The 288,358-nt window shown below is 42.0% G+C and overlaps 1 protein-coding gene and 1 long non-coding RNA gene across 6 annotated transcripts in view; one reads left to right on the top strand and one right to left on the bottom strand.

The window, feature by feature from the left end:
* LOC127906276 (uncharacterized) overlaps positions 1-764 on the bottom strand; it is a 1,677-nt gene extending 913 nt beyond the window's left edge. The window contains exons 1-3 of one of the 4 annotated variants that reach the window (XR_008060706.1): positions 699-764; positions 555-662; positions 1-145 (exon numbers count right to left, since the gene is read on the bottom strand). The exon at positions 1-145 is cut by the window's left edge and continues 35 nt beyond it. This is a non-coding gene — a long non-coding RNA (uncharacterized LOC127906276). The remainder of the gene's footprint in view (positions 146-554; positions 663-698) is intronic. The other 3 variants (XR_008060707.1, XR_008060709.1, XR_008060708.1) reach the window with 3 other exon arrangements.
* Positions 765-52,505: 51,741 nt separating this feature from the next.
* LOC118391756 (follistatin-related protein 4-like) lies at positions 52,506-273,628 on the top strand. 2 transcript variants are annotated; one of them, XM_052457655.1, is made up of 16 exons: positions 52,506-52,755; positions 59,569-59,713; positions 83,507-83,540; positions 147,606-147,848; positions 206,012-206,202; positions 208,681-208,801; positions 242,952-243,118; positions 246,878-246,998; positions 248,131-248,292; positions 253,973-254,107; positions 255,393-255,419; positions 256,369-256,487; positions 258,247-258,396; positions 259,835-259,942; positions 268,939-269,048; positions 269,217-273,628. In XM_052457655.1, exons 2-16 carry the CDS (start codon positions 59,570-59,572, stop codon positions 269,923-269,925), a joined length of 2,541 nt encoding a protein of 846 aa, XP_052313615.1. In that variant the 5' UTR covers positions 52,506-52,755; position 59,569; the 3' UTR covers positions 269,926-273,628. The 2 variants fall into 2 exon arrangements, with proteins under 2 accessions (XP_052313615.1, XP_052313616.1); XM_052457656.1 differs by lacking the exon at positions 255,393-255,419.
* Positions 273,629-288,358: the final 14,730 nt, after the last annotated feature.

Here is a 288,358-nt window from a genome sequence, read left to right as displayed (position 1 = left end):
CCTAGTGTGTGGAGTAACGTTACAGTCTGCTGTCTACCTAGTGTGTGGAGTAACGTTACAGTCTGCTGTCTACCTAGTGTGTGGAGTAACGTTACAGTCTGCTGTCTACCTAGTGTGTGGAGTAACGTTACAGTCTGCTGTCTACCTTGGAGTAACGTTACAGTCTGCTGTCTACCTAGTGTATTGAGTAACGTTACAGTCTGCTGTCTACCTAGTGTAGTCTTGTCTACCTAGTGTATTGAGTAACGTTACAGTCTGCTGTCTACCTAGTGTGTGGAGTAACGTTACAGTCTGCTGTCTACCTAGTGTATTGAGTAACGTTACAGTCTGCTGTCTACCTAGTGTGTGGAGTAACGTTACAGTCTGCTGTCTACCTAGTGTATGGAGTAACGTTACAGTCTGCTGTCTACCTAGTGTGTGGAGTAACATTACAGTCTGCTGTCTACCTAGTGTGTGGAGTAACGTTACAATCTGCTGTCTACCTAGTGTGTGGAGTAACATTACAGTCTGCTGTCTACCTAGTGTGTGGAGTAACATTACAGTCTGCTGTCTACCTAGTGTGTGGAGTAACGTTACAGTCTGCTGTCTACCTAGTGTGTGGAGTAACGTTACCGTCTGCTGTCTACCTAGTGTGTGGAGTAACGTTACCGTCTGCTGTCTACCTAGTGTGTGGAGTAACATTACAGTCTGCTGTCTACCTAGTGTGTGGAGTAACGTTACAATCTGCTGTCTACCTAGTGTGTGGAGTAACGTTACAGTCTGCTGTCTACCTAGTGTGTGGAGTAATGTTACAGTTTACCTTTAGATGGATTGTTTGCTCTATTGCTGGGATCGAGGCATTGTAACTCCCTGATGTTGAGGGCTGCTCAAGTGATATCTGGATTGGTTTCATTGGTGATGTTGGCTAGTGATCATTAAATATTACTTTCTAAATTGGATTATTACGGTTTTCTTGATTATACATAGATTTGGTTATATAGTTATGTTTATGATAGAGAACAATTTGTTTATGCTAACGGCTGTGCATCTACCAGGGAACCCACAAGGTTCGATAATTTGACCTTTGTTGTTCCTAATCTATATCAATGATCTTGATGCTTTGTCTTGTACCGTACTTTCCATTGTCTTTTCTGATGATACCAATTTGATTTTAATCACACAAGAATTTTGATTCACTAATTAATGAAGCCAACTCATGCATGGCCAAATTGTCTGAAAGGTTCCAGATAAACAAATTATTTTAAATGTTCAAAAAAAATCCAACTTTATTGTATTCACTAGTAAGAATAAGAAATATTGTTAAAAAAGAGTCTCAATTGGGGGAATGAAATGGAACAAGTCACATCCAATAGATTCCTAAGAGTTGTAATTGATGAAAAGTTATCATGGAAAGATCATATTCAATCTGTCTGCAGCAAAGTGATGAAATCTGTTGGTATCATCAGACAGATGAGTGGTTTGGTTCATCAGGCTTGCTTCCTAACTCTTTTCTAATTAATGAAGCCAACTCAGGCATGGCCAAATTTTCTGAATGGTTCCAGATTAACAAATTATCTTAAAATGTAAAGAAGGAGTCAGAATCTCAATTGGTTGGAATGAAATGGAACAAGTCATATCCACTAGATTCCTCAGAGATGTAATTGATAAAGTAAACTGAATCAGCTGTCTGTCCTGTCTCCTTGTAGCGCTGTCTTAGACGGCTCACAGTACGGACATTGCAATTTATTGCCCTGGCCACATCTGCAGTCCACATGCCTCTTTACAGCATGCCTAAGGCACGTTCACACAGATGAGCAGGGACCCTGGGCATCTTTCTTTTTTGTGTTTTTCAGAGTCAGTAGAAAGGCCTCTTTAGTGTCCTAAGTTTTCATAATGGTGACCTTAATTGCCTACTGTCTGTAAGCTGTTAGTGTCTTAACGACCGTTCCACAGGTGCATGTTCATGAATTGTTTATGGTTCATTGAACAAGCATGGGAAACCGTGTTTAAACCCTTTACAATGAAGATCTGTGAATTTATTTGGATTTTTACAAATTATCTTTGAAAGAAAGGGTCCTGAAAAAGGGCCAACTGCAATTTTCCCAAGTCCCTCTTTGTGGCACCTGACAATGATTGAAAAGTAGTCCAGGTGCGCCAAAACCAGGGCCCGTAGGACCTGCCTTGTTAATAGTGTTGTTAAGAAGGCAGAGCCGCACTTTATTATGGACAGATTTCTCCCCATCTTAGCTACTGTTGTATCAATATGTTTTGACCATGACAGTTTACAAATCAGGGTTACTCCAAGCAGTTTAGTCACCTCAACCTGCTCAATTTCCACATTATTCATTATGGGGTGTAGTTGAGGTTTAGGGTTTAGTGAATGATTTCTCAAACACAATGCTTTTAGTTTTGTAAATATTATTCTGAAACTATTTGCAACTTTTTTTAAAGTGTTGCAGTCATTTCAGTCGCTCTAGTAGCTGACGTGTATAGTGTTGAGTCATCTGTATACATAGACACACAGGCCTTACTCAAAGCCAGTGGCTAGTTGTTAGTAAAGATTGAAAAAAGGAAGGGGCCTAAACAGCTACCCTGTAGAATTCCTGATTCTACCTGGATTATGTTTGAGAGGCTTCCATTAAAGAACAACCTCTGTGTTCTGTTAGACAAGTAAATCTTTGTCCACATTATAACAAGGGGTGTTAAGCCATAACACATAAGTTTTTCCAGCAGCAGACTATGATTGATAATGTCAAAAGTCTAACAAAGCCCCACAGTAATTTTATCATACATTTCTCTCAGCCAATAATCAGTCGTTTGTGTAAATGCAGTGCTTGTTGAGTGTCCTTCCCTATACGTGCTGAAAGTCTGTTGTCAATTTGTTTATTGTGAAATGGCATTGTTTCTGGTCAAACACATTTTTTTCCAAAACTTTACTAAGGGTTGGTGACAGGCTGATTGGTCAGCTATTTGAGCCAGTAAGGGGGGGGCTTTACTATTCTTGGGTAGCGGAAAGACTTTGGCTTCCCTCCAGGCCTCTGGGCACACACTTTCTATTAGGCTTAAATTGAAGATGTGGCAATATTGTCCTCAGTCATTTTCCATCCAGCTTGTCAGACACCGGTGGCTTGTCATTGTTGATAGAAAACATTTTTTTCACCTCTTCCACACTGACTTTACAGAAATAAAAAAGAACAATTCTTGTTTTTCATAATTTGGTCAGATATATGTTTGTTTAACTTGCCAATGAAAGTCATTAAGTAGTTGGCAATATCAATGGGTTTTGTGATAAATGAACCATCTGATTCAATGAATGATGGAGCCAAGTTGGTACTCTAAAGCATTTACTAACATTCCTTATATAATGTAGCTTTGCTTCACAGTATAGTTTATTTGTATTTAGTTCAGTCATATGATTTCTTAATTTGCAATACGTTTACCAATCAGTTGGGCTGTCAAACGTATTTGCCATACCTTTTGCCTTATCCCTCTCAAACATCATTTAAAAAAAATTCATCTATCCAAAAGGATTTAAGTTTTTACAGTCATTTTCTTAATGGGTGCGTGCTTATTAGTAACTGGAATAAGCAATTTCATAAATGTGTCAAGTGCACATTATACACCACAGACCAGCAAATATTCTTTACATCATCAACATACCGTATGAATCGCTACAAAACTTATTGTATGACCTCTTATAGACTATATTAGTCCCAGCCTATCTGGTTTTCCAAGACATTGCTATTATATTGTGATCACTACATCCTATGGATTTGGATACTGCTTTAAAGCAAATTTCTGCATCATTAGTAAAGATTTGATCAATACATGTTGATTTAATTCCTGTGATGTTTGTAACTACCCTGGTCGGTTGACTGACAACCTCATCCGGGTTGCAGGCACTGATTACAGTTTGAACATTTTTCTTGAGTGGGCAGCTTGACGAGATCCAGTCAATATTTAAATCACCCAGAAAATATACTTCTCTGTTGATATCACATACATTATCAAGCATTTCACACATATTATCCAGATATAGACCACCAAGTGTTAACAGTCAGTAACAGCTTCCCACAAGAATGGGCTTCAGGTGAGGCAGATGAACCTGTTTTCCTACAGAATTTTTATTCTTTTTTTTAACAGATTTTTGTAAAGGCTTTTTTTCTTCCGTCTTGGTTTGTACCATGAAATTGAACTGAGCACATGCAGTGTAGCTTTGTATGCATATTACTTCGACAGTATTTAACATGAGATCCTCTAAGCTTTACAGGAATGTGGTTCTTTATATAGACCCCAACACCGCTCCCGTTGGCATTTCTGTCTTTTCGGTAGATGTTATAAGCATGTATTACCACTGTAACATCAAAGGTATTATCTAAGTGAGTTTCAGAGAGTCAGAATATGAATGTCAAATCAAATCAAAGTTTGTCACGTGCGCCGAAATACAAGAGGTGTAGACCTTACAATGAAAGGAAAATGATGTGGATATATTGAAGCAACATCTCAAGACGTCAGTCAGGAAGTTAAAGCTTGATCGCAAATGGGTCTTTCAAATGGACAATGACCCCAATAATACTTCCAAAGTTGTGGCAAAATTGCTTAAGGACAACAAAGTCAAGGTATTGGAGTGCCATCACAAAGCCCTGACCTTAATACTATAGAGCATTTGTGGGCAGAACTGAAAAAGCATGTGCGAGCAAGGAGGCCTACAAACCTGACTCAGTTATACCAGCTCTGTCAGGAGGAATGGGCCAAAATTCACCCAACTTATTGTGGGAAGCTGGTGGAAGGCTACCTGAAACTTTTTACCCAAGTTAAACAATTTAAAGGCAATGCTACCAAACACTAATTGACTGTATGTAAACTTCTGACCCACTGGGAATGTGATGAAAGAAATAAAAGCTGAAATAAATCATTCTCTATTATTCTGACATTTCACATTCTTAAAATAAAGTGGTGATCCTAACTGACCTAAGACAGGGAATTTGTATTCGGATTAAATGTCAGGAATAGTGAAAAACTAGGTTAAATGTATTTGGCTAAGGTGTATGTAAATTTCCAAGGATAACGTACATTTAATGCAGTGTGATGACAACTCATTGTCACAATGGTAGGGATTAGCTGAGCTGGTCTTGGGTCATTAATAAGTCATTGTTTCAATGAATCCTTGAAATGTGTGGACAAAGTCCAGGAGCCAAGATGATTTGGATGGACTCCGTCATTCTTGTAGAGTATCTTCTTTTTCCAGAAGGTGTCAAAGTCATCTATAAAAGTGACTCCAGCAGAGCGACAGTAATCTTTTAGCCAGATGTGTAAGGCCAGTATCCCGCTGAATCTTTCACACCCGCGGCCCAACGATGGTACCGGACCTGAAATTATTGGCCGATTCTTTTGATGCTAAAACCAGTTATTTAAAATCCATTTTCAGATGTTCCGAGCTAGCCTTCCTGATAACGTTTGACCCCACATGGACTACGACAGTGTCAGTTCCAATTTGTCTGCAGAAAAGTGATGAAATCTGTTAATATCATCCGTTGATGTCATCTGAAAGATGAGTGGTTAGTTTCATCAGGCTTGCTTGCTAACTCTTTACTATAGCTTAATTTACCCGCATCTCATTTACTGTAATATTGTCTGGGCCAGTACAAATGCCTCGTACCTACAGAAATTACCCATCATAGAAAAAAATCAATTTGCAAGACTAGCCACCTCCTCTAATTACCTGGCTCCATCTGCAGCAGAGTTTAAGAAACTCAATATATTGTCTATTATCAACATTAAATGTACGCCAATTATGCATTTTCATCTACCAATACTGAAACCTCCCAAACAGTTGACCTAAACCCTTCAATGGATTCTTCCAGGTTAATTCTGAAATCCATCTATTTTACACAAGACACTGTGTTAAACCTCACCTCCCAACTGCCACACCTCACGTCGTCAATTCTCTATCAGTTAACGAGGTACCACAATCTGGAATTGTCATCTTCACATTGCCAAAACCTCATCCCTCACTAACTTCAAGCAAAGACTAGGGGTCAGCCTGATGACCAAACTACTCTGTAATCTCTTCCATATAAGCCCAACTCACACACTCACATGCACACACACATTTAAACAAAATAAATATGCTTGTTTTGTTTGTGATAGCTTATTGGTTCATTTGTACATTTATGATTAGTGGAGTTTGTTAACTGTTTTAACACCTTTTTAAAAACTTATTTTCTACTTATTAAAAAAAACATATTTATTGTATATTGTTTTTTTTGTGGTGTGAGTTTTAAATACGCCTTTGAGCTTCCAACTACACCTGCACACTTTTTTATTTTCTATATTGTTTTATCACTTATTTTATTTGGTGAAAATATATTCAACTTAAACTGATATTCTACGGCCAGAGCAAGGCTAGGTCAAGTAAGTCACTTTATGCAATCAATAGCACAAACAGAAAACTAAACGCCTAGTTTTCAATGCAGCCTTGTTTGAATGCCATCATTACGCAAATTTGTACGGAATGGGGTTAGTCACCGTTAGCTAGCTAGCTAGTAACCTAACTTATCTCGAATGGCTGGAGATTTGTTGTCCATGGAAAGACAGTGGGAACGGAACCCAGTTTCAAATGGTCACCATTGTAGTCAGTGGCCACAAAATGATCACTGTACACTGACAACGGCTACTGGTGAATTACGCATCAGGTGACGTATCGGCACCATACTCAGGATGTTGGATGACCTGCAGCCATGCCTGACACTAAGCTCTATTGCATTCAGGGACAGGAAAGGAGTGAAAATGCGCAGTTTGTCTGTATTTGAGGAGCATTATTGCTCCCGGGAACAATGCAGCTAATTTTGCCCAGATAGGTTTCACAAATTTGTCTGTGCCAATAATAATACCATACATAGAGCAATAGGTTAGTAATAAAAACCTTTGCTATTACTATCTAACAACTATTTGTTTACTTTCTGTTGTCCTGACTTCCTATCAATCTTCGAACCACGAAGTATCAACCGGATTACAGACAATATAGGAACCTTGCGCGAGCAAGAAGTAGGTAGTTGTTCTGTCATACTTTTTTACATAAAAACACATGTATTTAGCAAATCAGTGTTGAGACGTCAATCGTTGCTTATGTAACATAAAATACATATAGTTTGTAATGTATTTTAGGTGATTTCAGAAATGTGTAGTTTTTATATAAAAATACAGAAATCTAAGTACTCAAGCAATGGACTTAAATTGTCTGGAGTGATGAAAATGGCCAGGGTAAGTGTTATAATGGGCCCATAAGTTTTTCCGGGTGAACTTCTCCTTTAAGTCAAAACTATAACTTGGTTCCACTCAGGGACATTCACTGTCTCCTTAGTAAGCAACTACAGTGTAGATTTGTCCTTGTGTTTTAGGTTATTGTCCTGCTGAAAGGTGAATTCATCTCCCAGTGTCTGGTGGAAAGCAGACTGATGTAACGTAGATGCTGGGGGTCGAGAAGCAGGTGCAGGTCGTAAGTTTAATGTAATAAGAAATTATGTAACGTAGGAGTAGCATCGAGACATAAACAACAGAAACAATACTGCTTCGGGAAAGAACCTAAGGGATTGCCAGATAAAGGGGAGGTAATGGAGTTCAGGTGTGCCAAGTGATGAAGTGCAGGTGCGTGTAATGATGCGCGGTACCAGCTGCAGGACGATGCCGGCCAGAGGGACAGCCTGAGGACGAAGAGCGGGCCGGTCCGGGCTCCGAAGATGGAAATCACAGATGTTGGGTTTCAGAATGTCCTCCACCGGAACCCAACACGGCTCCTCTGGACCGTACCCCTCCCAGTCCACCAGGTAGTGGAGCCAACCCCCCAAGACGTCAGGAGTCCAGTAGGAATCTGATGGCATAGGTGGGAGATCCCTTGACCTCCAGGGCGGGCAGATGGGTGTCGTGGGGGACAGCATCAGCCAGGGGACATGGAACCACCAGCCCGAGAAGGGAGACATGAAAAGCAGGTGAGATGCAGTAGTCACTGGGAAGCTGAAACTATACGTCACCTCGTTGACCCTCCGGAGAACCTTGAATGGCCCCACAAACCAGGGGCTCAGCTTCTTATAGGTTAGACAGTGTGGGAGGTTCCTGGTAGAGAGCCAGACACAACCCCCTGGATGGAACACAAGAGTCTCACTGGGGTGGCGGTCTGCCTGCTCCTTCTGATGGTGGATGGTGCACTGGAGTCGTGCTATAAATTCTCGGACAACCCAAAGATTCCTAGATGCCCTTCCAAACTCCCTCCGCCTACCCAAGGATGTCAGAGTACAAAAATCAGTTCACCACCTAACTGAGGAACTCAATTTAACCTTACACAATTCACTAGATGCAGTCGCACCACTAAAAACAAAAAACATTTGTAATAAGAAACTAGCTACTAGCAAACTAGCAAGCTTCCAGAAATTTGGAACGGAAATGGCGTCGCACCAAACTGGAAGTCTTCTAACTAGCTTGGAAAGACAGTACCGTGCAGTATCGAAGAGCCCTTACTGCTGCTCGATCATCCTATTTTTCCAACTTAATTGAGGAAAATAAGAATAATCCAAAATTAATCTTTGATACTGTTGCAAAGCTAACTAAAAAGCAGCATTCCCCAAGAGAGGATGTCTTTCACTTCAGCAGTGATACATTCATGAAATTCTTTGAGGAAAAGATCATGATCATTAGAAAGTAAATCACTGACTTCTTTAAATCTGCGTATTCCTCCAAAGCTCAGTTGTCCTGAGTCTGCACAACTCTGCCAGGACCTAGGATCAAGGGAGGCACTCAAGTGTTTTAGTATTATATCTCTTGGCACAATGATGAAAATAATCATGGCCTCTAAACCTTCAAGCTGCATACTGGACCCTATTCCAACTAAACTACTGAAAGAGCTGCTTCCTGTGCTTGGCCCTCCTATGTTGAACATAATAAACAGCTCTCTATCCACTGGATGTGTACCAAACTCACTAAAAATGGCAGTAACAAAGCATTTCTTGAAAAAGCCAAACATTTTTCAGAAAATATAAAAAACCATCGGCCTATATCGAATCTCCCATTCCTCTCAAAAGTTTTTGAAAAAGCTGTTGCGCAGCAACTCACTGCCTTCCTGAAGACAAACGATGTATACGAAATGCTTCAGTCTGGTTTTAGACCAGTCTGGTTTTGAGCACATATGGAACAGGAGTTGACGTAGCAACTAATGTCTTGCACAAAGGTAGGCCACCAATACTTCTCGGAGATGGATTGGGTAGTGCGAGAAATACCTGGATGTCCATTGACAACAGCAGTGTGCGCCCAGGTGAGCAGCCGATCCCTTACGTCCCCTTTGAGAACGTAGATGCGCTCAGGAGGTCAGTTAGTGGGTGCGGGCTCCCTTTCCAGAGCCTGGCGGATGTTCACATCTACATATCAGGCCACAGGGACTCGAGAGGAAGGGATTATGGGTGTATTCTGGACAGGACCCTCTCCCGAATCGTAGAGACGGGACAGGGAATCGGCTTTGGTGTTTTTTTTTAACCTGGGCGATAGGTCAGCATGAAGTAAAATCTTGTGAAGAAAAGGGCTCACCTTGCTTGGCGCGCATTCAGCCTCCTCGCTGTCCGTATGTACTCCAGGTTCCGATGAGGATGACGAATGGGTCCTTGGAATGGGTCGGTGAGGATGTCGACTGGATCCTTGGCACCCTCCAGCCAGTGTCTCCATTCCTCTAATGCCTACTTCACCGCCAGGAGCTCTCGGTCACCGACTTCGTAATTGATCTCTGCAGGGGACATGCACACGGATACAATTTCTGTGGATTACCTTGTCGTTGAAGCAGAACTGACCCCACACCCACCTCTGAAGCGGCCACCTCAAACCACAAAGGATACCGTGGGATTTAGGTGTTTGAGAAATTGGGTGGAAGTGAAATGTCCCTTGAGTTGGTGGAAGGCCTCGTCAGCTGCTGGACTCCACACAAACCTACTGTGACAACCCTTGGGGAGAGAGGTGAGAGGAACGGTGATGGAGCTGAAACCAAGGAGTGTGCATTCCTTTCTGAAGGCACTGTATAATCAGTATCCAGTAGGTACAAGCAATAACATGCATTTGAATTCAGAGTTACATTTGAGTTAATAAATAATTCACCCTTGAATAGTTCAGTCTGAGAGTTACATACAGTATATATATATATATTTGTCTCTTAGTATGCTATCTCATATATTTTCCTGCTGTGACCCATCGACATTTGCCACGCTATTTATATTTATATAATCTCATAAATGGATTAAATTATGTCATTGAAATGCATAGCTGGCCATGGCTGCATCGATCGGAGATTCACAGAATTTTTCTGACAGCTTAATTAATAGGGGCAGCCAGGGAACAGAACAACATTCATAATTTGACATGAAGGATTTTGAATGTCTTGTGTGCTTTCAACTGGGCTGCATGGGCTGAGCTGGGATAGGCTGGGATAGGTCAGGCAATGTGCTAGCCTACTGTTATGTGATTATGTGAAGATACAGGGAAACCATATGGATTCATAAAGCATGATGGAGTTACAGTTGAAGTCGGAAGTTTACATACACTAAGGTTGGAGTCATTACAACTTGTTTTTCAATCACTCCACAAATTTCTTGTTAACAATTTAGTTTTGGCAAGTTGGTTCAGACATCTACTTTGTGCATGAAGTAATTTTTCCAACAATTGTTTACAGACAGATTACTTCATGTATAATTCACTGCATCACAATTCCAGTGGGTCAGAGGTTTACATACACTAAATTGACTGTGCCTTTAAACAGCTTGGAAAATCCCAGAAAATTATGGTATGGCTTTAATAGCATCTGATAGGCTAATTGACACCATTTGAATCAATTGGAGGTATACCTGTGGATGTATTTCAAGGACTACCTTCAAACTCAGTGCCCCTTTGCTTGACATCATGGGAAGATTAAAAGAAATCAGGCAAGACCTCTGGTTCATCCTTGGGAGCAATTTCCAAACGCCTGAAGGTACCACATTCATCTGTACAAACGCAAGTATAAACACCATGGGACCACGCAGCCGTCATATCGCTCAGGAAGGAGATGCGTTCTGTCTCCTAGACATGAATGTACTTGTGCAAAAAGTGCAAATCAATCTCAGAACAGCAAAAGAACTTGTAAAGATGCTGGAGGAAACCGGTACAAAAGTATCTATATCCACAGTAAAACGAGTCCTATATCGACATAACCTGGAAGGCCGCTCAGCAAGGAAGAAGCCACTGCTCCAAAACTGCCATAAAAAGAGTGTGCAAAGCTGTCATCAAGGCAAAGGGAGGCTACTTTGAAGAATCTCAAATATAAAATAGGTTGATGTTTAACACTGTGTTAACAACCCTCCAGGCAAGCTTCAATGCCATACAACTCTCCTTCCGTGGCCTCCAATTGCTCTTAAATACAAGTAAAACTAAATGCATGCTCTTCAACCGATTGCTACCTGCACCTACCCGCCTGTCCAACATCAATACTCTGGACGGCTCTGACTTAGAATACGTGGACAACTACAAATACTTAGGTGTCTGGTTAGACTGTAAACTCTCCTTCCAGAACCATATGAAACATCTCCAATCCAAAGTTAAATCTAGAATTGGCTTCCTATTTCACAACAAAGCATACTTCACTCATGCTGCCCTTGTAAAACTGACCAATCCTACCAATCCTCGACTTAGGCGATGTCATTTACAAAATAGCCTCCAATACCCTACTCAACAAATTGGATGCAGTCTATCACAGTGCAATCCGTTTTGTCACCAAAGCCCCATATACTACCCACCATTGCGACCTGTACGCTCTCGTTGGCTGGCCCTCACTTCATACTCGTCACCAAACCCACTGGCTCCATGTCATCTACATGACACTGCTAGGTAAAGTCCCCCCTTATCTCAGCTCACTGGTCACCATAGCATCTCCCACCTGTAGCACACGCTCCAGCAGGTGTATCTCTCTAGTCACCCCCAAAACCAATTCTTTCTTTGGCCGCCTCTCGTTCCAGTTCTCTGCTGCCAATGACTGGAACGAACTACAAAAATCTCTGAAACTGGAAACACTTATCTCCCTCACTAGCTTTAAGCACCAACTGTCAGAGCAGCTCACAGATTACTGCACCTGTACATAGCCCACCTATAATTTAGCCCAAACAACTACCTCTTTACCAACTGTATTTAATTTATTTATTTTGCTCCTTTGCACCCCATTATTTTTATTTCTACTTTGCACATTCTTCCATTGCAAAACTACCATTTCAGTGTTTTACTTGCCATATTGTATTTAATTTGCCACCATGGCCTTTTTTGCCTTTACCTCCCTTCTCACCTCATTTGCTCACATTGTATATAGACTTGTTTATACTGTATTATTGACTGTATGTTTGTTTTACTCCATGTGTCGTTGTATCTGTCAAACTGCTTTGCTTTATCTTGTCCAGGTCGCAATTGTAAATGAGAACTTGTTCTCAACTTGCCTACCTGGTTAAATAAAGGTGAAATAAATAAAAATACATTTGATTTCTACATGATTCCATGTGTGTTATTTCATAGTTTTGATGTCTTCACTATTATTCTACATTACATTACATTTAAGTAATTTAGCAGACGCTCTTATCCAGAGCGACTTACAAATTGGTGCATTCACCTTATGACATCCAGTGGAACAGCCACTTTACAATAGTGCATCTAAATCTTTTAAGGGGGGGGTGAGAAGGATTACTTTATCCTATCCTAGGTATTCCTTAAAGAGGTGGGGTTTCAGGTGTTTCCAGAAGGTGGTGATTGACTCCGCTGTCCTGGCTGTCTACAATGTAGAAAATAGTAAAAACAAAGAAAAACCCTTGAATGAGTAGTTGTCCGAACTTTAGACTGGTACTGTACATCAGTGTACCAAATGGTACTGTGTTAGATTACTTAAAGACACATTCTTGCCTTCTAACTACCCACTATTCAAAGTGCTCTGAACAAATTAAGGGAATTGTTCAAACATTGGCAATGTTAATGTTGGTAATGGTAATGCGTTTTCGGACCTTCCCTTGGTCATATTCTCGTGGGGCAGAAATCTCAGACCAATTGGTACACTCTGATTTACCAAAGATATTCCTGAACAACATCTATTTACGCCCCTATTAGATGGAAATTACAAGTGAGCTGTGCTCAATGCAATGGCACTTATAAATGTAGAGCCTTCAAACACCCACAAACAGGGAAATCGATCCCAATCAAAGGTGTTATTATGTGCTCCACTAAGGCAGTTCTTATAACTTGTCCTTGTGGTAAAAATTATGTGGGTAAAAGAAAGCGCAAATTAAAAGTACGTATCCCAGAGCATCATAGCACACATCATAGGTGCAAAACTCAACTTACCCAGTTGGGGCCCACTTTTTGGAAGCAAACCACTAACGACTTTCTAGGTGTGGTGAAGGAGAGTCGGACCAAACTGCAGCGTGTATATCGCGATCCATGTTTAATAAAACAAACGTAACACGAATCAATACAAAACGCTACAAAACAAATTAATTAAATGAAACCCAAAACAGCCTAAACTGGTGTCAACTAACACATCACAAGGACACTAAGGACAATCACCCACGACAAAACTCAAAGAATATGGCTGCCTAAATATGGTTCCCAATCAGAGACAACGATAAGCACCTGCCTCTGATTGAGAACCACTCCAGACAGCCATAGACTTTGCTAGATAACCCCTTTGTATGCCATTTTAATATTTGAGAATTAACCACTTGGCCATGATTACAGACACCAGTGTCTTTTGTCACTATATAAATGAGTCATCCTGCAGTGTTTGTGATTATACCCTGATGAAGACAGCTTGCCTGTCGAAACGTTGGATATTCAATTTTTGCATATATATATATATGTGTATGTATGTATGCCATTTAGCATACGCTTTTATCCAAAGAGACTTACAGTCATGTGTGCATACATTCTACGTATGGGTGGTCCCGGGAATCGAACCCACTACCCTGGCGTTACAAGCGCCATGCTCTACCAACTGAGCTACAGAAGGACCACGAGCTCCTAGTGTGCAGCTCTCCTTTATTTTTCTACAAGTTTTCTACACCGCTAGCCAGCACCTCTCCTAAATAGGTGTGCGTTTATTTTTCTTCTAGACTACTTACAGTGCCTTCTGAAAGTATTCACACCCTACTTTTTGTTGCATTTCAGCCAGAATTGAAAATGAATTGAATTTAGATTTTTCTTTTGACACTGGCCTACACACAATACCCCATAATGTCAAAAGTGGAATTATGTTTTTCCAAATTGTTACAAATGAATAAAAAATGTAAAGCTGAAATGTCTTGAGTCATTAAGTATTCAACCCCTTTGTTATGGCAAGCCTAAATAAGTTCAGGAGTAAAAATGTGCTTAACAAGTCACATATTAAGTTGCATGGACTCACTCTGTGTGCAACAATAGTGTTTAACATGATTTCAGAATGACTACCTCATCTCTGTACCCGACACATAAAATGATTTGTAAGGTCACTCAGTCAAGCAATGCCTTACAAAGAAAAGAAAATCTAATCAAATCTTATTTGTCACATGCGCCGAATACATTGAACTGCTTATTTAAAAGCCCTTAATAACCAACAATGCAGTTTTATGAAAAATAGGTGTTAAGAAATGATTTACTAAAATAAACTAAAGGAAAAAAGAAAGAAAGAAAATAAAGAAAATGAAAAAATAACATAATTAAGGAGCAACAATGGAATAACAGTAGCGAGGCTATGTACTATACAGGGGGTACCGGTTCAGAGTCAATGTGCGGGGGCACCGGTTAGTCGAGGTAATTGAGGTAATATGTACATGTAGGTAGAGGTAAAGTGACTATGCCTGAATAATAAACAGAGAGTAGCAGTAGCGTCAAAATGGGGGTGGGGGTGTGTGTGTGTGTGTGATGGGGGGGGGGTAGCAGAGAGAGCAGTCTATGACTAGGGTGGCTGGAGTCTTTGGCCATTTTTAAAGCCTTCCTCTGACACCGCAACAACATTGTAGTTACTCCACAATACTAACCTAATTGACAGAGTGACAAGAAGGAAGCCTGTGCAGAATAACTTTTTCCAGAACATGCATCCTGTTTGCAACTAAAGAAATACTCCTTAAACATAAGACAATTCACTTTTTGTCCTGAAAACAAAGTGTTATATTTGCGGCAAATATAATACATTGCTGAGTACCTCTCTCCATATTTTCAAGCATAGTGGTGGCTGCATGATGTTATGGGCATGCTTGTAATCATTAAGGATGGGGAGATTTTCAGGATAAAAAAAAAATACTGAATGGAGCAAAGCACAGGCAAAATCCTAAAGAAAAACCTGGTTCAGTATGCTTTCCACCAGACACTGGCAGATGAATTCAACTTTCAGAAGGACAATAACTTAAAACACAAAGCCAAATCTACACTGGAGTTGCTTATCAAGAAGACGGTGAATGTTCCTGAGTCGCCAAGTTAAAGTTTTGACTTAAATCTGCTTGAAAATCAATGGCAAGAGTGAAATTGGTTGTCTAGCAATGATCAACAACCAATTTGACAGAGCTTGAAGAATTTTGAAAAGGGCAAATATTGTACAATCTGGGTGTGCAAAGTTGTTAGGGACTTATCCAGAAAGACTTGCAGCTGTAATCGCTGCTAAAGGTGCTTCCACAATGTACAGTATTGGCTCAGGGGTGTGAAATCTTGTGTGTGTCGAGGCTTGGCCGCTTACTGGCCAATCAGAACGTGCTCCATGGCGAAATATGTTGTTGCTTCAAGTTGGGTATTCACAGACTTGTATGTAATTGCCTTGGAATCAACTCCAATTCCAATGTTAGTCCATTGTAGTTTGTTAAATGGCTTACAGAAACAAAATGACAAAATGTAAACCTATCTTTGCTAAATACATTAACTTGAACCCATTTGCAGTCCACTTTGTTCTAAGTAATTGCATGGCTTCAATAGCATTCACACTGATATAGGGGCTAGACCTACTGTAAATTGCATTATGGCTGAGAATGGACATTCCAAGCATATTCAATAAGCAAGATTAAATTAATTATTGTTAATGACTAAAGAGAGAACAAATAATTTGAATCAAATTCTGAACAAAACTAAACAACAACTTGTATTATATAGGCTATGTCACACTTACAGGCACGGTCATTTCTCACTGTGGGCATATAATATTAAAACATGGCAGACTCTGGAGGGTTTTATGCACATCCACACTTTTCATAGTAGCTCGACAAAGATCCAATATAAATAGAGTGAGAGAATGTCCGCTCACCGTTATACTGCTCATAAATAGGCCTGTGTTTTATGAAAATAGTCAGAACCATTTTACAGATCAGATCGCATTCGCATCTCCAGAAGTTGCATTTCAAGTGCACCACAGACGTTATCACCGTAAAACCAGGAAGGTGAATCATTGTAATAAGTTTGGTTGTAATAACATTTAGCGAAAAACAAGTTATCCGTTTAAAAAAACAACAACAATAAATAAATACATGTAAAATGTAATGATATCATAAAACCGACAGGATAAAAAAGACACACATTGCTGCTGAACCAGCCTTCGTTACTGTATAGTAGGCCAAAGGGAAAGCTTGGGTTTTGAACATATGAAACGAAAGAAAGGCAATCTTTACAGGTTACAGATAGCTTCTAAATACAAGGTTCACCGGTATTAACCATGGTTCTCATCTCTTGTTTCATGATGGATATGGACACGTATATCAAGGAGGTGTCACGCCCTGGCCGTAAAGAGGCTTTTTATTCTCTATTTTGGTTAGGCCAGGGTGTGACTAGGGTGGGCGTTCTATGTTCTTTTTTCTATATTTTTGTTCTATGTTTTGTATTTCTGGTTTTGGCCTGGTATGGTTCCCAATCAGAGGCAGCTGATTGAGAACCATACTTAGGCAGCCTGTTTTCCCACTATGGGTTGTGGGTAGTTATTTTCTGTTTCGTGTGTTTTGCACCTGACGGAGCTGTTTCGGTTGTTTCTTTTGTTCCTTGTTGTATTTAGTGTTCAGTTTATTAAAATAATGATGAACACTTACCACGCTGCATCTTGGTCCTCACCTTCTTCCACCAACGGTCGTTACAGGAGGGGGTTTTGCCTGAGATTAGCACTTTGGATCAGGTTTTTATGGACACACTTCAAATATTTCCTCCCCGCCCGTCTGAGCTCAAGCGAGCTGATATAAAACAGGTCAATTGTCAAACCGGGCTGGAAAATGCCAGTGTGCCAGTCTTTACATGACAACAATGCAAACTAACGTGCATTTGACACTAGCGCCACCTTAACGGCAGCCAAAAATATACACACACACACACACACACACACACACACACACACACACACACACACACACACACACACACACACACACACACACACACACACACACACACACACACACACACACACACACACACACACACACACAATCCATTACACTGTGGGCTGTTGTAGCACCCCACCTCCTTCATTCCTTCTACTCTCCCATCATTAATCAATCTGCTCAGGCATCTTTGAGCTGGCGCTCAGATTACCAATGATATGGTCTCCATTGTCTCAACTGACAAATGCCACTGGACTCCCAAACTGATTTATCCAACACCAAACGAACTCCTTGGAGACAGAGAGGCTGTCCGTCATAGGTTCACTCAACACTTGATCATAATATATATGGCTAGTGGTAGTAGATCAACTTGATGTACCTAATGAAGAAGTGAAAGATAGCCTTTTGTCAATTTGACTTCATTCTTCCCATAACTTCTGCAAACAAAAAAAGAATGGGTTCCTCAAAGGTTCTTTGGAAAAGGAGATGGTTTTATGTGGAACCATAATGACTCAAAGGACCCTTTGAGAGGTTGTTTGCGTTGTTTGCGCACAGCTATTTTTGTGCAACCGTGATTGAGAGTGTCATTCCTGTTAGTCGAATGTGTTGTGTTAAACCATTGCATAATCACCTATACACCTTATACTTATACACTGAGCTATGGTCAGTGGCTGTGTCTTGACTGCATCTCACATATAACCTTGTGTTAATTGTGAACAGTTGATTGAATCAGTCAGTGGTCCTCAATTCTCACACTTGATTCAACTTCTCGATTAACTCAGAAATAACACCTATGGAAATTGAACAATATAATATGGCTGACAATAATTTTTTTTAAACTGTATGGCTCTTCAAAAGGGTCGACATAGAAGCATTCTCCATAACGGTTCTGTAAAGAACAATAAAAAACAGTTCTACAGTATATAGCCATCTACGAACTGAATATACTTTCCTGCAACCCGCCTCACCCAATGTGGTACGGATCTGCTATTTTTGTCATTATTTCGCCACTATGGCCTATTTATTGCCTTTACCTCCCTAATCTTACTACATTTGCACACACTGTACACAGATCTTTCTATTGTGTTATTGACTGTACATTTGTTTATCCCATGTGCAACTCTGCGTTGTTGTTTCTGCCGCACTGCTTTGCTTCATCTTGGCCAGGTTGCAGTTGTAAATGAGAACTTGTTTTCAACCCGCCTACCTGGTTAAATAAAGGTGAAATAAAATAAATTAATAAATAATAAAACAGGGTTGTAACCACAGCAGAACCCTTTTGTGGTGTTATATATATAACCTTTTTTAATGGTTCTTCATAGAACCTTAGGAAAGGGTTCTTTATAGCACCATACAGGTTCCATTTAGAACCCTTATGAGCATGGTTCCTTACTGAACCTTCAAAAAAGGGTTCTACTATGGTTACAAGCCAAATAACCCCTATCTGGTACTAATCAGAACCCTTATTATTTAGTGTGTGGTTATATTTGTCATGGATAATTAACTGTAGAGCGAAGGGTCACACAAGGTACAGCAGTAATTGTAGTCATGGTGGAGGCTGTTTAGGCTTTTGCTTCAGGCAGTGACTACAATAGACAGAGTCAAGAACCTCTCCTGGTGGTGCTGAACTGTGCTGCAGAGCTCCGCAGACCGTCTCTCCTACCATGTGGCGGAGAGGATCCTTAGCTGACGTACCGTATCTCTCTGTCATCGGTGCCTCCTCCGCTCCCATCCTCCAATTTACTTGCTATTGTTTCTAGGAAATTAGAAAATGCAAATGACGGAGCGCGGTAGCCCCGCCGCCCCACCATCACACAGAGAATATTATTCCTCATCACTCGGCGCCTGCTAATTGGAATGATTTGCTTGTTAATACACTGCCAATTAGGGTGGCGTCCGATGTGGGGGCCCTTGACAGGACTCATTTGAGGTGAGCGAGACGTGTGGCTGCACCAAGGCTCAGTGGGCTACAGGCTGTCTGTTCCTGTTAGCATGGCGGCCATTACAGTGAGGCAGGCACTTAAAGAAGGCACACACACACGCGCACGCATGCACGCACGCACGCACACTCATCCACTCCATTTGATTAATCCTAGAATTCACTGGCTAATGCCCGAACTGATCACATAATCAATAATGCATCGCACACAGACATGAGAGGGAGATTAGAGATTCATGTCTTCTACGCACAGCATACTCAAAATAGCTGAGATTGTTCATGTAGATACAGTTGGTAAGTGTGTTAATATCTGGCTCGTTAGTGGACAGCTAAGCTATCATAAATGGTTAATGCTGTATCGATGTCACTACTATTCTTCATGTCTTGAATTGACTATCAGAAGTTCAATACATAATCATAGATTTAAGATTTAACGTGAGGGTTTGTCAACTCATGAAAAGGTTGTCAATGCAAATCTCCATTGTGCAATAAGATGTAATGGGAATTCCTAACAATCTGAAGGCCAGTGGTGTACCTACGCAAGCATTTAATTTCCTTTGGTTGGATTTCATATCAATGCTTACTAGATAAATTCTCCCTTAATCTCCAAATGCGCATCTGTTTTTCCTGGAGTATGTCCTGTCACAAAGAAGCATGTAATGATAAATGATGAGGCACAGGAATGCCTTGATATTGTGTTATCTGTTGTAGAAACCTCAATCTAGTTAATCAAATATCCCCCTTAAAACAGCCCATTTATTCAGATGAATGATGACAACCTCTCCATGCCTTTTATGAAGCCAAGAGAGAGAGAGTATTGTGACTAGGTCCTTCTGTAGCTCAGTTGGTAGAGCATGGCGCTTGTAACGCCAGGGCAGTGGGTTCAATCCCCGGGACCACCCATACGTAGAATGTATGCACACATGACTGTAAGTCGCTTTGGATAAAAGCGTCTGCTAAATGGCATATATTATTATTATTATATACTCGGGTTGCAAAGGAATCTTCTGTAATTTTGATAACTGACAGAACATCTATGGCAATCCATCTTAACTTTGGTAATTTATACTTGAATAACTTTTAAAACAATTATTCATATATACTATTTGTGTTTTATATCTGTGTCCACATTGTCCATGAGTTTCTAGTAGATAGACCATATGGTTCAAGAGAGAGTAGCCTAATTCATAAAAAAGCATCTGATCAACAATGATATTATGTTCTATTAACTCCGCAACTCTTCCAACTTTTTTCACGACTGCCACCAGATTGACGCTAAAACATTGACAACAAATGCATATTGATATATATATATATATATATATATATACAGTGGGGCAAAAAAGTATTTAGTCAGCCACCAATTGTGCAAGTTCTCCCACTTAAAAATTGTAATTTTCATCATAGGTACACTTCAACTATAACAGACAAAATGAGAAAAGAAAATCCAGAAAATCACATTGTAGGATTTTTAATGAATTTATTTGCAAATTATGGTGGAAAATAAGTATTTGGTCAATAACAAAAGCTTATCTCAATACGTTGTTATATACCCTTTGTTGGCAATGACAGAGGTCAAACGTTTTCTGTAAGTTCTCACAAGGTTTTCACACACTGTTGCTGGTATTTTGGCCCATTCCTCCATGCAGATCTCCTCTAGAGCAGTGATGTTTTGGGGCTGTTGCTGGGCAACACAGACTTTCAACTCCCTCCAAAGATTTTCTATGGGGTTGAGATCTGGAGACTGGCTAGGCCACACCACGACCTTCACATGCTTCTTACGAAGCCACTCCTTCGTTGCCCGGGCGGTGTGTTTGGGATCATTGTCATGCTGAAAGACCCAGCCACGTTTCATCTACAATGCCCTTGCTGATGGAAGGAGGTTTTCACTCAAAATCTCACAATACATGGCCCCATTCATTCTTTCCTTTACACGGATCAGTCGTCCTGGTCCCTTTGCAGAAAAACAGCCCCAAAGCATGATTTTTCCACCCCCATGCTTCACAGTAGGAATGGTGTTCTTTGGATGCAACTCAGCATTCTTTGTCCTCCAAACACGACGAGTTGAGATTTTACCAAAAAGTTATATTTTGGTTTCATCTGACCATATGACATTCTCCCAATCTTCTTCTGGATCATCCAAATGCTCTCTAGCAAACTTCAGACGGGCCTGGACATGTACTGGCTTAAGCAGGGGGACACGTCTGGCGCTGCAGGATTTGAGTCCCTGGCGGCCTAGTGTGGTACTGATGGTAGGCTTTCTTACTTTGGTCCCAGCTCTGTGCAGTTCATTCACTAGGTCCCCCCGTGTGGTTCTGGGATTTTTGTTCACCGTTCTTGTGATCATTTTGACCCCACGGGGTGAGAGCTTGCGTGGAGCCCCAGATCGAGGGAGATTATCAGTGGTCTTGTTTGTCTTCCATTTCCTAATAATTGCTCCCACAGTTGATTTCTTCAAACCAAGCTGCCTACCTATTGCAGATTCAGTATTCCCAGCCTGGTGCAGGTCTACAATTTTGTTTCTGGTGTCCTTTGACAGCTCTTTGGTCTTGGCCATAGTGGAGTTTGGAGTGTGACTGTTTGAGGTTGTGGACAGGTGTCAAAAAAATAAATGGAACACTTAAACAACACAATGTAACTCCAAGTTAATCACACTTCTGTGAAATCAAACTGTCCACTTAGGAAGCAACACTGATTGACAATACATTTCACATGCTGTTGTGCAAATGGAATAGAAAACAGGTGGAAATTATAGGCAATTAGCAAGACAACCCCAATAAAGGAGTGGTTCTGCAGGTGGTGACCACAGACCACTTCTCAGTTCCTATGCTTCCTGGCTGATGTTTTGGTCACTTTGAATGCTGGCGGTGCTTTCACTCTAGTGGTAGCATGAGACGGAGTCTACAACCCACACAAGTGGCTCAGGTAGTGCAGCTCATCCAGGATGGTACATCAATGCGAGCTATGGCAAGAAGGTTTGCTGTGTCTGTCAGCGTAAGTGTCCAGAGCATGGAGGCGCTACCAGGAGACAGGCCAGTACATCAGGAGACGTGGAGGAGGACGTATGATGGCAACAACCCAGCAGCAGGACCGCTACCTCTGCCTTTGTGCGAGGAGGAGCAGGAGGAGCACTGTCAGAGCCCTGCAAAATGAGGCCACAAATGTGCATGTGTCTGCTCAAACGGTCAGAAACAGACTCCATGGGGGTGGTATGAGGGCCCAACATCCACAGGTGGGGGTTGGGCTTACAGCGTGCAGGACGTTTGGCATTTGCCAGAGAACATCAAGATTGGCAAATTCGCCACTGGCGCCCTGTGCTCTTCACAGACTAAAGCAGGTTCACACTGAGCACATGTGACAGACGTGACTGTCTGGAGATGCCGTGGAGAACGTTCTGCTGCCTGCACCATCCTCCAGCATGACCGGTTTGGCGGTGGGTCAGTTATGGTGTGGAGTGGCATTTCTTTGGGGGGGCCGCACAGCCCTCCATGTGCTCGGCAGAGGTAGCCTGACTGCCATTAGGTACCGAGATGAGATCCTCAGACCCCTTGTGAGACCATATGCTGGTACATACAGTATATACACTACCATTCAAAAGTTTGGAGTCATTTGTTTTTGAAAGAAAATAACATTTTTTGTTTATTAAAATAACATCAAATTGATCATAAATACAGTGTAGACATAGTTAATGTTGTAAATGACTACTGTAGCTGGAAACGGTTTATTTTTTTATGGAGTATCTACATAGGCGTACAGAGGCCCTTTGTCAGCAACCATCCCTCCTGTGTTCCAATGGCACATTGTGTTAGCTAATCCAAGTGTATCATTTTAAAAAGCTAATTGATCTTTAGAAAACCCTTTTGCAATTATGATAGCACAGCGGAAAACTGTTATACTGATTAAAGAAGCAATAAAACTGGCCTTCTTGATGCGAGTATCTGGAGCATCAGCATTTGTGGGTTTGATTACAGGCTCAAAATGGCCACATTACAGTATCTAGTTTGAGAAACAGACGCCTTACATGTCTTCAACTACAGCTTCAGTAAATAGTACCCACAAAACACCAGTCTCAACGTCAACGGTGAAGAGGCGACTCCAGGATGCAGGCCTTCTAGGCAGAGTTCCTCTGTCCAGTGTCTGTGTTCTTTTGACCATCTTAATCTTTTATTTTTTTTATTTTCATTGGCCAGTTTGAGATAGGGCTTTTTCTTTGCAACTCTGCCTAGAAGGCCTCTCACATCAACACCATTATCCTATAAACCCTAGACTCACTCCAATTTGCATACCGACCAAATAGATCCACAGATGATGCAATCTCTATTGTACTCCACACTGCCCTTTCCCACCTGGACAAAAGGTACACCTACGTGAGATTCATTGACTACAGCTCAGCGTTCAACACCATAGTACCCTCAAAGCTCATCACTAAGCGAAGGATCCTGGGACTAAACACCTCCCTCTGCAACTGGACCCTGGACTTCCTGGCTGCCGCCCCCAGGTAGTGAGGGTAGGTAGCAACACATCTGCCACACTGATCCTCAACAATGGAGCCCCTCAGGGGTGCGTGCTCAGTCCTCTCCTGTACTCCCTGTACACCCACGACTGCGTGGCCAATCATGACTCTAACACCATCATTAAGTTTTCAGATGACACAACAGTGTTAGGCCTGATCACAGACAATGACGAGACAGCCTATGGGGAGGAGGTCAGAGACCTGGCCGGGTGGTGCCAAAATAACAACCTATCCCTCAACATAAGCAAGACTAAGGAGATGATTGTGGACTACAGGAAAAGGAGAAACCAGCATGCCCCCATTCTCATCGACGGGGTTGTAGTGGAGCAGGTTGAAAGCTTCAAGTTCCTTGGTGTCCAAATCACCAACAAACTAGAATGGTCCAAACACACCAAGACAGTCGTGAAGAGGGCACGACAAAGCCTATTCCCCCTCAGGAAACTAAAAAGATTTGGCATGGGTCCTCAGATCCTCAAAAGGTTCTACAGCTGCAACATTGAGAGAGTCATTCCCTGATCTGTTTCACCTGTCCTGATTGTCTCCACCCCCTCCAAGTGTCGCTGATTTCCCCAGTGTATTTATCCTTGTGTTTCCTGTCTCTCTGTGCCAATTCGTCCTGTATGTTTTTCAATGTCAACCAGCATTTTTCCCGTTCGCCTGCTTTTTGCTATTCTCCTTTCTCTAGTCCTCCCGGTTTTGACCCTTGCCTTTTCTGGACTCTGTACCCGCCTGCCTGACCCTTCTGCCTGCCTTGACCATGAGCCTGTCTGCCACTCTGTACCTCCTGGACTCCTTTTGGATGAATTAATAAACATTTTAAGACTCCAACCATCTGCCTCCTGTGTCTGCATCTGCAACCTGACTGCAACCTGACTGGTTGCATCACTGCCTGGTTTGTCAACCGCTCTGCCTCTGACCGCAAGGCACTACGGAGGGTAGTTCGTACGGCCCAGTGCATCACTGGACCTCTACACCAGGTGGTGTCAGAGGAAGGCCCTAAAAATTGTCAAAGACCCCAGCCACCCCAGTCATATACTGTTCTCTCTACTACCGCATGGCAAGCGGTACTGGAGTGCCAAGTCTAGGACCAAAAGGCTTCTCAACAGTTTTTACACCCAAGTCATATGACTAAACAGGTCATCAAATGGCTACCCAGACTATTTGCATTGTGTGCCCCCCCCAACCCCTCTTTTACGCGACTGCTACTCTCTGTTTATCATATATGCATAGTCACTTTAACCATACCTACATGTACATTCTACCTCAATCAGCCCAACTAACCGGAGCCTCACTATTGCTATTTTTCACTGTATTTTTTACTTCTTTACTTATCTATTGTTCACCTAATACATTTTTTTTACTTTAAAATTGTACTGTTGGTTAGAGCCTGTAAGTAAGCATTTCACTGTATGGTCTACTCCTGTTGTATGCGGCGCAAGTGACAAAAAAAATTGATTTGATCCCGGAGTCGCCTCTTCACTGTTGTTGTTGAGACTGGTGTTTTGCGGGTACTATTTAATGAAGCTGCCAGTTGAGGACTTGTCTGTTTCTCAAACTAGACACTCTAATGTACTTGTCATCTTGCTCAGTTGTGCACTTGGGCCTCCCGCTCCTCTTTCTATTCTTGTTAGGGCCAGTTTGTGCTGTTCTGTGAAGGGATTTGTACACAGTCTAAAGAAGGCCAGTTGTATTGCTTCTTTAATTTGTAACTTGTATTTTCATCAACATTTATCATGACAATTTCTGTAAATTGATGTGGCTCTCTGCAAAATCACCGGATGTTTTTGGAACTACTGAACATAACGCACCAATGTATACTGAGCTTTTTTTAATATAAATTTGACCTTTATCGAACAAAACATACATGTATTGTGTAACATGAAGTCATATGAGTATAATCTGATGAAGATCATCAAAGGTTAGTGATTCATTCTATCTCTATTTCTGATTTTTGTGACTCCACTTTTTGGCTGGAAAATTGGCAGAGTTTTTCTGTGACTTAGCTCGGACCTAACATAATTGTTTGTGGTGCTTTCGCCGTAAAGCCTATTTGAAATCTGACACTGTGGTGGGATTAACAAGAAATGGATCTTTAAAATGATGTGAAATACTTCTATGTTTCAGGTTTTTAATTATGGGATTTCTGTTGTTTTGAATTTGGCGCCCTGCACTTTCACTGGCTGTTGTCATATCGATCCCGTTAGTGGGACCTCAGCCCTAAGAAGTTTTAATACAGACTAACTAAAAAATACATGAAAATTGACAAATTATCCAATGGATTATGAAAAGTTTCTTCAAAAAAAAGTGGAGCTGCAAAAACATATGTTTGCACCCCCTATTATGATTAGTCCATGGATCAGACAGCCGAGTGCACACAAGGACGTTTTCGCTAATCTCATTCGTGAAGAGGAATAACTGTTTCTGATTAATTAACAATGCCATGCTGCTGGGTGGTAACTTTAAAATACAATCCAGCCATGTAACGAAATGTAGACTAAAAATGATTTGTATGTCATATAATCGGAAAAGACACTGCATTCACACAGACTTGCACGAAGTGGGCAGTTTTGTCACTTCAGGCCCAGGTTTGTCACCTCAAGCCCAAATATATGATACTTTGACTGAAATGATGACATTGATTTAAATCATCGTGCAACATCGTGGGTAAGCTCTGGCCGAGTTTTTCAGCTCGAAAAAGGGGAATTCCACTAGTGTGGGCGTTTAATGATAGTGTTGGAGTCGTACATGGCCTCGCAATTGTGGGTGTACGGGGATTACATAATGGGGCTGAGCACACACCACTGGGGGGCCCCTATGTTGAGAGTCAGCGTGATGAAGGTGTTCTTGCCTACCCTCACCACCAGGTCAGGAAGTCCAGGATCCAGTTGCAGAGTGAGGTGTTCACACCGTAGACCTTGAGCTGCAGGGGACTATGGCGTTGAAAGCTGAGCTGTGTTTGTGTGTGTGTTTGCGTGCATGTGTGCTTGCAAGAGTGCGTGTGTGTGTATACATGTGTGTGTACCTGTGCGTGTGTCGTGTGTGTTTGTGTGCATGTGTGTATGTTTGTGTCTGTCTGTGTGTGTGTGTGTGTGTTTGTTTGTCTGTTTGTGTGCATGCGTTCATGTCTGTCTGTGTGTGTGTGTGTTTGTCTGTTTGTGTGCATGCGTTCATGTCTGTCTGTGTGTGTGTGTTTGTCTGTTTGTGTGCATGCGTTCATGTCTGTCTGTGTGTGTGTGTGTTTGTCTGTTTGTGTGCATGCGTTCATGTCTGTCTGTGTGTGTGTGTTTGTCTGTTTGTGTGCATGCGTTCATGTCTGTCTGTGTGTGTGTGTTTGTCTGTTTGTGTGCATGCGTTCATGTCTGTCTGTGTGCGTGTGTATGCTGGGGCTGCAGGCAGCTTTGGGGCGAACCTGATTAGTGGTGCTGTTCTGAGAGATAGCTCCAGGTAGGCTGTGTCACACACTGGCCTTACAGAGGTGGGAGGGAAACTGTAACAGCGCCACCAAAATGATTTCACCTCCATGTCCCCAACACAGCTACCAGCCAAATAGAGGTCTGATCATTTTCTCTACAGGACATGTCTAGGTGCTGCATTGTTGCACTGGGTAGAAAATGTATACCCGTTCACCTGGTTAAGCCTTCAGGCAGACAGTACAGATAGAGTTTCAATAACACCAAATGATTAGACAATATTTCCCTTTCAAATTGAAAATACCATTACATTTTCTTACAGCATGACCATCAGTGGCTTGACATACAGGGGGCAAAAAAGTATTTAGTCAGCCACCAATTGTGCAAGTTCTCCCACTTAAAAAGATGAGAGGCCTATAATTTTCATCATAGGTACACTTCAACCATGACAGACAAAATTAGATTTTTTTTTCTCCAGAAAATCACATTGTAGGATTTTTAATGAATTTATTTGAAAATGATGGTGGAAAGTAAGTATTTGGTCAATAACAAAAGTTTATCTCAATACTTTGTTATATACCCTTTGTTGGCAATGACAGAGGTCAAACATTTTTTCTAAGTCTTCACAAGGTTTTCACACACTGTTGCTGGTATTTTGGCCCATTCCTCCATGCAGATCTCCTCTAGAGCAGTGATGTTTTGGGGCTGTTGCTGGGCAACACGGACTTTCAACTCCCTCCAAAGATTTTCTATAGGGTTGAGATCTGGAGACTGGCTAGGCCACTCCAGGACCTTGAAATGCTTCTTACGAAGCCACTCCTTTGTTGCCCGGGCAGTGTGTTTGGGATCATTGTCATGCTGAAAGACCCAGCCACGTTTCATCTTCAATGCCCTTGCTGATGGTAGGCTTTGTTACTTTGGTCCCAGCTCTCTGCAGGTCATTCACTAGGTCCCCCCGTGTGGTTCTGGGAGTTCTGTGATCATTTTGACCCCACAGGGTGAGATCCTGCGTGGAGCCCCAGACCGAGGGAGATTATCAGTGGTCTTGTATGTCTTCCATTTCCTAATAATTGCTCCCACATTTGATTTCTTCAAACCAAGCTGCTTACCTATTGCAGATTCAGTCTTCCCAGCCTAGTGCAGGTCTACAATTTTGTTTCTGGTGTCCTTTGACAGCTCTTTGGTCTTGGCCATAGTGGAGTTTGGAGTGTGACTGTTTGAGGTTGTGGACAGGTGTCTTTTATACTGATAACAAGTTCAAACAGGTGCCATTAATACAGGTAACGAATGTAGGACAGAGGAGCCTCTTAAAGAAGAAGTTACAGGTCTGTGAGAGCCAGAAATCTTGCTTGTTTGTAGGTGACCAAATACTTATTTTCCACCATAATTTGCAAATAAATTCATTAAAAATCCTACAATGTGATTTTCTGGATTTTTGTTTGTCATAGTTGAAGTGTACCTATGATTAAAATTACAGGCCTCTCTCATCTTTTTAAGTGGGAGAACTTGCACAATTGGTTGCTGACTAAATACTTTTTTGCCCCACTGTATAATGTATTGGCAAAGTGGTTTCAAACAAACTGAAGAATGTGGATAGAATGAAAATAAGGAAGTATAGTCAAACTATGGTCTCATACTGTACATGCTTGTGTGCGTGTATATGTGTGCATCAGAGAGTGAATTTAGGGAGGTGGTGTACTAGGGGTGGAATAATAATTTAGCTGCATTTGGAGAGGAACTCTATAAAAGAGTAGAGTGGTACAGTAAAGCGCTCACTCCCTCTCTGATAATGAGTACGAGGGGGAAGACTTTGAGCGTGGCACAGTGGAGAGAGGGGGGGGGGTAATTAGTTTACATCAGAGGCTGGACCAACAGGGCTCGCCGCACCACCCCTGTGAATGGGGCACCAGGGAACCTATCATGTTTACAACTCCGACTGGAGGGACTACTCTGTATGAATGCTAAAGTACTTAAGCACCATCAAGACACGCCTATGTTCATTAACAATAACATTTACCACATCTAAAGACGTCCTGGCTGGCCGTTTTGTCCCTGAGAAAATAACATGGCAGCAGACAATGCACCCAGAGGAATGTCTGATGAGTCCTGGGAGGGTTTTAGTGAGTGAGAAAGTTCCAGAGCGTCAAAGATCATACAACCAAAACATAACCTAACCTACCCTGTTATTTGTGGTAGTGAGAGGTTAGCATGTCTTGGTGCATGATCTTTGACCCTCTGTAACTTTCTCGCTCATCATTACGCAAAATTAATTCCTGATTATCCGTAATCATGGCAGCATCCACATGATTGTAGAAGTGTTTAGAAACATATTATATTCTTATTTATAATAAAGCGGACTCAAAAATGACACAATACATTATTTACCATTTCATTTCTATTGGGAGCAAAATAATCTGAAACACAACCAAAGCAAAGTGCAAATGCATCCAACAAATTTGTAGAGTCACAAGCTTGATGTATTCATTGCATGCTAGGAATATGGGACCAAATACCACTACTTTATTTATAACAATCTTTAGGGGTGTCAATAATTTTGACTGCTACCTTTCTGAGAAAGAACATCTTGTTCAAGAAAATCTCTTTCTCTGAGCAATTAAATTAGAATGAAATAATTGAATATCTTATTTTTTTCCATACAATATAGCTCAGAATTTGAATGATTTATTTTATGTAGTCATTTTTGCTCATCTTCATCAAGAGTGTCAATCATTTCAGACCCCACTGTAGCTTGTTTTCATCCTCGGCTTCTTTAAGGGTAATGAAATGAAGTGGACTAAGAGTGTGTCTCTATCAGAGGCGAGGCATATACAGTGGCGACTTTACAAGACACCGTGGGATCATTAGACCCTTTAAGCCTGATGGGATACAGTGTTTTTATGAACTCTCTAGCATAATCCATTCATTGGTTTGACAAACCATTAGAGTTTATTGATGTCCAATGCGTTGGCTCACAAGAAAACACCATTATTGGTCATGATCAGAGTTTAACAGTGACAGAGAATGTTTTAACATCAGCAGGAAGCTGCTCTTAACCTCCAAGGACATTGTGATAAAATACAGGGAGATCTGCAAGACTACAGCTGATTTTGGGGCCCGAAATACATTTTAAACTTGAGCCTTCACACAGTTTTTTGAGGAGTAAAGGAAATGGATGTGGTTAGTAAACGCATAATATTCAACAGTAGATGTCAGTGAATGTAGATACCGTAAATAAATGATAGTGCTTGCTTCAAACACACAGAAACTGCATTTTTTTGCAGACTTGCCTGGAGTACTTCTTTAAGCATTGGAAAATGATTTTCTTCAGTTTCTCTGGTTGAAATCTCAGAAATGAAAGAGAGTACAATTCATATTTGTTTAGCTTTTTCATTGTAATGCTGAGGTAGTCCATTTTCACAACGGTGCAGAATTGTAGAAGAATAACTGCATGTGCAACAATTCCGCTGCCCTCTAGGGAAATTGAATGTGTCTTAAAAATGGTTTAGCAACATTAATAATTTCACAAGAACATACAAGTGGTAATGTGGCTTCTGGATTGTGCCTTAACTACTAGATAAGCATTTTGATGAGTTCTAAAGTGTTACATGGCATAGACCATCACAATATTATAAACTGTCCAGTATTGACAACACCCTTCACATTGTTTCACTTTTTCTGAGAATACTTATTATATTCTACATGATCAAGTTCCCACTGGGCACACACTGGTTGAATCCATGTTGTTTCCATGGCATTTCAATGAAATGACATTGAACCAAAATGGTTGGGATGATATAGAACTAAAGGGTATTGTACACCATTCTCATCAAAAAAGGTAACAGAATCTTCATGTAAGCCTTTGTTGCCTGAGGTCATAGTAACAAGTAGAATACACTGTACCTAATCAAGTCGAAATGATGATACAAAAAAAGTTAAGGATATTGTAAAGACATCATTCGGATGAAAAAAAGAAGCTAAACTGATCATCCCTTTGTTGCCTGAGGTCACAGCACCAAAGGGTGGCCAAACAGCAGTGCTGCATGCTGGGACTCGTATGCTCCCGGAGTGTTCCACTCCGCTGGGCCACTTTGGTCATGGTTAACTCCAAGACACCATGATGACAGATGACAGTTATCTATTTTTACCGCTTGATATATATCCATCAACCCCCGCTCTACACTGCGTCCATCTATCCCCCTTTGGGGGGACACGGAAGATCCAGGTCATCAAGTCAAGGGAAAAACCAACCAACAACCTTCCCCCCCATCCTCTCCTCCTCCCTTCTTCTTTCCTGTCCTCTGCTGGCAGGGCCTATGGAAATGTCAGTGTGTCCCAGGAGGAGGTAGCTAATGTCAGGACATGCGGTTGGCATGAAACAGAGGCACTTGGTGCTCCACGATGCTCCACGGTGCTCCTGTCCAGCTGTGCCGGGGACAGCACGCCCCTCTGGAGTGGAACTAATTGTGAGGGTTATTGATTGGCGCCTCATATCTCCGCCTGTCCCCGGGTAAATAAGATTGATGGACTTGTCACGTTGTCATCAGGCCACAATGTGTCTCGGGGAGTGTTAACATGGTCCGGGTTCACGGTGGAACATCGCAGACTGTGGTGGCTGTGACTTTATAGCACATCACAGGAATATCTAGGCAATATATAAGATGAAAGCCTGTTCTAGTTGTGAGTTTCCTGTCTAGCAAGCTCTCCAGTTTGGTGAAAAGTAAACATTGCTCTGGGCGTAGAGCATTTTTAAACGCTGTGGAGGATAAGGAAGATTAAACAAGCAAAAGGAGAGGAATGAGAAGGAGCCTTACTTGACCCTCTTGGAAATCAAACATCCTCTTTGCCGCAAGGAGGTTTCTGACGCAAACAAATTGTTCTCAGTATGATTAGTATTTTGAATAACTGCCAGTAAGTGATGAGGTAACATATGGTACCATGAGGATGCATGTATCAAATAATTGCAAATTGACCTAAGGTCCCCTAGAATTTTCAGTTATATGACTCCGTTATATATTCAATAGTCTGTTATCTCCTGTATTCATTGACTGATACATTGTTTGTTCGGTTTACTGAGCCAATAGTTAGAGTCAATTATAATGAGAACAATAGCAAGGTACATCTTAACTACAGGCATTGTAGCTACATGTATTTGTGATTTGTTAACTATAGGCAATGAAGTTACACGTAGGTCAGTCTAAAGAGGGACAGTTTTATTGCTTCTTTAATCAGGACAACAGTTTTCAGCTGTGCTAACATCATTGCAAACTGGTTTTTTAATGATCAAATAGTCTTTTAGAATGATAAACTGGGATTAGCTAACACAACGTGCCATTGGAACACAGGAGTGATTGTTTCTGATAATGGGCCTCTGTACACCTACAGTATGTAGATATTCCATAAAAAAATCAGACGTTTCCAGCTTCAATAGTCATTTACAACATTAACAATGTCTACACTGTATTTCTGATCAATTTGATGTTATTTTAATGAATAAAAAATGTTTGCTTTCTTTCAAAAACACTGACATTTCTATGTGACCCCAAACTTTTGAACTGTAGTGTATATGTGGTTTATTAACTATAGGCCTTGTGGTTCCTGCGTCATATGTTCATTATGTCTCAGCAACAGGTGAGGCAGAAATGAGAGCGAGAGAAGGAAAAGAGAACGAGAGAGCTCTCTATTTAGAGAGTGCATATGTACAAATATTTTGTTGAATTTCACTCACACTATTCCCAGAAAATGTTGTGTGCACAACACCGACTCTTTCACAGCAGAACCATTCATTCTGCCTCAAATAGCATTGCATGTGTGACAAAGGAATTGAAAGTCAACAGATTATGTTTACTTTCAGAAAAGAGCTTATCAAAGAGTCATTAGGCCAGACGATGCGCTTTCTTATATTTGGGCCTAATGATCCATGTAATGTCTGTCCTCTCCCCCTGGATGTGCTGTTTTCCATCAAACCACAAGCTATTTGTGTGTGTGTCCGTATCTGCGTGCGTGTCGGTGTGTTCATAATATTACCTAAACTGATATGATGACATATGACCCTGTCATATGTATATAGCCTCCACAATCTCTTTACAAAAGAATAGAATCAGGCATACTGAATACATTTCTAAGACTACAGTAAATGACATCCTATAAAAAGACTATAGCATTTCTTATAGTTTGTTGAAAACAAGCGTGTGGGCTGTGTTGGATACCAAGGCTGTATCGAATATACAATATAGGAAAACTTGGGACCATGTTGGTTTATGGCAGGTTGTACATATGGCTGAGATCAAGTAATTAACCTTGTGTTGAGATTGTCCTTCCATTGGAGTGCAGCAATTAGCCGTAAGTGTTCAGAGAGAGCAGAGAGGTACTCAGAAAACTCCCCTACAGGTTTAACAGGTGAGCTCTCACCCCATCGTAGGCCGTGTGCATTTGCAGACGTTTTGAAACTCTTGTTTATCAATTCAATGTTCTCTTCACTTAGAGAGGGAGGGTTATTTTTGATAAAGCCATTATACTGTGGGGTTGCAGTATGTTGCATTAGGGACAGAGTTGTGGATGGTAGGTGGGGCCAGCGTTGTAGATGGTAGGTAGGGCCAGCGGTGGTGGAGGCCACCTCATCTCACCGGTAGAGGAAATGATGCGATGCCTTCCATTCCAAGGTCATCCCGCGCTACAGTGCCTCCCCCATACAGACATCTACCCTGTAAAGGAAATGCTCTGCCACATAGAAGGCCACGCTGCTGTGTGAGTTCAAATCTCATGCAAAGAAGAAGCCATTTCCGGACATAATTCAATTAGGGACACTGAGCAAGCCATCTGTGGTAATGTGTTTGTACAGTTTGGAAAATCACTAAGTGCAAAGTGTATGCTGAGACTATTGTACTGTAGTGATTTCACAACAAACACATTTCTGGCTGTCCTGAAGTTGGGACAGGCCTCTTTGTTGTTTTGTATTGTCCAAACTGTCTTAGTAAAGGGAACACAAGCTGAAACAATTCACTGTACCAATTCACATGATACTGTATGACTGGCAGAAGCATGATCCCAACTTTTAGATGTTCTCAATCAACCCTGATGAAGTGCTTGGTTTCAGCAACTTGTCTCAGATTTACCGCCCTCGTACCAACGTTTTATCTTTACCAGCTTCTCATCGGGTCACATCTTCTGAAGAGAAACAATAAAGTAGATGTTTTTTGTGTCAGAGGGCATAAATGGTGTTGTTCCCATCTTCTCCCTTCACTGGCTTCCTCCCGGTGAGTCTCTGTGTGTATTCCAAATGGCACCTTCTTCCCTATATGGTGCACTACTTTTGACCAGAGCCCTATGTGCCATGGTCAAAAGTAGTACACTGAAGGGTAAAAGGGGTCCCATTTGGAATACACACTGGCAGTAAACCGTGAATGCATCCCAAATGGCACCCTCTTCCCTATATAGTGCACTACTTCTGACCAGAGGCCTATGTGCCATGGTCAAAAGTAGTACACTGAAGGGAAAGGGGTGCCATTTGGGATGCAATCACGGTTTACTGCCAGTTGTAAAAACAAGTCTCTGTGGAGGGAGCTTCTCTCTCCAGTAATGTCTCACCTGTTGGTTTGTCTCCCCTTCTTATTACCTAGAGGAATGGACCAAGAGATTTATTTCAACTCTGCAATTGACACAGGTTCAGAGGCGTATCGAGAGAGCTAGCTGCATATAAAACCAACACAGGAGGTTTCTGGAGAAAGACGGATGTGGTCCATAAGCTTCCTACTCAAGCCATTTATCAAAACATAACAGTGTTTGTTTACAAAGCACTCTACAGAGAAACAAGCAGGTCAAACAGATCTTTATTTCTCTCTCTACCTTTGTCTCTCTCTCTTTTGTAGCCATTCTCCTGTCCATCCAATAAAACCTAGGCAACATCCAACAGATTTAAGAGCTACCCTTCTCTTGCCTCCTCTCCTCTCCGACTCCCCTGATAACCAGTGCCTCAATCAAGTGTGTGAGATATAACCTCTGCTGACACTGCTTGTCTGTATGCTTCAGCTGGCCTAGATGATGGAATGGCACACTTTAAATGATGGAATGTCCCTCTATGCGGCGCATGGCCACTCATCGACAGTATCTGTCTACACACACACACACACACACACACACACACACACACACACACACACACACACACACACACACACACACACACACACACACACACACACACACACACACACACACACACACACACACACACACACACACACACACACACACACACACACACACACACACACACACACACACACAGGCACACACACGACCGGGCAGCAGGGCAAGGGGGAATTATGTGATCCCGGGCATCAAGGCATCCAGTAACGATGGGCAGCCAGAGAATACTGGGAAATGCTACTGGGGAGATTTCATGAGAGAAGCAGTCCCTCAAAAAGACAGAATCCCAATAATCCAACCAAGAAGAAAGAGACTGTGGAGGACAACTGATCAGTGACATTTAATGCGTTTTCCACAATCCTTTATTGACAACGTGGGCAGTGGCATGTGGCGGGATTAGGATTGCAGGTCAATGTGTCAACCCTTTTGAAGATATAGAGCAGTTCAAATGTGCTGTAGATATTGCTTAATATAACCACCACAGTAAATAGCAAACAGTTGTACTTGGAAGCATATTGTAATCTAATTAGATAAATAACAGATAGAGGGAAGGACAGGGACTAATGAAGGCAATGCTGTTGCCCTAATAATCCCCCTTTGTCATGTAGGTTCGAAGGCCTTAAAGGTTTTTTATATCAATATCAAATCCTTTCTGGGTAACAGTTAAGTACCTTACTGTAATTAAAATGGTCAAAAAATAGCTTTAAAAAAAAACTATTCTCAAGCAAGATTTTTGCTAGAATTGTCTGGGAGTGGTCTGAGTGGGGAGGGGGAAACTGAAAACGAGCTGTTATTGGCAGAGAATTTTTTAAAATCTTTTGGTGAAACTCCCGCCAAATGCAAACCTGCTGATTAGAAGGTCCTGTGTAGATTGCATTTTCAAACAGCAACCATATGGCAATAACACTGACCTTTTTTTTTTTACAGTCATTGGTTGTTATAAAATATGATATAAAACACAGGGGAAACAGAATTTTGACTGCACTGGGCCTTTAATGACGACAGTTTGCACTTTGGGCTTTGGCAGGAGCAACAGTCATTTATATTCCTCCCCCTCATTGGTTTTACTGTAGTGTTTGGGGCTGCACTGTTAGGCAAAATGTTCAACTCTGGTCTATCAACAACACCATTATATCTTAGAAGCTTCAGATGAGTCATAGTGTGTATCCCAAATGGCACCCTCTTCCCTACTGTGTGTAATGCACTACTTTTGACCAGCTCTGGTCAAAAGTAGTCTGCTATAAAGGGAATAGGGTGCCATTTGAGACACAGCAATGGACACCATAATAGAGTATCGGAAAACAGGCTAATACATTTGGAAAGATACTATATAATAACTCATACATATTCATAATGGCAAATAATGAGGTAATCAAAACTCATTTTACTGTTATGGATTTTTAGATTCAGCTTCGTTATGGATCTTTCCTGGTAGACTTATGGATTTTAACATATACTGTATTCATTTTCTGCATGACTTCAGCGAGGTTGACATCCCAAAGGGTACCATATTCCTTACATCAGCGTTTCCCAAACTTTTGCCCTAGCTGATTCAAATAACCAAACTTAATGATTAGTTGATTATTTGAATCAGCTGTGTAACGCTAGAGCAAAAAAACAAAAACAAAACGAGTTTGGGAAACCCTGCCCTAAATAGTGCACGACTTTTGGCCAGAGCCCTATGGGCTCACTATATAGAGTCGTGGCTGAACAAGGACATGGAAAATATACATCTAGCTGTTTTTTCTATACATTGGCAGGACAGAAAGGCAGTGTCAAGCAAACTCAGGGGAGGTTTTGTGTGTCTCTTTGTTAAAAACAGCTGGTGAGATCTCTAATATTTAAGGAAGTCTCGAGGTTCTGCTCCCCTGAATTAGAATACCTCATGATAAGCTGTAGACCATACTATTTATCAAGAAAGCTTTCATCTATAGTTTTCATAGCTGTCTACTTACCACCACAAAATGATTCCGGCACAAAGACCATACTCAACGAGCTCTATAGGAACATAAGCAAACAAGAAAATGGTTACCCAGAGGCGACATTCCTATTGGCTGCTGATTTTAATGAAACAAAACTGAAATCGGTTTTATCTCATTTCTACCAGCATGTCACCTATGCAACAAGAGGTGGAAAAACTCTAGATCACCTTTACTTCACAGACAGAGACTCATACAAAGCTCTCCCTCCATTTGGATAATCTGACCATAACATTATTCTCCCGATTCCTGTGTACAAGCTAAAACTCAAACAGGAAGTATCAGTGACATGCTCAATATGTAAGTGGTCCGATGAAGCGGATGCTAAGTTGACTGGACTGTTTCGCTAGCACAGACTGGATACGTTCCGGGGTTCATCCGGTGGCATTGAGAAGTTTACCACATCAGTCACTGGCATCATTAATAAGTGCATCGACTACATCGTTCCAACAGTGACCATACGTACATATCCCAGCTAGAAGCCATGTATTACAGGCAACATCCACACTGAGCTAAACGCTAGAGCTACCACTTTCATGGAGCGGGACACTAATCTCCGAAAGTTTATAAGAAATGCAGCAACGCCCTCCGACGAACCATCAAACAGGCAAAGATTTAATACTAGACTAAGATCGAATCTTACTCCACTGGTTCTGGTGCTGGTCGGATGTGGCAGGGCTTGCAAACTATCAGGGATTACACAGGGAAACCCAGCCACGAGCTGCCCAATGACACAAGCCTATCAGACGCACTAAATAGCTCCTATACTCACTTCGAGATTAACAACACTGAACCATGCATGAAAGCACCAGCTGTTCCAATTGACTGTGTGATCACGCTCTCAGTAGCCAATGTGAGTAACACCTTTAAACAGGTTAACATTCACAAGGCCGAAGGGCCATACAGATTACCAATGTTTTCACTGACATTTTTAACCTTTCCCAGGCCCAGTCTGTAATACCTACATGTTTCAAGCAGACCACCATAGTCCCTGTGGCCAAGAACGCCAAAGTAACCGGTCTAAATCACTATTGCCCCCTGACACATCTGTGAAATGCTTTGAAAGGCTGGTCATGGCTCACATCAACACCATCATCTCAGACACCCTGAACCCACTCCAATTCGCATAACAACCCAATAGATCCACAATTGATGCAATCTCTATTGTACTACACACACCCCTTTCCCACTTGGACAAAAGGAATATCTATGTGAGAATGCTGTTCATTGAGTACATCTCAGTGTTCAACACCATAGTGCCCTCCAATATGATCACTAAGCTAAGGACCCTGGGACTGAACACCTCCCTCTGCAAATGGATCCTGGACTTCCTGACAGGCCACGCCCAGGTGGTGAGGGTAGGCAACAACACATCTGCCACACTAACCCTCAACACGGGGGCCCCCTCAGGGGTGCGTGCTTAGTCATTTCCTGTACTCCTTGTTCCCCCACGACTGCATGTCCGTGTACAACTCCAACGCCATCAAGTTTGCTGACAACACAATGGTGGTAGGCTTGATCACCGACAATGTTGAGGCCGCTAATACAGCTAATACAGCTAATACAACCTATATGGATTTTTCATTTGGATTCCATGTAACGGATATACACAAAATTGTCCAAATTGTTGAAGTGAAATTTTAAAAATGACTTGTTTCAAAATATTCTAAAAAATAAAAAAAGGAAAAGTGATGTGTGCATACAGTTGAAGTAGGAAGTTTACATACACCTTAGCCAAATACATTTAAACTCAGTTTTTCACAATTCATCCTTGTAAAAATTCCCAGTTATAGGTCAGTTCGGATCACCACTTTATTTTAAGAATGTGAAATGTCAGAATAATAGTAGAGAGAATGATTTATTTCAGCTTTTATTTCTACCCCCACAACATGATGCTGCCACCCCGTGCTTCACGGTTGGGATGGGGTTCTTCGGCTTGCAAGCCTCCCCTTTTTTCTCCAAACATAATGATGGTCATTATGGCTAAACAGTTCTATTTTTGTTTCATCAGACCAGAGGACATTTCTCCAAGAAGTACAATCTTTGTCCCCATGTGCAGTTGCAAACTGTTTTCTGGCTCTTTATGGCGGTTTTGGAGCAGTGGCTTCTTCCTTGCTGAGCAGCCTTTCAGGTTATGTCGATATAGGTCTCGTTTTTACTGTGGATATAGATACTTGTGTACCGGTTTCCTCCAGCATCTTCACAGGGTCCTTTGCTGTTGTTCTGGGATTGATTTGCACTTTTGGCACCAAAGTACGTTCATCTCTAGGAGACAGAACGTGTCTCATTCCTGAGCGGTATGACGGCTGCATGGTCCTTTGGTGTTTATACTTGCGTACTATTGTTTGTACAGATGAACGTGGTACCTTCAGGTGTTTGGAAATTACTCCCAAGAATGAACCAGACTTGTGGAGGCCTACACATTTTATTCTGAGGTCTTGGCTGAGTTCTTTTGATTTTCTAATGATGTCAAGCAAAGAGGCACTGGGTTTGAAGGTAGGCCTTGAAATACATTCACAGGTACACCTCCAATTGACTACATGATGTCAATTAGCCTATCAGAAGCTTCTAAAGCCATTACATCATTTTCTGTAATTTTCCAATATGTTTAAAGGCACAGTCAACTTAGTGTATGTAAACTTCTGACCCCCTGGAATTGTGATACAGTGAATTATAAGTGAAATAATCTGTCTGTAAACAATTGTTGGAAAAATTACTTGTGTCATGCACAAAGTAGATGTCCTAACATACTTGCCAAAACTACAGTTTGTTAACAAGAATTTTGTGGAGTGGTTGAAAAACACGTTTTAATGACTCCAACCTAAATGTATGTAAACTTCTGAAGCCCCTAAATAAAATCTGGTGCAACCAATAACCTTCAGAGGTCACATAATTAGTTAGATTACACACAGGTGGACTTTATTTAAGTGTCACATGAAATGTCACATGATCTCAGTTTATATACACGTGTTCTGAAAGGCCCCAGAGTCTGCAACGCCAACTAAGCAAGGGGCACCACCAATCAAGCGACAACATAATGACGAAGGAGCTCTCCAAACAAGTCAGTGACAAAGTTGTGAAGAAGTACAGATCAGGGTTGGGTTATAAAAAAATATCCAAAACTTTGAACATCCCACAGAGCACCATTAAATCCATTGTTAAAAATTGGAAAGAATTTGGCACCACAACAAACCTGACAAAAGAGTGCCGCCCACCAAAACTCACGGACCAGACAAGGAGGGCATTAATCAGAGAGGAAACGTAGAGACCAAAGATAACCCTGAAGGAGTTGCAAAGGTCCACAGCGGAGATTGGAGTATCTGTCCATAGAACAACTTTCAGCCAAACACTCCAGAGAGCTGGGCTTTACAGAAGAGTGGCCAGAAGAAAAGCCATTGCTTCAAGAAAAAAACAAGCAAGCACGTTTGATGTTCGCCAAAAGGCATGTGGGAGACTCCCCAAACATGTGGAAGAAGGTACTCTGGTCAGATGAGACTAAAATGGAGCTTTTTGGCCATCAAAGAAAATGCTATCTGGCACAAACTCAACTCTCATCAACCGGAGAACAACCTCCCCACAGTGAAGCATGGTGGTGGCAGCATCATGCTGTGGGGATGTTTTTCATCGGCAGGGACTGGGAAACTGGTCAGAACTGAAGGAATGCTGGATGGCGCTAAATACAGGGAAATTCTTGAGGTGAAACCTGTTTCAGTCTTCAAGAGATTTGAGACTGGGAAGGAGGTTCACCTTCCAGCAGGACAATGACCCTAAGCATACTGCTGAAGCAACACTCTAGTGGTTTAAGGGGGAACATTTAAATGTCTTGGAATGGCCTAGTCAAAGCACAGACCTCAATCCAATTGAGAATCTGTGGTATGACTTAAAGATTGCTGTAAACCAGCGGAACCCATCCAACTTGAAGGAGCTGGAGCAGGTTGTATGGCAACAAAATAGGAAAAATGCCAAGGGGGTCAATACTTTCACAAGCCACTGTAGGAGCTGGCAGTGTGGTGCCAGGACCACAACCTCTCCCTCAACGGAGTTGATCTTGGAGTACAGGAAACGGGGGGCCGAGTACACCCCCATTCATATCGACAGGGCTGTAGTAGAGAGATAGTCCTCCACATCACTAAGAACCTTTCATGGTAAAACACACCAACACAGTCATGAATAGAGCATGGCAATTCCTCTTACCCCTCAGGAGGCTGAAAAGATTTGGCATGGGCCCTCAGATCCTCACAAAGTTCGACAGCACTGGCTGCATTACCGATTGGTAGGGCAACTGTTTGGCATCCGACTGCACGGCACTACCCTCTGTAGCGAGTACGGCCCAGTAAATCACTGGGGCCTAGCTCCCTGCCCTCCAGGACCTCTTTACCAGGTGGTGTCGGAGGAAGGCCCTAAAAATTGTCAAAGACTCCAGCCATCCAAGTCATAGACTGTTCTCTCTGGTACCGCATGGCAAGAGATACCGGCGTGCTAACTATGGACTCTACTCACTCACTCCAATACACATACACACTGCATACGCTCACAAACAAACACAAAACACACACTCACACATGCATATTGACGCCGCACACACACACAGACACACACACACGAACACACTCACACACACTTTCACATTCGTTCACATGCACTTCTGCTACTCAGTTTATTATTTATGATCCTGATTGCCCAGTCACATTTACCCCTACCTACATGTACATATTACCGCAACTACAGTACATTGTACCCCTGCACATTCACTCGGTACCGGTGCTCCTTGTATAGTTTATGGAGTCGTTATTGTTATTTTAAGGTGTTACTATTTCCTTAAAAAAAATGTTTTTGTCTTACTTGGAAAGGGCTCCTATGTAAGCGTTTCATGGTAAAGTCTAAAGTGTATTTGGCACTTGACAAATAAAATGAGATTTTAATGTAGTTGGTTCAGTTGGTTTTCATGTTTTAACCTGCATGTCATGATCACCTTTTTTCAATGCTGAATTGAATGCCATTGAGAAAACAGAAAGGTGTCACAATGTATTTTTTTTGCAAACATCCTTTGTGAATTTATAATACATTTTTCAAAATGATCAGTAATCTGATTAAAATATTTTAGGTGGGTAACGTCATAATATTTTTTTGTAATCAGATTACATGTAATCGGTTACTCCCCAACCCTGAGGGTGACGTTTGGGCCATAAGGAAGAGCTGCAGCAGCATTACCGTGAGCATCGTGCCGCTGCTGTCATCCGTTAGCCCTATCTCATTGTCGTCATCTGGGGCCCTTGTGCCGCCGTCCGCCAACAAATTGGAGGCAGAGGCAGAAACATAGACCAATATCAAGGGGAGACTGCAGCTGTAAAACAAATCGATGCCCCGGTTTGTCCAGAAGACGTGTTGGCCGTGAGGTACAAAGGAGCCCCTCTGCACTTTGACTCTACCACTCACGGGGAGGGGGTCATTTTACTGAAATATTGAAAAGGACACATGGGATGAATCCCGAATAGCAACCTATTCCCATTTTTGGTCACTTATTTTTAGCAGGGCCCATAGGGCTCTGGTCAAAAGTAGTGCACTATATAGGGATTTGGGTATCATTTGGGACTTACACATGTTTTGCACAGCTCTTTTCAATAGGCAGTGGTGGGAGGGGGCAGAGCGAGAACCAGAGCACGGTGCAGGTAGGTAAAGTAGTGGGGGAGGAGAAGGGGGGCATAAAGGAGAAATATGGTTCTATCCACTAGTGCTGCCTGCTAGCTGCTTCTGTCGGTGGGAGTGTGTGAGGGACCTCTGTCAGCTATCCATCTGAGTGCCACTAAGCCTTGAAGAAATACGTCTATATTACTAGCGTTCAAATGTAACCCGTACCAAACAAGCAATGAGCTGGGTGAAAAATAAATATGTTTGTAAAAAATAAGTGGGCCGCATCAAGTTGATATGCGAGAATACTGTCATCAACAGTCTGACCTGTATGGGCTGAGGTATTTACAGGCTTTGAGGATCGATTCCTATTTGTACCATTTAATTTGATCATTTCCCACTCACTCCAGAGTGCTGTTGGCCTTATGAGTAGATTCCATATGCGTTCGTCAATAGCTATGGATTAAATGTGTGTGCATTGTAATAGCCAGGGACTGTTAAAGAGTGGCCTTAGAGGAATCTCTCTCTCTCTCTCTCTCTGAAAGTGCTATCAGTATAAAACACAGTACAAGACAGATCCAATACAGAATGGATTTCTGCATTAGTTCTGAGGGCCAGTTCATAACGTGCCTGACTGTTCTAAATCTGCACCACTATCATTACTTATATAATCAAATATTATAATACTATATGAATATAAATTGTCTCCCGCTGGTCTTACGAACCCTCTTTACTGTTAGATCAGTTGTGGTGCAGAAATATCCTATATGACATGCATCACAAACCAGAATACATGATATCAGTGGCAACCAAATTGAACACTGATATCTTCTTCTGGAGGTAGTCAGTTCAATTCGAACGCATTAGAATCTCTAGCACTACGTTTAGAGCTGACAGACCTTGGTTATAGGGGGGCAGCCGTTTAAACAGGCAAGGTCAAGATGGCCGGTCCAGCTGCAGTGTGTCAGAGGAGACAGCTGGAGCATGTAGAAAGGCTTCTGTCTCACTTGGAAACATTGTGTTAGACTTGACTTTCATATCAAAGGCTTGAATCACTACTGCAGGAACAGCAGTTGGCAAATAAAGCACCCCCCGTCCTTTCGGATAAAAAGGCTTATATTTTTTTTTCGCTAGAAGGTAATCGCTCCTGACACCTCAGCTTTGTGAGGGTCATCGGGGAAAAGGAGTCTATAGAGTGAGTGAAATGTGGATCTAATTGTTATGAGGCAATGCGAGTTGTGAATAACTACCAAGGTGTTTGGTGTACAGTGCCGGCCAAAAGGTTGTGGACACACCGACTCATTCAAGTGTTAAACAAATGAAAATATATTTTAGAATTTAGATTCCTCAAAGTATCCACCCTTTGCCTTGATGACAGCTTTACACACTCTTGGCATTCTCTCAACCAGCTTCCCTTGGATTGCTTTTCCAACAGCCTTGAAGGAGTTCCCACATATGCTGAGAACTTGTTGCTTGTTACTTGCTGCTTTTCCTTCACTCTGCGGTCCAATTCATCCCAAGCCATCTCAGTTGGGTTGAGGTCGGAGGATTGTGGAGACCAGGTCATCTGATGCAGCACTCCATCACTCTCCTTCTTGGTAAAATCGCCCTTACACAGCCTGGAGGTGTGTTCGGTCATTGTCCTGTTGAAAAACAAATTATAGTCCCACTAAGCGCTAACCAGATGGGATGGCGTATTGCTGCAGAATGCTGTGGTTGCCATGCTGATTAAGTGTGCCTTGAATTCTAAAGAAATCACCTACAGTGTCACCAGCAAAGCATCCCCACACCATCACACCTCCTCCATGCTTCATGGCGGGAACCACAGATGCGGAGATCATCTGTTCACCTACTCCATGTCTCACAAAGACACAGTGGTTGGAGTGGTGCCTCGAGTAGCGCAGCAGTCTAAGGCACCACATCTCAATGCAAGAGATGTCACATAAGTCCCTGGTTCGAATCCAGGCTGTATCACATCTGGCCGTGATTGGGAGTCCCATAGGGTGGCGCACAATTGGCCTAGCCCAAAGGATGGATTTCTACCGGTCTACTTGCCATAATATGGACTTGACCTTTTACCAAATAGGGCTATCTTCTGTATACCACCCCTACCTTGCCACAACGCAACTGATTGGCTCAAACGCATTAAGAAGGAAAGAAATTCCACAAATGAACGTATAAGAAGGCACACCTGTTAATTCAAATGCATTTCAGGTTACTACCTCATGAAGCTGGTTGAGAGAATGCCAATAATGTGCAAAGCAGTCATCAAGGCAAAGGGTGGCTACTTTGAGGAATCTCAAGTCTAAAATAGATAACACTTTTTTGGTTTCTACATGATTCTGTATGTGTTATTTCATAGTTTTGATGTTTTCAATATTATTCTGCAACGTGGAAAATAGTCAAAATAAAGAAAAACCTTGGAATGAGTAGGTGTGTCCAAACTTTTGACTGGTACTGTAGGTCTCTGGCCAAAACATCACACAATGTTTTTAACTCTGGATTTCTAATAAACAGATTTTTATAATGGAGAGTCTCGTGTCTCAACTTCAGATGCGTCATTATATAAGGTAGCGTCTCCATTCCAGTTGACTGAGCTCTAAACCCCCTTTTACCTACCAACATTACAAATTATTTATATTCAATGCATCATCAAATGATGCCGTGTAAATGAAGGATAGGTGTGATTTAATTCCACTGCCAAATGGTAGTCATCGAAATATGTCCATTGGAACTTCCTAGATAAGAATATGGTCAACACAGACTCATTGATACTGTTTTTTCACCTTCCAGGAAAAACATTTGTTCTATCATCATTGCCGTTGTACATCTGAAACAATACGTTTGTGCTTTACAGTAACTAAAAGTGTCGTTTTTTTTAGTTGTCTCGGGCAATGGAAGGCTATATGCACGGATTCTAATCATGAAATGCTGTCTGCAAATCCATATGAAAATCCCATGCAAGGGGCGTTAACGCCTAGGTTGACCTACACACAACTTGCAGTCCTCATGACTTCAGAATCTGGAAAGGCTGTTTTGATGTTGTCGGCACGATGCGTCGATAATGAAGGGAGCTGTGCTTTTATTGGTTGGTTCTCCTCTGTGTGTTCCTCACTCACAGCTACATACAGTCTCCTTCCATTACAACTATTGGATTTTCAAATCCAAACAACGAGAGGTCTAAACCCCCAGGAATAAAACAACAACATTTGAGAGAACCAATCAATGTGTCAGCTCGGCGAATACTGCATTTACAACAGCCTCCTGTCCAGACCATGTGACACACTGGGCTGGACAAGAGGCTGTTGTAAATGCAGTACTCTCCCTGCGCTGTGAATCATGTCAGCCAGGCTAGCTAACTCTCCTCCAATCAGATATAACTGTGTACTGGTTCAAATATCTTCCCCGATTACCTATTTAGAAATGCAATACACTGTCCCTTTCTCTCTCCCTCCCTCCCTTTCACCAACCCCCCTATCCCTTTCTCTTTCCCCCCCATCTCTTTTTCTCTTTCTCGCACTCTCTCTCTCTCTCTCTCTCTGTTTCTCCCTCCCTTGTCTCTCTGTTTCTCCCTCCCTTGTCCTTCTATTCCTCTCTGTGTCTCTCTCCTTACAGTGGCCCTCTCTTCTTATCCAGCCTGCAGCAGTCCATGGAATCAAAAGGCTTGCACTGCTAATAAAGTTCTTTCTTTTCTTGATAAATGTTACATTGAGCATAAATATTTCAGAGCTGTATGCAATTTTTATGGAGGCCCCATTCTGGTATCTTGTAAGGATAGGTAATTGCGTCATGCATTGTCTCTCCCTGTTTTAAAGACAATGGTTAATTGAGGGAAAGTGAGAAGGAAAAAGGAAGTGAGTGGATAGAGATGGAGATTTAAAAAGAGATTGGCAAATGTGAGGAGGTTAGCCTGAGATGGAAGTGGTCTGAGATTGCCCCTAACCACAGATCTAGGATTAGATCACCCAACCCAGGGCTGGACTGCCACTGTTGGGGCCCCGGAGTACCTATTCCTGAGACCAAGGTCTCTTTTTCAGATAAGTCCAGTATAGCACCACATTACACAATAAAATACAATAAACACATACTACAAATTGATATACACGATAAAATACACATTATTATGCACAACAATACACAAAAAGCAAAAAAAAGCATTAAAAAACAGATATTTTTTGTAATAAAACATCTGAAATGCCCTAGAGGCACCAATTCCTCCAATCTGAAAGTGTATTGTAGATCATTCCACATGTAAGTTGCATGGAAATGAAAGGCTTAAATTAATGTTCTATCCTGGGCATCGATCTCATAGGCACTTTTGAGAAGAGAACCGCGGCTGGCAACCAGTATGCCCTAAGCAAATAGGGAACAGAGATCGCTTCAATAGTCAAACTTCTTGATTTTAGACTTGTGGACAACATCATCACTGACTGTGTAGGGGAGTTTGCAAACAATGTACGTAGTCTTACTGTCACTGATGTCAAACATTGGTCTTGAAAAGTCTAACACTTTCTAATCATAACCATGTAAGTGCTATGTTGGTCACTTTTTCTATTTCATCTCAGCGGATCCATGTATAGTCACAAGGTTTGCCCAGCTAGAAGCAGAAACAGAGCTGGTATCTAAAATGGAGACGAAGGATGTGATTATACAAATGCATTAGAAGTGTAGTAATTCATGTAATCTCTAACGCAAACATCTCCCCTCGTGCACCATGTATTAACACTTCCTTCACAAAAGGTGCTGCGCTGCTTCGTGAATTGCAAGAAGTATGAATGCCCTGACTTCTGCAAATCGGATTTCTGACCTGCTAAAGCTTCCCCGATCAACTGTAAGTGCTGTTATTGCGAAGCGGAAACGTCTAAGAGCAACAACAGCTCAGCCGCGAAGTGTTATGCCACACAAGCTCACAGAATGGGACCACTGGGTGATGAAGTGCGTAGTACGTAAAAATCCTCTAACCTCGGTTGAAACACTCACTACCGAGTTCTATACTGCCTCTGGATGCAACGTCAGCACAAGAACTGTTCGTCTGGAGCTTCATGAAATTGGTTTCCATGGCCGAGCAGCCACACACAACCCTAAGATCACCATGCGCAATGCCATCGACTGGAGTGTTGTAAAGCTTGCCGCCATTGGACTCTGGAGCGAGCAGTGGAAACATTCTCTGGAGTGATAAATCACGATTCACCATCTGGGTTTGGCGGATGCCAGGAGAACGCTACCTGCATGAATGCGTAGTGCCAACTATAAAGTTTGGTGTAGGAGGAATACTGGTATGGGGATGTTTTTCATGGTTCGGGCAGGGCCCCTTAGGTCCAGTGAAGGGAAATCTTAACGCTACAGCATACAATGTCATTCTAGATGATTCTGTGCTTCCAACGTTGTGGCAAAAGTTTGGTGAAGGCACTTTCCTGTTTCAGCATGACAATAATAATAATATAATAATAATATGTGCCATTTAGCTGACGCTTTTATCCAAAGCGACTTACAGTCATGTGTGCATACATTCTACGTATGGGTGGTCCCGGGAATCGAACCCACTACCCTGGCGTTACAAGCGCCATGCTCTACCAACTGAGCTACAGAAGGACCACAATGCTCCCGTGCACAAAGCAAGGTCCATACAGCAATAGTTTGTTGAGATCGGTGTGGGAGAACTTGGCTGGCCTGCACAGAGCCCTGACCTCAACCCCATCGAACACCTTTGGGATGAATTGGAACACCGACTGCGAGCCAGGCCTCATCGGCCAAAATCAGGGCTCGACCTCACTAATGCTCTTGTGGCTGAATGGAAGCAAGTAATGTTCCAACATCCAGTAGAAAGCCTTCTCAGCAGAGTGGAGGCTGTTATAGCAGCAAAGGGGGGACCAACTCCATTTTAATGCCCATGATTTTGGAATGAGAAGTTTGATGAGCAGTTGTCCACATACTTTTGGTCATGTGGTGCACTTGATTAATGAATTAAGGTCACTAATTAGTAAGGAACTCCCCTCACCTGGTTGTCTATGTCTTAGTTGAAAGGAACAACTAAAACCTGCAGACACTAGGCCAGGGGTGTCAAACTCATTCCATGGACGGCCTAGTGTCTGCGGGTTTTTGTTTTTTCCCTTCAACTGAGACCTAGACAACCAGGTGAGGGGAGTTCCGTACTAATTAGTGAGCTTAATTCATCAAGTACCAGGGAGGAGCGAAAACCTGCAGACACTCGGCCCTCCGTGGAATGAGTTTGACACGACACGTGCACTGGCCCTTCATGGCATCAGTTTGACACCCCTGATTTAATGGAAATAATAACCTACATTTCAGCACCTTCTTCGGGAAGTGTTGAGGAAGCCACAAATGCTGAGTTTACATTTTTACATTTTATATATTTTTTGCTAATTGGTATTTTGCCCAATTTATTGTTTATGCCAATAGTTCAGAATTGGCCTTCCTCATTATATTATCCAAATGGTTGGAAGTATACAGAAATGTACAAGTTTATTTTTTATTGGTCAGCATCTCAATCATATCTACTCATTTTATTTGCTTTTTAAAGTGTCAAACACCTGCTATATGACAGCAGATCACTGAGATGTGACTTGTTTATGCAGGTTTTACATCTAATGCTTTTGGTCTGATATCTGCCAGGGTGAGGATGATAGTTGTCTTTTGGATAGCCTGTAATGTCTCTTCCCCTCATACCCTGAAATAAAATCTGTTCACTCAAATCTTGGACTGTCAATGTCTGTTATCAACCTACTAATGAAGCATATGGCCATAAATTACATCAAGGACTTTCTTTCTCCTTGGCAATATTTTGGCGACAAACTTGGAAGACACACACGCAACACAGTCGAGTCTTCAGTTCCACATTACGACATTAGAGGCCAGTGAATTGACAAATGACAGCAAAAAACAGACTATTTTTGAGAAATTGCAGTACCATGGGTGAGTTATATAAATCTTTGCTAGTGGTGTTGACTGTAGATTTGGCTTTACCTCAAATTAGCATTGCATTTATTAGCAGTGCTGCCATTTACTTTCCACTCAAAGATTGCTTCAGCAGAGAGGCTACCACGGTACTGTTGGCTTTGGGTAATGTGAGAGATGGTGGGTAAGGTTGTAAGCTAAGCAAGTTGTGCTAGCTAGGTAGTGTACCCTATCATGTGACGCACGTAATGGCAGATAACTATCTCAATATATTTGGTAATCAAAAGTAAGTAGTGGAGATGTGAAACAGTTGTTTATACTCTGACTAAAACCTAGCTTTTATATGAGTTTATACAAACAAGCTAAAACTGCACAGCTCTGAGAACAAGCCATCTTGACCAACTGACAGCTAATTATGCTAGCTAGCTAAACCAAGGGCAAGGGAGGGTGTGAGAGACATTCACACGAGCTCAGACATTCACACAAAGAGATGTGCGTGCAATTATTGAAATGGGAACATTTTCACGCTCCGAGGAATATTACAACATGACGTCACAATGACAACAACATCAGAACGATTTGGAGATATTTCAGGCTGGGAAGATTTTTACATGACACCGGTACTCCTTGTATATAGCCTCATTATTGTTATTTTATTTTGTTACTATACAGTGCATTCTGAAAGTATTCAAACCCTTTGACTTTTTTCACATTTTGTTACATTTACAACCTTACCCTAAAATGGATTCAATCCCCCCCCCATCATTCTACACACAATAACCCATAATGACAAAGCAAAATTATGTTTTTAGAAATGTTTGCAAATTTTATACAAAACAAAAAGCTAAAATGTAACATCTACATAAGTATTCAGACCATTTACTTTATTGAAGCACCGTTGGCAGCGATTACAGTCTTGAGTCTTCTTGGGTATGACGCTACAAGCTTTGCACACCTGTATTTTATGTGGTGTTTCTCCCATTCTTCTCTGCAGATCCTCTCAAGCTCTGTCAGGTTGGATGGGGACCGTCACTGTAGAGCTATTTGCAGGTCTCTTCAGAGATGTTCGATCAGCTTCAAGTCCGGAATATGGCTGGGCCACTCAAGCACATTCAGAGAATTGTCCCGAAGCCACCTCAGCTATGTCTTGGCTCTGTGCTTAGGGTCGTTGTCCTGTTGGAAGGTGAACCTTCGCCCCAGTCTGAGGTCCTGAGCACTCTGGAGCAGGTTTTCATCAAGGATCTCTCTGTACTTTGTTCCGTTCATCTTTCCCTCAATCCTGACTCGTCTCGCAGTCCCTGCTGCTGAAAAACATCCCCACAGCATGATGCTGCCACCACCATGCTTCACCGTAGGGATGGTGACAGATTTCCTCCAGACTTGTCACTTGACATTCAGGCCAAAGGGTTCAATATTGGCTTCATCAGACCAGAGAATCTGGTTTCTCATGGTCTGAATACTTCAGGTGCCTTTTGGCAAACTCCATGCGGGCTGTCATGTGCCTTTTACTGAGGAGTGACCGCCACCTGGACACTCTTCCATAAAGGCCTGATTGGTGGAGTGCTGCAGATATGGTTATCTTTCTGGAAGTTTCTCCCATCTCCATAGAGGAACTCTGGAGCTCTGTCAGAGTGACCATTGGGTACTTGGTCACCTTCCTGACCAAGGCCTTTCTCCCTCGATTGCTCAGTTTGGCCGGGCAGTCAGCTCTAGGAAGAGTCTTGGTGGTTCCAAACTTGTTCCATTGAAGAATGATGGAGGCCACTGTGGTTTTGGGGACCTTCAATGCTGCAGACATTTTTTGTTACCCTTCCCCAGATCTGTGCTCTGACTTGCACTGTCAGCTGTGGGACCTTATATAGACGGGTGTGTGTCTTTCCAAATCATGACCAATCAATTGTTGTAGAAACATCTCAAGGATGATCAATGGAAACAGGATGCAGCAGAGCTCAATTTTGAGTCTCATAGCAAAGGGTCTTTTTTTGTTGTTTTTTCATACATTTGCAAACATTTATAAAAACACTTTTTCCTTTGCCATCATGCGGTATTGTGTGTAGATTGATGAGGAAAAATGTATTTAATCAATTTTACAATAAAGCTGTAACATAACAAAATGTGGAAAAAGGAAAGGGATCTGAATACTTTATGAATGCACTGTATCTAATAGCTTTTCAAACTTAATACACCGATGTTGATTAGTCATTGATGCAGTAGTTCAGTAAGGATCTCTGTGTTGTGACAGATTTGACACGGCTATGACAAGGTGGAGGATAAAGCATGACAGAGCATGTCTGCCAATTCAATGCCATGCCAGTACTGTTTGGCAAGCTAATAAAACAAGTTAATGTCGCCAGACTGCTGATATCGAGTAAATTAACATATTGGTAACTTTAACTTTATATATAATTTCTTATGATGGCATCATAATTAATTGTAAGAGTTGGCATATCATCATCCCTTGGAGAATAATCCTGCCTAATTTAGATAACAACCATGTTCAATTTCGGTGGCTACCTGCCTGGTCAAGGTTCACAGGTCAAACATGCCACGTAAACGTGGGCACAGGTGTCGCTCATGGCGCAGAATCTGCAGATATTTGTATGCAGCTAGTGACGTCAAAAGAAGTGTAGACTGAAGCCGTTGAAATAGGGCAAGCCAGTAGTGAGAGCCACTCAGAGCTTGGAGAATGGAGCGCCGCTGCTAGAAGTGGGAACATCCAACGCATGCTTATTCGCGAGCCTAATTCAATAAAGACCGTCGCACACGAGACGAATCTGCAACCCGGCGGAGGCTGGAACTAAGAAAGTGTTTGGACACCTAAACTGAATCATACACCTGTGGTGGTATATTTGCCGGCATATTTTTTTTCATCACTAGTGGAATACGACTGGTAAGTAGGCAATTGTGCTTGAAGGGAAGAAATGGACAATACTTTTTAGGTGTTTAGTGATGCATTGTAGGTTGCATTTTATCTGGGCGTTTTGTAATATCTGCGGGTAATTGATTAAGAATACTAATGAATGAAGACAAATGCGACTGGAAATTGAAATCAGTTTTCGGAATAATTTTTTAAAAAATGCATTCATTATGCAGTACAGGCTACTCCAAAATGTACTGTCGCAATATTAGGTTTAAACCATTTTAATTTAAGTATCAGCACATCGGTGTGATGTCAATTACAGGAATGGTAGCCTACTACACATTTATACAAGTTGAGGTAGACTGTTGTTCCCCGACACCGCAGCTTTTAAGGTTAATAATACATTAGTTTTACCGTTGACAAGGGTATATGTTACCAAGCTATATTCTTATAGTATGTCGGATATACACCTACTATAGGGACTTCCTTAAGGATGTATTAGTTAACGTAGCCTATCGAGAAATATCGTAAATACCTTGACATCGTATAACAGAAACATATTCCCGGGCGGGAAAGGTTACTAGCACCGTTTCCCTCTGTCACTGAATTATGTTGGGATGCTCTGGATGTGCTCAGCATAGTACTAGTAAATTTATATCAGCCACATTTAGGCATCCTCGATCCCTATAGTGTGATTCCTTGGCAGGGCACGAGGGACTCTCCTGAAACAGTCTTCAGCCCTAATGTATTTGTGTTAAATGTGAGGTGCCTCATGAAACATGTAGGCCTATTATAATAGTTAAATGATTGTACAGGGAAAACGTAACAAGGGACATTCGCACTGGGTCTTACTTTTAAAGGTGTACCTTGGCAGCCGTCAGTCAAATCCATGTGGCCATACATTCTGTACACTATCCAAAACCCTTGTAATTTTACAGTTACCCAGTGTCTTGTGCGAGAAGTTGGGTAGTTGTGAGAAAACAGTGTGCACCAGCGTGTATGGTGTGTAGCAAGGACTTTTGCGCACTTTATAGCGTTAACATTAGAGCTGTCCGTGGTGCTGAAATAAGTCCTTTCACGCCTATGGGCTTCTTTCAGTCAATGCATAAGCCGTGGGAAGAAAACGTGCAAGGGGGATGATGGCTACGGTTTAGCATATATATTTTTTAACCATACTTTTATCTTTATTCTCATCATCCATAGTCTATAGAACAACTTTAACTGCACTACTAGGTGACTCGCTGACGTTTGTTTCAGCTGAAAATCTATTCCCGTCAATACCTTATTAACCCGAGAAACATTACTATTCCGTGTCCACAGATTATTGCCGTTTGCAGTTCTATGGAAAATATGATATGGTGACTCATGCACTGTCAAATTCCTCTTCTCCAACACTATGGTCGGAGTTGAAGCTAAGTTTGTTTTCAGGCATTTACTCCATAGAGATACTTTTATCTCCCTGATTTCCTCAAAGGGCTTCTCTTATCCCAGTGGGGAATACGTGGGCCACTATATTTGTGTTAAAGTTCTGCAGAGGGAGTGGGGGCCTTTGATTAGAAATAGAAATAGCAATAGTAGGGTTGCTGCTCTCTCACTGACCATGGTTGGTAGCATGTTGAGAAGCTGAAATGGGGAGTGGATGTTACAGTTTAGAGTCTCAATGATTTTTAGGATTTGTTTTGACAAAGTCATTGTTTCTGTTCGCTGCTCCTGTAGTACCCTGTTGTTGCTAGCACTTTGACAGATTTACACAATTTTACACACAATTAGTGAGAGTACCTTTTGAATGCAAATGTAGCGGCACTTATCTTTGCTATTTGCAATTGCTATTCTGCTGGAGCTGAAGCGGATTTACTTCACTTGATTGCCATTGTAATCAGCATGATAATATCAATATGCAATCAATGTCATTATCCAATATATTTAGGTTACTGCTACTGTCTCTCAGTTGAAAAGTAAAATTATAGCAAAAATAATTGACCTGAATAATTGAATTTACAAAGTGGAACACATTTAATTAAGGCTCAAGTGCTAAACATAAATATTTGCTTGATGTATAATTCAAGTCACTTTGATCCTGGCTAATGTGCAATAAATGTGTTTGTATTATGCATTCATATGACAAATATGACTCAGGACCACCGCTGCACTAGCAGAACTACCATGACTTGTTTACTTAACTTATGAAATGCCATTATTAACAATTATTTACTACCTTAATGTCTTAGCTACTTACATTGTATTGAAAGCTATAACATAATGAGACTGTAGTGTCTTAACTCTTATTACTTTATGGATTTAATAAGTAAGGCACTGAACAGAACCGAGACCAATATTATTCATATAGATCCCTAAGCGCACACGTCCAATGTATACTGAATGGCTGGTTATTCACTTGAAATCACTTTCGTTGAACTTTTGGAATGATATTTTATTGCTGCATCACATTTAGAGCCAATTGCTTGAGCTCAGTGCATCGCCTATACTGTTTAGAGCAAATAGAGCTCTGGCTGGCTAGTTGTCTGAATCACAGAATCAGCCTTATACTGAGGAGAGCCGAGTAATGGAGTTGTGATGGGTTGCTTCAATATCTATGTATTAGAGAGAGGGACATGCGTCTCCTATGCCAGTTTCACTGGCATATCAGGATATCAGAAAGTCCTCCAACTCTCAGACAATCACTACTTGATCTGCAAGACAAGACCACCCGGTAGTATGCTATTGCTTTACTCCCGACATATATCCTTTCATCCACTTGTTTGTTTTTTCTTCTTCTTTGGCATTAACAAGTCACGGTGTGTGTCTCCCACTGGCTGACAAGGTTTATGTGAGCTTTAACACCCTTAGGCTACAGACCTGGTCACAGAATCTTGTCAAAAGGAAGGGCAATATCAGCAGAGAGGACAGGTGTCTTCTATGGTATTAAGCTCTGTCTTATTTACTGGGCCGTAGACTCTTTTCTATAGAGATGGAGCGAGGAGAAGAGAAAGTATCAGACAATAATTATTGGTGAGGTCTCCCAGAAAGGCTATTCACTAGATTCTGAGAATCCTAGTTCCTATTGAAACTCTCAAATTGTGTTGGAAAGCAAGTGTGCCGTTAGTCGTTATCTGTGTGCTGTTAGATGTGAAAATGGAGTTACTTGGAGAATTTTCAAACATATTCTCACCAGACTTTTAGTGTTGGGTAAGAGTTTTATCCATTCACAACTGTGTTGAGTTTTTGTGTTGTTGTAAATGTTATCTCTCAGTCAGCATATTGACTAATAAAACAATACAACCTTGAGAGCTGTTGTTTTAATCCTGTCGGCATACAGTCATAGGGGCTCTGGCAGTCAGCCTAGGGAGGCAGTCAGCCTAGCGGTAAGAGCATTGGGCCAGTAACTAAAAGGTCGCTGGTGTGAATCCTCGAGCCGACAAGGTGAAAAAATGTGTAGATGTGCCCTTGAGCGAGGAACTTAACTTTAATTGGTACAGGGCTATCGTTGATAATGGTTGACCCTGGATATAACCCCATTCTCCGAGGGTGTCTCAGGGGGAGTTGGGATATGCAAAAAACACATAGGACAAATATAAGCACCCACTAAATTATTATTATGAACTAGGTGGTTCGAGCCCTGAATGCCTATTGGCTGACAGCCGTGGTATATCAGACCGTATACCACGAGTATGACAAAATATTTAATTATGTTGGTAACTAGTTTATAATAGCAATAAGGCACCCCTGGGTTTGTGATATATGGCCAATATACCAGGCACAGCCCTTTATCTGGTTTTTTAATCTGGTTTTATTACTAGCTTGAGTTACCTGGGGTGGCAGATAGTTCTATGAAGTCATGGCTATATTTAGCACTATCCATTTCCCAGCCTCTGTTCTGGACCTAAGGACTGTGAAGAGACCTCTGGTTGCATGTCTTGTGTGGTACCGATGAGTGTCCGAACTATGTGCCAACTGCTTGAACAGTTCGGTACCTTCAACACCTCAACACCTTGCACAAAGACCATTAGTGATGCAGTCAATCTCTCCTCAATTTAGAGCCCTCCGTGTGCATATAAGCACAATATGTGCTGCAATGTGCCTATGTCCTTACTTGTCTCACATGACCACACAACTAGGGCCTGTAGGAGATGTCAAGAAAGGAGAGCAACACCTTATAATGGACAGACCTCTTCTCATTTTAGCTCCCATTGAGTCGATATGTTTTGACCACAACAGATTCCTTTCTAGGGTTATACACAGCAGTTTAGTCTCATCAACTTGCTCAATTGCCACAGAATTCGGTAATAGACCGAGATGAGGTTTAGATTGAGATATTTAACACCGGCCTATGCCTAGTTCCACATTCTAAAACTGACTGGAGCTCTATGTTAAGGGTGTCAGTTCATTATTTTACTGTCATAGCCGACGTGTATACTGATGAGTTGACAGCGTACATAGACACACAGGCTTTATTTAAGGTCAGTGGAAGGCCATTCGGAAAAACAGAAAACAATAATGTCGCAAGCCGGCTGCTCTGTGGTACACCACACCCAACCGAATTTGCATTAGAGAGGCTTCCATTAAAGAAAACCCTCTGTGTTCTATTAGATAACTCTCAATCCATGAAAAGGCAGAGGATGTATATCCATATTACCTACATTATTTAAGTGATATCAAAAGCTGCTCTGAAGTCAAACAAAAAAGCTCCCACAATATTCTTATTATGAATTTCTTTCAGCCAATTATCAATCATTTGTGTCAGTGCCGAGCATATTGAGCGCCCTTCGGTGTAAGCAAAAATTGCTAATCTTGTCAACAAAAGTTGGTTGACAACATCAATGGGTTTTGTTATGAACACAAAAAACTCAGAGGCTAGTGGAGGCAGTTTGCTGTCAGTCTCTGTTTTAGGTGACTGGCATATTAAACCTTTACATTAGTTTAAATAGCTCTTCATAACCTTACCTCCCTGGTGAACCACAGGTTGTATACATCCGCCTTAGATACACTTTAAAATGGTGGCGATTTATCACTTTGCTTTGTCATATCAAATTCCTCTAAGAATTTATCCTGTGAAGCCGGTGTCAGTACAATAGTGGGTAAAAAAAAAGACCCCCCCACACGCCTCCTGTTGACGGGCAGTTTGATTCCCCTGCTCTCCCTTATGTATCTCCTGCTGTGACCGACAGAAACACAAAGCAACTGTACAAGCAATCCGAGCATTGTAAAAACAACACAGGGAGGCAATCCCCTTGGTGGCCCTGCTCTGTGCTATAAAGACATCTTTCATTAAAGGGGCTTTCTGTGGCTGCTGCACCGTCAGACTGAAAACATTTCTCCTCCGCTCGCCTCTTGGTTTATATTACAAACAAAAAGCCCTTCTCGTTTGCATTGGGGCAGCAGACATACACCACTACGGTCACAGATGTAGTTTTTCTCTCTGGACCTCCCACTGTTTAAGTCCTTTGCAGGGTGGAAGGTGCTGAGAGAAGACAAACTGTTGCAACAGGCCTTTGCCATTTATAATTATGCCAGAGTGCTGCGGCACTGCTTAAGACTGCCTGATTGTCTGCATATGTTCTGTTGCTTGGTTGGTGGCTCTGACCACTGTAGCTGCACGTGAGCTAGTGAGGCGGCCGTCCGCGGGAAGAAATAGGAAGTGATGATGACAGGAGCCTATGAATGTAGCAGATGATCTGCCACTGTGGACAGGATCAGTTGGCATAGGAAGCCCTCTGGGGCTGCATGTCCGTACTGTTGTCAGGGGAGATATTCACCAGGACACATGAAAACAGAGCAGGCAGCAGCAGAGGTAGAGAGAGGTAAGATAGTGGCTGTTTTGCAATGAGGAGGGACCCACCGACACGGAATGTACTGGAGGTACACCCTAAATACAACATGATGGCAATGCCTGTGCAAGGTTTACAGCCATGCTGCGTTTCTAACAATGAGAATCGTAGAGTAGTAAATTGGAGGTGTCAAGGACTTTGATTCTTGTTCGTATTTTACCCTAATCCAGGTCAAGCATACATATACTTGTTGAAATGTTGTTTTGTCAAATATCAATTAAACCTTTTTATTTATTTTTTATCCTTTTAAGCATTTTGAGGTATTTTTAACAATGCTGCTTGCATAATTACTTTCCCCCAAAGTTTGTTCTCGTGATGAATGACTTCCTCATTTTACAATCATCTCTGGGGGAGCTGACGATAGTGCAGCAGCACGTTAACGAACTGACAGGCAGATCTCTTTTGTTGACTCATTTCACAAGGGCAAGCTCTCCTCTCCTCTCCCAGAACCCATCAGCGCTGGAGTCTGTCCACGCTCTACAGCCTCAATGTGTTTACATATTATAGGCCTATGGTTGCAGGAAACACTGTTTATACAGAAACTGCCCACACATCGAGTCACTCTACAATGCAACCCTGTACCGCACTGAATGAATACACTTTGTTCTGCAAAATCCTCAACCATCCAGCTACCACAGAGAAAAACACTCTCAAAACACTCAAAGCAACTAGATACTTTTTCACGGGAATATGACTGTTTAGAGAGTCACATTACCAGCCAATTAAGCAGAGGGCTCCTCTGAGCTCTGAGTTAGTGCCTTTTTATCCAGATTAATGAGTTGATGTGATTCTAAGTTATCAGCTTGTGAAAGAGGGACCTGCTCTACACTGTTGTACTGTGCTATACTGCTGTCCTGTGCTATACTGCTGTACTGTGCTATACTGCTGTACTGTGCTATGATGTACTGCACTGTACTGTGCTATACTGTCCCCTTTCTGTACTGTGCTGTGCGTGAGGGGCAGTAGTCAGTCTGGTGCGGCGGTGTGACATTTGGTGTCCTGCTCTTTTTCCTGACAGGATGAAACTGATGGGTTGGCTGTGTATTTGGGCACTTCCGGTCCTGCTTGGAACCTTTGCCTCTGTCTGCTGGCTGGCTGAAGGGAGCAGGAGCATGGACACAGCAAACCCAGCAGAGAGCACCTCCCAGGGACCACAGGCAAGGGTAAACATACCGCATGCTTCTCTCTCTGTGTATCCCTGTCTCTTTCTGTCACTCTCTCTGTCACCCTCGTTCTCTGTCTGTCTCTTTCTAACCTCTCTGTCACCCTCAACAACGCTCTGTCTGCCTGTCCCTCTGAATCAATCTCTCTGCCTGTGTCTGTTACTCTTCTCTCTGCCCGTCTTTCGAAGCCCCTTTATCTTTGCATCTGTCGGACTCTCTTCCTCTTCCTTTCTCTTTCACCCCGGCTCCCCAGAAAGTATTGTATGCTTTGCATAATAAAGCTTATATCAATACATACAGGTAACTGCCTAAATATAGGAAATACCAACATAAAGTGTCTTAATAGGGCGTTGGGCCACCACGAACTGCCAGAGCCGCCAGAACAGCCGCAATGCATCTTGGCATAGATTCTACAAGTGTCTGGAACTCTATTGGAGTTATGCCACGCCATTCTTCCACTAGAAATTCCATGACTTGGAGTTGGGTAATGGTGGTGGAAGATGCTGTCTCAGGCACCGCTCCAGAATCTCCCATAAGTGTTCAATTGGGTTGAGATCTGGTGACTGAGACGGCCACGGCATACGATTTACATTGTTGTCATGCTAATCAAACCATTCAGTGACCACTCGTGCCCTGTGGATGGGGGCATTGTCATCCTATGGGGGCATAGCAATGGTAGGCAACATAATGGCCTTCCCAGCATTTTTATAAATGACGCCTAAGCATGATGGGAAGTTAATTGCTTAATTAACAGGATTCACACCTGTGTGGAAGATCCTGCTTTCAATATACTTTGTGTCCCTCATTTACTGAAGAGCTTCAATTATTTTGGCAGTTACCTGTACATAGCACAGTTGTTGTGTAATTGAATTGAAATACTCTCCCTGCTCAACCTGGGCATTTGAGTGTTTGTCTCCTTATGTGGTTCTGCAGGTGGTCTTGACAGAGGAATGCTTAGTTACCTTTCAATCACAGGCGTCATACATCTTACCTGTCTCTCTCTCCCCCGAGGAGAGGAGGCTCAGTTGGTTGCAGAGAGTGTGTTAATCAGTTACCCCGGCACAAAAATTCACAAGGACTCTCTTTTGTCATGCTATCATTTGTCTCTTTCAAATTTTGTTCAGAATATTTTGCATGTACACACATTTGCCTGACAATCCCTTCTCTGGTATGGGATTACATCATATCTATGAGCCAGCCCTAAAACCCATTAGCTTCCTCCCAGCAGTCTCCCCCAATTTTCATTTTTCATGCTGGTCTGGATTGAACCTTTAAAGGAGAAGTGACAATGTCTGGTTGTGATGCATGAACAGAGCTGTTGGTAGAGATGTGTGAAGTTCTATTGTAGATTTGCACATTAATCACACAGGTGAAATCATTACAAGCCCTACCTCCCCCAAAACACAGAATCAATTGTCCCACAGAGCATCTAGGAAACATTGTGTTGTCCACCCCCCACCCCCCGCGCCCCACCTGTCTCCCAATTCTTTGTGAAAATAAGCATGCTGCACCTCTCCTAGTCTGTTCTTGCAGTTGGCCTGGCTGGCGTGTGGGGTGCCACCGTGCCTAGTTGGAAGCCAGCAGAGGAATGTCACCGCTCAGGCGGTTCTGTTCGGGTCCTCTTATATCCCTCAATACAAACAACACATCCCTGGCATCCCCATCTATCCCAGGGAATGGGAACTCAAAAGCGGTCAATTGGCATAGGAGTTTAAAGTCATCCCTGGGGTGATGGTGGTGGTGGATTGGACTGCATCAATATGCAACAGAGCAGGAGCCTTCAGGTGTGAAAAAGTGAATAAAATGAAGCCTCCCTGGCCAGTATACACCAGAAACAACGCTAAATGTAAGCAAACACATGACACTGAAACAACTCTGACTGGCAGTCCTGAAATGAAACGTGAAAGACTGAGATGGAGATAGATGTACAGTTTCCTTAGGACCGTCTTTCAGGTAATTGTTGGGTAAATAATGAGCTGACAAATCCCAGGCAGAGCCTCCATTGTCCTGGTGCAGTTACAGCACCTGGGGCTACTGGAGAAAAGCCACCATGCTAGGTCATCAGGCCACCTGGCTCTGGTAAGGTCAGCCATAAGGCATCAGCTGCCCTCTCTCTCATGTGACCTCACATAACAGCCTCGCAGCTCACAAAGCCATATCTCAGAATCAAATTAAAATTTGATCTCTGCAGAGAAGGGGAAGAGAATAAGCAATAAGACTGAGGAGAGTATGGAAAAAAGGAAATATGATTGAGATGGTATTTAGGGTACACGGGAAAGATTAGGATGGATAAGCGAGAGGGCGAATTTGGGAAACAGTGATGTTTGAGATTAGCATGATACAGATGCAGTCTACAGTGCAACTTGTTTTTTAACCCACTCAAGCTTATAGTCAAGACATCAAGCCATGAGACCTACAGGGAATTCACTAAGACATCTCTATTTTGACATCCCCAGTGGTATGTGCATGGAGTACTTACCGATGATGATATGCACTTTGTTGCTTCTCAGACATACATACCATACAGAAGAGGCCAATATACACTACATGACCAAAAGTATGTGGACATGCACTTCGAACATCTCATTCCAAAATCATGGGGATTAATATGGAGTTGGTCTCCCCTTTGCTGATATAACAGCCTCCACTCTTCTGGGAAGGCTTTCCACTAGATGTTGGAACATTGCTGCGTAGGTTTGCTTCCATTCAGCCATGAGAGCATTCGTGATGTTAAGCACTGATGTTGGGCGATTAGGCCTGGCTCGCAGTCTGAGTTCCAATTCATCCCAAATGTGTTCGATGGGGTTGCGACAGGGCTCTGTGCAGGTTAGTCAAGTTCATTCAAACCGATCGAAAAACCAGTTCTATATGAACTTCATTTTGAGCACGGGGCATTGTCATGCTGAAACAGGAAAGGGCCTTCCCAAAACTGTTGCCACAAAGTTGAAAGCACAAAATTGTTTAGAATGTCATTGTATGCTGTAGCTTTAAGATTTCCCTTCACTGGAACTAAGAGGCCTAGCTCTAACCATGAAAAACATCCCCAGACCATTATTCCTCCTGCATCAAACTGTACAGTTGTCACTATGCATTCTGTACAGTTGGCACTAGGTAACATTCTCCTGACATCCGCCAAACCCAGATTTGTCTGTCGGACAGCCAGGTGGTGAAGCGTGATTCATCACTCCAGAGAATGCGTTTCCACTGCTCCAGAGTCCAATGGCGGCAAGTTTTACACCACTCCAGCCGACATTTGGCATTGCGCAAGGTGATCTTAGGCTTGTGTGTGGCTGCTCGGCAATGGAAACCCATTTAATGGTCCTTCTGTAGCTCAGTTGGTAGAGCATGGCGCTTGTAACGCCAGGGTAGTGGGTTTGATCCCCGGGACCACCCATACGTAGAATGTATGCACACATGACTGTAAGTCGCTTTGGATAAAAGCGTCTGCTAAATGGCATATATTATTATTATTATTATATTATTATTATTATTATTAATGAAGCTCCAGACAAACAGTTATTGTGCTGAAGTTGCTTCCAACGTCAGTTTGGAACTCAGTAGTGAGTGTTGCAACCGAGGACAGAGGATTTTTACATGCAGCACACTTCAGCACTCCGTGGTCCTGTTCTGTGGGCTTGTGTGTCTTATTACTTCGTGATTGAGCCGTTGTTGCTCCTAGACGTTTCCACTTCACAATAACAGCACTTGCAGGGCAGAAATTTGACGGACTGACTTGTTGGTAAAGGTGGCATCCTATGATGGTGCTACGTTGAAAGTCACTGAGCTCTTCAGTAAGGCCCTTCTGCTGACAATGTTTGTCACGGCTGCATGCTCGATTTTATACTCCTGTCAGTAGCTGTTGCAAGATAATTTAATGTTAATTTCTGTACCCTAAGCCACCTCCAATGCTGTTTTATAGAATTTAGAAGTACGTCCAACCGGCCTCACAACCGCAGACCACATGTAACCACCCCAGTACAGGACCTCCACATCCGGCCTTTTCACCTACGGTATCGTTGAAGACCAACCAGCAGGACAGCTGATGAAAATGTGGGGTTGCACAAACAAAGAATTTCTGCGCAAACTGTCAGAAACCGTCTCAGGGAAGCTCATCTGAGTGCTCATCTTCCTCACCAGAGTCTTGACCTGACAGCAGTTTGGCATTGTAACAGATTTCAGTGGGCAAAAGCTCACCTTCGATGGGCACTGGCATGCTGGAGAAGTGTGCTCTTCATGGATGAATCTCGGTTTCAACTGTACCTGGCAGATGGCGTTGTGTGGGCGAGCGCTTTGCAGATGTCACCGTTGTGAACAGACAGCCCCATACTGGCGGTGGGGTTATGGTATGGGCAGGCATAAGCTACAGACAATGAAAACAAGTGCATTTTATTGATGGCAAATTGAATTCAGAGATACCATGATGACATCCTGGGGCCCATTGTGGTGCCATTCATCCGCTACCATCACCTCATGTTTCAGCATGATAATGCACAGCCGCATGTTGCAAGGATCTATAAATAATTACTGGAAGGTGAATGAGGCAAATTCAGGTCACACCAGATACTGACTGGTTTGACACACCGAAATCTGACACACTGAACTCTATCTGAGAAGTAGTTGGTGAACCAGGCAAGGCAGTCAGTTGAAAAACCAAGGCTGTTGAGTCTGCGCTGTTGGCCGGGATAGGGGTAGCCAGGTGGAAAACACGGCCAGCCGTAGAAAAATGCTTATTGAAATTCTCGATTATTGTAGATTTATGACACTGTCCTAGCCTCAGTGCAGTGGGCAGCTGGGGGGAGGTGCTCTTATTCTCCATGGACTTTACAGTGTCCCAACACTTTCTGGAATTTGTGCTACAGGATAAATTTCTGTTTGAAAAAGCTAACCTTTACTTTCCTAACTGACTGTTTATATTGGTTCCTAACTTCCCTGGAAAGTTGCATATCGCGGGGGATATTCGATGCTAATGCAGTATGCCACAGGAAGTTTTTGTGCTGGTCAAGGGCAGTCAGGTCTGGAGTGAACCAAGGGCTATATCTGTTCTTAGTTCAACATTTTTTAAAGGGGCATGCTTATTTAAGATGGCAACGAATACACTTTTGAAGAATAACCAGGCATCCTCTACTGACGGGAAGGGGTCAATATCCTTCCAGGATACCCGGTCCAGGTTGGTTAGAAAGGCCTGCCGCTGAAGTGTTTTAGGGAGTGTTTGACAGTGATATGAAGGGACGCAGGCAATGCGGACACAGGCAATGCAGCAGTGATCGCTGAGATACTGGCTAAAGACAACAGAGGTGTATTTAGAGGGCAGGTTGATCAGGATGATATCTATGAGGGTGCCCGTGTTTACGGATTTAGAGTTGTACCGGGTAGATTCATTGATCATTTGTGTGAGATTGAGGGCATCTATCTTAGATTGTAGGACGGCCGGGGTGTAAAGCATATCCCAGTTTAGGTCACCGAACAGTACAAACTCTGAAGATAAATAGGGGACAATCAGTTCACATATGGTGTCCAGGGCACAGCTGCGGGCTGAGGGCGGTCTATAACAAGCGGCAACAGTGAGAGACTTATTTCTGGAAAGGTGGATTTTTACAATTAGAAGCTGTTTGGGCACAGACCTGGATAGCATGACATAACTCTGCAGACTATCTCTGCAAGTAGATTGCAACTCTTCCCCCTTTGGCAGTTCTATCTGGGTGGAAAATTTTGTAGTTGGGGATGGAAATTTCAGAATTTTTGGTGGCCTTCCTAATCCAGGATTCAGATAGGACATCAAGGTTGGCGGAGTGTGCTGAATCAGTGAATAAAACACATTTAGAGAGGAGGCTTCTGATGTAACATGCATGACACCAAGGGCGCAAGCGTGGATAACAAAGACTAGTAGCTAGTTAGCTGGCTAGCTCCTGATGGAGGTTCCAGTTATAAGAAATAAATATAGCAGATCGGTACCACATTGGGTGAGGCGGGTTGCAGGAAAGTATATTTAGGTCGTAGATAGAAAATATATACGAAAAAACCTGGCTATTTACACGGGCTGTGTAACAGTGTAATAGCAAGAACAAATTGACTCAACAGATTACATACAGAACCTGAGCACTCTTGAAACGTGGTTCAATTTCTAATGCTCATTTCGAGGTGTCGCATATGGGATACACCGTAGGGTGGGTCACAAGCTCGAAGAATCCAAATCACACAGTTTCTGTTATAGACACACAGCTCGAGTGGCGAATGAGGTGAGCCCCTCTCCTAAATAAAGAGAGCCCCTCGCCCGCCAACTGGTCATTGTCGACTCTCTTCCTTGCGGAAGTGACTGCGCTCTCTAAAATCTGTCTTCTTACTAAACGGTTCTTAGGCGAACTGTGAGGTTGACACTGCCGAACATCCGGTCCTGCCGATAGTGTTGAGTACTGATCGAAAGGCTTTAGCTAACTTAGCTAGATAGCTGCAGGGCTAGCTAACCACACAAAGGGCTATTCCTCGCCGCAAGGCTTAGCCAACCAGTGTAACTTGCTACAAGCCTAGCTACACCAAACAAACTTTTCTACACGCTAGCTTGCTCACACTTTGCTCGAGGAATACAATTTCTCTGAGCCATGGAGACTGCTACAGCTATACAGGGAGAACCTAGCACGTCTCCTGCCTACGCACCAGCACTGATATGCCCATGCAGGGCGATGATAGGATATGTGTATTGCCTGCTTGGGTTTGAGAATTCTACAACATCACTCGCTAACTCCAAGTTCTGCCTGCATTGTAGGGCACCAACTATCTTCATTGCAAGTGAGCAGAGCAACTCCCAAACAAGAATCATCGCCCTCATAGCCTTCTGGTGATGAGGCTAACTCACAACCCCTACCCTCCTGGGAGAATGCTATGAAATATGGGGCCCTCAAATAGTGGAGAATGAAAAAGTGGAGGAGGACGAGAACTTCGATATCGATAAGAAATAAATATTCCAAATCGATTAAGGAAGGGGAGGAAGAAGAAACTCAAGCCCACAGCTCAAAGCCCTTTTCCGCCCTCAGTGCAGCATCGGCACCCAACGAAAAATCAGAAAAATTCTGATTTATTGATGTCTGTAAATGGGCAGAGACCAGACTTGGTATCGACTGGCCCGCACCCGTGGTCTCGCACCATCCCGGGGAAACAACTCCTCCCAGCGGTCCCAAACGTAACTGGGACAAACCCCTGTCCAGCAAATCCCAAACCAGGCACTTTGCTGGCATGGAGGAGATGGGCCATGGCAAGTCGCCGGTGGTTGAGCCATCACTGGCTAGCCACCTCAACCCCAGTGCCTTGTCTATGACTGCCACTGCTCACCCTGGGAACAAGGAGTGCTTCACTATATTTCGAAAGGTCTACGTGTCTGCGGCATGATCAGTACGGGCTTAAATGCAATGTCCCTACTGCTGGTGTGCCAGGCCAATTGAGCACTCTCTTAGTCAAAGGCACAGCCAGCCAATACCAATGGGACGAGATCTTCGTTATTACAGATCTTACCCTCCGAATCTCCAGAATTGCAATCCAAGGCTGTGGGTGCGTCATGAGCCTTGTGGTGGTGGGTAGAGGGCCCTGAGGCTCAACTTGTCCAGCCTCTCAGACAATGAAAAGGCATATTTACTTAATGCTCCTGTCGTGTTGAAGGAACTGTTTGGGTAAAGGTGAGAACTTCTGAATCCACACTTTTTAAACTGAGTTTTAGTTTCAACATGTCAGATATAAAGTTGAAATGAGTTTGCATCCCAATACTACACTTTATATACATCACAGAAGACTGAACTATAACAAAACTGTTTGACATACACTACCGGTCCAAAGTTTTAAAACACCTTCTCATTCAAGGGTTTTCTTGTTTTGTATTATATTCTTTACATTGTGGAATAATAGTGAAGACATCAAAATTATGAAATAACACACATGGAATCATGTAGTAACCAAAAGAGTGTTAAACAGATTCTTCAAATAGCCACCCTTTGCCTTGATGACAGCTTTGCACACTCTTGGCATTCTCTCAACCAGCTTCACCTGGAATGCTTTTCCAACTGTCTTGAAGGAGTTCACACACATGCTGAGCACTTGTTGGCTGCTTTACCTTCACTCTGCGGTTCGATTCCTCCCAAACCATCTCAATTTGGTTGAGGTAATTAAATTCTGAAAATATTAATAACAGTCCACACGAGGCCAAAGAGGGTGCTTTTGGTCATTGACTGCAGAAAGGCTCTACGCAAAACCAAAAGCAGAGAGACATCAGGGCTACAGATCCTCAAAGCTTTCTGAGAACGTTCACGTTCCGAAGGTGTACACTCAACTTGCTGGCTCTAGTCGTCAAGGCATCAAGGCGACTGGTTCATCTACATTTATATTTTTCATGTCCTTGTTCAGCCACAACTCGGTGAATCATAGGATATTACAGTTCGTCAGGTCCCGTTGATAGGATAGTCTTGAACAGATCTCCTCCAGTTTGTTTTCCAGTGATTGCACGTTCACCAATAGAATGGAGGGTAATGGCAACTTATCCACTCCTATAGAACCGCCTTTGCCTCCTGAGTGATGGGGATTTGGGCCTAGTCTGGGAAAGGCATTATGTCCTTCGTCTCTGATTTATTGAAATAGAAGTCCTCATCCAAATCGAGGTTAGGAATCGCTGTTTTGATGTCCAGAAATAAGCTATTTCCGATCATATGAAATGATGGCTGAAACATTATGTCCAAAAACCAAAACAAATGTAGGATCAGCACATAAAATAGCAAGAGCCTGTAACATGGTGGCCATCCCCTCCAGCTCCATTATACCATCAATCCACATTACTAACACCTGCTCACCAGTAGAGCTAACTACACTGCTGAACCTGTAAGATAAAATCATGCAAATAGGCATTTTTGCTTGTTAATACAAATAATTGTTAGTAGGTCTTCCATTTAAACACAATGTGGACATACTTGCGAACATTAGAAAAAGTTTACTATTTAGATTACGGAATGGGTGAGGAGCCAACTTTTTTCGTGATGCACTAAAGTCCACTGCACATCCCAAAGCTTATGCTCATGTGCGGATCATGTTCTGCATGTGTATTCTCTATGTGCAGAGAACAGGCTACTCAGGCAAACAGTCATGGTGCTCATTTAATAAAGTTATATCAAAGCTGAATCAATGTCTGTGAAATCACATAATGGTTTACAGTATTCTACATAACAGAACAGAATATAATAGCCAAGTATAACATTTTTGCAAGACACAAACACCACCACAGCATGCGCCACTAGGAAAAATACACAGGTAGGCTATGCTACGGTATCCAGATTGTCATACTGTTCCTTCATACAGACCTTGTGCCATACTGGGATATTCTCTAATACCGGCACTGAACACAATTGGTACTATTTTTAAACCCCACTGGGCCTCTGTAATCTGAAAGTTAGCAATGTTAGCAAATACATGTAAAATTCCATAGAGAATGCTAACAGAATGCTAATGAGCGGATTGCGAAAGTTTTATACGGTCTCTGACCTAAACTATTTGTAGGACAGACAAAGTTATACAAGTAAACAAAACATTCTACTCACTGTTTGCTGCATGCACAAAACAAATATTAGACAGCATGGCTCTTGATCCAGGAGGGGATTCTCTGTTGTTTGTAAGTGAAGCTTGATTTTGGAAGAAGCTAACGCTTTAGGTAGCTAGATGGCTAACTAGCTACTAAATTAGCTAACCAAATCCAATTGCATAGCATTTAGCACATTTTAGACAGTTAACTTAATAGCTATTATATCTAGGTGGCAAACATTTAGTTGTGAATTCCATAATGTAACTAGCTGGATCATCTGGCGCGTGCTGCACAACAGTGAGTAACTCACAAGGCTCCGGTGACGGTGACTACTGTTCATTTTCCATTCTGAAGCTTATATGACAGGTGAAATGAAGAACACAATCTTTATCTCCCTAACGTATTGCACAAGTTGACTGCAAGTATTTATTTAAAAAGTACCTACAAATATTCAAATGTGTAAAAACAAAACTTCAAAGAAATTGTTTCAACGATATTGACGGTATTGAAACATTTCCCGTGGCTATTTCCAAATACCCTGGTATATGAAAGCCTAGTTGCCATCACTATTTCAATGTAATTTCCTGTCCTAGAAAGAAAATGCTCATTTAGGTTCCACCTCTGAAGAATGACAAAGGCTACTTATACATATGAATTGAGGGGAATTTGGGAATGTCCATGTGGAATTGATAAACATCAACAAATAGGGCACTGACAGCTGTTAGTGTACCTAGATAGCATGCTAACCGTATCTTAGCTAATGGTGTCTGTTATTGCTGGTTATTTTCTTTACTACACCGTATGCTAAAGATTAGCCAGCTTGCTGTTTTGCTGGTTCTGGATTTGTTATTAGCATTGATTTAGGGAAAACTAAGCCACAGATGGAAACCACTGGCCTATCTTTGACTTTGCCATCCATTGTTATCTCCAAAGTTGTGTCATCTTCCATAAAGCTGCTGGCAGGCAGCAAAGTCAAATCAGCCTGTGCTCATGGTTCTCACAGGGGAAGTGAAATGATAGGCTACAATGACTTTGCTCATGATCATGCACGCCACAAATGACATGTCACTATATATTCCTTGAATTTTATATCACGGGTGCCTCTTCATTATCTGCTAACGTTACACCAATCAAAGCGTGTAGTAAAGCAAAAAATGTCGTGGTAAAAACCATTCATCCTGCAAAATGCTAAAAAAGTTGGTCTGAGTCTTTCCTTTCCGCTGTATGGCGTCTGATAGAAAGGATCCTTCTCCATGGCTCAGACAGTCAAGTGGACACAAGGTCGCTTGGCTCATCTCAGTCACGAAGAGGAATAGCTTTGCAGCTGTTTCTCATTAACTAATAATGCCATGCTGGTGGGTGGTAACATTTTATTTTTATAACAGCCCTGAAATTAAACGTAGGCTGAAAATAATTTGTACGTCATATCATACGAAAATATACTGTATTCACACTGGGCAGTTTGATTTGTCACTTCAAACCTAAATATAACATACTTAAATCGTCGTGAAACATCTTGGGTAAGCTCTGGTCTTCGTCTTTCAGCTAAAGAAAGTGAATTTCTTCCGGTGTGGGTGTTTTAACATCATCTGCTTTAAAATTAATTCACTCCATAAATCAAAACAACACTGTAGGCTACTTCGAAAGAATACTGTATGACTCAATAAGATCTCAATACGTATCCTCATGAAACTAATTGAGTTTAAATGGTTACTATGCAGAATGATGCTGCATGGATGTCTCACCGGTAAAACTATCATGCTCAATTGAATGCAGTGTTTTTGTCTTAAAGTAATGTTATACTATACTATTTTAATTGGTTCGGTTATGTAGAATACTCTGATGTTTATGTAATCTTGCAGACACTGATTCATCTTTGACCTAACTTTATTAAACAAGCACCATTTGCCTGAGTAGGCTGTTGTTTGCGTGTAAAGTAAAGAATATACTAATGTGCAGAAGCTTCGGGAAGCTCCGTATTTTTGAATGCTGCAGACTAAAGATCTAAAAAAAACTACGAAAAAAGTGGTCCCCAAAGATTGTCTACCATGTAACATACAGTTGAAGTCGGAAGTTTACATACACCTTAGCCAAATATATTTAAACTCTCAGTTTTTCACAATTCCTGACATTTAATCACCACTTTATTTTAAGAATGTGAAATGTCAGAATAATAGTAGAGAGAATGATTTATTTCAGCTTTTTATAACGACTGTCGTCGGGAGAAGAGGACCAAAGCTCAGCGTGGTAAAGTATTCATAATACTTTTAATAAATACAAATACTTGAACAAAAAACAACAACCCGACAAACGAACAGTTCTGCAAGGTGCAATACACACAAAACAGAACGCAACTACCCACAACCCATAGTGGGAAAACAGGCTGCCTAAGTATGGTTCTCAATCAGAGACAACGATTGACAGCTGCCTCTGGTTGGGAACCATACCAGGCCAAACACATAGAAATCTAACACACAGAACCAAACAGAATGCCCACCCCAACTCACACCCTGACCAAACTAAAATAGAGACATAAAAAAGGAACCAAGGTCAGGACGTGACACTTTTATTTATTTTGTCACATTCCCAGTGGGTCAGAAGTTTAAATACACACAATTAGTATTTGGTGGCATTGCCTTTAAATTGTTTAACTTGGGTCAAACGTTTCAGGTAGCCTTCCACAAGATTCCCACAATAATTTGGGTGAAATTTGTCTCATTCCTCCTGACAGAGCTGGTGTAACTGAGTCAGGTTTGTAGGCCTCATTGTTCGCACACACTTTTTCAGTTCTGCCCACAAATTTTCTATAGGATTGAGGTCAGGGCTTTGTGATGGCCACTCCAATGCCTTGACTTTGTTGTCCTTAAGCCAACTTTGGAAGAATGCTTGGGGTCATTGTCCATTTGGAAGACCCATTTGCGACCAAGCTTTAACTTGACTGACTGATTACTTGAGATGTTGCTTCAATATATCAACACAATTTTCCTCATGAAGCCATCTATTTTGTGAAGTGCACCAGTTTTCTATGGAGCAGTGTCTTCTTCCTTGCTGAGCGGCCTTTCAGGTTATGTCGATATAGGACTCGTTTTACTGTGGATATAGATATTTTTGCAAGGTCCTTTTTCACAAGGTCCTTTGCTGTTGTTCTGGGATTGATTTGCACTTTTCACACCAAAGTACATTAATCTCCAGGAGACAGAACGCACCTCCTTCCTGAGCTGTATGACGGCTGCGTGATCCCATGGCGTTTATACTTGCGTACTATTGTTTGTACAGATGAACGTGGTCCTTCATCCTTGGGAGCAATTTCCAAAAGCCTGAACAGACTTGTGGAGTTCCACACATTTTTTACTGAGGCCTTGGTTGATTTCTTTTGATTTTCCCATGATGTCAAGCAAAGAGGCACTGAGTTTGAAGGTTGGCCTTGAAATACATTCACAGGTAGACCTCCAATTGACTCAAATTATGTCAATTAGCCTATCAGAAGTTTCTAAAGACATGACATAATTTTCTGGAATTCTCCAAGCTGTTTAAAGGCACAGTTAACTTGTGTATGTAAACTTCTGACCCACTGGAATTGTGATACAGTGAATTATAAGTGAAATAATCTGTTGTTTACAGACCGATTATTTCACTTATAATTCACTGTATCACAATTGTTGGAAAAATGACTTGTGTCAAGCACAAAGCAGATGTCCTAACCGACTTGCCAAAACTATAGTTTGTTAACAAGACATTTGTGGAGTGGTTGAAAAACAAGTTTTAGTGACTCCAACCTAAGTGTATATATTAACTTCCAACTTCAACTGTATGTTCCAATAAGTGTGCAACGTCATTGCTGTCGCTCTCTCTCGCTCTCTGCTGTGTGTGCATGTTGCTAGCTGTCTCTCAAATGGGGAGGGGCTGAAGCTCATTGGCTAGAACTTGAATCGTTAGGGGGCTGGTCCACGTGGGGGAATATTAAGGGAAAATTGCACAGCACAGCTTCCAGAAAAGTAACTTTCAAACTAGGGATGTCTTGGCTAATTGAAGTAAGACAGTAATTCTGCTCATAGATTATGCATGTTTGAACTATACATTGACATATTCAGTCCAAAGTGGGAGGTTTAACATTTTTTAGTGGTCACCAAATTTTCTGAGCATGTCATTAATTTTAAGCATCAGCCAATAAAATATGTTGACATGGTTGCACGTGATCAAAGACTACATGCTAGCTATTCCAATGACCTAACCTGGCCCACTATGCTATCCTCACCAGGTGGCCGTGATTATGTCCGTTTCAAATTTCCATATCAGCCAATTCAAATCGTTGACGTACTTAGACTGATAGCACACTTTTCCATAAGAGCGTCCTTAACATCAGTCAAACAGCACCATCTGCTAATCAAAGTTACTAAAGCACACATGAATGTTCAATTGGATGATTAGCTCGCATTATTGCGAGCCTGGCTCCTGGTGAGTTCAAATCCCAGCTGAGCTAAAAGAAAATATCTTTGAAATGTGGAGTTACATATATCGTTTAGAGAAGTGCAGCCAAAACCTTGTCAATGAAGATTACGAATACATTTAATGAGGAGATTCTTGTTGGGAGTCCCTCTTGCAGACTGACACATAGACTATTGGCCGTGCTACATTAATAATTGTCGCTACTGTAGGCTACATTACATAGACATGTAGGCTACATTTCTACGTGAAGGGTACAATGTTTATATATGCATTATTATAACCATCCACTTTGTCACATGTGTCGACTGGCAGTTAACACTGTTTTCCTTCACAGAAAGGCTTGAAGTGAAGGGGCCTCGAACCCACGGTTAATGAGCACAATTGTTTTTGAGTCAACCACTTTAGCGGTGTGTGCCACCAGAAAGTAATGATGATAAAAGTACATGACAGCTACTTCACAAGTCCACAAAATTCCTTGACTTTTTGTTATGTTGTTGGATGAACTTTAATGTTGTATAGATCTGCTTTACCTTTTGTCGGTAAATGTACTGTATTATTGACTGTATGTTTTGTTTTACTCCATGTGTAACTCTGTGTTGTTGTATGTGTCGAACTGCTTTGCTTTATCTTGGCCAGGTCGCAATTGTAAATGAGAACTTGTTCTCAATTTGCCTACCTGGTTAAATAAAGGTGAAATAAAAAATCAATCAATCAATCAATCAAAATATATTTTAGAATTGAGATTCATCAAAGTAGCCACCCTTTGTCTTGATGACAGCTTTGCACACTCTTGGCATTCTCTCAACCAGCTTCATGAGGTAGTCACCTGGATTGAATTTTAATTAACAGGTGTGCCTTGTTAATGGTTCATTTGTGGAATTTCTTTCCTTCTTAATGCTTTTGAGCCAATCGGTTGTGTTGTGACAAGGTAGGGGTAGTATACAGAAGATAACCCTATTTGGTAAAAGATCAAATGTCTCCTTTGGTCTGATTAATATTTGGTTGCAACCGTCGTGTCTTTGTGAGATGCAGATTAAGTGAATGGATGAACTCCGCATGTGTGGATCCCAACATGAAGCATGGAGGAGGTGGTGTGGGGGTGCTTTGCTGGTGACACTGTCTGTGATTTATTTAGAATTCAATGCACACTTAACCAGCAAGGCTACCACAGCATTCTGCACTTATACTCCACTCTGTCCCATCTGGTTTGCGCTTAGTTGGACTATAATTTGTTTTCAACAGGACAATAACCCAAAGCACTCCTCCAGGCTGTGTAAGGGCTATTTTACCAAGAAGGAGAGTGATGGAGTGCTGCATCAGATGACCTGGTCTCCACAATCATCTGACCTCAACCCAATTGAGATAGTTTGGGATGATTTGGACCATAGGGTGAAGGAAAAGCAGCCAACAAGTGCTCAGCATATGTGGGAACTCCTTCAAGACTGTTGGAAAAGCATTCCAGGTGAAGCTGGTTGAGAGAATGCCAAGATTGTGCAAAGCTGTCATCAAGGCAAAGGGTTGCTACTTTGAATAATCTAAAATATTTTGATATCTTCACTATTATTCTACAATGTAGATAATCGTACAAATAAAGAAAAACCCTTGAATGAGTAGGTATGTCCAAACTTTTGACTCGTACTGTATGTGATATGGATAAGCAAAAATGTGGGATTTAGTCATATATGCGAAAACAAACCTGATGAATTTTGTCTTAGGTAACGTTGGTAAGTAGCCTAGTCAAGGATACGATATTGTCACTCTGCACTTGAGACAGACCAAGTGAAGGGGAACAAAATTAAACCTTGAGGTTTAAACATATACCTCTGGTAGCCAAGTTGACCTATTAAGAAATTCCATTGGTTGGAAGATAAAATGTTTAAGATATTTGATAGGCTGGTGTGGAATTTGTTACAGGAAATAATTAGGGCCACCTGGTTAGGTTAGCATAGGGCTGAATGTGCCAGGTTATCTAATGGGAGCAGCTAATATGTAGCTATTGATCACGTGCAACATTGTCAACGATTTTAATTGGCTGATGCTTAAACTTAAACTAAAACTTTAATTTATTATAATGTTTGCAAGAATGGCCCCCAATGACTTTTTAAACCTATAGCCATATTGTACTCGAGTCAAGGACTTGTGACTCGACTTGGACTCAACCATTGGTGACTCGTATTTGCCTTCTCGTGACCAATGTTCCCTTTTTTTAATCAATGAGGAAATTTCAGATCTGCTGAGCGCAAACTTGAACATAGTGAAAATTCTGTGGAACTTCCAGCGGGAATTTACTGTAAAATAAAATCCATACCATTATTACAGAGAATCAGACAAATTATGCAGTGGTGGAAAAAGTACCCAACTGTCATACTTGAGTAAAGTAAAGATGCGTTATTTGAAACTGACTCAATTAAAGGTCAAATCACCCAGTAAAATTCTACTTGAGTAAAGGTTTTTAAAAATTGATTTAAAATATACTTAAGTATCAAAAGTAAATGTAATTGCTAAAATGTACTTAAGTATCAAAAGTAAAAGTAAAAGCATAAATCATAAATCATATCAAATTCCTTATATTAAGCAAACCAGACACCACCATTTTATTTTTTAATTTTTAATTTGCGGATTGCCAGGGGAACGCTCCAACATTCAGTCATCATTTACAAACAAAGAATGTGTGTTTAGTGAGTCCGCCAGATCAGAGGCAGTAAGGATGACCAGGGATGTTTTGTTGATAAGTGCGTCAATTGGACTATTGTCCTAAGCACTCAAAATGTAACAAGTTCCTTTGTGTGTCAAGGAAAATGTATTGAGTAAAAAGTACAATATCTTCTTAAGGAATAAATATAAATAGTAAAGTAAAGTAGCGGCCCATTTTAAAATGAATTAATTATTCCATTTGCCCGTTGCGGTGCAAGTGTCAACTCGTCAGACGTCATGAAACGTAATCAGAAGTGTCCACTTAAATAGAGGGGAGAGGGTTTGACATTTAAGTGTTTGGAGTGCAGCCTATAAATGCACACGTTTGGTGCTCTTGTAGGGAGCGATCACTCCCCTATTGCTGACGAGAAAATTATCTATATCTGGGCTAATATCTCATTAACTAGCAAAGAATATAAACAAAAGTACACACGTCGCTACATGTCGCTCTCACTTTGATCTCAAAACAGGCACATCCACTCTTGACCGCTCGTGTTGTAAAAAAAAAAAAAAAAAAAAAACATTTGCATGTAGGCCTACTGCAGCTCAGATTGGTTATGGCACACCGGTCTGTGTAGAGTACGGGCCTATTGTCAATAAAATCGTGTCCTACCCTGATGCGTTCTGCCTACAACAAAATATATTTCATAATTAATTTTGTTTCGGTATGTTGCATTGAAAGAGGCTAATATTGTGTTGCTTCGATCATAATTCCCACAGAAAAGGGAAACGTTGATAGTGTTCCCAGTGAAGGGAAAACTCAATCGTGTGCTTCTCTGCTCATGCTTATATTTCATCTGCGGTAGTCCCGGGGAGCTGCGCGTAGTTTAGAGGGAACATTGCTCGTGATGTGTATTTTCATTTGGACTGGATAGGCTACTATGATAAACAGAATATTATCAGCACTGGGTGCGCAGAGCAGCGAGTATTCTAGGCAGACAGGCAGGCTCTGCTCAGGTGTTGTGCCGAAAATCTCCCTCCTGCCCCCCGTTCTAATTTCCTTAATTTTGTGACTAGAGTCAAATACTTCTGTTGTACACATCAGGTTAGGCAACCGAAATTAATAACGAATGTATGTGTGTTATATTAAACATAGAGGATGGAGTAAAATGTTGGCAAGCAATAAACATTTAAGAACAGCTATGGCTGAATTATTATCCTTACACTTTCAAAAATATTAGTCAAATAAGACATGGAGGAGATGACGAATTTTAATATAAATCAGTAGCGGAGTTAGGTACGGGGCGCCCCCGGGTGCGAGCGGGCACCGGAGCTGAAGGGGGTTCGCCCAGGGCGCCATACAAGCTAGAAACGCCACATACACTTGAAACAAATACCCAAACCAAAAAACGCGTCCTGCTACTAAGATCAGTGAAATGTAGGCTAAACTGACAATGGAGTGAAGAGCAGAAATCTCAACTGGCAAGCAAGTCGCAGCAATGAAGAACTCGAAGGGGGGATTCTGGCAAGGGGGAGATTTTCGGCTCAACACCGGCAAGCTGGCAGTATGAGTGAAATAACTGCAGTAACAATGTCTACAGAACCCTGAATCATTAATTTTGCTTTAAAATGTTTTTCAGCAGTGTGCAAAAAGAGTGTGGCACAATGTCAAATATGTAATAGAAAAATAGAATAAAAGATCGGAACCACGTCGAACTTCAAATGACTCGAACATTGATGACTCGGACTTGACATGAACTTAGCCATAGGGACTCATGACTCAACTCTGACCCGAGCACGGGGGACTTGGGACTAGACTCGGACTCAAGGTTTAGTGACTTGACTACAACACTGCCCAGAGCTATTATATTAAGTAGATCTCAAACTCATTCTCAAACTGGAGGTGTTTCCAGGTTACTACTAGGCAGGCAATGCCATGCACGGGGCACGTCCACGGCAGTCTGGGGGAAAGTTGTCCACTCCATGAGTGGAGTGGCCTGGGCACGTGGCTACATATTAGCAGTGAGCTTGCATCCTCTCTTACCCTGACCTGACTTGCCCTCCCATAGGAAAGCGATTAGCACTTTAATTAGGGAAATATCTGGGCATGTAAGAAGCTCTTAAAAACTCAGTGGAACTCTTTTGTCTCCCTCCATCTTCAGGAAGTACGGCACTGTAATTACAATTAATAGGAACACTTAGAGGACAAATGATGCCTGTAAATATCAGGGAAAGCATGCAGCAACGATGCCCAACTCTCCCACTAATGACACAAATGGAATGCAGGGGGAACTTAGAATTCAGTGGAAAGTAATTTGTCAGTTGCGATTTTCCAGAATTTTCTGCTGCCAGAAAGCTTGTTACTTTAGTATTTGTCATAGTAAGGACTTCCTTTGGGAAAGGGAAATGGCGATACCTAGTCAGTTGTACAACTGAATGCATTCAACTGGAAATTGTCTTCCACATTTAACCCAACCCCTCTGAATCAGAGAGGTGCGGAGGGCTGCCTTAATCGACATCCACGTCTTCAGCACCCGGGGAACAGTGGGTTAACTGCCTTGCTCAGTGGCAGAACAACATATTGTTTTTATATGGCCAGCTCGGGGATTCGATCCAGCAACCTTTCGGTAACTGGCCCAATGCTCCTACTCTCCAGGCGACCGGCCGCCCCTATTGTAGTCATTTACATGGTCAGATTGGATGGTATATTTTTGCTTATTTCCTGTATCAACTGATGGGTACACAACACAATTAGATAGGTCTATGAATATAGAATATAGTGCTACTTGATTTTAGCCATTTCTGAACAGCTTTCTCATTAACACACCAGACACATACAGTGGGGAGAACAAGTATTTGATACACTGCTGATTTTGCAGGTTTTCCTACTTACAAAGCATGTAGAGGTCTGTAATTTTTATCATAGGAACACTTCAACTTAGAGAGACTGAATCTAAAACAAAAATCCAGAAAATCACATTGTATGATTTTTAAGTAATTCATTTCGCCTCCAACCCCTTTCGATGCGTGTGGTCTATATAAGGGTGCTAATTTAAAAAACTCACAAAGGCCGTGAGGCCGATACGTAAAGCTTATTAAAGATTATATGTGATACGATCAAGAGCAGTGTACGGGTGCCTTCTTTTTCCTCATCTCATCCGGCTGTTGCCATGCACCTGCAAAAAAGATGGCTCAGATGTGCGAGTGCCTTTTGAATTTGCTATACAAACAACAAGAGGGCTTAATTGTCTATTTCTTCGGAGCCTAGACCTATATAAAATAACTTAACTGGCTGAGGTAGGATATTTTTAATAGGCCTACTTACAATTGCAACTGGTCAAAAATGTAGCATCCTGTTATCATTCAATGCTTAAGTACTCTTAAAGTGTTACATTTCTAACTCAAAACAGAATTTATTCATCAACATCTTTATGCTTTCATTAATCTTCTGGATCTTTTTCCTTTTATCTGTAGCAATTTTGAGCAAATTGCTCAAGGGCCACGGTTGTTTCGTCTGTGAAGATGATGTTATTGAATGTCTCACCAGCTTGATCCATGCCTGGGCCTGCAGGACGCAAAGGTTTTTGTTTGTCAGACGAATCATTGAGTCGAAACTACAGAACAGTAGAAAACAAGCGATCACACATGGTTAATGTTCTGAGATTTACATATTTTTTTATATAGACAGTTGAAGTCGGAAGTTTACATACACTTAGGTTGGAGTTATTAAAACTTGTTTGTCAACCACTCCACAAATGTCTTGTTAACAAACTATAGTTTTGGCAAGTCATGGGAAAATCAAAAGAAATCAGCCAGAAAAGAATTGTAGACCTCTACAAGTCTGTTCATCCTTGGGAGCAATTTCCAAACACCTGAAGGTACAACATTCATCTGTACACACAATAGTACCCAAGTATAAACACCATGGGACCACACAGCCGCCATACCGCTCAGGAAGGAGACTTGTTCTGTCTCCTAGAGATGAACGTACTTTGGTGCGAAAAGGGAAAATCAATCAGAACAACAGCAAAGGACCTTGTGAAGATGCTGGAGGAAACAGGTACAAAAGTATCTATATCCACAGTAAAACTAGTCCTATATCGACATAACCTGAAAAGCCACACAGCAATGAAGAAGCCATTGCTCCAAACCACCATAAAAAAACCAGACTAGGGTTTGTAACTGCACATTTGGACAACGTTCTTACATTTTGGAGAAATTTCTTCTGATGAAACAAAAATAGAACTGTTTTGCCATAATGACCATCATTATGTTTGGAGGAGAAAGGGGGAGGGTTGCGAGCCGAAAAACACCATCCCAACCGTGAAGCACGTGTGCTTCACAAAATGGCTGGCATCATGGAATATTATGTGGATATATTGAAGCAACATCTCAAGACATCAGTCAGGAAGTTAAAGCTTGGGTCTTCCAAATGGACAATGACCCCAGCATACTATAAAGTTGCGGCAAAATGGCTTAAATAACGTGCCACAGAATGCTGCAGCAGCACACAAGGTGTGCCGCAGTATGACAACTTTTAAAGGAGGAAACACTTTAAGAGTGTGCAAAGCTGTCATCAATGCAAAGGGTGGCTTCTTTGAAGAATCTCAAATATAAAATATATTTGTATTTGTTTAACACTTCGTTGGTTAGTACATGATTCCATATGTGTTATTTCATAGTGTTGATGTCTTCACTATTATTCTACAATGTAGAACATAGTAAAATAAAGAAAAACCCTTGAACTAGTAGGTGTGTCCAAATTGTTTCAACTCTTTGGCCTGAATGCAAAGCGCTATGTCTGGAGAAGACCAGGCACAGCTCATCATCCGTCTAACACCATACCTACCGTGAAGCATGGTGGTGGCAGCATCATGTCATGGGTATGTTTTTCACAGGCAGGGACTGGGAGACTAGTAAAGGATGGATGGAGCCAAATACAGGCAAATCCTTGAAGAAAACCTGCTTCAGAGTGCAAATGACCTTAGACTGGGGGAAAATTACATTCCAACAGGACAATGACCCTAAGCATACAACCAAAGCAACACTGGAATGGCTTCAGAACAAGAATGTAAAAGTCCTTTAGTGGCCCAGCCAAAGACCAGACTTGAAGATTGCTGTTCACTGCAGCTCCCCATCTAACTTAACAGTACTTGAGAAAATATGCAAGGAAGAATGGGAGAAAATCCCCAAATCCAGGTGTGCAAAGCTGATACAGACATTCCCAAGATGACTCAAAGCTCTAATCGCCGCCAATAGGGTGTGAATACTTATGTAAATTATATATATTTTGTTGTATTTATTTTTCAATGAATTTGCAAACTTTTCTAAATACATGTTTTCACTTTGTCATTATGGGGTTTTGAATTCAGGCTGTAACACAACAATACGTTAAAAGGTATGAATACTTTCTGAAGGAAATGTATACCCTTGACAATTGAAAGTTTATTTTCAATTTTATCTTCAGAAATTGCAGGTATTCCACTAAGGTTTATATTGTATAGTCTGCTCTTCCTTATCAGAGTCTAATTGTTGCCGGCCATCTGTCTGCTGTCGTGTGTGTGCTGTCTAGCGAGCTGATCTGGCACAGGTAGCTAAATCACACTGTTGGCTTAAATTAAAGAGAGTGGATAAGCATATGGACCTATGAATGAGATTGGCTGCACAGCACCCTTATAGGGGAGGAACAGAGGCATTACGAGAGGCATATATTCTACCAGCATCCATAATGATACAGCTTGGGCTGAATTGCCCTGCTGTTACAATTGTGCCTCTCCCCAAAAAAATGTGTGTATGGGTGCTGTGTGATGTTCAATTACATCTAGCTAGGGAGTTTAAATGGAAGCTAAACTGCAGAAAATACACAGATATTGGCAAGCTGATTGAGTCTAGACTTAGAGCATATATTTGTGTCTCTCTAAGAGCGGACAGAGTTCCCTCAGTGGTTCTGAAACCCGTGACAGCCTCTAATCAACAGAATAAACAGGACCCTCTTGAAATTATGGAAAGCCCTTGATCAGTGCAAACGCTTTACTCTGCGATGATGAGGATTCACGTCTGCAATTAAGACAGGCAGATGGCATGAGAGGAGGGTTTGACTTGGCCCAAGTCTCTAATCACGCGGACGCACATTCTGTTGAAAGGCAGCGGTGCCTCTTCACAGAGTCTCCAAGGACCAAAAGGGCTCTCTGCTTCCGCTGCCAAGAAGGCTATCAGACACATATGCTTTATCTGTCGAGCTCATTACAAGCCCGATTCAGAGTGAGGGACGCATCACGTCAAATATGGTGGACAACAGCTGGCAATGCAAAGATGTAAGAGGAGACATTGTTTTGGTTTCATGGGCTGCGTGTGGACATACAGTGAGTCCATGCTGTTTGCCTCCTTGCTATACATAAGCTGCATATTGTATGACATGGTTTCCAAAAACAGGGGTCAAATGCATTTGTGCACCGGGCAACAGAGACCTGCTATTTCTACACCGATGCTAAAAACAGCATGACCATGTCAAACGCAGCAAGACGTCATTCATAAAACGCCAAAATAGTACTTGGCATTACAGTACTATTACGCACTGATTACAGCATGCACAGGTTGTTGTGGCTTTTTGCAATGTCATCTACATAAAGCTACTGGCTTGACGACGGTACAGTAGAAGATCACAGTGTCATGCTTTACTTTCAGCTCTCTATTGTTTTAAACCCGCTCAGCCTGCAATGATTCATTTCGACTTCCTTACTGTGACCCTTCAGAGTGATTTCCATCTATTTAAATTCCCCGGCTCTTATTGTGTTTGGCACTTTAATTATGCAGATATCTTTGCCTGGCAGTGGGGGATGTACATAATCCCAACAGCTGCTCTGAGAAGCCCAAAGTGGTCTTTGTTACTTGCACTGCGGATAAATATGAACTTCACAGGCATGTTGCTTCTTGAGCTCTACATCATCCTGACAGATATCCAGGCAAACTGGGATGACACCTGTCATCTCGCAGGAGGATGAATGGATTTACCTCAGAAACAGTGTGAAATCTTTCTCAATTCGACTGGTCTTTTCTCAGAGGGGAAAACACACATTACATGTTGCATAACATTTTGCTGAGAAGCACACCGGGGTCTTGTCTGAGGCCCATAGTAACACATTGTGTTCTGCTCTCTCTCTTTGCAGAAGAGTGGAGCAGCTGACGGAGTTGCCGATCCATGTAAGTATCCTGTAATCAACCAAATTGCACCACTTAAATACAGTATGTTTATCGATGGCATAAACCTTTTATGTTGGTGCAGGTTATGTGAAAAGCATTGATAGTACATTCTATAGAAGCCCTCTTTGGTGAAAGCACTCAAGGTTTTACATAGTGTCAAACCTACTTCTACACCACACACATCTCTTGTGTTAAAGATGATCATTTAAAATCACATTTGGGCGATTCCACACCAGCGTGGCCCGAAAATATTTTTGGTATCGCAGATTGTTCTGGCAATTTACATAACTTCATTGGGAGGAAGAATGTTTAACATGCTTTTTACATTTGCATCACCATTTCTGGGTGGGGGGAATCCTAATGAAAGTGGCCATTCAGGTGCTTTTTGGACCTATACAGTACATGCTTCCTGTAAGACCCTATGATCTGTGAACCGTACATGGTACAGACAACATATGTCATTGTACTCCTTATGGTGTGCTCTAAAATATATAGTATGTCTATACTCTGAAGAAAGAAAATTCACATGAATGTATCCAACATTAAAAATATAATTATTCCTTTCTCAAAAGTACCTTTTGTGATTTAGATTTTTGTTGTTGATATACTCTTCAAACACATAACATTTTCAGAGTAGGCTCTCTGCTACTTTTAAAGAAATTGTACATTTACACATAGAAATAGACATTATAGGTCATTAACCAATCACAGCCCTCCTGTAGGATTGCACATTCAGTAAATCACCAGCAGAGGGAGTTCCCTTTGAAATTATTTTCCCATTCACCTGTGTTAGTGGTGCTGATAAAATGTATCATAACTTTAAAAGTAGCAGAGAGCCCACTCTGGAAATGTTGATGTATATTGTTTAAAACAATATGTCAAAAAAGGATACTAATAAGGATACTAATAATACTAATACTAATATTAATAATTTTAACGTTGAATAAATTCATGTGTAAAATTGTATTTCAGAACCTGGCGATACTCTGTATTTTAGAGCACACTATTAGGAGTATAACGACACAAAGTTGTTACCTGTATATTGTCTGGATCACTGGGTTTTACAGGGGGAATGCATAGGTCAACAACAACAAAATGGCCTAAATGGGCCGTTTTCATCATGATTTATACGGTATCCTGCTATAATCACATCGTTGCTGTGATGTGGTCGGCACTGCAGGGCTTTACGTCGGCGGTGGTGTTCTATTGCTGACTGGGAGATTCCAAGCTGTGGAATAAGGAAGATGCAGTGCTAGGTCTCCGTATTGTCATGCTCTCAATACATGAAACAAAAATATAAACGCAACATGTCAAGTGTTGGTCCCATGTTTCATGAGCTGAAATAAAAGATCACAGACATTTTCTGTATGCCCAAAAAAGCTTATTTGTCTCAAATGTTGTGCACACATTTGTTTATGTCTCTGTTAGTGAGCGTTTCTCCTTTGCCAAGGTAATCCATTCCCCTGAAAGGTGTGGCATATCAAGAAGCTGATTAAACAGCGTCATCATTACATAGGGGCACCTTGTGCCGTGGACATTAAAGGGCCACTCTAAAATGTGCAGTTTTGTCACACAACACAATGCCACAGATGTCTCAAGTTTTGAGGGAGCGCGCAATTGGCATGCTGACTGCAGGAATGTCCACCAGAGCTGTCGCCAGCGAATTTAATGTTCATTTCTCTACCATAAGCCACCTCCAATGTCATTTTAGAGAATTTGGCAGTACGTCCAAACAGGCCTCACAACCGCAGACCACGTGTGTGGCGTTGTGTGGGCGAGCAGTTTGCTGATGTCAGCGTTGTGAACAGAGTGCCCCATGGTGGTGGTGGGGTTATGGTATGGGCAGCATAAGCTACGGACAACGAACACAATTGCATTTTATCTATGTCAATTTGAATGCACAGAGATACCGTGACAAGATTCTGAGGCCCATTGTAGTGCTATTCATCCGCTCCCATCAACTCATGTTTCAGCATGATAATGCATAACCACGCACGCCCAGTGGTGGAAAAAAAGACCCAATTGTCATACTTGAGTAAAAGTAAAGATACTTACATAGAAAATGACTCAAGTAAAAGGGAAAGACCCAGTAAAATCCTACTTGAGTAAAAGTCTAAAAGTATTTGGTTTTAAATGTATCAAAAGTAAATGCATTGCTAAAATATACAAAGTAAAAGTATAAATCGTTTCAAATTCCTTATATTAAGTAAACCAGATGGCCAGATGTTCTTTTTTTAGTGTACGGCTAGCCAGGGGCGTGCTCCAACACTCAGACGTAATTTACAAACGAAGCATTTGTGTTTTGTGAGTCCGTCAGATAAGAGGCAGTAGGGATGAGCAGGGATGTTCTCTTGATTAGTGTTCGAATTGAACCACTTTTCTGTCCTGCTAAGCATTAAAAATATAACACCGTACCCAAACCGGCCGGGCAGGTGCATCATCGTGTGCAAATTGATTTTGTCCCCCCACACCAAACGTGATCATGACACGCAGGTTGAAATATCAAAACAAACTCTGAACCAATTATATTAATTTGGAGACAGGTCGAAAGGCTTTATACATTTATGGCAATTTAGCTAGCTAGCTTGCAGTTGCTGGCTAATTTGTCCTATTTAGCTAGCTTGCTGTTTCTAGCTAATATGTCCTGCGATACAAACGTTGAGTTGTTTAAAAAAAACTTGAAATGCACAAGGTCCTCTACTCCGACAATTAATCCACACAAACAACAGTCAACCGAATCATTTCTAGTCATCTCTCCTCCTTCCAGGCTTTTTCTTCTTTGGACTTTATATGGCGATTGGCATCTAACTTTCATAGTTACCACAACGACCAACCGAACTCAGTTCATCTTTCAATCACCCACGTGGGTATAACCAATGAGGAGATGGCATGTGGGTATCTGCTTCTATAAACCAATGAGGAGATGGGAGAGGCAGGACTTGCACCGCGTTCAGCATCATAAATAGAACTGACTTCTATTTTAGAGCTTGGCAATGCAGACGCTCGTTGGCGCGCACGAGCAGTGTGAATGCAATAATTGAATAACATGTACTGTATGTTTAAATTTATTGTGTGACGGGAGCAGTGTGGTCAGCATGCAAGGAGTACTTTTGGGTGTCAGGGAAAATGTATGGAGTAAAAAGTTTTCAAAAATATAAATAGTAAAGTACAGATACCCGAAAAAACAACTTAAGTGGTACTTTAAAGTATTTTTACTTAAGTACTTTACACCACTGTCCACGCCCCTACTTAAAAAAAAGGTATCTGTGACCAACAGATGCATATCTGTATTCCCTGTCATGTGAAATCCATCAATTAGGGTGAAATTAATTTATTTTAATTGTCTGGTTTCCTTGTATGAACTGTAAAACCTTTGAAATGGTTACATGTTGTTTTTTATTTTTGTTCAGTATAGTTTCAAGATCACAGCCAATCTTAGTGTCCATTGGAATGTTATATTCAAAGTGTGTTTTCCTTGTACAGTATTTGTTGTCGATGGTGTAGTTTTTTTTTGCCCTCACAGCAACCCTTTTGTGTATTATAGCACATAGGCTGTGTTTCTGACCTTAGAGAGAGTAGAACAAATGGCAAATGGCTTTTAAGTTAAGGAAACAACGCGTCCCGGGTGACAACATTCTTCATTGCCATTTAAGGACAGACCAACAGTGTTAGAATGTGTTGGAATTATTCACATGGTGTGGTGATCCATCCGTCTCCTGGGACTAATTATTCACTATCTATTTGTATGCTAAACTTCCCCGCCTTCAAAAACGCATGTCTTGTCCTTTATTCCTTGTAAGGGAACAACTGCAGATCTCTCTCTCTCACCCTTTGGCCAACTGCTGCCTTGGTCTCTCTCTCTCTCTCTCTCTCTCTCTCTCTCTCTCTCTCTCTCTCTCTCTCTCTCTCTCTCTCTCTCTCTCTCTCTCTCTCTCTCTCTCTCTGCATGGCAAGGTTTTTACTGTCATGTCTGTGCTACTCACTTGGAGATGACGGCATTAATCAAATTGCCCCGGTTTTGCTTGAGAGACGACAACATTACCTGGGAAAATTGTGGTGGTGCAAACATGGCATGGTGGTCTTCTGTCGGCTCAGACAGGAGTCATAAATAAATGACATTTCACTGGCTAGCAGCACACAACACGCAACGTAAAAGGTCATGCTGTACAGAGAACAGAAGCAGAATGAAATGTAACGTGATCCCCAGACGTTTTATCTCTATTGTTTAGGTCATATGCTAAATTTATATTGTCCATTTAGCTTATGAATAGATGGTGATTCATTTGGCCTTGAGTGCTTAATTTATGAACCTTTTACTGAGGATTAATCAGGGTTCGTTACCATCACAAATTAAACAATGGGAAGAGGTAAACCAAGTTAAGCAGCCCTGTGGTTCATTTAGACGGTAATTGGGTGGGAATTAGACAGGGCAAGGGAGACAGAGGGACTCTCTAACAAGCTGGAAATGACTGGAAAGGTAGGGGCAGGAGGAGAGTAGAGTAGAGGGGAGGAGGCTATCCACAAAGATACCAAGGTGTGAGTGTTTTGTCATTAAACCACCGAGCCAGATAACCCATCGCTGTTTCAATTCCACAGATATTCTCCTTCGAGGTCTTAACACATTAAACGAATTCAAATTCAAAAGGAATGTGAAGTGTTATTGCTCCAAAACAGTCCTGCTGTTACAGCCCAATTTTTACTCATGTATAGGAGTTCTCAGTGAACATTGGAAATAGGCTACATTGCCTGCAAATAACACACGTTCTCTGTGTGGCCTTCAATTAAACTCTGCAAGATTTGGGAGCGATCCAGATAGACAGACTTTCAGGTTCTACTTCAGAGAGTCATCTCTAATGATTAAAACTGCCGCTATGGATCATTTCACTACTGACGGTTATGTCACTATCAGATAGTCACGTCATAAATCTCAAGAAATATGATTTCATTATGTCGAAGAACAATAAAGATTACTCAGCATAGAGTTCATAAAATACCGCACAGAAATCACTCCATCAGAAACGTAATCAAAATAGTTAAATATAATAGCCTTTTGTGAAATGCCTCCACCTTATAGATTTGGTAAATACACTTAGAAGCCCTCTGAATGGCTTCTGAGTTGTGATTTTCCCCGTAAATGTTCTGATTTCCAAGTCCATTCTGATCAAGCCCAGGAATTACAAGCTTTCCCCAGCATCCCTATACTCAAATTGAGTAGGTACAGTAACACTACTTTGATTCGACTTAAAGTATGAAAGTTAAAGACAAAGGGAGTTGTACCAAAAGTGTAAGCTCTGTACTTAGCAATGCCCTGAGATCCAGTTGAAGGGCTTATGGAGGGCACATCATACTCTCTGGGGATTTGGAGAGCCTTACATTGGCAGTGAAACTCTGAATAGCACTTTCCTCTGACTGGGGAGAACTGGAAGAGGAACGCTGCAGTGCCTGTTTGGGCTGGAGATATTAACACAGAACACGCTAAGATCGCAGAAAGGAATGGTGGGAAAAATGACATAAAGATGGCTGTTATTTTAAGGGGGCTAAAAACAACCTTGCAACTTGGCTTTGATCTCTAAGCAGCTTGTGAATTACAATTCTGTTCTGCTTTACAAGGCTAAAGAGAGCTAACGCTGCCATTATTTGCATACTTAACATAAGGATAAGACGACAATATCTCATTCAACAGGTTAGGTTTGCAAGTACAAGTCATCATCGCGTGATATATTTTGAGATCATAACACCATCATAACACCATGTATGTCAGTGGCGGTTGGTGCCATTTAAGATGATGGAGGATTATTATTATGTTTTTATTATGAACATGGCCTTATTTTTATTGCAGCATATCGGATGACTGTCATTCATATTCCATTCACCCAGCTCAGTTTAACATCGCAACAACATGTAACAACATGATACTCTAATTTTCACTGTACCCATCATGAAGTTGCTACAACCTACCCCATGAAGGAAAGTGTACAGTGTAGGTGCACGCGAGAGAATTTTGAGTAATCAAGGTGGCCGACAGTGACATATTCGATACCGCCTTGCACACTCCTGCCTGCATCTAGCTGTTATAGGGTGTAATCATTAGTCCAACAGTTGCAAACAGTAGTTTCTATTGGACAAATTCAGGTATGTTTATCCCCGTTTTGTTTCATTTGCTTCAGTTTAAGAAGTGTTTTCCAACAGAATTGGAGCAATGAATACACCCCTTTCACTTTCCTTCTCGCATCTATCTACGCTCTCTCCTGCTCTCACCTTTTCCCTTTGCGTGTGGACTTCAGTGCAAAAAACATCAACTGCCTTTGACCAGGAGAAGAAACCTTTCCAAGACCAACAATCATATCATGACCGCTAACCGCCACACATAGCCTACATCGTTGTCATGTCATAGTCATCATAGCTACTAGAACTAATGCATTAAAAAACCCGCTACAATCATGCAGTATAGTCTACAGTCAACAGTAAGCAGCTACACCGGTAGGCAATACATTAATCAAACCATAAGCTTACCTTAGTGTTGGATAGCCACAGTCAGCTAGCTAACATAGCATCCCTTTTTGTTTGAGGCAGGTGTTTGAGTAGGCAAACTAGCTAAGTGCATTCAATGCTAGCTAAGTAAGAAAATATGTACTACAAATTATATCTAGCTCTCTCTCTCTCTTTCACTCCCTCTCTTTTGTTTCTCAGAACCATGAACCTCCCACGTTTTGTTTTGTATTGAAGTCAATGTACCACAGGATGACAGGAGCTAGTTGTCCTCCGGCTACACCATGGTGCTGCTGAGGCTACTGTAGACCTACTGTATTTATTATCATACGTACAGTGCCTTGCGAACGTATTCGGCCCCCTTGAACTTTGCAACCTTTTGAAGTTCTCTCTCCAGAAGTTCAGTGAGGATCTCGGAATGATCCAATGTTGACCTAAATGACTCATGATGATAAATACAATCCACCTGTGTGTAATCAAGTCTCCGTATAAATGCACCTGCACTGTGATAGTCTCAGAGGTCCGTTAAAAGCGCAGAGAGCATCATGAAGAACAAGGAACACACCAGGCAGGTCCGAGATACTGTTGTGAAGAAGTTTAAAGCCGGATTTGGATACAAAAATATTTCCCAAGCTTTAAACATCCCAAGGAGCACTGTGCAAGCGATAATATTGAAATGGAAGGAGTATCAGACCACTGCAAATCTACCAAGACCTGGCCGTCCCTCTAAACTTTCAGCTCATTCAAGGAGAAGACTGATCAGAGATGCAGCCAAGAGGCCCATGATCACTCTGGATGAACTGCAGAGATCTACAGCTGAGGTGGGAGACTCTGTCCATAGGACAACAATCAGTCGTATATTGCACAAATCTGGCCTTTATGGAAGAGTGGCAAGAAGAAAGCCATTTCTTAAAAATATCCATAAAAAGTGCCGTTTAAAGTTTGCCACAAGCCACCTGGGAGACACACCAAACATGTGGAAGAAGGTGCTCTGGTCAGATGAAACCAAAATTGAACTTTTTGGCAACAATGCAAAACGTTATGTTTGGCGTAAAAGTAACACAGCTCATCACCCTGAACACACCATCCCCACTGTCAAACATGGTGGTGGCAGCATCATGGTTTGGGCCTGCTTATCTTCAGCAGGGACAGGAAAGATGGTTAAAATTGATGGGTAGATGGATGGAGCCAAATACAGGACCATTCTGGAAGAAAACCTGATGGAGTCTGCAAAAGACTGGGAGGGAGATTTGTCTTCCAACAAGACAATGATCCAAAACATAAAGCAAAATCTACAATGGAATGGTTCAAAAATAAACATATCCAGGTGTTAGAATGGCCAAGTCAAAGTCCAGACCTGAATCCAATCGAGAATCTGTGGAAAGAACTGAAAACTGCAGTTCACAAATGCTCTCCATCCAACCTCACTGAGCTCGAGCTGTTTTGCAAGGAGGAATGGGGAGAAATTTCAGTCTCTCGATGTGCAAAACTGATAGAGACATACCCCAAGCAACTTACAGCTGTAATCGCAGCAAAAGGTGGCGCTACAAAGTATTAACTTAAGGGGGCTGAATAATTTTGCACGCCCAATTTTTCAGTTTTTGCTTTGTTAAAAAAGTTTGAAATATCCAATAAATGTCGTTCCACTTCATGATTGTGTCCCACTTGTTGTTGATTCTTCACAAAGAAATACAGTTTTATATCTTTATGTTTGAAGCCTGAAATGTGGCAAAAGATCGCAAAGTTCAAGGGGGCCGAATACTTTCGCAAGGCACTGTATCTACAAAGGCTAATTTTTTTATGTTTCACTATTCTTTTTTAAATGAAATTCACTGAGGAGGATGGTCCTCCCCTTTCTTCTCTGAGGAGCCTCCACTGCTGTATATGTGATCTGTGATCATATGAAATAGGTAATTGAATTAATGTGGAAGTGAATATAAACACAATAGCCTGTGTGACTTGAGCCATCTGTGAGGTGTTCACAGATGAGACAGGTTGTGATTAGATTTGCATTGACTCGCACTGCCTCGTCTCCGGAGGGACAGCAACACAGTGTTTTCAGCCTGAGCAGTTAGGTGGCATTACCCCGAAGGTACACTTTTTCCCTTTATCTTGAACTGTATTGCCTGGCATCAACACACACCCTGCTTTATGAGGTGGGAAAATAAATGATTGCCTTGAACTCCTACAGTGTGTGCTCTTATCTTCCCTGCTTCTCTGCCTGGCGGAGTTCTGAGAATAAGTTATTGAGATGGGGATCTCATCCGGGCAGCAAGGTCCTTACAAGCACTTTGTCACTCTGCAAAGGACAAAGCATATTTGCATACCTCAGGGGAAGTGGAAATATTAATAAGATACTGTCAAGTCGGGTTATATGACTCAGTAAACACATTCTCTGCACAATGCTTGCATATGCATTTGGTGTCAGAGACACAGTGCTATCGAAACAGTCAGAGGGAGTTTTTTCTTTGTCAGATGTGTTCATTCACGTTTCGACTGAGACTGATGCTGCTGGTGTTTCCTAGGAAATATATCTCAAATGGTCTTTCTGGGAAAGTTTCCTAGTTCAGTTAGAGCGTAAATTCCATATGTGACCAAACCTTCTTACAACCACCAGCGGTAGATTGCAGGTCTAGTCAGAGAAGATAGACGTGTAAATGGTGCGACGAAGACGTTGTCGATGTTACACTTTGAAGAGTGTTCAGGATATTTCTTTTCTTTTAAGTCATTGCACTTTGCAAAGACAAAGAGAGTGACTTTGCCGAGCACTCCCACTCAGAGATATCCACACAGAGTGCATTCTTTTGTTCACAGGGGACAGACAGACGTGCCTCAGGCTGATGGCTTAAGGCTTAGTGATTGAAAATCACAAACTCAAAACCACTGAATTGTGCTTATCTGAGGTGAAAATGAGTTAAACGAGGCAAATAATAGAATTTTAACGGTTTTAAAACAGTTTGTATTATCTACATCATTTTCTAAATATGACAAGCAATTACCAGTGTCTTCATTTTGGCAGTCTGGGAGGATATACGCTTGCCAAGATGCACGCTTTGAATGTGTGCTTTTCAAATTCAATACGCAATTTGTGCGTCTCTGAAGCTCTTTAGCTACGTCCTCTCCTTTTGTGTTCTTGGCAAGTCATAGCATAAAAGCACCCTGGTGCATCTGACAGACAGTCTGATCTTAGCAAGCGATGCAAATATTCTACTGAGATTCGTCCTAAAATAACACCATAACATAAAACCATCTGTGTTGGATCCTTGCTATGGTACTGCATTTGTATAGTGTCCATATTTACTGTTCGCAGAACCTTCGGGATGTGAATCCTGGTATGGAATAATAACCAGCTATAGAGCTATACCAGTGGATGGGTAGCTCCTTTTGAGAATATCTGCGACAGTCTTTGGAATTAAAACACTGAATTATTTATAACTCAAAAAACGTGAAACTGGCTCAGGTAGGTAGCAGGGAGAGAGAACACCCACAACACTAGCGACAATAACAAATGATTTCCCTGGTTACATCCCAAATAGCCAGCTATTCCCTATATAGTGCACTACTTTTGAAAGTGGAGCACTATATAGGAAACAGGGTGCCATTTGGGAAGCATACCCTGTTTGTTTTGAAAACTGTGTGGGCTAACAGAGAGCATACAGAGAGTATGGATTCTGCCTGTGTTTTAGAAGAGAATTATAGAAGCATGCTGAATGAATGTAAGGGAATTCTCATTAGCCGATGATTCACTTGGAATCTCTCAACTCATTCCCCCCCTCCTAAAACACACAGCAGTGTTCAGAGTGGTAATGCCATATTGGTGGCACATCAATGATTTTTGCCCTCTACACTGAGTTCACAAAACATTATGAACTCCTGCTCTTTCCATGACATAGACTGACCAGGTGAATCCAGGTGAAAGCTATGATCCCTTATTGATGTCACCTGTTAAATCCACTTCAATCAGTGTAGATGAACGGGAGGAGACAGGTTAAAGAAGGATTTTTAAGCCTTGAGACAATTGAGACATGGATTGTGTATGTGTGCCATTCAGAGGGTGACAAGACAAACGAGTTAAGTGCCTTTGAACGGGGTACGGTTGTAGGTGCCAGGGGCACCGGTTTGAGTGTGTCAAGAACTGCAACGCTGCTGGATTTTCACGCTCAACAATTTCCCATGTGTATCAAGAATGGTCCACCGCCCAAAGAACATCCAGCTAATTTGACACAACTGTGGGAAGTATTGAAGTCATCATGGGCCAGCCAGCATCCCCGTGGAACGCTTTCGACACCTTTTAGAGTCCCCGCCCCAACGAATTGTGCCTGTTCTGAGGGCAAAAGGGGGTACTCAATATTAGGAAGGTGTTCGTAGTGTTTTCTTCACACAGTGTATGATATAAAATGATGATCTCTTTTTATATGATCCCATGATGTCATTTTGACACTCTGGTCCAGGTGTATTGGTGGATGACTCTCTCTCATACTCTCGTACTTTCGTAAACTGCAGTTGTGAATATGGATTTAGCATTTAACAATATAGGATGAGAGAAGTCATGCATGTAAATGCTTGCTACAGTATCACATTCCCTCTATTGGAGAGCATTGAGGCTCTGAGATCCAGTGGCCTGCATGGTAAGAGTGTGACAGAATGCCAAACGTCTTAAAGTCTCCCTCTCTCGCTCTGACTGATTGACATGGAAGTCCTCTGTGTGTGTTTTGCGCTCACATAATATTATTATAGTCTCGGAGAATGGTGCCTTGGAACCAAAAATAGGCAGGAAAAGGCACATTATCAATCCGATTCTTGTCTTGGTCAGTCCGAGTGTTAGTGGCTGTAAGTGAGAGAATGCCAGTCAGCACAATCAGTGTCAAACTGTCCCTCCCATCCTCCCACCCACACAGACTTAAGTTTCAGGGCTGGTTGTTACCATGCTCAATCCTCACTGTGGCAACACTCTAGCTACACAGCCATGCTATCAAGGAATGCCTTTTTCTTCTGAGTCTCCTAATTGTCATTTGACAATTCTGTCTTTTGATATTTTTATACAGTCTTGTGATTAACTTTAAGCACAGAGTTTCGTACAGTGTTTTAGAGTTATTTGCGCTATTAAATAATCATTTTTGAGGACTAAATACCTTCTCAGAGGAGGGATCATATTGTCGGGGATGATGAAGAAATATGTCTGTATGATGTAGTATGCCATACCACACTGGGCTGACTTCAAATATTTCCCCTGAGGTTCTCTTCTCATCTCGACTAACTCCATCTACCTACCCATCGCTCCTTTACCATTAGACCATTAGACCATAGTCGTAAAAGAATATTGCCGGTAAGATCAGCTTTAGTGCATTATGTGACAACCCAAGGCATTTTAAAAAAAATGGGGAAACATGTATTGTCATTTCGGTGGAGTGGAGATGTTACAAAGAATCCCTTGCAAGTGGTTTGTGTCAATGTGGTCTGGTGTTTCAAATGGCACCCTTTGTTCCTTTATAGTGAGGGGGGTCAGGTGTGAGTGTTAGTTTACAAAAGGCAGGAGAGGGTGCTGTGGGATTAGTGTTTCAGATGTTTTTGGAAGATGGGCAGGGACTCTGTTGTCCTAGCTTCATGTGGAAGCTGGTTTCACCATTGTGGTGCCAGGACAGAGATGAGCTTGGACTGAGGTGAGCGGGAGGGCCAAGGGAACAGAGGTGGCAGAACGGAGTGCTCGGGTTGTGGTGGAGGGTTTGAGCATAGCCTGAAGGTGGGGTGGGGCAGTTCCTCTTGCTGCTCGATAGGCAAGCACCATGATCTTTTAGTGAATGCAAGCTTCGACTGGAAGCCAGTGGAATGTGCGAAGGAGCGGGGTGACATAGGATAACTGGGGAAGGTTGAACACTAGGCTGGCTGCAGTGTTCTGGTTCATTTGCAGGGGTTTGTTGGCACAAGCAGGGAGCACAGCTAACATCAAGTTGCAGTAGTCCAGACGAGAGATGACAAGTGCCTGGATTAAGACCTGTGCTGCTTCCTGTGTAAGGTATGGTCATGCTCTATGGACGTCGTAGAGCATGAACCTGCATGAGCATGAGCATAGAGCATAGAGCATAGAGCAGCGTAGAGCATGAGCAAGTTACTGCTTTGATGTTTGCAGAGAACGACAGGGTGTTCTGGGAGGGGAACACCGTGGAATTGTCAACCGTGATGGAGAGGTCTAAGAGCAGCTCAGTCTTGTTCAGGTTGAGCTTGAAGTAGTGGGCGACATCGAAGCTCAGATATCTGCCAGGCATGCAGAGATGCGTTTTGCCACCTGGGTGTCAGAAGGGGGGAATGGAGAAAAGTAGTTGAGACCATGTGAGGATACGAGGGAGCTGAGTGACTTGGTGTGTAGAGAAAAGCGGAGAGGGGCTAGAACCGAGCCCTGGCAGACACCATTAGTGAGAGTACGTGGTGCAGACACAGATCCTCTCCGCGTTACCTAGTAGGAGTGACCTGCCAGGTAGGATGCAATCCAAGAGTGTGCAGAGCCTGAGACGCCCAGCCCTGAGAGGGTGGAGGAGGATCTGATGGTTCATGGTGTTGAAGGCAGCGGATAGATCTAGGAGGATAGATCTGTTACATTCCCCAGCAAGAAAAACACTTGCTCAAGAAGAGATGAATAAAATAAAAACCCTGAAGATCAGATAAAGGATTGTTTTTCTAGAAATCAAATAGGGAAAGCCAACAAAAGGTGCCAACCTTCTACACCTCTAAAGACAACTGTAGCACTGGGTCAGCCACTCTAAAATATCACCTGTGCCAGCACACCTTCCGACTAACGAGATGGTGTCACACATACTGACTAACCAGGTGACACCAATCGGTGCACCCCACATACTAACATCCAACCTAAAAATATCAATGGAATAAACTAATTGGCCTTACCACAAACATGTGGATTTCAAGGAAAAACTCCTGCAATATGAGACTCCAGCAAATGAGACGGTGTACGAGAGGGTTATAATCGGTATAGACAACATAGGGGTAAAGGCCGATACATAAACCTTGATGTGTTGAAGAGCCAGTACCAAATTGAGCATCTCCTTCTCGACAGTCAAAGAGTGTTTTTGATTTCAGACCAATTTCTTTAAAAATACCCCACAAGGGTGCTCAACATTGTTATCGTCTTTCTGTAGGAGCACAGCCTCTGCTCCTACATCTCTGGCATCGGTGTACAAAGCATATGGTACGACGGAAATCTGGAGCAGCTGGCACCAGTGCGGAGACCAAAACGGTCTTTGTATTTCTCTATTGTGTAGGAGGCTAACCCGAACGGAAGACAAAAGGTAGGAGAATAAACCATCAGGAGTGACAATAGCATACGAGTCTTTGGAACACTTAGCAGCGCCAACACGGTCCACACAATCGTCGACCCCGGGCAAAGGGTTTGGGTCCGACTTAGTAACGGCATTGAGTTTCCGAAAATCAGAACAAAACCGCAGAGACCCATCCGAGATGCTAATATACAGGGCGAACTCCACAGACTGTTCCCATGTTGTGTAATCCCGAGCTCAAGCATTCACTCCACCTCACTGCAGAGATTTTCAGGATTCACTCAATAGGCATATTGTTTGATTGGGGCAGAGTCCCCAATGTCAATGTCATGCTCTAGTAGATTTGCCTGAGTTGGTACATCTGAGAATAAAGCCTGATATTCTAAAAGCAGTGCAACAATGTCACCCTTTACCTCCGGAGACAAGTATGCTAAAACAAGTTATTTTGAGTATGCTCTTGTGAGGACATGAGTGTGGAGCACACATAACATATTACACTTGAGAAGCACTCACACTCCTCCTACCTTATTACCTCATGCTGCACCCCCCCCATTCACTGAACCTACTTCCAGCCAGGACAATGCCAATTAGAGACTAAACAAGATATACACAAATTAAACGTTTTACTTCAGAAATATCACCTATCTATATGTGAATTATAATCTGCCTAGCCAGCAAGTTTTACATTTAAAATTCAGTCTAAAACAAATGTTGTTATCCAAGGTAGAAGGCCAATGTTAGGTATGAATTATTTGTGTGTAGCTAATGCTAGCTAGCTTTGAGTTCCTCGTCAGTTAGCCTTCGTTGGATAGCTTTAGCTAAGTGCAGATTCATGCATTGTGCATGTTAGTATTGGTTGGGATTATGGTTAATTGTTCATGTCTAAACAAATCACTCCACTATGAAAGTAAACTTTTCACTGCACCATTTACACCTTCTGTATCCTGTGCATGTGACAATAAACTTAGATTTGTATTTTATATAGTGTGTGTTTAGCAGAGACAGTAATGTGAAAAACAACATGACCTGCACGAAAGTCAGATTAGGATATGGGCCAAGGACTAGATAGTGTATTTTTACTACTACTTTCTGCTACTACTTTCACATTTTTTTGTCTTTACATTTTTGGTTGTTTTCTCCACTAACTTACTCACTTTGTTTAGCACATGGCCTCACATGTGAGCCCTTAAAGAGATTGGTGGAGCTAAGGATTGAGAGGGTGTCAACAATGCTGAATGGGTGTAGACAAAGAAGAGCTCTCCAATAGGTGTACCAAAACATTCACAGGCCATTCTCTCAAAAGTGGGGTTACACATTTATCAACTTTCAAAGCAGAATTACCTTCCCATTGTTCCTCAACTGCATTGTATGATATACCATTTGCTAGCGCTGAGTATCTACTTTTATGCAATGTAAAAAAAACACAATTTCAAATTTTGCTACGTGCAACCGAATCGAGGTGGTGGGTCACATATTGTAGTCAGGCAACATACTATGAGATGTGAATGGACTACATTTCAATCCGAAGTCTGAGTTCAATTTCTCTTGCTTCAGCACTGAACCAGCCGCCATTGTTTTCAATACTTTTTGTGCCGCTACTTGGTTGTGTCACATTACGCCAACAATCCTGGGAATTTCAGTTGAAGCCTGCATCGATGCATGTCTCAAAATGTATGTATCTGAAAACTCCCCTCCATGCTCCGCTTTGCATACTTTGATTCATACTCAGACTGTTCCGTACTCCAATTTGTGTGCCCCGGAGCACGGTAGAATGCATATTGAGAAGCACCCACTGTATTTAAACCTCAAAACAAACGCTACATAATCACATCGTATGACTCGAAAAAGTGCTTAAGATATACAGTAGCAATCGAGACTGCATTTTCTTCACGCAATTACATGCATTATAGCCTTCCTACCCATCCAGCTAAAAATGCAGTGAAGAATAATGCCACTCCCATCTCAACCCTCTCAGAGGAGAGCCTTCATTCCTTTTAGCAAATGTATTTCATATTCAAACACAAATGGAGCAATTTGTGCAAATAGCATGCGTAACAGTGGGCAGGATGCATCCCAGGTGTGAAACCGTCAGTTAAGAATCCCATCCGCAGAAATAGGCCAGAGAATGAATTAGGCGTGTCATTGGGTAAGGGCATCTGTAAGGGAAAGGAAAAATGACATTTCTGCAGGCATGCATGCATAGGATAAGGATTGTGTGAAATCAGCACTGACATAGCACTGACAATTATACGCCACATACACAGATGTAGGATCACTCTTTCTGTTCCTGAGAATTGCAGATGAGCTTCGTGATTTACATACATTCACTGAAAACCTGCACTGACACACTGATATATTGACAGTGTAGCACTTTTCATGCAGCCTACTTTTGTCCAGCTACTCGCCTAACCACTACTAGCAGTGACATAATGGATGAAACGTGAAAATCCTGTTGCTGCAGGATTATTTTGCTACGACAATAATGGTCAAATTAAGATCCTACATGTATGTTGACTTTCACATCAACTGTCATAGTGTAAATGGCAATTGCAATAAGTCATTTAGCTTATCTATAGGAGCATATGCCGCAGATAAACGAATCAACTATAATGCCCTCTAAAGCCCTCCTATACTGTCTAGTATGTCACTGGGTTAGTAAACAGCACAGAGGTCAAGCTGTGCAGTTTACTATTGCTTTTCTAGCACACTATTTCATATACAATATATCCTCATATTACATTCATTGGATTACAGTTTTATATCATAAACACAGGCATTACCATGACTTCTCTGCAACTATACCTGATTGTAATCATTACTGTCACTTCAGTAATTGGGATATATAGTTATATAGTCCATTCCTGGTTATTGTGTGTGAGGTGTGTTTAGTGGGTAGCTGTAGAGACAGAGGTTAGGTCTCTCTCTTTCTCTCCGTGTTTGTGAGTGTGTGTGCGCGCCAGTTAAAGACCGGCCATTTCCCTCTACAGATCTGAGATCTGCCCTCATTACTCTGGCTTTATTAATCTGAGTGCACGTGGCAGAGCCTCTGTTTAATTGCAATTTACCAACATGACATTGATGACAGCATATGCATTCATAATAGTATAGAAGCAGTTTCTCTCTCTCTCTCTTTCCCGCTCTCTCTTACACGTACACACACAATCTCTCGCTCTCTCTTTCATCTCTCCCCCTTTTCTTTTCGGCTGCTGAGAGGAATCTGATTTATGTACTGCTTAGCTTGGTAACAATAAAGCAGATTTAGTAGAAAATGAAATATTAATAATGCTGTCTGTGAATATTTTACCGCTGGAGTTAGCTCTGTTGCAGGCCTCTCCTCTTCCCTTGCTCTGTGTGGGATGTATAATTGTGGGCCATGTCATTATCCTGTGCTATATGTGTAGGAGAGGGGGTTTTAGTTGATGAAAAATACACAAGTCTCTGAAGTTTTTCGCTGAAGTGTTTAAAGCAATATCAGGGATGATGTTAGCAGTCAGGTCTGTCAAGTAAAAGAGAGAGGGGGGTAAAAACCTGTGACCAAAGACATGCCTTTTGCATGTTTTAGTGTTTCTTGGTTCCTTTGTCCTTGATGTTCATTGGCCGTGTTCTGAGAATGTCAGTGACCAGGGGATGACTGAAACGTTTAGGATTGTAGTTTTTACAGGGGGAAACAAACTTGTCCATATTTACTACGAGAGGACTTGTAGCAACCGTGTTTAAAGGGGAGAAACAAACACTTTCGGGAAACTGCAAAATATGTGAATATGAATTTAGCATTTATCTGTATAGGACGAATTAAGTCATGTAAATGCTTGCTACTGTGTCTAATTCCCTCCATTGGAGAGTAGTGAGGCTCTGAGATCCAGTGGCCTGCATGTTAACTGAGTGTGACAGAAAGTTAAATGTCTTAATGAAGACTATCTCTCTATCGCTCCCTCGCTTTCAGCAGAATGACACATAAAAATGACTCTGACCTCTATTAAAAAGGGAGAAAGCATTTGAAGCAATTTATTAACATGAGCCTAAATTGATAGGAATTTAACTTTTCGCAATAATACGGCATAGCGAAGATGGACATGCTGCTCACACACTAATAAAAAGCCTGTTGAGTCCCACTATCCCATCACTTTGTCTTATTAGAGGGAATAATGTACAATGCGTAATTACATTCATATATAATTGATATCAAATCTCAATATTATTTAGTCAGCCAGGGACAGAGAATCGTGGATATATATTGGGCTGTCAGACAGATAAATCACACATCATTCCAAACACATCATTTTTCAATAAAGTTTTAAATATTTAAAATATTTGACGACAGAAAGATGGCAAGTTAGTGAGGAATAGCAGATAACACTATTTTTTCATTGTTATTTGCATTAAAGGGGAAGTGAATCAGCCTTAGCTTGGCTTGAGGAATAGGTCCATGTTGAAATAGCAACTTGATGAGATGGAAATGCTTAGTATACACATAAGAACTGTTAAGTCTATGACCCTTTCATGGATTCACCAATCATTGTCACCTCTACATTTTATAGTTCGACATGGATTAGGCTACCTCCCAAATGACACCCTATTCTCGATATGGTGCACTACATTTGACCAGGGCCAATAGAGCTATACAGGGAATAGGGTGCCATTTGGGATGCACTCATAGGGGCGCAACTTTGGTTTTAGAAGAGGAGAGGACATAACATGGCATGGGGTCTAGAGGTCGATTTCTGCATTTCTACACAATCTCATATGACCCATGGCCGTCTCTATTTAGAACGACACAGAGTAAGGGAAAATGCCCCCAGTCATCAAGCTAGGTAAGAGATCATTATTAAATATATGTTTAAGTGATTGATAAGACTGAACTAGATCAAAGATAATTCAATAATCAACATTGTGTTGCGCCTTTAACCAATAACCTAAGAAATGAACAACTCTTTAAAAAAAATGAGCTTAACTTTTGATAGTCTATATTAAGATATCACATTTCAGCCAGACCGCCCAGCAAGCCCGAGTCGCCTGCACCCCCGACCACCACCATTCAATTACTCAACTCTCTCTCCGACACAACTTCCTTCCCACCTTCAAAAAAAGAAACATTCCACAAGGGTAAGGTTTGGGAACACCTGCACATATCAACAGAAACAGCACATCCTCCATATCAGTGGTTCCCAAACTTTTATAGTCCCGTACCCCTTCAAAAATTCAACCTCCAGCTGCATACCCCCTATAGCACCAGGGCCAGCGCACATTCAAATGTTGTTTTTTGCCCTCATTGTAAGCCTACCACACACACTATACAATACATTTATTAAACATAAGAATTCATGTGAGTTTTTCTCACAACCCGGCTCGTGGGAAGTGACAAATAGCTCTTATAGGACCAGGGCACAAATAATAATATAATAATAATATAATATAATATATAATATATAATATATAATATAATTTTGCTCTTTATTTAACCATCTTACATATGAAACCATATTTGTTCATCGAAAATGGTGAATAACTCACCACAGGTTAATGAGAAGGGTGTGCTTGAAAGGATGCACATAACTCTGCAATGTTGGGTTGTGTTGGAGAGAGTCTCATTCTGAAATAATTTTCCACGCACAGTCTGTGCCTGTATTTTGTTTTCATGCTAGTGAGGGCCAAGAATCCATTCTCACATAGGAATGTAGTTGCAAAGGGCATCAGTGTTTTAACAGCGCAATTTGCCAAGGCAGGATACTCTGAGTGCAGCCCAATCCAGAAATCTGGCAGTGGCTTCTGATTAAATTACTTTTTCACAGAACCGCTTGTTACAATTTCGATTAGGCTCTCTTGTTCAGATACCGGTAAGTGGACTGGAAGCAGGGCATGAAAGGGATAACGAATCCAGTTGTTTGTGTCATCCGTTTCGGGAAAGTACCTGCGTAATTGTGCACCCAACTCACTTAGGTGCTTCGCTATATCGCATTTGACATTGTCCGTAAGCTTGAGTTCATTTTCACACAAAAAAATCATACACTGATGGAAAGACCTGTGTGTTGTCCTTGTTAATGCAGACAGAGAAGAACTCCAACTTCTTAATCATAGGCTCAATTTTTTGTCCCGCACATTGAAAATAGTTGCGGAGAGTCCCTGTAATCCTAGATTCAGAATATTCAGGCGACAAAGAACATCACCCAGATAGGCCAGTCGTGTGAGAAACTCGTCATCATGCAAGCAGCCAGACAAGTGAAAATGATGGTCAGTAAAGGAAACTTTAAGCTCGTCTCTCAATTGAAAAAAAATGTGTCAATACTTTGCCTCTTGATAACCAGCGCACTTCTGAATATTGTAAAAGCGTTACATGGTCACTGCCCATATCATTTTCTAGTGCAGAAAATACAGGGTTCTTGTTCAGGGGTCAAGCTTTAACAAAGTTAACAATTTTCACTGTAGTGTCCAAAACATCTTTCAAGCTGTCAGTCATTCCCTTGGCAGCATGAGCCTCTTGGTGGATGCTGCAGTATACCCAAGTGGCATCTGGAGCAACTGCTTGCACACACGTTACCAGTCCACTATGTCTCCCTGTCATGGCTTTTGCACCATCAGTACAGATACCAACATGAGCAGCAGCTACGTTTGTCTACATACAGACTGTTAGTGGAATTCCCATGAGAGAGTAACGGTTAATGTGATTGGATGTTAATTATTTGACTAGCCTACCTGTATTTGACATTGTGTTGTTATTTCACTTTTTTGGCAGTGAAACGAGGCTACTCAGGTGAGGAAAAAACCTCACCCAAATGTATAGCCCCGTTGGAAAATATAAATGAACTGTTTGAAAATGTGAAGAAAAAATGTGACACACATTTTTATTTAGTGAACCCTTGACGGCATTACATGTACCCCAGTTTTGGATTACCTGCTCCACATAATTAATGTCATACGGCCAAATAGTACTGTCAAGCTTTTTTTAAATAGCTGGGTAACCCCGTCCTGCCACTAGGGGTCCACCGCCTTGCAGCACCCCAACTCAACACACCCAACTCAGCTTTAGGATCTTAGTGAAACATTCATTATTTTTTGCAGGTGCGTTAGGCCAAGGCCAGAGTGACAACCCGCAGGATGGCCTGGCCAGGACCCAGTAGCTATTAAAAACGTGACTTGGGAATGTTTTCAATGCAGACTCCTTTAGTTGTACTGTATTCCATATAAGGCATTCAGACCTTATGAAGTTGCCAAGTTTACCCTTAATCTAGTAATAACTCAAATCTAGTGATATATAAATAGAAATTTATGCCATCCATTGTGACATTGTGGGAGGATAACCAACCATCCAATTAATGGCAATGCATTTCTTAGCCGCTATAAATGTTACGTTACACAGTTTCTTCTAATAAGTCTCCAGTATCAATATGTCCAAGCAAACAAAAACAGGGAGAAGGGAGAATCTGTAGACATGCTGAGATAAAACAACATACTCTTTGCTAGATTTCAGCCAGCCTTCACACGACCATAACTATCAACGCACTTTGTAGTTTTGGATTAATTTTGTTTTGGTTGGGCTTGTTCCAAGGGGATGGGAGTTATAGAAAAGTATGTGATAACCCATTTCTCAACTTCAGCTTTAGGCAGTTATAGAAAGAAAATAACAAAATGTATGCCAATAGTGTTCAAAGCTGTCATCAAGGCAAAGGGAGGCTACTTTGAAGAATCTAAAATCTAAAATATATTTTGATTTTGTTTAACACTTTTTTGGTTACTACATGATTCCATGTGTGTTATTTCATAGTTTGATGTCTTCACTATTATTCTACAATGTAGAAAATAGTAAAATAAAGAAAAAACCTTGAATGAGTAGGTGTGTCCAAACTTTTGACTGGTACTGTATATTTACAAAAAATGGTGGCTTTTCAGTCTGGTGTTGACAGCCAGTAGACACCATATTCATTCTGGAGAAGGCGACGCATTTAAGTAGCGATGCCTTTAAATTGATCATGTTGTGGCTGAAGTTATTTTCTGTTGGTTGTGAGCAAACTTGTCCAACAAAAATATAGGATATATTTGCTGTCTTAATAGGCAAGTAAAAACTAAAAACACATTTAACTTAAATATTTATCTTCACATACAATGTTTTAGGATGTCGAAGACTTCAAATATGCAACAAGATCTTGACGCCCGCCATTCTTCTTGATGCCAGCAAAGATCATCTTTGTTCCTGGAAACTGTTACAGGCTTTGGTTTTTTCCATTTGGACGTTAGCACATTAGCACGTGGGGTGCACCCATTGGTTTCACCTCATTAGTCACTATGATGACGTTTGTGTGGGTTACTTTGACAGAGATGATGTTCTAATGAGGAAATGGCATTCTCGTGCCACTTCTGGGCAAATAGATTGATCTAGTGCAGTCCTGATTGGTTGCCCCAGCTAACACACCTGACTCCAATAATCAACTAATCATGATCTTCAGTTAAAAATGCAATTAGTTTAAATCAGGTGTGTTTTGCTAGGGATGGGGGGAAAGTTTGACACCAATCAGGCCCCCGGGAACTGGAATTGCCCGGCCTGGTCAATCTCAAATTGTCTTTCCAGTTACACTTTGACAAGAGCTACTGAGTTTGGTTCACCATGGTAGTATGATAGGCCATCTTGCGTAACTTCTTCATGCCGGGTCTGAAACAGGATGCACAGTGCACTCCGAGAGGGAAACACTCTAAATTTACGGACAGACAATCTGACAATGCTCGGGATTTACAAACGCCCAGAGTGCACTCTGGCACTCCAGGATGAATTGACGAACACACCCGAAATCGTAAAATGTTTAGCTAGTCATTTGTTACACTAACAAGCTAGCAAGAGGTTGCATAGCAACAGCATTAACTTCCAGTAGACAGGCGAAGCTCTAGTAAGCTCAACTGAAACGATACCGTTCGTTTCCAGTATACTAAAATGAACAAATAGTTTATAGAATGCAGTATATACTCATTAAGTATGTAGTATACAGTATGTTAGTTTGGATATTCGAACACAGTTCATGTTTATATTGGAGAAGACTACGCATTTAAGTTGATCACGTTGAGAGATGGTAGTTATTTTCTTGTTAGTTAGTATTACACCTGTGCTGGTTGTTCATCTTGTTAGCGGAAAGGTGTTTCACCTGTGCTGCACCAGGTGCTATTTAAGAGTGGCCGGCCCAGTGTTCCAGTTGTCTTGGGAGACGTGGAGGGTTGGCTCTCCCTATTTGATTTCTGGACAGACTATCCTTTATCTGATTATCCCTGTTTTTGTTTTGCTACTTTTTTGGGGTTTGCTTCCTGTCTTTAAGTTTGGTGTGGGTTTTTATTTCGTTTGCCTGTTCTTGGGTAAATTTGGTGGGTGCTCATGGTGGGTGTCTTTAAGGTTCCAGTTCTTGCTAGTCAACTTTCAGTGGACACCCCTCCTAAAACCCAACTTGTTTCATTTTTTTGTTGTTGTCAGTTACTTTTTTAGTTCCCCCTTTCTGTTTTGGTGACAGTTTTTGTTTTTCTTGATGGGGAGTGTAACATGTTTTACACCTCTAGCAGACCAATAACATTTCTGAGTGCATGTTATTTGGTTTCACTGGCGTATAGTACGTTCTATAGGCGGTCTTAAACTGAAGACATTTATCTATGAGCCCATATGAACATGACTGGGCATTCAAACATATCTGTATTCATTCATCACATTTTAGTTTGACGTGTTTTGTGTCATCGTGAAAAGACTCTATCAACCCTTCAATCAACTTTAGAGGTTTGTCAGACTGCTTTAAAATAGTCTGTCTTCCCTGTCTCCTTGACGCTGCTGAGACCCCTGTCACCATCTGATCCTGTTAAGATGAGGCACGACAAAGAATAACCTTAGTGTACATTTATACATTATATTATCCAATAATAAAATCAATGGTTAAATCATTGAAATGACGGTTATTGCCAGATTCCAGACTGTAGTTTTAAATGTGATGTAGCATCTATAGGCCTACCCATCAACTCAAGATGGAACTTTGTATACAGTCACTGATTTTGTTATAATATAGACCTACTGAAAAATTCACCTGAGCTCCATAGACTGGTCCTCTCTGGCTGTCTGACCCTGCTGGGACAGGGTCACCATCTGATCCTGCTAAGACATGAGCATAGTGTTGTGCATTGACTGTGCACCATGACTGTGAAGCCTGTAGAGATTTTTAAATGAAAAAAAAAATGTTATTAGTCACATGTGCCGAATACAACAGGTGTAGGTAGACCTTACAGTGAAATGCTTGCTTACGAGCCCCTAACCAACAATGCAGTTTAAAAAAAATATCTAAATAAGAATAAGAAATAAAAGTAACAAGTAATTAAAGAGCTGCAGTAAAATAACAATAGCGAGACTATATACAGGGGGGTACCGGTTAGTCAAGGTAATTGAGGTAATATGTACATGTAGGTAGAGTTATTAAAAGGACTACGCATAGATGATAACAACAGAGAGTAGCAGCGGTGTAAAAGAGGGGGGCAAATACTCTGGAATGCCATTTGACTAGATGTTCTGGAGTCTTATGGCTTGGGGGTAGAAGCTGTTTTAGAAGCCTCTTGGACCTAGACTTGGCGCTCCGGTACCGCTTGCCGTGCGGTAGCAGAGAGAACAGTCAATGACTAGGGTGGCTGGAGCAATTTTTAGGGCCTTCCTCTGACACGCCTGGTATAGAAGTCCTGGATGGCAGGAAGCTTGGCCCCGGCAATGTACTGGGAAGTACGCACTACCCTCTGTAGTGCCTTGCGGTCAGAGGCCGAGCAGTTGGATGCTCTCGATGGTGCAGCTGTAGAACCTTTTGAGAATCTGAGCACCCATGCCAAGGTTTTGTAGGTTTTGTCATGCCCTCTTCACAACTTGGTGTGCTTGGACCATGTTAGTTTGTTGGTGATGTGGACACCAAGGAACTTGAAGCTCTCAACCTGCTCCACTACTGTGTTTGTGTGAAAAGTAGGGAATTAGCTAGGGAAACTGACTATACATTGCTCTACTGACTATAATATCTTACATTGTGCAAAAAAAATAAGAATATCGGTCTTCAATCGCTTTGCTGCTAGTTTCATTGTTTGATTCAGGTTTAATGTAAGTGTAATTGAGACAAAATAATAGCTAAAGTTAGACATCTTTTGGCTAGCTCTCTCTCTAACCAAGTTAATTTACCTCTGTTGAAATGGGACAAAACAAAGGCTACAAAACATTTCCATACAACATCTGTTAGATAGTGCTATAATATAGCCACTTCGCAACACTAGAGACTAGAGCTGAACTGGTTGTGGTAGCTACTATTAGCTAGCTAATTCAATCTCCTCAGTCAAGAGGGGATAAAACCTTAGCTAACATGTCAGTTACACTTTCTAGCTCAGCACTGGGAATAAACACTTATTTTTTTCTGTTAAGTCAAACAGCAGTTACCTTGCCAGCTACATCAGTCAACTAAAGAGTAGCCAGTTTCTGCTCTGCTTGCTTTTACACCTCAGAGAAAGAATAAACGCAACACATACACACTGACAGCACCTGCCTCTGTTCAACTCTCCCATGCCAGTCCTAAGCCAGCATTTCAGAAGTTTTGCCTTCACACAGCCTGTCGGCATGGTCCTAAATCCAGCCGGCTGACACCGCCAAACAGCTTACCCAACCACTCTGAGGCGTCTTCATCGTCCTAAAGCACACTGATACTGCTTTTTGTATCACAGTGCAATGATGTAACAGGGGGAGTCAAAGAATGTAATTTCAGAATGTGGGGCAGGGCATGGCACCCCTGTTCCCAGTCGCGCACCTGTGCACACATACAGTACACCGAAAACATTGTTTACATGGACCACCAACATTATGACCATAAATAGTAAATGCTTCTATTTGGAATTTGACCCTATGGAATAACAATGCACAACTGGCCTCTATAGCTGTTCCCTGTTTGTTACTCCATCCCTTTGCAGCTTCCCAGCTCCAACTCTCACATCTACTTTAGTGCCAAGGTAGAGATATTGATCTTTATTGGATTAGGTCGGTGCACAGTAGCTAAACTTAGAGGTTAACCCCAAAGGCACCTTAAGTCTCTCTGACATTTCTAGTGACTTCACCAGCGTGTGGAAATGAATGAGCTGATGCTGGCGCCCAAAGGCAACTTCAGCACAGCTCCAGTAAGGGACTGTGCGTTATTTATGATGAGGGATACCAGGAGAAAATCAGACCTCTCTGAAATTAAAATTTCCCTGAACTAAAAAAAAACAAGTGAGCCGCCCATTTACCCAAAATAATAATTAAAACATAGAAGTGGATAGCATAGAACATGCCTACCGTTTACTCTCGCTCCGAGGACAGAGCAGAGCCTTAGATATGCAGTTTTGGAAACAATTTTTTTTTTGTAAGCATTACATGGCAAAGTAGCCAGAAGGTTGTGGATTCACAGACCAGGGTAGTGGTGAAAAGATATTCATTATGATAAAAACACTGAATGAATCTATGATCTTATTTGCGATCTGCAAAAACATTGCCTTTTTATAAATGCATTTCATGCAATTCTATGTCATTTTACATGACTGGAGACAAGCAGAATATTTTGTAATACCACAACAGAGCATGACAACGAATGAGCGCATGCTGCAGCCCCGGAGACGTTTTGATTTCTATACAGGATATTGTTCAAAAAGAGGATAGTCTAAGTTTGGAACAGTGTTAAAGTTGTCTATCAACTGTAAAAATGTTGTGCAACAGAACTGGTTACAACCGAAGTATCTGATCATCAATGAATTCAAGACAAAGCCCTTCGTTGTTTTAACACAGCAGCCGCATAACATCAGGTAGGCCTGTATGCACCTTTTTTCATTTGGGGAAACTATCACTTTGTCATTTATTCTATTTTAATCCATGATGATGTTGTTGTTGCAAAATATATCTGTGTTGGCCGTGATTAGGGCACGGGAAAATAATTTAGCCTAGCAGATGCTCTTAACAAACTAGGAATGCATAGCTCACCGCATGATCCTCAAACCAAAGACTGATCAAACTCGTGTTTCTAAAAGTGAATTCAAAGGCATTGTAGAATGACTGTATAGCCTAATGAGGCATTTTTTTTGTGTATATATTGTTTTACATTTCAATTTATACAGCCTAAATACAAAATGTATAGGTATTCTTTTTGAAGTGCTGTTGTTGATGTGCTCTCGCCAGCCTGTAGTGTGTAACAAATGCTTCACAATTGATTTCTTAAATGGCAGGCTATACCCTTGAATAATAATAATATACCGTAAATAATACATTTTCTTTCCTTCTTAGGCTTGCACCTGACTGATTAGAGTTAGTATGTTGTTTAATAGCCTGTTGAAATGTCAAACATCAATTGATAGTGACAGAATCACACATTACTTCCCAAGCAAAGTAAATGTTTTGTCTACTCGGCTATAGAAGGCTTCTGAATGTCAGAGAGACAAACCAAAGATATCTGATATGCATCGGAGTCACGTTTCCCACCCCAGAATTTTACAGCTAGTTTCTCGCATAAAGCATTGCAGAGTAAAGCGGCATTATAAATCACTTTATATAATCAGGTACATTTAAAAAACGGGCTAGGCCTATGCTTTCAGCCATTTTCTTTAACAAAAGCCATTATACCCTCACATACCCCCTCAATTCGAGCCCTTGTTTTAACTTAAAAACTCTTAAGGATTGGACCCTTTTTCAATTTTCGCCTAAAATGACATACCCAAATCCGCCTGCCTGTGGCTCAGGCCCTGAAGCAAGGATATGCATTTTCTTCGTGCAATTTCAAAGGAAATTGTGGAAATGTGAAAGGAATGAGGGAGAATTGTAAATGGTACAAGGCGAGACCCAGTTGCAGACACAGCAGGCAGATGATTCGAGTCCAAGATGTTTATTAACAATCCAAATGGGGTAGGCAAGAGAATGGTCGTGGACAGGCAAAAGATCAAAACCAGTTCCAGGTACCGAATGGCTGGCAGGCTTGAGGTCAGGGCAGGCAGAATGGTCAGGCAGGTGGGAATGGAGACAAGAAAAACAGGCAAAGGTCAAAACCGGGAGGACTAGTAAAACAATAGAAAAGCAGGATCACGAGAAAAAACTTGCTGGTTGTCTTGAACATACAAGACGAACTGGCACAGAGAGACAGGAAACACAGGGATAAATACACTAGGGAAAATAAGTGACACCTGGAGCGGGTAGAGACAATCAGGATAGGTGAAACAGATCAGGGCGTGACAAGAATATAACACATTCGATCTGGTAAAATATAATACAAAGAAAAAAAAGTTTTTTGTGTGTGTTTTTATTTGCCATCATCTTTGAAATGCAAGAGAAAGGCCATAATGTATTATTCCAGCCCAGGTACAATTTAGATTCTGGCCACTAGATGGCAGCAGTGTATGTGCAAAGTTGTAGACTGATACAATGAACCATTGCATTTCTGTTCGAAAACTTGTATCAAGACTGCACAAATGTGCCTAAATAGTTTATTAATAACTTTTCATGTTCAAAACGGTGCACTCTCCTCAAACAATAGAATGGTATTCTTTCATTGTCATTTAGCTACTCTACATTGGACAGTGCAGTTAGATGAACAAGAATTGAAGCTTTCTGACAATACCAGATGTGTCTATGTCCTGGGAGATGTTCTTGTTTACTTAAAACCTCGTGCTAATCTCGTTATCCTACATTAGCTCAACCATCTCGCAGGGGACCCACCGAGCCTGAAGAAGTTAACACACCAAGCTCTTCACTGACACAGAGATATTTATGGAGTGTATGGTGACTGAAGGAGTTGGCTGACAATTTGTAATTCGCTCTGGATAAGAGCGTCTGCTAAATTACTTAAATGTAAATGTAAGATCTATGGATAATAGACCATAATTGCGTATGTCAAACAGCTAGGTCTGCTTCTTATTTCTTGAACAGGAAGAAATAGGCTTGAACACAAAGCCTTCTTGTTGTTAGTAGCCTAAAGTCAAATTAAATGAGTTAGGCCTTCTTGAATTAGCCTACTCTCAGCACACATGCATTGTCCATCTCCGGGTTGCCGCTTCATAGTAATGTAAATTATGTAAATGTCGCGAATTTGGTAAATTTGTCGAATCTGATAAATAGCTTCATTATGGGCAATGAAACATATTGTTTTTATTCAAATCTATTATATTAGTAGCAAGCTTTCCTCCGGTCCTTCGTCTCATTTTCGCGCCCTCCCTCTCAAACTAAACAGGACATGAGTAGGTCTAGTCCACGCACAAATATATTGCATTTGGACAAGTAAAACATTATTTTTGGAAGAAGCATTTAAAACTTGCCTTCTGAAGTGCAACTGCACACAGCACAGCCATTGGTTAGGCAGCACAAAAGGTTTTACATCAGCAAGAGCAGGGCAGGCCGGAGCTCATGATTGGGAACGCCTATACATTATAGTCTGTAGTGCAGTATAACCTAGTTTTATATACGCCATCCCAGCAGTGCAAAAACTTGGGAAGGAAATGCATTTTCTTCTAAATATAACTTGGGCCTGTGCTTCTCCGAGCATGCTCGTCATGTAGCCTAGGCCTATAGTATAGGCTATGGATCATTTGATTGAGACCACACTAGGCACACTTGATATTGTGCACCCAGCAGAGAGTCAGGGATGAGGGGCAGAATCTGGCACACATCAAGATACTATAATAAGTAACTCATTCTCAAACCATGAGCAATATGACATTTAATTGGTTACAAATGTCATGACACTCTCCTGGACTAAATAAAAAAAATACTAAACCCTCCCTCTGACTGAAATTGAAAAAGCATGATCCTCCAGGTAACAGTTGTGTAAATTTCGACCGCTCCCTAAGTAGGTATCATTTTTCAGTCCTCCTTAAAATGCTCTGTGGTGTATGAACCTGAAGTAAAGGTAGATTATGAGAATAGATGAGAGGAACAGTGTAGTAATTGGTTTTATTGGTTGGGCGGTGGACAATGAGTTCAGCCCAATTGGCACCCTATTCCCTATATTGTGCACTACTTTGGCCAAAGCCATATGACCTTAGTCTAGCATACTAGCATACTGTGCCATTGTCTCAACATAATGCACTGCAATGACTCTATGTTCCTCCAAAGGTCTCTATCCACTCAGACACACACAACTACACTGAAACACACACACACACACACACAACTACACTGAAACACACACACACACACACAACTACACTGAAACACACACACACAACTACACTGAAACACACACACACAACTACACTGAAACACACACACACAACTACACTGAAACACACACACACACACACAACTACACTGAAACACACACACACACACACACGACTACACTGAAACACACACACACAACTACACTGAAACACACACACAACTACACTGAAACACACACACAACTACACTGAAACACGCACACACACACACACACACACACACACACACACACACACACACACACACACACACACACACACACACACACACACACACACACACACACACACACACACACACACACACACACACACACACACACACACACACCCAGTCACCACATACCCTGCTGCTATAGTGAGTATATTGATGACTATTTACATGACGCTGCTGCTATGTTGAATAATATCTACCATATCCATCTATCAATTCCCTCGTACCGCTGCACATCGACTCAGTACTGGTACCCCATGTATATAGCCACGTTTTTAATTGCTCATTGTGTATTATATTCCTCATGTAAACCTTTTTTCCCCCTTTATTATTATTTAATTTGTTTGTGTTTCACTGTTAGTGTACACCTGTTGTTTCTGAAGCATGTGACAATTCAAATGGTGTTTGATTGATTTATTATTACCATTAGTATTTATCCTGTTACCATTCCCTTTTTCCCCTCTTTACATGCACGTTACCTACCTCAATCACTCCAGTAGCCCTGCACATTGTAATAATGGTACTGGTGTAACCGGTGTGAAATGGCAAGATAGGTAGCGGTGTGCTCTAGTAGCGTTTCAATCAGTGATGCCATTCGTTCTGAGACCTTTGAAGTAGTCGTTTCCCTGGTAAGGGCCGCGGGCGTTTGTGGAGCGATGGGTAACGATGCTTCGAGGGTGACGGTCATCACTGTGTTCAGAGGGTCCCTGGTTCGAGCCCAGGTTGGGGCAAGCAGAGGAACAGAAGCAAGACTGTTTCACTGGCACTGACCTGTATGTCGCTTGCGTTTGTTTTCACTTTTTTTCTTCTCTCATATTTCTCGTATTTTTCTTACCAATATTATTGCTTTTATTAGTGCGTTGTTGGGCAAGAGCTCGCCAAGTAATCATTTCACTGTGCTGTTTTACACTTGCTGTATCCTGTGCACTTAACAAATAAACGTTGGAACTTGAAACTGATTGCACTAAAGGCTGATCATTTGGCACACTGAGCATTCCTCAGATTTCGCAATGCATTCAGAAATATTTTTTATAGGGGCTGATACATTTCTCCTAAGGAAAAAATCAATTCTGAAATGTCAGAAGCTTTTTAAGACTTCAAATTACACCACAAGCGTTAAATGTCCCGCATCGCAGGAAAGTTCTCCTCTGCAACAGGGTGATCAAATTAATATCCTACAACTGTGGTGGGGTGTTGGATGGAGCTGCTTTGTCGTCGTCCAAAATACCCGGTGCCATGTGATTAGCATATCATTACCATTGTGTGTTCATACCAAGGTACAGTATCTGTTCAGCAAAATACAGAATACCGGACTCAACTGGGGCTGAGCAACTGCGCAGTATCTACTGCAGTCCCATGCTGTTCTCATTTCAATCACCTTCTACAAGACTGCCAGTGTTGTGTTGTACAATATATTTCCTCATTCAGAATATATTATATTTATGTGTTTATAAACTGGGCTACATAGTCTTTGATATGACAGTATAATTTAAAATGGAATAAATAGTGTACTTCGGAATTCACATCTCACCGGGACGCATTGATACATCTGAGGCTTATGATTCAGTACATTCTGGGAAAGGCCACAGCCTGCAAGCAGAGGAACATTTATTTTGTATCTTAAAGCTGCAATCCGCAGTTGAAACAATAACAAAGCGAGTCCCCGCACCTGTTTCGGTTAAAAGCCGCGGGCTGAGGCTGGAGTAATGTAATCACTCTCAAATTCACATACAGAGCTGTAGATACAAAGACTGACCATCCATGATATCAAAATGATCGTTTTAACCATGTTTTGAGGTATACAGTGTTTGCTTACAATTGAATTGTTTAAAGAATCAAGAAAGCTTATATTTTGGGTTCTGATGGGACACCACAGTTGAACTACGCTCATGAGGCAATAATAAGATATATAATCTTCAAGAATCAATTGGTACATATCATTAATTTAAAAGTCCAAAAATGGATGTAGCAACTGCTGACTGCCCCTTTAAAAAGTGTATATGCATGCTCATAAATGTTCTGTAGCTGTCTTTTGGCAGTATGTGAACATTGCCACAATGCAATCATCAGTCGCAATCACAAATCCAGATGAGCCTTTCTCTTTCTTGTCTCACACTTTAGATTTCTCTCTGTGTGTGTTTGAGGCACAGTGGTTACGGCTTCCACAAAGACACAGGAAGACTCCAGCTGAGAACTAAACACATTCTATCTTTTTTTTTCTCAGTGTGTCTTCGTCTTTTATGCTGGATGATAGTAAAGGGAGAAAGTTGGTAGGGGGCCATCAGAACGCTTCTTTCAAAAAAGTTTTTCCCCACTACCAAAATCTGTCATTAATAGCACAGGACCCTAGACTTCCTACCCATTATTTTGACTAAGGGATGGGAGAGATCGCAGGGTGCCATCAAGCCACAGAGGAGTGCCAGGCATATTCTATGAGGTGAGCTGTTAAGACTGGGGGTTCAGAGGAGAAAACGGCCGAGGGAGCTGCTGCAATATTTTCAATCTTCACCCCCCGTTGTGTAGGGACCGACGCCGGATTTACAGGAGGGTTTACATGACTCGGTATTGTGAGATTTCCCTTACGGGCCTAGTGGCAATGTCAGGCCTGCCGTGTGGGGTGTATGGGGAGTTTGCAGCGAGTCTGAACTGGAGATCTGGGAGTCCAGGGTATCTATTTTCTCCCACCTCGCTCCCTATCTCCCCCATCTCTTCCTCAGCACAGTGAGGAGCAGGCAGAATCAGAGAGGAGGCAGGGCAGTCACACAGCAGCACACAAGACCAGCCTGTTCGCAATGCATTGGCAGAGGCAAATTGTGGATGAATATGAAAGTTAGTGAGAGTTGATGGATGCCATTTGTCTGGGCAAGCAATCATACCTGTGCCTGTATTTTCAGTCCCTGCTTTCCACCCAGAGAACAGTCAGTTAGCTTGATAAGTGATATTTATAGCTGTGACAGCATCTGGGGATCTCACATGCATACACATGCAGGCAGGCAGGCAGGCTCTGTTATCAGGAGAGAGAGAGAGAGCCAGTGAATTACAGTCCTGGGAGGATTGGGGGTTTTGTTTTCATTAATTGCCACCTTCCCTCCTTTCCTTATGCCTGGCCTGAAGGACAAATTATGCATGGTGGTTTGACGCTACACACACTTTAATCTGCCATATCCAGTCTGTGCTCTTCCTCTATGGTGGTGTCTTCTCCAGGAGGTAAGAGGGAGAGTTTTTAGGGGTCACAGGGGACTATGGGTCCCTGATTTCAGAGTGCAGTCGATTGGCCGGATTTTTGTACAAATCAACAGCAATCGGGAGGGGATTGAAGATCAAAGAGAGCTTATGTGCAGAAGGTCAACTAATGGTATGACTTGGATTCCTATGGCGATGGGGTAGTTTATCACGCCTTAGTACTGCGAGAGCCAGTCTTGACCATAGCATTAAACTGACCACTGTTAGAATTAAGCTATACTACAACATCATGTCATAACAAAAGACAATTGATGGTGATCATAAGGTTAATATATTAGTAATAGATGGTTTGGTTAAAACGTTAAGTTATCATGCCACAATGGAGTGTGCATCCTTACCAGACTATCCTCTAGGTATGTACTTGTGACTAGATGGATGTGTGGATTCGTAACATCTGATCTATAATTCAGCTCAATAATGTTGCTGCATGTTTAGCTCCAGTGGTGCTTGAGAACAGACCATTTTCCTTGGAAATCAATTTGAACTCTGATCATATTTGTTTTTCTCCCTCGCTGTGTGCTTACACAGCATTTCACATGGCAGCGGCTTTAATATCAGGTGTGTGACTAACCGTGTCTGGGAAGAAGAAGGAGCCAGGAGAATCCAAACATTTGGAACCAGTGCTCCGGGGTGCTGTGTATTATGAATCCCATCAATGAATGCCTGCAGAATTATGGAGGGAGGAAAGGAGGGAGGATAGAGAGAGAGAAGAAGAAGAGGGGGAGAGGGAGAGATTCTCTTATCTGTCCTATGATACAGCTTTGCTTCCCACATGGCTCATAATTCAGAGATTTCTATATCCCTGCCATTGATCCTGGCCTGACATCACACAGTGAAATGAGAGGTTTGACTGATATCGTTAGAAGGTAAGGAGGCAGATGCAGCTCAGACAATGGACAGCTGCTCACCGAGGTGACTCAAATTAGACGTGTTGACCCCGACTAGTGATGCCAGGGCTATTTCAGCAACCAACACACATCATATAGCTCAATAGCAGTAATAGGAAAGGAAAGCTGGGCCCAGAGCGCTCTGGTCAAATGTAGTGCACAATATAGGCAGACTGGAGAGCCGAGCAGGAGGAAGAGCCTAGTGAAGGGTCCTCCCCTGTGACAGGGACTGGGAAAGGGCTGGGTGATGGTGATAACATCTGCTTTTATCACCAGTTGCATGGTTGACTGCAGTCAGCAGAGCATTGTTCAGGGCCAGGCAGCCCCATCTGTCTCCATTGGCTTTTATAGGTTACGATATGGATCACAGACAAGACCATCGGGACAAAAATGTCATGGTGATTTGCTTGGTGATTTGCTTTTGAAGTGCGTCGCTGTTATTATTTTACTTATCGCACAGGAAGTTTGTTTTTAATGTGGCGACGTCCTGTCTGGGGAGCGGGAAATTAAAGCAACAGGAAGGAGGATTAAAGAGAATGACCTTTTTATAATACTAGCCATGGCAGGTGTATTCAACTTTGATCGACATGAGATTTAATGCATTTTACACACATGACTAAGGGATACATCGATGCTCTCAGTGGGGTCTGAAACGATTGACCCCCTGATGAAGACGTGCAAAGAAAATAATAGATAAAATAAGTACAAATAGTGAATAAAAGTGATTACACAATTGCTCAGAGAAAGAGATTTTGTTATGCAAGTAATAATAAAAATCTAAAAAAAGATAGGGGTCAAAATGATCCCCTGTTTTCAGGACTCCAGCACCCTCCCCTTGTGAGGATAATGAGACTGAGCCTTCTTCTAAAATGTTTTATGTGATTGGAGAAGACATTGGGAGGTATCTTAGACCATTCCTCCATACAGAGTTTTTCCACATCCTTGATATCCTTCGTCTGCACTTATCGACTGCCCTTGTCAATTCAAAGGTTTTCAACGGGGTTCAAGTCCAGAGACTTAGATGGCTATTGCAAAATTTGGATTTTTGTTGTCAATGAACCATTTCTTCATGGATTTTGATGTGTTCTTAGGGTTGTTGTCTTGCTGGAAGACCCACTTGCAGCCAAGTTTTAGCCTCCTGGCAGAGACAACCAGGTCTTTGGCAGAAATGGGCCAGTGGAAGCTAAATTGCCCCATTACATCAAAGATCCACCACTATATTTTACAGTAGGAATGAGATTTTCTGCATATGAATTGTTCTTTCAAAGGCCAAATCCATCATTGCTGTACGTGGCCAAAGAGCTGTATTTTCATGTCACCTGGCCAGAGCACCACCTGGAGTTTTCTAAATGGCATTGGCACACGGATTGGAACCGGTGCCATGGTCGTATGACAATAGAGGTCTTTGGCCATGCACACCAACGGTGGGTTTGACCTTCGTAATTACAAAATAACAACTCCGTAGTTGATTCAAGAATGCAGTGTTTGGGATATTTAGTTCCCTTAAACACTTAAAAGACATATTTTGATACTGTTAGCAGTCCCAGTAACACTTAACATCGAACTGTTGTTATGCCTGTGTAATAACACTGTTATTACCTTTTGGAGCGTCAATTTATTAGCATTAATTAGGTAATTGCATTTTAATTGCATAGCAAAACGTTGAGAGTTTTTGTAACTACTCTACACGAGAGGAATAGTGACTGTTCCTTATTCCACTTATGTAATCACTCCATTATTATGTGATTATAAAGCAATCTCTAAATTCCTATGGAACAACAATGTTGCGATTGTATCAAAGTTACTTCGTATGTCTAAGAACTTGATGTCAGGTGGTACTGCATGACTCTTTTCACTCATTATGACAAGGTATTTCTCAGTCATTTTGAAACTGCAGAAGCGTTCTACTCTAATGTTGAGATATGTCCATGTGCCTGATAGTGACAGTTTACTCAAAGATCAGGAGGTTTTCAGGTCCTAAAAATGCGTCTTATCATACATTCATGTCCCAAGCCGGCTGTGTACATCCAGCTATATGCCTCAATGCAAAATGGAAAATGGCAAGATAAGGGCAAAATAATTACTTACTTTCATTCTGTGCTTAACTTTTCCATTTAATTTCAAATTAAATGTACAACAATAAAGCAAAATATGTTTCGCTTACATTTCTATTGTTTTCCAGTATTTAGATTGATAAATGTTAAACGCTTGGCATGTTTTATTTTTTCAATCAATAAGTATTTAATTGTAGGCTATGATTTAAGAGTCCTATCTGAAAGCACTCCAAACCATAATCCTAACCTAATGATCATATCAGCTCAGCAAAAAAAGAAACGTCCCTTTTTCGGGACCCTGTCTTTCAAAGATAACTCGTAAAAATCCAAATAACTTCACAGATCTTCATTGTAAAGGGTTGGAACACTGTTTCCCATGCTTGTTCAATGAACCGTAATTAATTAATGAACATGCACCTGTAGAATGGTCTTTAAGACACTAACAGCTTACAGACGGGTAGGCAATTAAGGTCACAGTTATGAAAACTTAGGACACAAAAGAGGCCTTTCTTCTGACTCTGAAAAACACCAAAAGAAAGATGCCTAGATGCCTAGGGTCCCTGCTAATCTGCTTGAATGTGCTTTAGTGGCTGCTTGAATGTGCAGATGTGGCCAGGCAATAAATTACAATGTCCGTACTGTGAGACGCCTAAGACAGAGCTACAGGGAGACAGGACGGGCAGCTGATCGTCCTCGCAGTGGCAGACCACGTGTAACAACACCTGCACAGGATTGGTACAGCCGAACATCACACCCATGGGACAGGTACAGGATGGCAACAAAACTGCCCGAGTTACACCAGGAATGCACAATTCCTCCATCAGTGGTCAGACTGTCCGCAATAGGCTGAGAGAGGCTGGACTGAGTAGGCCTGTTGTAAGGCAGGTCCTCACCAGACATCACCGGCAACAACGTCGCCTATGGGCAGAAAACCACCGTCGCTGGACCAGACAGGACTGGCAAAAAGTGCTCTTCACTGACAAGTCGCGTTTTTTCCCACCAGGGGTGATGGTCGGATTCGCGTTTATCGTCGAAGGAATGAGCGTTACTCCGAGGCCTGTACTCTGGAGCGGGATCAATTTGGAGGTGGAGGATACGTCATGGTCTGGGGAGGTGTGTCACTGCATCATCGGACTGAGCTTGTTGTCATTGCAGGCAATCTCAACGCTGTGTGTTACAGGGAAGACATCCTCCTCCCTCATGTGGTACCCTTTCTGCAGGCTCATCCTGACCCTCCAGCATGTCGATACCTCCAGTCATACTGCTCGTTCTGTGCTTGATTTCCTGCAGGACAGGAATGTCAGTGTTCGTCCAACGAAGAGCCCGGATCTCAATCCCATTAAGCACTTCTGGGACCTGTTGGATTGAAGGGTGAGGTCTAGGGTCGTTCCCCCCAGATATGTCCGGGAACTTGCATGTGCCTTGGTGGAAGAGTGGGGTAACATCACACAGCAAGAACTGGCAAATCTGGTGCAGTCCATGAGGAGGAGATGCAATGCAGTAATTAATGCAGCTGGTGGCCACACCAGATACTGACTGTTACTTTTGATTTTGACCCCTGCTTTGTTCAGGGACACATTATTCAATTTCTGTTAGTCACATGTCTGTGGAACTTGTTCAGTTTATGTCTCAGATGTTTAATCTTGTTATGTTCATACAAATATTTACACATGTTAAGTTTGCTGACATTTAATTTTGTTGTTTGTTTGTTAGGGTTTTTTCTGAGACCTGTATTTGAATATCAAAAGGAAATAATTGATTTTAAAGTTTTAGTTGATTTTTCTATTTTTGACTACTTCGAGTTATTGAAATGTTGGTTTTTGTAAATAAACTACAAAATACAACTTTTTTTTGCCCAGGTCTGACCAAAACAAAGCACATACTCACAGCTATAAACATGCAGTCAGGATAAATGTTTTCTTTGAGAAGAAATGTTGTTTTTGCTCCCCTGGTTGAAATCAACCTTGAGTTTTTAATGTGCCCATGATGATGGCAACCCACTACATGAAAGCAATTTCATCCGCCACTGAGATCCTTCACTGGCAAGAAATCGCACGGCATCTATTAAAGATGCCTGGGCCTCTGCACATGCATGGAGGCACCTTTGCATAAATCAAAGACCAGCAAAGTTTTAATAGGAAACAGAACAGCATAATAAATAACACAAGTCAAGCGTTTACTGTTACTAATGATCTTTAGATTAGCCATTATGAGGAGTAAAAGTGCTGCGAGTCACTTCATTATTCCTTGGCGTCGGCCATTGAAGAAAAGCAAGAGGGAAAGAGAAATCACAATGGCATGGTAAGTTATGGTCTGGATCTGTCACGGGGACGGAGTCCTGGGGCTAAAACATGTCTGTCTAACTGCCCTTTTGACGAATGCGGCAATAAGGAAAGGACTTGAAACAGATTTACGGTTATTCCTGTAATAGAATGGATCTTCTATTCATTTGTGCTTTTGGAGACTATTGGGGGTCCATCTGTTTGCAGTTCTGATATTTGAAAGCAGCTGTGTCATATATGATATATCAAGGCTATACTGAGGCTTTACTACATTATTCTGAAATCAGACTCAAATCGGTCATACCCTGATTGCAGGGTCCAAACACAGGATCCAAATGTCATATTGTAAAAACATACAGTACACTTCCCACCATATGAAATCACACCGCGTTCATCAAAAGGGCGGTTTAGACAGGCGCCATCACCAATTAGCAGCTCTTAGATACGATGTACACAAATCTCACAATACGCAAGTCCTTTGTTTGCATACCGCAGTAACTCTATGAGAGCCAAAGCCTGAGTGTTCTGGGGTCATTTATTTGACCTGTTGGTGCTCTATTTCCCCTATTTCCCCTTCCTCTATTTCTGATCAGTTCATTTTCTCCTTGACTGCGTGCCTTGTTTTCCTGCTGGCTTCTCCACCGGCCGGATGAAGCAATGAGATTGCGAGCAGACGGACACGTCCCAAGAACAAAACGTTCCAGGAATTTCTTTACCCCTAATCCCTGACGCCCCAGAGACATTGGAGAGTCATTGCAACACGTGCTCCTTATTATATGTGCCGTGTGATTGTATAATTGTCTCCCCTCATCCCCATACCCTGGTCACCCGGGGAGGCCTGCCTGCCAGGGGGTCTGTCAGAGAGAAGGGAGGGAGAGTGAACGAGAGAGAAGACGGTGTGTGTGTGTGTGTGTGTGTGAGTGTGCGGCAATGCATGTTTCTGTGCGTTTAGTATAGTGGAATGTGTTTACCCCTCTGACTCGCCAAGTAAAGCGTTTTGGCCTCTCCATCGAGAACCAGCCCTCACACTTACCCAGCACAATGGTTTCACCCCCTCGCTCAACACCCAAACTCCATATTGATTTATTCAAGCGTTTATTTACCCTTTCATCCATTACGCTGCATCTTTCCCAGCCTAAGCAAGTTGTCTACATTGTGTCATCAATCAATATTTCAGCGTATTGTCTTGCACACAGGGGAGTATAAAATATATTAAAGGGATTTGCGGAGGATACAAGCCACTTAAAAAATATCTGACAGCATTTACAAAATGCAAATACTCTGGAGTCTTCAGATGTACGGTACTGAATCATTTGCATAGTTAGACAGGCATTCCTTTGAAAGCTTTCCCCCAAAATATAATGGATCCATAACAATGACAGGGGGGTATTACATTTGAAACGCGGAAGGAATTTGAGCGAGAAAGTTGAACTAGACTCCGCACTGTCAGTTTTGAAGCTATGTTAACATCAGAGGTATGTTAGTGAATATTATTCAAGGTGATTAGGAAGAACATGGCAGCAATGGAAAATATGAACTGATTCAGGTGTCTCTCAGCTCGCGAGCAGGCATTATCTAAAAACTGTTCTGCATGGACGTGTTGATGGCTTCATTTTCAAAGTGACCAATTGTCTAGTCGTATAACATCAATATAACATTTTACCCATGTAAACACATTCTCACTTTCGCTCTGCACAGGATTGTGTATGTACACCTAAAGTTGTGAGCACTATTCACTCATCCGACCTCAACAACAAATGAAAACATTGGGTATGGCTTTAAAGCAGCAGCAACAACAACAACGTGGTAGCAACATGTAATACAACCCCCCCCCAGCCTAGTATTTTGTATAGATGTGCACATTTTAATGTGGAAAGACATTTAGGCCCACGTGTGCATACAGTGCCATGGAACGAGTGAAGCGATTTATGATACAATGCTTCTGACCCGATCCCATTTAGAAATATTGTTGTTGTTTTAAAAAAACGGATTGCTTGTTTTCTGTTTCATATGATTAAAAACCAAGCACTCCATAGGCTACTATAATGAAGGCTGGTTCAACAGCAATTTATGCTTTGTGTCTTTTTGATCCTGGCCTTGCAAAGTAGCCTATCCATAAAAGTGTTTTAAATGGTCTATTCGTCAGAGTGCTTTGAATTGAAAATATATTGCAGAGCTGGTGTAACGGAGTCAGTTTGTAGGCCTCATTGTTCGCACACACTTTTTCAGTTCTGCCCACACCTTTTCTATAGGATTGAGGTCAGGGTTTGTGATGGCCACGCCAATACCTTGACTTTGTTGCCCTTTTGGGACAACTTTCGAAGTATGCTTGGGGTCATTGTCCATTTGGAAGACCCATTTGCAACCAAGCTTTAACGTCCTGACTGATGTCTTGAGATGTTGCTTCAATATATCCACATCATTTTCCTTCCTCATGATGCCATTTATTTTAAGTGCACCAGTCCCTCCTGCAGCAAAGCACCCCCATAACATGATGCTGCCACCCCGTGCTTCATGGTTGGGATGGTGTTCTTCGGCTTGCTCCAAACATAACAGTGGTCAGTATGGCCAAACAGTTCTATATTAGTTTCATCAGACCAGAGGACATTTCTCTAAAAAGTACGTTCTTTGTCCCCATGTGCAGTTGCAAACCGTAGTCTGGCTTCTTTATGGCGGTTTTGGAGCAGTGGCTTCTTCCTTGCTAAGCGGCCTTTCAGATTATGTCGATATAGGACTTGTTTACTGTGAATATAGATAATTTTGTACCTGTTACCTCCAGCATCTCCACAAGGTCCTTTGCTGTTGTTCTGGGATTGATTTGCACTTTTCACACCAAAGTACGTTCATCTCTAAGAGACAGAATGCGTCTCCTTCCTGAGCGGTACGACGGCTGCGTGGTCCCATGGTGTTTATACTTGCGTACGAGCGTACTATTGTTTGTACAGAAGGATGTGGTACCTTCAGGCGTTTGGAAATTGCTCCCAAGAATAAACCAGACTTGTGGAGGTCTACATTTTTTTTCGGATTTCTTTTGATTTTCCCATGATGTCAAGCAAAGAGGCACTGGGTTTGAAGGTAGGCCTCCAATTGACTCAAATTATGTCAATTAGCCTATCAGAAGCTTCTAAAGCCATGACATCATTTTCTGGAATTTTCCAAGCTGTTTAAAGGCACAGTCAACTTAATATATGTAAACTTCTGACCCACTGGAATTGTGATACAGTGAATTATAAGTGAAACAATCTGTTAGAATTGTTAGAATGACTTGTGTCACCTACAGAACTTGATACAAACACAGGCGTTGATTGGCCAGCGATTGGCCAAGCCCGCATCACACCAACTTGTTCATTCATCAAAACCCAGCCCTTCCGTGCCACCGACAGCTATTGTGCTCATAATTCCGTCCGTGACCTATAACGCTACATCCAGCGCTTAGTTTGACTGTTGTGTCTCCTGCAACTTCAAAATGCATTGTTGAAAACAACATGTTTGATTCTCTCTGGAAATGTGCTTATTTCCTGTCAGTGCAGATGAAGGAAAGGTTAAAGGAAAGGGTATGAGGAAGCTAACCAGTGTAGAGTTTTCAGATGCTGTGGACTTCTATCTTCATCAAGATGAATGCGCGATGTGGTGGTGGTGGTGGTGGTGGTATAATATGGTGGCTGTGGTCTACTGTATGAGTCTGGATGTAGACCATCATGGCGGGCCTCTATTCCCACCACGGCAGCTAGCAGGACAGCCAGCTCCAGTTGAACCCAGTCAGTTAGCCAGCCAGGGCGGCATCCAAATGGAGGATGACTTGCAGCGTAATGGATCTAATGTTGAAACACGTGGACAGCTACAGGAGCTGGGTGGAGTAGGGCTGCGCCTTATTCAAAGTTTATGATGTTGGAGACCAGCGTCTCCCGGCCCGTGTATAAATTATGTGTTGCTCGAGGGTGCACTCATTTTAACCCTGATTTCCTGTGAATTATTAATGATCAACAGGGTCAGGACTTGCTTTTAGTATTCCCATGTGGTGCGCTGTGGAGCTAAGCGCTGCATCTGCACTTATAATATCATCACTTGAAGAGAATAGACTCTCTCGGCTAACTCGACAAACAACTTTCACACAAGTAATGCATTTGAGTGGCTGTGTGTGTATGTGGTTGAATGCATGTATGTTAGAAAGCATGAATGTGTGTTTAAGTGTGAGGGAGAGAGTACATTTGACAAGTCTATTTCCAAAACGCTAGGTGTGTACGATATTACTGTTCTCGTGTTTTTAATTGATAGATTTTAGATGTGGTTTTTTTTGCAAAACACTACAAATCCATTGTTTAACTGGAATGGTATGTTTGTATCCTGTATATTTTACTGTGATATGTGGTGGTCTCACCTAGCTAATTTAAGATGAATGCACTTTCTGTATGTCACTCTGGGTAAGAGCATCTGCGAAATACCATTTCAAATGTAAATGTTTTGCATACAGATCTCATGTATTGATTTTGAAATATTGATGTCATAAATGTATAATTTGTACATTTATAAATAATATAGATATTTGTTACACTACATGACCAACCCCATGCCACGATTCGATGAAAAAACACACCAATATCTTTCATTTCTTCAAACAATTAAAAGCTAGATGACCAATTTCTGGAAACATATATAACACTTTTGAATGAAACTCTTCATTTATTCTGCATGTGAGCATCTTTGGAATGTTCTACGTTGCTTTGAGGTGTTTTTAGAAAGAATCCTTGGCTTCAGGTCATAGTTTCAGATCAGCTCAGATATTTCTCCAGTCTACTTCCTCCCATGGCTGTTCTGTCCTGTAATTTGAAGACAGGGGATGCATCCGAAATTGAATAGGGTGTCATTTGGAATGAAGACAGAGAGGAGAGAATGGACATTTTAGTGTTTGATGACAGGTATTACACCGCCGTGAAGTTCGGCTAATCGGCACATTTTTTATAGAATTGGTCTGCTGTTCAAGATGCTCTGAGCTGACCAAGAATTGCCGCCCTGCCTCCTCACACGTAAACAATTAATGAGAAGCTGAAACTGTACTCCAACCGCTCTGAGAAAATGGCTTGATTAAAAGACAGCTGTGCCTAATTGGCAGCGGCGAGCATTGTTTGGGGAATAGCAGTATTACCCTGCGACTCCTCAAGATGTTTCCCCACAGTACAGTACAGTACAGTAGACATTTGCAGGCCAAGAGAAAGCAAATAGCCCTGATGGTTTGTAGGCTATGACCCAGACACTGTTGGCAGAGGTCAAATAAAGCTGTCGACATTTCCCATGCAGTACATAACGCAACCAAGATTCATTGCAATTCGGCAAATCAACAACTCAACGACTGCGTTTTCGAGACTTTATGCAGGAATACAGTTTGTCTGTATTGCATGGTTCTTTGTGTGGACAGCTGGTTTAAATAATTAAAGCAACGTGCTGTATATTTACACATGCATGCTAATTGCTTTAATGTCTAATCTATTTCAAATCTGAAACACACAAAGCGGGGTCGTACACACCATACAGTGCATTCGGAAAGTATTCCGACCCATTGACTCTTTCCACATTTTGTTACGTTACAGCCTTATGCTACAAGTGATTACATTGTATCCCTCCCTCATCAATCTACACACAATACCCCATAGTGAAAAGCAAAAACTCATTTTAACATTTTTGCTAATTTATTTAAAAAAAAATGAAATATCACATTTAAATATTCAGACCCTTTACCCAGTACTTTGTTAAAGCACCTTTGGTAGCGATTACAGCCTTGAATCTTCTTGGGTAGGACTCTACAAGCTTGGCACACCTGTATTTTGGGAGTTTCTCCCATTCCTCTCTGCAAATCCTCTCAAGCTCTGTCAGGTTGGATGGGGAGCGTTGCTAGACAGCTATTTTCAGGTCCAGACTCTGGCTGGGCCACTCAAGGACATTCAGAGACCTGTTTCGAAGCCACTCCTGCATTGTTTTGGCTTTGTGCTTAGGGTTGTTGTTCTGTTTGAAGTGCTGCAGAGATGGTTGTCCTTCCGGAAGAGATGGTTGTTCTCCCATCTCCACAGAGGAAGTCTAGAGGTCTGTTAGAGTGACCATTAGGTTCTTGTTCAACTCCCTGACCTTTCTCCTCTGATTGCTCAGTTTGGTCGGGCGGCCAGCTCTAGGAAGAGTCTTGGTGGTTCAAAACGTCTTCCATTTAAGAATAATGAAGGCCACTGTGTTCTTGGGGACTTTCAATGTTGCAGACATTTTTTAGTACCCTTCCCCAGATCTGTGCCTCGACACAATCCTGTCTCGGAGCTCTACAGACAATTCCTTCGACCTCATGGAATGGTTTTTACTCTGACATGCACTGTCAACTGTGGGACCATATATAGACAGGTGTGTGCCTTTCCAAACCATGTCCAATCAATTGAATATACCACAGTTGAACTCCAATCAAGTTGTAGAAACATCTCAAGGATGATCAATGGAAACAGGATGCACCTGAGCTCAATTTTGAGTCTCATACAGTGCCTTGCGAAAGTATTCGGCCCCCTTGAACTTTGCGACCTTTTGCCACATTTCAGGCTTCGAACATAAAGATATAAAACTTTATTTTTTTGTGAAGAATCAACAACAAGTGGGACACAATCATGAAGTGGAACGACATTTATTGGATATTTCAAACTTTTTTAACAAATCAAAAACTTAAAAATTGGGCGTGCAAAATTATTCAGCCCCCTTAAGTTAATACTTTGTAGCGCCACCTTTTGCTGCGATTACAGCTGTAAGTCGCTTGGGGTATGTCTCTATCAGTTTTGCACATCGAGAGACTGAAATTTCCCCATTCCTCCTTGCAAAACAGCTCGAGCTCAGTGAGGTTGGATGGAGAGCATTTGTGAACAGCAGTTTTCAGTTCTTTCCACAGATTCTCGATTGGATTCAGGTCTGGACTTTGACTTGGCCATTCTAACACCTGGATATGTTTATTTTTGAACCATTCCATTGTAGATTTTGCTTTATGTTTTGGATCATTGTCTTGTTGGAAGACAAATCTCCCTCCCAGTCTTTTGCAGACTCCATCAGGTTTTCTTCCAGAATGGTCCTGTATTTGGCTCCATCCATCTTCCCATCAATTTTAACCATCTTTCCTGTCCCTGCTGAAGAAAAGCAGGCCCAAACCATGATGCTGCCACCACCATGTTTGACAGTGGGGATGGTGTGTTCAGGGTGATGAGCTGTGTTGCTTTTAGGCCAAACATAACGTTTTGCATTGTTGCCAAAAAGTTCAATTTTGGTTTCATCTGACCAGAGCACCTTCTTCCACATGTTTGGTGTGTCTCCCAGGTGGCTTGTGGCAAACTTTAAACAACACTTTTTATGGATATTTTTAAGAAATGGCTTTCTTCTTGCCACTCTTCCATAAAGGCCAGATTTGTGCAATATACGACTGATTGTTGTCCTATGGACAGAGTCTCCCACCTCAGCTGTAGATCTCTGCAGTTCATCCAGAGTGATCATGGGGCTCTTGGCTGCATCTCTGATCAGTCTTCTCCTTGAATGAGCTGAAAGTTTAGAGGGATGGCCAGGTCTTGGTAGATTTGCAGTGGTCTGATACTCCTTCCATTTCAATATTATCGCTTGCACAGTGCTCCTTGGGATGTTTAAAACTTGGGAAATATTTTTGTATCCAAATCCAGCTTTAAACTTCTTCACAACAGTATCTCGGACCTGCCTGGTGTGTTCCTTGTTCTTCATGATGCTCTCTGCGCTTTTAACGGACCTCTGAGACTATCACAGTGCAGGTGCATTTATACGGAGACTTGATTACACACAGGTGGATTGTATTTATCATCATTAGTCATTTAGGTCAACATTGGATCATTCAGAGATCCTCACTGAACTTCTGGAGAGAGTTTGCTGCACTGAAAGTAAAGGGGCTGAATAATTTTGCACGCCCAATTCTTCAGTTTTTGATTTGTTAAAAAAGTTTGAAATATCCAATAAATGTCGTTCTACTTCATGATTGTTTCCCACTTGTTGTTGATTCTTCACAAAAAAATACAGTTTTATATCTTTATGTTTGACGCCTGAAATGTGGCAAAAGGTTGCAAAGTTCAAGGGGCCGAATACTTTCGCAAGGCACTGTAGCATAGGGTCTGAATACTTATGTAAATCAGGTATTTCTGTTTTTATTTTTAATACATTTGCAAAAATGTCTAAAAGTCTGTTTTTGCTTTGTAATTATGGGGTATTGTTTGTAGATTGACGAGGATTTTTTAAAATTTAGTCCATTTTAGAGTAAGGCTACAACGTAACATAACGTGGAAAAAGTCAAGTTGTCTGAATACTTTCCGAAGGCACTGTTTAAGTGACGATGATGCTAGTTCATATGAAATATCTCCACTTATGCACCATATACCTTTATGTTTCAGTTTATTGTGTTGGAAGGCTGGCCTATGTTTTGGTGCTTGGGAGAGAGCTTGTGGCCTTTTTCCCGTGTCCCTAAGCAGCAAGTCATTTTCTCATAGCTGTCCTTCATCACTTATTCACAGGGGCTATCTATTATGTATTGTGATCTGATTGAGAGTGAGTGTTCTCCATTCTGGCCCCTTCATGAACCCTCCTTTAGAGCACTAGCTTAAAAAAACACTGATCCAGACTGACCTCAAATTCAAAATTCACCCGTAACACAATTTTAAGAGAGGTATTTGACTTAAAAGTGATATCAGAGTGATTAAATGCATGTGCGTGAGAGAGGCAAGTAGATGACGTAGCTTTGATGATTTGAATGTTTGAAAAGGTATATTAATGCATATAGCCAAAGACAACCTCAAGACATTCGGTATATGTTATTCTGACAAAGTTTAGTGGAGTCAAACGTTTTAAACAACATTTTAAACAATGCCCTCAAAGTTCCTAGCTAGGGTCACTCATTCATAATCCATTTCACTGTAACTGAAATACATATTGTACAGTAGCTTACATACATATGCAGAGAGGAGGCATATTTTTAGCCGACTATCAGAAACAGACAGCCTCCCTGCAAGCCAGAGTCCCTAATCCCCAGCAATAGCTTCACCTTGTCCACCTCCTCCTCTTACAGTAGACACATCCAGCGATGAACTCTCTGTGGTGGTCCCACTGATGCGTGGACTCCACACAGCCAGCCAGCCCCCCGTCTCCCCCAACCGCCTGAGCAATGACAGGCTGCTGTCAACACAATCCAGCCTGAACCGCCCACCCACCGAACAGACTTGACTGGGCCTGACGGGAGCTCAAGATGAATGCCAGTTCCAGCTGGACAATGTAGTGTATAGTCTGCTTTGGAAAGAGCGGTCAAAGCTATTTCGTACAGTTTTTCTTCCCCCGGTTGTGTTTGGTGATGAACTTCTGTCTGTCATTCTGGTTTTCTCCCGTTATTGTAATCTGATAAGAATGATTCCTGGCCATCTTGAATTTCCCATGATGCCTTGAGGCAAATCATAATTTAAACATTCGATCTGACAGCTCAGAAAAAGAAATGTTGATATTTATAATTCTGGCTCCTGAAAAGGGTTGATGTTCGACCTTTTTACCAGACGATTATTCATTCCCCACCAAACTTTACAGTTGCCACTATGCATTATTGCAGGTAGCATTCTCCTGGCATTCGCCGAACCCAGATTTGTATTTCGGACTGCCAGATAGTGAAACATGATTGATCACTCCAGAGAACTCATTTCCACTACTCCAGAGTCCAATGGCGGCGAGCTTTAAACCACTCCATTCGACGCTTGGCATTGCGCATGGTGATCTGCTCGATCTGCTTGTGTGTGGCTGCTCGTCCATGGAAACCTATTTCGTGAAGCTCCCGACAAACAGTTATTGTGCTGACTTTGCTTCCAAACCCGCTCTACTTACTTACTGGCTTTATTGTCCCCATGGGGAAATTTTTGTTTAAACGTGTATATGACACTGAAACAAAATTTCCCCATGGGGATAATAAAGTCAGTAAGTAAGTAGAGGCGGTTTGGAACACGGTAGTGAGTGTTGCAACCGGGGACACGATTTCTACGTGCTATGCGCTTCAGTACTCGCCGGTCCCATTCTGTGCACTTTTGTGGCCGACCACTTTGCTGCTGAGCCTGAAGTTACTCCTAGACATTTCCACTTCACAATAACAGCTCTTACAGTTGACTTGTTTGAAAGGTGGCATCCTATGACGGTGCCACGTTGAAAGTCACTGCGCTCTTCAGTAAGGCCATTCTACTGCTAATGTTTGTCTATGGAGATTGCATGGGGGTGTGCTCGATTTTATACTCCTGTCATTAATAGGTGAGGCAGAATGTGGTGTCCACATACTTTCTATATATATATATATATATATATATATATATATATAATATATATATATATATTGTGTAATTTAAAAGTACAGTATGCTTATTAACCTGCCATAAATAATATGACTCAGGAGGTCTAAGCTTGAGAGAGAGAGAGAGAGAGAGAGAGAGAGAGAGGGAGAGGTAGAGACGTGGCCAATATCTGAACTGTATCTGAACTGAAATAGACCCAGAGGACTTACTCAAAGTTCAAGGAATGCCCCAAAAAGAGACCTATGCATTACAGCTGTTACAGTTATGAAATGGTGGCATGATAGTGGCATGGTTTTATGTTATTCAAACTGCAGGACAAGACTAATAACTTTCTGCTGACCAAATCTCTGGACTAGGGGAAGCAAATTAGCTTAAACCCAGGTCGGGATTGGCTGTGTGAAAGGCGAGGTACCCTTGACCCTGTCTCTCTCTACCCTCACTGTGATGTTAGAGCGAGGGCGATGCCATCAAGTGCGGCCGGCAATCTCCCAAAGCTCTGGGATGAGCAGGAGTTGTGTCAGCACAGAGCCGGGATCAATAAGATTAAGACGTATTGCATTATAGACATGCATGTACACAGAGGTATACACGCGTACTGTACACACGCTGAGACACACGCACAGTACATGTTTCTGATATGTACCATACTGTCAAAACTAGTTAACACTTCGTCTTTGAATATGAGAATGCACAAAACACCTGTTACATATAATATAATAATAATAATATATGCCATTTAGCTGACGCTTTTATCCAAAGCGACTTACAGTCATGTGTGCATACATTCTACGTATGGGTGGTCCCGGGAATCGAACCCACTACCCTGGCGTTACAAGTGCCATGCTCTACCAACTGAGCCACAGAAGGACACATTAACATGTTTTTCACACAGATAGTATAACTAGAACCCACACAGACACACCTACAGTAAATATACAATTCATATTATTTTGGCAATAAAAGGAAATGTTTAATTTAAGTCTACTAAATATGGGGCTAATTTATTTATGAGATGCTGTAGCTGTATGGGGCAGATGAGGGACATTTCTTCGCTTTTACAACACCATCTATTTGTGTAATATACACCCCTGAGATGGAACTGGACTTGTGCTTTTTCATGATACACCATATTTTATCACCTCTGCTGTTGGTGAGGATTGTGCAGAAAATGCATTGTGTGGCTTATTCAGTGTTGGCCTTCTGTGGCTGGTGGCAATTAATAGGGAGAAATGAGAGTGGAGCCTGGTGTGGACTGATGCTCAACGCCTCGTGATTCTGGCATGGCAGTAAATAACATTACAGCACTGGACCAGCATCTCTGAACCTGCAGATCCATCATCAGCGTTTGCTAGCTACTATACTTTAACACACGTGAGTGTACACACACACACACACACACACACACACACACACACACACACACACACACACACACACACACACACACACACACACACACACACACACACACACACACACACACACACACACACACACACACACACACACACACAATTGAAATATAACAGATGAGAATCTGAAACTAGTACAGATGAACTGATGGTCGATTTCCAACCCAAGGTAAATGGCCTTTCTTCAGGACGAATAAATGAAAGTTGTTCTATCTGCAGAGACGGCGACAGAGGAGCAGCAGCTCATAAACAGAGCAGGCAGTCAGCTAACAGTCTCACTTAATGACCTTTTCCACAAGCAACCTTTATAATCATGCTGGGAGAGGAAGTTAATTCACTTTAATAACATGCAGGATATTGAGACAGGCCTTGTATAATTTGTCGACTATGTTCTGTTCTTATAAGTCATCTGCACTGGAGTTGCCTCGTTAGTTGTACTACAAAAGTCTACCAAAGTTGTCGGACTTTTTGAACTTGTTATACTTTTTAAAGTGATACTGTGTTTTGAATACACACTGTCTCGCTTGTTTTATATCTATTTCCATCTCCCGTGGAGAAGCGCAGGATATTGAATAACATATTATAAAGATTAAAGTCACGCAGTTTTATGGGCAATTGGACAAATGGTTTTTAGTTCAAATTCATACTGAACATAATCATCCTTTTAGAGTTACTTTCCAATGCTCTCAAACCACTGGCAATGTATGCTCAGTATTCTATCCTTTGAGGGTCTGTAAAAAAAACAGAGCGTTAAATTGGAATTGGAAAACAACTGTTTTCAGGATAATGTATGTGACATGGCGGCAATTCTCACCCAACCAGTGTCAAGACAGATACCACAAAGTCAAGTAAACTTCATTGAGTTAATTCCAAATCCTCACGCCTGGGAGGTCGTAGAGGCTTACAAGTTGGGCTGTTTTCACCCCCCTCATATCTTAGTTCTGTTTGAATTGATGTGACCATTGGGGTCGATAGACACAATGTCACAGACATGAAAACTAATCTTATACACTACAGTCTCTCACCCAAGTTCTGGCCTCTTGTCCATTGATATTAAAAAACAGTGTGTCCGTCAGAATCGTTTTGCCTGACTGTGTCATACAGGGGGAAGATGTTTGACACCGTGTCTCTGAATGTGATTATGTTCATCTGATTTAAACCAAATAGAATGATATGGGAGGTCAGTCGACGCGAGGCACTGAATCCAAAAGCCACGTTGGAAACCACAATGTCCATACTGTAGCCAAGTAAATTGCAATATCCTAAGCCTAAGGACATGTGACTAGCAGTACGGAAGCGATGGAGGCTCTGTGGATTGGGGCTCAGTTATTACTCTGTTCCTGTGGACAGACAGGATGTCCCACACCACCAGAGCAGTGGCACTTCCTCTCTAATTAGAACAGTTTGGCAGGCCAGGCAGTGTCCCACTCTCCAAGTGTCAATGGTTCAGCCCTACCTATTCTTCTGTGGTTTGGGATGGGTGGATGGAAGGTTTGTTTTGATTGATGTTTAAATGTTGACGGGCTTTAATCCGACTCAGGTACAAATAAGGAGAGGTGTTTTCTTGACTGAATACAGGGCGTGTCCTTAAGTGGTCTGCCTCTAGAGTATACCGACGCACTGTGTTTGTAGATAGATGGTGAAAATACCCTTTCGTTACAGTGACATGATGCATCTGAAGGGAGCAAAATGACAATATTGTTATTTCATAAAATCATTAATAAAGCAAATATCAATCTGTCAAGAGATTGATAGATACTTGCCTGAAGTCTTGTTTCCGTGCCTTAGATTAGGCACGAGGACACAAAGTGCACTCAGGGGGGGACACATTCCTCTGGTAAATATCATAAAAAGGCTAAATATTTTTCATGGCTTTTACATACAACTTTCCATTGTGCCTATTTAATTATACAGTGCATTCGGAAAGTATTCATACCCCTTGACTTATTTCACATTTTATTGTGTTTACAGCCTGAATTCAAAATGGAGACAAAAGTTTGGAAACACCTACTCATTCAAGGGTTTTTCTTTATTTGTACAATTTTCTACATTGTATTATAATAGTGAAGACACCAAAACTACGAAATAACACATAAGGAATCATGTAGTAACCAAAAAACTGTTAGAAGAATCTCAAATATAAAATATATTTGGATTTGTTTAAGTAGCCACCCGTTGCCTTGATGACAGCTTTGCACATTCTTGGCATTCTCTCAACCAGCTTCATGTAGTAGTCACCTGGAATGCATTTCAGGTAGGGGTGGTATACAGAAGATTATGAGACATGAAGGTAAGACCCAGACACAGGCCACGTCAGATAACCAATAGTTTAATAATCCCAGTGGTCCAGAGAAGTGGGGGAAAGGTACAGGATGGCAGGTAAACTCAGGGTCGGGTCAGGCAGAGGTCGGTAATCCCGAGGTAGGGCAAAGGTACAGGACGGCAGGCAGAGTGGTCAGGCAGGCGGGCTCAGAGACAGTACAGGCAGGGTCAAACCCAGGAGGGTGTGGAAAAAGCAGGAGCTGAGACAAACCGCTGGTTGGCTTGAACAAACAAGATGAACTGGCATAGACAGACAGAAAACACAGGTATAAATAAATACACAAGGGTTAATGGGGAAGATGGGTGACACCTGGAGGGGGATGGAGATAATCACAAAGACAGGTGACACAGATCAGGGTGTGAAGATTGCCCATATTATGGCAAGAACAGCTCAAATAAGCAAAGAGAAATGACAGTCCATTACTTTAAGACATGAAGGTCAGTCAAAAAACTTTGAAAGTTTCTTCAGGTGCAGTTGCAAAAACCATCAAGCGCTATGATGAAACAGATAAGTCCATTAGACATACCAACCTCGGAAATTGCAGCCCAAATAAATGCTTTACAGACTTCAAGCAACAGACACATCTCAACATCAATTGTTCAGAGGAGACTGCATGAATCAGGCCTTTATGGTTGAATTGCTGCAAAGAAACCACTACTGAAGGACACCAACTATTTTGGTTACTACATGATTCCATATGTGTTATTTCATAGTTTTGATGTCTTCACTATTATTCTACAATGTAGAAAATAGTTAAAAATATATCGAAAAATCATTGAATGAGTAGGTGTCAACTTTTGACTGGTACTGTATATTTCTCTCATCCATCTAAACGCAATACCCCATAATGTCAAAGTGAAAACATGTTTTTAGAAACTCTTGGCAATTTTATTGAAAATTAAATACAGAAATATCTCATTCACATAAGTATTCACACCCCTTTGCTATGACGGTCCAACTTGAGAACAGGCACATCCAGAAATATACAGTACCAATTTCCTTTGATCATCCTTGATGTCACTACAACTTGACTGGAGTCCACCTGTGGCCAATTAAATTATTTGGACTTAAAACTATTTAAAACAAAAAACACACGTCTACATAAGATCCCACAGTTGACAGTGCATGTCAGAGCAGAAACCAAACCATGAAGTCCAAGGAACTGTCCATAGATCTCTGAGATAGAATGTTGATGAGTGATACAGTAGCAAGTACCTGGATTTCTTTGGAATTACCTGGATTTCTGCATAAATTGGTCATCAAATTTGATCTGATCTTCATCTACGTCACAACAATAGACAAACATAGTGTGCTTAAACTAATAACACACACATTATTGTATTTTTCTTGTCTATATTGAATACCATTTAAACATTCACAGTGTAGGTTGGAAAAGTATGTGAACCCCTAGGCTAATGACTTCTCCAAAAGCTGATTGTAGTCAGGAGTCAGCTAACCTGGAGTCCAATTAATGAGATGAGATTGGAGATGTTGGTTAGAGCTGCCTTGCCCTATAAAAACACTCACAAAATTTGAGTTTGCTATTCACAAGAAGCATTGCCTGATCTGAGCTATGCCTCAAATAAAAGAGACCTAAAATTAAGTGTTTTCACGCCCTGACCATAGAAAACTGTTTATTCTCTATGTTGGTTGGGGTGTGATAGTGACTAGGGTGGGTCATCTAGGTGAATTGTATTTCTATGGTGGCCTGATATGGTTCCCAATCAGAGGCAGCTGTTTATCGTTGTCTCTGATTGGGGATCATATTTAGGTAGCCATTTCCCCATTGTTATTTATGGGATCTTGTCTACAGTAAGTTGCCTTTGTGCATACCAGTAGCTCACGTTTCGTTTGTACTTGTTTGTTTTGTTTGGTGAGTTTCGGTTATCAAATAAAAAATATGTGGAACTCTACGCACGCTGTGCCTTGGTCCAATCATTACGACGAATGTGACAGAAGATCCCACCAACAATGGAACAAGCAGCGTGCCCGGTAGATCATGGTATCCTGGTCTATAGAGGAGATTAGGGAGAGAACATGAAGTTGAAGTTTGCAAAAGTGCACCTGGATTTCCCACAGCGCTACTGGCAAAATATTATGTGGTCGGAAGAAACTACAGTTGAGTTGTTTGGAAGGGACACACAACACTATGTGTGGAGAGAAAAGGCACAGCACACCAACATCAAAACCTCATCCCAACTGTAAAGTATGGAGGAAGGAGCATCATGGTTTTGGGCTGCTTTGCTGCCTCAGGGCCTGGACAGCGTGTTATCATCGACAGAAAAATGAATTCCCACGTTTATCAAGACCGTTTGCAGGAGAATGTTAGGCTATATGTCCAGCAAATGAGTTTCAGCAGAAGTTGAGTGATGCAACAGGACAACGACCCAAAACACAGAAGTAAATCAACAACAGAATGGCTTCAACAGAAGAAAATATGCCTTCTGGAGTGGCCCAGTCAGAGTCCTGACCTTAACCCGATTGAAATTATGTGGCATGACCTCAAGAGAGCAGTTCACACCAGACATCTCAAGAATGTTGCTGAACTGAAACTATTTTGTAAAGAGAGGAATTTTCCAAAATTCCTCCTGACTGTCTGATCCGCAACTACAGAAAACGTTTGGTTGAGGTTATTGCTGCCAAAGGAGGGTCAACCAGTTATTAAATCCAAGGGTTCCCACATTTTTTCCCACCAAGCACTGTGAATGTTTACACGGTGTGTTCAAAAAAGACATGAAAACGTATAACTGTTTGTGTTATTCGTTTAAGCAGACTGTTTCTGTCTATTGTTGTGACCTAGACGAAGATCAAATTTCATGACCAATTTATGCACAAATCCACATACTTTTTCTTGCCACTCTATCTGGGAAAAGGTATAAAAGAATAGAGTGTTAAATGTTTCCAAGAGCACAGTGGTCTCCATCATTGGAAAATGGAAAATAATCTGAAACTACCAAGACTGCCTCAAATTCATCGGCTAAGATGGCAGAACCTGCCAGAAGGACAGTCTGTACAGTACTTCACCAATCTGGGCTTTAAGGGAGAGTGGCCAGATGGATTCAACTCTTGAGAAAAAGGCACATGACAGCATGCCTGGAGTTTGCAAAAAGGCACATGAAAGACTGAGAGCGTAAGGCAAAAGATTCTGTGGTCTGATGATACAAAATTGTATCTCATTGGCTTGAATGCGAAGTGCTATTTCTAGAGAAAAACAGGTACAGCTCATCACCCGTCTTAACACCATCCCTCCCGTGAAGCATGGTGGTAGCAGCATCATGCTATGGGGATATTTTTCAGCGGCAGGAACTGGAAGACTTGTAAGGACAGAGGAAACAATGATTGGAAAAAAATACACACAAATCCTTTATAAAAACCTGCTTCAGAGTGCAAACAACCTAAGACTGGGGGCAAAGATGTTAAGTTCCAACAGTACAATGACCACAAGCATACAGCCAAAACAGCGCTGGAATGGCTTCAGAACAAGAATGTGAAGGTCCTTGAGTGGCCCAGCCAAAACCCGCACTTGAATCCCATTGACAATACGTGGAAAGAATTGAAGATTGCCATTCACTGCTGCTTCCCATCTAACATAACAAATCTGAAAGGAAGAATGGGAGAAAATCCCCAAATCCAAATGTGCAAAGCTGACATACCCAAGATGACTCAAAGCTGTAATCACCGCCAAAGGTGCTTCTACAAAGTAATGACTTAGGGGTGTGAATACTTATGTAAATATAATATTTTGGTTTTTTTTTTTATACATTTGCAAAAAAACAACAAAAAAACATGTTCATTTTTCATGATTAATTCTCGAAGTCTAGGATTATGATGAGGGACAATGTCTAGATTCTGCCTAAGCCCATTAAAGCTCAGCTAGGGGGGACTAATAGATTAGATTGAAAAAGGGAATGACCATAGGGGGAAATTGAATGCAGGGACTAAAGATGTGAGGCCCTGCCGCTGCTGGTCCGTCAGCCTGTACTGACTGCCATTGGCATAGAGGCTTGGTTGAACTCGTAGAACCATTGTGCTGCAGCTTAACAGAGAGGATTATCAAATGACACTTTAGCTTCTCAAACTAGTCACAACTGAAGGCTACATGGCCCATGGGAGTCGAGAAGAAAGGCTTACTGTACGGATCAGCGTGCCCGCAAGACTTTAAACACCAGAACCCCAGAACTTTTCTCGTTTTTATTGTGGCCTATTCTGCAAAGATAATCAGAGACAGTGAGGGAGAGAGTGGGGAAAGGACAGGGGGAGGTGAAGAAGAAAAACAACCAGTGGCGCCGGACGGTGCTGAGCCTTTAATCTTTGCTGCTTGGAGAATACAAACGATCCAGTAATCGTCCCTGACCTTGACACTGACAACAAGGTCACTGGGGAGCCGGGGTGTTTGCATTCCCACAGATGATTTGCCGAGACATGCAGAACAATTAGTGAACTGGATACAAGGCCATCATGTTGTGTCCCCCCAGCCCCGCCCCTCCCCTTGGGTCCTGTACCTGTTCCCCTTCCTGGCTGGCACCTCACACTTCATTATGATAGATCACACATCAATACGGAAAAGCCAGGTCAGCCTTCAGGTCTCTTTTTCTCTCTCTGTGTGTGTGTGTGTGTGTGTGTGTGTGTGTGTGTGTGTGTGTGTGTGTGTGTGTGTGTGTGTGTGTGTGTGTGTGTGTGTGGGCGAGTCTCCTTTATGTGATTAAAGGACTTTTACCCTCCAACTGTGTAGCCTTACCTTTGTTATTAAATATTTCCTAGAGTTTATACTAAAGGCAGATTCAATTTGTGTTTTCAACTGTTTGATTATAATAGTAGGAACTGTGGTCTTGAGCTAGAGCAGTTTCATAACAGGGAATTAATACATGACCCAAATGTTATGCTGAGTGATGCCAATCAGAAACCCAACATAATCAATTCCCGACAATAATTCCCCACCTGTCTCCGAAAATGAATCTCTGAGGTTGATTGAGATTGAGAGCCAGTGCTGCTCCTTCCAGTGCTGCTCCTACCAGCACAGCACTCTATTCCTCCCGCAGGCCATGCTGCAAAACTGCATCCAGCTTCACCCCCACCCATACCTAGTCAGTTGTACAACTGAATGCATTCAACAGAAATGTGTCTTCCGCATTTAACCCAACCCAACCCGACACTCCAATTAGTATGATGTGATATTATGTTTCATATGGTATGTATTCATTTGTGGATGTCCATCTATTTTGTACAAGGTACTAAACGATATCATAACCACCATCGATAAAAGACAGTACTGTGCAGCCGTCTTCATCGACCTTGCCAAGGCTTTCGACTCTGTCAATCACCATATTCTTATCGGCAGACTCAGTAGCCTCAGTTTTTCTGATGACTGCCTTGCCTGGTTCACCAACTACTTTGCAGACAGAGTTCAGTGTGTCAAATCGGAGGGCATGCTGTCCGGTCCACTGGCAGTCTCTATGGGGGTGCCACAGGGTTCAATTCTCGGGCCGACTCTTTTCTCTGTATATATCAATGATGTTGCTCTTGCTGCGGGCGATTCCCTGATCCACCTCTACGCAGACGACACCATTCTATATACTTCCGGCCCGTCCTTGGACACTGTGCTATCTAACCTCCAAACGAGCTTCAATGCCATACAACACTCCTTCCGTGGCCTCCAACTGCTCTTAAACGCTAGTAAAACCAAATGCATGCTTTTCAACCGTTCGCTGCCTGCACCCGCACGCCTGACTAGCATCACCAACCTGGATGGTTCCGACCTTGAATATGTGGACATCTATAAGTACCTAGGTGTCTGGCTAGACTGTAAACTCTCCTTCCAGACTCATATCAAACATCTCCAATCGAAAATCAAATCTAGAGTCTGCTTTCTATTCCGCAACAAAGCCTCCTTCACTCACGCCTCACTTACCCTAGTAAAACTGACTATCCTACCGATCCTCGACTTTGGCGATGTCATCTACAAAATTGCTTCCAACACTCTACTCAGCAAACTGGATGCAGTTTATCACAGTGCCATCCGTTTTGTCACTAAAGCACCTTATACCACCCACCACTGCGACCTGTATGCTCTAGTCGGCTGGCCCTCGCTACATATTCGTCGCCAGACCCACTGGTTCCAGGTCATCTACAAGTCCATGCTAGGTAAAGCTCCGCCTTATCTCAGTTCACTGGTCACGATGGCAACACCCACCCGTAGCACGCGCTCCAGCAGGTGTATCTCACTGATCATCCCTAAAGCCAACACCTCATTTGGCCGCCTTTCGTTCCAGTTCTCTGCTGCCTGTGACTGGAACGAATTGCAAAAATCGCTGACGTTGGAGACTTTTATCTCCCTCACCAACTTCAAACATCTGCTATCAGGAGGAACAATAGTTTATAATCTTTCAATGCCAGGGGTGTGTTCAAAATTCCCGAGACGGGTGTCAGTGTAGGCATCTTTTATAGGCACCAGTAAAAGTAACTGTGTCCGCAATGATCCACACTACCTGGAGTGCCACAACCTAAAACAGTGTCGGCCCCTTACGATGCATAAACACTTGCCCTCACATTCAGGTGCTACGCAAACATTATCGCATCCTATTCCCCTTTCCATCTTTCCTGTAACAAAGCCGATGGTTTCTAGAGTAGTCCTCCAGTACATTGAAGTTTCACTCTTTCTGTTCTGACTATAAGCCAAATGTTAGTGTGGTCATTAATAATGTCACTTTAATCATGTTTACATATCTTGCATTACCTGTCTCATATGTACAGTATATACTGCATTCTATCATTTTCTACTGTATCTTAGTTTATGCCACTTTGACAGTGCTCATCCATATATTTATATATTCTTAATTCCATTCCTTACTTAGATTTGTGTGTATTGGGTATATGCTGTCTATTGTTCGAAATTACTTGTTAGATATTGCTGCACTGTCCGAACTAGAAACACAAGCATTTCGCTGCACCTGCAATAACATTTGCTAAACACATGTATGTGACCAATAAAATTGGATTTGATTTGGACTTCCATCAGATTGTGCCAAATAGCCAACTCCTATGTGTAGCCAACTTCCATGGCATGACAACAATCATACAATAGGCTGAACGTCGATTCCATGCCAGGCAATGCTCACCTGCCTGTCCCGTGTGTGTGTGTGTGTGTGTGTGTGTGTGTGTGTGTGTGTGTGTGTGTGTGTGTGTGTGTGTGTGTGTGTGTGTGTGTGTGTGTGTGTGTGTGTGTGTGTGTGTGTGTGTGTGTGTGTGTGTGTGTGTGTGTGTGTGTGTGTGTGTGTGTGTGTGTGTGTGTGTGTATGTGTATGTGTGTGTGTGTGTGTGTGTGTGTGTCCTGTCACTCTTGTTTATCGTATTGTGCTCAACCGGACTGTGAGGGTGGGATTGTCCCTCATAAAAACATTGACTTACTAATTGTGGACGAACCAGAATGACATTATCTGATTTATAGCAAACACTATCACAATTTGCTTGTGTCTAGATGAATGTGTGGCGGTTGAAGGACAGTGATAGTGGAACCAAACACAAGATATGCTATCCTATCTAGCTAAATTAGGATTTAGTAGTTTAGCTAGCTAGCTATCTACCTTAGTACAGTAATAGTACAATAGTAGAAACGGACACTGTATCTGCCAGGCAGGAAAATCATGTCAGAAAAGCTGATAGACTGAAGTTGGAGCATAGCTAGCCATCTTTTACATGGTAGCAATATTCAGAGAGGGTTTTTCTACAATCTCCACACAATTATAATCTTTATGGAATTTAAATCTAATTTCATCAATTACATGTGGAGAAACCTATTTTAGTGAACATTAGCAAGCTACCAGCAGATGAAACAGAAAGTAAATAGTTTCTTCCCCTTCCCTTTCCCTGGTTTTAGCTTGCTTCTATCACTGTCTAGCTGGCTAGGTTTAGGATATTTACTAGCCCATACCAGTGGCAAATGTAGTTATGTTATCGACATTTGGCAGTACACAAAGAAAATGATGCTCACTTGTTTTGTCAGCTCGAAAGAAACAAATTCATTCAGAAATGGAGGGAGAGGATAGATAGCTAGAGCAATAGCTAATAACGCAAGCTGCTGCTTCTTCAAGCAGCATTGCAACCAACATTATTCAGCGCTGCAAATACATACTTTTTAACTAAATGATTTGTAATTTAAGTGACATTATTGACGAAGCATTGTCATAATTTAACAATTTTCTTACCTCAACTGATCCACCTGGTTCCCACTTTGAAGCTGTCAAAATAGAACTTGAGATCCACTCTCCTTTCAGTCATCTACCAGGGCACTGAGGCAAATGCAGGATTTGCTCAGAGATTTTTCATTGAAGTAAAAATAAAGGTTCCCGCATATAAAGTCCTAAACCAATTATATTTATTTTTAGCACATGTTGTCATGTGTAAATGGCATTTTTCAGAAATAAAGTTGGTGATTGGACGGCAGCGTTATTAAGGCATTTTCACTGCCTTGCAAAAGTATTCTATTTTGTTGCATTACAACCTGTAATTTGAATGGATTTTTATTTGGATTTCATGTAATGGACATACACAACATAGTCCATATTGGTGAAGTGAAATGAAAAAAATAACTTTTTTCAATAAATAATTAAAGAAAATTTAAAAAACGGAAAAGTAGTACATGCATATGTATTCACCCCCTTTGCTATGAAGCCCCTAAATAAGATCTGGTGCAATTACCTTCAGAAGTCACATAATTATTAAAATAAAGTCCACCTGTGTGCAATCTAAGTGTCACATGATCTGTCGCATGAACTCAGTATATATACATGTGTTCTGAAAGGTCCCAGAGTCTGCAACACCACTAATTTAAGGGCACCACCAAGCAAGCGGAACCATGAAGATCAAGGCTCTCTCCAAACAGGTCAGGGACAAAGTTGTGGAGAAGTACAGATCAGGGTTGGGTTATAAAAAAAATATCAGAAACTTTGAACATCCCACGGAGCACCATTAAATCCATTATTACAAATGGAAAGGAAATGGCACCACAACAAACCTGCCAAGTGAGGGCCACCCACCAAAACTCACAGACCAGGCAAGGAGGGCATTAATCAGAAAGGCAGCAAAGAGACCAAAGATAACCCTGAAGGAGCTACAAAGCTCCACAGAGGAGATTGGAGTATCATAGGACCACTTATGACCACTTTAAGCTGTACACCCCACAGAGCTGGACTTTACAAAAAAAAAACATTGCTTCAAGAAAAAAATAAGCAAACGTTTGGTGTTTGCCAAAAGGCATGTGGGAGACTGCCCAAACATATGGAAGAAGGCACTCTGGTCAGATGAAACAAAAATGTTGCTTTTTGGCATTCAAGGAAAATGCTATGTCTAGCGCAAACACAACACCTCTCATCACCCTGAGAACACCATCCACACAGTGAAGCATGGTGGTGGCAGCATTATGCTGTGGATATGTTTTTCATCAGCAGGGACTGGGAAACTGGTCAGAACTGAAGGAATGATGGATGGCGCTAAACACAGGGAAATTCTTGAGGGAAACCTGTTTCAGTCTTCAAGAGTTTTGAGACTGGGACGGAGGTTCACCGTTCAGCAGGACAATGACCCTAAGCATACTGCTAAAGCAACACTTGAGTGGTTTAAGGGGAAACATTTAAATGTCTTGGTATGGCCTAGTCAAAGCCCAGACCTCAATCCAATTGAGAATATGTGGTATGACTTAAAGATTGCTGTACACCAGCAGAACCCATCCAACTTGAAGGATCTGGAGCAGTTTTGCCTTGAAGAATGGACAAAAATCCCAGTGGCTAGATGTGCCAAGCTTATAGAGACATACCCCAAGAGACTTGCAGCTGTAATTGCTGCAAAAGGTGGCTCTACAAAGTATTGACTTAGTTATGCACACTCAAGTTTTCTGTTTTTTTTGTTGTCTTATTTCTTGCTTGTTTCACAATAGAAAATATTTTGCATCTCCGAATATCCATTTTCATTCCAGGTTGTAAGGCATCAAAATTGGGAAAAATGCCAAGGGGGTGAAGACTTTCGCAAGCCACTGTACCCATCATCACTATCAATCCAAAATTAGAATGCTCAGGCTGGAAAGGGGAAGGGTTAGCTATCATGATAAGTAGTTGCAAGGCTGCTAATTAGCTATTAGATTGAGATGATGAGATTTGAAAGCGCAACCTTTGGGTTTCTAGACGTTTATGTTCTATGCCTACCCATCCACGCTTCTGTCTTATGTACACATACCAAACATAACATATTATACTCATTTGAGTGTACCCGATTTATATTTACTATGTTACGTCTAGTCTATGACTATGCTCCCCAGCCTATAGCTGCTAACCCAGACCAGCTACCCTCTCTCCCCCCAGCCATGCTGCTAAAACCAATCCAGTTCCCCTCTCTCCCCCAGCCTAGCTCCTAACCTCAATCTAGCGACCACCTATACTCCAAACCCAGGCCCCCATAAATCCCAGCTCAGATCTCTCCAGGAGTGGTCCCTTCTAGGGCCTGGGGCCTAGCAAGATCAATCCAAGGTGGTGTGGCTGCAAGTCTCAGCAGCTTTTTCCCTGCTTTAAATGCAAATAGATTGAATCCGAAGGGAGTCGGAGGATCTCCACGGTGAGGGGTTCAGGAGTGACATGTGCTAGGAAGGACGTGTGAGGAAGGGCAAGTTACAATCTCTGTTGATCTCACAAAGTTTAAGTGTGTTTGTGTGGAATATTGGATCACACTTTATTTGGATAGTCTAGATGTTCTATCTGTAGATGCTCTACAGATGGTCGTATTATCTGTTGATAAGCAACTGCTTGCTAAGGTTACGGTTAGCGTTAGAATAAGGGTTAGGGTTATGGCTAGGGTTAAGGTTAGTAGATAGTTGAAATGTTACTGATAGTCTTTAGAGCATGAGTCCACCTGGATGGAAAATCACACATTTTTTATAAAAACAATATGCCTTCACAAAATCTTAATAAAAACAATATGCCGTTTCAGAGTTTGCTTTAGGAAAATTGGCACCTGACAACATGACAGGGAAGATTTTAATTTACATGACATTTGAGAAATGTAATGGACATCCATATACACTCAGAGCCAACCTTGCGCAAACAGCGCCTTCAATAAACAATGTGTTTTTTTCACTTTCCTTTTAGAAAGCAGACAACAGGTGTTCGAATTGATTAATATTCTATCCAACACAACCTATCCAACCATCCTTCCTATCTTTTCTTACTGGATTGTCTTAGTATGATAGTCTCCTGGCATTTTACAAACCTTGGGTTTCTTTTTGAATGTTTTTTTTCCCAGGTTGTCTCTGTTTCTTCCAACCTAAACTCTGGTTTCTCTCTCTCTGTCTTTCTTCCAGTCCACTCTGGGTCAAATGAAGGGCCATGCAAGAGGACAAACTGCGGGAGGGGCCGCCAGTGTGTGCTGCTGGAGTCGACGGGCCGGGCAGAGTGTGTGTGCCAGGAGAAGTGTCGACCCACCTTTGTGCCGGTGTGCGGCTCCGATGGAAGGTTCTACGAGAACCACTGTGAGGTGTACCGCACCGCCTGCCTGCAGAAGAGACGGATCTACGTGGTGCACAGCAAGGACTGCTTCTTCAAAGGTAGAACCACATCTCCACACTGTGCTGATGTTGTTATTGGAAATCTTGTTATTTGGAAATGCTGATGTTCTGATATCAAACAAGTAAAATTGCAAAGATACCTTTTTGTTTAATGAATCAAAGGAAGTCTAAAACCCAAAGCTGGGAGACAATCATATCCACAAACTGAGACTGCGAGTCACAAACTAGAACATTCTCTAGAAGTTGTGCTAATTATGTCAGTTGAGGACACATAATTCCTCCCTGAAATACAAACTAGAATTTATGACTAGAATATTCCGTTCAATAGAGATAGAGTCAAACACATATGGGGCATTAAAGAAATGAAAGAGGGGAAGTCATTTGTGTGACATTCATAATGTTGTCTGTGTCCTGGCACTATGGCACATGGTCAAGATTGTCATGGGAACCGTATCAATGCACTGACAGGTGGGCTCTCGTGTTATGGGAGCAGTCTCTGAGGTTATATTCAGCTTTTATATTCATTGAGAACATGTCTAAAACTGAACAAAGCCCACTGAATCATTAACAACGGTAGAGTGATGTAAGCCAAATGGCAGACTTGTACATTGTAAATGTTCTTGAAGTCAATGTTAAGTTGTCAGATGTAATTCAAAGTATTGCATAAGCGTCCCAGTAACATCTGACATCAACCCATTTTCGGTCAAACCTAAACAGTAGTATCTGCAACTTCAGTTTGCTAACAGCTTCAATTCATAACAAACGACCACGGATTACAAATACTGCATCAAAAGTCATTGGACTCCCAGTCTCGTCCCTCCTGAACGAATGTGCAATTCAACCAAAACGCCTACTTTATCAACAAAGCCGACCACCCACTCCATCACTGCTTCGACCCCCTGCCATCAGGTCCTAGCTACAGGTCGGCAAAAGGGCCACTCTACTGCCTGTTAATACTGTTCACTGCTTTCCATACAAAGCAAAGTATATATGGGATGATGAAGGCTGTGTCTTGCTGTTTGCAACTTCTTGTGGTGAAAGGAATTTCCTCTTGAATGCCAATAAGTAGCATTCATTCAGTCCTTACCGGCTACAAAAAAATGTGTTCATGACTCTGGCTGAGGGGGCGACATCCCTCTTTACTCTTAAGTTCATTTCCAATGTTGACTGGGACAGTTATATGCAGTAATTATTGGCCTTATGCTGATATAAATAGAAGCGAGTACAGTACATCGTTTACGGTGGTGTCATTCGATGCTGGGACCGGGCTAGTTAAGAGAGGTGCTTATGCGTGAGCAGTGAATGTGTAGAAATGCTCTGTCATCTCACATTAGAGCGCCAGAGATCCCAGGCAGACACTGCCCATGCGTGCTTAATCCACATTAGGCAGGTGTTCAATCGCCACCTTCTACTTGATCACCGTTTCACCGCAAGCCAGCGGGAACGGAAGACATAAATAGTCACGCTCAAATGTCAGTGAAGACGTATTTGTTTAAGTCTTCCGTTGTGGTGTGGAATATTGTGGTGTGGTGTGGGGGGAATATTATAGAGTCTGCTGAATTAGGTCATGTATTTTAATACAGCATTATTACGTCAAATGGTCATTATCAAACTTTCACCACTGTTGTCAAATTATCAGTACTTAAACACACAGAAATAGACTCAGGCTTTTATTTGTTGAATTACCACAAAATATTCAGCATGGGGTCGAAGGGTTCAGTTGCAGACAGAAAACAGGGAAAAAATGTATTCCCCTATCAAATGATGACTGGAAACCAGCTGTCCTCCATTAACCTTTTTCAAATGGTTGAGTATTATGCCCTTCGCGGCATTGATATTTGCAGGCAAAAAATGTAAACAATATTTGGTCACAAATTTGCTGACAAGGGGATAAAAGGGTGTAAATAATCTAATCAAATTGTATTGGTCACATACACGTGTCTAGCAGATGTTATTTCGAGTGTAGCGAAATGCTTGTGCTTCTAGCTCCGACAGTGCAGAAATAACTAACAAGTAATATCTAACAATTTCACAACAATACCTAATACACACAATCTAGGTAAAGGAATGGAATAAGAATATATAAATATGTGGATGACCAAAGCGGTATCGACTAAGATGCAATAGATAGTATAGAATACAGTATATACATAAGAGATGAGTAATGCAAGATATGTAGACATTATTAAGGTGACTAGTGTTCCATTTATTAAAGTGGCCAATGATTTCAAGTCTATATGCAGGCAACAGCCTCCCTGTGCTAGTGATGGCTGTTTAACAGTCTGATGGCCTTGATATGGAAGCTGTTTTTCCGCCTCTCGGTCCCATCTTTGATGCACCTGTACTGACCTCACCTTCTGGAAGGTAACGGGATGAACAGGAAGTGGCTCGGGTGGTTGTTGTCCTTGATTATCTTTTTGGCGTTCCTGTGACATCGGGTGCTGTAAGTGTCCTGAGAGCAGGTAGTTTGCCCCCGGTGATGCGTTGTGCCAACCGCACCACCCTCTGGAGAGCTCTGCGGCTGCGGGGGGTGCAGTTGCCGTACCAGGCTGTGATACAGTAGGACAGGATGCTCTCAATTGTGCATCTGTAAAAGTGTGTGAGAGCTTTAGGCGACAAGCTACAATTCTTCAGCCTCCTGAGGTTGAAGAGGTGCTGTTGAGCCTTCTAACCACACTGTCAGAGTGGACCATTTCAGATTTCAGTGATATGTACGCTGAGGAACTTAAAACTTTCCACCTTCTCTACTGCTGTCCGGTCGATGTGGGGTGATTGGTTGAAATTAAAAGCCCTTTTTTTTTTTTTTTTGTGAATTTGACCCCTTTTTCTCCCCAATTTCGTGGTATCCAATTTTCTAGTAGCTACTATCTTGTCTCATCGCTACAACTCCCGTACGGGCTCGGGAGAGACGAAGGTTGAAAGTCATGCGTCCTCCGATACACAACCCAACCAAGCCGCACTGCTTCTTAACACAGTGCGCATCCAACCCGGAAGCCAGCCGCACCAATGCGCCGGAGGAAACACCATGCACCTGGCCACCTTGGCTAGTGCACACTGCACCCAGCCTGCCACAGGAGTCGCTGGTGCGCGATGAGACAAGGACACCCCTACCGACCAAGCCCTCCCTAACCCGGGCGACGTTAGGCCAATTGTGCGTTGCCCCACGGACCTCCCGGTCGCGGTAAAAGCCCTTTTTTTGTGCTGCGGTGATCGGTCTGTTTAGTGGCAGAATCGCAAAATCCTGGATGGACTGATTATGGACAAGATCAGTTAGGGAGAAGGGGATTGGAATGACAGTACCTTGTCTATAGAAAACTATACCAAACCCACGTGTAGCTTTACCATAGCTTTCCTTATGGATGGAGAAAAGGTGGAGAAGGAGGTATAGGAAAGAGCTTAAGAGCTTCCCCCCCTTACCACCTCATTCTGCTGCCCCCCACACAGAAATACTCTTTCAACCCATTTTCAACCCACTTTTGATGTCAATAGGAAGAGATTGCTGCCTGCAATCCACTCAATAGTATTGATGTAAGCCTTTGGCCGTTGGTTCATGGCCTGCGACAAGCTGGAGATACGATTGTGGAGGGCTCTAGAAATGCCTATTGTATCCTGGCTAAGACTTTTGTTCAATTCCGTTGTGACTTTACTTGAGTATATCAACGAATACTGTAGCTGATGGGAATACAATAAAACATTAGCATTCTCCTTTCCCTCCAAACACGTCCAGGCACACTAAACACATGTACACCTGTGAGTAGACCCACAAGCAGACTACCCACAGAGCTATTACACAATTAAAAAACTGGTCGGCAAACTACCCTATAGCACAACCCCTTTGCTTGTTTTGAAATTGATACAAACAAGATAACAACTTTGTTTTCCCTTGTCCTCACTTCTGATTAACATCGAACAACATCCCGGGTCAGGCTCATTTCCTGATCTATCCTTTGATTAAAACAACACTCGCTAAAACACTCCAAACAGAACTAATATAACTAACATGGCTGATTATTCTAGAACACTCCAAACATAACTAACATGGCTAATTATTTGAATAGCTTTCATCCCCTGACTGACTGCAAAGTGGCAAGCACAACAAAGCACAGCATGTTCTCCTGCAGCCCAGTGGGAGGTCTCTGAAGCTGCTAGGCTGACCGACATAGTGCTTGTTCACATTCAGCCAGCCCAATCCGATGCTCGCAGGACTTCCAACCCAGACGAAGTGACGTTACTAACTAACTCACAGGGTGCGACCCAAAAATGCACCATCCTCCCTACATTGATATGGGCCCTGGTCAAAAGTAGTGCACTACATAGGGAATAGGGTGCTATTTTGGTCCCCAGATATAAACTGTAGATTGCATTTAAAAATGACTCGCCCAGGGTCAGGCACAATTTAGAGACATGCAATTGAGGGTCCATCGCCGCTCCCCGCGATTCCTGATAATGATCAATCGGACACGTCACACATCAGACAAATTAGGGCAGCCGGCGTTGGATGGAAGTTAAACTTCTCCTCCTCTTCTCATCTTCTCATCTGCTCTTATCGTTCCGCTTGGTTTGATGTCTGGCTGTGGTTATTGCATTAGCCTTCAAAGCTGCTTTTTTCACTGTACACTGTGCCCAGAGTGTGGACACTCTTTCCTTCAGTGTCTGTCGTATTGACCACTGATCTCTGGCCCCTTGTGTCTGAGGCCATTAGCTCAGTTACAGAAACACTTGGCTTTGGAGGAGGAGATAGGTTTCAGGCACTGTTCACGCCCTGTAAACCTCAGCCAGCCACTTGCAGGGCCACCCAGGTCCACAGCGGGAAGTAGAGTTCTAAAATACTCCTTACACTGTACACAGCCATTAATGTACATGACGCTGAAGTACTTTGAAGTATATGGCTCAAATGCACTATACTCAGTGGCGACCCGTCCTTCAGGACAGAGCCCCACCTGTTTTAAGCCACACATTTTTTGCCAAAAAATAAATTACATTAAATGTATATATATGAACGTTTTTTTGGTGGGGGGCTTGCCTGTTTGCATGTTATTTTGGCATTAATACGTGTCACATATCAGTTTGCAAACATTGTAAAAAAAAAATATATATATCATTGAGTTAATAAAGCCGCATACAAACAGGCAGCTCCAAAATGGAAGTGTTTCAACTTAGCTCAATGCTTTCTGTGGTGGTGGGGCAGGCCAGCAGAAAATAGGAGCATTGCACCATGATTGGCTCAGCATTGCACTGTGATTGGCTCAGTGTTCTGTCACTCATGGGGACACTATGTCACCCGACTTTGGTAAGGGTAAACATCAAGAATGTGAGCCCTTTGGGTGCTGCCATAGAGTTACATTAGAAGTGCCCTTCCAAGAAGGATCAAGGTCATTGGACACAGATAAATTGATGTTAAATCACATTATATCTACAGTAGCTTTGATTGGACTTATCATGTCAACATCTTACTTTCAAAATATTAGCTTGCAGTCATCATCATAAATCAAGTAGACAATCTAGTGCCAAATCCTTTTTAATCTGTGTGATATGAAGATACATTATAGATAAAACGTATCGGTGCACATCAACCATTGGACATAAACATCACACAACAAGTTGGAAATCACAAATTCAACAATGAGTTGTTTGGAAGGAATCGGTGACAGTGGCTAACCGCAGGCATTGCAACTGGGAAGTCAGACTGGGGAAATACGTTTTAAACGGTCAACCAACCTGGAATTGTAAATCTTTTTCTTTGATGACAAAATTTGACAATGAAGGACCGCCACGCACAACAAGGTGAGGTGGTCCTTCTGTAGCTCAGTTGGTAGAGCATGGCGCTTGTAACGCCAGGGTAGTGGGTTCGATTCCCGGGACCACCCATACGTAGAATGTATGCACACATGACTGTAAGTCGCTTTGGATAAAAGCGTCTGCTAAATGGCATATATATATAAGGTGAGTCCAAAAATGTCTTATATGCTGCTGCATAAATGATGTAATATGCCAGGGAGATATGGTCAGCCATATCAGCTGTATTTAAAAAAAGGCAGTAAATGAGGCTGAATTAACTGTTTCGCTGCCAGACAAGGCTCTGCTGGCAGCCAGGTGTAGTGGTAAGGATTCACTCCATTGTGTTGGAAAGAAAGCTCTGCTGTAGGGACAGCTGTCTTCAGGCCCTAACAGTTTGTGGGCACCGCTTTTCGCCGTTATAGTGCAACTAATGTATTGTTTAGTGTTGTGTAGTGGCTTTGCTGGCATGCATCTAAAAAATATATAGATTTTTTAGTTTTACCCACCAAGATTTACTTGCTAAAATCACCACTGACTATACTTCACATAATGTCATTTTATACCTACATCATCATCTTGGTTCATCTTGGTTTATACACGCAAACCTGACATTTTATCAAATCAAATCAAATTTGATTTATATAGCCCTTAGTACATTAGCTGATATCTCAAAGTGCTGTACAGAAACCCAGCCTAAAACCCCAAACAGCAAGCAATGCAGGTGTAGAAGCACGGTGGCTAGGAAAAACTCCCTAGAAAGGCCAAAACCTAGGAAGAAACCTAGAGAGGAACCAGGCTATGTGGGGTGGCCAGTCCTCTTCTGGCTGTGCCGGATGGAGATTATAACAGAACATGGCCAAGATGTTCAAACGTTCATAAATGACCAGCATGGTCGAATAATAACAAGGCAGAACAGTTGAAACTGGAGCAGCAGCACAGTCAGGTGGACTGGGGACAGCAAGGAGTCATCATGTCAGGTCATCCTGGGGCACGGTCCTTGGGCTCAGGTCCTCCGAGAGAGAGAAAGAAAGAGAGAATTAGAGAGAGCATATGTGGGGTGACCAGTCCTCTTCTGGCTGTGCCGGGTGGAGATTATAACAGAACATGGCCAAGATGTTCAAATGTTCATAAATGACCAGCATGGTCAAATAATAGTAAGGCAGAACAGTTGAAACTGGAGCAGCAGCATGGCCAGGTGGACTGGGGACAGCAAGGATTTATGGACTGTATTTGTCTGTAGTTTTCTTACTTTCAAGCTTGTAACTGTGTTTTAATGTCATATTGAAAAATGTTGAATATAACCAACACTATGACCCCCTACATTAATGGTGCCCCATATGAGAACAATCCCATTTGCGTCACAAATGGCACACCTATTCCCTATGTAGTGCAATACTTTTGACAGAAATATTATTGACCTATGGGCCCCTCATCAAATGTAGTGCACTACATAGGGAGCAGACTGCCATTTGGGACGTAGAACAATGTCATTCACTGCGAAGTCTATGTGATGTGACTTCCAACAGCCTGAGAAAGTTCCATCCCTACTTATTCTTAAATCAGGGCCGGACTGTTAAGTGTTTTGCTAGCCAGGTGTGATGTGGCCATGCCCCAGGCCTCCCTTGACAGCACTTTATTTGTTACCGTTTTGTTATTAACGAGCCTTCTAACAATTCCCATCCTTCTCAGTTCTCCTCTGAACACCTCCAGTCCCCCACGGACATGTGCCCACTTCCTCTGAAAACCTCGTCACGAACACATGCCCACCTCATTAAGTTGATTCCTCCCCACAGATTCATTATATGAAAGTAGTATTTTCTGTGTGAAAATGGTTGCCCTGTCCCAGATAGAAATGTCCCCAGCTCCTCCATTAGTGGAGTGCCTCATAAACATCACTCTCCCCTATGAAAATAGAAAGGTCTTTTGACTGCTGTACATGCTGGTGAAAATTCACGTATACTGTGACTAGAGAGCCACTACAGCCCATTGGTCCCTGCCTGCTCCGTTCCCAGCCCAGATATCTTACTCTCTCTTCTGCGTATGCTGCCGTAGATGGAGAACGGAATGCGCTTACAGTCACCATTTAGACAAAATGGCCGTGCTGTGGTATTGTAGTGTTATGGGTCAACAGGGACGTCTTGGGACAGCTTTGCAGTGCATGGTGCTTTTAAGGCTATAAGAGCCTGCTTTTATGGGACATTGTGCCATCTTTCTGTTTGTAACATCAATGGTTTTTCAATACCGTCAAAACTAGTTTTTCAATCAATTTGGATATGTGTAGCTACGTTTTAAGTTAATACCTGCAATACATTAGGAGATAAAGCATATTGCATTCTTCATTTCACCTGTCACATTATTTTACATTATGAAGCTTAATTCTCCAGAACGATTGAGCCAGTCATGTTTGTTTTGTAAATAGCACAACAGGAGAAAAAGCAGGAGCTTTTATATCTATTGCGTTCTATTGGCAAGCCTCTGTTGTCCTGCACACATAAGGTGATGAAGTTATACTTGTTTGACATCAGACATCTTATAATGGCATCCTGCCAGATGTCAAAGAGCTATGGGTGAGTTATCTGTACAGCTGCCATTTTTTTCCCTTGTGCTTCCTACTAGTTTTTTTCTCCTTCGTTCTTCTCCCATCTGCTCCTTGTTCAAATGCTGCTCTTCCTTCGGAAAAGCATGCATCACAACTTTGATCAGTTGCACAATTTATCTTGTTCACTTTCGCGTGTAAATGTCCAAACTCACCAAAAATTATATTTGGTATCTACTAGCTATACTTGTATAACTTTCTGAGCTGGATTTGCCTGTCTTTGCAATTAGTTCATCATCGTTTTCGCTCGTAAGCGTTTAGCTATGTGCTTTCGCTATTAGTTTGTGCTCATTTTGTTAACATTCTGGGAGTAGAGTTTTTAGCGCCCCCTTGTTTGCTTTGCCATTAATACCGTAAATCCCGGGATGAGAGAAGGACAGTATGATGATATTACATTTGGATATTGCCCAAGCCTAATGCTAAAACCCCTCTCAGAGACTACGAGGCAGTCAGCCCACATACTGTTCACACCAGACCCAGTCTTGTGTCCCAAATGGCATCATATTCCCTTTATAGTGCACTACTTTTGAACCGAACCATGTGGGCTAGTAATGCATTATACAGGCAATAGGGTGCCATTTGGGACGCATCCCTGGTGTTTTCCCCTGGCGTCTCCCCGAAACAGGCTGCCACTGGTTCCCCTCATGCCAAGACCCTGGAGCTCTGGAGCCATCCTCCTTGCCCTCTCTCCCTCAAAGATCTGTTAATCCTTGTCTGTCACTCCATACACATGCCCTCACGATCAGTGGGAAAAACAAAATAATCCTTTTTGAAAATCGAGTGTGCTGTGTGTTTATGGTTAAGATACTGGTATCGCTCGTCTGCTTTGCTTTTTCATTCAACTCTCCTTTCCAGCACAATACAGCTAGCCGTGTTTTGCTTTCAATTGCCTGTTGGCCTTCATATACGCCGCTGTAATTGAAATTCGAGATATGTATGGTAAACTGAAAAACAGTAATGTTGCTCTGAATTCAATCTCTTTCAGTGTGAGTGTAATAATGCCTTCCTATTTCTGCCAGCACAGAAGAGGCTTCTAATGTGTCAGAGATCAGGCGTGTTTAATTGAAACCAATGTGCTCTTGCGATGTCAAAGTACCCCAAGTTTGAACCCCATAGGCAGTGTGTACATTGCAGTGTGTACTCCCCATAGGCTCTCTCTCTCTCTCTCTCTCTCTCTCTCTCTCTCTCTCTCTCTCTCTCTCTCTCTCTCTCATCTCTCTCTCCTCTCTCTCTCTCTCTCTCCTCTCTCTCTCTCTCTCTCTCTCTCTCTCTCTCTCTCTCTCTCTCTCTCTCTCTCTCTCTCTCTCTCTCTCTCTCGCTCTCTCTCGCTCTCTCTCGCTCTCTCTCGCTCTCTCTCACTAAGTCATAATGACTATCTATTCCTCTTTACATCTTTTCATAATGCACTTCTTTACAAGTTCTTGGCAAACACCTCACAACAAGCTAGAAGTGACAAATTCATTGATTTGGCCCATCCCTTTCATTTCGCTCATCAGTTGAATTAATGGCAGTATAGAAACAAATGGCAGGGCACAACTTTGAAAACTTTGCTTAATAACCCCTTAGAGTGGAGAGACTCTCGCGAACGTCATGGTGAGACTCTCACGAATACAATGGTGCTCTCCGTTTTGCTCTACAATCCCCACAATAATATTGGAACTCATCTGAAGTCGGTACAGCAGATCTGCCAACTTCTGTCTGTAGCGAGCAAACCGTTTGGGCTACACACTAACAATACTCTCATGAACACATACTGTACGTGTGGGATGTTTTTCACTAGGCCTCACAAGACTCGTCTGAAGGTCCCCAGGTACCAGTTTTAAAAAATTAATGGAAGTACAGTACCAAAAAAGTGTTAATAAACAAATAGCCACCCTTTGCCTTGCCTTGATTACAGCTTTGCATTCTCTTGGCATTCTCTCAACCAGCTTCGCCTGGAATGCTTTTCCAACAGCATTGAAGGAGTTCCCACATATGCTTAGCACTTTTTGGCTGATTTTCCTTCACTCTGCGGTCCAACTCATCCAAAACCATCTCAATTGGGTTGAGGTCAGGGGATTGTGGAGGCCAGGTCATCTGATGCAGCACTCCATCACTCTCCTCATTGGTAAAATAGCCCTTACAGAGCCTGATGGTGTGTTGTATCATTGTCCTGTTAAAAAATGAGCCCAAACCAGATGGGATGGTGTATCACTGCAGAATGCTGTGGTAGCCATGCTGGTTAAGTGTGCGTTGAATTCTAAATAAATCATCACAGTGTTACCAGCAAAGCATTCCCACAACATCACACCTCCTTCTCCATGCTTCACGGTGGGAACCACACATGCGGAGATCATCCATCTCACATCTCACAAAGACACGACGGTTGGAACCAAACATCTCAAATTTGACTTCAGACCAAAGGACATATTTCCACCGGTCTAATGTCCATTGCACGTGGCCAAATCAAGTCTCTTATTTTTATTTGTGTCCTTTAGTAGTGGTTTCTTTGCAGCAATTCAAACATGAAGTCCTGAAGTCCTGAACAGTTGATGTTGAGATGTGTCTGAAATTTTCCAGATTGACTGATCTTCATGTCTTAAAGTAATGATAGACTGTCATTTCTCTTTGCTTTTTTGAGCCATTCTTGCCATAATACAGTATGGACTTGGTCTTTTACCTAATAGAGCTACCTTTTGTATACCAAACCTACTTTTTTACAACACAACTTATTGAGAAGGAAGAAAATTCCACAAATGAACTTTTAACAAGGCACACCTGTTAATTGAAATTCATTCCAGGTGACTACCTCATGATGCTGGTTGAGAGAATGCCAAGAGTGTGCAAAGCTCTCATCAAGGCACAGGGTGGCTTCTTTGAAGAATCTCAAATATAAAATATATTTAGATTTGTTTAACACTTTATTGGTTAATACATGATTCCATATGTGTTATTTCATAGTTTTGATGTCTTCACTATTATTCTGCAATGTAGAAAATATTGAAAATAAAGAAAAACCCTTGAATGAGTAGGTGTGTCCAAACTTTTGACTGGTACTGTATATATTGACAGTGTTTAGTGCCAACAATAAGGGGTTAAATATATGTTAAAACAAGTACAAATGTTTCCTGATTTTATATCTCTCAGATATAGGACAGACACTTCAGAACAAAGTTATTTTAGATTTTTTGGGGGGGGGACTATCTGTTGTTCAATGTCGTGAATGTGTTATTCAATGTTTTTGTATATATGCAGTATGCAGTAAGTATATATGCAGTAAGGCCAAATAAACTTTTTCATAAACAATATATTGTAAATAATATATTGTTTTGATACTTCAAGGGGTCTTCAAATTCAAAATAAAATAGCAAAATGATATGTGATATAACCCTTTTTAAACACATAGCTTACTGGAATATGACATTCCTGTCAGACCCGCCATTCAATTATGAGCAGAGGGTAAACAAATGATTAATGTCTCACAACTCAGTTGTGTTGTAGACTGCAATCTGGTAATGCAGTCACTGTGTGCCAGCATCCCTTATATTAGTGAGTAACTTGTTTTATCAGCAGCGGAAATACCTCTCTCTCTCTCTCTCTCTCTCTCTCTCTCTCTCTCTCTCTCTCTCTCTCTCTCTCTTCGTCTCTCTCTCTCTACTCTCTCTCTCTCTCTCTCTCTCTCTCTCTCTCTCTCTCTCTCTCTCTCTCTCTCTCTCTCTCTCTCTCTCTCTCTCTCTCTCTCTCTCTGAATGATGTGTAGACAGGCATTTTAGCAACTCTGTCAAGCTTCCCTCGACATCTCCTGGTCTGTGTGAAATTGTTTCAGAGCTTAGCTAAAATGAGAACCAGGGGTAAAAAAAGAAGAAGAAACATTCGCTACAGACTAAGTGACCTGAGGTAGATTTGTATATACCTCCAAAAAGTATTCACACCCCTTGACTTTTTCCACATGTTGTGTTACAGCCTGAATTTGAAATGGATTCAATGTCGATGTTTTTATCACTGGCCTGCACACAATACCCCATTATGTCAAAGTGGAATTATGTTTTTCAAAATGATTACAAATTAATACAAAAATAAAAGCTGAAATGTCTTGAGTCAAGTATTCGACCCCTTTATTATGGCAAGCCTAAATAAGTTAAGGAGTAATGATTTGCTTAACAAGTCACATAATAAGTTGCATGGGCTAACTCTGTGTGCAATAATATTGTTTAAAATCATTTTTGAAGGACTACCTCATCTCTGTAACCCATCCACACAATTACATGTAAGGTCCCTCAGCCGAGCAGTGAATTTCAAACACAGATTCAACCACAAAAACCAGAGAGGTTGTCCAATGCCTCGTAATGAAGGGCACCTATGACACTGAATATCCCTTTGAGCATGGTGAAGTAATTAATTATGTTTTTGATGTTACATCCAATCACTACAAAGATACAGGCATCCTTCCTAACTCAGTTGCCGGAGAGAAAGGAAAAGGCTCAGGGATTTCATCATGAGGCCAATGGTAACATTAAAAAATGTTTAATGGCTGTGATATGAGAACTGAAGAAGGATAAACAACATTGTAGTTACTCCACAACACTAACCTAAGTGACAGAGTGAAAACAAGAAAGTCTTTATAGAATAAAAATATTCCAAAACATAAATCCTGTTTGCAATAAGGCACTAAAGTAATACTGCAAAACCTGTGACAAAACAATTACCTTTTTCCCTGAATAGAAAGTGGTATGTTTGTGGCAAATCCAATACAACACATTACTGAGTAGCACTCTCTATAGCTTATTGAGAGTTATATTGTTATATATATTTTATTTTAAGGATATTGGTGGTGGCATCATGTTATGGGCATGCTTGTAACCATTAAGGATTGGGGAGTTTTTCAGGATAAAAAAATTAACTAAATGGAGCCAAGCACAAGCAGTGACCTAGCAGTGTGATGCCGGGACAACAACCTCTCAATCTCAGTAAGACCAAGGAGCTGATCGTGGACTACAGGAAACGAGCGGCCAGCACGGTCTCAACCACATCGACAAGGCTGCAGTGGAGCGGGTTCGATAGCTTCAAGTCCCTCAGGGGTCAAATCACTAAGGACTTGGTCGGTGCACAGTTGTGAAAAAGGCGCAACAACACCTCGTCCCACTCAGGAGGATGGCATAGGCCCTCAAATCCTCAAAATGATACATCTGCACCAATGAGAGCATCTTGACTGGCTGCATCTCTGCTTGGAATGGCAACAGTAATGCCCTCTGGCGCTACAGAGCAGTGGCAGTCTGTGACGTTTATAATGAGGGGGGACACATTTCTTTTCATGAGCATGGCCTTATTTCTATTACAGCATGTTGAATGAGGTCATTCATATTCCATTCACCCAGTTCAATGTAACAGTGATAGGTTTAGGCTACTAAACCTTGTCTCTCAAAGATAATTCATAAAAATCCAAATAACTTCACAGATCTTCATTGTAAAGGGTTTAAACACGGTTTCCTATGCTTGTTCAATGAAACATAAACAATTAATGAACATGCACCTGTGGAATGGTCGTTAAGACACTAACACCTTACAGACGGTAGCCAATTAAGGTCACAGTTATGAAAACTTAGGACACTAAAGAGGCCTTTCTACTGACTCTGAAAAACACCAAAAGAAAGATGCCCAGGATCACTGCAGACCACGTGTAACAACCCCTGCACAGGATTGGTACATCCGAATATCACACCCACGGGACAGGTACAGGATGGCAACAACAACTCCCCGAGTATCACCAGGAACGCACAATCCCTCCATCAGTGCTCAGACTTTCCACAATAGGCTGAGAGAGGCTGGACTGAGGGCTTGTAGGCCTGTTGTCTGGTGAGGACCTGCCTTACATCACCGGCAACAACGTCGCCTATGGGCAGAAATCTACCGTCGCTGGACCAGAGGACTGGCAAAAAGTGCTCTTCACTGACGAGTCGCGGTTTTGTCTCACCAGGGGTGATGGTCGGATTCGCGTTTATCATCGCAGGAATGAGTGTTACCCGAGGCCTGTACTCTAGAATGGTATCAATTTGGAGGTGGAGGGTCCGTCATGGTCTGGGGCAGTGTGTCACAGCATCATCGGACTGAGCTTGTTGTCATTGCAGGCAATCTCAATGCTGTGTGTGGTACCCTTCCTGCAGGCTCATCCTGGCATGACCCTCCAGCATGACAATGCCACCAGCCATACTGCTCGTTCTGTGTGTGATTTCCTGCAGGACAGGAATGTCAGTGTTCTGCCATGGCCAGTGAAGAGCCAGGGTCTCACTCCCATTGAGCATGCCTGGGACCTGTTGAATCGAAGGGTGAGGTCTAGGGTTGTTCCCCCCAAATATGTCCGTGAACTTGCAGGTGCCTTGGTGGAAGAGTGGGGTAACATCTCACAGCAAGAACTGGCAAATCTGGTGCAGTCCATGAGGAGGAGATGCACTGCAGTACTTAATGCAGCTGGTGGCCACACCAGATACTGATTGTTGTTTTTGATTTCGACCCCTGCTTTGTTCAGGGACACATTATTCCATTCCTGTTAGTCACATGTCTGTGGAACTTGTTCAGTTTATGTATCAGTTGTTGAATCTTGTGTTCATACAAATATTTACACATGTTAAGTTTGCTGAAAATAAACACAGTTGACAGTGAGAGGACATTTATTTTTTGCTGAGTTTACATGATAATCAAATTTTCCTTATACCCACGATGTGGTTGCTACAACCTAGTCTACGAATATGAAAGTTTACAACATAAGTGCACGCAGGTCGAGAGAAATTTGAGATGACAGACAGTGACTCATTTAATGCTGCTTTGCACACTCTTGCCTACATCTTGCTTGTCTAGAGTGTAATCATTAGTCCAGAGTTTGGACAAAATAGGTAATTTTTTTTCCCTGTTTCATTTGCTTCCGTTTAAGAAAAGGTTTTCAACAGAATCAACAGAATGAATACACCCCTTATGATGGATAAATACAGTTCACTTTCATAGCAGCCACATTGTATTCCTTCTCGCCTCTATGCACTCTCCTCCTCTTACCTTTCTATATCGACTTCAATGAACAACACATCAGCTGTATGTGACCAGGCGAAAAAACCTTTCCAAGCCAAATCATGTCATAGCAGTTATTTATTACGCTTTGGATGCAACATCTAGTCACTACAAAGATACAGGAGTCCTTCCTATCTCAGTTGGCGGAGAGGAAGGAAACCGTTTAGGGATTTCACCATGAGGTGATTGGTAACTTTAAAACCGTTGCAGAGTTTAATGGCTGTGATAGGAGAAAACTGAGGATGGATCAACAACATTGTAGTTGCTCCACAATAATAACAAACATTTCAGAGTGAAAATAAGAAAGTCTTTAAAGAATAAAACTATTCCAGAACATGCACCCTCTTTGCAATAAGGAACTAAAGTAATGATTCCAAAAATGTGGCAAAAAAAGTACTTTTTGTTCTGAATACAAAGTGTTATGTTTGAGGCGAATCTACAACAACACATCACTGAGTACCAATCTTAATATTTTCAAGCATGGTGGTGGCTGCATTATGTTATGGATATGCTCGTCATCAGCATGGACTCGGCAGTAAAAAAAACAGGCAAAATCCTAGAGGAATACCTGGGTCAGTCTGCTTTCCAACAGACACTGGAAGACACATTCAACTTTCAGCAGGACATCAACCTAAGACCCAAGGACAAATTTACACTGGAGTTGCTTACCAAGTCAACATTGAATGTCCCTGAGTGGTCTCGTTAGCTTTTCAAGCCGCTTTAAGTCAAAACTCTATGGTAAGACGTGAAAATGGTTGTCTATCAATGACTTGACAGAGCTTGAAGAGTTTAAAGAAGAATAATGGTCAATTATTGTACAATCCAGGTGTGCAAAGCTCTTAGAGACTTACCAAGAAGACTCACAGTTGTAATTGCTGCTAAAGTTGATTCTAACATATATTGACTCTGGGGATTGAATACTTATCTCATCAAGATATATTACGTTTTTTTTTAAGTGTTCAAATTTTTCTTCCACTTTGACATAATATTTTTTTTATGTAGATTGTTGAAAAAATGTGTAACACCAAAATGTGGAAAAAGTGAAGGGGTGTGAATACTTTCTGAAGGCACGGTATTATGCCTCATCACAATTCTATCTCGGAGATCTACGGACAGTTCCTTCGATATGATATAGTTTCTGCTCTGTCATGCACTGTCAACTGTGGTACCAGGTGTGTTTCTTTCTAAATCATGTCCAAACAATTTAATTGGCCACAGGTGGACTCCAATCAAGTTGTAGTGACGGCTCAAGGAGGATCAAAGGAAATGGGATGCACCTGAGCTCAATTTGGACCGTCATAGCACAAGGGTGTGAATACTTACGTGAATGATATATTTCTGTATTTAATTTTCAATACATTTGCAAACATTTCTAGAAACATGTGTTCACTTTGTCATTATGGGGTATTGTGTGTAGATCGGTGAGAAAAAAAATATATTCATCAATTTTGAATTTAGGCTGTAACACAACAAAATGTGGATAAGTCAAGAGTTATGCATACTTTCTGAAGGCACTGTAACCTTTTTGAATGGTGCCACACGTTCATTGTGTACGTTTTGTAATCAGAACTTCTTAAGGACAACGCTAGACTGCACAAAGCCTTTTCCACTCTATCACTCTGCCTCAACCTCCTTTATCCCATTGTTATCATTGACACATCTGGGCTTTTTACAACAATCCTATAAGGCTCTTTACAAAATTGTCTTAGCTAAAAAAAAATTAAAAAGAAAAAATGTTATGCCATTGTGCCCCCACGCGCATTATCTCTATGGGTGTCAAGTTTAATTACACTTGATCATCCTCAGAGTTTGGAGTAAAATTGGGAACATGCTGGGCCGTTTAACGACCCAGTTCTCCGCTATCCCTCTGCCTCTCCCTGACCTTGTGGGCTTGGATAAATACACACATGGCCATCCTGTGAAATGTGATCTGTCAGATTAAATATTTCCACTCTGCCTGCACTGAGATGTGTGACCACGGGGCAGAGCTTTAGATTGGCAACTGAACCAATACAATCACTGGATTTCTCAGAGGTAACCCTGTATTGCCCCAGGTGTCTGCAGCCTGCATCCCCAAAGTCCAGTTCCTTAACTCATATGTTGAGGGTTATCAGCAACAGCAGAACAAATCTCTAATCCCTAAAACTGAGCTCTGATAAAATCTTTCAACTTTAAGCATCTAACTTTTTGAATAGAACAAATACTGGTGCTCTACTATCTGGTGAAGGTCCGATATCTATGCTATACGTTATATTGTCCATGTGCCATAAAACAAGCTTCCCGTTTCATAAGATGTTTTTATTCAACTTGAATGGAGGCATCACGAAGACAAATTAACAATTATATGGCTAATGATGTTCACTGTTGAGGATACCAAAAACTGCTGTATGAAATGACTGCCTAGTAAAAAGTGTTCATTATATGTTTTGTTATAAGTACAGTAGTAAACTTTTAATAAAGCCTAGAACAAAGGTATGTGGACACCTGCTTGTCAATTATCTCACTGCAAAATTAGCGGGATTAATATGGAGTTAGTCCCAGCTGCTATAACATCCTCCACTCTTCTGGGACGGCTTTCCACTAGATGTTGGAACATTGCTGCAGGGGAATTGCTTCATCTACAGAATCGTCTAGAATGTAAATGTATACTATAGCATTAAGATTTCCCTTCACTGGAACCAAGGGGCCTAGCCCGAACCATGAAAAACATCCCCAGACCATTATTTCTCCTTCACCAAACTTTACAGTTGGCACTATGCATTGGGCAGGTAGCGTTCTCCTAGCATCCTCCAAACCAACATTCATCTGTCGGACTGCCAGAGGGTGAAGCATGATTCATCACTCTAGAGAACGTGTTTCCATTGCTCTAGAGTCCAATAAAGGCGAGTTTTACACCACTCCAGCCGACGCTTGGCATTGCACATGGTGATCTTAGGCTTGTGTGCGGCTGCTAGGCCATGGAAACCCATTTCATTACGCTCCTGATGAACAGTTATTGTGCTGACATTGCATTCCAGAGGCAGTTTGGAACTTGGTAGTGAGTGTTGCAACTGAGGACAGACAATGTTTTACGCGCAACCCGCTTCAGCACTCAGCGGTCCCGTTCTGAGAGCTTGTGTGGCCTACCACTTCGCAGCTGAGCCATTGTTGCACCTAGACTTTTCCACTTCACAATAACAGCACTTACAGATGACCAGGGCAGCCCCAGCCGGGCAGAAATTTGACTTATTGGAGAGGTAGGACTTGAGAGAAGGTAAGAGCGGTGTCTTTGCCCTCTGTCTAAGTCTCAAAGTTGAAGAGACCCACGAGATCGATCCTGTCATCATCCTCGTCATCCAATAGCGGCCTTCCCCTGACACTACGTCCTTAGACAGTGAGGGGAGGTAATAGAGGCTATCCATAACCTCACCCCAGCTGGGCTCAGTTGTGGGGGACTGAGCCTCAACCTCGTCGGTGACTAAGAGGTGAGGGAGGGGGTAGAGATAGAGGAGTGTTTTATCCTCCTACTCAAACCCGCTATGAAAATCGAATAAAAATGTTATTCACGTGCTTTGTACACAACAGGTGTAGATTAACAGTTAAATGCTTACTTACGGGTCAATTTCCAGAGTTAAAGAAGTAAATATACATATATATATATATATAAATGTAAATAATACAAATCATTCTATAAATGTGGAAAGTCAAGGGGTTGGAATAGTTTCCGAATGCACTGTTTATATATATGCTACCGGTCAAAAGTTTGAGAGCAATAGTGAAGACATCAAAACTAAGAAATAACACAAATTGAATAATGTAGGAACCAAAAAAAGTTTTAAACAAATCTAAATATATTTTATATTTGAGATTCTTCAAAGTAGCCACCATTTGCCTTGATGACAGCTTTGCACACTCTTGGCATTCTCTCAACCAGCTTCCCCTGGAATGCTTTTCCAACAGTCTTGAAGGAGTACCCACATATGCTGAGCACTTGTTGGCTGCTTTTCCTTCACTCTGTGGTCCGACTCATCCCAAACCATCTCAGTTGGGTTGAGATCGGGGGATTGTGGAGGCCAGGTCAACTGATGCAGCGCTCCATCACTCTACTTCTTGGTAAGATAGCCCTTACACAGCCTGGAAGTGTGTTGGGTCATTGTCCTGTTGTGTTGGGTCATTGTCCGACTAAGCCCAAACCAGATGGGATGGTGTATCGCTTCAGAATGCTGTGGTAGCCATGCTGGTTAAGTGTGCCTTGAATTCTAAATAAATCATCACAGTGTCACCAGCAAAGCACCCCCACACCATAACACCTCCTCCTCCATGCTTGATGGTGGGAAATACACATTTCCACCGGTTTAATGTCCATTGTTCATGTTTCTTGGCCCAAGCAAGTCTCTTCTGCTTATTGGTGTCCTTTTAGTAATGGTTTCATTGCAGCAATTCAATGAACGCCTGATTCACACAGTCTCATTTGAACAGTTGATGTTATGTGTTGGAAATTTCCAGATTGACTGATCTTCATGTCTTAAAGTAATGATAGACTGTAGATTCTCTTTGCTTTTTTGAGCCGTTCTTGCCATAATACAGTATGGACTTGGTCTTTTCACAAATAGAGCTACCTTCTGTCGTGTTGTCCGCAAACTTAATGATTGTGTTGGAGTCGTGAACAGCCATGCAGTGCTATACAGTTGTGGGTGAACAGGAAGTACAGGAGAGGACTAAGCACACACCCAAGGGGCCCCCATGTTGAGGGTCAGCGTGGCGGATGTTTTATTACCTCCTATCACCAACTGGGGATGGCCTGTCAGGAAGTCCAGGATCCAGTTGCAGATGGAGGTGTTTAGTCCCAGGGTCCTTAGCTTAGTGATGAGCTTAGAGGGCACTATGATGTTGAACGCTGAGCTTTAGTCAATGAACATAGGTATAGAGTACAGTATATGTATATACTGTACTACATACCATCTACTGCATCTTGCCTATGACGTTCAGCAATCGCTCATCCATATATTTATATGTACATATTCTTATTCATTCCTTTACACTTGTGTGTAAAAGGTAGTTGTTGTGAAATTGCTGCATGGTCGGAACTGAAATTTTGTCAGCCGCTTGTTGCCATGCAAAAGACTGCCGGTCTCACGGTAATTGACCGTTAATTAACATAAACGCATTTAGAATCTCCAGGCCTCCATGCATACAAGCCGCTCATGCACACCTTTGTAATATCTACAAAAAAATGATAATAAAAATGAGAATAAATCAATTCAATATATTCCATTATTTATTTTAGGCAGATCTAAATAAACACTTTGATATGAAGAAAATGTATTTCAGAAGAACAGAATATAAGTTGGCCTACTGTATGTTGTGTCGCTATGCCCAATGCCTTGGGCTCTCCAACCCTGTTCCTGTATTTACCCAGTCCTTAATTTAGGAAACCTAGTGAAATCTGTTCGAGAACATTAATAGTAACATGTTTTCACAACAAAACATATTTAATTAAACCGTTGACAGGCCCTCCGTCTGTGCGCTAGAGAAAATAATTAAGGAGAGAGAAGAGGAGAATGTTTCTGTTAATTATTAAAATATAAAAATGCCCGGTTACCAGGCTATTCAAAATAAAATATAAATTCACTATAATTGTAAGCTTAGCCACCTGCACAATCAATGAACCAACAGCATCGCCTAGGACTATACGTTCTCTCCCAGACTTGAGAATAGAACATTAAGAGTGTAGCATAACTTAACCACTCCATCCAGTACGCATAACAATACAATCCACACTTACTAGAATTTTATTGTATAAGGGCACAATCATTATTTCAATTCAGGTTTTTTGTCTGGCTAGGGTTCACATAGGCCTATGTGCATGCATGGTATCTAATATGCATATGGGTGTTTTGAAGCATTCATCACCTTAGAATGCGCTGTCCATTTAGTTGTTTTAGGCTTTGAAACATTCATCACCTTAGAATGCGCTGTCCATTTAGTTGTTTTAGGCTTTGAAACATTCATCACCTTAGAATGCGCTGTCCATTTAGTTGTTTTAGGCTTTGAAACATTCATCACCTTAGAATGCGCTGTCCATTTAGTTGTTTTAGGCTTTGAAACATTCATCACCTTAGAATGCGCTGTCCATTTAGTTGTTTTAGGCTTTGAAACATTCATCACCTTAGAATGCGCTGTCCATTTAGTTGTTTTAGGCTTTGAAACATTCATCACCTTAGAATGCGCTGTCCATTTAGTTGTTTTAGGCTTTGAAACATTCATCACCTTAGAATGTGCTGTCCATTTAGTTGTTTTAGGCTTTGAAACAACATCCACAATGACCATGTTTTACACTCAGTTTCAACCTGTCGTTGAACTTCTTTCTTCCAGTTGATCAATCACAGTGAGGTTAGTTTTAAAACACACATACTGTTTATTGATGTGTTTGATAGGGTTTTTGATTGCATTTGCGTTGATTTCAGTGTGGTTACAAGGACAATAGAGCACTGAGTACTAGGCCATTAGCATCCTGATGGTCTTCAGCGAGTTTGTGCACCACCAATGCATGTCCAGGTGCATAAGAGGAGATTACCGTGACTCAATGGTCACGTGGAATTTTACTAGGGCCATAACTGCTGATGTGGAGATAATATGGTCACTGCAACAGCCCTAGTGAAGACACTTGCCAGCTGGTCAGCGCATGCTCTGAGTACGCGTCCTGGTAATCTGTATTGTGAATGTTAACCTGTTTAAAGGTCTTACTCACATCAACGACTAGACAGCCATTTACAATCCTTATAGGACTCGGGGTTGTCGAGTGCTTCCTGAGCATGTTCCCTTCTCGGGCAATTGATGCATAGAAGGTCAAATTCCTACTATGCAATCATGGAACTACAAGTGCAAGAACGTGGGAGTTTGAATGCTTTGCTCAGCTCATCTTGGGATGGGGCAGCAGTAGCCCATTGTATAGAACAGAGCTAGCTGATGGTGAGACACCGGTTGTAAAAACAATGTGTAAGCCCTGGGCTTTAGATAGGCATAAACTAGCTAGTAGAAGTCTTGCAGCTAATGTGCACAGCGTGAACGCTACAGCCGCTAGGCTAGTAATAGGTTAGCTAGCTAGCAGCTACCTCGTGGCTCAGGCACGCTGTAGCTACCCCAGTGTTAGCCGAAAATAACCTTGCGAGGGCCGTTAGACTTCGGGTAAGTATTCTACCACAACTGTAGAGACGCTAACCAATCGTTCTAGTTGACACAAATAAGTAAACGAACTAGACAAGAGAAGGGAGCTAGCAATATAACTGTGTTGCAGGTGGTTAGCTTTCCTTTCCCTTTCGGTCAGTACTCAACACTATCGATAGAAGCCGAGGTCCTACATTTAGCAGTGTTAACCTCATGGTTCGCCTGAGAACAGTTCAGTAGGAAGGCAGGGATATCGTTGTGCTGAGGAGAGCTTCAGTGAGCATAGTCTCTTCCACAAGGAAGAGGCGAGAGTGACCAGTATGACAGTAGTGCCTTATAATGAGGAAAGGGGCTAACCTCATTCGCCACTCGAATAATCTGTCTTCAACATACGATGTGTGATTGGTTCTTCGAGCCCAGTGATGCACCGAGCGAATCCCAATGTGAGACATTGAAATTAGTGTTTGAAATAGAACTGATTACAGTTAGTTGTTTTGTAATCAGATAACGTGTAATCAGTTTCTCTCCAACCCTGTCTCTGGACCAAAGACTAGCTTTTCAGTCTTGCAAGGTAACTTTAGAGTGCAGAACACAATGAGCGGGGTTTGAAAATAAATAGTTATACATTTGCCTGACAATGTTTTGTCATAGAAAAGATTTAAGACAATTGGGTTAACTTCCTGTATTGACTCAATTGAAAATTATTTGCTGCTCATCTGTCTCTGTCGAGTCCCATAGTTCTTCTGGAGTGTCAGGCCTTGGGAGACGGTATTCTAATATCCTCCTCTGGGAGGAGTGACATTTTCCTGTTTGTTTCCAGCCCTGCAAAATTATCAAGAAAGCAAAATAAGCACTAATATGGAGTGACTCTGTGGGCTTTGCTCTCATTAGGGAGGGCGAGCCAGCAGCGTGTTTTATAGCGGCAGAGACTTTCCATTATGTCAGCGAAGTATATCACTGAGTTTCGAGACAGGTTGAGACCTAATCCAGAGCCACAAAGGGAGTTGGGACTAGCCTTGGGGAGTTATCAGCGCACGTCATTGTTTTCATGCTCCCACATCATTTCCACAGAGATGTACCTAAGAGGTGAAACATTGCTGACCTTTTTGTTAATCACTCTCTATGCATGGTGTATTGATGTGCAGTAACACTCTGTTTACCGAGCCATAGGACACTGTATGAAAACACGTGGCTTGACTTGGCACACAGTGCAGCCTCTTAGTAATCAGATACATTGTGGTGTTACCAAATTCATTAGCCTCCACTGTTCTCTTCTAGTAGGAGGTAAGTTAAGGTGGCTGGTATTACTAAGGTTGCAAAGCTACTGGTAATCTACCAAAGTTACCATAATCTTTTGGTAATTTTGGTAATTAACAGTACATCTATGGCAATCTATTGTAACTTTGGTAATTTATACTTGAATACATTTTAAAAATGTATTCATATATGCAGTGGTTCCCAAACTTTTTATAGTTCCATACCCCTTCAAACATTCAACCTCCAACGGCATACCTCCTCTAGCACCAGGGTCAGCACACTCTCAAATGTTGTTTTTTTGCCATCATTGTAAGCCTACAACAACATTTATTCAACATACGTATGTATGAGTGTGACTTTTTGTCACAACCTGGCTCGTGGGAAGTGACAAAGAGCTCTTATAGGACCAGGGCACAAATAATAGTATAATAATAATCAATAATGTTGCTCTTTATTTAACCATCTCACATATGAAACCTTATTTGTTAATCGAAAATTGTGAATAACTCTTGAGATGGGCCGAGAATACACTCTCACATAGGCACGTGGTTGCAAAGGTCATCAATGTCTTAACAATGCGATTTGCCAAGGCAAGATACTCTGAGCGCAGCCCAATCCAGAAATCTGGCAGTGGCTTCTGATTAAATACATTTTCCCAGAACCGCTTGTTGCAATTTAGATGAGGAGTTCCATGAGAGAGTTCCAATGATGAGAGTTCCAACTGCTTCATCATAGCCTCAATTTTGTCCCGCACATTGAAAATAGTTGTGGAGAGTCCCTGTAGTCCTAGATTCAGATCATTCAGGTGAGAGAAAACATCACTCAGTTAGGCCAGTCGTGTGAGAAACTTGTCATCCTGCAAGCGGTCAGACAAGTGAAAATGATGGTCAGTAAAGAAACCTTTAAGCTTGGTCTCTCAATTAAAAAAAAAAGTGTCAATACTTTGCCCCTTGATAAACAGCGCATGTTGTAAACGTGTCACATGGTTGCTTCCCATATCATTGTATAGTGCAGAAAGTACACGAGTTTAATGGTTTCAAATGGTTTAACAAAGTTAACCATTTTCACTGAAGTGTCCAAAACGTATTTCAAGCTGTCAGGCATTCCCTTGGCAGCAAGAGCCTCTCGGTGGATGCTGCAGTGTACCCAAGTGGCTTCGGGAGCAACTGCTTGCACGTGCGTTACCACTCCACTACTGTATGTCTCCCTGTGATGGCTTTTGCGCCATCAGTACAGATACCGACATGAGTAGCAGCTACTTTTGACTACATACAACCGTCAGTGGAATTCCCACGAGAGAGTAACGGTTAATGTGATTGGATGTTAATTATTTGACTAGGCTACCTAAATTGACATTGTGTTGTTATTTCGCTGAACACCAGATGGTTTAATTATTTTTTTTTGCAGTAAAACAAGGCCACTCAGGCAAGAAAAAAACCTTACTCAAATGTATAGCCACGTTGTAAAATAATAATGGACTGTTTGAATATGTTGAGAAAAGGAAATGGAAAACCCAAATATATATATATATATATATATATATATATATTGATAACAATGTGATTCAGATTTTTATTTTATTTTAAATATATATATATTTTCAATCTGAATCACATCGTTATCCTGACGGCATTGCGTATAACCCTGGAGGTACGCACAATGAATTCATTTTTTATATCTGTGTCCATGTTGTCGATGAGTTTCCAGTAGATAGACCATATAGTTCAAGAGAACATAATTAATGATAAAATAATCCAATCAGCAATGGCATTATATTTACTCTTCCAACTATTAACTTTTTTCACAACTGCCACCAGATTGATGCCAAAAAAAATGTATCATAAAAACATATTTGTATATACACTACATGGACAAAAGTATATGGACACATGCTCATTGAACATCTCATTTCAAAATAATGGGTATTAAAATGAAGTTGGTCCCACCTTTGCTGCTATAACAGCCTCCACTGTTCTGGAAAGGCTTTCCACTAGATATTGGAACATTGCTGTGGGGACTTGCTCACATTCAGCCATAAGAGCATCAGTGAGGTTGGGCACTGATGTTGGGCGATTAGGCTTGGCTCGAAATCAGCGTTCCAGTTCATCCCAAAGGCATTCGATGGGGATGAGTTCAAGGCTCTGTGCAGGCCAGTCAAGTTCCTCCACACCGATCTCAGCAAACAATTTCTATATGGACCTCACTTTGTGGAAGGGGGCATTGTCATGCTGAAACAGGAAATGGCCTTACCCAAACTGCTGCCACTAAGTCAGAAGCACAGAATTGTCTAGAATGTCATTGTATGCTGTAGCGTTAAGACTTCCCTTCACTCAGACTTCCCGTAACATAAACAGCCCCAGACCATTGTTCCTTCTCCACCAAACCTTACAGTTGGCACTATGCATTCGGGCAGAGATTGTTGGACTGCCAGATTGTGAAGCATGATTCATCACTCCAGAGAACGTGTTTCCACTTTTCCAGAGTCCAATGGCGGCAAGCTTTACACCACTCCAGCTGACGCTTGGCATTGCGCATGGTGTTCTTAGGCTTGTGTGAAGCTGTTTGGCCTTGGAAACCCATTTCCTGAAGCTCCCGACGAACAGGTATTGTGGTTGTTTCCCGAGGCAGTTTGGAACTCAGTGTAGTGAGTGTTGCAACTAAGGACCGGGGCAGCTCTGACAGTGCAGAAATATCACTATGGAGATGCGTGTGTGCTCATTTTTATACACCTGTCAGCAATGGGTGTGTCTTAAATAGCTAAATCCACAAATTTGAAGGGGTGTCCACATGTGTTTATACAGTGCCTTCGTAATGTATTCAGACCCTTTGACTTTTTCTACATTTTGTTACATTTCAGCCTTATTCGAAAATGTATAAAATTGTTTTTTCCCCCTTGTCAATCTACACACAATACCCCATAATGATGAAGCAAAAACAGGTTTAGAAATTTTGCTGATTTCTATAAATATATACTAACTGAAATATCACATTTATAGAAGTGTTTAGACCCTCTACTCAGTACTTTGTTGAAGCACCTTTGGCAGTGATTACAGCATTGAGTCTTATTGGGTATGACGCTACAAGCTTGTCACACCTCTATTTGGGGAGTTTCTCCCATTCTTCTCTGCAGATCCTCTCAAGCTCTGTCAGGCTGAATGGAGAACGTCGCTGCACAGCTTTTTTCAGGTCTCTCCAGAGATGTTCGGTCAGGTTCAAGTCCGGGCTCTGGCTGGGCAACTCAAAGATATTCAGAGACTTGTCCCGATGCCACTCCTGCATTGTCTTGGCTGTGTGCTTAGGGCCGTTGGAAGGTGAACCTTCGCCCCAGTCTGAGATCGTGAGCGCTCTGGAACAGGTTTTCATCAAGGATATCGCTGTACTTTTTTCCCTGTTTATATTTGCCTTGATCCTGACTAGTCTTGTAGTCCCTGCCACTGAGGAACAACCTCACTGCATGATGCTGCCACCACCATGCTTCACCGTATGGATGCTGCCAGGTTTCTTCCAAACGTGACGCTTGGCATTCAGGCCAAAGAGTTCAATGTTGGTTTCATCAGACCAGATAATCTTGTTCCTTATGGTCTTTAGGTGCCTTTGGGTAAACTCCAAGCTGGCGGTCATGTGGCTTCCATCTGGCCACTGTACCATAAAGGCCTGATGAAAAGATGGTTGTCCTTTTGAAAGTTTCTCCCATCTCCACAGAGGAACTCTGGAGCTCTGTCAGAATGACCATCGGGTTCTTGGTTACCTCCCTCACAAAGGCCCTTCTCCACTGATTGCTCATTTGGGCCTGGTGGTCAACTATAGGAAGTGTATTGGTGGTTTCAAATGTCTTCCATTTAAGAATGATGGTGGCCACTGTGTTCTTTGGGACCTTAAATGCTGCAGACATTGTTTGGTACCCTTCCCCAGATCTGTGCCGACACAATCCTGTCTCGGATCTCTACGAACAATTCCTTTGACCTCATGGCTTGGTTTTTGCTCTGACATGCACTGTCAACTGTGGGACCTTATATAGACAGGCGTGTGCCTTTCCAAATGTCCAATTAATTGAATTTACCACAGGTGGACTTCAATGAAGTTGTAGAAACATCTCAAGGATGATCATTGGAAACTGAATGCATCTGAGCTCAATTTCGAGTCTCATAGCAAAGGATCTAAATAATTAGGGTAAATAATTATTTTTTAAATTTCTGTTTTCTAAAAACCTGTTTTGCTTTGTCCTTATGGGGTAATGTGGCTGAGGGTTTTATTTTATTTTATCCATTTTAGAATAAGGGTGTAACGTAACAAAATGTGGAAAAAGTCAAGAGGTCTGAATACTTTCCGAAGGCACTGTATATGGTGTCCATGTTTATAAAGGATATTTCATGCAGAAACCCTCATATTGAACACCATTGGTATTAGCTAAGTCAATGGATTATATTTAGAATAATATTTATCAGCTTTGTCATTCTATTTGTTACAGAGGCATTACAGAGGGCCAGTGATAAATACAGATGTGAATCTGAATTATCCGAAAGGGCCACTTGATGTCTTGTGATAGATTACATGTCAATCAGTCAAATGTATTTATGAAGTACTTTTCACATCAGCAGATGTAACAAAGTGCTATACAGAAACTCAGCCTAAAATCCCAAACAGCAAGCAATGCAGATGTAGAAGCATGGTGGCAAGGAAAAACTCCCTAGAAAGGCCAAAACCTAGAAATAAACCTTGAGAGGGACCAGGCTCTGAGTGGTGCCAGTCCTCTTCTGGCTGTGCAGGGTGGAGATTATAAGAGTACATGGCCATTTAAGGCCAGATTGTTCTTCAAGATGTTCAAACGCTCATAGATGACCAGCAGGGTCAGATAATAATCACAGTGGTTGTAGAGGGTGCAACAGGTCAGTACCTCAGGAGTAAATGTAATTTGTCTTTTCATAGCCAAGCATTCAGAGGTTGAGACAGCAGGTGCGGTAGAGAGAGATATCGACAGCAGGTCCGGGACAAGCTAGCGTGTCCTGTGAACAGGTCAGGGTTCCCTAGCCGCAGGCAGAACAGTTGAAACTGGAGCAGCAGCACGGCCAGGTGGACTGGGGACAGCCAGGAGTCATCAGGCCAAGTAGTCCTGAGGCATGATCCTAGGGCTCAGGTCCTCTGGGAGGGGAGGGAGCATACTTAAATTCACACAGGACACCAGATAAGACAGGAGAATTACACCAGATATAACAGACTGACCCTAGCCCCCCGGTACATAGACTATTGCAGCATAGATACTGGAGACTGAGACAGGGGTGGGTTGGGGGGACACTGTGGCCCCGTCCAACGATACCCCCAGACAGAGCCAACCAGGCAGGATATAACCCCACACATTTAGCCAAAGAACAGTCCCCACACCACTAGAGATATCAACAGACCATGAACATAAAATCTTTGAAAGACACCAAAATGCTGGTAGTTCACTGGTAAACTTCAAAAGTTTCCAGTAATATAACCTACCTTATTGAAGCAATAATGTATAGCAGTGGTATGTTGATAAAGGCTATATTCAGAGAAGTGCCAGGGCAGGACTGCAACTCAGTTTCTTGATGGGAGTTGTAACATAACATAGGTACTACATTCCTACCAGAAATACAATAATACAATAAAACATGAGTACTTACTTTAAAGAAAGATTTTTTTTTAAATAGCAACCCAATGACCTTTTGTTACACATATTACTGTGATTAACAATCTAACGGTTTCCTTCCCCTGCGTGTCTTTTTATTCAGCTATAATAATCCCCACTCCCGATAGAGTGCTGATTGTGAAGTTGATTATTATCTTGACCGCCTTACTTCATCTGCAATTCTTATTAGTGGAAAGAGTGTTGAGTTCATTTGGAAGTAAATTGCACAACTTTCCCATTTGCATGATTGAGTGGAATAACAGATACCTTCCTCACCCTCTCCACCTCCCTCTTCCTTGTTCATTATTACCTGTGGTAAGGATAGCAATAGCAGCATGTGACAGTGATTCTACACAAACATTTGTATTGTTTTAATGATTGTCTTATCTATACTCAGATGTGGTTGTACCTGTGGGGGCTGAGGCTGGTGCTGCTGCTGCCTGGACCGGCCTTATCAGCGGTTGACATATGAGGTGTACCTCATCCTCTCGCTCTCTCTCTGTATTCATTTTTTTTTTGCCACACTCTAAACCTGTGCAATGAGCATTATAAATGAAACCATTAATAGCCATGGGTCACTTTCACAAAATATAGCATTAGTAGAAATTGTTTTTTGAAAATAGGGTCAAAAACACACACAATAACAACAGCATTATTTTGCCCAGTGAGTCATTTGCTACGGAACACTGCACTGGTCATTAGAGAGGAGGTACAATGAGAGGAGGTATACCCCCGCATTAGACATGAGATGACAGAGGTGACTCCCGTCTCTGTGCTCCTTTTATAGCATACATCGAGCAATGGACCAGAGATCCCTGCGGCAATACCGTCTGAGCCACTTCCCTCCTTGGTCCCTGGAGCCCCAGCTAGCTCTCCTACCCTCCTCCAGGCCTCAGGGCCCAGGCCTCTTGATGCACAGAGTGTACCCTGACACCATGTACCAACCTGAAATACTATCCCACGGGTACACCCCAATCTTCCCTTCAATGAGCCTGCAATAATCTGTATAATACAAGTGAGTCATTGTCCATCCCTGGTGAGTCCGTTGAAGCAGGCCACTGCATGACTTTGCCCACTCCTGCAAAGAATGGAAAAACGATCAACATGATTCCAAAATCACTCATACAATAGGTTCTCTGATGTTCTTCAAAGAGAAAGGTGTCTGAGAATATGGCACGATAATAGAACATAGTCTCATGCTTGATGGAATTCAACGCTTGTTTGAGAGCGAGCGAGCTTTTTTTTTTTTTTTTTTGCGGCTGAAATAAGCTACAGTACTATATCATGAGCAGAGTAAATAAGATCTCCTGTTCCTGGTTGTAGTCCGTGGAATAATTGTGTATGACACTGCACATTGTCTGAGTGCTTAATTCGTCTAACAGGTGCATCGCACTGAGCCAAGTTTGACGCTTTAAGAGTTCACAGTAAATTGAGGGCCATTATCAGTAACGGCACCAAGTCGTCCCTTAGATCTCCGTGATTTAATTTAGCAACACACAAGGACCAACAATGTTAATTACAAATTTACAAGCAGGTAAGGGCATCAGAAGTAAATGTCAACAGCTGACAAGCCTAATAAATGATCCATTCTGAATGACTCCGTAGGACATTTTGTCATTATGGCAGTGGTTGAGGTATAAATGGCCGCTGTAAAGCAATTCATAACACATTACGGGCTAATATATTTTATGAGCCTCTTGAGAAATCGCAGGAGATAGACATGACTTGGGAAATGGATGTAAAGACGCGAGTGAGGGTTTTCACAGTGATGGAGTGTTGCATGTAGCCAACTAGTTGCTACACGTTGCCATGTGTTCTTGTGGACTGACACATACATACATACACACACACACACGTGCACACAAAACACAAACACGCAAAATACCAGGGTTTCTGTTAGCCTGTAATAAAATAAAGTAAAAATGTTGCCGTCCAATTTGACCAGGAGAAAAAAAACTATCCCCTTTGCAAAATAATGCTATTTATTAATTGATGGAAATATCAGTCAATGGAAAAACATGTTTACCGTCATGCTTATCCGTCTGTGGATTAATTCAATTGGGGCGTGTGTATACTTGTCAGACAGGCTACAGGCTATTTTGAGTGGAGTATCTCGTCAGACATTGCTAGAGCTGCTGCTGCAGCTCCTCAGCTCTTTGCTGCTGGAGTCAAACGCGCTTTTATAAGCCCTGCCGTTGCGCAACAATCCTGAATACAATCTCGTGTTAAAATTAGCTACGATTTTTATTTCTCAACAGGTAATCGAAGCGCGCCTCCCCATTCGCCATTCAAGTGCATAGGCAACGGCAGGCAGGCAATGTGAGCTGGTGGCAGTATGCATTTAGAAAATGTATACTGAACTGTTCGAAACTTGAATGTTTTACCTCATATTGTAACCACTCTGCTTACCTTATTGCATAATGAACGCTAATCAAACAACTGTCATTTCAAAGGGTTTGCCCATCTTCACCTTTCACCTTTCACATTTCTCACCGGTGAATTAAGACTACTGGGTTTAGGGAGGATACATGGTCTGCCTCTCCAATGGCACCGCATTCCCTGTAAGATGCACTACTTTTAACCAGAGCCCTATGTGCCTTGGTCAAAAGTAGTGCACTATACAGGGAATATGGTGCCATTTGAGATACAGGCATACTGTAGCAGTGCCATATCCCCACCTCACAGCAGTCTAAGTGCCCTATCCACCACGGCTCACACTCAAGCACATAGCACAGGAGTGAAGCCCTTTGTGTCTGATCGGCTCGCCTAAAGAGCAACCCATTACTCCCATCTAATGTATGCTTGATTAGACAGTTAGACGGCGTATTTCCTCGACTAATGCGCGTTGAAGTAGTTTAAAAAAAAAAAAATTACCTTACGTGTTATATGACACAGTACCGTATTTGCATTTCTATTATACAGCGAGACAGAAGATAACAGCAACCTGTTCAAACAGGTTGTGGTTTTCAACCTTTTACACTTTTACTACAACAGCTTAGTTTCCTTGGGAACAAATGTTAATTACTATAAAGTGTTTCACTGAGAACTATTCACACATTCCACCCCATATGGTACAGCGAGAGCAGAAAGGAAAGACACTTGGCACGAGTCTTGACGAGAGTGTTATTTTGGGCTTCCGTTCACAAATATTGTGCCAGTCGGGGGTGAGACAAACATCAGCCGTTTTCCTGATTGTTTCACGCATGAATAGAGACAATTTCATCAGCATTTGTAGACAATGTGGTAAAATGTTGTCAGAGATGAAATTGCATTTGAAAGAGAGCTTGTACCAGCTGATATAGTTCTGGGAGCATTCCTTGGAGACGCGGAGTTGTATTTGTGAATCGATTAAGCATAGAGTAGGGCTTGGGGAATGCCAAGGAGCAAGTAAGGACACCGTCATGGAAGTCATTACACACAATGAGCATTTTGGGGATGAGTCTCGGATTGCCAGGAAGTTGTGTGAGATCATAAAGCATATTGTGAATAGTAGTATTATAGTTCTACACATTTGGTAGGTGACACCTCAATTATAGATGGTAGGCTAGGTTTCTTTGTACACTTCGTACCACCAGTTTAGCATGCTACATTGAAATAAGTGTAGTTCATTGGGAAATAAAGGACATTGGCAGAGTTTATTGATCACACACCAGGTAGTGTTATGTCAACATAATCTTTCTGATATTTCACAGTTATTTATCAATCTATGTGGAGTAAACGCAGAGTAAAGCTCAACTAACGACACAAATCACTGTAATAAAAAAATCAGGTGCCTCCCAAGGCCTCAACATACTATAAATCAATGGCAGACCTTATTGCTTTTCTGGCTTTGTAATAGAGAGAAGAATAGCTACGGGTTTGAAAATATATTGTCTGCTGGTCATGTGATGAAAGTGATTGCGATTTCAGCACTTTGTTTAGATTACACAATACGACTGCTTTAGAGGTGTTTATTTCACAAGCGCTTACATTTCCCTTTTCATGATACTTAACTCAAAATGAACAGCTACAAACTCACTTTTTAAATAAACAATGTGTCCACTTTTCCCTAATGCTGTAATGCACAACTTTAATATCCATTCATTTTTGTTTTCTCCATATGCCTGATTTTGAGAAAACGCTCTTCTCAAAGCCTCTATTACTGCTCAAGTCCAACCTTGTCATTCATTACCTTACGAATGATAATTTCTGAATCTGGAAATTGTTATATGAAAGATTGCATTTAAAAGGCTGGTTTATTAAGACCACCAGAGGACAGGGAGCCAGGCAACCGCTTGAAAGACATGCCTTGCGTTATGCCTTGCGCTAATAACGGTAGATCAAATAGACTATATTTAGCAGTGCATTTAGCAGTGCAAGTGAAGGCATTCCTAACTGCCCATGAAAACCTGGAAAGGGAGAGAAATCAAGAAATGGTATATGTCGTATGCTTCTTAAACAACAGGTGTAGACTAACAGTGACATGCTTACTTACGGCCCTCCCCAACAATGCGAAAAAATATCAATAGTAGAAAAATAGTAAATGCATAAATAAATAAAATAAATATTACAATGAGTAATGATAACTTGACTATGTACACAGGATACCATTACCAGGTCGATGTGCAGGGGTACGTGGTAATTTAGGTAGATACAGTTGAAGTCTGAAGTTTACATACACCCGAGCCAAATACATTTAAACTCAGTTTTTCACAATTCCTGACATTTAATCTGAGTAAAAATTCCCTGTTTTAGGTCAGTTAGGATCACCACTTTATTTTAAGAATGTGAAATGTCAAAATAATAGTAGAGAGAATTATTTATTTTAGCTTTTATTTCTTTCATCACATTTTATTCCCAGTGGGACAGAAGTTTACATACACTCAATTAGTATTTGGTAGCATTGCCTTTAAATTGCTTCACTTGGGTCAAACGTTTCGGGTAGCCTTCCCACAATAAATTGGGTGAATTTTGGCCCATTCCTCCTGACAGAGCTGGTGTAACTGAGTCAGGTTTGTAGGCCTCCTTGTTCGCACATGCTTTTTCAGTTCTGCCCACAGATTCTCTATAGGATTGAGGTCAGGGCTTTGTGATGGCCACTCCAATACCTTGACTTTGTTGTCCTTAAGCCATTATGCCACAACTTTTGAAGTATGCTTGAGGTCATTGTCCATTTGGAAGACCCATTTCCGACTAAGCTTTAACTTCATGACTGATGTCTTGACATGTTGCTTCAATATATCCACTTAATTTTCCTTCCTCATGAGCCATCTATTTTGTGAAGTGCACCAGTCACTCCTGCAGCAAAGCAACCCCACAACATGATGCTGCCACCCCCGTGCTTCACGGTTGGGATGGTGTCTTTCGGCTTGCAAGCCTCCCCCTTTTTCCTCAAAACATAACGATGGTCATTATGGCCAAACAGTTCTATTTTTGTTTCATCAGACCAGAAGACATTTCCCAATGTGCAGTTACAGACCGTAGTCTGGCTTCTTTATTGAGGTTTTAGAGCAGTGGCTTCTTGCTGAGAGGCATTTCAGGTTATGTCGATATAGGACTTGTTTTACTGTGGATATAAATACTTTTGTACCTGTTTCCTCCAGCATCTTCACAAGGTCCTTTGCTGTTGTTCTGGGATAGATTTGCACTTCTCACACCTAAGTACGTTCATCTCTAGGAGACAGAATGCGTCTCCTTCCTGAGCGGTATTGTCACACCCTGACCATAGTTTGCTTTGTATGTTTCTATGTTTTGTTTGGTCAGGGTGTGATCTGAGTGGGCATTCTATGTTGTGTGTCTAGTTTGTCTGTTTCTGTGTTTGGCCTGATTTGGTTCTCAATCAGAGGCAGGTGTTAGTCATTGTCTCTGATTGGGAACCATATTTAGGTAGCCTGTTTGGTGTTGGGTTTCGTGGGTGATTGTTCCTGTCTCTGTGTTTGTTTGCACCAGATCGGCTGTTTAGGTTTTTCACGGTTTTCACGTTTATTTTTTGTATACTGTTCGTGTTTTTCATCTTTATTAAAGATGTATAAAAATAACCACGCTGCATTTTGGTCCGATCCCTGCTACACCTCCTCTTCAGAGGAAGAGGCAGAAGAAAACCTTAACAGAATCACCCACCACAACAGGACCAAGCGGCGTGGTAACGGGCAACAGCAACAGCGGCGCAAAGAGGAATGGACATGGGACGATGTATTGGACGGCAAGGGTTGCTACACATGGAGATCCTGGCGTGAAAAGATTGCCCTCCATGGGAACAGGTAGAGGCAGCTAGGAGAGCAGAGGCAGCTGGAGAGAGGAGCCGGCGATATGAGGGAACACGGCTGGCAAGGAAGCCCGAGAGGCAGCCTCAAAAATGTCTTGGGGGGGAGGGACACAGGAAGTATGGCGAAGCCAGGTAGGAGACCTGAGCCAACTTCCTGTGCTTACCGGAGGGCGAGAGAGACCGGGCAGGCACCGTGTTATGCTCTGTCAGGCATTTGGAAATTGCTCCCAAGGATGAACCAGACTTGTGGAGGTCTACAATTAAAGCTGATTTCTTTTGATTTTCTCATGATGTCAAGCAAAGAGGCACTGAGTTTGAAGGTAGGCCATGAAATACATCCACAGGTACACCTCAGATTGACTCAAATTAGGTCAATTAGCCTATCAGAAGCTTCTAAAGCTATGATATCATTTCCCAAGCTGTTTAAAGGCACAGTCAACATAGTGTATGTAAACTTCTGACTCACTGGAATTGTGATACAGTGAATGAAATAATCTGTCCGTAATCAATTGTTGGAAAAATGACTTGTGTCATCCACAAATTAGATGTCAAACTATAGTTTGTTAACAAGAAATGTGTGGAGTGGTTGAAAAAGGAGTTTTAATGACACCAACCTAAGTGTATGTAAACTTCTGACTTCAACTGTATGTACATATAGCTAGGGATAAGGTAACTAGGCAACAGGATAGATAATTAACAGTAGCAGCAGCATATGTGATTAGCAAAATAGAAAAAAGGTTAATGCAGATAATCCGGGTAGCTATTGGATAACAGCAGATAATAGCAGTCTTGTTCAGGGTCCTGTTGGTTCCGGACTTCGTGCATTGGTACCGCTTGCACTTTGGTAGCAGAGTGAACAGTCTATGACTTGGTCTTTGACAATTTTTAGGGCCTTCCTTTGATATCACTTAGTATAGTGGTCCTTGATGGCAGGGAGCTAGACACCAGTGATGTACTGGGTCATACACATTACCCTCTGTAGCGCCTTGTGGTCGGAAGCCAAAAAGTTACAAGTGGTGATGCAGCCAGTCAAGATGCTCTCAATGGTGCAGCTGTAGAACTTTTGGAGGGTCCATGCTGAATCTTTTCAAGCTCCTGATGGGGAAGAGGTGTTGTCGTGCCTTCTTCACGACTGTGTTGCTATGTGTGGACCACAATAATTCCCTATTGATGTGGACACAGAGGAACTTGAAGATCTCGGCCCTCTCCACTACAGCCCTGACAATGTGGATGGGTGCGTACTCAGCCCTCCGTTTCCTATAGTCCATGAATCTCCTTTGTCTTGCTGACGTTGAGTGAGATGTTTTTGTCCTGGCACCACTCTGCCAGGTCTCTGACCTCCTCCTTATAGGCTGTCTCATCGTCGTCAGTGACCAGGCCAACCACTGTCGTATCATCAGTAAACTTAATGATGGTTTTGGAGTCGTGCACTGCCATGCAGTAGGAGATAAAGCATCCACCCCTGAGCGGCCCCCGTGTTGAGGGTCAGAGTAGCGGATTAGTTGTCGCCTTCCCTCACCACCTGGGGGTGGCCCATCAGGAAGTCCAGGATCCAGTTGCAGAGGGAGGTGTTCAGTCCCAGGGTCCTGAGCTTAGTGATGAGCATGGAGGGCACTATGTTGATAAACGCTGAGCTGTAGTTAATAAACAGCATTCTCACGTAGGTGTTCCTCTTGTCCAGGTGGGAAAGCACTGTATGGAGTGCAATAGAGATCGCATCATCTGTGGATCTGTTAGGGTTTTTTTTTAGGCTGGATCGTGTTGTTGTATTGTATTGTTGTATGTTTTAATTCTGTATGTATTGATTGTTGCTGCCTTCTTGGCCAGGTCTCTCTTGAGAAAAAGACTCTGGGTCTCAATGGGCTTTTCCTGGTTAGATAAAGGTTAAATAAAAAAATAAAGGGAGGTGTGTGAATTGGAGTGGGTCCAGGGTGTCCATGATCGTGTTGATGTGAGCCCTGACCAGCCTTTTAAAGAATTGTATGGCAACAGATGTGAGTGTTACAGAGTGATAGTCATTTAAACATATTACCTTGTTGTTATTGGGCACAGGGACTATGGTGGTCTGTTTGAAACATGTACAGTAAGTATTACAGACTAGGCCTGGGAGAGGTTGAAAATGTCAGTGAAGACACTTGCCAGCTGGTCAGCGCATACTCTGATTACGTGTCCTGATAATCCTTCTGGCACCGAGGCCTTGTGTGTACCTTTTTCAAGGTCTTACTCAAATCGGGTAGTCGCAAGTCGTCCGGAACTGCTGGTGCTCTCGTGCATGGTTGTGGTGTTGCTTGCCTCGAAGCGAGCATAGAATACATTTACAGTGCCTTGCAAAATTATTCAGACCCCTTGGATTTCTTCACATTGTATTGTGTTACAAAGTGCGATTAAAATGGGAGAGTTAATAAATAAAATATAGTTGTTGCATAAGAATGCTGCGCCTTTGTTTAGGCAAGCCTAAATTAGTTCAGGTGTTCCTAATGCTTTGTACACTCAGTGTACACTGTGTGTATGTGTGTGTATGTATATATGTATACGGATGCCATTGTTTCCCTTCACTTGAAGATGCAATGCGGAGGCAGGTGTTTTATACAACAGCCTTTTGTGTGTTCTCTTTTCGTCTCTCTCCACATATTTGCAATCAAACGCAAGAATTTCCTCAATCTCCTTAAATATCATACTCTGCTTCCAGCGGGTTTCCCACTGATTTCAAAAGTTAGTCCTCCAGAAAGTGGAGAACATGAGCAACACTTGTGCAGTTCTTAGTGATATCTTTCAAAAAAAGCTGAGTTAGAAAGGATTACCTACACACACTGAGCAGCTCATGTTATAGACAGACCAATCCAAACTAATCTCTCGACATGTCCAGCCCATCCATTATCTTGGCTAAACCAACTAGGCTCGTAATTTACAAATGTTATACGTATTTAGAGATGGCATACACTTTTGTTATTAAGACACATGAAAGATCACATGTTCCAGAAGACATTTCTGCCAACCAATAAAAAAAATGTATATTTTACTGTACGTTCAAATGTCTCTCCTGTGAAGTAGTGATGGGCGACATATGCCTAGTTTCCTGAAACAAGTCACATATATTAATACATCATTATTATGCTACCTGGCTTGCTCCTGACTTATTTAGAGTTAGTTTGTTGTTTAATAATAGCCTGTTGAAATGTTGAAAGTTAATTCATAGTGACAGAATTGCACATTCTCCTCGGCTAAAGAAAGTTGTAGCGCAGCCTCTGAATGTCATAGAGACAAACCAAAGATATCCCATATACATAGAGTCTGTCACGGATCCCTCCCAAACTTTCATTATGCACACCTGTCCCCTATTCCCACTGATTTAGTATTTGTATATGTGTGCCCTTTGGTTTCCATTGGGCGGTCGATTATTGTTACTCTGTCCGTTGGTGCGTGTGAGTACCTGTGCTGTGTGTTTTTGGCTTTGGTGACATTGTTGATTGCACAGATGATTACAGGTCTCATCCCGTGTGTTAATGTTTGTGCACGTGTGTTATTTATTCAATGTACTTCTCACTCTTTTGTTTGGGGTTCAACCCTGTGTTTAGTTACGTGTTTGTTTGGTCTTCGTCCCTGTGCCTTTTACACGGCACGTCGTAATTTGGGTGCGATTTAAAAACCCTGTTACACATTCCTGCGCCTGTCTCCCGACTCATTTATGCCAACGTGGCGTGAGTCACGTGTTTTCCCGGCATTTTACAGCTTGTTTTCTAGCATTATTTATTCAGAAATAAAACGTTGTTATAGATCACTTTAAATAATTGGGTCTATTGCATTTCTTTGCGAAATCTTAAGCTAACAAGTGGTAGGCCTATGCTTTTAGCCATTTTCTTGAGTGTAAAACACAATACCCTCACATACCCTTACATATCCCCTCAATTCGAGCCCTGGATAGTAGACTATAATTTAGTATGTCAACAGGTGGGCCTACCTCTTATTTCTTGAATAGGAAGAAATAGGCAAAGCCCTATTGTTGTTAGTAGCCTTAAGTAAAATTAAAATGACGACTGTTTAAATGAATTAAGCCTTCTCGATTTAGCCTACTTTCAGCACCCATGCACTGTCTATCTCCATGGCTGCCTCTTCATAGTAATGTACGTTATGCAAATTACTCAAATATGGCTTTTTGGGGTGGCAGGTAGAGTATTGAGCCAGTAAATGAAAGGTTTCTGGATCGAATTCCTAAGCTGACAATTGTGAAAACCTGTCGTTCTGCCCCTGAACAAGGCAGTTAACCCACTTTTCCCCAGTAGGCCATCATTGTAAACAAGAATTTGTTCTTAACTGACTTGCCTAGTTAAATAAAGTAACTAAAATAAGTAAAATAAAATGTAAAAAGGTCAATTAAAACATATTGTTTTTTATTAAAATCAATTATAGCACTAGCAAGTAGTCTTCCTTATCATCTTCACGCTCTCCCTCTCAAACTGAACACCAGTAGTCCTAGTCTGCACGCACAGATATTGATTTTGTTTTTTTGACAAATAAAACAAATATTTTCGGAAGAAGTCTTTGACTCGCCTCCTGAAGTGCCACCGTACACAGCACAGCCATTGGTTAGGCAGCACAAAAGGGTTTACATCAGCAAGAGCAGGGCAGGCCGGGGCTCATGATTGGGATAAGCTATCCATTGCAGTGTGTAATGTTTTACATACATCATCCCAGCAGTGCAAAAACTCAAGAAGGAGGTACATTTTCTTTGAAATATAACTTGGCCCTGTGCTTCTCCGAGCACGCTCGTCGTATAGCCTATAGTATAGGCTATGGATCATTTGATTGAGAACACATTAGGCGCACTTGATATTGCACGCCCAGCAGAGAGTCAGGGATGAGGTGCTGCCCCTCGGGCACACCGAGATAAAATAAGCAACTAATTATCAAACTTTGAGACAACATGACATTTAATCGATTACAATTACAGGATCCTCCCCTGGACTAAATTAAACTCCCCCACTCCCCCATTTTCCCTGGGTACCAATTGCGTCATTTCAACTGCTCCCTTAAGTCAAAGCTTTATTAGTCACTTAACTTGCCAATGTATCATAACCTATTCCACGAAACTGTGCAGGAAACATTCTGTGTAGGAACTTCTTTCCCTACTTGCTGTTAAGGATCCCCAATTATTCAGTTACAATATACATTTCGTATCTTCCATTTTATTGCGGTGCCACCGTGTCCCGCGAAGGAGTGTATAGCCTATTGTAACTGACTGGGTTCAGATGGCATCATCTAAGCATCATTTAAGGATGAGCTGCTGTCTCCATTACCCTGGTCTGGGTATGTGTGGAGGGACAGTGTTTGCATCCCAAATGGCACTGTAGTCCCTTTTATAGAGCACTACTTTTGACCAGGACACATAGGAATGTGGTCAAAAGCAGTGCTCTATAAAGGGAATAGAGTGCAATTCGGGATGCAGCCTGGGTGTGTTCTGGGGAGGGACAGTGCTGTGAGCTCATTAAGGGCGCTGATGAATAGGATTCCACTTGAGTGGAGGTGCCCGAGGACAATATGGTAGAGATTGCATGATGATCCCTCCAAAGAGCAAGACAGGCTCCAGGACAGAGCTGTGTAAAAGAGCAACTGCATTCCAGGTAGCAAAATATTGCCCTATGCAAACACAGTTCATCATATCCGGGCCGCTGGCAGCAGCACACCCAGTGTGTACTATGGAAATGTTTGCCAAGCGATATTCTTGTTCTGCTATGGTAGCGGTATCAGGCGATTGTGAAAATGTGTAGTTAACCATTGCATGTGATACTACATAATCAGTTGAAATGATTTCTCATCAGCGTTATATGCTCTTTACGCTCAACATCACCCTACAATACCAGTCATAATTATTAGAACACGCCTGTAATTTCATTTAATGAGTAGCCTGATGAGTTTTGACTTTCAGTCATCATTTCAACATGGGGTTGGCCTACCATGGAGAAGGCTACAGCACACAATACAGCACACACACCAACAAAGGGATCTAAAGAGTGTCGTCGTTGATTCATCAGCTCTCTCCCCCAGGAAGATAGTCATTTACTCCATCACCAACTATATGTGAACTTTTGACATGGTTGTTTTGAGAGCAGCTGCCGGGATGGCTTTGATGTCAGTATCCTTTCTGTGTGTAGCACTGTGAGTGTATTATTGAGCGCGTCCCAAATGCCACCCTCTTCCCTACATAGTGCAATACTTTTGACCAGGGATCCCTGTGGGCCGTGGTCAAAAGTAGTACACCGCATAGGGAATAGTGTGCCATTTAGGACGCAGGCCTACATATTAGGGTTCCTTGTAGTTCTCCTGCCGCCCGTCATCAGTCAGGCCAGCCATGTTTTCTCTCGTAGCCCAGGCAGCAGCGTCTGACGTGTGGTCAGCTTGTCTGTCACTCACTCACGCGTCTCTTGCTCAGCAGAGCATCTGTACAACATCAAAAGCACCTGTGGGGTCAGACACGCTGCCGTCATCTGGTTCGTCCTGGATCAGGTGATAGTGAGTGGAGAGTTTGGGTGCATACCAAATGGCCACCTAGTCCCTATATAATGCACTACTTTTGAGTAGAGCTCTAGTTAAAGGAGGGCCGCTGGGCTCTGGTCAAAACAGTGCACGATATAGGGAATAGGGTGCCATTTGTGATGCAACTTGTGTCTACGGTGGGTGTCCCTGGGACCCAGGTTGGTTGAGTGAGTGTCTTCTGGATGGAGTTGGGGAGCGATCTCACTGGGATGTGAGCTGCTGCTGTCTTTTTCATTTAGACTGACTACATGAGACTAATACATTAGATGAGGAGGAGAGAGTTTTCAACTTCACCCATCTCGGAAATGACTAAAAACCTCACCTTTATCACTATGATCCTCAAAATGGAAGGAAGGTATCTCAATTTCTGCAATAGCTGACAAATAAGGGCCCAAATATGCGTAAGTGTGTATGGAAATTAGCTTCAAATGCACCGTTTAATGACACTTTCTATTATTGTGTCTGGCTATGTATCTGATTCAAGATGTCGCGTTAGATCAATCTGCATATATTCAGCACACTTTTATGATAATTCCAGACACATCTGGGAACCTTCATGAACATCATTCATCAATCAAGATGCCACATTTGAAATGTAGATGTGACATATAAGAACATGTGATGGCCATGGCATAGAGGAGCTATAGCTAGCTAGTAACATAAGGCTAGTTCACCCTATCAACACTGGCCCTCTTCCTGTGTCCCTCAATGTTTTCACTGCAAGGCTATTAGTCAAAATGGCACGAGCCCCTGAAGTAACAGGGAACAATTAAACAAAGATTGATTTCACACACGGCCAAAATAAAGTGGAATTGAAACCTGTTTACTTCAACAGTAAATTGAAGCGAGCAAGCATGACAACTGGCAGCATTTAAATTCTATTACCAGGTGCCCAGACATCTGGGTAATTCCCCGGCAGGTTCGAACCAGGGCTTTGTGAGATGTGCATTATTTACAGGCCAGGTTAAGACTGCCATCCTACTTTACTCACTACACACATCGATGACGGGCAGGAGCGGGGGTGGGAGGCGGAGGGGTGCTTTGGGAAACAATGGCAAAGTCAAAGTGTCTTTTGACTTATTAAATCATGAAGTGACTGATCCCTGGCATGTACCGAGTCACGGCCGAGAGCTGCAGCTGTTGGAGCAGAAGGGAATGAGCTTTGTCGTGGTACTGAAAGGAGAGCAGGGGAACAGGGGCGCTCAGATCAGTGGCTCCGTCCCAAATGGCACCCTATTCCTTATGTGGTACACTACTTTTGACCAGGGAATAGGGTGCCATTTGGGACACACCCAAAGTTACAGTATCCCTTCCTTCCCTCCTGGTCGACGCGCCAGGCAGGCGTCCATGATGTTTCCACTTCACTTCTCTGACTCTACTGCTTGGTGGTGATATTAATATGACTATTATTATTATTATTATGTTTATTAATAATAAGGTGATACTCTGCCACCGATGCCATAATAAGTCATTTCTTCCATACTGCATAACATTGCAGCTATACATAATCTGTCCTAGCCGGCGTCTACCGTATTAACAAAATATATGTTTATGCTCGCCTCTTTATGTGAATTCATGTGGATGTGTGTGAACGGTGTGAATTCCTCATGTCTTATTCTCTTCAAAATCCATAACTAATCTGAAATGCTAGCTTTGAGTGTGCACATCTGTGTTCACCCGTGATACTGTAGGAAGAAGAGCAGGTGTGCTAACCAAATTGCACCCTATTCCCGATTTTAGTGCACTAATTTTGACCAAAGCCCCCATAGGGTTCTTGTCAATAAGTAGTGCACTATACAGGGAATAGGGTGCCATTTGGGACACATGCCCGTTGTCCCGAACTGACCTCCGCTACCTAGAAACACCTGTTCGTTGGCAGGGACAATATGAACTGTCTTTTGATCTGTGGCCAAAGTATGTCATATCTAATACGGTCATGCCATGCTACAACTTCAATTATCTTTACTGTTCTTTAATTTAAGCCCCTAATGTTGCACATCGCTTCACTTAGCAGATGAGAGTATCACCAAGGGGACCTCACAGCAAAATTACACATCTGACATTACATTTCATGTAAAATATGGCTCTGGTACAGCCAATTACAATTTGACTGCATCAGCAAGATTTGTAGCAGTCTTAAGCAGTAATCTTTTCTCACTTAGTTGAACTTGACAACTTTTCTCCTTTTTCTCTTCGGCCAGCATCTAAACAGGCAGAGATGTGCCTCAGGACAGCAAACTCTCATCATGCAAACAGTCTGGAGTTATAAACAGCAATCGTCTGGCAGTAATGAAGGTTATTTAGAAGGAGGTTATCTTGAAGGAGTTCCCACATTGGCTGCTTTTCCTTCCCTCTGCCGTCCAACTCATCCCGAACCAACTCAATATGGTTATGGTTGGGTGATTGTGGAGGCCAGGTCATCTGATGCAGCACTCCATCACTCTCCTTCTTGGTCAAATAGCCCTTACACAGCCTGGAGGTGTGTTGGGTCATTTTCCTGTTGAAAAACAAATGATAGTACCACTAAGCGCAAACCAGATGGGATGGCGTATCGCTGCAGAATGCTGTGGTAGCCATGCTGGTTAAGTGTGCCTTGAATTCTAAATAAATCATGACAGTGCAACAAGCAAAGCACCCCACACCATCACACCTCCTCCTCCATGCTTCACGGTGGGAACCACAGATGCGGAGATCATCCGTTCACCTAGTCTGCATCGCACAAAGACACTGTGGTTGGAACCAAAGACACTGTGGTTGGAACCAAAGACACTGTGGTTGGAACCAAAGACACTGTGGTTGGAACCAAAGACACTGTGGTTGGAACCAAAAACAAAAAGACTCATCAGACAAAGGACAGATTTCCACCGGTCTAATGTCCATTGCTCGTGTTTCTTGGCCCAAGCAAGTCTCTTCTTATTATTGGTATCCTCTAGTAGTGGTTTCTTTGCAGCAATTCAACCATGAAGGCCTGATTTACACAGTCACCCCTGAAGAGTTGATGTTAAGATGTGTCTGAACTCTATGAGGTGCAATCTGAGGTGCAGTTGTTTGCAGATATCTGAGGCTAATGAACTTATCCTCTGCAGCAAAGGTAACTCTGGGGCTTCCGTTCCTGTGGCAGTCCTCATGAGAGCAAGTTTCATCATAGTGCTTCATGGTTTTTCCGACTGCACTTGAAGAAACTTTCAAAGTTCTTGACATTTTCTGGATTAATTGACCTTCATGTCTTAAACTAATGATGGTCTGTCATTTCTCTTTGCTTATTTGAGCTATTCTTGCCACAACATGGACTTTTACAAAATAGGGCTGTCTTCTGTATACCCCTACCTTGTCACAACACAACTGATTGTCTCAAATGCATTAAGGAAAGAAATTCCACAAATGAACTTTTAACAAGGCACACCTGTTAATTGAAATTCATTCCAGGTGACTACCTCATGATGCTGGTTGAGAGAATGCCAAGAGTGTGCAAAGCTCTCATTAAGGCACAGGGTGGCTTCTTTAAAGAATCTCAAATATAAAATATATTTAGATTTGTTTAACACTTTGTTGGTTACTACATGATTCCATATGTGTTATTTCATAGTTTTGATGTCATCACTATTACTCACCAATGTAGAAAATAGTAAAAAATTAAGAAAAACCCTTGAATGAGTAGGTGTGTCAACTTTTGACTGGTGCTGTACATCAGGAATGAATGATGCATGTCATGCTAACAAAGATAAATGTGTTGGCTTGTCTTCAACAATAGAACACTATCTGATAACACTTTCTCTAATGGTATCTTGAACACTCTTGAGAACATGAGTGCAGTCCACTGTTGGATTAATATAATCTATTAGAGTCTATCTACAAAGGAGACAGACTAGATTTAATCAGAGAATTGGGCTGGCAAGCTTAATACGATTATCTCTCCTTAATTAAAATATCATCAAGATGGCTGACATTAAATAGAAAGTCCTTACAGACATAAAACATTTGCATTTGGATGTACATTACAGGTTGGATGTACACGTTGTATCAGTATTTTACAGAAACCGATAAGGATTTCCAAATGGTAGCGCATTTTTGTTCAACAACAAATTAATAAATGTGTTGAGTGTAATTTAATGTTTTTACCAAAGCAGCAAAGTGATTTATTCAACCTGACATAATTTTACAGCGTAAGGTATTACAAAATGTCAAACTAGACTACTACTACGGTTTCTTTTTTTAATCAAAGTCCCTCTTGTGGCCAGGGACTCTGTGGATTATTTTGCTTGGCTTTAATTCATTATTAATCTGACAACTAGTCATTTGTACCACCTCCCTGTACCCCAGAGAGGCTGAGTGATACTGTAACCTTAATCCTATGTTTGGGCTGGTAATTGGTTTTTTTTTTTTTAAACGTGTTCGTTTCCCTAATGATTCATTATTTTAGAATATCAAAAGGCTCAAGAGAGACAACATAGCTCAAGTGCTGGAAAGGGATAAGGTTTCTTGCTCAGAATGATGATCAGTTGGTCAAACAAAGACTGGACACAGTAGTATGGGTTGATGATGAGGATGCTAATGGTTTTTAATGAGAATTCTCATACGCTTTCGTAGAGTTCTATGTCCCATTTAAACCGTCACAAACACATTTTGAAAAGACCCAAAATATCAAAATAGTTTATTGTGGGTAGCCTAGACAGATCTGGGTTCAAATCCATGCATATTTAAGTATTTCTTTTAAAAATTTAAATATGTACTTTCTGTGTATTTGAGTATTTCCACATAATGTGGCCAAGTCAGCTACCTCTTTTTGAATTTTATGAAACTATATTTTCAAATACTTATTTACAAATACAGTGTTTCAAATACACCTAGGACCAAACAGACCCGGGAGTATTTCATATTTATGGAGTATTTAAATATTTGTAGTTGAAAATACATGCCAAAACTTTCCTAGTGTATTTTGAAATACATTCCAATATTCAACCACTGGTATTTTTAAAGAAAAATATCCCAAAACATAATAAAAAATTTTCTGAAAATAATTGACATCTCCTAAATAGTATTTGAACGCAGGTCTGAGCCTTTTAACCGTCTCTTAAGGACAGAAATCGGCCAACGCATTTCAGCATTGAAGGGAACATTGAATAGAAGGCCTATTCTTGTTTTTCTGCTGAGTATGAGGCCTTTCCACACTGCAACAATCTCAAATAATATCAGACTGCATTCTGTTCTGCTGTTTCCCCAAGGAGTGTGTCTGTTTGTTTTCATTACAGACACAGTCTTTAATCTAGATATATTACAGGCGCAGAGGACCTACACACTTTTGTCAGGTTTTTTAATTAGGGTATCTGTCGTTGGACTCCTCTTGCTCCATGTTCTCAAATTAGTCACTTAGATGATCAGGGGGGCTGTGAGATGGAGAGGCTGTAGCTCCGGGGGAAACAGTGCTTCTGCTGCCATTGTGTGTTGCATATTATCACCCTGACCCACATTCCTCCCTGTCTGAGTCTCCTGTTCATTTAGCCTGCGTTGTCAAGCCCGGGCCTAATGACGAAGCCCCTGAAAAGGTGGGGGAAAGGGAAAAAAACAAGAGAATGAATCGTGTTACTTCCATTTAGAAGTCAATTCCATGGACCTCTGAGATTACCCCCTCTTAAATTTGTCGGTGTGAGTGACAGGCTTGTGGGATAGAGGCTCGACTGGTGATCTTGAGGGGACAGGGAGCCAATGGGTATTTTAATAGCTTCAGACCCCTGCTTTGAAACATGCCATTCTATCTGACAACCTCATGCTAAAAGAGTGACTCTCACAGTTATGAGATTATAATGTTGGAAACCCATCCAGCAGCGGGAATCCATATTCTGGTATAGATTCACCACATGGGGGTGAAAGAGAATTTCACATAGGCACTAAAAAGTCGCAGAGTTTTAGAGGCAATTCTCTGAAGGGACTGTGGTTGAAGTGGTGCATGCTTAAACTGGCCAGGCCAATGATACATTTGCCTGTTCAACATTCACACAGTTCTATATATAGATGAGGTGGTGTGGTCTGAATCACTCACTGTGTTCAACCAGGTCAGCTCATTATTAATAGTCAATGAGACATCGGCAAAAATGTGTTTCTTGCATTTCCTCAAAGATTTCTTCCCCATTGCAGACATTTCTGACCCAGATAGTATAAGGAACCTGCAGCCAGGTAGGAGCCAGGCAGGTAAACCATGCTGTATTTCTTTGTTGTTTTGTTCATTTATCCCTTCATTAGTTCTGTTCCCTGGTTAATGACTTTCCCTCACACTATTTCTACCTGCCGGCAGAGAGGGAGGAGGTTGAGGAGCTCTGAGTGTAAAACACTAATGACTCGACATCAATCCACGGCGTACCAATGCAACGCACCTCCAGGCGGGGGGGGGGAGGGGGGGGGGTGGTATATTTCCTCATCAAATAAATAGAGACAATCAATGACAAGGAAAATATTGCTTATTAATGTAGTGCCAGAAGGAGATGTGATTGCACATTTTTTTCTAAATTCTGGCATTTTTGTTCCATTTAAAACAAGGATTCTTGCATATCAGCCAGCAGTGTGAATGCAGTAACCTGTGTAGGCCTACTGTGCTTGAGGAAAGATTGCACCTCCTCCCCAGCGGTGTTTGTGCAGTCAACTTATATTACCTGTCATAGGAACAGCTTATTCTAAAATTGCCCCTGAAGGTTGCATCAGAGAGTAATGGTTTCATGGGTCAATAGCAGTCCATGGCATTAGTAAGAGTTGGTGCTCACTGGCAGATGTTTTAGTCTAATGGGAGCTCTGGTGGTCACTGAAAATTCGCACAGCACTTGGCCCTGTGTCTGAGTTTGGTAAGTACTGTATGGTTATTTCAGAAAGTGAAGAGTAGACATATTAGCACACAATTTAACTGGATTGATATGTTTTTGATAAAACAAAGTTGGCATGCTTTTTTCATTATCTTTTCAAACATTGACTTTGTTGTTAAAAATAGATATGCCATCATTGGGTATTTCAGTATCCTTCATTCACTGAAGTAGATAACTGAGAACAAATTGTATTTGTGAAATACTGACATGGTAGGTTAAGAAGTATCAAAAGTATAATGAGAATTATACAATGTATTTTAAGAAGTATCAAAAGTATAATGAGAATTATACAATGTATTTTTTGTTAAAGTCGCTACCAAACATTACAGTTATTCTGTAGCAAACTATACTGCAGATCAAGCATTGATCTTGGCCCTTACATAATTGAATTGAATGAAGCTCAAATGTGTTTTAAACAAAGCATATCTATCTATACAAAGTTATTCACAAAAGTAAAACAAATGGATGCTATGACAATTGCCTATCACCTAATCCCCATACCCTCCTTTCCCGAAAATATATGGAAATGTGATTATTCTCTTTTCAAGTGTTAAAGCAAGTTATCTAAGTATCTGTAAAAAAGTTTCCCAGATTTGTTTTCACACCTTTAAAAAAGAGCCCTGTCTTAAATCAATGTCATATGACTGAAGTATATTAATGATTTTGCATTTAAGTGTCATCATTGCACATTCCGGGCAGGTGGATATGCATGGGGGTAGTTACTTAGCTGTTGAAGCTGCCACAATTACATGAGAAAAATGTCCTCTCAGTGCAGCAGCGAGGGAGAAAGAAGATGAAAAGTCCTCTTTAAGGGAAACAGTCAAAGATGAAAATTTAGTTGAAAGACAAAACTCGGAGATGAAAGGGAGACGTAGCATCTCCATTTCTCTTTCTGACTATGGAAGTCGTGAGAGAATGAAAGGGCTGTTCCCTTATGTTTTCTTTGCCATCTCACTTTCTTTTCTTCATTTGGTCTTCTTCCTGCTTTGCTCTTCCACTGTATTGTAAATGAACATAATGTTTTTCCAGAGTCAGGTACCTGCTCATGCTGTAGCAAAGAGAGGAACCCATTGTCCTCGTTATCTTACCTCCTGGTCAACAGCTGAAGATTTAGTTTTGTTAGCCTATACTGTCATTTCTTTTAAATCACTCATTTATTGAAAGTAAAAAAATATCTTCTGTTGTCCAAAGTTAAACTGTATCATCCAACTACTGTAAATGTCTCTTATTCAGTGGATCTTCTTAAGCTGACAGTCCCCGAAATCGGGCCCTAGAATTGCTTAAATAAATATGTATGTTTATATTGGAGATTTGATTGATTTCTCACCATTTTAGAAGTCATAAGATAGCCATCCAGACCTACCTATGACCATGTCAATGTCCTAAACGTGTATTTGCCTTCTACTAGGGGGGGGGGGTCCTTTATAAAAACATGTATCTAGCTCGACTACTTTACGGCACAGACATGGCGAAGCAATCACTGAATTTGTCTCGAGCAGGCTGATCTAAATAGATCATTGTCATAGCTCTACGATAAAGAATGCAATCTACACACTTCCTTAAACCTACAAATAAGTAAAGGAGTAATTTTGTGTGGGAGTCAAACATTTGTTTTGGTTGGAAGCAAACATATTGCATATGCTCAGAACAACAAAATAGGGCCCTTTACATAGTCCTTCTCTGCTTGTCTATAGGAGGGAACGTCACTGTTTAAATGTCATGATATCTTTCTAGGGGTGTGTGTGTGTGTGTGGGGGGGGGCAAAATATTGTAGAATGGCTGTCAGCTCAACTGGTTATTGACGTTCTCGCTCTCCCTGCTATACACTGAGCAAGTCTAAGCAATCAGGCACAAGTTGATGAGCACCTCTGCAGTTAATTCTGTATCTTTCATCTTGTTGCGAGGTTTCCATATTAATTTCAAACGTATGATTTACACTCATTGATTGTTTACATACAGCTTACAGTAGCAACAGTGCAGCAACACAGTACAGTTTCTGTACCTTTCCCCAAGTCATTTTACCATCTCCCTTTCAAGCCTCTGAAGGTCACCAGTGTGACGGAGCAGGCTAATGATGGCTGTTTGTGCTCGGGTCTCAGTGTGGATGGGTCTCGCTGAGGCTGCGGTCCAAAGCAGCTAGCCAGGCATTTTAAACCCTCTTTCCCCCTGAGACGGCAGTCTGCAGCCCCAGCTCAGCTAACAGACAGGACAAGCCAGGAGATTACTGTAGTTTACACTGAAGGTATGGTGGGGGGGGGTATGCTAAAAATCTAATATACGCCCTATACTTGTACTCCTAATCTAAAAGCGGCGTGATGGCAGGGGCAAGTGCAACCCTTTTTAAGGACTGTCAGGTGGGGGTTTATTTCCGGGTTTGATTGTGTTGGTGATTTAACTGGTTGAGAAACATATTGGTAAAGTGTAAGGTCGTGTAGGGGGTCATGGAAGGAGTAATGACTGTGGAAGTTACCGGACTGTACATTACACCTGCAGTGCGTCTTAAACACTCACAAAGGGGGGCGCGATGGACCATGATTGAACTTGACTGTAAAGTAGAAAAAGGTGTTTAATAGTTTGTGATTACTGTACTTTTCTGCTCTGTGCGAAAGTAGTACTGTAATGTGTGTATCGGGATGGCTACTTTCCTGTTCTGAGTTCTACAACAAGTTCAAGAATTCAATCTCATTACAGTAGAAGGATTTGTTTAGGTTGGAATCAGTGCAGTTATGATGCTAGTGAAGCGATCCTTTTTTAATTGCTTCTCTGCCTCTGTAACTGCAGACACAATCTAATGCCCATATTCTTCATTTTTCACAAGATGTTTTCTTCTCCTTCCTCTCATGTGGACCATCCTGCATAACAGAGTACATTTGATTACTTTTGAATGCTATTAACTTACGTCTGTCTGTAAGGTGTTTGTTTGCACATTCCATTTTAGATCAGCCAAATTCAGGATTACCAAGTATTTTTTATTTTTTTTTCATTTTATTTTATTTTAAAAAAATGTTAAGGATTGCCAAGTGTTGGTGTTTAGTCATTTGGAAATTGAGACATATTCCTGTCTTATATCACTAAAGCCTTGTTTTGTACTTTGAAGTTGAACTGCGCTATTACTTGGATAACTTTGATCCAGACTCCACAAAATATTTTATACTTGGGATTTTAAACTGGGAGAATGTAGAGACTGAGAGGGAGGTGCAGCTAGCATATGTGACGACTGGCTCTATTCAGTCCTATGTAGCAAAATTTGAAATGGTGTTTTTTACATTGCACAAAAGTAAAGACTCAGCTAGAAAATGGTATATCATATATTAAAGTTGAGGAACAATGGGAAAGTTTCAAAGTTGATAAACTTACCCCACTTTTGAGAAAATGGCCCTTGAATGTTTTGGTACACCTTCTGGAGAGCTCTTCTTTTTCTACACCTATTCAGCGTTGTTCTTAAGTCTTAGCCCCACCCATCTCTTTAAGGATTCACATGTGAGGTCATGTGCTAAACAGTGAGTACAGTAGTATACCAAACAACCAAAGATTGCAAGACTAAAAGCTACTTCGATCGACATGTCTGTACGCAATTGTCTCAGGGACATCATGAACATTATATTGTCATCCGACATCAAACTTGTCATTGTCATTATGAAAAATATAAACACAAAAGCGACAGGCTGCATGACATCAGCAGCCTGGTGGTCCAAAATAGCACAACTACGCTTTAACTTGCAATGAAAATGACTTTTGACAAAATGATAAATGTATAATATCTGAAAATGTAGCTAGCTAGACTCTATTACCCGTATACATGGATAAATGCTTTTCCCTCCCTGTCACGGATGCCATGGTTGCCCTTAGTTTTAAGATGTAATCCAGAGGCCGGTGTTTTATACAACAGACCTTCTGTGTTCTATATTTTGGACTCCCTCTGCTTTTGCAATCAAACACTTCAATAGTCTCTATCTCTTAGTTATTGTACTCTGCTTCCACCGGGCATTCCACTGAATTCAAAACTCAGTCTTCCAAAAAAAATGGAGAGCATAAGCAACACTTTTGCAGTTCTTCGTGATATCTTTTAAAAACTGTGTTAGAAAGGAGTACCTACACATACTCAGCTGTTCATGTTATAGACAGAAGTGTGCTTCATGGCAGACCAATCCAAACTCATCTCTCGGCATGTCCAGTTCTTCCATTATCTCAGCCAATCATGGCAATTGGGACGGTTCCTGTCTTTTTCCGTGGCTGAACCAATTGGGCTCGCAATTTAAACATTTTATTTGTATTTACAGATGGCATACACGTTTGTTATTAAGACACATGAAAGTTCACATGTTCCAGAAGGCATTTTGATTTTAGAAAATGTTTACGTTCAAATGCCTCTCCTGTGAAGTAGTGATGTGTGACATATGCCTAGTTTCCTGAAACGAGTCACATATCGTACCGATGCACGGTTTGAGCACTTTAGGTTTCCACAGCAGTCAGTCCTCTATAGTATTTCTCCTTCACTGCTCTGCCAATAACTCTCATGTTGCAATGAGTTCTCATTTAGCCTGTCCCAAGGTGCAGTGAGTCAGATAAGGTTTGCCAAGCACACACACATCCTGACGGCAGAACATATGGGGGAAGACTGGATGTCTTTACTCAGCTAATCTAATGGAATGACTAAAATGTTGGGAGAGCTATTGAGATTTACTTGAGATTACTCAATGGCTGTCAAACTACTGTCCTCCGAATCAATGGCATTGATCTGAAAATATTATAATATGATATAACCCAGCTAGCACATTTGGTTCCTTGGAAGTTGTGGGTACCTAGGTTTTTGGTTTCACATTGGTTGTGGATACGAAGCCATACGATTCCTGACCGGTAAAACAGATTACATTTTTTAAAGTTCTGAGAACAGAAGTGAACATTTAGAGAGCGTTTTGTTCATTCTTATAACCGAATGTATATGTTTTTAAATAGCATTCTTAGAACATTCTCTGAACGTTCTGAAAATGTTCTTGTTTTTTTTATGGACATTTTCTTCACGTTCTGAGAACAAATGTGTGATTTTAAATACAATTCTTAGAATATTCTCTGAACGTTGTTGATGTTTTCTTGTGTTTTTATATGGAAGTTTTCTTAACGTTCTCTGGACAATTTGAGAACATGACTTTAAATAGAATCATCAGAACCAGTAGGGAACGTTATGCTGAAGTACTGAAATTCCCACATTTTTTTGTTGTTTCTTTACATTCTCTGAACTACTTGAGAACATTTCCAATGCCAAACCAGAACAAATTCCTAGAACATTACCAAAATTGAAATGAAATGTAACCGTGTTTCTGTTAAAGCAGGGCTGGCCAACCCTCTTCCTGGAGCTCTACCGTCCTGTGAGTTTTCAATCCCATCCTAATTTTACATACCTATTCTACTTATAGCTGCTCAACAAGACCTTAACTAGCTGAATCAGATATGCTAAATTAGGGTTGGGCTTGAACACCTACAGGACAGTAGATCTCCAGCAATAGGGTTGGGCAGCCCTGTGTTAAAGTAATGAATATTCTTTTTCAATGTGCTGAGAATGTTCCAAAGCCAAGCAACTATCCTACACCATTTCCAGAAAGTTGTGGCAAGGCTGTATGCAAAATAACCATAGGACAAGCACGCTCTCACCAAGCTTTAAGAAACATATGGTTCTCAGAATGTTATGTGCTAGCTGGGAATACACTTTCCTGAGCTCTGTCAAAAGCTCAAACTGTCCCAATTGAGAGTTTCTGGGCAACTTGCTACGCAACATGGCATTGCTATTGGGAGATTATAGATTTTTCAGAAAATGGATTAATTAAACAAATGCCAATAGAAGTAAACATATGTAATTAAGTATTGCTATTCTGCAAATAGCAATACTTAATGCATGACACCATGGCACCACCACTTAAATAATGTGAACATTGGGATCTCAAAACGTGTTTGGAACATTGATTGCTTCTCTTATGTAGCTTGCCTTTCCTTTTGGCTTGCTCTTCTGATAAACACCCATTGTCTTTTTTGTCCCTCAGAACAATTTTCACAAAACAAATGTTATAGTGTTCCCTTGGCAAAGCTCTTACGACAAACATTCCAGTTTCACTACAGTCAAATTCTTGCAGCTTTGTAACAGCATAGATTTACGATTTGCTGAGTTCGGCTGAAATGAGAGATGAGATTTTGAAATGGCCTCTCTGTTGTTGATTGTCTTTTGTCTGCGTACACTTTATTTACACAGCCAGATTGAGAACAGAAGTAGGGTTCTCTCATGCAGTATGTGGCTCCAGTTATTTGCTGCATCGCAGGCTACTTTAGTTAGCTCTGGGCCATAGTTATAGGCTGTCACTGTGAAGACTTATGTCTAAATTAAACAGGCAAGTATTTAATGTGCTCATGTCTCAATGAGGGTAATGTCCATGCAACAGATAACCCTCAAAGGACCCCTGGTCCATGCTTTGATTCACAGTTACTTTCGACCTGATGTCCCTCACGTATGAGGAAAGGATCTATCATCTCCATAATTACCTAAGAGGCAAGTCAATCTTTTTCCATTAGCAGGACACAGATGGCATGGCTTAAATAACCCAATCATCTCAGCCCATGGAGGTCAAGCCATCATAAATCAAACAGGAGCACTGCTCACACCCTTGAGGGATTGTAGTAAGGTTTCAACACTTGATGTAGAAGATCAAGCTTTTACTCTCTTGGATCTGATGCTAAGAACCGCTCATGAGAGGCTTTCAGACACCGACTCTTTCAATTCAATTGGATTATTTTTAGTCGTTTTTTTTTAATAGTTAGTCCATTCTTTAGTTTGGGTTATGTCTTTGTACATCTATTGTGTTTTATCTGACTTACCTAGTTAAATAAAGGTTGGAGAAAAAATATAAAAAATTCACTAGTTCCCTAAAATATATCTGTATGCAGTTAAGTTATGTTGATATTACTAAAGGTGTCCCGCATGGGTAAAATTGTTACTTAATGCCGGAAATACTAAATGTATGCCATTTTGTCATTCTCATAGAAGTATTTCAGATGGTTTACACCTTTATGCATTGGATGATTCTTTAATCCTGCCTATATTTTTTTATGGGCTTTTGGTTTAACAATAATTTGATGTTTAAAAAACATAACCTTGAGATTTAAACTACGCTTCTTTTATAGAAATAGATCATGCTTCTCCCTAAACAGCAGACAGCAGATTGTACAGTCAACTTTCCTGCCAGGTCTTGACTATGGTGACACCATTTATCTGAATGCAACCAGCCCCTATTCTTAAACCTTTGGATGCCGCCTACCATAGCGCTCTTCGCTTGATCACAGGTGACAGTTTTAATACGCATCACTGCATCCTGTATCAAAAGGTTGGCTGGTAGATCATTCATTACTCCCTTTTGAAAGTGAGCACCACTTTCAAAACTACAAAAGCTCTGGAGTGCATCTTTAAGCAGCTAACATTTCAAACAGGGAGTACTGTGAATTTCAGCCGCTCAGCTGCTGTCTTCAGCAGAATAAGAAAGACTGACTGGTGGTAGGACATCATTGAGGGAAAATAAGGACATTCATTTCTACAAGTGGCACACTCCAGTCCCCCCAGAAGGAATAACATTGCCTCGGACATATGCGGATGGTGGGGTGTGTCTGTGAAAGGTCATAAGATCTTTACCCCGAAAAAAGTGAGGATCTTGGATTAATAGCGTGTCATAAGAACTTAACCCATATCACCGTCGACCTTTCTCCTCACAAAGTCGCCTTGATAGATGTACTTCATTACCCGATTTGAAAAGTCGAAAATTGAATCCCTCCCCTTCTTCGTGGCAGGTTGCTCAATGATTGATCAGCCACTGAATGTAGTCAGAGAGAAAGGGCTGGAGCATTGAAATGACCCCTTGTCATGCTAATGGATAGCACCAGAGCAGTGCCAGCGGCAGGTCTTTGCAACGACACAAGTTTCGCGCATACAGACAGGTTGGCAAAATAGATCTGGTAAAAGTGTTTTAAAGTTTGGTTTGTTTGATTCGGCCGTGTGTTGCAAAGAGAGGTGCTAACAATTCAAGTAGCATGTCAGTTAACCCTCCTGTCACTGAAGAGAAAGGAACCCAATTTAGTCATCAGGCAGCCCAAATGCTTCACCAAAAAAGCAACGAAACGTGACGTAATGTAAGAGACATTTCTCCCTTTGAGAGGCTTAACAGAACTCTTGTTGAGTTTAGGAGTGACATGAGGGTGAACGGATAGGACATTGAGGCATCAGTGCTACAGTGGGGTGGCGGAACCAGGGGGGATGCAGGTTGGACGCTTTGGATGCCTGCATCTTGTACAACGTTGTCTTTCTGTGTTATTTATTAGCTGTAATTGATGTTGATGTCTATTCTGAATTAGGCATTGCTATCAGGCCCCGGTCCTCGCAGGAGGGGGTATGGCTCTTCGCAGCGATCGGAAGACATTTTCTAATGACTTATTCATATCAATGAGCTTTTAATATTTGGTGCGCTCATCACTTGGCGGAGATACACAGGCACCCCTCCCACCTCCTGTCAACTCTCACAGGCAGCTGGTGGAAGGAAGGGGGAGGAAGGGGGAGTGGAGCAATGCTCTCCATTCACATCAAGTCCTAAAGATGCCCACAGCGGGTGGCCTGTGTTTGCACAATTTTATTTCAAGTAAGGAATAAACACACTCTCAGCTGCACTTGATTAATCATGGCTCCTCCATTCCTCTGCACATATTTATCAGCGGGCTGGGAGACAGAGTGCTGAGCAGTCAGGCAGGATGTGATGCTGTGTTTGAAACATGGGGTGTTAATCCCTCAGCAAGTGAAAGAGGACAAAACTGTCTAAAGCATCTCAATGAGGTTGTTTACCTTTTTGTTTTCTTGTGGATTGGAGGATTATACATAATTAATTGGACCCCCTGCGCGAAAACACATTATGCAAAGCACACACATACGCACACTGCCACACGCACTCAAGCAAGCACGCAAACAAAAACACACACATTTAATACATTCACTCTTACACACTTAACCATCCTCCAAAATCATTTAGTCCTGCAGCGGTAAGGTCATTATAACCTAATTGAGGTTAATTTAAAGTCTGTATTGTGTTGTTGTAGGAGACACGTGCACCATGGCAGATTACAACAAGCTGAAGAGTATGCTGCTGGATATGCAGCCTAAAGGCCTGAATGGCGGGGACAGGAACATTAAGAGAGACATGGACCAGAAGAGAGCCCTGGTGGACACCATGTTTAAGTACCTGGACATGGACGGGGATGGCCGTCTGTGCAGCGACGAGCTGGAACAGGTGGGTACTTCTCTGGGGCGGGAATTGGATTAAGGTGGGCATCAGAGCCACACTAACTGGTGTTAATTGGATGCATCTCCATCCATGGGTGATCTACTTCTACTAGCCCTATGCCAGAAGGGGCTCGGGGTCGGGGTGTAGGGCTCAGTGGCGGTCAGTGCCGTTTAAGATGAGGGGGGGCCAACAAAAAAATAAGTTCATGAGCCATGGCCTTATTTCTATTGCAGCGTTTTGGATGACTCTTTCATATTCCATTCACCCAGATCAATGTAACAGCGATAGGTTTAGGCTACTACATGATACTCTAATTTTCCCTATACCCATCATGAGGTTGCTACAACCAGCCTATGAATGAAAGTTTACAACGTAGGTACACAGGTCGAGAGGCAAATTTGAGGTCACAGACAGTGACACAAGGACTGACAGTGACATTCAATACCGCCTTGCACACTCTTGCCTACATCTAGTTGATATAGGGTGTAATCATTAGTCCAACAAGAGTTTCTATTGGACAAATTCAGGTATGTTTATCCCTATTTTGTTCCATTTGCTTCCATTTAAGAAACCTTTTTCAACAGAATTCCTTGTTGCATCTATGCTCTCTCCTCCTCTCAGCTCTTCCCTTCACTTGTGGACTTCAACGCGCAACACATCGGCTGTATGTGACCAGGCGGGAAAAAAACTTTCCAAGCCAAACCGCTACACACAGCCTACATCATGGGCACCATAGATAACATAGCTAATATAACTAACGTGTTAGTAAACCCGCTACAATCATGCAGTAAAGTTACAGTGTACAGTCAGTAAGCAGTTACAACAACGGGTCCCGGTGACAACACATTTGTAATACCAAAATATTACCTTGACTTGGAAGAGTTCCAGTGTTGTGTTCGATAGTCATAGCCAACTAGCTAACATAGCATCCCTCTGTTTGAGCAGGGTGTTTCATTAGGCTAAACTAGCTAGTTGAATTTGCTAGCTAAGCGAAACTGAAAGTGAAAAAAAATGACAATGTTCAACAATTCTCTCTCTTTGAGTCAACTAATCACCATATTTTATACACTGCAGTTCTAGCTAGCTGTAGCTTATGCTTTCAGTACTAGATAATTCTCTGATCCTTTGATTGGGTGGACAACATGTCAGTTCATGCTGAAAGAGCTCTGATAGCCTGGAGGACGTCCTCCGGAAGTTGTCATAATTACTGTGTAAGTCTATGGAAGGGGTGAGAACCATGAGCCTCCTCGGTTTTGTAATGAAGTCAAGGAGGGCGGAAGCTAGTTGTCCTCCGGCTACACCGTTGTGCTTCCCTATAGAGTGCTGTTGAGGCTACTGTAGACCTTCTTAGCAATATAGTGTGTTTTAATCATTTATTTGTTGCCGTGATTATATTTAGGAAAACTTTTTTAATGTTTTACAATTAAAATGTTTATGAAATTTACTGAGGAGGATGGTCCTCTCCTTCTTCCTCTTAGGAGCCTCCACTGGCAGGGCTTGAGCATAGTCTGAAGGTAGAGAGGCACAGTTGTCATGTTGCTCTGTAGGCAAGCACCACGGTGTTGTTGTGGATGCAAGCTCCAAAATGGAATCCAGGGGAGTGTGCGCAGTGACATGCGAGAACTTGGGAATGTGTTGTTTCTGCATTAAAGCACTGTTTAGGTTTGTGATCTTTTTTTAAAAGGTAGATACTTCCAATTATTTAGTTGCAGTGTTGTGACAAATAGCTGTCGTGTTTTATTAGCTTACAGAACGGGTTCCTAAATGACAACTCTTTGTCTCATGAAACTAAAATAAAATACTTTGCCTACATCCAAATGGCACCCTATTCGCTATACACTACTTTTAAATCTATATATGGAATAGGGTGTCATTTGGGACGGACAATTTGCACCTTTCTACTTTGAGGAGACAGGACCGATGTGAAATACATTATGAACTATTTCTCACATCTCAGCAGTTTAGAAGATTTGATTGAAGATCTGATCAAATCATGGTTGGCAATTATTAATGTTGACACGTAGCCAAGAAATCTTTAAAGAGACATTTACATTTTTTTAAGGGAGAAAAATCGATCCAAGATCAGAGAAATCAAAGAAATAGAAATAAGATGTCACTAAATGTCATGATCAGATATATATATATATATATATATATATATGTGTGTGTTAATTAAGCAGTATTTGACTAGCTCTACACATTGGTTCTCCTTCCCTCTATAGATGTACAGAATGGGGCCAGTCTCAACAGAAGCATAGTTTGCACCTGTACTTTTTCCAAAGGGAATTCAATATAGGATAGGACAAGGCTAAAATAAGGGTTAAGAGAAGATGTAAGACAGTTAAGTGAATGAAGGAAGACAGTTGTTATGCTGTACTTTATCTGACTTAGTCCTATGGTTTATATCCATAGAACTAGAATGTGAATCATAGAATGTAATACAGTCATTGTAATATAGTCTATGGTATCCATCCTCCTGTCCAGATCTCTATGAAGGAGCATCTTGAAGACAGTCTGCTGGAGTGCACCATGCAGGACCTGCTCCGCTACGATGATTACAACAACGACGGACACCTCACTCTGCACGAGTTCTACACCGCTTTTCGTAAGTCCAGCTTGAAAATCCCCACCTCCCTCTCAGTCTCTCTCTCTCCCTCTCTCCCTCCCTCCCTCCCTCCCTCTCTCAGCCCATCCCATCAGGATAAGACCGGATCAGACCAGATCAACCTGACTCAGGCTGCGCTGCAATCCAGTAATCCTGCAATCCTCTGCCCTGTTTGCCAGGCCAGGCATCATTATGGGCCTCTGAGCTGTGAGCCGTGGTTGAGAGCACCTGGTCATCAGGCCTAATAAAGAATAATCGCACAGCCAATATGGCAGACTGGATTTGGGCTGGAACGGAAGATGACAGAGCAACCCCTATCACTGAGGTTGCTTTACCTTTGAGAGGATATCTATACACCATACATTTCAGCCATTGTGATTAGAAACACAATATGTGACCTGAGCACCAACATGCACAGCCCAGACCTATATTGCCAGTCCATCCAATTGGACAAAGCCGATAAATCAGGCCATTACCAGTAGGCGGCATGGCACCATTTTGAAGGCTTTCACAATCGGGGCAAAAACACAGGTCCATTAAGCCTCAACAGTCATTAACCATAGTAATGACTGGGTTTTAGTGGAATCATTGTTGTCATTATACAGTTACTTCCCTTTTAGCATCCAGATGGGCTGTGAGAATGGCTGGCGGTGGGTCTGTTTTGAGGAAGGTGTAAGGGGTTTAACAGGGAGGTGAAGGAGAGGGTTGGGACTAATAAAACATGTGATTGATCAGACATTGTTCAAGGTTAACTGTTGTGCTGCATAAGACTAAAACAAGGAGGGGGAATGTTTTATTAAGAGGAGGTTTATGGCTTATGTGCTATGGATGGATGTTCCTGAGATGAGTTGTTCTCCCTTGAGGGAAATTGAAGTTGAGATGCCAGGAAGTTCAGGTGTTTCTACACAACCTCCCCCTGTAGATGCCATGCTTGGTAGATACACTGGGCAGCAATACTCAATGTTAAGCCCCGTTCTGCAGATGCTGTTGCGTAGAGAGTGTTCTGTTCCATAGCAGGCAGACAAATTCCATTCCAAAGCTGGGAGTTCAGTTTGGCTCTAGACACCCCCCTTCAGGAAGTGATAGTATTTGCAGTGATCTACTTAGGTGTCTGACCGTAGCAGTTCAGCACAGCGTTGTTGTTTCCTTTTTTTCTCTCTCTCTCTCTCCAACATCTTCTTGCTTTATCCTTTGCCCTGGTCTGTCAGGATGGCTTTGCTGTACAGTATGGCTTTGCTGTACAGTATGGCTTTGTTGTACAGGATGGCTTTGCTGTACAGGATGGCTTTGCTGTACAGGATGGCTTTGCTGTACAGGATGGCTTTGCTGTACAGGATGGCTTTGCTGTACAGTATGGCTTTGCTGTACAGGATGGCTTTGCTGTACAGGATGGCTTTGCTGTACAGGAAGGCTTTGCTGTACAAGATGGCTTTGCTGTACAAGATGGCTTTGCTGTACAGGATGGCTTTGCTGCACAGGAAGGCTTTGCTGTACAGAATGGCTTTGCTGTACAAGATGGCTTTGCTGTACAGTATGGCTTTGCTGTACAGGATGGCTTTGCTGTACAGGATGGCTTTGCTGTACAGGATGGCTTTGCTGTACAGGATGGCTTTGCTGTACAGGATGGCTTTGCTGTACAGGATGGCTTTGCTGTACAAGATGGCTTTGCTGTACAGGATGGCTTTGCTGTACAGGATGGCTTTGCTGTACAGGATGGCTTTGCTGTACAGGATGGCTTTGCTGTACAGGATGGCTTTGCTGTACAGGATGGCTTTGCTGTACAGGAAGGCTTTGCTGTACAAGATGGCTTTGCTGCACAGGAAGGCTTTGCTGTACAGAATGGCTTTGCTGTACAGAATGGCTTTGCTGTACAAGATGGCTTTGCTGTACAGTATGGCTTTGCTGTACAGTATGGGTTTGCTGTACAGGATGGGTTTGCTGTATAGGATGGCTTTGCTGTACAGGATGGCTTTGCTGTACAGGATGGCTTTGCTGTACAGGATGGCTTTGCTGTACAAGATGGCTTTGCTGTACAGAATGGCTTTGCTGTACAGGATGGCTTTGCTGTACAGGATGGCTTTGCTGTACAGGATGGCTTTGCTGTACAGGATGGCTTTGCTGTACAGGAAGGCTTTGCTGTACAGGAAGGCTTTGCTGTACAGGATGGCTTTGCTGTACAGGATGGCTTTGCTGTACAGGATGGCTTTGCTGTACAGGATGGCTTTGCTGTACAGAATGGCTTTGCTGTACAAGATGGCTTTGCTGTACAGGATGGCTTTGCTGTACAGAATGGCTTTGCTGTACAGGAAGGCTTTGTTGTACAGGAAGGCTTTGTTGTACAGGATGGCTTTGCTGTACAGCTGTAATCACAGTCAGAAAAAAATATCTACTTGAATCTTTGCCTGATGAGTATTTAACGAAATGTTGGAAAGTAGTGTTCATGACTAATGATGAAAAGTTTGGAGAGCTCAACTCAGTCAAAGGAAGAAGAGACCTCTCGTTCTTCACAAAGGAGAATAAGTAATGGCCGTTGAATAACGCACATCCCTGCCGCAGTGCCTACGGAGGTGCTGAGATAAAGGTATAATGACTCTGAGATGTGCTCTGTGTGTGCCCTACCCACTGTGCACAGATGTCTATTCCACGTTGTTTCAACGTCATTTTGTTGAGAAGACATGGAAACAACAGTGACTCAACCAGTGTGTTCCCAGTCGGTAGAGTGTAGTATTTATCTATTCCAGAGAGGTCATGGGGGAAAAAAGGGAAAGGAAGAAAGAGGCAAAGAAAGGGAGACAAGTGTAATTGGCTAGGAAAAGGGGTCCGTGTGTGTGCGTGCGTGTGTGCGTGTGGTGGAATGTACTGAGGGGCAGGCTTTGCGGTGGAGGGGCACGAATGACCGTGTTCAATAAAAAATACAAAAAAACACCCAATGTGAAGGTAGATCATGCTAGAGAATGGCTGGTACACGTGTGCTGTTATTAGAGTGAACTGATACATTAACCTCATGGACCACATGTGTTTTAGCCATTGAAGCAGATGCTTGTCCAGACTTGCAGATACGTACTGTGGTAGTACTCCCTTTAACATTGTAAACCTTTTCTACTGCAGGAGGGATGCGTTGTAGTGCCCCAGGGGAGTGGAAAAGAGGCATATGGGACGGAGTGAAGAGGATAAGGGAAGGGAGAGGAGAGGGGGAATGCTGGAGTTGGGGGCATTGTGCCCAGAGCTCCCTTCGCTGGGAGTCTATTTGTATTTCATGGCTGCCGTTAATAGTGGAATTATAAGGACATGGTGAGCTGAGCTGGCAGGCACAGTCAGCAGATCTGCTTAATTAATCAAGTGGCTGAAACAGAGTGTGGTGGCAGAGAGAGGGGGAGAGAGTGGTCAGGGGGGAAGGAGGGAAGGAGGGAAGGAAGAAAGAGGGAAAGAAAGGGAGACAAGTGTAATTGGCTAGGAAAAGGGGTCCGTGTGTGTGTGTGTGCGTGCGTGTGTGCGTGTGGTGGAATGTACTGAGAGGCAGGCTTTGCGGTGGAGGGGCATGAATGACCGTGTTGGGTGTAGGTCAGGAAGAGCGGCACGCGCCAGTCCCCCGTCTGCCTGTGATGCTTATCCTCCACAGGTGGAGATTACACAGGCCATCAGAAGGGTATGCTTATCACAAGGAGATCACCGCTTTTCAAGGGATGCAAATTACTACATTAGCAAAGGCATAGTCAATTAAACCCACTCATTGAAAGACAAAGCTTCTGTCCGTCACCGTAAAGCTGTCGCAGCACATTTGTCATGGTTTTTTGACTTTCCCAGTAAGTGAAAAACAGCCTAAATTTAGATCATAAGCTGACACTGTGGACAACCTCGATCATATATGCATGTCATTGTCCAACAAGTAACCATGAAGTTGTAGCCTGCAGTGAGTGGTGAAATATCCGTAGTTAAGCACATAGTAGAGAGTGACTTAAGATAACTGTACTTAAGGTCTATTCCACCTGCCTCCCTCTCAGGTTGGCTCCTCTCGTCCAGCTCCTCTCTGTTCCACGTTGGTGTTTTATTTGAAGGCTCATTAGACGACGCCATGGCCTTCACGGCTAATTGCCAATGCCATATTTGTATGGTTTCCGGCACATTCATTGTGTCAGCTGTGTGCTGGGGTAATTACATTCTGTCAGCTTGCTGTGTTAGCCCTTAATAACTGTCTCTGTCCCTGAGTGTGACAGAAACAGAGGATGTCCTGTCATCACATCTCTTCCTCCACACATCCACCGTTTTACAGTTTCCCTCGGCAGCCCCTTAAATATGGCCAACGGTAAGACGGCGAACGGCAAGAAGCCAGAGGATTCCTCTGTTCTGCATAACACAGTGAGACAAGCAAAGTGAGTCTCCATGGCAACTGTAGGTACCTCTGATCTTGGAATAATCTATTTTGTGAGACATTTAACAATGCCGCCATCTCCCTATAGAGAGGCGAGAAGAGAAGAGGAGGACAGTACAGAAAGAATGTGTCTACGCTCATTAAGTTGCCTGATACACTGACGCCTAAAATGCACAGGTACAATGTGTGTCTGGAAGACGAAGCAAAATATCTCCGTACCCAGAGACTTCAATAAGTATCAAATTTCAAATAAGAAATATGAGCCAACATCTTCAACATTGTGAAATACCACAGGGTTTTTTCTTTGTACAGTAGAAACATCCACGCATATGTCAAATGATATTGCAGAGCAGTATAATGCTAATAAAATCAATATCCCTGTTAGGCTGACAGAATCTTTATCCACTTGTTTACATAGACAGTGATATAAATCTATAAATGGGATGAAAAAGTAGCGCGTTAGTGTTACAGCAGTTGCCTGTCAGCATGTAACCAATTAAAGGCAAATGTTGGAAACTCATTGTTTGCCAAAAGAATTGTGAAATACAACGACTTCCGCAGAGTTCACAGAAAGGATGTTTGTCTTTCTTTTCTTATACATGAGAACTGACTATTTAATTGAAAGTCTTAATATTCTCCAATCCAAACTCCAATCCTTGAGTTTGAATAGAAGACTCTCTCGGTTAAGAACCGAGGGAAATGTAATACAAGATGTGATAAAAGAACACTTGTAACTTAATGTAAAACTCTAATATTTCCTATCTCCATAATCATCAGTGAGTTGATCATTTAAAAGGTGAACATTCGCTGGAGAGCCGTTGTGCTACCAGTCCTCTAATATCAATTTTAATTTTACCCCTTTAATAGTTATTCTCTAATTTATCGGAGTCGTGTCCCAGGAATAGCACGGCCTGACCCCTGAACACCCAGACTCCACTACTCCTCCATCGTCCTCTCCAACAACGCCTCGTTGTTTTTCCACCATCACATTTTCGCTAGCAGTCCTCAGGCTCCGGCACACCGTTTTTCACACACTGAGGCCCCCCGGCTGTTAGCAGCACAGCACGGGGTCTTCTTTTATCTCTCGCTCCAGCAAGGAAATAATTCATTATCATGCCTCCATTGATTGATTCATTTTGTGAGCTTCATTGCTCCCTCTGCAACTTTAAAACAAGTGCGTGTGTCCCCCAGCCCCCTCCCCTGGAGAAGAGAGTCTGTCCCGGAAAGAGTGTTCCTCTGATCAGCCCAAACTGTTGTGGAGAGCTGGGCCTCAAAGAAACATAAAAACAGCTTAGAAAAACACACCTTTTGAAAGAGTATGATAACAAAGACTACAACAAAGATGCAGTGTGTTCATCGTACTTGTACTGCGTCACTGGGTTCGCTGTAAGGGCCCAATTCCGAACTAAGTTAAGCGGGTAATTGGATTGTAATTCCCTTTTTATGCACTTTTTTTCCTCTAGGTGTATTCTACACTTGAATTTTTAAGGACGAGAATAGCAGGTGGAGATCGAATAAATGAAGGTGTGACGGAGATGTGTCTACAGAAACGCCGTATTCTGACCTTGACTTAATTCCCTAATTATTCCACCACCTTTATACGTGAGGGAACAATGAAAAAGACCTAGCGAACCTACCGATTCCAAGTGGAAAAAACATCTGCTTTATTTTTTTCTGATAGAAATAACACTATTCTTCATGCACTGTACTTTACAACTTGATAAGAGCTAGGTAAATGAGTAATCCATTTGGAAGAGGGAATTATAAATATAAATGACACTTGTTTTACATACAGTTGAAGTTTTTCAACCACTCCACAAATTTCTTGTAAACAAACTATAGTTTTGTCACGTCAGTTAGGACATCTACTTTGTGCGTGACACAAGTACTTTTTCCAACAATTGTTTACAGACAGATTATTTCACTTATAATTCACTGTATCACAATTCCAGTGACTGTGCCTTTAGTAACGGTTTTCTTCTGGTGAAAGAGAGGCGGACCAAAATGCAGCGTGGTTATTTTTGTACATCTTTAATAAAGATGAAAATACAACAATCTACAAAACAAGAAACGTGAAAAAAAACGAAACAGTCCGATCTGGTGCCACAAACACAAAGACAGGAACAATCACCCACAAAACCCAACACAAAACAGGCTACCTAAATATGGTTCCCAATCAGAGACAATGACTAACACCTGCCTCTGATTGAGAACCATATCAGGCCAAACATAGAAATAGACAAACCAGACACACAACATAGAATGCCCACCCAGCTCACATCCTGACCAACACTAAAACAAGGAAAACACACAAGAACGATGGTCAGAACGTGACACCTTTAAACAGCTTGGAAAATTCCCGAAAATGATGTCATGACTTTAGAATCTTCTGATAGGCTAACTGACATCATTTGAGTTAATTGGAGGTGTACCTGTGGATGTATTTCAAGGCCTACCTTGAATACCTCAGAAAAAAAATTGTGGACCTCCACAAGTCAGGTTCATCCTTGGGAGAAATATCCAGAAGGTACCACGTTCATCTGTACCAACAATAGTACCAAGTATAAACACCATGGGACCACGCAACTGTCATACCGCTCAGGAAGGGGAGATGAAAGTACTTTGGTGCGAAAACTGCAAATCAATCCCAGAACAACAGCAAAGGACTTGTGAAGATGCTGGAGGAAACAGGTACAAAAGTATCTATATCCACAGTAAAATTAGTCCTATATCGACATAACCTGAAAGACTGCTCAGCAAGGAGAGGCCACTGCTCCAAAATCGGCATAAAAAAGCCAGCCTATGGTTTGCAACTGCACATGGGGACAAAGATGGTACGGAGAAATGTCCTCTGGTCTGATGAAACAAAAATAGAACTGTTTAGCCAGAATGACCATCGTTATGTTTGGAGGGAAAAGGGGGAGGCTTGCAAGCCGAAAAACACCATCCCAACCATGAAGCACGGGGGTGGCAGCATCATGTTCTGGGGGTGCTTTGCTGCGGGAGGGACTGTGGGTAGAGCTGAAAAAGCGTGTGCGAGCAAAGAGGCCTACAAGCCTGACTCAGTTATACCAGCTATGTCAGGAGGAATGGGCCAAAATTTACCAAATTTATTGTGGGAAGCTTGTGGAAGGTATCCCAAAACGTTTGACCCAAGTTAAGCAATTTAAAGGCAATGCTACCAAATACTAATTGAGTATATGTAAACTTATGTTCCACTGGGAATGTGATGAAAGAAATAAAAGCTGAAATAAATTATTCTCTCTGCAATTATTCTGACATTGCACATTCATAAAATAAAGTGGTGATCCTGTCTTAATTCAGGGAATCTTTACGAGGATTAAATGTCAGGAATTGTGAAAAACTGAGTTTAAATGTATTTGGCTAAGGTGTATGTAAACTTTCGTATCAGCATATCAACTTTCCCACATCAAAGTTTATCAAATGCTGTGCCATTATGCCAAATATAAATGGTACAGCCCTTTAACTTGCAGGGATGGGCACTCTCGAATATCTTACTTTTAGGCTACTTTCTCTGTGTAATATTTCTATCATGTTAAATATTATCCACTATCAGTATTGGCCGTCAGTAGGCATAATGACCTCACATACAGTGCCTTAGGAAAATATTACTTTTTCCAAAACATTTTACGTTACAGCCTTATATTGAAATGGATTACATTTTTTAAAATCCTCAGCAATCTACAAACAATAACCCATAACGACAAAGCAAAAAACAGGTTTATAGAAATGTTTGCAAAAAACATTTTTCAATAATATTTTTTTGTTTACATAAGTATTCAGACTCAAAATTAAGCTCAGGTGCATCCTGTTTCCATTAATCATCCTTGAGATGTTTCTACAACTTGTTTGGAGTCCACTTTTGGTCAATTCAATTGATTGGACATGATTTGGAAAGGCACACACTATATATAAGGTCCCATTCATTGCAAAAACCAAGCCAAGAGGTGACCAAGAACCGGATGGTCACTCTGACAGGGTTCTGGAGTTCCTCTGTGGAAATGGGAGAACCTTCAAGAAGGAGAACCATCGCTGTAGCAATCCACCAATCAGGCCATTATGGTAGATTGACCAGACGGAAGCCACTCCTCAGTAAGACAGCCCACACAAAATTCTCTGGTCTGATGAAACCAAGATTGAACTCTTTGGCCTGAATGCCAAGCGTCACGTCTGGAGGAAACCTGGCACCATCCCTACGGTGAAGCATGGTGGTGGCAGCATCATGCTGCGGGGATGTTTTTCAGGGACTGGGAGACTAGTCTGGGTGTCAGGATCAAGGGAAAGATGAACGGGGCAAAGTACAGTGAGATCCTTGAACAAAACCTGCTCCAGAGCACTCAGGACCTCAGACTGGGTCAAAGGTTCTCCTTCCAACAGGTCATTAAGCACAAGGCCAAGACAACGCAGGAGTAGCTTGTAGCATCATACCTAAGAATACTCGCAACTGTAATCACTGCCAAAGGTGTGGCCATGTTGAAAGGAAACACTTTGAAGTTTGAGGAAATGTGAAATGAATGTAGGATGATATAACACAGTAGACCTGGTAAAAGATAATAAAAAGAAAAAAACATCATTTTTTTGTATTTATTTTGTACCATCATCTTTGAAATGCAAGAGAAAGGCCATAATGTATTATTCCAGCCCAGGTGCAAGCCCAGGATCCTGTAGAGGTTAAGACAAACGGAATTTCCTCAATTGGAATCGGAATAGTTTTTGATGGCAAAAACACAGGCCTGGTATTTGATACTGCAATGAAGACTTGTTTTCATTAGGGAAAATCTCTTATGATAGAAAACCAATTCCACTGAGTGATTACACTTTTCTTATTCATACTAATACTCATCCATTCACAAGTCACGTCCAGTTACATTTTTATTTATTAGGATCCCCATCAGCCAACGCCAATGGTGACAGCTAGTTTTACAGGGGTCCGACACGTAACAAAAAATACATTAGAAATAAAATACTTTACAATTTACATACATGTAAAAACATGAACAGATAGTGTGTGTGTGTGCGCGCGCATCTATCAGTTACACATACATGGCAGTGCGTACACACAAAAAGTAGGTCACATGGCAGAGAGGCGTTGTGCCGTGAGGTGTTGCTTCATTTGTTTATTGAAACCAGGTTTTCTGTTCACTTTCACTATATAAGATGGAAGGAGTTCCATGCACTCATGGCTCTGTATAATACTGTACGTTTCCTTGAATTTGTTCTGGACCTGGGGACTGTGAAAATACCCCTGGTGGCATGTCTGGTGGGGTAAGTGTGTATGTCAGTGCTGTGTGTAAGTTGACTAGGCAAACAATTTGGAATTTCCAACACATTAATCATTCTCATAAAAACATGTGTCGGAAGAGAGACTGGCATGCATAGTATTAATATTAGCCCTCTATTTACAATGAAGAGCAAGACATGCTGCTCTGTTCTGGGCCAGCTGCAGGTTAAGATAAAAATAGAGCCTGCAGGACTTTCTTTGTGGAATGTGGTATAGGTGTTTTTCATTTCTTTAGCGTGTCAATTCTTTGTTTGTTTTAGTCTGTTTTCAGCGTAATCTTCTGCAATTTATCCCAAAGAAATTAGAGTTTGGATTAGCATTTTTATCCACACCATCTTACAAGCGAATGTCGCGGTTAGCCCCTGTGGCTGGGACCTCTCCAACCTGACCCAAGCTTGGATCCTACTGGCTAGAAGGCTAGCAGTGTTTTTTTTATTTATGGCTGGGCCCAAATGCGATAGGTGCAAGATTTGTGGATGTTCATCATTCATTTCGTATGATATGTTACAAATTACAATTCATATGAAATGTTTTGAATTACAATGCACATTAGATTTTATAAATTGCAATTCTTACAATAAGTTACAAATTTGCAATACACATGATATGTTATGAATTCCAATTTGTTGTGGCTAACGTTAGCAAGGTGGCTATCTAGCTAATGCTAATGTTAGCTAGGTGGCTAACGTTAGCTAGGCTAGGGTTTAGGGGTTACGGTTAGGTTTAGCTAACATGCTAAGTAGTTGTAAAGTAGTAAGTAGTTGCAAAGTTGCTAATTAGCTAAACACACAACCTTTGGGTTACTAGACATTTGCGTTATATACCTACCCACCTTGACTAACCACCCTCCTTTTACATTTTCCATGCGTAACTTTATGTCTTATGTAACTATACCGTATGATATGTTACGAATTGCAATTTGTTGTGGCTAACGTTAACTAGATGGCTAACTTTAGCTAGGCTAGGGGATAGGGTTAGGGGTTAAGGTTAGGGTTAGCTAACATGTTAAGTAGTTGTAAAGTAGCTAAAAAGTACTAAGTGGTTGCAAAGCTGCTAATTAGCTAAAATGCTAACGTTGTCCGTGATGAGACTCAAACATGTAAGGGCAGGGAGACTGGTTAAAAAAAAAAGATTTTTAAGCCTGGAGACAATTGAGACATGGATTGTGTATGTGTGCCATTCAGAGGGTGAATGGGCAAGACAAAAGATGTAAATGCCTTTGAACGAGGTATGTGATTATTATCATTTGACCTTGCTGGTCATCTATGAACGTTTGAACATCTTGGCCATGTACTGTTATAATCTCCACCCGGCACAGCCAGAAAAGGACTGGCCACCCCTCAGAGCCAGGTTCCTCTCTAGGTTTCTTCCTAGGTTCCTGCCTTTCTAGGGAGTTTTTCCTAGCCACCGTGCTTCTACGTGCTTCTCTACGGAGACACCTGAAACCCCACCTCTTTAAGGAATACCTAGGATAGGATAAAGTAATCCTTCACCCCCCCCCCCTTAAAAGATTTAGATGCACTATTGTAAAGTGGCTGTTCCACTGGATGTCATAAGGTGAATGCACCAATTTGTAAGTCGCTCTGGATAAGAGCGTCTGCTAAATGACTTAAATGTAAATGTACATCTGCATTGCTTGCTGTTTGGGGTTTTAGGCTGGGTTTCTGTATTGCACTATGTGACATCGGCTGATGTAAAAAGGGCTTTATAAATTCATTTGATTGATTGAAACCTTTTGGTTGCTAGACGTTTTTGTTATACACCTCCCCATCCACCCCGACCAGCCTCCTTCCTTTCATTTTTGCCTTACTTAACCTCCCATCTTAAATAACCATACGAAACATAACATATCATACTCATTTGAGTGTCGCAGATTTGTGCATATTAGGTTACGTCTAGTCTATGAGCCCAGGCTGCACAATCTAGTAGCTTCGGGAAGAGATTCTCTGGTGGTTAGCTCAGCTGCAGCAGAAGCAGGACCTGCTATCAAACTTCACCAACCTATCTGCATCCCAGGCGAATCGCATCTCGTTCTCGATGAGTCGGGCGGCATTGATCTGTTCCTCCACTGCACAGATGATAAGCTTAACATCGCTGCCTTTGGGAGACGGGTCACTAGCCGTCTGGCAGTCTGGCAGGCCTCCATCTATCCCGGAAGATCCGATCCAGCTATCAAACAATGGCTGTCTGTTACAGCTCTGCAGAGAAACCTCACTGCCTGGTGTCCATGGCTGAGCATGAGGAGCAGAACAGACAAACGCATTACACCTGGCTCATATCATTTTAGAGATAGATAGATAGATAGATAGATAGATAGATAGATAGATAGATAGATAGATAGATAGATAGATAGATAGAATGGGATTTTGCTGCTGGTAGCAATTTAACAGGATGGAGGTAATGGAACAAAAGATGGTTTCTGCTGCCAGCAGCCTACACAGGCCTACTGTAGCTCTCTCTCTCCCAGCTGCATGTTGTTAAGTTTCCCAGGTCTACAGAGCTAAACAGTGTATCGATCAGCCTCAGACCTGCACAACGCACCGGTAATCTGCTGGAAACAACACTGATCTGTCAATGCCTGCGTCCCAAATGGCATCTTGTTCCCTTTATAGTGCAGTACTTTTGACTAGAGCCCTATGGGTCCTGGTCAATAGTAGAACATTATATATAGGACATAGGGTGCCATTTGGGCCTCAGCCTCCGTTCTGGAGGGAACCATAATGAAAAGAGAGCAGAATGTTAACCTGATGTTGCTTCCTGTTTACAGACTGTAGACTCTTTGTAGCGCATTGGTTCTCGCTCTGCGTATAAGATGCAGGTGGAAAAAGAGAAAGAAAATGTCTGGGTGGATTCTCCAGAGAATTTGCTGTTTCTCTAACTCAGCTGAAATCCTCAGGCCTCCAGAGACAATGTCAGTATATCCCTGCTTGACTAAGAGACTACCAGCAACATAGTTTTGCCTTGAGGAAATCATGCATTTAGCTTGCTCAATGGTAGAGCTCAAAGAGACAAGCTTTCCAATGCTGTGTGGTTCATCAAGGCAGTCCTGCAGAACTCCCAATGTTTAAACATAGCCCATGTTGTAATGTTGTCCTTACCTCTATGTGAACTGTGGAAACAGCAAGGCAGTGTACTGATTTTTATTTGAGATAAAGTGGTAATGTTGGTATCTCTATACTGTACAATCAGGTATTACAGATTTTTTTTTTTTTTGTAGGAATTAATTCCACATTTTCAAGTCAAAATAATATCATTTTTCAAATAAGAGGAATATTAAGAATGTTTAAGTCAGATAATTAGCATACACTTAGCATACACCAGCAGACAGAACCAATGTAATAACGTGGCAGGCTTGTGACTTCTAGACCTTTTCTCCAGTGATTTCCTTTTGTGGGAGCCAAGACTCCAATTAGCATTTAATCAACTTAATCAACTCATCAGTATCTTTCTAGAAACCTTTGACTATCTTTCTTTCCCATCGTGACAGAATGTTGCTATTTGCTCTCATGGCTTGGTTAATTACTAAAGCTATTATTTCATGTCACACAGTTGCAGTACGTGACAATTGTTCTCTAATTGAGCTTCTTTGCACTGTACCACAATGCTCTGAAAAGGAGAACCATCCCACGAGGCACAAACTGGTTGAATCAACTTTTTTTAAACATATTTTGTCAATGTAGTGTGACGTGGAAAATACATTGGATTTGAAAATAGTCTGCATATAAACTATTGTTTTGAGGATGAAATTTCAACCACAGGATGATGTCATCATGGTAATCAAATGTCAACATAGACAAACGTTGTATAAAACAGAGTTGAATTTGTTCATTTAAAACAACGTCAGATCTTCAATGTTATATCAACTATCAGAAAAAGTAACAATAGCCTGGGTAGCACCTCCTACTGGAGAATTGATTCATGTACAGATGCACTTTGGTCTCACATTCAGGGTTTTAATCAAGCCCCGTTTAATTAACAGCTATTGTTTAAATTCAATCCAGAATTAAACTACAAATAGACAATACAATAGTCCACGCTCTGGTTGATTTCAAATGTAATAATAATTAGTGATATTGAATAGTGTTTGGTTGTCCACACAACCAAATATCAAAATTTAAAAGAGGCTTACACTGAGTATACAAAACACTTGGAACACCTTCCTAATGTTGATTTCCCTTTTGCCTTCAGAATAGCCTCAATTCGTAGACATGGACTCCACAAGATGTCGAAAGCATTCCACAGGGATGCTGGCCCATGTTGACTCCAATGCTTCCCACAGTTGTGTCAAGTTGGCTGGATGTCCTTTGGGTGGTGGACCAAAGGACATCCACACGGGGAAACTGTTGATTGTGAAAAACCCAGCAGCTTTGCAGTTCTTGACACACTCAAACTGGTGCGCCTGGCACCTACTACCATACCACTTTTTGTTTTACACTTGCCTTGCCCACCAATACAGAGAGAAAACATGAGAAGAGAAAGAGATGTAATATCGCATCACTTTATATGACAAAATAAATACAAATACATGTTACGGAAATACAAACAACGTTTCGGTAACACTTCATCTTAAGGGGTCCTACATGTGTAATTACACCCTAACAAGTCACTCTAGTAACAACACGTAACTGGTGGAAATTGCAGTCTGTAGCAAAAATTATTGTTTCCATGCTTGTTACAAGTAGGCAAGTTTCCACAAAATTCAAAATGTAGTGTTTTGTTTCTTCTCAGCTGCATCCAATTCAGTAATAACTACCACAAGGTTGTAATCTCTTTTAGACCGATGTGCTGGAGGTCCCAGATTACAATGGTTGGATGCTTAATAGGCTCTAATTAGCTACCCTCAATTACCTCCATTCAATGTTGTTGCTAGCACTTGTCCCCTAAAAACTGTACCATCTGGGTTAACTTGGTTGAGTTTACAAAAACAGATCAGGTCAACCTCACTGACTGGGGTCAATCATACAGATGTCATCCCAGTGTATAATATAATATAATATATGATATATAAACAAAATACTTGCCCACTTACCCATTATGACAACCTGAACCTCTTTGCCATCCAAGTGAGAGGATAAACCCACTGAAAAAGTGTGTGCGAGCAAGGAGGCCGTACAAACCTGACTCAGTTACACCAGCTCTGTCAGGAGGAATGGGCCATCACAGTGGTCCTTCTGTAGCTCAGTTGGTAGAGCATGGCGCTTGTAACGCCAGGGTAGTGGGTTCGATTCCTGGGACCACCCATACGTAGAATGTATGCACACATGACTGTAAGTCGCTTTGGATAAAAGCGTCTGCTAAATGGCATATATTATTGACCCAACCGCTTGTGGAAGGCTACCCGAAACGTTTGACCCAAGTAAAACATTTGAAAGGCAATGCTACCAAATACTAATTGAGTGTATGTAAACTTCTGACCCACTGGGAATGTGATGGAAGAAATAAAAGCTGAAATAAATCATTCTCACTTACTAATTATTCTGACATTTCACATTCTTAAAATGAAGTGGTGATCCTAACTGACTGGGAATTTTTACTAGGATTAAATGTCAGGAATTGTGAAAAACTGAGTTTAAATGTATTTGGCTAAGGTGTATGTAAACTTCCGACTTCAACCTTAAGTGGTGACTCAAACCTGTAGCCTAAAGTATGGTTAATAGCCTAGATAGCTAATTGAGATGTTTTTTTTTCTTTCACTTTAAGCAATGGAAATTGACAACTGTCTCTGTCTCCATCTGTTTCTTTCTTGTAAGCATTTCCCATCCTGGTGTCGGTGACCTTGTGAGAATCTGTGGTAGAAAAGAAGAATGTATGAAAATGTAGCATAGACATTGTATATTACCCTAGCTAGCTAACGTTAACATGCTGGGTGTGTCTCACGTAATACCCTTGAGTCTGCATACCCTGAGAAGGTTAATTAAGAGAACATACAACCATCGAGCCCAGCTAATGTTAGCTAGCTATTTAGCTAGTGGATAGCTAGCTAGATACCTATGCTAAATCATCCAGCAGAATTAATGTATCCAAAAATGGAAATAAATTGCATGGAAAACATACTTTTGCTCTCCAGTGTTGATGTTTTTGACGTACAACACTGTTTTTTCGTAGCAATCTTTCATGTTTGGACTTGCACACTGACCTTCCTCATCTGGGCACGTTTGCGGTCGTCATTATTTCTAGGGTTTTGCGCAGATGGGCAGAGCTTGACATGATGCCTTAATTCCTGCGATAAATAAATACTTGCACCAATGCAGCCCAGCCAAAAGTGAGAATGTTCCTCAACGGTGAAACACTTGCAAGGTTACATGATGGAATAAGAGTTTGTCTTGTCTTATGACCATTTTTTTTTTTATAAACCATTATTCAACCAAGCTTAATAATAGGCTTACAATTTGGCAATCACAAATGACTATCATAATTTTAAACGTAGTTGTTTATTAGTGTGTCTACAAATGTTTAATTGATGATTAAAATAATTGACCCATTGTAATTGACTCAATGCACAGTGAAATGGTTTAACATTTTAAAGTATTTTTGGATGTAAACTGTTTGTGAACCCGTTTTTGCTATTGGGCCTCCAGAGCTATTTATTGCAGAAGTGATCGGTTTTCAATTGGCTAACACTTATCACGTGGTTTGTGCAGGCTGAAATATGGTGTGTTGGGATGTTATCGCAGTTATTACAGTGTAACTATGCATTATTACAATTAATTACAATGATTGTTACAGTGTAATTGCATATGTAATTAAAGTGTAATAATGTAATTTACACTGTTACCAACATTTTTCGCTTGAAAAAACACAAGGTCAAACTGCACTTTGCGATTATTGCTTGAGAGGAAATGGAATGTTCTTTTCCTTCCATTCTGTCCTCCAACAGAGGAAACAGCTAGGGACAGGATGCAGGCTTCCTGTCATATCCGTAAGATGACTGATTATTAATTGTCACGTAAATCCAACCTGACTCCCCATCAGTGTGTCACACAGACCATGGCAGTGACATGCATTACAGAAATGTCCATTGGTGAGGAAAGTCATAGTCACATGGACTGGGACAGCTGAGCATTGTCAGCCCGCATTTACTGTCTCCAATCAGAGTCCCTATGACTGTGTATTCACCCACCGTCTGCCCCCTTGTCCTGCCATCTACGATAAGTGTCGCCATGGAGAGGTGAGGGTGACAATTGCCCCAAGGCCAGTGACATGTGACCGCAGCCTCTCTCCAAGTCTCTATCGAGCTCACTGGGATCTGACGTCCTACTACATGACAAGAACTCGGTCCTGACACCCATGTTGGTTACTGACTTACACTAATGGTTGAGGCTATTGCAAGCAGTGACACACATGTTGTGCTATTGAATGGAATGTTCTCATACATGCTAAGTAATGTTTACACTTGCTAGCTAATGTGCTAGCGTAGCAACAGCTCATTTGAAACACCACCTTTTACAACAATATCAGTGTCACATGTTTGTTCTTTTTCTGTATCTATAGCAAAACTGCGTAAACTCCCTCAGTATTTTCTTTCGAAGAAAAAAGTTAAGCTGCCTGAGCCTAATGCAAAATAAGTGCTCTCACTTTGTCACAGTGTGATACTGCATTCACTAGCTCCCATAGAAGTATATTATTGTATCTGTGTACAGATCTATGGGCTGGCCATGCACAGTATGTATTACACCTGAATGCAACAGACCTTAAAAACTAGTAACATTAAAGCATGAATGCCTTTTATTTACTGCCTCCTCTTTTATGTTGATCGGAGATCGATGTCTGGTGATTACGGTAGTGCGTTCTTACTAGGCTTTTACCACAGTCTGTTACAGTGGACCACAGATTTGAACCAGTATTCTCGGTACTATAACACTATAACGTCCCATCAATACCATTCATTGTCAGTTAAAAGCCTAGGCAGAACAACAGTACTTCAAGTCTCATGGTGACATTACTGCACAACGCTTACTTAGCCATTTCCCTGCACATACTTCGCTTTCACCATCTTCCTTTCTAGGCCTAGATTCAATCAGATCAGGTGTTAACCGGTGATAGCAGACACCCGCATTTCTGATGTGTTGGCTGTGTCGGAGGTGGAATTGCGTTGGAGCTGTCAAGCGATCTTTGTCACGAAGCCAGACCCGTCCCACTCGCGTTAGAAGTTCAGAACCAGAAAGTGTAGGTTATAGAGAAATAATGACGTTCAAATGAAATTCATTAAATGAAATCATGAGAATTTCAATCATCCTAAACAAAGTGTAGATTACATCTCATATTTCAGTTTTTGAACGTGTAAACAAGGCTGCATGGGATTTCTCTAATTGCGTCTTTGTGCAGCCAATGGCAATGTCCGCTTTAGATATGATACTGTGAGTCGATTGTGGATTTGACAGCTCTAACGCAGTTCCACCTCCGACACATCAAATCATCAGCTATGAAGATGTCGGCTAAAGCGGATCTGACTGAATCGGCCCCTAGCTTTATGAATAACACGCAGAATGAAATTCAATTCAAAAGTTGCAAATCATGTTCAAACCCAAACACTGTCTAGCGCAAGGTGATTCCTACACTCTGAGAAGAACCAAGGCCTAACATTGACGCTTTGGAAGACATTTCAAACACACCCCATTTAATGAGCTGCAGAAGAGATTGTGTGTGTGTGTGTGTGTGTGTGTGTGTGTGTGTGTGTGTGTGTGTGTGCCAATAACATCTCTAGGTCAGGTCAGTCAGTGGCATCCATAAAGAAAGATTTATGCTGCAGGCAATTAATCCCTCTTTACCTCCTCCTTAAGGCTTTAAAACAAGAAAAGCTATTTACCCCTGTCAAAGGCTTTAGCATTGTTTAATAAGAAAATGCCTCTGGCTGGCTGTTTTTAAAAGATGTAGGCTCTATTCAATCCGTTATCGTGGAAATTCAGCATTACATCGTGATTGAAATTGAAAGGCAATGTTCATGTGTTGGTGAAGACTGCATTCACAGTAAATGCTGCATGTCGGCTCAATCGTAAATTACCTTTACATTTCCATCACAGAATCAGCAATGCGTCTGCTTTACAGATGAAAGAATATCCAGATTGCATGTTGGCCTTTAATGTATCAGACTTGATCTAGCCAAATTAAGTTGGAGATTAGTTTCAGAGAATGTGTCGCTCCTCACTAAAGGCTTGGAGGTCAGTATTAAGTGAACGTTGTCTATCTTTTGTTTTTGTTGCTTTGGGGAGAGTTCTGTGGTTTATATTTGGCATAGAGGAGGGTAGAGTTTTTTTTTCTCCAGGGTTTACTTTAGCCCTTTTGCAGGTTTTAGCATACCATTACTTATCTGCTTGCATGCCCCTTCCCTATATCGAGGTGTTTTGGTACTTCCCTTGTGCACTAAGTTTTTCCACACACTAACTATACCACACATGTCAATATAGTCTACCAGTCTATCCTGCGTTCTATCCATCATTCATAGTGACAATAGTGGTAGGTGGATCGTTTGTCCAGATCTGCAATATCCTAAGTAGCGATCATACCACACATAAAATCATTCAAAGCTGCACCAGTTTTCATTATAAGTGGAGAGGACATGGTGCATCATTGTGCATGAAAGAACAGTGAAGACATGAGACAGGCAGCTCAACAAGTTGCCCTATTGAACTTGTTTAGGGACACTACAATGATCCTACCTAGACTAGCCTCCAACACCCCATTGCAATGAATAATTGCATTGTTTTCTACGTTCTACTCTCGGCCGTAAACTTCAGCGAACATGTCATTTGAATCACAGCGCAAACGTGATTTGAATGTTTCATTCCATTCTATTCGTAACAATTTATTCGGTATAGAAAGTAACATGCCAGTCTGACTGTATTTTAATTTCTGATGCTGAGATGCGCTGTCTGTTGTCGCTCACCAAGTCATCCTATAATAATGTGGCCACATATGCTTCCAGCAAGCCCAGTTATTCAGGATAATGAGCTCTGCCTTCTCTCCAATCCGAGTGGCTACTCCTCGCGCACCTAGAATTCATAATGCTTCAATATCCTATAACCTAAACTTTTGTCATTTCACTTTTACAATGTATTATCTTTTATTTGTGGCATTAACACAACCAGTCATAAAGTTTTCATCTGATTATAGGCTACTTCAAACGTATCCTGTAGGCTACCTGCGCACATTCGTCCAAAATATAATTCCAGCAGCCAAACTGTGCAGATTGTAGCGTTGAAAACGCAAACCGTGTTGAAGCGCCCAAAGTCTGTATGCTTTGTTTATTGGTTATGGTGCATTGGCACAGAAACCTGTTGGTGGAACATTTGTTGCATATATTTTAGATAATTGTAAATATTGCATAAACATGTTAAATCAGATTTTCACCAAGCTGATCATTGTCTATCAGATGGCTCTGATCGTAGAGTAGGTCTAACGAAACTGTCAGGGAGAGTTAGCTCATCCGTGGTGCTCGGCGAACCCTCAACTTTCTGTCGCGTAGTCCTGCGTGGCATCGACTGTGCTCCAAAAGCATGCCGAAGTGGCAAATTCAATATCCACGCTTATAAACACAGGGTCGCTACAGTTCGTTATTTGTAATTTTTTGTTAATATTTAAGTCTATGAGGGGGAAGGTGTGCACACTTTTTTTTTTGTACCTTAAAAGGAGAAGGTCTCGTGAAAATATTTCTAACCTGAGAAGGACGCCTTGAGATGCACCAGCCCCCTAAAAAAGACCTAAAATGGAATTTCAGATTCCATTTTAGGAAACAAGCCTATTCTCAACTATTGTAAGATGAAGACATTGTGTCCAAGGTTAAACGTATCCTTCACACTACAAGCAAATGCCAATGGTACAAAACTGTAATGTTTATTAAGTGGATTAATTTGCCAACTGTTCAGTGCATTATCTGAACCTATTTTTTTCTAGACCACTGAATATTTGCCATCACATACTTTATTTGACCTTTATTTCACTAGGCAAGTCAGTTAAGATCAAATTCTTATTTTCAATGATGGCCTAGGAACAGTGGGTTAACTGCCTGTTCAGGGGCAGAACGACAGGTTTGAACTTGCAACCTTTCGGTTACTATAACTTAATAGAGTAAGTTTTACATTAACTATTGGTTGTGAATTTTTTTATGTACATGAGAAAGACACCCATTTGCAGTCAAACATTCAGTCCATTCAACAATATGTGACTGGAAACAATTTTTTTTTTTTTATGGTTCAGGAAATTGAGTTCCATAAGGATTTATGGCTTTCTTTAGCAAATAATGGCAATTGGCTGTGACATAGAATTTCTCCTCAGTTATCCTCAGTAACTTATACTGTTCCCTAAATTACAAAGCTTTTCTTATCTCCGTTTCACAAGCAGCATAACGGACTGAAAAATGTAAATGTCAAATTGCATATGCCTGAACATTCTGTATCCTATTTTTCCATAAAATTCTATTTTTCCATGTAATCTAGTGAGAGCATTTGAAGTGAGAGATTAGTACCTAGTAACATCATGCTATCATTTAGATACCGATTTACAAGTAAATGTACACTTATATTTTTGTTAATAAACCACCAAGCAGACTAGCATCGATGCAGTAGGTTATTGACCCTACATTGCAGATTCTCCTGTGCCTATATTACAGAGCTCACTTAGAGATATAGGTCCTGCCCAATCAATGAAATATTTTCTTATTTCTAAACTTTTAAATGTAGTTTAACGATGTGATTGTTCTCATCATCCAGACCTTTCCTATTCTTAGTGATTATAAAAAGCTTCATTCTCCTTGTAGTTCAGGGCTGCCAGGGAGCCACAGTCAGTCTCTCCACCTTGGCTTTGTTAGAGCCACTGGGGCTCATTTAAAGAGAAAGTGACAGAGAGAGAGATAGAGGTAGAGAGAGAGAAAGAGAGGGAGAGACAGGAGGAGAGGTAAAGAGAGAGGCAAAGAGAGAAGTGGCGAGAGAAAGATTGAAAAATACAAAAGAGAGAGAGAGACAGAAGTAGAATAAAAGTGAGACAGGAGAAGTAGAGCGAGAGGCAATGGAGGGATTCATCTTTACCTGTGGAGGAGATTAAGGGTCTGGATTGTGTGTGATTAATGAGTGGGCTGCTGATTGCTCATCTTCTCTTTCCCTCCATGAATTACCAGCACACTCGCAAATTGACACATTCAGATCCCTCAAATTGAAGAGAGAGAGAGAAAGAGAGAAAGGAATTAAAGAGATGAGAATAAAAGAGAGAGAACTAAAGAAAGAGAGAAAGATAAAATGAGAGAGAGAGAGAGAACTAAAGAAAGAGAGAGCGAGAATGAAAGAGAGAGAGAACTCAAGAACGAGAGAGAGAGAAAGAGAATGAAAGAAAAAGAGAGAATGAATGAAAGAGAGGGAGAGCACTAAAGAAAAACCGAGAGAGACAGAAGTGAATGTTTTATTCCAATGGTAATAACTTCAGGTTGTTGTGCTGGAAACATTTTATTCACATACCATCTCAGCTATAGCAAAAAACTTTTCAGGAACATGTGGAGACCTCTCTACTGGGTCCCATTGGGTTTTAAGCAGGCCTCCAATGTCCGGTCTGGAGCGTGTAACCATGTAGCAACCTTGCAGTGCCCTAGAGAGCCTATGTAAATTATTATTATGACATTTGTCGTTACACAGGACCACGTGCTGACATAGACCAATCACAGGCCCGGCAGGCTACGAGGAGGTTCCATAGACATTAAGGTTGACTCTCTCAGGCAGGATGAAAACGACTACATCGACCACAATCATTTTCTAGTTACGAACACTTTCACCATGATGCTTAGCAATTTTTGGGGGGTGCCATTCAGCTCCATTCAGCAATATGGCACGCTTCAAATTCTAATACTTCTGGCTTCACGAGCCAAGTTTTCCATAGGAACACGTGGATGACGTCGGCACTATCACTATCTACTGGTTTTAATGTCTATGGCTTTAAGATAAAGGAATGTTCCACAGAACGTTTTCGAACTTGTTGGGAGTTAACAATTAGTTTGACTGTTCCTGGGATTCTTCGGTGTGCAACACTCTCAGAATAAGAGGTACTGTTGCTGGACCCCAGGACTGAGTAGCAGCTGCCATGGCAGCAGCTAATGGGGATTCTTAATAAATACAAATTCTACCTAACTCAACCGTTCCTGGAACCAAAAATGTATTAGCTGGTGTATTTATGTATTTTATCACTTTGCCTTGGTGTGAAATTACAAGACCTTATAAATCCTTGCAAGTCCTTTTACTGGACGTGGCAAATATGGTCTGTTTTTAATTGATAATAGAACAACCATATGTATCAGGTCCCACCTGCACAGCCCAGGCTTATATGTACAGCAACACATCAGGGATTGTTTGTAGTCACCGAGGGATCTCAGGGGAGGCATATCTGCGTAGAGCCTCTCCCCACTTTGAAAAGACACATTAAAGTGTGTGTGTGCACGTGCTTGTGTGTGTGCATGCATGTTTGTACTTTAGGTCCAATGTGGCTGCTTTTCTTCAGATGTTACATTGCAATAGTGGCACATTGCTATCAGTTAGGGAATGGACTGAGGGAACCATGCAGTCACAAGAATGTGGCCCAGCAAGAGGAAACAGAGCACCAATTAAGAGCTGTTTTAAACCGAATTGCTTTATAGCCCATTGCTAAGCAGCTTTGGCAACATTGGAGAATAGGTAGCAAGTATCAAGAATGGCAAAATAAACAAATTCCTTTTCAGGTGTTGATTTCCTGAATCGATTAATTAATCTATCTACCTAACCTGAAATGATCTATCCTGACTCTATATAACCTGAAATGATCTAGCCTGACTCTGTACAACTTGAAATGATCTAGCTTGATACTGTATAACCTGAAATGATCTATCCTCTCTATATAACCTGAAATGATCTAGCTTGACACTGTATAACCTGAAATGATCTATCCTGACTCTATACAAGCTGAAATGATCTAGCTTGACACTTTATAACCTGAAATGATCTATCCTGACGCTATACAACTTGAAATGATCTATCCTGACTCTATACAACTTGAAATGATCTATCCTGACTCTCTATATATATTGTGGGGCTCCAGAGTGGTGCAGCGGTCTAAGGTACAGCATCTCAGTGCTAGAGGCATCACTACAGACCCTGGCCGTGATTGGGAGTCCCATAGGATGCGCACAAAAAGCCCAGCGTTGTCCGGGTTAGGGTTTGGCCGGGGTAGGCAGTCATTGTAAATAATAATTTCTTCCTAACTGACTTGCCTAGTTAAATAAAGGTTAAAAAAATATATATACACCACCGTTCAATAGTTTGGGGTAACCTTTGAAAGAAAAGCACATATTTTGTGCATTAAAATGAAATCAAATTGATCAGAAATACAGTGTAGACATGTTTAATGTTGTAAATGACTATTGTAACTGGAAACAGCTGATTATTAATGGAATATCTACATACTGTAGGTGTACAGAGGCCCATTATCAGCAACCATCACTCCTGAGTTCCAATGGCACATTGTGTTAGCTAATCCAAGTTTATCAATTTAAAAGGCTAATTGATCATTAGAAGACCCTTTTACAATTATGTTAGCACAGCTGAAAACTGTTATACTGATTAAAGAAGCAACATAACTGGCCTTCTTTAGATTAGTTGACTATCTGGAGCATCAGCATTTGTGGGGTCGATGACAGGCTCAAAATGGCCAAAGACAAAGCACTTTCTTCTGAAAATGTGTAAGTCTAATGTACCTGTCCTCTAACTCAGTTGTGCACCGGGGCCTCCCACTCCTCTTTCTATTCTGGTTAGGGCCAGTTTGCGCTGTTCTGTGAAGAGAGTAGTACACAGCTTTGTACGAAATCTTCAGTTTCTTGGCAATTTCTCTCATGGAATAGCCTTCATTTCTCAGAATAAGGAAAGACTGATGCGTTTCAGAAAACATTTATTTGTCTCTGGCCATTTGGAGCCTGTAATTAAACTCGCAAATGCCGAAGCTCCAGATACTCAACTAGTCTAAAGAAGGCCAGTGGTATCGCTTCTTTAATCAGGATGACAGTTTTCAGCTGTGCTAACCTAATTGCAAAAGGGTTTTCTAATGATCAATTAGCCTTTAAAAATGATAAACTTGGATTAGCTAACACAACATGCCATTGGAACACTGGAGTGATGGTTGCTGATAATGGGCCTCTGTACGCCTATGTAGATTTTCCATAAAAAATCTGCAGTTTCCAGCAGCAATAGTCATTTACAACACTAACAATGTTTACACGCTATTTCTGATCAATTTGATGTTATTTTAATGGACAAAAAAATAAGATTTTCTTTCAAAAACAAGGACATTTCTAAGTGACTCAACTTTTGAATGGTAGTGTGTATATACACACATTGACAGCTTTTATTTTTCACCTTGTCTGCTCTGGTATTCAAACCAGTGACCTTTCAGTGCTGGCTGTACACTCTAACCGCTAGGCTACCTGCCGCCCTTTAGAGATAGTCTTTGGTAATCAATAATTGTCCTACTCATAATTAAAAATGATAAAGATTGGGCAAAAAAGTACTTAGTCAGCCACCAATTGTGCAAGTTCTCCCACTTAAAAAGATGAGAGAGGCCTGTAATTTTCATCATAGGTACACTTCAAATATGACAGACAAAATGAGAAAAAAAATCCAGAAAATCACGTTGTAGGATTTTTATGAATTTATTTGCAAATTATGGTGGAAAATAAGTATTTGGTCAATAACAAAAGTTTACCTCAATACTTTGTTATATACCCTTTGTTGGCAATGACAGAGGTCAAACGTTTTCTGTAAGTCTTCACAAGGTTTTCACACACTGTTGCTGGTATTTTGGCCCATTCCTTCATGCAGATCTCCTCTAGAGCAATGATGTTTTGGGGCTGTTGCTGGGCAACACAGACTTTCAACTCCCTCCAAAGATTTTATATGGGGTTGAGATCTGGAGACTGGCTAGGCCACTCCAGGACCTTGAAATGCTTCTTACGAAGCCACTCCTTCGTTGCCCGGGCGGTGTGTTTGGGATCATTGTCATGCTGAAAGACCCAGCCACGTTTCATCTTCAATGCCCTTGCTGATGGAAGGAGGTTTTCACTCAAAATCTCACGATACATGGCCCCATTAATTATTTCCTTTACACGGATCAGTCGTCCTGGTCCCTTTGCAGAAAAACAGCCCCAAAGCATGATGTTTCCACCCCCATGCTTCACAGTAGGTATGGTGTGCTTTGGATGCAACTCAGCATTCTTTGTCCTCCAAACACGACGAGTTGCGTTTTTACCAAAAAGTTATATTTTGGTTTCATCTGACCATATGACATTCTCCCAATCTTCTTCTGGATCATCCAAATGCTCTCTAGCAAACTTCAGACAGGCCTGGGCATGTACTGGCTTAAGCAGGGGGACACGTCTGGCGCTGCAGGATTTGAGTCCCTGGCAGCTTAGTGTGTTACTGATGGTAGGCTTTGTTACTTTGGTCCCAGCTCTCTGCAGGTCATTCACTAGGTCCCTCTGTGTGGTTCTGGGATTTTTGCTCACCGTTCTTGTGATAATTTTGACCCCACGGGGTGAGTTCTTGCGTGGAGCCCCAGATCGAGGGAGATTATAAGTGGTCTTGTATGTCTTCCATTTCCTAATAATTGCTCCCACAGTTGATTTCTTCAAACCAAGCTGCTTACCTATTGCAGATTCAGTCTTCCCAGCCTGGTGCAGGTCTACAATTTTGTTTCTGGTGTCCTTTGACAGCTCTTTGGTCTTGGCCCTCGCGGAGTTTGAACTGTGACTGTTTGAGGTTGTGGACAGGTGTCTTTTATACTGATAACAAGTTCAAACAGGTGCCATTAATACAGGTAACGAGTGGAGGACAGAGGAGCCTCTTAAAGAAGAAGTTACAGGTCTGTGAGATCCAGAAATCGTGCTTGTTTGTAGGTGACCAAATACTTATTTTCCACCATAATTTGCAAATAAATAAATAAAAAATCCTTAATTCTTATTTTCTGGATTTTTTAAACTAATTTTGTCTGGCATATTTGAAGTGTACCTATGATGAAAATTACAGGCCTCTCTCATCTTTTTATGTGGGAGAACTTGAACAATTGGTGGCTGATTAAATACTTTTTTACCCCACTGTATATTGTAATGAAACAGGCATGGAGCAGGTCTCGAACCCTCGACCTTCTTGCCCGAAGTCCAGCTCGCTATCGAGTGTGCTACAAAAGCATGCTCGAGCGGCAGAGTCGATATCCGCGCTTATAAACGCAGGACCGTTACACTACTCCCTCTTTTCAAAGAGCGCGTCCTCGCGACTCAATGTCTTATAGGAACGCGCTCACCGGCCATGCACACGCACTGTTGTGGATGCAAGGTCCGATCACTTCTGACACCAATGTAAGGAAACAGCAGGGAGCAGGTCTCGAACCCTCGACCTTCTAACCCGAAGTCCAGCGCGCTATCAACTGTGCTGCAAAAGCATGCTCGAGAGTCAGAGTCAATATCCACACTTATAAACCCAGGGTCGTTACAATATACACTGCTCAAAAAAATAAAGGGAACACTAAAATAACACATCCTAGATCTGAATTAATTAAATATTCTTATTAAATACTTTTTTCTTTACATGTGCTGACAACAAAATCACACAAAAATGATCAATGGAAATCAAATTTATCAACCCATGGAGGTCTGGATTTGAAGTCACACTCAAAATTAAAGTGGAAAATCACACTACAGGCTGATCCAACTTTGATGTAATGTCCTTAAAACAAGTCAAAATGAGGCTCAGTGTGTGTGGCCTCCACGTGCCTGTATGACCTCCCTACAACGCCTGGGCATGCTCCTGATGAGGTGGCGGATGGTCTCCTGAGGGATCTCCTCCCAGACCTGGACTAAAGCATCTGCCAACTCCTGGACAGTCTGTGGTGCAACGTGGCATTATTGGATGGAGCGAGACATGATGTCCCAGATGTGCTCAATTGGATTCAGGTCTGGGGAACGGGCGGGCCAGTCCATAGCATCAATGTCTTCCTCTTGCAGGAACTGCTGACACACTCCAGCCACATGAGGTCTAGCATTGTCTTGCATTAGGAGGAACCCAAGGCCAACCGCACCAGCATATGGTCTCACAGGGGGTCTGAGGATCTCATCTCGGTACCTAATGGCAGTCAGGCTACCTCTGGAGAGCACATGGAGGGCTGTGCGGCCCCCCAAAGAAATGCCACCCCACACTATGACTGACCCACCGCCAAACCGGTCATGCTGGAGGATGTTGCAGGCAGCAGAACGTTCTCCATGGCGTCTCCAGACTCTGTCACATGTGCTCAGTGTCAACCTGCTTTCACCTGTGAAGAGTACAGGGCGCCAGTGGCGAATTTGCCAATCTTGGTGTTCTCTGGCAAATGCCAAACGTCCTGCACGGTGTTGGGCTGTAAGCACAACCCCCACCTGTGGACGTCGGGCCCTCATACCACCCTCATGGAGACTGTTTCTGACCGTTTGAGCAGACACATGCACATTTGTGGCCTGCTGGAGGTCATTTTGCAGGGCTCTGGCAGTGCTCCTCCTGCTCCTCCTTGCACAAAGGCGGAGGTAGCGGTCCTGCTGCTGGGTTGTTGCCCTCCTATGGTTGTTGCCCTCCTCCTCCTCCACGTCTCCTGATGTACTGGCCTGTCTCCTGGTAGCGCCTCCATGCTCTGGACACTACGCTGACAGACACAGCAAACCTTCTTGCCACAGCTCGCATTGATGTCCCATCCTGGATGAGCTGCACTACCCGAGCCACTTTGTGTGGGTTGTAGACTATGTCTCATGCTACCACTAGAGTGAAAGCACCGCCAGCATTCAAAAGTGACCAAAACATCAGCTAGGAAGCATAGGAACTGAGAAGTGTTCTGTGGTCCCCACCTGCAGAACCACTCCTTTATCGGGGGTGTCTTGCTAATTGCCTATAATTTCCACCTGTTGTCTATTCCATTTGCACAACAGCATGTGACATTTATTGTCAATCAGTGTTGCTTCCTAAGTGGACAGTTTGATTTCACAGAAGTGTGATAGAGTTGGAGTTACATTGTGTTGTTTAAGTGTTCCATTTATTTTTTTGAGCAGTGTATATACAGTTGAATTCGCAAGTTTACATACACTTAGGTTGGAGTCATTAAAACTCGTTTTTCAGCCACTCCACAAATTTCTTGTTAGCAAACTATAGTGTTGGCAAGTCGGTTCGGACATCTACTTTTGTGCATGACACAAGTCATTTTTCCAACAATTGTTTACAGAGAGATTATTTCACACTGTATCACAATTCCAGTGGGTCAGAAGTTTACATACACTAAGTTGACTGTGCCTTTAAACAGCTTGGAAAATTACAGAAAATTATGTCATGGCTTTAGAAGCTTCTGATAGGCTAATTGACATAATTTGAGTCAATTGAAGGTGTACCTGTGGATGTATTTCAAGGCCTACCTTCAAACTCAGTGCCTCTTTGCTTGACATCATGGGAAAATCAAAAGAAATCATCCAATATGTCAGAAATAAATTGTAGACCTTCACAAGTCTGGTTCATCCTTGGGAGTAATTTCCAAATGCCTGAAGGTACCATGTTCATCTGTACAAACAATAGTACGCAAGTATAAAGACCACGGGACCACGCAGCCATCATACCGATCAGGAAGGAGATGCATTCTGTCTCCTAGAGATTAACATATTTTGGTGCGAAAAGTGCAAATCAATCCCAGAACAACAGCAAAGGACCTTGTGAAGATGCTGGAGGAAACAGGTCCAAAAGTATCTATATCCACAGTAAAACGAGTCCTATATCAACATAAATTGAAAGGCTGCTCAGCAAGGAAGAAGCCACTGCTCCATAAACGCCATAAAAAGCCAGACAACGGTTTGCAACTGCACAAGGGGACAAAGATCATACCTTCTGGAGAAATGTCCTCTGGTCTGATGAAACAAGAATAGAACTGTGTGGCCATAATGACCATTGTTATGTTTGGAGGAATAAGGGGAGGCTTGCAAGCCAAAGAACACCATCCCAACCGTGAAGCACGGGGGTAGCAGCATCATGTTGTGGGGGTGCTTTGCTGCAGGAGGGACTGGTGCACTTCACAAAACAGATGGCATCATGAGACGGGAAAATTATGTGGATATATGGAAGCAACAGCTCAAGCCTTAGCCACAACACTGACAACTTCATCAGAATGCCATAGGCATCATGGAGGTGGAGCTATGGAGGTGGATGGGAGGTGGAGCTATGGAGGTGGAGCTTGGGAGGTGGAGCTATGGAGGTGGAGCTTGGGAGGTGGAGCTATGGAGACCAATCAAACATTTAGGCCGAATTCTTACCGAGTCTAATGCTCTTTCCTCGACTCTCATTCCTGTGTACCCCCACCTCGCAGACAGCCAAGCTCTCTTCTCCCTGTTTCCAGGGATATATTATTAAAGCCCCAGGTAATATAGGAGAAAGGGGACAAGATTTCTGGGCTGCATTCAGAGGCCCACATTAGTTATTCCCAGGGAGAGTTCATTCCTACTTTGCATTTACATTTCTGTGTGTGTTTTTTGGAGCGGAGGCCAGAAACGAGCATCCTCCATGATGGCTATACCGCATATTGCAGGCGTTAGCAGTTACCACTGATGGATCAATAGTTTGTGAATTGCAGGAAAGTTACTCATACACATGCAATTTTTGGATGGGTTACAAGCCTAGGAATCATTAAGGAGATAATGTCATGTCAACCCTATCCAGCAGGGAGAACCGTGCAGGCATGGCCAGTGGATATGTAATTTGTCTGCCTTTGTCACACACACTCTGCTCTTCAGAAGACGAGGCTTTTGCCTGTGTAGTCGGCTGGTAAAAAATTGGACGGAGAGAGGCTTCTCCTCAGGGAACAACAATCTCCAAAGCTGGAGTCAAAATCTCCATTTTGCATCAGGATTTATTTCACATCGAATTGCTCAGAGCCAACAAAAGATGAAACCACCACCGTTCTAACATGGACATTTTTTTGTGTGGGTGTGTTTTTGTATTGCTTTTTTTTGCCAGACAAAACAGTGTAGGCTGAATTTCTATACGGAGTGTGTTTGAAAAGTTGCCAGGTTGACTCTGCAATAACCTCCATCTTAGTGCACTCTGAATTTGACATTTGATTCAGCTCATTTGTGTCAAAGTGTATATATTATGGCGGAATTTAGAAGCCTGAAATCTGTTGGTTTTAACAATGATCTATCAGTTTTATCAACCTTCACTGTCCTTCAAGAGTTGACGAATTTCCTCCTCACTTCAGTTTTGCTTTCGGTTTGGAGACATCTCTCAAGACCCTGCAAATGAATATGTCCTTTTCAACAACTTTACTCTCTACTCATATACTGTACATGTAACATTGGAGGGCAAAAAAGGAAACTGACCACTCAGTCATTTGCACAATCCTTCTCTCTGCATATTGTGATACCAGTAACATAAAGGTATGCAGTGTACATAAGAGGCCAGTTGTAGTGAGGAGTAGGCTCCCTAGCTAGCCATGTCAAATCAATGTATTCTGCTCTGCATTGGCCTACCTCTCATGGCCCACCATGTCACCCCAATTACTGTGGGGTAGATTAAACCCTACCTGGAAGTGGCAACGTATCATATGAAAAAAATGTATATTGTTTTATTTTGGAACTCAGTCGGGGTCCTCAACTTAAAACAGAGTAAGAATAGTAGAATACATAACAGGTACAATTTACAAATGTTTTACTCTTGATATGTCAGTCACTGACAGTCACTCAATTAGCCATGTCAGCTAACAGTTTTTAGAGGGAGTTTGTCTAGCCAGTTATCTAAACTTGTATTCGGGCCTAATAATGGCCGAATACCGACCGCGCATGCAGGGCATGTGCCCAGGGGCCCTGACCTCCAGGAGGCCCCGTTGGTTTTGTTAGTCATTCTCACTCAGATATCATAATTAACATGGCATAAGTCATAAGGGAATTTGCTTTGAAACTGCAACAATTTATCTCCCTTCCATGGCAAAATGGGTAGAATTGCATGAAATGTGCTGTAAAACTCCACATCCTTTCGCTCTGCCCCATGGCAACATGTGTAGATTTGCAGAACACTTGCTTTAAAACTGCAACATTTTCTTTACACCCCATGGCAAAATGTGTAGAATTGCAGAAAATAGACGTTAAAAGGTCTATCTCACTTCGGGCCCCCAAAAGGCACACTATTAGATGTGCTCTCCTAATCTCACCAATCCAGTAAGTAACCCTTGGTTATTTTACTATAAATTCAGTGTTTCACTAATCCAGTAAGTAACCCTTGGTTATTTTACTATAAATTCAGTGTTTCACTAATCCAGTAAGTAACCCTTGGTTATTTTACTATAAATGCAGTGTTTCACTAATCCAGTAAGTAACCCTTGGTTATTTTACTATAAATTCAGTGTTTCACTAATCCAGTAAGTAACCCTTGGTTATTTTACTATAAATTCAGTGTTTCACTAATCCAGTAAGTAACCCTTGGTTATTTTACTATAAATTCAGTGTTTCACTAATCCAGTAAGTAACCCTTGGTTACTTTAGTGTTTCACTAATCCAGTAAGTAACTATAAATTCAGTGTTTCACTAATCCAGTAAGTAACCCTTGGTTATTTTACTATAAATTCAGTGTTTCACTAATCCTATAAGTAACCCTTGGTTATTTTACTATAAATTCAGTGTTTCACTAATCCAGTACGTAACCCTTGGTTATTTTTACTATAAATTCAGTGTTTCACTAATCCTATAAGTAACCCTTGGTTACTTTACTATAAATTCAGTGTTTCGCCTCTCTTGGTATGTTTTGTAACTGCACGAAGAAACAGCAAGCAGTGTAGCAATCTAAGTAGTTCTTGACTTAATGATATCATTAGACGGCAACAGTAAATGTTTCCCTCTCAAACAGTTTGTGTTCGGTGCTCCGCTAGCTCTCTGCTTTCAGAGCCTGATGAATTGGGTTTACGTAAGTCTTTATAAGAGGTGGATCAGAACATCGTGAATTGCTTCTGCGAGAAAAGCAGGGGAGATTTGTCACAAGCAATGTGTACTAACATGAACCAGGGTGAGTCGACGAGAGGAAGCAACATTGTGTGTCTCAAACCATTGGATTCCCCTACACATCCAGTAGTGTTTGTTACAGTCATGTACTGTAGCAATACCGACTGTAAGGAAAGTATAGACCAGCAGGAGAGGATGGCACATTGTAATTTCATATAGGTCACACGGGGGAAGAGAGAGCCAACTGTTTCCATCCAATCCATTTCAGAGTGGGAAGGGAACAGGGGAACAGCTCAGGAGTTCATGCATGGTCGGCTCGGTTTCGATATCTGTCAGGTGTCTGGGAATCTTTGTTTTATTGAATGACTTATACTCTTCCTAAAGACCCCAACCAATTTTGACCCAGGGTCATTCAGACATACACTGAGTGTACAAAACATTAGGAACACTTTCCTAATATTGAGTTGCAACCCCTTTTGCCCTCAGAACAGGCTCAATTTGTCTGGGTATGGACTCTGCAAGGTGTCGAAAGCGTTCCACAGGGATGCTGGCCCATGTTGACTCCAATGCTTCCCACAGTTGTGTAAAGTCGGCTGGATGTCCTTTGGGTGGCGGACCATTTTTGATACACACGAGAAACTGTCGAGTGTGAAAAACCCAGCCGCATGGCAGTTTTTGACACACTCAAACCGGTGCACCTGGCACCTACTACCAGACCCCGTTCAAATGCACTTAAACCTTTGGTCTGCCCATTCACCCTCTGAATGGCACACATACACAATCCATGTCTCAATTGTCTCAAGGATGAAACATTCTTTAACCTGTCTCCTCCCCTTCATCTACACTGATTGAAGTGACATCAATAAGGGATCATAGTTTTCACCTGGAATCACCTGGTCAGTCTATTCCATGGAAAGAGAAGGTGTTCCTAATGTTTTGTACACTCAGTGTATTTATTACATTCTTACCTGTCATCCCTCATTCATCCATCCCTCTCTCATCCCTCTCTCTTCCTTTCTGTATATGGGCCCCGGGGACACTCTGGAACAGTGCTTCTTGATTTTCCTTAAAGGTGAAACAAATTGGACTTGCTAGTCAGCTGAATGTAAATCTTCCTTAATGAGAGAAATTATATTTCCACAATGTCCTGCTCTCGTCCTCAGATCAGACACCGTTCCCTCTCACACAGCTGTGTTTGTATCCCCTACTGTGTGTTCTGTGATGAATAAAGTCTGTCTTTGGTTCAGTTCCACCAGCTCATCTCTTTTATTGGGTTTCTTTCTTTTTTTCTTTCTTTTTTTATTTTCTTCTTTCTTTCTTTCTTTCTTTCTTTCTTTCTTTCTTTCTTTCTTTCTTTCTTTCTTTCTTTCTTTCTCTCTCTCACCCCCTATTTCTCTCTCTCTTTCTCTCCCCCCTCTCCTCTCCTCTCTCTCACTCCCCTACTGTATGTCTCTCTCGCTCTCTCTATCTCTCGCCCTCTTCGCCCCACCCCACACTACAGAGGTTGTTCAGCTGAGCCTGGCTGAGGACCAGAGAGTGAGTGTCTCCACGGTAACAGTGGGCCTCAGCACCGTGCTGTCTTGTGCCATCCAGGGAACGCTGCGGCCGCCAATCATCTGGAAGAGGAACGGAATCATACTCAACTTCCTGGACCTGGAGGACATCAATGTGAGTGTCGGCTGAGTCAGAGGGTTTCAGTTGTCCTGGTTGGAATTTATTTATGGGAAGTTATAGGACCCTGTAAAAATCATGTTTCGACATGAAGTAAGTCATGCTAGTATGAGCCAGAGTCCAAGGGAACAGGGTTGAAACAGGTTAGTCCTACAGCCCAAAACTGCATAGGCTTTCACTCCAAGACTGTCAATGTGAGTAAGAGTGTCTTTAAACATTATGGGCCTTTCAACGTGAAACACTGAACCAGTGTCCAACATTGTAAACTTTGATGTGGTGTGTTTTAAGGAAAAAAATATATAATTGGAACGTTGGTTAATATTTTATTATTCTCAGAATGTCTCTCAGCAGGGGCTCTTCACATTGAAAGAAATCAAAGAATAATCAATAACTTTAGATAAAGGTTCACGGAAAATAAATGAGAAATGCTAATTCCCATTAACACCATTAATTCATTTTATTTTCCCAGCTTGTTTTTTTACATTTCCAATTAAAAACAGGTCTGTGTTTTTCCTCACTTTTTAGCTAACATTTATTCGAATTAGAAATGATGTAATGATTTGGGTCTCATTGGCACTCTGCCAGGCGCCGTGCTGATCTGAAAGAGCACAAACCATGTTCAAAATAAATATTAGCAAATCCCAACATAGCATAGCATGGGAATTGGCAACATGCGGTTAATGAACTATGGAGTGGCGGTGCCGGCGAGTTGTTTAGCCCACAGCTGACAGTGTTAATCCACCAGCTGATTAGTATTCTCTACTTGCATGTTAACGAATTGGCCTTGTTATATGCTGCCATGGAGATAGACAATGGCATGCAGGTCAACTGCCATGTGTATAAGCGGGGTCACGGGGAGGACAAGGAAGTGAGAGAAAAAAAAGGTCCTCTGTGCAACATGCTACATGCTACATGCTACTGTTGCCGTGGAGTATTCAGTGGTAAATAGTGTGTGACGATAATTACAGTTGTCAGTTACCACTTTGAGGTTATTTGTCATGCCTTCATGTTCACAAAAGTAATGTCTGATGCGCAAGAACATGCAGGTGTTCACAATAAGCAATGTGCCACTCCGTATCATGTGTTCCCACGTAATTCTTAGGGGGCTTTATGCTCTTACAATGCACACAGTCTGCAAGGGAAAGAGTTACCTCCTATTGGGCACTACCGCCGCATTTCAATTCAGAACAAAGGAAATGATTCATACTGATTGAAGGCCTTTGGTCTCTGCCTGTGCCCCTCTAGCGGCGTTGGCAGAGAGCGGATGTTGCCGGTTCTCAAGGGATCCAGTATTTTCAACCCAACTTCCGTTTCCCCCCCGAAAAAAGACAAAAAAAACAGAAGCGGGAACTCCGTTCAGGCGTCTTTCTACGCCTGCTACGTTGGGTTGTGATCTGTCGCTTCGGGTCAGCGTAAAGTAGATTCATTTACAGGCCAACTTGAGTTGTTCGTGTTGTACTATGAAAATGATCTCATTTTGCAATCAATAAACAAATATTACATTTAGCTGTGATTGAAATTCCAACCCAAAAGGCACTCTGACATATGAAACGTTTCACTGGCTGAGTGGCAATTTGCCCATGCTGGAATCAGACCCATTTGTCTGCACTCTGCTACAGCGTAAAGGTAGAGCAGTATTATTATTCTCTCTCTCTCTCTCTCTCTCTCTCTCTCTCTCTCTCTCTCTCTCTCTCTCTCTCTCTCTCTCTCTCTCTCTCTCTCTCTCTCTGTGTCTGTGTCTGTGTCTCTGTCTCTGTCTCTGTCTCTGTCTCTGTCTCTGTCTCTCTCTCTCTCGCTCTCTCTCTCCCGCTCTCTCTCTCTCTCTCTCTCTGTGTCTCTCTCTCTCTCTCTCTCTCTCTCTCTCTCTCTCTCTGTCTCTCTCTCTCTCTCGCTCTCTCTCTCCCTCTCCCGCTCTCTCTCTCTCTCGCTCTCTCGCTCTCTCTCTGTGTCTCTCTCTCTCTGTCGCTCTCTCTCTCTGTCGCTCTCTCGCTCTCTCCCTCTCTCCCCCTCCCTCTCCACCCCCCACACACACTAGTAAATGGGACATTTTACATATTGAATGGCTACTTTTCTCCAAAGTAATTGAGTTGTGTTTTGGGAAAGATAAAATCTGTTCCCCTCTGCTTTGATTGCCTTCAAGGAGAGGGCGGCACTATACGGCTGCATTTACACAGGCTGTGCAGTTCTGGTCCTGTGGCCAATTATTGGCAAAAGAGCTGATCTGATTGGTCAAATAATTTGTGGAAAAAGATCAGAATTGGACTGCCTGTGTCAAAGCAGCCTATGTACTGAGGAGAAAGAAAACAATTTGTTTCACTCATCACCTCCAGTAGTTCCAGACAGGCCAACCTTTACTGAAACACAAGGGGATAATTCAGCAATGAAATTAAGTAGTGCGCTTTCTCTATTCAAACAAGTATGCTATATCATATGTTAATTAGCATGTCAAACTCGCCCGTTTGGGAATGCTGTGGAAAATCCACAAACGCTATTATGGCTACAATAGACAAATATTAGTGTATTATAAAGGGGGAGGGGAGATAGACAGAAGCATCGGGGTTGGTTTAGCATTTCAAAGGAAAGGGAAACATTTATCAGACAATATTTAGCTTCTTTATAAAATAAGGCGGAACTAATTAACTATGTGTAAGTGTAAAGCAATTCCGCTCACTGTATTAAATCTTTACATTTTTTTTATTATGAGACATTTCCCTCTACAAGGTCCATCATTGAGACCCAAATGGCGGTGTGAACAAGGTGTTCAGCATCTCTTGTTTAGTTTAACTTTGAGAGGATTTTATTGCATTTATAGCCTCAGGTCCACCCACATAGTGTACACACATGTCTAGGTAATTAAAAGCATCTCAGATAAACCTGTACTGGTTTAAGTATATCCCTTATGGGACTACATACTATAGAAAAAAATGTCTAGTGTTTAATATCTACCTCACAGGGGGAGGCTGCTGAGGGGAGGACGGCTCGTAAGAATGGCGGAGCAAATGGAATGGCATCAAACACATGGAAACCAGGGGTTCGATGTATTTGATACCATTCCACTCACTCCACTCCAGCTCTTTCCATCAGTATGCCCTCCCCAATAAAGGTGCCACCAACCTCCTGTGATCTACAGGTACTGTACTATACAGTCATTTATTTCTAAAGCAGTTTCTACTGTTTTGCGAAGTCTGTCCTAAGTATTTCCTCTGCATCGCTAGAGATGATATGTCCTCATCCACTCACCCACCTCGTTAGCTAAGAGAGAAGCAATATTTTCTATCTAAAATCACGCAGTGGGACAATAGCTTGTGGCAAGAAACTCCAAGGCTTTAGTCTGTGTTCGGAGAGAGATTTGTTACCAGGTAGGTAGCTTTGCACACACTCTGACCGCCACATACGGGACACCACTATTTAGTTTCTTAATCCTCCCTAAGCCCCTGCTAAAACCCCAGGTGAGTTGTGCATCCAGAAAAACAACAACTGGCTCCATTAATCACACTAATGTTCTTTGTATTTTTAACCCTTCCTATTTATCAGACTGAGTGAGCGTGACGACGGGGCTCAAATCCCCACGCCCCTCCCAACACCCAGGGACCACGTTGATTCATTGTCTAATATGCTTCCCATCACTCCATGCTCCCCTGTTGTATGCCCTCCCTCCTCCTCCCTCCCTCCATTCGTCCCCAACCCCCCCCCCCTCCCCTCCCTTATTCCCTTCCTCACCATCCTCCACTGCCACCTTCCTCTTCTCCCAAATAGGACTTTGGTGATGACAGCTCCCTCTACATCACCAAGGTGACAACCATTCATATGGGGAACTACAGCTGTCATGCGTATGGATATGAAGAGCTCTACCAGACCCATGTACTGCAGGTGAATGGTTAGTAATGGCACATACTTGACATTTCACATTCACAGTTTTGGCACGTGGTCACCAGAATGTTGACCTGACTAAACGTGTAGTAGTTGCAGTTTGCGATCATTGCTGCGTTCAACGTTGCCGTTTTTTCTGTTGTTGCTTTTTTGTTGAATAGATCACAGATATTTTGATCAGGTTAGATGCTTTTGTGGAGGAGGAACCTTCAGAGTTGCCTTCCGGGGTCAGGAGTGGTAACCCCTGCCTTTAGACTCCAATGACAGCGTTCACATCGCCAAAAATGGCATTGATCCCGACATGTCCAACATTCTGTCATCGAAAGCAAATGAAACCTGTAACCATGGCGTTCTATTCACCATACTCAGTTGATTCCACCCTGAGCATGTCAATCGTTTGTAGCTACAGTACATCAACTAGCCAGCAGCAAGCAGCGCAGATGCTGCAGACATTTATCAAAGCGCACTGCTCGACAAACTCGTTTGCATAAGTATTTTTTCCCTCTCTCGCTGAGATGACGTGTGATTACCGGGCCTGCCTCTTCATTGAGGACCTTGGGAGAGCCGTCTGTACCGTATCAAATCAAAGATAATAATCGCCGTCCTCGGAGCTTTGATTCATTTGCATGCGCAGATATGAATAGAGGAAAAAATAGCCTGAAATGATTTTCAATTAACAGGGACAATAGGCGTGATTGTGTTGTGTTGTACGGCAGGATTTAGGCTAATTGAAAAACGATACAGCTGCATCTAAGACCTGGCTTCAGCTGAAAAAGCTGAAAAAGTTTTCTTCCTGGAAAGGCAGGTTATCTTGGAAGACAATTACCTTGCATTTCAATTGTGATCTTATTTGGTCTTATAAACATGTAAGCATGCCTCTTATAAACATGTCTCATGCTGGACTCTGTTGTAATGCAGTGCTTGTAGCTATGCGTGTGGTACCGGTGTGAAACTAAATCCTTTCTGCCCGGTGTGCCCGATGTGCCTGGTGTGTGTGTGTTTCTATACCATCCTGCCACTCCTATCAATGTTTCTTTGTAAGTATACCTCCCTAACTCCTCTCTCTTGTGGCTGTGTGCGTGTGTCTCTCTCTTTTCACGTGTGTGTCTGTGCATGTGTGCGTGTTTCTGTGTATCTAGTTCCCCCAGTGATCCTGGTCTACCCAGAGACGCAGGCACAGGAGCCTGGTGTGTCTGCCAGCCTGCACTGCCACGCCGACGGCATCCCAGACCCTAAGATCATGTGGCTGAAGAACGGCATGGACCTGCAGCCTAGACCGTCCAAGCAGCTCTCCCTCATCGGTAAGGCACCAGGCTGCTTTGCTGCCCACACTGGCAAGACGGAGTGCATCCCAAATGACACCTTATTGCCTATATAGAGAACTACTTTTGACTAGGGCCCATAGGTAACGTATAAGGGTCAGGGTGCCACTTGAGACGCACCCTGTTATTACCGTCATAGCAGCTGCTGTTTACCAGACACACCACTATGCAGGGAACCATGGAGGTGTTGCTATACTAGGTGCCAATCTGTGTCACACCTTCCTGTGTTGTCAAATCTAAGATTATGGTGACCGTTTTGACTATTGTTAGTTTGTCGGTTGATTGCTTAGGCCACTGATTTCAGAAGAGTAAATATCCATTCCTAGAAGATGAAAGAAATAGATGGAACAACAGTGTGTGTAAATGAAACCGACCGCAGCCATGTGGGGGGGGAGTTAAAACGGAAGTTTCAATTTCCGAGGGGACAGAAGTGATCGTCTTTTATGGAGTCGTCCTCGTTAGATGGCAGTTTACAGGCTGTGTGTGGGTCATTACCTGTGATAATGGCCTGTTTTCAGGCTTCAGATGCAGCTTAAACAGGGGAGGTTCTGAAAGCTTCACACATACATTAACGTCCTGCAGCCCAGCTTCACGGATCGGCCAACTCTCACAGCTCGGTTCAGAGCTGGGTTCTAGGATGTCCATTTAATTGTTATCAGATCTGATGATAGTCTTATACCTAGTAAAGGTTTAACAGAGTGCTCAAAAGTCTACAGAGCACGGTGGTTTTAGAGAGTGATACTCTACACGTGAATTTTTTCAACATTGCATCAGTAAATTGATTTCCAAGTCGGAGGCTAATGTTAGAGCTCGCAATCTTGCTTGCCAATGTAAAGGTGAGGCTACAGTGCTCACTAGCTATGTTCCCATTATGTTGTCCAGTGATTTTTTTTTCCTTATTGACATTTAGAAGGTTTGCATAGAAAATAGATGCGACAATTGACTGCTGCGGTGCGTTTATGTCGATAAAAACAGCTGGAGCTAATGACATCCCAAAACTCTAGAATGTCAAATAAAGCGGAGGTAGTTGAAGTGTTTTCTTCATTAGTTTAGGTAAATTCCTCATGAATAAATTGTCGATAGACTGTTTGCCCTCCCACCTATCTGTGTCATGTATCAGGTAGCCTGCAAAAGCCAAATATGGATAGAATGCAAGATTTGCAAAGAAACCTTTCTTTTTTTGTATTTTTTTATAGTTGGACAGTAGATTTAACGAGCAGTAGGCATTTAGAAACAAATGTGGAGTGGAGGTTCACGTGGCCCGCGTCTCTTCAAAATGATTCGGCACCGTTTGTCGCAATAAAGAAAGTTTGACGAAAGAAAAGTTAGACAAAAGAAAAACCCACACCTTACTGAACTGATAAAAATGCTGTCAATCTTTACAAAACATTTCTCCTATAGCTGCAGTGTCCATTACACGACACAACCTTTAATTTTTTTTTTTTTTTTACATAGCTTTTGTTGGTTAACTGCCTAACTATGCTGCCAGGATCCCCTCCATTTACAATGGGAGTGTTCAAGAGGCTCAGCTGTTAGCAATAGGCGCTCTCCAAGGTTCATGACTGCTTAGTGCTACTGATGGTGCTGAATGGACAGCTGCATGGGGGTTATATAGGAAGGCATAACACTGCTGAAATCAGATAGAAATGTAGAACCAACATCATCCTCTGTCATTTGGAATATTGATATATATATATATAGATATAGATATAGATATCATCTCTGTATATTTGATTTCTATCTGACACATTCTCAACATCTCAACTGACTAAAACCTTCCATTTACCCCCTGGCGCCACACAGTTCTACAAGTCTGAAATCACAGTATAATATCTCTGTTCCCTTGTTATTAATTCAACACAAAAACAACATTTTAAGTGAGAAATCAATGTCTAACTATAAGCAAATTATTAATTGAGTGGTTATGCATTAAAATGGATCAAAGCATAATTATGGATAATAGGCAATTACGACACTGTCTGGTGTTTAATGTCGGGAGGCCCACACTTTACATCATTACGTTTCTCCTCCCTAAAGAGTAGAGAGTGAATTTGAACACAAACTACTGTGAAAACGTAATCCATTTAACTGTGCATTTCAATAACGTGAGGTATAGTGTAACAAAAATGACTGTTTATAAGGCGGTAGAACTTTTGTTATCGACCGTTGCTCTAAATGGGGCGGCATGTAGTCCAGTGGTTAGAGCGTTGGACTAGAAACCGAAAGGTCGATCCCCCGAGCTGCCAAGGTAAAAATATGTCGTTCTGAACAAGACAGTTAACCCACTATTCCTAAGCCACCATTGAAAATAAGAATGCGTTTTTTTAACTGAATGGCCTAGTTAAATAAATGCATATTGCATTATCTGTGCATTGGTTCCTGTGGAAGTCGTTTGTTTCTATTAGTCCAGGGTTTTAGTCTCAGGCCATGGCTCAGTCAGGTGTTTTGTAGCACTGAGAAGTTCTCCGCTGCCTCTGCACTGCCAATCCACATTTAGGAGACACATGGAGAGAGCTCAAGAGAGGGGGATCAAAGAGGACAGCAAGAGGGAGGCAGAGAAGAGGGGAGGAAGGTGGAAGAGAGACTGGCACATGATCTTTGACACGGCGTGTCGAAAGCAGCTGTCTGACACAGGCGTCCTTCACTCCTTCTGCGGCGTTGTGAAGATTGCCTTGTGATCAAGGCAACAATGCAGCAACAGCAACGGCAACAGCAGTAGCGTGAGGATGAGGGGGGGTGTGAGTGTGAGAGCATGCCGTAGATCCAAAAAAGGCTGAGTGCTAGTGTCACAGAGCTAGGAAAACCTCTACTGCCTCTCATGATAGCACTGTGCCCTGGGATACATCACGTTTACCTGATACATCTAACACACACACACTAGTGATACTGTCAGAGAGGGATGCCTCTGATGATAGCACTCACTGTGTCCTGGGATACATCACCTTTACCTGATACATCTAACACACACACTAGTGATACCGTCAGAGAGGGATGCCTCTGATGATGTGTGTGAGAGCATGCCGTAGATCCAAAAAAGGCTGAGTGCTAGTGTCAGAGAGCTAGGAAAACCTCTGCTGCCTCTCATGATAGCACTGTGCCCTGGGATACATCACGTTTACCTGATACATCTAACACACACACACACACTAGTGATACCGTCAGAGAGGGATGCCTCTGATGATAGCACTCACTGTGCCCTGGGATACATCACGTTTACCTGATACATCTAACACACACACTAGTGATACCGTCAGAGAGGGATGCCTCTGATGATAGCACTCACTGTGCCCTGGGATACATCACGTTTACCTGATACATCTAACACACACACACACACTAGTGATACCGTCAGAGAGGGATGCCTCTGATGATAGCACTCACTGTGCCCTGGGATACATCACGTTTACCTGATACATCTAACACACACACTAGTGATACCGTCAGAGAGGGATGCCTCTGATGATAGCACTCACTGTGCCCTGGGATACATCACGTTTACCTGATACATCTAACACACACACTAGTGATACTGTCGGAGAGGGATGCCTCTGATGATAGCACTCACTGTGTCCTGGGATACATCACCTTTACCTGATACATCTAACACACACACTAGTGATACCGTCAGAGAGGGATGCCTCTGATGATAGCACTCACTGTGTCCTGGGATACATCACCTTTACCTGATACATCTAACACACACACACACACTAGTGATACCGTCAGAGAGGGATGCCTCTGATGATAGCACTCACTGTGTCCTGGGATACATCACCTTTACCTGATACATCTACACACACACACACACACACACACACACACACACACACACACACACACACACACACTAGTGATACCGTCAGAGAGGGATGCCTCTGATGATAGCACTCACTGTGTCCTGGGATACATCACCTTTACCTGATACATCTAACACACACTAGTGATACCGTCAGAGAGGGATGCCTCTGATGATAGCACTCACTGTGCCCTGGGATACATCAGCTTTACCTGATACATCTAACACACACACTAGTGATACCGTCAGAGAGGGATGCCTCTGATGATAGCACTCACTGTGTCCTGGGATACATCACCTTTACCTGATACATCTAACACACACACTAGTGATACCGTCAGAGAGGGATGCCTCTGATGATAGCACTCACTGTGTCCTGGGATACCTCACGTTTACCTGATACATCTAACACACACACTAGTGATACCGTCAGAGAGGGATGCCTCTGATGATAGCACTCACTGTGCCCTGGGATACATCACTTTTACCTGATACATCTAACACGCACTAATGATACCGTCAGAGAGGGATGCCTCTGATGATAGCACTCACTGTGTCCTGGGATACATCACCTTTACCTGATACATCTAACACACACACTAGTGATACCGTCAGAGAGGGATGCCTCTGATGATAGCACTCACTGTGTCCTGGGATACCTCACGTTTACCTGATACATCTAACACACACACGAGTGATACCGTCAGAGAGGGATGCCTCTGATGATAGCACTCACTGTGCCCTGGGATACATCACTTTTACCTGATACATCTAACACACACTAATGATACCGTCAGAGAGGGATGCCGCTGATGATAGCACTCACTGTGTCCTGGGATACATCACCTTTACCTGATACATCTAACACACACACACACACTAGTGATACCGTCAGAGAGGGATGCCTCTGATGATAGCACTCACTGTGTCCTGGGATACATCACCTTTACCTGATACATCTAACACACACTAATGATACCGTCAGAGAGGGATGCCTCTGATGATAGCACTCACTGTGTCCTGGGATACATCACCTTTACCTGATACATCTAACACACACACACACACTAGTGATACCGTCAGAGAGGGATGCCTCTGATGATAGCACTCACTGTGTCCTGGGATACATCACCTTTACCTGATACATCTAACACACACACACACACACGAGTGATACCGTCAGAGAGGGATGCCTCTGATGATAGCACTCACTGTGTCCTGGGATACATCACCTTTACCTGATACATCTAACACACACTAGTGATACCGTCGGAGGGGGATGCCTCTGATGATAGCACTCACTGTGTCCTGGGATACATCACCTTTACCTGATACATCTAACACACACTAGTGATACCGTCAGAGAGGGATGCCTCTGATGATAGCACTCACTGTGTCCTGGGATACATCACCTTTACCTGATACATCTAACACACACACACACACACACACACACACACACACACACACACACACACACACACACACACACACACACACACACACACTAGTGATACCGTCAGAGAGGGATGGCTCTGGTGATAGCACTCACTGTGCCCTGGGATACATCACCTTTACCTGACACTCTAGATCACTGTGAACAGAACAGAGACGATTCAGTCAAAGTATATTTTGCTAAAGTGTTGTGATGTCGTCAAAAGGGTTCTGGCATCAATGGCTTCTGTTAGTGAGAAGTAGGTACGCAGGTAGGTGGCTACTTAGATTATCTTTGTTTATTCATTTTCGAAAAGGACAGAGTGTGCATTTTTAGGTGGGAGGATGAAACATCCATGGAAAATGTGAATCAGTGTAGAAATGTGGGGCTGAGCTAACACTTGTCTTTTCTGCTCATCTCTAACACAGCGAATGGGAGCGAGCTCCACATTGGCAGTGTACGCTATGAGGACACAGGCGCCTACACCTGCATTGCTAAGAATGAGGTGGGGGTGGACGAGGACATATCGTCTCTGTTTGTGGAGGACTCAGCCAGAAAGACACGTAAGTGGCTGAGAGTAGAACATGGAAAAATGTCTCTGGGATTTTCAAAAGCCAATTTAATTAACGAAAATAGTAGGCTGTAGAAAGCAGAGGTTGGACCAAGTCATTGTTTCACAAGTCACAAGTAAGTCTCAAGTCTGAGCACTCAAGTCCCAAGTCAAGACAGGCAACTCTGTTGTTCTTTTTGCTGCACTGCTTTGCCAGGTCGCAGTTGTAAATGAGAACTTGTTCTCAACTGGCCTACCTGGCTAAATAAAGGTAAAAATATATATATATTTTTTTAAAGTCCGAGTCAAGTCTCAAGTCCAGACCAATACATCTCAAGTGCTAAACTTTGAGTTTCGAGTCCTAAACAAGTCATAATGTGCTCTTCAATGTAATACTATTTCATATTTTTAACAGCAGTAATACTTAGTATTCAAATCATGAATGCATTTAAAAAGTATATATGTTTTTTATTTTCCAAATAAACCTCATATTTCCATGGAAGTCCCCCCCTCATATCAATCGCCTATCGAGGATCGCTATGGGCTGCAATCTATCATTTTCTTCCCGCATGATTTGCAAGTTGCAATGTGTTTTTTAGTTGACTACATCGTAGTCTTTATATCCGAAAATAATAATTTGGGGTATCATCTTTCCAAGGGCTCCGTCTGAATTCACCCACCGACGTTCCTCTGCACTACCACTTTTTCTCAGCTGGCTCAATTTGATTGGCTGCTCTCCGATTCAAACTGTAATCTGTTAAATGAAGAGTTGATGCGCTGCACAATTTTTAATATTTGGGCTTGGGGAGGGTATCAAGTCAGTTTGAGTCAAAAGGCTCAAGTCCAAGTTAAGTCACGAGTCATTGGTGTTAAAGTCAAAGTTGAGTCATATTTGTGACTGACTTGATACTGACTTGATTCTGACTCGAGTCCACACCTCTGGTAGAAAGTGTCAGAAACAGAAGTTATAACAAATAAATGATAATGCTTTGTATCTGATTTATTGTATGGTATCTGTATGTACAGTATATATATATATAACATTTGTACAGCCTTTGAGATTTAGATAGACCTCAAATGCAATTAAAAAAATCTAGAACACATTTATGTTGTGATAATACAGAATCTCTGCCTCTGTAAAGAAACACTCTTGCTAAATGTGTTTCTGTCCCACTTTTTCTGAAATGACTTGATATGACATGGTCTCTCTCTCTCTCTCTCTCTTCTCTCTCTCTTCTCTCTCTCCTCTGTCTCCCTTTCTCCGTCTCTCTTCTGTCATTCTGATGCTGATGCTGCAGTTGCAAACATACTGTGGCGGGAGGAAGGTACTAAAACCTACTGTTGTATAAACACTTGCCACCATGTCTCATTCCCTGTTCTTTTAAATGAACCTTTAGAATTGACCAACCTTCTTCTGAATGTCTTGTTCGGATGAATAGGGTTTATTATATGCAGTATATGTCAAATCAAATTGTATTTGTCACATACACGTGTTTTGCAGATGTTCTTGTGGCTGTGGCGAAATGCTTGTGTAGAATACAACATCCACAAGAGTAACACATCATTTGTAAAACACCACGTAACGCTACTAATTAGCAGCTTTACCGCTAATTTCCATCATTTTACTTTGTCTTCCTGAATGATGATTGGTGTGTTTTGTGTTCTTGCCGAAAACATTATTTCACAAAGACTTAACCATGAAAAGATACACACAGTTAAAACAGTTTTGTTTACAGGCCTGCCTCAGCACTTCAGCACACATAACTCTTCCTCAGAACAGTATAATCGAGTTGTGACACCAAAACATTGCGTATGAGAAGAACTCTTTTGGCTGATTAGAGAGTATGAGAGAGGCCCACCCGTTTGAATCCTGATGCAGACTGCACCACTGGTCTGCACGTCACAACATGAATGTGTCAGCAGCACTCACGCTGTTGATTTCACCTCGTCATTCAATATGATGTAACCTGCCCTCCATCCCCACACAATGTGCTTTTCCAAAGCATGAATAGCAGTTGTCTAGTAAACAGCTGTTGTTTAGGGTCAGGTAACTGGCCCGCAAAATGTTATTGCGCTCATAGCGGCTATCAAGTTTGAGAAGACAGTCTCACAATTCACTCGCTAGACATACTGTTTACGGAGACTGACTGTGCTGTCAAAATGCCTGACAACACCACCAGTCATTCAACAGCTCAGGCGTTGCTAACAGGGTCTGTAGGCTCTGGTAGGCTCTTGAATGTTAGCTGAACCAATTTTTATGTCCTATCTCCCCAGGGTTGAGCGTAGGGAACATGTTCTATGTGTTTTCTGATGAGGGCATCACGGTGCTGCAGCCCAGCAAGTGTGAGATACGCAGACACATCAAGTGCACCGAGAGGATCATGGCCAGCTATGTGAGTACATACTGTACATGTTTTACAGGATAATGATTTTTTGGACTTTGTATTTGTGGACTTTTTATGACTTGAGATGATATGAAATATATACTAATCCAGAGGGAATAAGCCTCACTCTTACAGATATACGGTTCATTCAGAAAGTACTCAGACCCCTTGACTTTTTCCACATTTTGTTACGTTACAGCCTTATTCTAAAATGTATTAAATAAATAGAAATCGTCAGCAATATACACACAACACCCCATAATGACAAAGCAAAAACAGGTAAAAAAAATAAAATAGAATAATGAAATATCACATTTACATAGGTAGTCAGACCCTTTACCTTTGGCAGCGAACTCAGACTGGAGTCTTCTTGGCACACCTGTATTTGGGGAGTTTCTCCCATTCTTCTCCGCAGATCCTCTCAGGTATTTTCAGGTCAGATCGGGTTCAAGTCCAGGCTCTGGCTGGGCACTCAAGGACATTCAAAGATTTGTCCCGAAGCCACTTCTGCATTGTCTTGGCTGTGTGCTTAGGGTCGTTGTACTGCTGGAAGGTGAACCTTCATCCCAGTCTGAGGTCCTGAGCACTCTGGAGGTGGTTTTTATCAATGATCTCTCTGTACTTTGCTACGTTCATCTTTCCCTCAATCCTGACTAGTCTCCCAGTCCCTGCCGCTGAAAAACATCCCCACAGCATAATGCTGCCACCACCATGCTTCACCGTAGGGATGGTGCCAGGTTTCCTCCAGAATTGAAGCTTTCAGGCAAAGAGTGGCCAGCTCTCGGAAGAGTGTTGGTGGTTCCACACTTCTTCCATTTAAGAATGTTGGAGGCCACTGTGTTCTTGGGGACCTTCAGTGCTGCAGAAATGTTTTGGCCCTCTCTTGTCTCTGAGCTCTATGGTTTTTGCTCTGACATGCACTGTCAACTGTGGGACCTTATATAGACAGGTGTGTGCCTTTCCAAATCATGTCCAAGTAATTGAATTTACCACAGGTGGACTCCAATCAAGTTGTAGAAATGGAAACAGGATGCACCTGAGCTCAATTTCGAGTCTCATTGCAAAGGGTCTGAATACTTATGTAAATAAGGTATTTCTGTTTTTTACTTTAATACATAGACAAAACTTTCTGGAAAACGTGTTTTCGCATTGACATTATGGGGTATTGTGTGTAGATTGAGGGGGAAAGGAATTTAACACATTTAAAGGATGTAACGTAACAGAATGTGGAAAAGGGAATGGGTCAGAATACTTCCCGAATGCACAGTACAGATGTACCCCCCACCCCCCCACACACATACACACACTCCACTACAGCCCATTGCCAGTATCTGTGCCCTCCGTTCACTAAATGTTACGTAATTACGAATGTCCATTAGTCAAAGACCCCAAGTCAATAGCTCACAGTAACCCTGCACGTCTGTAATGTACTGTACTAGAGAACATCGCTCTCTCAAAGTAATGGGCTTAAGTTGGTAAAAGTTGCTTGTTTTTCTGAGGGATTTAAGTTGTACAGATTGTGGTAATTGTATTACAGATCAATACAAACGTAATACGGCATGTGTTAGTCCATTGCTGCTGTAAACAGCATTTTCTCTGCTGCATGATGGCCCAATCCCGTGTGTGGAAGCTATGTGATTAACCGTGGATTCGTCGCGCTCCCTTCTATTATTGCTTCTTCTTCGTCATCGTCTTCTTCTGCTTCCTCCCTTCTTCCCGTCTTTCGTTCCTCCATTCGATCTCTTCTTCCATCCCGTTCTTTCTCCAGGAGGAGATGTGCCCGAAAGGTGAAGGTGTGTCTCCGGAACACTGTGTGTGGTCCTCAGCGGTCAGTGTGAGGGATAAATACATCTACGTCACCCAGCCCCTTCAGAAACGCCTGCTGGTCATTGACACCCAGGCCCAGAATGTGGTGCAGGTTGGTTGGCATTATTAATCTTCTCTATGAGCTGTTTAGAGAGCCCCCCCCGAGGCTTTTACACAGGTCACCAATAGGTAGAGGAGAGAGAGGTAGAGAGAGAGAGCGGTAGAGAGAGAGAGAGGTAGAGAGAGAGAGAGGTAGAGAGAGAGAGAGGTAGAGAGGTAGAGAGAGAGAGGTAGAGAGAGAGGGGTAGAGAGAGAGAGGTAGAGAGGAGAGAGAGGAGAGAGAGAGAGAGAGAGAGAGAGAGAGAGAGAGAGAGAGAGAGAGAGAGAGAGAGAGAGAGAGAGAGAGAGAGAGAGAGAGAGAGAGAGAGAGAGAGAGAAAAGAAGAGGGCTGAAAACAGACAAGTTAGTGGTTTCCCAATCTCCAAGTTCTTGTCACACTTCGCCATACCCTCACGGGTGTGTGTGAGGGCAGGGGGTTAATGCATCATCCCTTTCCTCTCTCCCTCCATCTCTCTCTGCCTCCTGTACCTCACCCTCTATCTCAGCCGTGTCCACTCTTTTTTACGGAGACGTTTCTGGGAGTCTTTTGAAAGAGACAGAAAGAGCACCCTTCTTGTGCTCATATGTTGACTCGACAACAGCAACAACAGCAAAGTCATTTTCGTTTCCTGTCACGCATGCATGATATTAGATACTGAACATTATTTAAAAAAAAAATGTAATATAACTCTTTAGCTGGAGAAATGCTGTAAAAATAAAATGGCTGTAAAAGAACAGTGAGCTGATAGTAAGTGAGATGTGTCTGTAACAAACGAGGAGTATACGGGGGGATGTGACGAGCGATCAGTTGCCTGTATGTCTCATTGTTTGGTGCACTCTGCCCCCCCATTCCCCTTCTCTGACATGTGAGTGGCAGCGTCAGCGTCCCCCTCCTCCTCCGTGGGGTCTCGGAGTGGGAGTGCTGTTGACACATAGCTGACCAGTGGAAAATAAATAGGCTGGCTTCCCATTACTGAACACATGCCTCTGTCGCGCTTCACTGGGGGTGGCGATGGGGAAGGGAGGGGGGGGTCGGGAGGACTAGTCGAAGAGAATAGAAATGCAGGAGCATGGGATCAAACACGCTGGTTGACTTCAACATACGAGACGAACTGACACAAAGAGACGGGAAACACGGGGATAAATATGCACAAGGGAAAATCAGCGACACCTGGAGGGGGGTAGAAACAATCACAAGGACAGGTGAAACAGATCACGCTTCTGTGTCTCTCTCTCTCTCTCTCTCTCTCTCTCTCTCTCTCTCTCTCTCTCTCTCTCTCTCTCTCTCTCTCTCTCTCTCTCTCTCTCTCTCTCTCTCTCTCTCTCTCTCTCTCTCTCTCTCTCTCTCTCTCTCTCTCTCTCTCTCTCTCTCTCTCTCTCTCTCTCTCTCTCTCTCTCTCTCTCTCTCTCTCTCTCTCTCTCTCTCTCTCTCTCTCTCTCTCTCTCTCAAGACGGTAGAGACAGATCCTTTCCCAGTGAAGCTGCTCTATGACAAGTCACATGACCAGGTCTGGGTGCTAAGCTGGGGCAGCATGCAGAAGTCCCACCCAACCTTAAAGGTAAGGAGTTATTGGTGTGCACTTGTGTATTTTTCTCCATTTGTGTGTTTGTGTGTGTGTGTGTGTGCATGTGTGTATTATTTGTGTGAGTATTTAATCTATGTATGTTTCGCAATGTTCGCAAACTACAATTTACAGCTGTGGCACTGTAGACAGTGCCTTCAGGGATGATTACAGCCCCCCCCCAGGGGTAGTATTTATAGGGCTGAGGTAACCGAGGACAGCAGCACAGCTTACTTCAACTGCTGAGGGACTACATTGTCATTTTGCAATGGCCACAACATGTTTATTGTTATGTTCCTCTTCCTTTGGAAGAACCATTCTATTAAAATCTTGTGAGGTGCTCTGTCTGTCAGTAGCCAATACTCTCCCTTGCTAACAGCCTTATTAGCAAGGGAGAGTATGTGAGCACTTGTCAGTTTGAGCTCATTGTGAAATCCTAATATGTTCTCACGACCAACCGAGACGCAATGGGTCTCAAATAAAGAGGAGGCGAGGCAGTTTTGAAAGGCACTTTTCTATTCCGTTCATTCTTCAAAGTGTTGTAAATTCTCAAACGGCTCTGCATTCGGGTGAATTGTCAGAACTACTCAAACACGGCTGGCGTTCTGTTGTCGCTCAATAGTAATGAATAATTACAAAATGAGGCTTGAATCATTCGGTCCAAAATTCAATTTCAGGCAATCTGCATAACTGACTGTGGGGCATATGGATCACATGGCAGATGAATGGCTTGATAATGTCATTATTACTTGGAATGCAAGTAATTGACCTGAGCACCGGCAGTACTCCGTTCTCCAATTCAACATTTAAACACCTCCTTTTTTTTTTACTAGCTCAATATCTCTAATATCTCTAAGCAAACGTCCAAGTGAGATTGTCAATTTATTAGATAAAAACAAATGAAGACGGAGGGATGTTGAAAAGGGAGGGAAAGCCTTTCCAACTGTCTGATGGGTCTCACCGTCGACGTGTGCATGTGCCAATGCTGGCTATTCAGAGACAGCAATTGCGGCAGAGGTAATATAATAATGCATTAGCAGATGCTTTTATCCAAAGCGGCTTCCAGTCCTGCGTGCCTACGTCTTACGTATGGGTGGTCCAAGGAATCAAACCCACTGTCCTGGCATCACAAGCACCACGGTCCACCAACTAAAGCCACAGAGGACCACAGAGAGAGACATGTGCGGTATCAAGCAGATGCACCGATAGAGGTCTAAGAGTGTCTGACCACCTGCTCTTTTCCCCCCCATCCTATGAGAAAAGTCCCCTTTCAGATTGGTGGCCTTGTTTCGTTTTATTTCACTTTAAGTCTATTTTCTCTCTTGTTTAAAAAAAAAAAAAACGAGTTGCCCATCAAACTAGCTCATTTCAAAACAACTGTATCTTGGGAAATGGCCCCATGCGAGCACATATTGCACTCATTCCTGCTGGCAGAAGCTACCTGTGCTAAACGTTTAGTGTAGTAGCTAGATGTATGTGTCATCTCACTGTCAGGAACAGGAAAGGCTTCAATTTGAGTGTTTGTTCGTAGGCCTAAGAGGTAGATGTCAGCAGCAGTACAAACCAAGTATGGGTAGCTGAGGCCCAATATGGACAGATTTGTTGCCAGTCAAGACTGTTTTGCGTGGCTGATTGGGATGCAGGACAAGTCGATAAGCCAGTGCGAATGACTAGTGCATCAGTGTTGTATCGATGTGCATGCCGAACAGAGTTGCTTCCCACTGGGCTGCTAACACGGTCATTTTTCTCCTCCCATGATTTTATTTCAATTAGGATAACAGCCTACACAAGAAATAACTCATATTGATAACCATCTAGGTGTCACCTTGATACACACATACAGTCTACTACTCAATTGGGAGGGCATGAATGGCAACAACACCGTTTGCCAAGCAACGGCATGGGTGACAGTCACAGTAAGCACGGGCATACAAGCAACGGCATGGGTGACAGTCACAGTAAGCACGGGCATACAAGCAACGGCATGGGTGACAGTCACAGTAAGCACGGGCATACAAGCAACGGCATGGGTGGCAGTCACAGTAAGCACGGGCAAATTTGGCTACGGCATGGGTCAGTTAGATAATTACGGGCATATGAACGGCATGGGTGGCAGAAACATGTTGAGCACGGGCATACAACATAACAGTGGCAAGGGTGAAGTCACAGTTGAAACCTCGGGCATGATCAAAACGGCATGGGTGACAGTCAATAGATACGGGCATAATGCAATGGCATGGGTGGCAGTCCTGCAGTTGGATATTAGTAAGTATGTTTGACAGTCACAGTAAGCACGGGCATACTATCTCCTGTTTCTGGCTTGATGTACAAGTACACGGGCATACAAGCAACGGCATGGGTCTATCTCAGGTAAGCACGGGCATATTAGTATAAACTTGGGTGGCAGTCAATTTCAGCATGGCTTTACCCTCATGGGTGGCAGTCAGTGTAAGACCAGGGCATATTCTTGTAACGGCATGGGTGGCAGTCACAGAATATATACGGGCATTTCTTAATAACATGGGTGAGATCACAGTCTGCACGGGCATACAAGTTCGGATCCACCAGTCTGCCTTGAAGGAAGTACAGTTCAATATGGGTGACAGTCAGTATAAAGCAATTCCGGGCATAAACCAATGGCATAGGTGCAATGCAGGAGGGCAAAATAATAGCCGGCATGGGTGAAAGTACAGTATGGGCCAGGGCATGGGTGGTGTCACAGTTTACAGCATCCTGAGCCTGGCATGGGTGACTTCACTAATTAGCACGGGCCTTCTATGATGGGCCTGGAGATCATAACACGGGCAATTAGACATGACTTCTATGGGTGACAGCCTGTGCACGGGCATAACTTCCGGCATGGGTGACATCACTTCTATGCATGGGCCTGTCAGAGCATGACTTCACAGTAATTAGGCATGACTTCTATGATGGGTGGAGCCTGTGAGGGCATAACAAGCAACGGCATGGGTGACTTCTATGAGTAAGCCTGTGGCATACAAGCAACGGCATGGGTGGCAGTCATGAGTAAGCACGGGGCATAGCAACGGCATGGGTGGCAGTCACAGTGAGCCGGGCATACAAGACATGACTTCTATGGTGGCAGTCACAGTAAGCACGGGCATACAAGACATGACGGCATGGGTGACAGTCCTGTGCACGAGCATACAAGCAACGGCATGGGTGACAGTCACATGACGGGCATATGACGGCCTGGGTGAGCATCACTTCTTAATTAGGCATGACTTCTATGATGGGTGAGCCTTTGAGAGCATAACGGGCATAATTAGACATGACTTCTATGGGTGACAGCCTGTGACGGGCATAACAACGGCATGGGTGACAGTCACATGACTTCTATGATGCAACGGCCTGGGTGACAGTCACTAATTAGACATGGCATCTACGGCATGTGACAGCCTGTGACGGGCATAACAACGGCATGGGTGACAGTCACTTCTACGGGCATATGAGCCGGCATGGGTGGCAGTCACATCACTTCGATGAGCCTGTGAGGCATACAAGCAACGGCATGGGTGACAGTCATGAGTGAGCCTGGGCATAACAACGGCATGGGTGGCAGTCACATGACGGGCTATGAGTGACGGCATGTGAGAGCATAACTTCCTAATTAGACATGACTTCTATGATGTGAGCCTGTGAGAGCATAACTTCTTAATTAGACATGACTTCTATGATGTGAGCCTGTGAGAGCATAACTTCCTTATTAGACATGACTTCTATGATGTGAGCCTGTGAGAGCATAACTTCTTAATTAGACATGACTTCTATGATGTGAGCCTGTGAGAACATAACTTCCTAATTAGACATCACTTCTATGATATGAGCCTGTGAGAGCATAACTTCCTAATTAGACATCACTTCTATGATATGAGCCTGTGAGAGCATAACTTCCTAATTAGACATGACTTCTATGATGTGAGCCTGTGAGAGCATAACTTCTTAATTAGACATGACTTCTATGATGTGAGCCTGTGAGAGCATAACTTCCTAATTAGACATGACTTATATGATGTGAGCCTGTGAGAGCATAACTTCTTAATTAGACATGACTTCTATGATGTGAGCCTGTGAGAGCATAACTTCTTAATTAGACATGACTTCTATGATGTGAGCCTGTGAGAGCATAACTTCTTAATTAGACATGACTTCTATGATGTGAGCCTGTGAGAGCATAACTTCTTAATTAGACATGACTTCTATGATGTGAGCCTGTGAGAGCATAACTTCTTAATTAGACATGACTTCTATGATGTGAGCCTGTGAGAGCATAACTTCCTAATTAGACATGACTTATATGATGTGAGCCTGTGAGAGCATAACTTCTTAATTAGACATGACTTATATGATGTGAGCCTGTGAGAGCATAACTTCCTAATTAGACATGATTTATATGATGTGAGCCTGTGAGAGCATAACTTCTTAATTAGACATGACTTCTATGATGTGAGCCTGTGAGAGCATAACTTCTTAATTAGACATGACTTCTATTATGTGAGCCTGTGAGAGCATAACTTCCTAATTAGACATGACTTATATGATGTGAGCCTGTGAGAGCATAACTTCTTAATTAGACATGACTTATATGATGTGAGCCTGTGAGAGCATAACTTCCTAATTAGACATGAGTTCTATGATGTGAGCCTGTGAGAGCATAACTTCCTAATTAGACATCACTTCTATGACGTGTGATCTCATTAACTCTTTATACTTTATTAACAAGGTTTCTGTCAACAAAAAAAGGTCACTGCATTAAAACGTTTTTTAAAATTTGTCAGTATAGTTTGCTCATAGGAAGACTGCAAAATACAAAATCAGGTCCCCCACTGACAATGTGATGGCTTTACAGCTTTAGTAGGGATGGCACAGACTTCAGATTAGTGTCTTTAGTTGTTTTCTCTTTAATTCAAATAGCTTCTACATGAAATATTTACTGTGGTTCCTTAAACAAGCCAAGCTATGCAGTGGTCACATAAACAGCCCACAGGTCCTTGACAGTGACCTGATTAATGTAGGGTACCTGATGAAGCATTTGTCATGTACATACTGGGTGGGGCCAATAAAGTGGATGGATAGATCGTCCAATGAGAAATGGATGAGTCAGAGGCCAGAGGTGGATGACCACCTTGTTTTGACTTGCCTGACTTGTATCTTCTCAAGCAACCATTAGCCAATACATTTGTCTATCATGTCTTGAGGTGAGGCCATATATCATCAGTTTAACTATACTTCCCAATGCACACTGACACCTTTGTTTTTGTTCTGGCTCTGTACTCCAGCACCTTGGATTTGAAATTATACAATGGCAATGAGGATAAAGTGGAGACTGTAAGCTATTGCTGAGCGATTAGTGCTTTTTGAAGTCAGTTCGGTTTCCGTTCGATAATTTAAAAAATGATGGTTTTCAATTTTGTTTTAGATTTTTTACTTTAAATATATGATGAAATAATCTACACAATACATTATTTGCCATTCATTTCTATTGGGCAAACAGCAAATGCATCCAACAAGTTTGCAGAGTCACAAACTTAATGTAATCATTGCGTGGGACCAAATACTGAACTTTTGACTACTTTAATACAGATACAGTACCAGTTAAATGTTTGGACACACCTACTCATTCAAGGGTTTTTCTTTATTTTTACTAATTTCTACATTGTAGAATAATAGTGAAGACATCAACACTATGAAATAATACATATGGAATCATGTAATAACCAAAAAACAAACAAATCAAAATATATTTTAGATTTCAGATTCTTCTAAGTAGCCACCCTTTGCCTTGATTACAGCTTTGCACACTCTTGGTATTCTCTCAACCAGCTTCTTGAGGAATGATTTTCCAATAGCCTTGAAGGAGTTCCCACATATTCTGAGCACTTGTTCACTGCTTTTCCTTCCCTTTGCCGTCTAACTCATCCCAAACCATTTCAATCGGATTGAGGTTGGGTGATTTTGGAGGCCAGGTATCTGATGCCGCACTCCATAACTCTCCTTCTTGGTCAAAAAGCCCTTACACAGCCTTGAGGTGTGTTTTGGGTCATTGTCCTGTTCAAAAAAAAAATGATAGTACCACTAAGTGCAAACCAGATGGGATGGCGTATCGCTGCAGAATGCTGTGGTAGCCATGCTGGTTAAGTGTGCCTTAAATTCTAAATAAATCACAGAGAGTGTCACCAGGAAAGCATCATCACACCTCCTCCTCCATGCTTCACGGTGGGAACCACACATGCTGAGATCATCCGTTCACCTACTCTGTGTCTCACACAGACACAACGGTTGAAACCAAATATCTCAAATTTGGACTCATCAGAGCAAAGGACGGTCTAATGTCCATTGCTCCTGTTTCTTGTCCCAAACAAGTCTCTTCTTCTTATTGGTGTCCTTGAGTAGTGGTTTCTTTGCAGCAATTCGACCATGAAGGCCTGATTCATGAAGTCTCCCCTGAACAGTTGATGTTGAGATGTGTGTTACTTGAATTCTGAAAAGCATTTATTTGGGCTGCAATCTGAGGTGCAGTTAACTCTAATGTACTTATACTCTGCAGCAGAGGTAACTCTGGGTCTTCCTTTCCTGTGGCGTTCCTCACGAGTGCCAGTTTTGTGGTAACGCTTGAAGGTTTTTGCGACTGCATGTGAAGAAACTTTCAAAGATCTTGAAATGTTCCGCATTGACTGACCTTCATGTCTTAAAGTAATGATGTACTGTAATTTCTCTTTGCTTATTTGAGCTGTTCTGGCCATAATATTGACTTGGTCTTTTACCAAATAGGACTATTGTCTCTATACCACCCCTACCTTGTCACAACACAACTGATTGGCTGAAACGCATTAAGGAAAGAAATTAAAGAAATGTACTTTTAAAAAAGCATACCTGTTAATTGAAATGAAATCATTCCTGGTGACTACCTCATGAAGCTGGTTGAGAGAATGCTAATAGTGTGCAAAGCTGTCATCGAGGCAAAGAAAGGGTGGCTACTTTGAAGAATCTCAAATATATTTTCATTTGTTTAACATTTTTTGGGATACTACATGATACCATACAGTTGAAGTCAGAAGTTTACATACATTTAGGTCGGAGTCATTAAAACTCATTTTTAAACCACTCCACAAATGTCCTGTCAACAAACTATAGTTTTGGCAAGTCGGTTAGGACATCTACTTTGTGCATGACACAAGTCATTTTTCCAACAATTGTTTACAGACAGATTTTTTCACTTCTAAATCATTGTATCACAATTCCAGTGGGTCAGAAGTTTATATACATTAAGTTGACTGTGCCTTCAAACAGCTTATTATGTCATGGCTTTAGAAGCTTCTGATAGGCTAATTGACATCATTTGAGTCAATTGGAGGTGTACCTGTGGATGTATTTCAAGGCCTACCTTCAAACTCAGTGCCTCTTTGCTTGACATCATGGGAAAATCAAAAGAAATCAGCCGATACCGCAGAAAAGAAAATGTAGAACTCCACAAGTCTGGTTCATCCTTGGGAGCAATTTTCAAATGCCTGCAGGTACCACGTCCTTCTGTACCAACAATAGTACGCAAGTATAAACACCATGGGACCACGCAGCCGTCATACTGCTCAGGAAAGTGAGATGCATTCTGTCTCCTAGAGATGAATGTACTTTGGTGCAAAAAGTGCAAATCAATCCCAGAACAACAGCAAAGGACATTGTGGAGATGCTGGAGGAAATAGTTATAAAAGTATCTATATCCACAGTAAAACGAGTCCTATATTGTCCGATATCGACATGACCTGAAAGGCCGCTCAGCAAGGAAGAAGCCACTGCTCTTAAACCAAATGATTTGTATATGTTGAAGCAACATCTCAAGACATCAGTCAGGAAGCTAAAGCTCGGTCACAAATGGGTCTTCCAAATGGACAAAGACCTCAAGCATACTTCCAAAGTTGTGGCAAAATGGCTTTAAAGACAACAAAGTTAAGGTATTGGAGTGGCCATCACAAAGCCCTGACCTCAATCCTATAGAAACTGGGTGGGCAGAACTGAAGAAGTGTGTGCGAGCAAGGTGCCTTACAAACCTGACTCAGTTACACCAGCTCTGTCAGGAGGAATGGGACAAAATTCACCCAACTTATTGTGGGAAGCTTGTGGAAGGCTACCCAAAACATTTGACCAAAGTAAAACAATTTAAAGGCAATGCTACTAAATACTAAATTAATGTATGTTTACTTCTGACCCACTGGGAATGTGATGGAAGAAATAAAAGCTGAAATAAATCATTCTCTGTACCATTATTCTGACATTTCACATTCTTAACATACAGTGGTGATCCTAACTGACCTAAAACAGGGAATTTGTACTTGGATTAAATGTCAGGAATTGTGAAAAACTGAGTTTAAATGTATTTGGCTAAGGTTTATGTAAACTTCCGACTTCAACTGTATGTGTTATTTCATATTGTTGATGTCTTCACTATTATTCAAAAATGTAGAAAATAGTCCAAATAAATAACAGCCCTGGAAGGAGTAGGTGTGACTAAACTTTTGACTGGCACTGTATAAGTGAATCTGTCCCAATATCTTTGGTCCCCTAAAATGTACAAAAAGTACTGTCATTTCTAAATGGTTCACCCGATATGGATGAAAATACCTTCAAATTAAAGCTACCAGTCTGTCACTTCCCCAGTACTTTTGGAGTTCAGAGTATATGGCAACATTGCCTTCGAAGTGTTTTGCTGTTATGTTTAAGTAAACGCTCCAACCCATGCTCTCTTTTTATGTTCTCTTGCCAGATAAGTGGTCCTTCTGTAGCTCAGTTGGTAGAGCATGGTGCTTGTAACGCCAGGGTAGTGGGTTCGATCCCCGGGACCACCCATACGTAAAATGTATGCACACATGACTGTAAGTCGCTTTGGATAAAAGCGTCTGCTAAATGGCATATATTAAGTGACACTTGTATTTGTATAATTCCTGTTCTCATGTTCTCCTTCGACTGCTCTGTTCTAGGTGATTCCCCAGGCCAGTGTTGGAGAGGTGCACCACACCATCCGCACCCCCTTCCAAAGGGTTGATGACTTCTTCATCCCCCCAACCAACCTCATTATCACACACGTCAGGTACAGAAGGCCCGTTAACCTTTAACACTGGTGACCTCACCACCTCATCTTCGCAATCTCTCTCAAATGGAGGAGAAAAGAGCAAATGATCATTTAATGAGAATCCTAACCACACTGTAATCACCCAAAAAAGACCATTAACCTTTCCCTTGAACTTTGTCGTCTTAGGTTTGGCTTCGTCTTCCTCAAATCTGAACCTGCGGTGCATAAGATTGACTTGGAGACCTTCCACCGAGTCAAAACCATCAGCCTGAAGAACTATAGCTGTGTGCCCGTCAGCATGGCCTACACACACCTGAGTGGCTTTTACTTCATTCAGTGCCAGTCTCAGAGCAGGGACCCCTCGTCAGCCCAGCCACAGCTCCTCATCGACAGTGTCACCGACACTGTCATTGGTCCCAACCTCAACATCACGGGCCAGCCCTATGTGTCCCCGGATGGCCGCTACATCATCACCCCTGACCAGCAGCGCGGCAAGGTCAGAGTTCAAACAGTGTCCTTCCAGGGGGTGCTGGGTTTAAGCCGGGAGCTGGACACCTCTCTCATTGTGTCCGACCTGATCTTCCAGCCCTCATTCACTAAGTCCAACCAGTACACTGTGGTAGCTGCCTCTGGCTCAGGCACAGACCTGCTCTTCTCTGACCTGGCAACAGGGCACATTGAGGTCCTCGGAAGCCTCAAGGAGCCCCTGTCACACCACACCTGGCCCTGGGGGGGGCCCAACAGGGTGGTGGTGTCCAGCGGACTGTTTGGCCAGTACTTGGTCACTCCCTCAGCGGAATCTCTCTTTGTGTTGAACGGCAAACTGAACACACCCCACTGTGAGGTGTCAGACATCAAGAGAGGGAACACAGTGGTGTGGGTGGGAGAGGTATGAGAGAGTGGGAAGAAGGGGAGAGGGAGAGAAAGAGAGGGAGAGATCAGGCCAAAACACTTAATTAAGATATATATGGACATAAGTGGACTCAACCATGGGACTGAGTGCGAGGAGCACACGCCTGGGTTATTGTAACAAAAGTACACAAAAAATAATAATTGAAAAAAATATTTAGAAAATCATATTATGGTATTTTTACGGGGAGAAGATGGGTGGTGAGTTCCTTTTAGTGCAACTGTGATCTATGTGTACTTAACTAAGAGGAGTTGTACATTGCACTTCCTTGTAACACTGCAGATAACAGGAGGGATATAATGATGACATTTTGAAAATTTAACTATGCACAACGCTCACTTTTTTTAGACTAACGCTTTTTGGTTTCGAGATGTTTGTCGTTCACCAGTACTGCAAATAGTCCCAACAAGACGTCTGTCTGCCTCTAGTGTATACATGTGTTAGCGGTCCTTTTCACAACCACAGCACCCTGTTACTCGCCTTTGTCCTTGTCCATGTTATCGTACGCTTTCTGTAAACAAAACATACAGTTTGGCTTGAAACATGTTGTACCGTATTAGTCAAGACCTGTTACTTTCCAAAGAGAATACTTTTCCATCCCTTAGCTAAGAACAGTATCTAATAGCATACAGTAGAAAACCCATCCGTGGATAACATGTTATTGTAAAAAGAATATATATGGTATAGTATGTCCCCCACCCTCTCTCACACAGTAAGCCTACTTCCAGTTTTGATCCAGTGACCTCCTAGTCCTCTGTCCACTAAGTCTAGCATTGTAAGGGTGTTGTTCATCAGCATGGAGGTATTGTAAGTCCTGTGTATCCAGTTTCCCTATAGCTTAGTTTCCATTCTTCAACTGCTCCACAACTGAAATACAGCTTTCCCTCATAAGGAGTAGCTGTGCCTGTTACCCTAATGTTGGCTCGTACTGTATGTGACGAGCAAGTAATAGCAAAACACGGCTGTTATTAAAAAAAGACACCAAGATTAACAGATGTGTTGCTCATGTTTGCGATTTAGATATGTGTTGCTACGGTAACTGCCTTGGCTCAATCTGACACAGATGACATTTCTTAGAACACTGTTGTATCGAGAGAGAAATATGTGTGTGTTCCAGGAGTGAGGCAGAGATGTGTAATATATATTCAAAAAGCCCAATTTGAAGCCCAATTATTTTGCGGTCACGGAAAAAAAAAAAATTCCGTAATTGCCATCAAAAAGCATCAGGCACTCATACCAAAGTACTTATTTTGCCACCATTACAGAGTAACTTCAGAATAATTCATGTGAGTCACCACCAAAGGCATCATCAGAACTGAGTGTTCCATATGCATGTACTGAGAGTTGAGGCTCATCTCACTAATATTGTTTAAGAGCATTTCGGCTGGGATTCAATCAAAGGCGCGTTATCAACAAGGTCATTTCTGCTTGTCGACAAGGTAATTTCTGCAGCATTTACAGTGAATGCAACATCCACAATCGTCAGGAAAATTGCCTTTAAAAGGTACATTGCCACTAGTGCAATGGGCTTATCATCAATGCGCCTCTGATTGAATCCCGGCCTTCAAGTACACAGGATCACAAACAGTACAGTTGCTGGTGAAAATGTCACATATATTACATACCTGGTCTCTCACCAAGACCATGGCTGCAAACCTGAACCTCTTGGTATGATATTGACATTAGAGACACTGTTGTAGATATAAATTGTTCTTGTTTAGAACACATTCAAACGAGTCCAGTTTTCTTTATGCATTTGGTGTGTTCTTGTTTATGAGGGAAATGGTTTGTAAAATAATATCTAATAAAATGACAAAAAAAAAAACGTGCAGCTGTGTCACATTATAAATTACTTTGAACATAAAATATGTGAATATTCAGGGACAAATTTCACCAAACACATATGTTTGTTGCTACCGTGAGGACAAACTATGGTATATAAACCCAAACTGATGCTGTATATGTATTTCAACGTTCATTACATCAAGTTGTTAGAGCTACAGTTACATCAAATTGTTACGAGTTTGTTGATATCTGGGCCTCTGGATTTGGCTCTTTTGTGCAGCAGTTTCGCATACAGTACGTCATCCTGACATCTGGACAGCACAGGTCTGAAAACATTGCAGACCTCCCTTTGTCACATCTGACTCTCTTTACAATACTCTTCTTCCATCCAAAGCCCAATCGATCCAGTGTAGCTTTCTGTCTGAAACCAGGCAGCTAGTTTCTAAATGAGGAGTACCATTTGTAATGCTCAGAAGAGTGGCCCTGACCCGCCAATGGCGAACACAGCGTCACTTTGGGTTTTTTCTGTTGGGTTGAGTCAGGATGTGTCCAGTGGTAATGGGTTTTGGGTTGCCCCAGGACAACATACTAGCTCTTCTTCAGCAGTTACGACAATGACCAGTCTCAACGGGGGACTTCTTGCTAACTAGAGCGACAGTATTATGACTGAGAAAGAAAAAAAAACATCCAGTCAGCAGACATTCTTTACTATTAGGACGAAACTATGACTTTGACTAAACACTAACAATATATTAGCATTGTGCTGATACGTGGCTAAAACGTACATTTTTATCACTGTTTATACTTGGCTCTAACATGCATCCTTCGTTCTGATCTTGTCCTGATCTTGTCCTTATCTTGTCTGTTTACATTTATAAGATCTGATAACAATCAGATCACAAAGCATCTTTTAATCGTCTACTGCTGCCTAAAATTGTGGGCTCAATCAGAATGTGATCAGGACAAAGGATGCATGTTAGCACCAGGTATAAATGGGGTTTGTGTTACCCATCCCTCAGTAACTGGCTAAGTAACGGCAAGATACGCCTGCCTCTAAATCTCACATTGTTAACAGAGCTACACAGTTCTTTAAGCACTAAAAACCACGTAGTTATCAGATATGAATTCATATAGGCTCAACTAAGAGTATTCAAATCAGCAGATATGTGAAATGTTATATAAATATCAACAACACAAGAGGCCTAAATTAGAGGATAAATGTGTGCTGTTCTAAGATCTTTGGCAACCTTAAAGGCTTGTAGCTGTATCCATGCTGGTTTATCTCTATGCAACACATTCTCATTGTTAAGGCAATAACTGTTGTATGATGTATGTGTTTTGTGAGTAGATTTTTCCTAAGATGTTAAAACAGTCTGGGTGTATAAATGTATTACTTCTCCTCCAATTGTTAAAGGGAAACTTCACACAAAAACTATATTTGAGTCTTTTTTTCTATTTGTCCACTTGGTGATGCGTTTCGAAACATGTGACACTTTGCTTCTTGAAAATCCGTTATCTTGAAAACTTGACTGCTGACATGCAAAACATTTTGGGACTGGATCGAGTGTGGATTTATGAACAAAAATACCAAAATATCATTTTTGAGTGGAGTCTCCCTTTAATGACTCCTATGCTTTTTTTCCCCCACCTAACAATTGCCTCTGTACAATAATATATTAAAATATTATTTTTTAAATATATTTTTGAGTTGCTTCATCTGAACTGAAATGTATGGAACCAGTGTCTATACCTCATATTATCTACCCACAGACAAGACCCAGCTCACCAGTGATGTATTTGAATTAGCATTGACTGTAAGGATATGATGACATACTGTACTGTATACTGTATTGTGTTGCCTGGGATGTCATTTTTCTTTCCCCCCAGTTTTTCAATAAAATATAAAATGGACTATTTACTAAGAAGTGTATTTTCTTCTAACCATTCCATTTTTTAGGAACATGCTACAGAATTGGCAAATAATGAGAATGGAACCAAATTCTCATTAGATGCTATTTATTTCATCACCCAATCTATGGATGCCAAAACGGAGGACAAAAGAGAACACGCAAAGATTGTTTCTGTCGTGAAGATGCATTGCCTCTTAAGTAAAAATTTGAATATGAAACATGGTTGACCAAAGGTAAACTGATTCCACAATCTCACATCACTTTGCCTTTAAATTGCATGGACGACAAGGAGTCTGTGCAAGGTGTGAATTGCGGGGGAGCCAGGGGGGCTCAGCTCCCCTAAATGCAACAAAACTCAAACTTTAGGTGGTCACTAAATGCTCATTTAACCATTCTTCTATGTCTTTAAAATGCAGTGGAAAATATGTTTTACTGTGGTAAATATTAAGATAAAAGCTTTGAAATTAAACTAACACCCCCACCTCTGTCCAACCAGTAACCATCTCAGAGCATTTTGTATTATTCTGTATGTAAATCTGGGACACTCCATTTAGGATGATATGTTACGTTTAGTATGGTTATATAAGACAGATGGTCACTTAAGGCAGAAACAAAAGGTGGTTGCTCTAAGTGGATGGGTGGGTGTATAACGCAAACGTCTAGAAAGCCAAAGGTTGCCCATCAACACCGCCATTGGACTCTGGAGCAGAGGAAACACATTCTCTGCAGCAATGAATCACGATTCACCATCTGGCAGTCCGACGGACTAATCTAGGTTTGGCGGATGCCAGGAGAACGCTACCTGCCCCAATGCAAAGTGCCAACTGTAAAGTCTGGTGGAGGAGGAATACTGGTCTGGGCTGTTTTTCATGGTTCGGGCTAGGCCCCTTAAAATTATAAATAACTGTGAAATATCAGAAAGATTATGTTGACATAACACTACCTGGTGTGTGATCAATAAACTCTGCCAATGTCCTTTATTTCCCAATGAACTACACTTATTTCAATGTAGCATGTTAATTCCAGGGAAGGGAAATCTTAACACTAAAGCATACAATAACGGTCTAGACGATTCTCTGCTTCCAACTTTGTGGCAACAGTTTGGGGAAGACCCTTTCCTGTTTCAGCATGATGATGCCCCCATGCACAAAGCGAGGTCCATACAGAAATGGTTTGTTGAGATAGGTGAGGAAGAACTTGACTGACCTGCACAGTGCCCTGACCTCAACCCCGTCGAGCAGCTTTGGGATGAATTGGAATGCCGACTGCGAGCCAGGCCTAAAACGCCCAACCTCACTAATGCTCTTGTGGCTGAATGGAAGCAAGTCCCTGCAGCAATGTTCTAACCTCTAGTGGAAATCCTTACTGTCCTTGGCTGTTAATAGCAGCAAAATGGGGGACCAACTCCATATTAATGCCCATGATTTTGGAATGAGCTGTTCAACGAGCAAGTGTCAACATATTTTGTAGCTAGCTTAGAAATGTAATTCATAACATATCATACCAAATGGGTAATGGACATCCACAAATGAATACATACCATATAAAACCTAACATATCATACTAATGGAGTATCTCGGATGTACATACAGAATAGTATGAAATGCTCTGAGAACAGGTTGCTCTATCATGATGTAAACCATGTATTTCTATGTGGCTGAGCAGTCCACTCAGTAGTCCCTTTGTACTTCCTCATTTTCACCAGTTGTTTGCCATGAGCCCTTGATAGAAATAGCCCATGCCTTTATTCCAATGCATTTATGTTTATCCGTTGATTTGTCATTGTTTTCTTTTGTCAGTCAGCTGATTAGAGCACTCATTGCTTTGTTTTTCAGGTGCGCTTGTGTTCTCCGTTTCGTCTGTGGCGCGAAGTAGTAGACCATTTATTTAGCTTCATGATTTTCTATCAATGCTTGTTTTCTTTCCTGGATCAGCTGATGATGGTCGACAATATCACTAGACAACAAGCCTACAGCTAGACACCAATGCACATCCAATCCATCCCACATGTACGTTATTTACATTTACATTTACATTTAGGTCATTTAGCAGACGCTCTTATCCAGAGCGACTTACAAATTGATGCATTCACCTTATGACATCCAGTGGAACAGCCACTTTACAATAGTGGATCTAAATCTTTTAAGGGGGGGGGGGTAGTGAGAAGGATTACTTTATCCTATCCTAGGTATTCCTGACAGTAGACCTAGAGTTGACCCTTTCGATTAGAAGCATTCGATTTCGCAATGTAATATGCCTACATTATTTGGATTTGTGTGCCCATGAGAACTGTTTTCACGGCAAAACATAGTGAAATGTTACGTAGGTATAGTTACAATGACAGTGAATTTTCAGAGATCTCCAAGATCCATGATTCGTACAGGGTTAAGTTCAATGTGTTATTTGTCATTATTGCTGTAAGCATTTAACAATTGAATTAGACAAATGTTAAATGCTTAATAATTACAAATAACACTGTCATAAATATCATTAACGTAAGGAAAGGTAGTGTTTTATGTCACACAATCTGTGAAGACTCCAAGCATTAACTCGTGAATTATGGATAACTCGTGTTAAACATGTTTTGATTCAACTCATGCATTATATTGAAGGTAAGCTACCTGTTCTGGGTTTACCCACCTTTTTCTGAAAAATGTATTGAAAGGGTAATGAGCGTTACCAGAGTATACCCACCTATATGTTTTCCACTACATCACTGGCTTCCGGCAAAGAACCTGACTATCAACAATGACAAGCCACAGGGGTCAGAAAACTTGGATAATAGCGGACAATATTGCCACTCCTATTTGCCACATCTTCAATTTAAGCCTACTAGAAACTGTGTGCCCTCAGGACTGGAGGGAAGCAAAAGTCTTTCTGCTAAGAATAGCAAAGCCCCCTTCACTGGCTCATATAACCAACCAATCAGCCTATTAACAACCATTAGTAAACTTATGGAAAAAATTGCGTTTGACCAGATTCAATGATATTTTACAGTAAACAAATGGACAACAAACATTCAGCATGCTTATAGAGAAAGACATTCAACAAGCACAGCACTTACACAAATTACTGATAATTGGCTGAGAGAAATTTATGATAAAAAGATTGTGAAGGCTGTTTTGTTAGACTTCAGTGCGACCTTTGACATTATCGATCATAGTCTGTTGCTGGCAAAACGTATGTGTTATGGCTTTACACCCCTTGCTATATTGTGGACAAAGAGTTACCTGTCTAAGAGAACACAGAAGGTGTTCTTTAATGGAAGCCTCTCCAATATAATCCAGGTAGAATCAGGAATTCCCCAAGGCAGCTGTCTAGGCTCATTACCTTGTTCAATATTTTCTAATGAATTGCCACTGGCTTTGAGGAAAGCCAGAGTGTCTATGTATGCGGATGACTCAACACTATACATGTCAGCTACTACAGCGACTGAAATGACTGCAACACTTAACAAAGAGTTGCAGTTAGCTTCAGAGTGGGTGGCAAGGAATATGTTAGTGCTAAATATTTCTAAAACTAAAAGCATTGTATTTGGGACAAATCATTCACTAAACCCTAAACCTCAACTAAATATTGTACTAAATAATGTGGAAATTGAGCAAGTTGAGGTGACTAAACTGCTTGGAGTTACCCTGGATTGTAAACTGTCAAGGTCAAAGGCAAGGCACGGCTGGCCCTTGGATGTACACAGAGAGCAAACATAAATAATATGCATGTCAATCTCTCCTGGCTCAAAGTGGAGGAGAGATTGACTTCATCACTGCTTGTATTCATGAGAGGTATTGACATGTTGAATGCACTGAGCTGTCTGTTTGAACTACTGGCGCACAGCTCGAACACCCATGCATACCCCACAAGACATGCCACAAGAGGTCTCTTCACAGTCCCCAAGTCCAGAACAGACTATGGAAGGCACACAATTCTAAATAGAGCCATGACTACATGGAACTCTATTCCACATCAAGTAACTCACGCAAGCAGTAAAATCTGATTTAAAAACAGATTTAAAAAAACGGAACAGCGGGGACTGTGAAGCAACACAAACATCGGTGCATACTCACACACAAATTAGCATACACACACGTACACATGGATTTTGTACTGTATATATGTGTTAGTGGTGGAGTAGGGGCCGTAGGGCAGACAGTCTAAATGTATTGTAATGTTTTTACAATTGTATAAACTGCCTTAACCCTCCTGCTGTGTTCCGGCAGAATTGAACCGATTTACCTTCAAACTCAGTGTCTCTTTGCTTGACATCATGGAAAAATCAAAAGGAACCAGTCAATACCTCAGAAAATGAATTGTAGACCTCCACAAGTCTGGTTCATCCTTGGGAGCAATTTCCAAATGTCTGAAGGTACGACGTTCATCTGTATAAACAATAGTACGCAAGTATAAACATCATGGGACCATGCAGCCGTCATACAGCTCAGGAAGGAGATGCGTTCTGTCTCCTAGGGATGCGAAAAGTGCAAATCAATCCCAGAACAACACCAGGACCTTGCGAAGATGCTGGAGGAAACAGGTATCTATCTATATGCACAGTAAAACAAATCCTATATCGACATAACCTGAAAGGCCCGCTCATCAAGGAAGAAGCCACTGCTCCAAAGCCACCATAAAAAGCCAGACTACGGTTTGCAACTGCACATGGGGACAAAGATCATACTTTTTGGAGAATGTCCTCTGGTCTGATGAAACAAAAACAAAAACTGTTTGGCCATAATGACCATTGTTGTGTTTGGAGGAAAAAGGGGGATGCTTGCAAGCCAAAGTATACCATCCCAACCGTGAAGCACGGGGGTGGCAGCATCATGTTGTGGGGGTTCTTTGCTGCAGGAGGAAATGGTTTATTTTACCAAATAGATGGCATCATGAGGATGGAACATTATGTGGATATGTTGAAGCAACATCTCAAGACATCAGTCAGGAAGTTAAAGCTTGGTGGCAAATGGGTCTTCCAAATGGACAATGACCCCAATTATACTTCCAAAGTTGTGGCATAATGGCTTAAGGACAACAAAGTCAAGGGATTGGAGTGGCCATCACAAACCTATAGAAAATGCGTGGGCAGAACTGAAAAAGCGTGTGCGAGTAAGGAGGCCAACAAACCTGACTCAGTTACACCAGTTATGTCAGGAGGAATGGGCCAAAATCCACCCAACTTGTGGAAGGCTACCCAAAAATGTTTGACCCAAGTTAGACAATTTAAAGGCAATGCTACCAAATACTAATTGAGTGTATGTAAACTTCTGACCCCCTGGGAATGTGATGAAAGAAATAAAAGTTGAAAAAAAGCATTCTCTCTACTATTATTCTGACATTTCACATTCTTAATATAAAGTGGTGATCCTAACTGACCTAAAACAGGGAATTTACTTGGATTAAATGTCAGGAAATGTGAAAAACTGAGTTTAAATGTATTTGGCTAAGGTTTATGTAAACTTCCGACTTCAACTGTATCTTTGATTATGACACTGGTGAGGAGGAGAGAGTCCTTGTTAAACTTTGACACAAAGTAAGTCTGGGGGCAGTATTGAGTAGCTTGGATGAATAAGGTGCCCAGAGGTGTCCAGAGTAAACTGCCTGCTACTCAGTCCCACTTGCTAATATATGCACATTGTTTACATTTGGATAGAAAACACTCTGACGTTTCTAAAACTGTTTGAATGATGTCTGTGAGTATAACAGAACTCATATGGCAGGCAAAACCCTGAGAAGAAAATCCAACCAGGAAGTGGGAAATCTGAGGTTGGTCGATTTTCAACTCAGCCCCTATTGACGATACAGTGGGATATTGGTCATGTTGCACTTCCTAAGGCTTCCACTAGATGTCAACAGTCTTTAGAACCTTGTTTGATGCTTCTACTGTGAAGTGGGGGCGAATGAGAGGGGAATGAGTCAGAGGTCTGCCAGAATGCCATTAGCTCGTGACGCTCGTTCACATGAGAGCGAGCTCTGTTCCATTGCATTTCTAAAGACAAAGGTTGGAACATTATTGAAGATTTATGTTAAAAACATCCTAAAGATTGATTCTATACTTCGTTTGACATGTTTCTACGGATTGTAACGTAACTTTTTCACTTTTCGTCTGCTCCTAGTGAATACACATCATGAATTTTGATTTGTGAACTGAACGTGCTCACAAAAGGAGATATTTGGACATAAATTATGGACATTATCGAACAAAACAAACATTTATTGTGGAACTGGGATTCCTGGGAGTGCATTCTGATGAAGATCATCAAAGGTAAGTGAATATTTATAATGCTATTTCTGACTTCTGTTGACTGCACAATATGGCGGATATCTGTTTGGCTGTTTTGGTCTCTGAGCGCCGTACTCAGATTATTGCATGGTTTGCTTTTTCCCTAAAGCTTTTTTGAAATCTGACACAGCGGTTGCATTAAGGAGAAGTGTATCTAATGTTTCATGTATAACACTTGTATTTTCATCAACATTTATGAGTATTTCTGTAAATTGATGTGGCTCTCTGCAAAATCACCAGATGTTTTTGGAACTACTGAACATAATGCGCCAATGTATACAGAGATTTATATATATATTTATATTTATATAAATATGAACTTCATTCAACAAAACATACACGTATTGTGTAACATTAAGTGCTATGAGTGTCATCTGATGAAGATCATCAAAGGTCAGTGATTAATTCTATCTCTTTCTGATTTGTGTGACTCCTCTCTTTGGCTGGAAAAATGGCTGTGTTTTTCTGTGACTTGGCTCTGACCTAACATAATCGTTTGTGGTGCTTTTGCCGTAAAGCCTATTCGAAATCGAACACTGTGGTGGGATTAACAAGACGTGTATCTTTAAAATGATGTGAAATATTTGTATGTTTGAGGAATTTTAATTATCAAATCAAATCCAATTTTATTTGTCACATACACATGGTTAGCAGATGTTAATGCGAGTGTAGCGAAATGCTTGTGGGATTTCTGTTGTTTTGAATTTGGCGCCCTGCACTTTCACTGGCTGTTGTCATATCGATCCCGCTAACGGGATCTCAGCCATAAGAAGTTAAAAATAAAAATGAATTTTGCATGAACACATTCACTCAATAGAGACCACCCGAATGTAATGGTCTAACTCACACTCTGAGTCTGTGACAATCTTGATGAATCACAGGCCACTAGTCAATTACCTGATGACCCCTTCTGCAGAAGCTCCGTCCCTGTCCCTCTTTAGGCCATTGTCATTCATAGTTTCAGACCACTGCTGATGTGGCTGGCTGGCAGATGGCCTTCACTCCTGTGGAAGTTCACGTTATATATAGGCTTCAGTGCTCAACATGGTCTCCGATCCATGTCCATTACTCATACCAATGTGCTTGTGAGGGACGCTGTCAATATACTCTCCGTCAGCATCAGGTTTCCCAGGACACTCATTCCCTTCCCAGGCAGAGCTGACCGGATCAGTGTGTCGGCTCAAACCACAGAGCATGTGAATCTGATCACACGGCCAATTACCACCCTATTCACACCCCTAGCGTCCCAAATAGCACCCTACTCCCAATACAGTGCAGTACATTTGACAAGGGCAGGATCGAAGTCGTGCACTATATAGGAAATAGGGTTCCATTTGGGGCGCATCCCACCACCATCTCCCAGGATTCCAAACATCACCAGGATAGAACTCTTCGATCCATCATGCAGTCTTCCAGGCTCTCCTGGGAAAAGTTGGCAATGAGATTGTAACGGTCCCAGGGAAAAAGAAGTAAATGTTTCATCACAATAAGAACTTTGAGATGATGTGAAGAAAATATGTGGAAATACTGGATTTGTAGTGGATGATTGACAAAGCTCCAATTATGTGTGAGTGGTAGGTAGGGATAGTTATGCAGAACATTTTCAATATGTTTTTGTCTGCATGGCATTTTGTGCAGTAGTTTCATATTAATATACTTAATATACTTCATTATAATGAGTTGTTTGAGAACATGAGGCTATGGTGTGATGTAATTCTGACAATGTACAAAGATACACTGTACAGTACATAGAATTCTTTCCAAATGAGAGGTATGCACCTCACTTCAAGTCTCTTCACTTATGATTGATATGCAATTACACTCACCCTCATATCTTCACATACAGTTTTGATTGGGTAGATCATTACGTTGCCTCTCTAAACCACAGTATCCATCACTCCTACACATCATCACTCCTATACATTTGTGGCCTGGTCACCATATCTATAGCATTTGTGACTATATGGACTGACAACAAACAATATATTTGTTTTCTAAAGCAAAAACAGACAGGGCGGCCAGGCTAGGTACAGCAATTTGAAGTTCCCTTTCAGTCGGTACTCTTGGTAGGGGAGAGTGGGGTAAGTTGAGCCAAAGGGTTAGTTGAGTTAGTTGAGTCACCCCTTGTTTTGAGGAAACCATACACAAAATTCATAATTTGACCAAATATTTAGGAAGCGGTCATCATTTCTGTGAAGGAAGAAACCACAAGGAAAAAGTGGTAAGCGTCTTAGATCCAAAAAACTGTTTTTCAACAAGTCATATTCTCTGATCTGTTTCACCTGTCTTGTGCTTGTCTCCACCCCCTCCAGGTGTCATCCATTTTCCCCATTATCCCATGTGCATTTATACCTGTGTTTTCTATTTGTCTGTTGCTAGTTCGAGTTGTCTCGTAAAGCCTACCAGCGTGTTTTTCCTGTACTGTTTCGATCTAGCGCTTGTTTTCTAGTTTTTCTAGTGTTTTGCCCTGGATTACGGACCTCTGACTGCCCTTGACCTGTCTTTTGTCCGCCCCGCCGTTTGGACAATAAACATCTGTAATTCTAACTGTCTGCATCTGGGTCTTATCATGAGTCGTGATAGTACGAACTAGCCATAAGTACCAAGCAGACTCGGACCAGCTCCGCAACGCAGTCTCACTGGAGGCTGTGGATCTGAAGATCCTCTCCTACAAGACATCCCTACTGGTGGCTTTGGCCACGGCTAAACATGTTGGGGACCTCCACTCGTTATCCGTACACCCTTCCTCCACTCAGTTCACCCCTGGAGACCCATAGTTGACATTGTGTCTTATGGCAACCTTATGCCCCCAAAAGTCCATCAGATCATTAGCTTTTGAGCTGTTCGCTTTTTCTCCTCCTACGATTGCTCAACGGGGGTTGCATGCCTACATTGAGTGGATCTGGAATTTCCGTTTGGGTAGTTTGAAGAATTAGCGAGGTGACTTTGGTCAACTCTTAGCTAAACTTGGGATAACCGGTAAAACGAAAGTGTCTCACCATTTGTACAGCAACGAATCCTTCAGATCTAACCTGCTCTAGTCTAACTAAGGGCTAACTACATTTAGGACCAATTAAATCAGATTCCCTCCCTCTAGGAAAGATTGCATCATCATCCACTTAACCTCAGGAAGATATTCGATTAAATATTGTATTAATGAAACGTCTTTTGTGTGTTAAATACCTATCACAATACACATTTAGTAAAGACAAATGCATTTCAAACTTTACGCACAGTAAACTTTTGTGTGACTTCATGAAATTATTTTATCAATAGAAGTGGGATAAAAGGTGCTCATGAATTGATAACCACACCAAAGAAATAAAATAAAGATGGCACTTCTAAAAGTATTTTTAACACGATAGCCTGCTGAATTTGCAAGATAACTTTTCTTTCATTTGGATTTCGACAGAAATGAAAATGTGGCACTGACTTGCCCAAGGATTGATGTTTCAGCATTGTCTCAATGAAGAGTTTGCCCTGTTCAACTAGCCACGTGTGACATGCATGAGCAGTTACAAGCCTGCTAGAGTTAGCGGCAGGCGGACAAGTAACAGGAGACTGTCATTGGGCATCACGCAGTTTGCGCAATACCAATGCTACCCCTTTTCTGCGGGTTGGAGGTCTGGGCAGTCTGCCATGGACCATTTCATTTGGTATCTGTTGGGGTCGGCTTTGGGCCAAGAGTGATGTGTTTAACCCAGAGTACCGACTGAAAAGGAACATACTGGTATGAGTATAACTACAGTTCCCTGAAAGAGGAAAACGAGGTACAACACCTGTTTGGACCCGCGCTGCTCGGTTCTGGGCTTGGTGAAGAGCAGTACTGAATTTAAGGAATGAATCCAATCCTCAGGGTTATGACCTTGAAAGGCAAGGCTTCCAGCGAGGTACGTTTTTCAGGGAACGGTATAATCCATGACAGAACATGGTTTGGTTCCAGCTACCTATCTCTGCTCTCGAGTGGCTGAAAACAAATTATGCTTATTAGAGGAGAAACCTAGAGCTGCACCTAGTTAGGATCTGATTACTGCGGCCATTGTTGCCTCTCTCTCTGGCTTTCGGGTCATGGTGAGGGATAAGATTAGACGGCCATGTTTTCTGAGAATACAGCCAGAATTAAATAGGTCTCCCTTTCTGTCTGTCTCTCTGTCTCTCTCTGTCTCTCTCTGTCTGTCTTTCTCTGCCTCTCTGTTTATCTATCTCGGTCTCTCTCTCTTTTTATTTATTGTTATTGTTCATTTTTATTTGACCTTTATTTAACCAGGTAGGCTAGTTGAGAACAATTTCTCATTTACAACTGCGACCTGGCCAAGATAAAGCAAAGCAGTGTGACACAGACAACACAGAGTTACACCTGGAGTAAACAATAAACAAGCCAATAACACAATAAACAAGTCAGTGACACAGTGAACTGAGATAAGGCAGAGCTTTACCTAGCATAGACTTATAGATGACCTGGAACCAGTGGGTCTGGTGACGAATATGTAGCGAGGGCCAGCCGACTAGAGCATAAAGGTGGAAGTGGTGGGTGGTATAAGGTGCTTTGGTAACAAAACGGATGGCACTGTGATAGACTGCATCCAGTTTGCTGAATAGAGTATTGGAAGCTATTTTGTAGATGAGATCGCCAAAGTCGAGGATTGGTAGGATAGTCAGTTTTACGAGGGTAAGTTTGGCGGCGTGAGTGAAAGAGGCTTTGTTGCGAAATAGAAAGCTGATTCTAGATTTGATTTTGGATTGGAGATGTTTAATATGAGTCTGGAAGGAGAGTTTACAGTCTAACCAGATACCTAGGTATTTGTAGTTGTCCACATATTCTAGGTCGGTACCGTCCAGGGTGGTGATGCTAGTCCGGCGGGCGGGTGAGGGCAGCGAACGGTTGAAAAGCATGTATTTGGTTTTACTAGCGTTTAAGAGCAGTTGGAGGCCACGGAAGGAGCGTTGTATGGCATTGAAGCTCGTTTGGAGGTTAGTTAGCACAGTGTCAAAGGAAGGGCATGAAGTATACAGAATGGTGTCGTCTGTGTAGAGGTGGATCAGGAAATCGCTCAAGAGCAACATCATTGATATATACAGAGAAAAGAGTCGGCCCGAGAATTGAACCCTGTGGTACCCCCATAGAGACTGCCAGAGGCCCGGACAATATGCCCTCCGATGACATACTGAACTCTGTCTGCAAAGTAGTTGGTGAACCAGGTGAGGCAGTCATTAGAAAAACCAAGGCTATTGAGTCTGCCAATAAGAATACGGTGATTGACAGAGTCAAAAGCCTTGGCCAGGTCGATGAAGATGGCTGCACAGTACTGTCTTTTATCGATGGCGGTTATGATATCATTCAGTACCTTGAGCGTGGCTGAGGTGCACCCGTGACCGGCTCGGAAACCGGATTGCACAGCGGAGAAGGTCCGGTGGGATTCAAAATGGTCAGTGATCTGTTTATTAACTTGGCTTTCGAAGACTTTAGATAGGCAGGGCAGGAAGGATATAGGTCTGTAACAGTTTGGGTCTAGGGTGTCGCCCCCTTTGAAGAGGGGGATGACCGCGGCAGCTTTCCAATCTTTAGGGATCTCGGGCGATACAAAAGAGAGGTTGAACAGGCTGGTAATAGGGGTTGCAACAATGGCGGTGGATAGTTTTAGAAATAGAGGGTCCAGATTGTCTAGCCCAGCTGATTGGTATAGGTCCAGGTTTTGCAGCTGTTTCAGAACATCTGCTGTCTGGATTTGGGTGAAGGAGAAGCTGGGGAGGCTTGGGCGAGTAGTCGTTGAGAAATGGTTATTGAAATGTTTGATTATCATGGATTTATCAGTGGTGACCGTGTTAGCTAGCCTCAGTACAGCGGGAAGCTGGGAGGAGGTGCTCTTGTTCTCCATGGACTTTACAGTGTCCCAACACTTTTTGGAGTTAGAGCTACAGGATGCAAATTTCTGCTTGAAAAAGCTAGCCTTTGCTTTCCTGACTGACTGCGTGTATTGGTTCCTATTCGATGCTATTGCAGTCTGCCACAGGATGTTTTTGTGCTGCTGATCAATGGCAGTCAGGTCTGGAGTGAACTAAGGGCTGTTCTTAGTTCTGCATTTTTTGAAAGGGGCATGCTTATCGAAGATGGTGAGGAAATTACTTTTAAAGATTGACCAGGCATCCTCGACTGACGGGATGAGGTCAATATCCTTCCAGGATACCCGGGCCAGGTCGATTAGAACGGCCTGCTCACAAAAGTGTTTTAGGGAGTGTTTGACAAGGATGAGGGGTGGTCGTTTGACCGCGGACCCATAGCGGATACAGGCAATGAGGCAGTGATCGCTGAGATCCTGATTGAAAACAGCGGATGTGTATTTGGAGGGCAAGTTGGTCAGGATCAGGTCTATGAGGGTGCCCATGTTTACAGATTTAGGGTTGTACCTGGTGGGTTCCTTGATGATTTGTGTGAGATTGAGGGCATCTAGCTTAGATTGTAGGACTGCCGGGGTGTTAGCATATCCCAGTTTAGGTCACCTAACAGAACGAATTCTGAAGCTAGATGGGGGGGTAATCAATTCACAAATGGTGTCCAGGGCACAGCTGGGAGCAGAGGGGGGTCGATAGCAGGCAGCAACAGTGGTCTCTCTCTCTGTCTCTCTGTCTTTCTCTGTCTTTGTCTCTCTAGCTCTGTTTGATTTTCTCTGTCTGTCTTTCTCTATCTCTGTCTTTGTCTCACTCTCTGTCTCTCTCTGTCTATGTCTTTCTCTCTGTCCCTCTCGGTCTCTCTCTCTGTATTTCGGTGTCTCTCTGTATCTCTCTCTCTTTCTTTCTTTCTTTCTGTCTGTCTCTCTCTCTCTCTGTCTTTCTCTGTCTCTGTCTCTCTCTGTCTCTCTCTGTGTGTCTCTTTCTGACAATAAGCAGACAGCAATCACAAACAAGTCAGAATGAGAATGATGCTGCCTCTCCATTATACTCAGGACAAGCAAGGTCCTCTTTAGTGTGTATGTTGTATATGTCATATACTTCTGAGTTTAGAAACACCCAGCAGGGCAGCGTTAGAACAGGATGTCATAAGGTGAATGCACCAATTTGTAAGTCGCTCTGGATAAGAGCGTCTGCTAAATGACTTAAATGTAAATGTAATGTAAATGTAAACAGTGTGCCTGTATTCCAACCACACTTCATTCTAAGGTAACTATTTCATGCTGAGGTGAATTGGATGAAGACTAAACCTGTGACGTTGACATGGAGTATTGGTCAAAACATCAAAGCAAACGCATCCTCAAGATTTTTTCTTCTCCACTGAGTCCACTGGTTTTACTTGTTTGGAATCATGCTGTGTTCCTGAAGGACAATGGACGCATTTTCCTGGAAATATGAGAGAACTAAGGAACGAATGCTAGCTGTAGGCTTCCGAGCAGCAGTAAAGCAGCATGCGACCTAATGACATATTATATCTTCATTAGGACCATAGAAGAGTATGTGGATGTCCCCATTTCCATAGACAACCAGGACTAACATCAACATAAGCTCAAGCCCTCTAAGTAGTTCTGCAGACAGCATTACTCTTATGTTATTCTTAAAAGGAAATAGAGTGTCAATCGATATATTAACACTAATGCCATTATACGTGGTAAATGACTGTGATAACAAAACAAGTCACCTTATCTCTTAGAGCAAGCAACAAAATCAGATTGCAATGTGCTATGCTACTGTAGCTGTCAATAAGTTGGCCACAAAAAGGCTCAATGTTAATCAACAAGCAATGTTCGATCTCAACTCTGGACCTCAAAGCCTGTTCTACTGCCTTTTTTCTTGGTTCCCCACTAACCAGGGCTGATTTAGACCTGTAACACCAGGTATGTGCAATTTATTATCAGGTAGAACAGGAAACCAGCAGGTTTCCCGGACCTCGCAGGGTAAGAATTGAATACCCCTGTGGTAATATAATAAATAATAATATATGCCATTTAGCTGACGCTTTTATCCAAAGCGACTTACAGTCATGTGTGCATACATTCTACGTATGGGTGGTCCCGGGAATCGAACCCACTACCCTGGCGTTACAAGCGCCATGCTCTACCAACTGAGCCACAGAAGGACCATAAAAAGAACATAAGGTCATATTTGAACCAATACTGTAAATATCAGTTCAAACCAGTAAAAGAGCAGCCATGTTAAAACAGAGAGTATAGCAGCCCCAGCGATGTCCTTAGTTGTGGCTCTGATACAGAATCGTTGTGAGTTGCTGAGCGGTTTGGCTTCTTCCCCTTCAACAGGCAATCATCCAGGGACTAGCCATTACAAACCAGCCCTGCTCTGCATGTGGGATTGGAGGAGCTAAAACGGTCTAATTACAAATGCTTAGACATGAGATTGTATTCAGCCAGAGTATTAGGTATACAAGGCCTTCAGAATGTATTCATAACCCTTGACTGTTTCCCTTTTTTTTGTAATACAGCCTGAATTTAACATTTACTAAATT

The sequence above is a fragment of the Oncorhynchus keta genome, chromosome 12 (genome assembly GCF_023373465.1).
Source record: "Oncorhynchus keta strain PuntledgeMale-10-30-2019 chromosome 12, Oket_V2, whole genome shotgun sequence".
Classification (NCBI taxonomy): domain Eukaryota; kingdom Metazoa; phylum Chordata; class Actinopteri; order Salmoniformes; family Salmonidae; genus Oncorhynchus; species Oncorhynchus keta.
Note: the sequence above shows the minus strand (reverse complement) of the source record. Positions and strands in the feature narration are given on the sequence as shown.

Excerpts from the sequence above, each read along its gene's own strand:
- LOC118391756 (XM_052457655.1), top strand. The coding sequence starts at position 59,570 with ATGAAACTGATGGGTTGGCTGTGTATTTGGGCACTTCCGGTCCTGCTT. Across the intron at positions 147,849-206,011 it reads CAAGGACTGCTTCTTCAAAG|GAGACACGTGCACCATGGCA; the intron begins GTAGAACCACAT and ends GTGTTGTTGTAG. Across the intron at positions 246,999-248,130 it reads CCATGTACTGCAGGTGAATG|TTCCCCCAGTGATCCTGGTC; the intron begins GTTAGTAATGGC and ends CTGTGTATCTAG.